Source organism: Schistocerca piceifrons, chromosome 8 (genome assembly GCF_021461385.2).
Source record: "Schistocerca piceifrons isolate TAMUIC-IGC-003096 chromosome 8, iqSchPice1.1, whole genome shotgun sequence".
Classification (NCBI taxonomy): domain Eukaryota; kingdom Metazoa; phylum Arthropoda; class Insecta; order Orthoptera; family Acrididae; genus Schistocerca; species Schistocerca piceifrons.
The window spans coordinates 251639357-251927714 of record NC_060145.1 but is presented as its reverse complement, the minus strand read 5'-3'; the positions used below and the strand labels follow the sequence as shown (position 1 = coordinate 251927714).

General features: G+C 43.9%; 1 protein-coding gene across 2 annotated transcripts; it reads left to right on the top strand.

The window, feature by feature from the left end:
• The first annotated feature begins 55413 nt into the window (after positions 1-55413).
• On the top strand, positions 55414-285977 carry LOC124711379. Of its 2 annotated transcripts, XR_007005467.1 has the most exons (10): positions 55414-55698; positions 239746-239934; positions 242815-242952; positions 244640-244795; positions 254168-254386; positions 263604-263772; positions 270561-270771; positions 278181-278445; positions 283982-285760; positions 285791-285977. XR_007005467.1 is itself a non-coding variant. In XM_047241432.1 (9 exons), the coding sequence occupies exons 1-9, from the start codon at positions 55468-55470 to the stop codon at positions 285662-285664; spliced, it is 3261 nt and encodes a 1086-aa protein (XP_047097388.1). In that variant the 5' UTR covers positions 55414-55467; the 3' UTR covers positions 285665-285791. The 2 variants fall into 2 exon arrangements, 1 of the variants encoding a protein (XP_047097388.1); XM_047241432.1 differs by having other exon boundaries at positions 283982-285791.
• Positions 285978-288358: the final 2381 nt, after the last annotated feature.

The following is a 288358-nucleotide window of genomic DNA, read 5'->3' as shown; positions in this document are numbered from 1 at the left end:
GTCTGTTGCATATTATTTCCCGGGACATGGCTGCAGTGTATTACTCTGTGCTTCAAGGTCTTTATAGGAGCAGAACGTAACTATAAAAACGCAAGAAGATACATAGATGTACAGACGAAGGAACAGATACTGCTGGCATTAAGATGTGCAGTCTGTGAGCGGTTTCAACCTTGAAGATCCATCTATGCTGTGACAAGTCTCATTAATATAGAAACGTTCAGTGGCACATTGGACCAGTAGTTTTACTACAGATGTGTTCTCATTCTCTGCCGGAAGCCAAAAAGTGACAAGAGGAAATTACGGGTTGGTCCTTGTCGATCTTCCTATCATACTTTTCTTATTAGAAATGACAAGAGTACTCGGTCCTACGACGTATAACGCAATTCTACGAAGTACCAAAGATTTACTAACTTTTAACAGAGCTGCTGCTACGTGGGCGCGTCGTACCAATAACTACACTATGTGATCAAAAGTATCGAGCACCCCCAAAAACATATGTTTTTCATATTAGGTGCATTGTGCTGCCACCTACTGCCAGGTACTCCATATCAGCGACCTCACTAGTCATTAGACATTGTGAGAGCAGAATGGGGCGCTCCGCGGAACTCACGGACTTCCAACGTGGTCAGGTGATTGGGTGTCGCTTGTGTCATACGTCTCTACGCGAGATTTCCACACTCCTAGACTTCCCTAGGACCACTGTTTTCCATGTGATAGTGAAGTGGAAACGTGAAGGGACACGTACAGCACAAAAGCTTACAGGCCGACCTAGTTTGTTGACTGACAGAGCCAGCCGACATTTGAAGAGGGTCGTAATGTGTAAAGGCAGACATCTATCCAGACCATCACACAGGAATTCCAAACTGCATCAGGATCCACTGCAAGTACTATGATAGTTAGGCGCGAGGTGAGAAAACTTGGGTTTCATGGTCGAGTGGCTGCTCACAAGACACACATCACCCAGGTAAATACCAAACGACGCGTAAACAATGGACGATTGAAAAGTGGAAAAACATTGTGTGGAGTGACGAATCACGGTACACAATGTGGTGATCCGATAGCAAGCTGTGGGTATGGTGATTGCCCGGTGAACGTCATTGCCAGCGTGTTTAGTGTCAACAATAAAATTCGGATGCGGTGGTGTTATTGTGTGGTCGTGTTTTTCATGGAGGAGGCTTGCACCCCTTGTTGTTTTGCGTGGCACTATTACAGCACAGGCCTACACTGTTGTTTTAAACACCTTCTTGCTTCCCACTGTTGATCAATTCGGGGATGCCGATTGTATCTTTCAACACAATCGGGCACCTGTTCATAATGCACGACCTGTGGCGGAGTGGTTACACGACAATAACATCCCTGTAATGGACTGGCCTGCGCAGAGTCCTGACCTGAATCCTATAGAACACCTTTGGGATGTTTTGGAACGCCGACTTCGTGCCAGGCCTCACCGACTGACATCGATACGTCTCCTCAGTGCAGCACTCCGTGAGTGCCCAAGAAACATTCCGGCACCTAACTGAACGTATGCCTGCGATAGTGGAAGCTGTGATCAAGGCTATGGGTGGGCCAACACCATATTGAATTCCAGCATTACCCATGGGTGGCGCCACGAACTTTTAAGTCATTTTCATCCAGGTGTCCGGATACTGGTTCGATCCTTGCTAAGCGTCGTTTTTTTAAAACTATCAATTCGGATTCAGTATTTGTTTTCAAGCTCAAATGTGAATTAAAAAGGATCTCCAATAATTTATTAATAACAGTCTTTTAATCCTCGATTACCGATCGCATGAAACGGTGTCTCCAGGACGTGCGGAGGAGAAATAACGAATAAATCATTGAAAGCAACACATTTCAATTTTCCCAAAAGACGGTAACATTTGAAACTTCCTGGCAGATTAAAACGGTGTGCCGGACCGAGACTCGAACCCGGGACCTTTGCCTTTCGCGGGCAAGTACTCCTTTCTTTCAGGAGTGCTAGTTCTGCAAGGTTCGCAGGAGAGCTTCTGTAAAGTTTGGAAGGTAGGAGACGAGGTACTGGCAGAAGTAAAGCTGTGAGGACGGGGTGTGAGTCGTGCTTGGGTAGCTCAGTTGGTAGAGCACTTGCCCGCGCAAAGTCAAAGGTCCCGAGTTCGAGTCTCGGTCTGGAACACAGTTTTAATCTGCCAGGAAGTTTCTCCTCGCGCGAAAAACTATTAATATCATGGCGATGCCTTTCTTGACATTTTGACAATACCAATTACTTTTTAAATTTTATTAGGTGTTCTGTGTTATTAGCTACGATTTAAAATTGAAGTAACCACTGAACAAAGTAATTTTCTTTCATTTTTATAATTTTATTAATCTTTAAATTAAATAACGTGATCAATCAAAGCAACAGGATTCTTGGAGAGTTTCGTCGAAGGAAAAGTTTGGGAACTCCCGGTCTAACAATAACAGGTGCACAATGCTGTAAAATGTGTTCATATTGCAGCAGTTTAGCGAATTCTTATACGCAATAAGGGGACCACAACACAACTACGAAAAACACACTCCTATCCTAACAGCATCTCCTCCGCACCTCCGCACTTCACTGTCGGTGCTACATGTGATGGCAGGTAGCGCTCTCCAGTCATTCGCCAAAGCGAAACCCTTCCATCGGACTGCCACAGGGTATAGCATGATTGAGCACTACAAATCATTCGTCCTCAGCCATCCACTATCCAGTGAGGTCGCTCTTTACACCATATCAAGAGTCGTTTAGCACTGGCTACGAAACGAGTGGCTTATGACGAGCTGCTCGACCATCCTAGATGGACTACTTGTGGCACTCTGGAACTCACGTGTGATTCCTTTCGCCAATTTCATGTGACTTTTTACAACCACCTTCTGCAATACTCGACGGCCCCTTTTCCTCAGTATATCCGTGAATGGCAGCAACTGGTCAATAATCGGTTCAGTTGGACTAGAGAACCCAGTCCATTACGTGTAAACTGAGCTCACACCATTATGGAGCCACTACCAGCCTGTACAGTGCCTTATTGAAAACTTGAATCCATGGCTACGTGGGGTCTGCGCCACACTAGAACCCTACCATTAGCTCTTACCAAATGAAATCGGGACTCCTATGGCCAGCCACGGTTTTCCAGGCGTCTGTAGTCCAACCGATACGATATGGTCACGAGCCCAGGAGAGGCGATGTCACGCTGCTAGCAAAGGTACTCGCATCGATCATCTGCTGCCATAGCCAATTAACGCTAAATTTCACCTATTGTTCTAACGGATACATTTGTCGTACGTCCCACTTTGGTTTTTGCGATTATTTCACGCAGTGCTGTTTGTTAGCACCGACAATTCTATGTAAATGCCGCTGCACTCAGTCCAAGTGAAGGTCGTCAGCCACTGCGTAACCCGTGATGAGAGGTTTGTATTTTCGGCACACTGTGGCTCTCGGAATACTGAAATCCCTAACGATTACCGAAATGGAATGTTCCGTGAGTTTAGCACCAACTACCATCGTGCGGCTATAACGACCCAGGACACCGTCCCATGCGAGTCCTCCGACTACAAATGACAACTCCGCGAAAGCCCTGCCCTTTTATACCTTGGGTACGTGTTCAATCACCATCTGCGTTTGTGCACACCGCTATCCCATGACTTTGGTCACCTCAGTTTAAGTTACAGCAGGGTCGCTAAGCTAAATCTTGTTTAGCTCCCTTCATGTAGCTGCGTTACAAAAAACAGTTTCGAACATCTCTTCCTGCTGCCGAGAGAAGCACGTAATCAACCATCTGCTGAGCTGCCTGCAGAACGCGTCAACGTCTGCAGTTTTTTTAGCTCTCCTGGAGGAAACGGTTGCATTGTGGTAACAGCTGGCTTTTATTATAGCGATGCATCCGACGTTAAAACAAGACCGATAGTTTTTAGATCAGCAGAAATAGTATACGTCATTAATGACTGTATACACTGGTGTGCAAAATTATAGCAACAAACGGGAAGTTTGCAAGGATGAGTTAAAAGAGCGGTTCCAGACTGTAGCGCTTAGAACCGCTCGGCCACCCCGGCCGGCGGTTGAGTTTCTTTTGCCACAAAACAGTATAAACAGGTGATAGTAAAGCAGGACAAATGTAAAGAATATATAACGTTATCAACTGCAACATGCATAACGGACGACAAAAATTTTCTTCCTTTTCGTCCACCTTAATAGATTTACACACACACACACATTCTGACAACTGGTTAACGTGCTCAGTATGGAGTGTGACTATCTCTGGCACCAATACACGCCTAACAACGACGGGACATGCCGTGAATGATGCAGAGCTGCTCAGAAGTCTTGGAGAGTGATTGGTGGATGCTGACTTGATGCAACCCGTCTCCTTAGTGCATCCCCGACATGCTTCCATGGGATTCAAATCGGGACAGTGAGCACGCCACGCGTGCATTAGCTCACTTTGCCAAAATAACATCAACCACCCGTGCTCTATGAGGTCGAGCATTATCGTCCATCAATAGGAAGTCTGGGGAGACAGCACCTCACAACCACCGCGCATGAGATCCTAAGATCTTATCACGGTACCTGACATCAGTTAAATCTTGCTGATTCACTCGTACAATTTCCTGCAGAGGTGATCGAGTGGTCAGCATAATCCCTGCTCACACCATTAGGGATCCTCCTCGACACTGTTCTCTTTCCACAACGTTTGGGTCCCGAAACCGTGTTCCACGAGCCCTCCGGATGCTATTACTTTTGAGACCAAATCGGGCAGTTTGTTGCTTTAATTTTGGATACCAGTGTATGTGGCTGCGCCCACTACCTTGTAAACTTTTCAGACACTGGCTACTGCTAGGTGCAATGTGGTATGTCTGAGCACGACAGAACATCTGCACCTGAGACAACTGGTCCCAAGGTCTGTAACTGTATGAATACGCCTGTTTCCAGAGTGAATTTTCTGTCTGCGGTTTAGTATGTGCTGATGTGAAACTTCCCGGCAAATTAAAAGTGTGCGCCGGACCGGCACTCAAACGCTGTACCTTTGTCCCCAGAGGGCAAGTGTTCTACCAACTGAGTTTCAGTATGTCTGTTTCTTACAGTTCACCGTTAGCCGTAATCTGCTAATTATTCGTCATGTTTCTCGCGCTGTTCCACAACAACATGCAGATGGACATGCCACGTAAAAGCAACTGAGAAAACAGAAGAAGAAAGAAGAAAAATAGAACGAAAGAAAGAAAAACTATACGAAACTTTTAATTATTCTTATACTCAACAGATTACAAATTTATGGACGATGTCTGTTCTTAAGTGGCCATGTTAAAGAGGAGAACACTTGTTATAGATCTGCTACGAGTAACAGAGGCAGCTACCTGAATTCGTTCGAAGAAACCACAACAAACAACCCAGTATAGTTCTAAGAAGTGAACTTCGTTTCTTCTTTGCACGAATGCTCGGAAGACGCATCGGCCCTCCCCGTAGCTCTTTACACTGTCAACGAAATGCTTATCTGAGATGTCTTATCGAATCGGGGGATAAAAACTTTATTTCATGGCTAATTGTACAGAATCAGTCTCTCTCTCTCTCTCTCTTACATATATTTGTTGGTCATTCAGCCTGTCGCACTGTCGCAGGAATACGTAAATGACCTTAGGTTTCGTTTCCTAGAGCAGATAATAATAGATACCTGAACATAAGTGCAAAAATTGACGACTTTTCCCTCAAGCACAAATATACTCAAGCAAATATACATACTTCCCAACATTACACCCGTGGAACATCAGTTTTGTATAGCCTGTCGGCGATTTAACTGTTGTTTGAAGTGCAGAAATGATCAGATCTGTCATCGTAGAAATACAGCGATCTTACCGACTAGTTCCGCATCGCTGAAGGCTTTTCCTGCAATCATTTAGAGACTTTGGTCATGAAATGTATTTCAGTAGCCTTCTCTCACATCTGCCACTTGTGGAAACGCATATCATTTTACCGTATTCAGCAATTCCGTTTGTAAGATTTTTTCCCCAACCTCTTCGCTTTAATGAAGTACTGCTGTATTTACTAGCAGTTTATGATGCAAGATACAGTCAAAGACGAAACTGCTACTGAACAGCTACTTAGCTAAGTGTGTCAAGAATGCAGTGGCACTAAGCAACAATATCCCATCGAAGTAAGCAATCATGTGAGGTAAAATGTTGCAAAATCGCCGTATATACCGAAGATCATTATAAATTGTGATTTGCTGAATTTTAAATTTCAAAAAACTCTGCACAAATTCTGAAGGAATAGATGACAGGTATCGATGAAACAAGAGCGGAATTCTTACGTCCATCAGGCCAAACGGCGAAGCAAGTGCTGTACAAAATAGAGAATGAAATTTATTTAACTGGTAAAGTTCCAATAGATTATGAGAAAAAAGAGTGGATGGATTTGTAAGTTAATCGTCAATCAGATTCGTATCACATGCATTAAAAATACTGAGAAGAGTACTGCTTCTTCCAAAAAAGGAGAGGACAAGTTTGGTCTTAGGAGAAGCAGAGATACTCCACAAGCGATTTCAGCGCTCTGGCTAACAACAGGTGGTGGTTTTCGGAAAAACAAAGTAAAAAGATTGCAATCGCACGTGACGAAGGCTTCCGATAATGTGTAATACGATATGTTTTCCATTCGTAGGCAGCGTAGTATCAACAACAACAGGAAGGTATTCCACTCTTTTTACGTTCAAGCGGACAGAAATAGCACTGACTGAATTGTACAAATGCCAAAATCAGGACTAGCGTATATCAAGGTTATTCATTACCATCACTAATATTTTATTTGTACATTTAAGAGGCAGTCAGGGAAGTAAAAAGATATCTCAACGCGGAAGGAGTCTGGCAGAAAATGAGCATAACAGTATTTGCTCGTGGCACAGCACCGGTCGCCGCAAATGAACAGGAACTGAGTCGGGCCCTCACTAAGATGGGACGTTAGTTAACAGGGTACTGGTGTGCGTAGTGAGTGAACATGCTGGATGGCTACAATTCATCATAAATCGTCTAACTCCTCAAGGGTTACTTATCTAATACTGTGTCGAAAGGAGAATAGATAATGAAAGACTACGCAAGAAAAACAGTAAGCAGAACAAATAAGGAAGCGCTATGCAAGGAAAACATTGTAACAAGAGCCGGCCGAAGTGGCCGAGCGGTTCTAGGCGCTTCAGTCTGGAAACGCGCGACCGCTAAGGGTTCGAATCCTGCCTCGGGCATGGATGTGTGTGATATCCTTAGGTTGGTTAGGTTTAAGTAGTTCTAAGTTCTAGGGGACTGATGACCTCAGCTGTTAAGTGCCATAGTGCTCAGAGCCATTTGAACCACTGTAACAAGAACTGGACAAGGCAAATGAACGTTCGTTAACAAGAAACAGCTGTTAACAACCAAAAGTACAAATCTTGAGACCAAAAAAGCTTAGTGAGCACATTTTCGAAGACAACGAAATGTGGACTTGCAGGATAATACTGAAGATCAGTAGGACTGAGCGAGTAGGGAATAAAGTGTTCCTAAATGAGTGAAAGAGAAAGAAATCCTAATAAACAACTAACAGGTAAAAGAGAGAAAATGGGTGCTTAGTACTGTGGTTGAAGGTATGATTGAAGGAAAAAAATCACTGGGGCAGGTCTAGTCGTATGGCGTTGTTGGTTTGGAGACCACGGGGCAGCCTAATGCGCCTCATTGACAAGGGTTTTTCTATCCTTCGCGCACATTGGTGCGTTTCCTTTGCGAAGCGTTAGAGTTAAATGTTAGGTATACATGATGCATATAGATGACGAGTGTGTGTGTGTGTGTGTGTGTGTGTGTGTGTGTGTGTGTGTGTGTGTGTGTGCGCGCGAGCGTGCGTGTGTGCGCGCGCGCGCACCTAGGGGGCCGCCGAGCGTAATGCCCCCATTCGGCGGACGGATCACCAACAGCAGCATCACACGGCCTCTCTCCATGAGACACTGCGGTGAGCGTTAACATTTAATCCAGGACTAGAGCGCAAAGTTAATCGGGTCAAAAGTGCAAAGTTGTTGAGAACAGAAGGGTACTTTCAGCTGCATCCAGTAGAAACAACTAACACATACTGTCGGTTCTTGATATTCTGGTATTCTCATAAGAGAAAAAAAAAAAAAAAAAAAAAAAAGGGGGGGGCAGGGCGTGGGGGAGGGGGGAGTCTGATGTTCGTCTCCTGCTGTAGGAGACGCCACCAGGTGACCTACAGAGAACTTGCAGTCTTTTAACTGATTAGTGCACACAGAATTGCAGCAACGTACGGTTATTTTGCCAAGAAATCATGGAAGTGCTTCTATTGAGAGAGCTTGAGTATAAGGTCATCAATTTTTGCACTGATGTTCACAGTATCTAAAAGTATCCGCTCCAGGAGACGTAACGTCAAGTCACATAGGCACTCCTGCGACAAGCTGAATACACCAACAATAACAAAACTGAACTAACGGCTGCAAAGGCCTGATTTGCGCTGAACGTGCTAACTGGCTGAAAACCTTAAGAAAAAAGGCCTGCATGTTACGACACGATCGTTGGAGGCAAATATCAACACAACAGGGAAAGACCGACTAAAGAGGAAGAGAGAGGCTGCTGTTTCACACGGCGTTGCTCAAGCAGCTGTCTCGGCGGGCCTGCGTCAGCTTCGAAACGGGCGTCTTTGAGGAACCTTCAGTAGCCGGAAGACTATATCCTTTCCTACGCAGGCTAGACGCACGCACAACTTCCGGGTCTCTTCAGATGACAATTTACTAGTTACCATGTATCCAAGTCATCTGGTGACGACGACTTGGTAATAGATCAAAACCGGTTACGGTACTGCAGTGTGACCTGAGCGTGAAAAATACAGGTATCCAACTTGTCATTTTCTCACACGGTATCCTGTGAATCATAGATGAAATGCAATAGGCACGGTGCCCCACTGCCCACTATTAACGAGTGTTTTACTTATTTATTTATTTCATCAACAGTACAGAATAACTCACCGCCTTGAAGTGTAAGGTGGATCGGTTGTTCTAAATCTAACCGCAAGGAGTTATTATTGCAATATTATTGGCAAGCAGTTGTTGATACTATTTTAAATAATATAAAGAAAATAAAATATAAAAATTTCCTCTTAACATTTGTTAAAGTGATTCTATATAATTTCTTTCTGCCTAGTGGAGGAGAATATAATTCATATAAAGCAAATGTAAAAAAAAAAAATTAATACAGTACGTGTTGTGAAAATGAGTTGCAATATGTAGAGAAGTGATACACTATATTACACATCCAAATTTTCTACCTATTTCATCAGAAGATGAAGATCTCAGAAGGACCTCGAGCTATTTTCGTCGGTAATGTTGTGTGTTTATGTATGTTTATTGTGTTTGTGTGTGTTGATATATTACTTTGAGTGTTGCATTTCAGGACACTACATGATATTCAGTAGTTGGTTGGTTGGTTGGTTGTAGTTGTGGTATATTGTGATATCTTACATACATACACACCAGTTGCCGTACAGATTATATACTGACTGAGCATTTGATGCATGCAATACATAAATTTTAGCTTTACGTGAAGAATACACTGATGGTTGTAAATCTGTTAGGAGAAATAGAATGTAGTTCATTGATACTCAAGTGCAGCATTCCTTAAATAAGTTAATACATTACATTTTTGTTTTATAATAGTTTTCATAAAAATACATTTTTATATAAAATACACTGATTGTAACTTTACATAAAAAAGAGGCTATACTTCTGTCTACACCTAATAAGACGAATAAAACATTACTGCTTGTGTACAATATACTTTAACAATACGCAATGTGTCATTGGGAAGGACGAGCTCCGGAATAAAGTACTTCGAGCCTTCTCCTCCCAAGCGACGTTTTACCTTAGTACTGGAGTCTTAGTACGTGATGTCACTGCTTCTATCCGTGTCTGTTTGTTTACTAATTTTTTACTAGTTGATGTGTTATTCGTGACTGCGTTATGGCATGCACTGTCATGTGTTGTTGGTTTGCGTCCCTCCCGTGCTGATCCCTTCTGAGTCATGTTCACTAAGTGAGTTGGTTCCTTCCTCGTTTTTGGAATGTGTGGTCGTGATTGTGTCCTCCCATGCGGTTTGTTGTGTTGTTTGCGCCTGTCTACGCCTCTTTCCGTATGGGTTTTGGTGCTTGTGTTCTTCGTGCAGTGTGTTCGATACATTACCGGCTACGCTATTTATTGTGTTCCAATCATCGGAATTACGCATTATTCTGGTGATGTCACTGCCGTTCTGTGTAGGTCTCACGCGTGTTAGCGTGTTGCATAGCAGTGTGACATGTTCTGATGTCCCAGCTTCTCCGCAAATGCCTATTTTAATGTTGTTAGTCCAATGCGGTTTAAGTGTACCGGGTACGGCCCGTGGCCGACAAGGAAACTGACCATCCCCCGGCTGCGCTCGACATGTTTTAGCTGTAATCTTTCGCCTAAGTCAGGAAAGAAAGCGTGTTCATATTTGAATCCGCCCTTGTTTCAGTTAGGTTTTGTCTACAATGTTGGTTCCTGTAATATCGGTGACTTTATCTAACATGTCCGTATTAAGCCTGTAAAGTGCAGCTCTATAATGTATTGTTACGTCTATGGACAAGTCCCCATCACAAAGGAAAGTGCCTCTAGTGATGCGGTGTTGAAGGCTCCGCTCATTCTCAGCAGCACACTACGTTGACCTCTTCTTCCAATTGTCTTGTTAGTCTGTATGTTCGTCTTTGAGCCCAAGCACTTGCGGCGAAGCATGCGATAGATTCAAATATCACTATGTGCTAGGTCCTTATCGTCTTAATAGGTAATGTGCGCTGAGCTGTGTTGAGTCTTGCTAGTTTTTGCTTAATTTTGGAGGCTTTGTTAATTGTCAGCTTGATATGACCTTTGAAGGTCTGTTTTTCGTCAAGATGCAGTCCTGGATAACGTATCCTTATATGCTAGTACTGTCTAATTTTAGAACTGGGTTCCTCTACATAGTGTCCCTCTGAGCAGTAAATATAAAGTTTTGTTAGGCACAATTTTTAATTTACTTTCTTTGCACCAACTGTTCATTTTCTGAAACAGTTGGGTGCCTTTGGTCTCTACTGCTACTCTCGAGTTGGCTGACACCACTACAAGCAGGTCATCTGCCTACGTCACCACACGTTTTACCGTGTCGTCACCGCCCAGGGTGCTCAGTAGTAAGGGCTCGATTGCTATATCCCCAAAATATTGGTCCGCAGATCGAGCCCTGTGGGTATCCCTTTGTTGTTCTCTTGACAACCTTGCGTGTACCAGCCCTCCACTCTGCCTATGCAGTAGTCGAGGAGGCTGTTCTAGAGGGAAGCTGGCAGCCGCACTTCCCTTAACCTAGTGAAGAGGGATGGGCGCCACAGGTTGTCAAAAGTCCCGGCTACAACGATTAGTATGGCGGCCACGCATTTGTCGTTGATGCCATTTGTTACTGTCAGTGCTTGGTTGACGGCGTCTTCTATTGGTGTACCTCCCCTGTAGCTGAATTGATGGGGCGTTAAGCCGAGGAGGCCCCTGTGCGATTGTAGGGGGTCACACAGGAGCCTGCCCTGTACCTTGGAGAGAGTGCTTAAGAGGCATATCGGTCGACAAGTTTTGGAGTCTGTTGGCTCTTTGTCTTTTGATTTCCTGATAATTACTACATTAGTAGTTTTCCAGAGGTTTGGAATTCTGCCTGTTAGTAGTGCCTCATTGGACATATTCGTAAGAAATGATGTGATTTGTGTTACTGTTTGTTTTAATGTTGCTGAAAGTATTTTGTCTGGGCCCGGTGTTTTTCAGTTTTTAAGCCTGCTGATTGCCGTCGCGACCTGTTCTTGTGAGAATGGTATGGTTACACTGTCACTGATGTGTGTGGTTGCCTCATCCTGCCAGAGTGGTGTCGCTCGTCTTGTGTAGGATCGTCATCTGGGAGGAGGCTGTTCAGGAGGTATTCTGCTGTGCTTCTCCATCCTCTGGTCATTGTGCCGTCAATTAAGTGTTGACAGAACTGTCTGCGTCTTAAGTCGTTCTCTCTTGAATGGTTGTTCCCAGATGTCATTCAGTAGTTAGGTTTTGAAGGCATTGGTCCAATAGTCTTGCCTTGTTGTCTTTAGTTGTTATTGGTATTTCTGTTTAGCGTCACGATGCAGGTCGAGTCTTATCTGTCTTTCAGGAGCTGTCTTTGTTGTTGGTATTAATTTCTTTTGTTCCGTGAATCCTCCCTTAATCTTTCTAGTTCTGTCGAACACGGTTGTTTCTGTCCCCATCCAGTTTTTGCCCGGGATATAGCTGCATCCTGTGTCCTTTGTAGGACCTCTGTCAGAAAGTGCACTTTGTAATCTACACTGCCTTGAACAGTGTGTAGTGGCGAAGCTTCAACAAGGTCTCTAACTTTTTGTCAGTTCGTCCTTCCTGTGAGTGGCTGCTGCTGCTAATGATAGATGTTATGTATACTTACATATCTGTCTGCGCTTATGAAGATTGCGTTGTGGTGGCTGTGCATGGTGGCTGTATCTAAAACCCTTCTTATGTTGACTACTGGAAAATATTTTGAGTTCCCTAGAGACTTCCGCAAAGTTTGTTTTTTGACTTTGTACCTGTCTGGTGGAATCGCTGGTTGTATAGAATCTCTCTGCCACAGAGACTTGTGGTGCAAATGTGGTCGTGAGACGGCGTGTGGCAGGCAGCGACGGAGATTCTTGAGTTATCAGGGAAGCGAGGAAGGTGGCGAGCAGGGCCCTGTGCTGGGAGCAGTCCATGTATGTGCTGGAAAACGACTTGGCCACGCCTAGAGTGACAGCGAGGCCTACTTGGAGTTGAGAGCCGCTGTTTGGGAAGCTGTAATTTGGAAAGGAGCTCCCCTTTTGCATGCACAATACTGGTGTTGCGCGAAGGAGATCGGCGGATAAAGCAAACGTTGGAAGTCCATACATACGTCACTATATTGTCGCTGCGCCCTGTTGCATTCACACACGAGTGCTGATAACTACACGTGAAGCTGAGTAACATTGTTATTGAATACTTGCCCATCTGTGTGTTCTAGTTGTTCATCTTGCAAAATTGAATCGAGTCAGCGCCATTAGTTGCACTATTTCGTGACTGGTCATTTGTTTGTTTTACCTGTTCACGTTACAAGGTTGTCATTGGGTTGCCCTCGTGTTGCCCTTTATTTGTAGGCATGTGTGGGAGCCTTGGTAACTGATTTATGTTTCAAGTGTTATCACACCAATTTAATAATGTGTGTACGTGTGAAATAAAATAAGATGGCAAGATTACGGCTCTGTAAACCCACTGAAAATATCAGCAGCCGATAAATTCTAATGCTGCTGATTTCTTCTTGAGTTAACTTTGTAACTAAATAATTCACGCATCTTAATTTAGCGTTCATCTGAAGAAGTTTGCACCTTAACTTGTTTGAAATTGTGCGGTACTCCTGTACAGTAAATGAGCAAACTCTAAACTGCGGCAAAAAAAGAAGAAAAAAAAAGCGTGTAATAAACTTGTGATAAGGAGTTCCCGCTGCAATTTGTTGTGTACGCTAAGTGCTTTGGTTAAGTTGGATTTCTCTGACTACTGTTTTTATGTTTTAGTTGCTGTCAGTTTGTTATTCTAAATTTGCTTAAAGGTTACGTCATGCATTTTGAAATAGCCTTGGACATTTTAAACCTTTCATCACAAATGGTTATCACTTTTAATTGATGTTACAATTGCTTTGGTCTCAACATGTGTAAGAATTGTTGTTAATGAATTTGTTTTAAAGGATGTCTGAATTCATGTTAGCCGGCACCTCACCACTACTTCACAGTTCCTAACATAACACCCTAAAAGTTTACATGCTTCTTTGTGGTTCGTTGGCAGATTTTCAACCCTTAGGATCATGCTGTCAGTTTGTTCTGTAGTTGGGAAGCAGATTTCATCCTCATTTTCATGCTTATTTCCTATTACATAGCGAACAGCTGTTTCAAATATATCCTTGTTTTCTAGTCTGCTAAGCCATATGCTAGCTTCTAAGTTTTCATAGTATACGTGATTAACGGTATTCAGTTTGGTGTCCTTGGTTGTGTCTGGTAGGTGTTCTTGACTGTCCGTTTGTTGCCCCGATTTCGAGTAATTTTGTAGTATAGCATGTTTTCCCTGTTTTATCGTTTCTGGTAATGTGGAGTCTGAAGTGTGTTCGTTGAGCATTTCCCCTGATAGTGACTTCTTGGTTTTGATCTCCAACGGGCACTTGTTCATGAAATCTGACTGTTGTATGTCCGTTTCTGGGGTGGCTGTGTCTGGCGTTGTGACGGTGCAAGATGCCTCTTTGTGTTCAGCTACGTTCCTGTTTTGTTTTTCATAGTGACTGTATGTGCAACCCCCCTTAGACAAAACGAACTGGTGGTGTGAAGCGTCTACACTTGTTTGAATCATATTCTACTTCTTGTGCAGGTGCTGTGTAGTTTGTTTGTGCTTGCCAGTGAGATGTTACGTTTCTTGTGAAATCTGTAACATCTTCATTCTCAGGACGTTTACCGATGTCGTTAAATTTCTCTGTGCGTTCTCGCAGTATTTCGTCTTCCCGTTCGTCAAATCGTAAAGGGAGACCAGTCTGGAAACAAACGTGTGACGTTTAAGGTGCCTAGGCACTTCATATTCAACTATACTCTGCTAGCACATATAGATCGTCTACGTAGTCGGTAATGCTGAAGTAACTAAATTGTATTCTCCCAAAATTGACGCATTACATTAGTATTAATGAGGGGAATTCGGCGACAATGCAGTCGAAGGATATTTCATCCTCACGCCTTAAATTGCGAATTTTCATTCCTACCTTAAAAGTATGCGTCTGTCTTCTGGTAAAATGCATTTGTAACGAAATAACAATGTTTTGTCATCAGAATGAGAGGATAGTACTTTTGCGTAAACTACGCATAAATAACGAACAATGGTTGCAATTTTTCGCTGTAGCTGCTGTTTATTTAGGCCTAGTACTGTCCTATTATCAGCAATGTCCATGTAGCAAGTAGTGGAGTGCCAGGAAGTTCCAATATGGCACTACAGTTAAAGCTAATCCGACTGCCACAAAGCTCCTTTCTTCCAAACTTGACACACTGTCTGAAACATACCCGAGAAAAATTGAAGCCATGATGCACACAGTTTTATAAAGAGTATTAATAAACTGGAGAACATGTCTATTGTCCGTGCAGTACGTTTCTGGCTTACTTCCGACCGCCTTGTTCTTAAGAACAGCAGCACGGAACTGCCAAGTCACCGCTGCAGGTAGAAGGGAGGTGATAGCTAAAGCCGAAGGGAGAACAACCTGTTTTAATCCTGTCTCAAGTTTAGTGGAGTCATAACAACGTCATAAATTATAAAACTTTGTTGCCTCAGCCGATGAGACAAGTGCTTAAAATTAAGCAGCAGTTGTACCGCCTGTTTGCTGAACGAAACCAGCCAAGGAGTAGGTTAAGACAGACCCACAGTCAAAATCGAAAGTTTTCGGTATAGAGGCAAGTTGAAGACGTATTATAGTTTCCAACGTGGAGCTAAAAATCTCTGCCTAGAACTATCTACTCTAGACATAACGTGTCGAGTCCTGGAACAGTTAAATTTCATGAGGTGTATTTAGGAAAACGTATGGGGGAATGCTTTATCCGCAGGGACTGACCATGTTCCGGTGCCCTTGCTGTTAGATTCATCGCTCTAGATAGAAAAACGTAATGGCTGTCACATGTTACAAAAGGTAAATCGGCGTACATACTTATTAGAAGGCCATTACGTATCTCTCATACGATTATGCCAGTTCTGCCTTGTGTTCAGGCTACCTGACGTAAAAAAATGCAAGGCAATATTGTAAAGTTTTCCTGGTCAGTTGAAGGCATCACCCATTCGTCCTATGTGTATTCACTTCTCACGCGTAATACATTGGACACTAAGCGCACAAATGAGAAAGGAAATAATGAAGAATTAATCGAGCGGCGGAATGTAGGAGAAACTGCGAGTTTCGCTACTGCACTGATATAACTAACAACGGAGTCACTGTTTTGTATGAAGCACTGAATCGCACACATGTGTGACTCCTGTCTACTGACACCCTTTCTTCTTCTTTCTCCTCGCCTTATCCCGTATCTCCACAGGGTCGGCATCTTTACCTAGATTTGACGATGTTAGTAGTAGACGCTGACCGAAGGTCCTCCTTGTCACTATCTGTTCCCCGCGGGGACAAGATGTGTGTACCTCGTGTCTGCTTCTAGTGCTACCCCTTCTGTGAAAGTGTGGAAGTGGTTTTCGAAATGTTTGCGAATCGTTTAACTGAGGCGGGACTTGGGTTCAAATGGCTCTGAGCACTATGGGACTTAACTGCTGTGGTCATCAGTCCCCTAGAACTTAGAACTATTTAAACCTAACTAACCTAAGGACACCACACACATCCATGCCCGAGGCAGGATTCGAACCTGCGACCGTAGCGGTCACGCGGTTCCAAACTGTAGCGCCTGGAACCGCACGGCCATTCCGGCCGGCGCGGGACTTGGGAATCAGGCCTGTAGTTACCTAACAGGATGTGGGGAAGCTGTCTAAAAACGACATCCAGGCTAGCCGGCACACCGGCTGTCGTCGCCACCCTGCGGATTCGATCCTGGGACGGCCCACCTCCCCGAATTCCGGAAGCGTCGTGCTAATGCGCGCATTCATCCGCTCTGGTCTCAATTCTGTCTACTAATGATTCGGATATATACTACAAAGCTGACTGTACGTTTTCCAAAATCAGTTTCTTGGCATGAGTGATTCACAATTGCTTACTTAGATAATTCTCATTTCTTTTCCAACTGAAAGAGAAACTGCAAGTCGCACTAAATCAGTGAATAAGATCTTCCAAAAATCGAAATAAGCAGTACTTGACAGTGTATGCTAGGAGCATTGAAATACTAGTGCAATAAGACCCCCTTCTACGAAGTTTCAAATTCTGAACAAAAGAACAGTTATAAAAGTGTTTTTGAGAACTGTTACTTATAAAACTCTTGACTGCAAAACTGTTTATTCACATGACCAGTTTCCGTTCCTCTAGAACCATCTTCAGGCCTGCAATTTCGGTTACAGGAGTAACCCGTCCACACACAGCAACCTTCACATGCTGCGTCACAAATCTGAAGATGGTTCTAGAGGAACCGAAACCGGTCATGTGAATGAACAGTTTTGCAATCAAGACAGATTATAAGTAACATTGTATAACCAGTGAGTGCGGTATCCCATCAGACATTATCTGTTTTTACAAAATTTTTGAGAATTGTTTAACTGGTAAAAAGTTTTCTACCTAAGAAGGGGACACAAACAGTTATTAAAATTTAACAGTGAACGGGAGGTTAATTTTATTTACATCCAGTTTAATTGCCACTAACAACGCGAAAACAGCTGTCTCTGAAGTAATATAGTAAATCTGCGGAGCAATAGCCTACAGGGAAGATGAATGTGTTTTTCATGTATGCAGGATTGAAGTTTTCGGCAGGATTGAAGTTTTCGGCAGGACTGAAGTTTTCGGCAGGATTGAAGGATTGAAGTTTTCGGCAGGATTGTGACGAGAGCATGTTAGGAGTAACTAACACAACGTTTTTACCTTCTATTGCAACGAATGTACAGAAGTGTCCAGATAAAGAAAGTGCATTAGTGACGTGCAACAACATTGACGCTTGCCTATTTACTAGTAACTTAATGTTAAGGCATCTATACGAGGTGTGATCAAAAAGTGTGGGGAATGTTTTAATTTCGCGGGGTAGTCTCTGGCGCCTTGTCACTGTTCGTGCGGCTACCCTCGTCGGAAGTTCGAGTCCTCCCTCGGGCATGGATGTATGTGCTGTCCTTAGCCTAAGTTAGCTTAAGTTAAATTAAGTAGTGCGTAAGCCTAGGGACCTGTGACCTCAGCAGTTTGGTCCCATAGTCCTTACCACAAATTTCCAATTTGCTTATACGTTCGTTTTTCAATTTTTTTTTGTTATCAGTACAGATGTTGCTGATGTACGGTCGCATTTCGAGCTGTTCTGAATATTTAGTTCATTACCGACTGTCGAAAAGGTTAGACTTTCGAAAAAGATGGGTCAAAGAATTTACATTGAATTTCGCTTGAAAAATAGAATAAAGTGCAGCAGCGCACTCGAAATGTTGACTGTGGATTTTGGTGAATCTAGTACAAGACAAGAGTTTGAGAGGTGGCATGAGCCCCCTCTCACATTTCTATCTTACGATTTTCGTCTCTAATTGCATGCGGTGAAAAGTTGCTATTCCTTCACACGCGGACATCCCACGCTGCGTCTCTCGTCACCCAGGTGGTCCGGTGATAGGCGGGCTCTGCTGATCTCGAGAGCGTTAAGCCGACGGGTGTGAGTTAGTCGAGTGAATGCTTTCCAGATGCAGAAATTGTCAAAAGACACGCCCGGAGGGGCCTGAAGTAGCGGCTGGGCTAGAGGTTCCGTTACTTCGCAGAAACTTAGCGAAAACACTTTCTGGCGGGCTACCAGCGAGGCGTGGGAATGACATGTGTACCCAGGCAGTTGTGGCTGGAAAATTACCGCGCTTTCTGAAAAATAGTAACTGTGATTGGCTTGCTCAGGGCATAGCTCCGTGACGTAGCAAAATCAGCGCAGAAATTGGCGCCAAGAATCTCCATTGGTGGAATGGTAGTGCTCCGGCAATGGAGTGGATTTTTCCGCCGGATTTCGAGTTGCTGATTGGAATGTTTAACCACGGCCACTGTCGTGGGGGCGGGAATGTTCTGTGTTCGGCCTGTATGGGTGCTCAGGGGTAGTCTGCTCTCGCCTTTCGGTCGAGGACGTCGAAGCAACCAGCCATCGCCTCCGGTACCCCAGATCGTGTTCTGGCAGTTAAGAAGACAGTTTGGTAATGTATGTCCGCAGCATCGGCAGATAGGGATTTTCCTAGGTGATAATCAGAGCTCAGCAGAGCGCGCCTATTAGTCTTTTTCTAACTTTGTTCTGTCTTGAGTAGCAGCAATTAATGTTGGGTTAGCTGTGTGTCTCTCTTAAGATTTGAGTGGCAAGGAATTGGCTCCACATACCACTTCGTCATAAACCTCACAATCTAGTTTAGGGACAACTTCACCTTCACAGCGTTTGTTTGAGTATCCAATTGGAGCGAATTTGATGTATTATAAATGTTTCATGTGTTTTTGTTTATTATTTTGTGTTTAGTCTTAATAAATCATATTGTTATTTTGTACAGAACTTTCATTCTGTTAATTGGTAGAACAACCCATCATTTCTCACTACGCTAATGAAACCTTCCTTTATTTAACTTATTTATCAAATTATTCCAGGTGCCAAACTCTTTTCTACTCCACTTGCAGAGTTGATTACAGTCAGTCCGCGTATATTTTTTTAATCCATGTGCAACAGCAAAAGTCGGAGTTAGAATAGGGGGGGGGGCTTAGAGCATCATTTACATATGTAGATTCTAGAAGAATTTAGTGTTAAATACACTGCTTGCCCCGGCACCTTGCAAGTTTACGATTGACATAATCGTTTCAAAGGGAGTCGAGAAGACATTGAAGAAGACAATCGCCTGGACGCGCTAGCGCATGAATTACAGACGAAAGTGTGGAAATAGTAAAGAAAATGATTCTGGAAAATCGCCGAATCGCCATCAGAGTGGGTGCCGATGAAGTCAGCATATTCTTCGGCTCATACCAAGCAATTTTTTTTTCGGATGTTTTGGGTGTGAAGCGTGTAGCAGCAAAATTTGTTCTGAAATTGTTGAATTTTGATCAAAGCCGACGTCGCGAGAGATCGCTCAGGAATTGGTGAATGAAGTTGACCTTCTAAAAAACGTTATAAAAAGGTGACGAAACATGGAATTACGTCAAAACCAAGGCCCAATTGTCCCAATGGAAATTACATGAAGAGCCAAGACCGAAACGAGAAATCGACGAAGTTCGATCACATGTGAAGGTTCTTCTCCTTCGATTAAAATGGGATAGTGCATCATGAGTACTTGTCTTACGACCGTACGGTCAATAAGGAATACAACCTGGAAGTTTCGCGCCGTCTACGTAAAGAAATCCGCAGAAAACCACCAAAACTGTGTCTAACCACAGGAAATTTCAGAACACTAAAGCTCCCGCTCACATCTCAAAGCTTATTCGTGATTCTTTGAAAAACCCAAAACCGCTATGTTGCGTCAGCCACCATGTTCGTCGGACGTGGCCCCCTGGAACTTCTTCCTTTCCCGATGCTAAAGAGAACCATAAAGGACATCGTTTTGCTACCACCTATGACATAAAAACAGAATCGCTGAACGAGCCGAACACCATGACAAAAAGTGAGTTCCAGATGTTCTTCCAAGACTGGAAACAACGCTAGCACAAGTGTATCATATCTAAGAGGGATTACTCTGAGGAGGCGGGGGGGGGGGGGGGGGGGCAAAGCTGATTTTTAAAGATTCCTTAAGAAAAATAAAAGTTCCCAACTTTCTGATCACAAGGGGGGACAATGCTGATTTTTAGGAATAAAAAAAATAATCCTTAAGAAAAATAAAAGTTCGCAACTTTCTGATCGCAACTCGTATATAAGTGAAATTCAAAATGCTATAATGAATTTTTAACCAAATTACCAGATGATAGAATATGGTGCATATAGAGACAAACTGGAAGTAACTTAACGAAAGACTTTTTGAAATCCCCTCGCAGCGACAACATCAACTACTTTTAAAACGAAGTTATACATTATTATGACAGGCCAAGTAACTTTTATTCATTGTTGTACTTCACTTCGAACTGTCACCTGTGCAAGACAGTATTTTCAACGTTAGTCACCAAGTCTTTGTAAAGACCTGTCGGAACGTTCTACCACTCGTCCAGTTCCTCGAAAACAGAAATCCGCTCCTTGGTCACTGAGCCATTCGAGAATCGCTGTGTGAACGTCCTCATTGCCGAAAGATCTGCGATTGTTTCGAATCAGTTATTCGATTCTCTGAACGCTGTCGTCTGTGGTCGATGTTTTTTTCTCGATCAGCAAAATTCACGGCTGAGCGGTCTTGGTCAAATTGTTGGCACCATTTCACTGCGCCTGGCTGTGACTTTGCACTTCGTACAAACACCGCCAAAAATTCACGATGCAGCTTAGACGTTTTGTTCAGAAGTATCGTATAGCCCCAGCTTCGGAGTTCATTTCGAGTTACCGCTTCATTTCCGGCTCACATTTTGATGTATCTGTTACGTATACCGCAGCAGAAACATCTCTGCAGGAAACGCGAAACATGTTATCTCTTCTGACAATGAGCCACTTTTGCTGCGCAATGGCACTAACGAGGGACAACATGTGTAACTCACTCTCAGAAGTCGGTACGTATACAGTACGTCTTTCACGAAACATGCTACAACTGTAGTGCGCCAGCTTCTAAAAATACCGGGTGATCAAAAAGTCAGTATAAATTTGAAAACTGAATTTGAATGACATGGGGTTTTGTTAGAACCAAAAAAATACAAACGTTAAAAAAATGTCAGACAGATGGCGCTTCATCTGATCAGAATAGCAATAATTAGCATAACAAAGTAAGACAAAGCAAAGTTGATGTTCTTTACAGGAAATGCTCAATATGTCCACCATCATTCCTCAACAATAGACGAGGAATAATGTTGTGAACAGCACCGTAAAGCATGTCCGGAGTTATGGTGAGGCATTGGCGTCGGATATTGTCTTTCAGCATCCCTAGAGAGGTCGGTCGATCACGATACACTTGCGACTTCAGGTAACCCCAAAGCCAATAATCGCACGGATTGAGGTCTGAGGACCTGGGAGGCCAAGCATGACGAAAGTGGCGGCTGAGCACACGATCATCACCAAACGACGCGCGCAAGAGATCTTTCACGAGTGTAGCAACACTTTTTTTTTTGTTCTAATAAAAGCCCATATCATTCCAAGCACGTGTGTCAATTTTTACCTCTATCTACATTATCCCGTGGTTTATTAAGTTTTCAAATTTATACTGACTTTTTGATCACCCGGTATTATCAAATTCTGGCTCATCCCCGGTATTCTCCTTGTAAGTGTACTGTCATATCGCTGGTTTAGTTGTGGAGTATCTTTGCGGGCAGCCGCGCCTAGAGAGTCGAGCACGGGACACGAAACTTAAGTTGTGTCGTGTGTAACTCTGCTTGTAAGAAGCATTGTTAGTAGGTTGAAGTCTTGCTACAAGTGGTACTACAGTAAAGTGATTAAATATTCCAGTAATTCAGAGGAAAGTGCGTCAAGATGTAATTAAAAATGAGCAGTGCCGCCGATAATGTATTTGTGCATCCTCTCGTTGCGTGTCGCACAGCATCAATTATCCGCGCCGTGTTCGGTCTCCCAGAATGAATTGATGTGAATCAGTAGGAATTAGTTACCATAAAAGAGTGCAGTCAAGTGGCAGTGTCTTGTAGCGAGCCTGAGGACGTGCGTTCGATCATCGCGTTTCCGCATTATCAACAATCAGCCGCGCCGCGACGGTTACGCGCACGCTCGTACAAGTGAGAACCGAGAACTGAAAAATTAACTTTACCAACAGTGTTATATCATTACTAGTGACAAGGAGGACTATTATTAGATATCTGTATGTGTGACGAGCGTAAGAACTTTCGTTCGATCATTCGGCTTACGCATCATCAACAATCACCCCCATCGTGTCGGTTGTGCGTACGCTCGTCCGAATGATCTTTTGGACTGTTAATCATCAAGATTGTTAATTGGGAGAAACATTTACGATTTAGAGTGTAAACAGTGCAACCTGTGGTTTCCATATCGTCTCAGAATATACAGGGTGTTACAAAAAGGTACGGCCAAACTTTCAGGAAACATTCCTCACACACAAAGAAAGAAAATATGTTATGTGGGCATGTGTCCGGAAACACTTACTTTCCATGTTAGAGCTCATTTTATTAATTCTCTTCAAATCACATTGATCATGGAATGGAAACACACAGCAACAGAACGTACCAGCGTGACTTCAAACACTTTGTTACAGGAAATGTTCAAAATGTCCTCCGTTAGCGAGGATACATGCATCCACCCTCCGTCGCATAGAATTCCTGATGCGCTGATGCAGCCCTGGAGAATGGCGTATTGTATCACAGCCGTCCACAATACGAGCACGAAGAGACTCTACATTTAGTACCGGGGTTGCGTAGACAAGAGCTTTCAAATGTCCCCATACACGAAAATAAAGACGGTTGAGGTCAGGAGAGCGTGGAGGCCACGGAATTGGTCCGCCTCTACCAATCCATCGGTCACCGAATCTGTTGTTGAGAAGCGTAAGAACACTTCGACTGCAATGCGCAGGAGCTCCATCGTGCATGAACCACATGTGTCGTACTTGTAAAGGCACATGTTCTAGCAACACAGGTAGAGTATCTCGTATGAAATCATGATAACGTGCTCCATTGAACGTAGGTGGAAGAACATGGGGCTCAATCAAGACATCACCAACAATGTCTGCCAAAAAGTTCACAGAATATCTGTGTTGATGACGTGATTGCACAATTGCGTGGGGATTCTCGTCAGCCCACACATGTTGATTGTGAAAGTTTACAATTTGATTACGTTGGAATGAAGCCTTATCCATAAAGAGAACATGTGCCCTGAACTGAGGATTGACACATTGTTGGATGAACCATTCGCAGAAGTGTACCCGTGGAGGCCAATCAGCTGCTGATAGTGCCTGCACACGCTGTACATGGTACGGAAACAACTGGTTCTCCCGCAGCACTCTCCATAAAGTGACGTGGTCAACGTTACCTTGTACAGCAGCAACTTTTCTGACCCTAACATTAGGGTTATCGTCAACTGCACGAAGAATTGCCTCGTCCATTGCAGGTGTCCTCGTCGTTCTAGGTCTTCCCCAGTCGCGAGTCATAGGCTGGAATGTTCCGTGCTCCCTAAGATGCCGATCAATTGCTTCGAACGTCTTCTGTCGGGACACCTTCGTTCTGGAAATCTGTCTCGTTACAAACGTACCGCGCCACGGCTATTGCCCCGCGCTTATCCATACATCAATGGGCATCTGCCAACACCGCATTTGTGAACATTGCACTGACTGCAAAACCACGTTCGTGATGAACACTAACCTGTTGATGCTACGTACTGATGTGCTCGATGCTAGTACTGTAGAGCAATGAGTCGCATGTCAACACAAGCACCGAAGTCAACATTACCTTCCTTCAATTGAGCCAACTGGCGGTGAATCGAGGAAGTACAGTACAAACTGACGAAACTAAAATGAGCTCTAACATGGAAATTAAGCGTTTCCGGACACATGTCCACATAACATCTTTTCTTTATTTGTGTGTGAGGAATGTTTCCTGTGAGTTTGGCCGTACCTTTTTGTAACACCCTATATATAAAAAAAAACTTGAAGAAAAAAACTTGACGAATGAATGTGCAGAGAAGGACTAACACCTAGTTTCAAGATCGCTGTTATAGTTTTTCGAGGTGATAATTGAAACTCTACGACAAACCCTAGGGTCTGCACAGCCAGCTGCGGTATTGCGCGCCTCGGGGCAGCGGAGTGTTGGCGCCGCTTCGCAAGCAGGCTCGTGCAGGCGCACAGTTGCGCAAATATCTGCGGGTGTCTGGCAGGCGGGCAGGAAGCTCTTTATCCAGCTATCGCAGAAAGCAGCCGTCCCCCAGAAGGGCGGCTCCCGTCCGGTACGTATCGCGGCGGAGTGGGCGCTGGCTGGTGCGGCCGGACCACCTCGCGGGCCGACACAAAGGGGCCTTCTGACGCGCTGCGCCACTGCTAGGCGGCGGGGGCCGCGCCCATTAAAGGAGCTAATTTCACCAAGGCGCCGTAATTAAACACTTGTTGCACAAGAAGACCGGCAACAAGACACTGAAGGAGGAACGGGAGGCACAGGTTGCCTTTGTCGTCACACTATTCCTTCATCAACACACTCTCTCTCTCTCTCTCTCTCTCTCTCTCTCTCTCTCTCTCTCTGTGTGTGTGTGTGTGTGTGTGTGTGTGTGTGTGTGTGTGTGTAAAGGATGCCGCCGCTTCTGCTTATTACCAGCTCTTCCCCTACTATGTAACGCAAAGTAAAATCAATAAAACTAATCCTCACACCACCTCACCGACAACTTTTTCCTACAAAAGGCTACGAGAGCTAGTTGAGTAAGCAACAAATAAAGTACGAGGAAAATTTTTGAAACTGTCCGTTTTTCTTTTGTTATCGCACCGGTGATCAGCACTGTCGGCGAGGTGATTGGGAGGATGGAGGAGGGGGTTAGACGAGTAAGCTGGGAAAACTGTGTATGAAAGAGCCGCCGCAGGTCCAGAGGGGAGCTCATTAATTTACGGCTGGCAGCGGGCGGACGCGCGCTCCTCTCTTGCGATCAGCGTCGTGAATGCTCGTAGTTTAGCCTCATTAGCAGCAGATACCTGGAGTAATGGCATGTCTCTGCCGACGGCAAAGCGGTGGCAGGGTGTACTATGAAACAGAAAGGGGGCCTGTCTCCGCAGCTGAGGTCGCTAATGCATCCAGAGCCCGACAGCTTGAAGCTTGTTGACGGTAAAATGTCCACCGGTAGGTATTGCCCGGATAGGGTGAAGAGCTGATGGCCTATGACTATGCACCAGTGTCGAGCGTTGAATCCCAAAATCCTTTCCTCAGCGAAACACGTTTTATAAGAGCTACCAAAAACATGTTCAAATGTGTGTGAAATCTTCTGGGGCTAAACTGCTAAGGTCATCAGTCCCTAAGCTTACACACTACTTAATCTAAATTATCCTAAGGACAAACACACACACCCATGCCCGAGGGAGGACTCGAACCTCCGGCGGGACCAGCCGCACAGTCCACGACTGCAGCGCCTGAGACCGCTCGGCTAATACCGTACGGCTAACAGCTACCAACCACTAAACTGATGGAATAGTTTTTTGATCATTTTCACCTATTCCTTGCCAATGCCCGTTTCGAATGTTTTATTCGTCATCAGGTAAGTGCACTGTATACAGACAACGAACTATTAATTACCTGTATCAAATGTTCCCATTCGTAGCGTCTTTGTTTCCATTGCGATGTACAATGAGGAACACTGCTGTGTAATCACCACACAACACCTCACGCTGTTCAGTGACACACACACACACACACACACACACACACACACACACACACACACACAATAGTTTAATTTTTGGCTGGGACAACACCCTCAATCAAGGACGAAGTCTCAGAAATAAATTAATGTTTCAAAGCGCCGGTTCCGAACAAGCGTTTCGAGAGGTTTCCCTTGGTTGTAAGGCGTATGCCGGAACAGGTAAGCCCTACCATTTATTCCCAACTGGGATCCCTCATTTGTCCCTCAGCTTGTCAGATAATTTGCTGAAAAGAACCTCGACTCTTAATGAGCCGGATGTCAAACGGACCGCTTCCCTCCTAGGAGTGGTAAAAAATCTATGCAGTCACCTTCACGTCATTCCGCACAGTAATGCCTACGAGCATAAGCTGCGTCGTTACACAATACATAGAGTCAAAAAACTCTTAAAACACCACGTCTTTCGTATTACGATAGGGGTAAAATAGGCATTACATGGCAGTACGGTGACGATGCATCACAGCAATTACAGATAATGAAAATTGGTATTTAAATACGTCATCCAATATTTAGTAAAAACGTTCCCACGCTTCTCTAAAAAGCTCAGTAAAGATGCAAGGTTAATTCTTTATCGAGGTGGAGGTGCAGGAGGAGGAGGAAGAATATAGGTGTTTAACGTCACGTTGACGACGATGTTGGTTGGTTAGTTGATTTGGGGAAGGAGACCAAACAGCGAGATCATCGGTCGCATCGCATTAGGGAAAGATGGGAAGGAAGTTGGCCGTGCCCTTTTTAAAGGAACCATCCCGGCATTCGCGTAACGATGTTATTAAGAGTCTGAGCGTAGTGAAGGGTTGGGTGGGAGAGTGGAGGAAAATAGGGTGTGTACTATTTAATAAACGATCCCTGAAACTGCTCTAAGCGATGAAGTGAATGACAGCAAACTTAAACACGGATGGTGTGACCGCGGTAGGAACCCCGCCCCATCCTGAATGTGTGTCCAGTGCCCTAATCCAATAAGCCACTTAGGTCGGTGATTCTTTACAGTCATAGACAATTTACTGCATAAGCCGCCAAATCTATTACGTGTTACATTTGTGCGCACTGGACTGTGGATAAATTTATGTATATAACGTGAAAAAATAAAAGTGTCAGTCTCCTTAATCATATAAAAATGAACAACTATCCAGAAACACAGAATCTTCAGGGGAAAATGTTCAAATGGCTCTAAGTACTATGGGACTTAACATCTGAGGTCATCAGTCCCCTAGACTTACAACTACTTAAACCTAACTAAGGACATCACACACATCCCTGCCCGAGGCAGGATTCGAACCTGCGACCGCAACAGCAGCGCGGTACCGGACTGAAGCGCCTAGAACCGCTCGGGCACAGCGGCCGGCAATCTTCAGGGAAACAAAGAAGAATAACATGTGGAACGCTTCACCATTTGTGTGTCGTTAGTCTTACTTTATGCAGGAAATAGAATATTTACATCTTACGTCAAAACAGACTATGCACTTTTGTCCTTCAGAGAAGTTCTCATTTATAAGAATTTTTATTGCTTACAGTAGATAAGTTATTCTCCAGTTATTTTCTTTTCGCATTCTACCGTACATCCTTTATGCAAATAAGCCCGCCAAGAACAGAAGTATAAGATCCTCTTCCTCGCAAGAAACCGGTAAGGCGAGTCTGTACAGGAAACATACTTCGCGATTTAATTTTAAACGGAGGTTTTCTGCTTCAGAAGTCATTGAACTCGGTTTCGTACCACCGTAAGAACAGTGGGTCCGAAGAATTTCTCTTCAAAAAATTTAGTGTTTCCTCCTAAACGACAAGCGACAGTCAAACTGAAGAATAAGGCGGAGTGCGTTTCGAGGTTACATAATACCGTCTTAAATGTCAGAAGTTGAGATAGAAAATTCGTCTGCACGTGTGTGCCACGGACGTTGTAAGACCTACGTTTCTTTTTACCTCGGGCGCGTTTTGTTTCTCTAGCGTGAAAGTTTGAAGACTACTGCTAGAGAAACATACGCAGCCGATTCCATGCCCGCCGGCAAGCGCACTCGTCAGCTTTCGCTGAGAGACTTCGTTTCTATTCCAGGCGCAACAGCGACAGCGACCTTCAAGTAATGTTTCCTGGTCCAGCCATGTTGGTCAGTACCAAACGTTTAGAGCTACGTGGAGAGCAATTAATAAGTGTGTAGAGATACAATGATTCAAGTTTCTCTTTTTCTCAATGTAACTTTTTTTCTGAAACAGTTGCATTTGGAAGCTCTGTGGCAAGAACATTAGGTCAGCTATCCTACCTTAGAAGCAATTTGCCGCGGTGGTCTCGCGGTTCTAGGCGCGCAGTCCGGAACCGTGCGACTGCTACGGTCGCAGGTTCGAATCCTGCCTCGGGCATGGATGTGTGTGATGTCCTTAGGTTAGTTAGGTTTACGTAGTTCTAGGGGACTGATGACCACAGCAGTTGAGTCCCATAGTGCTCAGAGCCATTTGAACCATTTAGAAGCAATTTATAATAGTAATTTTCTATTTGCTTTTGTCAGGCAAGACGCTTCTGGCAGATGATGATGATACTAACAATCGTATTTATGATTTGCATAGGAGGTGATAATATGTAAGACGTAAACAAAGCTACTTTACGATTGACTCTTCACGGGAAACAGTGTCACATTTTTGTTTAAACTTTACACGCTTTTAAAAAAATGCTCCGAATTTTAATTGTAATTAAAACGCAAATGCTATTGCGCAGGAACATAAATTGTTTTTCTAGCAAACAGGTCTAACGTTAAAGCCCATTAACACAGTAACAGTTTCTTTAGGTGAATTCATCAAGGACTACATTATTATTTGAAAAAGAGCTACAAGCGTTTTTTGATTATTTGCTTTTTGCGAGAGTTGCCACTGATCAAGGTCATGATACGACAGTGGGATCCTTAACAAAAATCATCAACTGCAGCAGACCTTCATCCGGCTTAACTGTAAAAATGGGTGTATCGAAATGCAAGAACCGGTATATAAATGTGGGGTCCACTAGGTGTAATCCAGAGCGCCCAGATTCTTACTGAACTACGTGAATATGCAAGCTAAAAGTAGCACTTGCTGCACAAGGGAAAATCAAAATGACTATTGGGATTACTAACAGCTGTATTTAATGCGAAGCGACACATCGATAAGAATTACAGACTGTAAATGCAAGTTCAAAAAATTTTATATCCTTAGTAAATGTTCCATATTAGTCTCCTTGGTCATAGTGACAACATCTGAAAGATATCCATTTCACGACTTATGGTGTTGTGGCCTTCAGTCCAAAGACTGGCTTGGTGCAGCTCTCATTCTACTCTATCTTGCGCGAGCCTCTTCACTCCGAGTAGCTACTGCAACCTACCATCTTTCTGAATCTGCTTACTGTACTTATCTCTTGGTCTCTCTCTACGATGGTCACCCCCCACACTTTCCTCCAGTACTAAATTGGTGATTCCTTTATGTCTCAGAATGTGTCCTACCAACTGATCCCTTCTTCTTGTCAGGTTGTGCCACAAATTTCTCTCCTCTCCAGTTCTATTCAGTACCTCTTCATTATTTATGTAACATACCCATCTAATCCTCACTATTCTTCTGTAGCACCACATTTCAGACGCTTCTATTCTCTTCTTGTCTAAATTTCCACACATATACTTTTAGAAAAGACTTCCCAACACTTAAATCTATATTCGACGTTAACAAAGTTCTCTTCTTCCGAAATGCTTTTCTTGGTCGGTCTGCATCGTATATCCTCTCTGTCATCATCAGTTATTTTGCTATCCAAATAGTAAAACTCGCCTACTACTTTAAGTGTCTCGTTTCCTAATCTAATTCCGTTAGCACCACCTGATTTAATTCAACTACATTCCATTATCCTTGTTTTGCCTTTGAAGATGTTCCTTTTATATCTACGACGAAAATCCTCAAGCGTACGTGGAATCACGGACGCAGGGGCGTTACGCATATTTTGAGTTGTGCAGTTGTTTTCGGCAAAGGAGGCAAATATACAGCGTCTTTTCATGGCATCGTTATGTCCAGTACGATCAATACTGTGCGAGCGTAATAACATTACACACTGCCAAGTTGCACGCTGCAGTTCGGACCCCTCTAGCGCCATAGGGCTGCAAATACGTGGAAGATGTTGATTCAAAAAATTGCGAACCTCCGTACCCCGTGCGGGAGTGTCCCATCTTGCTGAAAGAAATTTTGAACTTTCTTTTACAATATGTAATGCTTATCCATGCATCGCTATGTAAGAAATAGACATTAGTAATCGCTATATTCATTTTCAGTTGCCCTGTTATATCATAAAAGAAAACTAAGATCATATTAGTTTCTGACAAGTGAGTGTTGGAAGCACTTTGTCTTCTCAAGGTCTTACTAGTTCTGTGCCTTAAGTGCCCAGCATGAACTTCCGAGCTGAGGTAATATTTATTTTATTTACTTACAGATTTATTTAACCCGGTAATATATGGGGGCCATCACCTCCTGTTTTACATCTAAACAGGCATTCTACGCCTCCGCTCTCAAAGCTACTTAAATAAAACAAACAGTATTATCTATTACATGTCTACGTATTTGCAGCCCTATGGCGCTAGAGGGGTCCGAACTGCAGCGTGCAACTTGGCAGTGTGTAATGTTATTACGCTCGCACAGTCCCAACTTCGTCCAGTCCGATTTTCATCCGTTTCTAAAACTTAAAGAAAACTTTCAAGGACTCGACATTGATAGTGATTAAGCAGCGCAAGCATAGGTGAAGTTGTGGCTCCGTCAATATCCTACTGTGACGGTATCACCTAGCTGCTCTCTCGTAGGGAAAATGTGTTCGTCGCCAGGATGACTATGTTGAGAAATACATATACATCTACACGATTACTATGGAATTCATAATCAAGCGCCTGGCAGTGTGTTCATCGAGTCACTTTCAAGCTTTTTCTCTACCGCCCCACTCTCGAACGGCGCGCGGGAAAAACGAGAACTTAAACCTTTCTTTGCGAGCATTCATTCCTCTTTTTTTAATCATGATGTTGTTTTCTCCCTATGTAGGTGGGCGTCAACAGAATATTTTCGCACTCTGAGGAGAAAGCTGGTGACTGAAATTTCACGAGAAGATATTGCCGCAACGAAAGACGCTTTTGTTTTTTATGATTGCCACTCCAATTCACGTATCATGCCCATGGCACTCTCTCCACTATTACGCTACAATGCTTTACGAGATTCCCCCCTTTGAACTTGTTCGATGTCCTCCGTCGGTCCCGTCTGATGCGGATCTCACACCGAACAACAATACTCCAGAAGAGGGCGGACAGGCTTAGTGCTTGCAGTCTCTGTTTAGTAAATCTGTTGCACTTTGTAAGTGTTCTGCCAATAAATCGAAGTCTTTATTTTGCTTTACCCACAATGCTACCTAGGTGATCGTTCCAATTTAAATTAATCGTAATTATAATCCCTAAGTATTTAGTCGAATTTACAGGCTTTAGATACGTGTGATTTGTCGTGTAACCGAAATTTAGCGGATTGCTTTCCGTACTACTGCGGATGACTTCACGCTTTACATTATTTAGAGCCAACTGCCACTTTTCGCACTACACAGACGCCTTATCTAAATCGTTTTAAAATGGGTTGTAATGATCTGATGACCTTACAACACGGTAAACGACAGCATCATCTGCAAACATTCTAAGATGGCTGCTGAGATTGTCTCCTGTCGTTTATGTAGAGCAGGAACAGCAGAGGGCCTGTAACACTTCCTTGGGGAACGCACGTATTACTTTTGTTTTACTCGATGACCTTCTGTCAGTTACTACGAACTGAGACCTTTCTGACAGGAAATCACGACTCCAGTCACACAACTGAGACGATACTCCACAAGCACGCAATTTGATTAGAAGGCGCTTGTGAGGGACGGCGTCGAAAGCCTTCTGGAAATCTAAAAACGTGGAATAAATTTGACATCCCTTGTCGACAAGACTCATTACTTCACGAGTATGAAGAGCTAGTGTATTTCGCAAGAACGATATTTGCTGAATCCGTTCGAACACACTACATGTTCCAAAATCATACTGCAAATCGATGTCAGTGATATGGGTCTTTCATTCCAACGGATTGCTCCCATTTCCTTTCTTGGTCATTGGTGTGACTTGTGCAACTTTCATTCTTTACGTAAAGATCTTTCGACGAGCGACCGATTGTTCGTGACTACTAAGTGTCGAGCTAATGTATCAGCATACTCTGAAAGGAACCTAACTGGTATACAATCTGGACTGGAGGCGTTGCCTTTATTAAGTGACTTAAGCTGCTTTGCTACACCGAGGGTGTCTGATTCTAAGTTGCTCATGCTGGCAGTTGTCCTTGATTGGATATATGGAATACTTACTTCAGTTTCTTTGACGAAAGAGTTTCGAAGAACTGTCATCAGTGACATAACCATTGTTATCGCGCAATGATTGCGTCTTGTGGCCGATGTACAAACGACCAACATCTTTTTCAGTTTTCTGGCAGATTGTGAGAGACGAGTTTCGATGTGGAAACTGTTAAAAGCATCACGGATTGAAGTTCGCGCTGTATTTCGAACTTCTGTAAAACTTCGCCAATCTTGGAGCTTTTGCGGTCTTTTAAATTTGGCATGCTTTTTTCCTTGCTTCTGCAACAGTGTTCTGTATATCGTGGGGTATCAGTACCATCTGTTATTAATTTACGTGGAATATGAATCACTCAACTGCCGTCGAGATTATTTCTGAATTCAAACCACAGCTGGTTTACGCACACACAGTCAGATCGGAAGGACTGGAGACTGTCTCTCAGGGAGACCTCAACCGAATTTTTATCAGCTTTTTTTTAAATAGATGTATTTTGCGTTTATCTTTGGTGGGTATGGATGTTACGGTATTAAGTCTCGCTACAACAACTTTGTGGTCACTAATCCCTATTTTCTAAGGGTTATTTTTTGCAAACAGGTCAAGTACGGTTTTACAACCATTTACACTTCGAGTGAGCTCCTGAACCAATTATTCGAAATAATTTTCTGAGAAAGCATCCAGTACAATTGTGGACGACGTGCTATGCCTACCGCCGGTTTAAACATATATTTTTCCCCAAAATACCCAGGACAGACTGAAGTAACCACCAACAAAAACTGTATGGGTGGGGTACCTATTTGAAATGAGATTCAAATTTTCATTTAACTGTTCAGTAACTTCATCGTCTGAGTCAGGGCGTTGGTAAAACGAACCAATTATTAATTTATTCCGGTTGTCAAGTATAACCCCTATCGATATTAACTCACAGAAACTATCTACTTCAATTTCACTACAAGGAAAACTACTTCTGGCGACAATAAACACTCCACCACTGACTGTATTTAATCTGTCGTTTCTTAACACGATTAGGTTCTTTGAAAACATTTCGGCTGAACTTATTTCCAGCTTTAGTCAGCTTTCTGATCCTACACTATGTCATCAAAAGTATCTGGACACCCCCAAAAACATGTTTTTCATATTAAGTGCGATGTGCTGCCACATACTGCCAGGTACTCCATATAAGGGACCTCAGTAGTCGTTAGACATCGTGAGAGCAGAATGGGACGCTACGCGGAACTGACTGACTTCGAACGTGGTCAGGTGATTGGGTGTCACTTGTGTCATACGTCTGTACGCGAGATTTTCACAGTCCTAAACATCCCTAGATCCATTGTTTCCGATATGACAGTGAGGTGGATACGCGAAAGGACACGTACAGCACAGAAGCGTACAGACCGACCTCCACAGTTGACTGTCAGAGACCGCCGACAGTTGAAGAGGGTCGTAAGGTGTAATAGACATCTATCCAGACCATCACACAGGAATTCCAAACTGCATCAGCATCCACTGCAAATTCTATGATACTTAGGCTGAAGGTGAGAAAACTTGCATCTCATGGTCGAGCGGCTGCTCATAACCCACACATGACGCTAAATGCCAGCTAATGTCTCGCTTGGTGTAAGGAGCGGAAGCATTGGACGATTGAACAGTGGAAAAATTTTGTGTGGAGTGACGAATCACGGTACACAATGTGGCGATCCGAGAACAAGGTGGGGGTATGGCGAATATCCGATGAACGTCATGTACCAGCGTGTGTAGTGCCAACAGCAAAACTCGAAGGCGGTGGTGTTGCAGTGTGGTCTCGTTTTTCATGGAGGGGGCTTGCAGCCCTTGTTTTGCGTGGCACTATCACAGCACAAACCTACATTGATGTTTTAAGCACCTTCTTCCTTCCCTCTGTTGAAGAGCAATTCGGGGATGGCGATTACATCTTTTAACACGATCGAGCACCTGTTCATAATGCACCGCCTGTGGCACAGTGGTTACACGACAATAACATCCCTGTAATGGGATGCCCTGCACAGAGTCCTGACCTGAATCCTATAGTACACCTTTGGGATGTTTTGGAACGCCGACATCGTGCCAGACCTCACCGACCGACATCGATACCTCTCCTCAGTACAGCACTCCGTCAAGAATGGGCTGCCATTCCCCAAGAAACCTTCCAGCACCAGATTGAACGTATGCCTGCGAGAGTGGAAGCTGTCATCAAGGCTAAGTGTAGGCCAACAACATATTGAATTCCAGCATTACCGATGGAGGGCGCCACTAGCTTGTAAGTCATTTTCAGACAGGTGTCTGTATACTTTTGATAACGTAGTGTAAAGCGATTTGAGATTTAGTGCAATATAAATAGCGGCTGCAGCCCTACTCCTTTCCTAACACAGCTACAACAATTTGCATCTACAATACTGATTATTGCTAGGTCTACCTTCCTGTATTTGCTTTGCACCCTTTTCGACTCATGCCCTTTCTGTAGTTTTCCGAGACATTCTGATCTAATGGTTCAAATGGCTCTGAGCACTATGGGACTTAACATCTTAGGTCATCAGTCCCCTAGAACTTAGAACTACTTAAACCTAATTAACCTAAGCACATCACACATCCATGCCCGAGGCAGGATTCGAACCTGCGATCGTAGCAATCACGCGGTACCGGACTGAAGCGCCTAGAACCGCACGGCCACCGCGGCCGGCCATTCTGATCTAAGAAACAGCTCATACAGCCTCTGTTACCCGTGTAGCCACTTCCTGTGTGTAGTCGACCCCTGACCTATGACGCAGAACTCAGAAATCCACCACCCTACGGCGCAAGTCGAAGAATCTGCAGCCTACACAGTGGCAGAAGCACCTCAGCCTCCGATTCAGACCCTCCTCACTCGGCTCTGTAGCAAAGGAACACAATATGTTCTGTCGAAGATTCTGCAGGTGATGAGCTCCGTCTTCGTCACTTCAGCTAGCCGCCTCTGGCAGAACCTGTTCCGATCCAAAGCGACACACATCTCTGGTACCGACATGAGACATTACCTGCAGTTGGCTGCACTCAGTGCTCTTTAAGTCATCCGACAGCACAGGGTCTTCGTCAGCCGCAGACAGAGCCAGAAACCCGTTTGGTAGATGAACTGGGGAGGCCCTCTGATCGGACATCGGAAAGTCTTTCGCTGCCTACCACAGCTTGGAACGACCTTCCACTATACCAAGGGCGAGTGGTCAACCTCAGAGCACGCATTCCCCGGGTGGCCACAGTTGTGGAGCGATAGGGGGACATACATCTGGAACATGACTGAACGTGGCGTCAAACCTCATCGCCCCCCCCCCCCGCCGGTATTTACGGGAATTAGGTGATTTATGTGTGCAGATGTGGAGCCAACAAGCCCCAGTGACCTACCAAAGCCTCGTTACTTCCATGTCCCGACGCGCCGCCGCTTTTTCCGTGCTAAAGGTGGGCATACCGGCTGTTAGCCAGGTGGTCATAATAGTCTGGCTGCTTAGTGTAAATTTTGAACGCTGCAGGCAGTATGCGCTGTCGTTGAACTTCTTGCCATATTAAAACAAGTAGCAGACAGGAACTCTATCCAGAAGCACGTTTATTGCGAGAAAATGTCCTTACCATCACAGCTATCCCGGCACGGCTGATTACCCGTTTCATACTTGCCAGTGCTTCACTCTCACGCCCGAAATGCCATGAAGTTCCCTGACAGCGGAATGCAAGGTGTCGGATTAGAGTCTCGGTCTAGGGCACAGTTTCAGTCTGCAGAGCGAATGAGTCATTCTGTAAGAGTTTCTCCTAATGGCTTATCGTGTAGGGGCTGCCAGTAAGTTTCAGAGCGAAAGCTGATTATTAGCTAACTGCCGGCTGGAGGCAGAAGTCTGTCCATCTCGAAAGACCGTAACTATCCACTTTAGGACCATAAGCAATGCCGTTGGCTACGGAATTAGCGTATTTCTGCTCGGTGTATGGCTCAGTGCGTGCCCTCGGATGTGTACAGAAGAAAAACGCCTAATTTGAATGTCAGTAATATGAAGTGAGACATGGTGGCCTGGCCGTTAAGTGCGCGCCTGGAAAGTTACCATTAGAAATCCAGGCTTTGTACGTACTTCTGAGTCGTGCAGCTACTCTTACACTCTATACTAGACGGAACAGTGCAAAGGATAGCATGGGCTGTGGACGGAAGAGGAGCAGAAATCCAGGAAGAAGGAAAAACGGAGGGACGAATAGTGCGCTAAACGGTTCGCCGATGTCAGAGTCTTTGGAAACTGCGCTACTGTTCAGTTGGACAAGAACGGAGGAGAAATCTAGTTTCTATCAGATTGCCTTCCATTCGGAAAGTGAGTACACTCAGCGACTGTTATGTGGCAGTCAAAGAAATGTGACTCACGCCCGAACAACAGGGACTTACATGCATCGAGAATAGATAGTAGTGCATTGCGAATGGATATCCACTAGCCGAAATCTGGATTTGCGTAATAAAATCTAAAAAAAGGACGACTGATTGCTGGACTCTATAATTTATAAACTAGTTTCTACTTGACGAAGGAACTACTACAACTTTAGACGGAAGTACTTACTGGAACTATATAGAACCTTTCTAATCGTCAAGGGACGCTAAAAAATAAGACTAGCCAACTGCAAACTCGAGTTTGCATCTGTTACTTCCACTAGTTCTTTTCTGCCTGCCAAGTTATTCCGATGTCCTCCTCGGTAGCTGCTCGTCCAACGCGGCGGATTGCTAATCGAAGGGGCCCGGGTTCGATTCCCGGCTGCGTCGGAGATTTTCTCCGCTTGGGGACTGGATGTTGTTTTGTCCTTTCATTCGTATTGTCGTAACTGGCATTTCACTATTAAGACAGCTCTATGGGCATGTCCCGAAAGCCAATAAAAGAAGCTATTTCGACAGCGACTTATGGCCAGGACAGCTCTTGCAACACGCTGCTGTCATCCTTCACAGATCGCTAAGGTATTGTTTCGCAAGTAGTACCTACGACAAGAGAAAGCTCAGGCTGCGATCGCTCAGTAGACTCAAGACTGGTGTTACAACTAAGAATCACTGTCATAGTCTCATTCAGCTGTTCACTTTTAATTTACGACGACGAACTAATATTCAGTCTTTGCATTAAGGCTATATTATTTTCCTCATATTTTTTACTGGGGTAGGGTCTACCTTCTGAACAAGTCAAATATGAGTGAATATGTCCTACACCGAATAAGTAATAGTTATGTACTCAGTGCACGTAAGAAGCAGTGTACACGGAGAAATAATATGAAAAGATAAGAGAGAGAGAGAGAGAGAGAAAAAGAGAGAGAGAGAGAGAGAGAGAGAGAGAGAGAGAGAGCGCAATAAGGGAAAAATAAACATTAAGGCCAACAAAGAACACCAGCAACAAAGAAGCTACTGCTTTGTCCATCTTACACAATACGGTAATGACAACAATCTGATCCATGGCTAGGAACTCCCTGGGGCTCTGTTTACAATGTGGGCAAAATAAAACTAGTGCAGAAAATGTTATTGACATTTTGCGACAATGTGGTCTAAACGGCAAACAGGGACAGACTTGGAGCAACAGCATACACCGGACAAGCATCACTGGCGGAATTAACAGTACTCTTCATGATGTTCCTTTGAGTTGTTATTTTCATAAAATGGAAATAAATCTCGCCGAGACAGTCTGAGAGATCATAACATTGGCACAAGTTCATCTGTTACTTAAAAAAAAAGTTTTCTCTCCTTGTCAGACAGATGTGATGGGCTTAAATAAGGCTTGCAGTTTTACACCCGGGTGTGATTTACTTTGTTATGGTAGAGTTTATTATTGAAGTGTTTCTTTGACAGCAGTGTCAGTTAGCTATTTCTTTTTTAAGACCTGCATTCGCTTTAAATATAAGGGAAAGCCTCCCTGGTGAAAAACTTCGGCTGTGTGGCTGTTGTCATAACGTGATGTGCAGAACTTAAGGAGGAAAATAACTTTATCTTGATGAGTCATTGCCAAGTAACATTGCTCGATGAAACTTGGGCCATACATAGAAACAACTGCTTCAGTATAGTACAGAACGTAACGGAAAGAAATAGACAATGGGATGAATACAAATGACACTTTTACTCAAAGACAATAATTACACTGAAGCCACTGCGATTTATGATGGTTCCTAGCCATAACAAAAGGCGGGACATGGTTATTAACAGGGTGTATGTCAGCAATCCATGCACCGAAATTTACTCCAATACTGCCCATGAGGTCTGTAAAGACTTCATCTTGTAGGGCGTTCCATTCCTCCAGGAGAGCGGTTGACAATTGCTGAACGGTGGTGGCACATGTGGACGTACTGCAATGCCTCTGCATCCCACACGTGATCAATAGGATTTAGCCCCTTGTTCCTAGAGGATCCTCCACCTGCGGCGTTCGATGCCATCGTGCACTGTCACGCATAAAAATGAAATGAAGCCGAAAGTACCACTGAAGAGACGCACATGGTGAAGGATGTGTGTACCGTCTTCAAAGATTTTGAGGTCAGTACGTCCATACAACGTTATGCCTCACTACAACGATTTTGAGCGACAATACTGGACGTACCCTCATATGGCGACAGATGGGAATATTAATGCACTCAGCAACACCGTAGAGAGTAACCATTTTGGTGCTCACACACTTCATTAAAAACCATGTCCCGCATTTTGTTATAATGTCCAGGAGATTATGTCGAATCTCCGAGATTTCAGTGTAATTACTGTCTTTGAATAAGTCATTTCTGGTCGTCTGAACTACCTTCAGTAGTATACAGTAGCAGTTCTTTCTGTGTATGGTCAAAGTTTCATCAAACTATGTTACTTGGCAGTGACATAATCCGAAAGCTATTTTCGTTGTGTATATTCGCTGGGGCTCTGTCAAGCCTTGGTTTCCTATCTGATAAAGGCAGATGTAGTAATGGCAGTGAAAATGTCGCGAGGAAGCTCGCCAGTTCCCTTCCCCTGTGATTTTTACATGTGTGTAATATGCTGAAGCATCCAGTATGCTACAAGAGAACGCGGAAAAGCGTTCTTGTCGCTGGCTGTCACGTAGAGCCGCTAGACGCGATTCACAATTTGATGAATCGTGCACAGCGACGCATCCACGTCAACAGCGGCCGTTTCCAACATCTATAAAGAGCACGTCTCTAGTTCTTTAAGTAGTGTCATTCTTATAATCATTTTCTGGGTCAGTTTCGTTTTTGACATCCTGTATGTGCATCTCCTTTATATAATACACTACGATGTATTATGCACCCGCATAATACAGCTTGCCTTTCGCGGTCCAAACAACCTTGCCCAACATCTGATCTGATGTAATGAGAAGAATCCAAAATTTATTATTATTATTATTATTATTAATCGGCCCAGTGGCTGATAAGGGAAGCAAACACCTAGCGTCTTATCGACTTTGTATATCTTCGCACGACTGAGGTACATACTTAGATGTAACAAATGCTGCTCCAGTAGGATGCTCTTCTCAGCCGTTTCCCAGAAATTGAGGTTCAGAGATTTACGAGCCTGTCGAATACCGTAAGAGTTCGCCAGCCAACTGGTGAAGGCGCCAGCAGAAATGTCTTGTCCGTACTGCGCTGAGTCCTTTTTTTTTTCTCTAATCTCTCTCCTGGCACTAGCGTCAGACGCCGATGAAGGTCCTGGTAATAGATTCATAATAATAATAATAATAATATAAACGTATCTTTGCAGTCTAGAGTAACGGGAGACCTTCCTTAGAGGTTATGTATTTTTAACAAACAGCTAACACACTACTTCTATCGAAGAGAAGCGGTTTGCAACGTATCAGGTAGGAAAGCAGGCACCCCCGGCTCATTCCAACCAACTGAGAACACAGTTTTTTTCTACATATGATCTAAAAGCAGAACAAATACAATGCAGGTTATTCGAAGCAGGTATAGTCCGGTGCGAACTCACAACGATAGATGTATGAATGATGATAACGATCAATCCGAAAATTTGTTTGATGCCGCTCTCAACGTTGTCTACCCCGGGAAAATCTCTTCACCTTTCAGTAACAACTCCAGCCAACATCCATTCCAACCTGCTTACTGTACAGGATGTTACATAAGAAAATTACCTGATTTCAGAACTCCATATTTATGATAAAAACATACAACAAAAAAGAAATGGATCGAAATATACTCACAAAATCTTAAAGTTTAGCTCTGCTATTACAAGTGCTCTGTGTGTTCACCAACAGCAGCACAAACAACACCTAGCCTAAACCTGAATTCGTTATAAACTTTATACCATGTATCTACTTTTACATAAGTTATGGGGGCTGTTATTCTGTTCTTCACTTCTTCTAAGTCATGAGCTAAGGGGAGATAAACACACATACCTTCACATACCACTACAAGAAAAAAAATCACACGTGCCATTTCTCCTAAAAAAATGGACGGTTCCTTCTTACAGAGTAACTGGAATGAGCTATCTTCAAATGCCGCAGAATTAGCTTTTTCCGCAACTTCAGTAGGACTTCAAACGCTCTTTTTCTAAAACGATGGAGCTCTACTACACTGGCGTAACAACCTGCGTCAGTTTCTCAATGACTCTTTTCCTCAACGCGCACGGGGGTCCGAGACACTGGCCTGCATTCTTGGCCTACAACATCGTCAGACATACCCTATACGACTTTTTCTTGTGGCGACTTGTAAAGGAAAGTGTGTTCATCTCCCCTTTAAAAAAATGTCCAAATGTGTATGAAATCTTATGGGACTTAATTGAAGTCATCAGTCCCTAAGCTTACACACTACTTAACCTAAATTATTCTAAGGACAAACACACACACACACACACACACACACACACACACACACACACACACACAAGCCCGAGGGAGGACGACTCGAACCTCCGTCGGGATCAGCCGCACAGTCCATGACTGCAGCGCCAAGACCGCTTGGCTAATCCCGCACGGCCATCTCCCCTTTAGCTCCTGAACAGCAGAACAGCCGCCCTAACTTCCGTAAAAGCAGATACACTGTGTAAAGTTTATGACGTATTTAGCTATCGTCTAGATGTTGTTTGTGCTGCTGTTAGTGGACAGATGAAGCATTTATACCAGCATAGCAAAAACTTTAAGATTTTGTATTTTGCAATTCTTGCAGTACTTTCCATTACCGAAATGACGATTCCTTGGTGGCTGGATGCGTCCTATCAAGAGACTGCTCCATTTAGTGAACCTGTGCCACAAATTTCTTTTAATCGCATTTCCTTATTATATCACAAAATTCGCGTCGAACGTTGCATAATGATCATAATTATTGTTTTTTCTAAAGAAATATTATCGTTGTAGCTACACAAATCGATCGCAGTACCGGGCAGAATTCTGATCTGGCATCTTTGCCTTAGTCGGTTGCTCTAGCGGCGCTGTTCGACTGTTTTGCTCTCGTTCGCTATTCAACAGACTCGTCTAAGTCTGAACCACAATTTCTCATATGCACCTCAGAAGCGCATCGCAGTTGATCATTATTTTGTACATATTAAGTAAGTACTGTAATCGTGCGAAAAATAGGTAAAATCGCTAAACCATTGGGTGTATGTTTCCTTTGTCAGCGAGTGACACTACAGATCTGAAGGTCTGCTTTACGCTCCTCGGTCAGTCCTATTTTTCCGGTAACTTACCACTTCTTTCAGCTCTGAAAAGGACTTGTTAATTAGAAAAGTAGTACGGAATACACATCAAACTGTGTGCCCCCTGTAACTGGCTGGCCAAATCAGTTCGAAGGTGCAAGAAGGCGAGGACATACCACCTCCAATAGGACTATGACTAGAAAGTACTATAGTGTTCAAACTAAGTATCGGGATGGCAGCTTTACTTTACATATTATTCACAGATAAATATCAAATAAATGCAGAAAATATGCCTAATTGTACTGCCCTCTTACGTGCTGATCAAATTTAACATCACATGGTAAGGAATAAAATTACTACATACACCCATTCTGAAATATGTGGGACTCATTTTGAATCTTACTCTGACGTACACGCAGCGCTGCAAGAATATGAGAATGAATGTGAAAGAAAAAAATATCCTTCTTAAGGTCACTGCTAGCAAGCGGGGCTCTCGACCACAAACCGTGAGAACGACGGCGCTATCAACATGTTACAATGCTGCAAAATACCTGTACGCAGTTTGGCACAATTTTACCCATGCAAACATCGTCGAGAAGACGCTAAATAAAACTTGTAGGCTTATTACAAATTGTCTGAAAACTATGCCACTTGTAAAACTATCAGCTCGCAGGCATAGCGCCACCAGATAGTGGTCGTTATGTGCCTGGCAACGCAGCGAGAATAAATCAACAGGAAACACATCCATTAATGGGCACGTTCCAGCAGCCATAAGCTTGAGCTCCAGACAGAAGAAATTTCCTGAAGTTCGCTTCAGTCTTGCAAACAGCAGCAGCTACACCAAGGAGGCTTGAAAATTGTGAATTTCTCCACTTGAGATAACACTACCTGGTCCCTCTCTTCAAAAACCGTCCCACCTGGGCATGAACGGAATGGATCATGTGGAGATCACTCCATCGTCATCGCTCTGGAGCTGGAAGATTCAAGAGTAATCTTCACAAAAGGCATTTCTCTGTGGATACCAGCAACTGTGACTGCAGAGAACCAAAGACTATGGAGCACACTGGATTGTCAACAGTGCCCTCCATCTTGTGCTGAAGAAAATCTCGTGCTTCTGACTCCTAGCGCAATTGAATTTTCATGATTTTGGTCAACAGTAGTGTAACATGGTTAATTTTTCTTTTATTTGCTTTTTATGGTAACAACCATGTATTGTATATGTTTCTGACTGGAGCAAATAAGCCAACTTATAGGATTCTGTCACTAATAAAAGGAATCTAAAATAAAACGGTGCATTCCAACACTGGGCTGTAAAGAGAAATATAACAGAACGGAAACCTCACACTGCCCATTAACAGTACGACTGCAGCCATCGAGCAGGTCTGTGACGGTACAGATCGAAACCGCAAATGGACGGGGAATGTTTCTTGCGGGCGGGTCGGCGAAGTGTCCAGAGGTTAAATACCTTACGAGCGCGTAATCACGAAAACGTGAGTTCCTCCCAAAACCCTCCCCCCCCCCCCCCCCCACTTCCCTCCCGCAGTTCCCGGCCGGCGTGGATGGAGACGTGCGTGGGATCGCAAGGAGGCGGAAGTCTGCACAAAGCACGTGGCTGCCCCCTGCCCACACATTAGGAGCATCGGCGGCCGATGACCTCTTTCCACTTGTTAAATACAAGCTAGCACACAATTTCGGTTCTCGTCGAGGTTGGGGTCATTACTGTCTGTGCAGCCGTGGCCTGTCCCTGCAGTTAATTGATAATTCCTAGAATTAACTGGTGAAACCTAAGACTTGCCATCACGGTGTGATGAAGTCCGAAATTTTTTACTATATGGATAGATTTCGAACTTTTACCAAGAGACATTGGTAAATCTTAGGATGTACCCACAGCAGCTGGTACAAGCATATTCATTTTTAAAAAAATAAAAAACAGATTAGCATCTTATTGAAATAGGTTGTATTTAATGTAAATTTGTATGTCAAACATTCTTGCATTCCATTGTGATTATAATGAGCAATATTCCATGTTAGTGAAAAATGTTGTAAAAAAATGTTACCTTGCGAATATTAATTTTTGTTATAACATAGCTGACTATCGTGGCATTATGAATTGCATAATAAGGAAGACGATTTACATAAGCATTGTTTAGTTGAAGGCTTTTTTAAGCAACAGCACTTTTTGAGCCATTGTCCACCGTCAAAAGATTGTTTGGCAAACACTTCCCATAGACTAATTTCTTCTCTTGCTACTTCTTCGACGTTGATAAAATTTTCCTTGCACAATGTAAATTGGTTCCTACGCAGCGGTGAGCGAACTGAGAAATCTTAGGATTTACCAATGTGTCTTGGTAAAAGTCCGAAATCTATGCATATAATGAGACATTTCGGACTTTTACCACAGGTTTCACCGGTTAATTCTATGATTTAGCAATTATCTTACTTTTACAGTAACACCAGGCTTCCCGAAAGGGTATTTGTACACAGTTCTTCTCATTGGGGGTACCAGTCCACATAAATTCTGTATCACAATATCTTTTAGTTCCCCAAAATTTTTTGTTTTATTTCTTCTACTGATTTTGACCCTGTACTTATACACGCATGTACACACACAATTTCTAATCCTTACTACTCAATTCCTAAAATTTCTTAGCATCTTTTTAATTGACATAAATAGGTCGCATACACCGTTTTTTCTTAACTAGTTGGAGATACGTAACGAGTTAGAACGAAGGCTGAGAATTAGACATTGTGGTGTCACGTTAGGTCAGTTAAAGAACTTGAGGCAGCAAAAGAGAGATGAAGTCGTAATGTAAGTTATTCCTACACAGCTAGGTAATTAATAATTTACATTAGCAAAGTGAAGTGCAATGAAGTACTGGAAAGGATAAAGAAACAAACTCTCCTATAACTGACTAAGAGAAGGAAATCAACCTGGGTGGGACATATATTGCACGAAAAGAAAATATAACAGGAACGGAATGTACAGTGGAAGGACAGAATAAAATCGAAAGGAGAAGAATATGAATGCCAGATGAAGCGGAAAGAGGAATAGCATTAGATAGAGACAGCAATATTGTCAGGGACCTGTCAACAAACTGAACACAATTATTATTATTATTATTATTATTATTATTATTACAGTAACCCCATTTTAACAACGGTTCATCATAATTTCTCTCCGATTTCTCGTATCTGTGTCACATATTTAATTTTGACGCACACAGAAGGAGAAGAAATTACTTGTATATCCTGTAGTCTCTTGTCACCAGGACACTCAGCAGTAAGAACATTTTAACAACACGAGGCGACGAATCGATATTGAGATTTTTGTCCTCAATTGTGGCATCTGAAGAGCAGGCAGATCACATGAACAGGTGGTTCGCATCCGCCGCGATTTCAAAACAGTGTGAATGAGGTGTAGACGTTGGCTGAAGCATGCATGACAAACTCAATCTTGCTATAGTAAAAACAAATTTTCCTGCCGGCAAGTTCTTCGCGTAGCAAAATTCGGTTAGTATTTCTGGTGATATACTGGCATAGCGTCGGTCTCTGCTTTCGAGGATTCTCCCAGTTCTTTGTTGTACCGTACTCATTCCTCGATAGTTTTCTATATTTTTGGAGAAAGACGTTTTATGATACTTGATGTTTTTCTTCTCTGTCGTATACCGCCCGTTTGGCGAAACGCTCTGTAATTTCGTTTCCTTTTATCCCACAGTTACCATGTCCCAACATATTTGCCGTTGCCGTTTACTGTCTTGGATTTTTCTCAACACGTCCACTATTTTGTATTCTACGGAATGATCCTTTCGGTGTTGCTGCTCTTTGGCATACTGAGTGGTGGTGGTGTTTGGTCTGTGGGGCGCTCAACTGCGCCGTCATCAGCGCCCGTACAAAGTCCCAATTTTCACACAGCACAATTTTTTTGCACAATCAAATCTAGCCACCGTGTCAAGTAATGGTGATGATGATGATATGATGAGGAAAACACAAACACCCAGTCCCCGGGCACAGAAAATCCCCAACCCTGCCGGGAATCTAACCCGGGACCCCGTGATACAGAGGCAGCAACGGTAGCTACCAGACCACGAACTGCGGGCGGCATACTGAGTGCTGATCTGAATCAGACAAATAATGGCATTGCTTTCGGTAATGTACAGAATAGAAATAAAAGTTTCGAAGCTGTCATAGCGCATAGGTAATTTCTGAAAGTTTTAAGAAAAAATTCGTACTTTTTAAAACGATATAGCATTGGTGAAGCGAATTTTCCTCTTAAAACTGGCTATCTTCATAAAACTGTGGTTCACTAACAGCCTGCACGAGGCCGCGTGAATACTACACGAGCTCTTTCTGTATCGATCAACAAGAATATCAGTGCACTATACAAGATGGTGGTCAACAGGTGAAAACACAGTTTTCCTGCATAACCTGTACAACAAAATTTGAAACCTTAAGCAACAGAAACTTGACAAAACACCTTTGAAACTGCGGAACAGAATATCTTTACTCCTCACACGTAAGGATCTGAATACCTTTATTCATAATCTTTCTTTCTGAAATTGAAAATAATTACGTACATGTTACGTAAAATATACCGGTTCAGGTTTTACAAGATTATACACAAAGAAGCTTAAAAATGTTGTAAGTTAACGGGTGTTTCCATGTATTTCTTACTATCTTCTTCAACGCACACGAATTTTTCAAGCCGAAAATAAAATCCTTGAGCAGAATTTACATGGCCTTGTCCAAGTTTTTAGTTGGTAATCCAACTGACGTAAACGAATAAAGTAAGTCAGTGGTCAGTTTCACGGTCCTACCTACATCGAATCTACCAGTCAAACGATAGTTCTGTTAAAAATTGATGAATTGAAGAGCAAAACTCAGAAATTTTACTTTACTAAATATTATGCGTTCTTGAAGTTTTGGAAATGCTTTGAATTTTCTAAAGCAAGATTAATGCACCTATTTTTTATTCTACGAGAAACCTGTGTTTCAACAATTGCACCACCTGCTTGGAATTTTAATAAATACTGTTTGCATCCAAATGATGAGCTGCTTTTGCACACTCGTGAGTTGGAATGATGATACTGTAATAATACGATCAATTACAGAATGTTCAGGAAGTCTGCAATGATGAATCTATAAATTTGTATGCCCTTGCAGTATTATCTCATTGAACATGTCTTATCTGTAGCTTACAAAGTAAATTTCCACAATGTTTGAGTAGGCCTACTGGCTATAGAGGCGGCATCAGAGTAGCTGGATGACATTCCCAGAAACTCTAAGTATTTTATGCCATTCCGATAAAGATGTACACAAAGTGTGTGAAAATAAGTTATGGAATGTTAAGTCTACTCTGCTTGGAACGAAAAAGCGTTCTCCAGAATTGTTTCTTCGGTGGCTACAAAAAGGTGAACAGAAATTCAGGAGCAAAAAGTAACTTCAGTTGGGAGCTGACGCGCTGCACGTGTAGTACATATCATTATCTGCTGTCTCATAAATATCTACCAAATAGTAACTAAGCTCATCGACTATACAGAGCTGATTGTCAATTTCTTGATCCTATCTGCGCTTTGTTTTCCAAACAAACCATTCTCGTTATGAAATTTTTATGTTATCAACATTCAACGCCAAAGTTTAGTTGCATATTGAATGCTGGATGGAGTAGGTCCCACACTATGGAAGAAACTGACAACGAATGCCAATCAAACCATGAAGGACCCTTTCTTACATTGTTCGGAACATGAGATGCATACGTTTCTCGAAATTTATCATATATCATGCCTATGCTTTCTCCGCAGACGGAATATCTACTGGAAGATGTGAACACCTATTGGGTGTTTTTATCCGTATTGTAATTAAGTAAGAGAGGATTTAATTTTTCATACACCGCACAACACATTCTAAACGAGTATTTCAACACTGCACAGGTTGGGAGGGAGTCAAACACTGTGCTACATCATCATCCATCAGCATCTCCAGACACATTTTTAGCATTCTTTCTGATAGTGACAAAAATGACATTTTTGTCCATTCGTTATTGGTTGACTGGACACAAAAACAGTGCAGCGGTAAATTTAATGGACAAAACAACTTTATTTGAGGATATTTTAACCACTGCGTAATGTGTTGCAGTAAGACGCAGTAGAAGGGCGGATCAATGGATATTCACGCTGGGCACACAAAGCACAATTTCACCTCGCAAGTCCTAGACGAGACGTAATTTCTTGGTTCGTGTAATTTTCCAAGTCACTAAATCGTAAGTTACATTTGGGTACATGAAACTGAAACATCTCAGACAATGATAAACAATGTTGAAATGCCGGTGGCGTTCACAAAGACATTGTTAAAATACCTGCAATTTTTGTTATTTCACTTATTTTGATGTCAGTGGATGTAGTGTGCTTGTATGAGAACTGGATTCTAGACACTCACAGGCTTTAAGAAGTTGCGAAATTTCGGTCTTACAAGTATTGTTTTTCATTCTTATTTTTAACCTCGTACGGAATCACATTCTGTCTCGGTCGTTTCTCATAGTATTTGACACGAGCTTCTCGCAACATCTGAAGACTGTGTGTTAGTATGTAGACATGGATTTATACACGTATCTATTTAGAAATGACATAGCAAGAACTTTCTACGAAATGAAAAAATATGAGTATGAAAAATGCCCCTTTTCCTGTAAGACTCCTGTAAACTCTTGCGACTGAACAAGACAATTCCAAATTAGTATTATATATATATATATATATATATATATATATATCTTGAAGAAGGGAAAAGATTAGAAGGTAAGACTAAGAAACTGAGGACATCGAGATCTTCGAATAATCTCTTATTGGACTATGATTTGGCGGTGGCCTTGTCGGTGGAAGAAGCAAGACAAAGGTTTAACGTTCCATTGACGGTAGCTCATTACAGACGGAGCAGATACTCTTGATTAGGAGAGGATGGTGGTAGGGAATCGGTCGCGACCTTTTCAACGGAACGATTTATGTTCAGCGATTTGGAAAAATCACAAAAAAAATGAAGATAGCAGGGCGTTGGTTTCAACCACCGTTCTCCCGAGTCCAGTCTGCTAACCACTACACCACACACTCTCAACCTCTTCGGTGGGCTCATTTTTTTATGACTTCGGAATCTATGGCTGTGGTTTTGGCAGCATATGAGACTGGTAATACTATAGTCCGATCTTTGGCGTCCTACACAGATTCACTACGGGACAGTTAGGTGGTCTTTTTACGCGCAAGCGGCGGGCTTTGTTGCCCTAGTCTCTGACACCGGAAGCTGTCAGTTCCTTCCATTATCACGCAAAGCCCTCAAGAGCCTGAAGGGCGAACGCAAGTTGTCACTTATGTCTTCGAGTCCGCAGTTTTGCTCTCTCTCGGGTCATCAGCATCCAGCTCGTAGACGACTATTATTCCCGGTTCGTTCACTAACGATAAGTAAGAGGGCAGAGTCCAGTTTCGCTCCAGCAGCACTAGCGCTGGCAAAGCTTCGCGAAGACAGCTGACAGCACGAAGCGATCGAACTGAGCAACAGTACAGAACATGTACCCTGATGCTATAAATCAGGGTCTCCTGGCAAAATTACCGTTAATTGCTTTGTATTAGACGAAACTGAACAAAATTCGTCTCGGCTTCACATAACCGTGCGACATTTATGGGCAGGTGGTTACCCCTCATTCACCCGTTTACGTGCGGAAACACCGTCAGAGTATCTGCATATCTGCGTCGCCAACTGGCAACTGTAGAAAGAACAAATATGAATTATAGCGTCGTAATAGAAACTTATTTTTCCGGAGAAGCTCTGAAATCCACGAACTAAAAAGGCAAAAAAAAAAAAAAAAAAAAATGGTTCAAATGGCTCTGAGCATTATGGGACTTAACATCTTAGGTCATCAGTCCCCTAGAACTTAGAACTACTTAAACCTAACTAACCCAAGGACATCACACACATCCATGCCCGAGGCAGGATTCGAACCTGCGACCGTAGCCTAAAAATGCATGACGTGGATTATAATAAAGAAATACACTGACTTACGTAATACAGAACCGCTACGAGGACTGCGACCATTATTACTCCACGTTGAACGCGAGCATCATTAAATAAGAACTGAGGAAAAATATGAAGAAATGTCCGGAAACATACTACAAATTATCACTAACATCTAATGATGCCATAATAAAAAGGTCAACAACGGCCTCAACGTGGAGGACGCTACAATAATATTCAGATTGTAACCGATACGCGCTATAAGCATCGCATGGTAATGAATTAATCGTCCCCTGATATCTCGCGAAATGAATGTGCGATGAATTCCTTACACAAGCACTATTGTTCATTTCCATCTATGAACCACTGGGTCTCGATGAATTCAGAATCTTATACCGCCAATACTGTGTCAGGCGGAAGCAGCCGTTACTGTGCGTCTGCACTCAATTTACTAACGAAAAATTCTTATGTATTGCTGACACTGGAATCATGTATCCTTTAACCTTAAGTGTAGTCTGTACAATGAAAAGAAATGCGAAACGTGCGTGTGGTTAGGGCCTCTAGTCACGTAGACCGGTCGTCTGGTGCAAGACTTAAGTTGGCGCCACTTAGGCGACCTGCGTGTCGAATCTGTACAATAAATGCTTCTTTTTTTTTAAATTTATGCAACACTGATAACCTCTCAGGAGGCAGGACTGTGTGGTAACTATCACGTGGGATACTGCAGCAAGCAATCTGAGAAGATACGTACATGTAACAGAAACACCTATTACGTCTGTGACTTATCAAAACGTCGTCAAAGAGAAAATGGTTCAAGTGACTGAGCACTATGGGACTTAACAGCTGAGGTCATCAGTCCCCTAGAACTTAGAACTACTTAAACCTAACTAACCTAAGTACATCACACACAGCCATGCTCGAGGCAGGATTCGAACCTGCAACCGTAGCGGTCGCGCGGTTCTAGACTGAAGCGCCTGTCGATTTCGCCCAGCTAAGAACGACGTGTTGAGTACGCTCAGATATAGGAGGTCGTAGGGGTGGTTGCAGCTTGTTTGAAACAAAGATAGCATGCCCTAAAGCTCATTTTTAACAAGCCACAGATGCCAAAGATTTAAAAACTATTATTATTATTATTATTATTATTATTATTATATTAAAACATTTTATACCATTTGCTTACATCAGTGCTTAGCGCAACTTGCAGGAAATTGCAATTCAAATAACTACATCAAGGATGTGGCTTGTAATGGTCTTAAGAACTATAATAATAACAGACTTCGAGAACTGCGACAGTTTTGTAATTTATACGGAACAATATCGAACTGAGGACTCACAGTTATCAGCATTTCACTTTGTTCTAAGATTCTGAAAGCAGTTCTGCAGACTTCGCCTATACGACTGTACACAGTGTGCCCCAGGAGGAATGGTCAATATTCTGAGATATAACAGGAACGATCACTTGAAGTAAAAATGACTTTATATGGTCATATGCCACATTCCAAATGGCTTCCGAGATAGAACACATTTAATGTGCATTATGACTCATTTTTTGTGTTATTCAATACACAAAAATGACTTCCAAAGCAGAATTTTAAGTGGTAATTCGATAAAGAGGTCTCAGATTTGTCTAGCGCGCTATTCATTTTATCTACATGTGTTAATAGCGACAGCTGAACACCAAGAATAACACGTATTCTAGGCAGCGACAGCACCGCCTTCGTCCGCGCTGACTACCACCAGTATGGTGCAGATTGTTATTCTTCGTGTCTTACTGTCCTTGCCAATACATGTCGATAAACAACTATCGCAGTGGACTAATAAGACTGTTCTGTCGAATGAGCTCGTAAAATTCCTATTTAAAAATCATTTTTCTGTATTGAATATACATTAAATGTTTTCTATCTCGGAAACAATTCGGAATAGGGCTTATGTCCAAATGAAGTTTCTCGTTACAGACGATCGTTCCTGTAATATCCCAGAATACTCACCATTCCAACCTGAGACACCCTGTGTATGCTGTATCTTTCCGTCTTTTGCATCTAGGTTCGGTAAAAGTCATTCTTTCTATTATATTTTCCTAATGGATTATCTTTCCTTTTCTTTCTTGCTTTCCCTCAACTTCCTGTGGTGTGTGTGTGTGTGTGTGTGTGTGTGTGTGTGTGTGTGTGTGTGAAGTCAAGAAGCGTGTGGATGTATTGTTGGCTGCAGGTATGGTCACGAGCCGGTGAATGGGCGAGTTTTCCTGGCTGAAATGTTTTATGTAGCCAGTCAGCCCGCAAAACAAACCACTTGGAACGCAAATGGACAGAATCTTGTGCTAAACGAAACTTCAGAATTTCATGTCTTTTTGGAAAAATCGGAAATTAATGTAGGCAAAAAATGCTTTTACTTAAATATTGTTGGGTGGAGGGGCGTCATGAACCCCATGACTTAGTTCGCCCTCGGATTCACGCTTGGTGTTGTGTTCAGTTTGTTATACATCTGCTTCGAAAGTCAGCAAGTTGGTATTTTGTTCACTAAACGACATTGACGAACACTGTCGAATGGCTTCCGGAAGTCAAAGAACAATTCAGCAACCTGGGCGTCGTTCTCGACAACGCCCTGGATCTCATGAACGAATAGTGAGCTGTTTGCGGAATCGAGGTTTAATTTTATGGAGGAGATACTTGCTCTCCAGACCGGTCAAACTGGGGATTTTATGTTGCGACTACAGGGGATATCGATACGTTCCGTGCAGCAGCTGCCAACGCTGTAACGCCAACACTTCTCACGTCGTGTCCGTAGCTCGTGGTCTAGTGCTCAGGCCAGCTGCCTCTACATCATGGAGTCCCAGGCTCGGTTCCCGGCCGCGTCGATTTTCTCCCCTCGGGACGGCGCGTATGCGTTGTCCTAATCATTTCACTTAATCTTCTTCAACACACAAGTCGCCGAAGTAACGTAGAGTAGAAATACTTTAACCAGGCGGCCGAACAACGACGGACAGGGTGCAGAGTTCCTCTAACTCAAGTTTGCCGTCTCTAGCGCCTGCTAGCAAACTAGACAGGTCAGCTTTTCTAGTATAAATGCTCCTTGCCTGGGAACCTCGCAATTGTATTCACGAGAGCCTACCCGTCCCTTTGTTCCGGAGAGGCAGGTACTGTTGAGATGCAGTTATCGGGCGAGGCAGTTACATTGGCGAATCTGCAGCGAGCAGATGTGTCGCAGCTAGGAAAGCACGTCATTGAGAGGACGCGTGAAGTGGCGGTTGTTTGCTGTTGTAGCAATGGTGTACGGGAAGAGGTCTTCGTTGGTGGCTGTAGGATGATACAAAATAAAAGACAAAATTTCTAGTTGGCGTGATGAATGGCAGCTAGCTCCAATAGAAATACAGGTTAATGCGGATTAAAATTAAAAAAAGGCTTCATTAGTAGTAACCTGTTTGACACAGTTACGTCGTTTCAATATCTAGGCGAAACGTTGCAAATAAATATGAAATGGAACGAGCCTGTGAGGAGTGTGGTAAGGTACGGCGAATGGCCGAGTTCGGTATATTGGGCGACCTGTTCTTGAGTACCGCTCGAATGGTTGGGAACCGCACCAGAGAGAAAAAAAAATGGTTCAAATGGCTCTGAGCACTATGGGACTTAACTTCTAAGGTCATCAGTCCCCTAGAACTTAGAACTACTTAAACCTAACTAACCTAAGGACACCACACACATCCATGTCCGAGGCAGGATTCGAACCTGAGACCGTAACGGTCGCTAAATTCCAGACTGTAGCGCCTAGAACCGCTCGGCCACACCGACCGGCGCACCAGACACCACAGCAATTGAGAGGCGGGCTGCTATATTTGTTACCGGGAGGTTCGAGCAACACACAAGTATCACGGAGATCCTTCAGGAACTGAAATGGCAATTCCTCGAGGGAGGAACAGGCACTATTGAGAAAATTTAGAAAATCTGCATTTGAAGCTGACTGCCAAACGATTTTACTGCCGCCAAACACACATTTCGCGTAAGGACCCGAAGAGCAGAGAAATTAGGCTCATATAGAGGCGTATAGACAGTCAATTTTCCCTCGCTAAATTTGCGAAAGGAAAAGGAAACGTACAAGTAGTGGTATAGGGTACTCTCCGCCACGACCTGTACGGTGGCTTGAGTAGTATGGATGTACATACGTAGGTGTAGACTCTGCAGTTAGCAAACGTATTTCTCGACCAGCGAAGGGCCACAGATCGCGGACCCCACGTGCACTTTGTGAAGTATTACGGAACAGCACCTTATATAGTTTCTCTAAAGTGTTAGAGATGTAACATGTTGTTTTGGAGGGGAAGTAAGGCGAGAGCAATGAGCCCTCACGCACTGTACGTTCAACGTTCAAAACTTAAATGTACCAATGCAGGACGAGAGGCCAGGAAGTGAACTGCGTACACAGTTCTCCCGGCCAATAATGCCATACGATCATTTCAGTCCATCGGGTAAGTTCACTTTCTTCTGATCAGATTCAGTGTAACAGTTGTTGTTGTTGTTGTTGTTGTTGTCTTCAGTCCAGAGACTGGCTTGATGCAGCTCTCCATGCTAATCTATCCTGTGCAAACTTCTTCATCTCCCAGTACTTACTGCAACCTACATCCTTCTGAATCTGCTTAGTGTATTCATCTCTTGGTCTCCCTCTACGTTTTTACCCTCCAAGCTGCCCTCCAATGCTAAATTTGTGATCCCTTTATGCCTCAGAACATGTCCTACCAACCGGTCCCTTCTCCCAGCCAACTTGTGTGACAAACTCCTATTCTCCCAAATTCTATTCAATACCTCCTCATTAGTTATGTGATCTACCCATCTAATCTTCAGCATTCTTCTGTAGCACCACATTTCGAAAGCTTCTATTCTCTTCTTGTACAAACTATTTATCGTCCACGTTTCACTTCCATACATGGCTACACTCCATACTAATACTTTCAGAAACGACTTTCTGACACTTAATATTCGATGTTAAATTTCTCTTCTTCAGAAACGCGTTCCTTGCCATTGCCAGTCTACATTTTATATCCTCTCTACTTCGGCCATCATCAGTTATTTTGCTCCAGTGTAACAGACTGTTCTGTAAAACCAAGTGAAGAGTCAGGGGTAAGTCACCCGTTACGAGGTAGGTCAAAGTAGGCGCGGTAGGGAAGTGTTTGGTCGAGCCAGCAGTGACAGCCGAGCAACAACTGGAGGAAGCGTCAAGTGTGAGCGGAGTGAGATGGCCCGAGGCGCTCGGCGCAGCCTTCGCCGGCCGCCCGGCTGGACCAACTGGCTCAGCTGTGCGGCCGGTGTCTGGTGGGGTGTGGTGGTGCGTGGTGGGGGCAGGCAGAAGCCCGCTGGACCTCCTCCGGGCGCCGCGGCTGCTGGCAGCAAGGCCACACCAGTCTGCGGCGGCCCGTCAGCCGGCCACTCAGTCAGTGAGGGAGTCGGTGAGTCGGCCGCTCCACCATGTGGCTGGCCGCGTTCGGCCCACTGTTGCTCGCAGCTCTGCTCGAGGTCGCGGTCGCGGCCGAAGGCGCGGCGTCTGCAGCGACGGCGGCCTCTGCCGGCACGGCGGCGACGGCGGCTCACGGGCACCACCACCACCAGCAACAGCAGCAGCAGGTGTCTGGCGGCAGCGTGGGGATCGCCGCTGCGCAGTCGTGGATCCCCTACCGGCACTCCGCGCTATCTCTTCAGGTAAGGCGACAGGGCGCACACCTCATCACACGTCCAAGTTATAACACCTGACATTTTTGTTAATGAATGTCAAGCGGGGCAGTACCTATTCCCAAAGATTTTTACTTGATGTGAAAACAAGTCATCATCTCGAAGGGGAAGGGGGCATGACCAGCCCCTCCCCCCTTCCACACAAAACAAAATTATTTTAGTCAACGCATTTACATCCCTACCTACGCCAGTTTCAAAATTTCTCAGCTCATGTTCGGAGAAGAAAGCAGCCAGTAAAGGAAGAGTCTACAAAATGCCAAGGAATTTCTTGAAATTACAGGCTATGTTTAGCAAGAACACTTGCTTGAGGGACTGCTCAAGTCGACGGGCTTGCAGCCTGACTGCCTGTAGAGGCAAAGGCTGACAGTACCTGTTGTCAAAAACAAACCCGACACGGTTCCCGAGTCCCGGGATACAATCGGCGAACAATAGGAAGTGGAGTGAGGGAAAACACAAGGGATAAACCCTTCGCTAAGAAATAAACTAACAAGAAGAGTGACATCTTGACTGCGCAAAAACGACTGGAAGACCGGCATCCCTCCGCCATTTACAGTCTCGCGACGACAGTCTGCCGACTTACGTTCACAACAGTGGCAGAATATTCATAATGTTGAGTGCAGGCTTCTGTTTGTTAATGAAATTATGACGTCGACGAATTTGTGAAAATGCATTATAAATCTACCGGCACTCTTCAAATTTTCACACGAATGCTTATTGGTTCAAATGGCTCTCAGCACTATGGGCCTTAACTTCTAAGGTCATCAGTCCCCTAGAACTAAGAACTACTTAAACCTAACCAGCCGAAGGACATCACACACATCCATACAGGATTCGAACCTGCAACCGTAGCGGTCGCGCGGTTCCAGATTGTAGCGCCTAGAACCACTCGGCCACCCCGGCCGGAATGCTTTTTCCCCTGATCTGAAACTTCTTGGACGCTATGCTAAAATGATGTACTAACCACTGATACAAATTATTATAATATTAAAACATTTTATATATCTAACTGCTATTATTATTAAAATCGTGGGCACCTGTGTTGTGTTAAAACAAGGAGTAACGGCAAGAGAGTGGAGTAACAGTAACAAAATGGAACCCCTCCCACCTCAATCTCCCCACCCGCCCACAAACGAACCCTTGATTCACGCAGCGTCGCGAAGACAATTGGAGAGCTACTCGAAGGCCAACAAACGGTCTTGGCTTCGATAGTTGATGTTAATGGCCGAGTGCTAGCGATATGGATTTTCAATACTCCCGTTCACTGAGGCGTTTGGTTGAGAATGAACAGCGATCTGTAACCAGCATCGCGAGCTCTCGTAAGGCCTAACCATGGTGGCACGTTCTCTGTGTTGGACACAGAGCTTGTGGAACCATATCAGGGTTCTTCACCGCCCGAATCCGTGCGGTTCCAAATGTGAAGAACAAACTGTTGACAACTGTCGTGTACATTTCCCGTTGCTTCATCTATGTAGCTATGCTTAACGTAAATGCAGCCCTATTATCATTGACAGGTTAAGCGGAACTGGAATACCTCACACAAGTACTTATGTCTTGGGGTGCATCACTTAACATTCAACGATGCATCGTTAATTCAGATGTGTCGTGTCACCATTATGGAAAAAAAAACTTTTACATTTTCACCGACACCAAGTACTATATCGGCGTCCTTCAGTGTCAGCACGTGTGCTCGGTCAGTACAGAGGGAACGCTTCACGTGAGCAGAAGAAACTATGTCAAAACCTCTCGTGTACACTTGCTGAAGGAAGGCACATCGTTGAGACTAGGCAAATGAAAACTCCCAGTCTTGCTTTCCACGATATTCCGTGTTAACACTAAACCTTCGCCTGTCAGGTATTGCTCAGGCAACAGTGCTATGGTGTCAACACTGAAAACCTATTATGATGTGGTGAAGTTCATTTGCTCTGTATGCAACTAGACAAAGTCTAACAGTTCAAGACTGTGGATGTAATGGGTGTCATGAAGTCTTTAAAATTTCACCTACTTGGAAATGCTGACTTAGAATTTATGAAAAACCTGAGGGAATTAAAGATTATGGTTTCACCCGCAAATGAACGTAATCATCCCAACGTAATCATCCCAACGTAATCATCCTAACAATGAACGTAATCATCCTAACAACAACAAATCTTATTGTACTAATTCTCTGAAGACAATAAACCATAATCTTCCTTCCTTTCATTAATATACTACGCAAACACGTCAAATAATAGGCTAAAATGATGCAGCTACCAAGGTTATCACTACTATTAAGCCCAATAGGATAGAATCACAAAGTGTATGGTATTCACCTGCCTTGTCCTCTGTATAAAACTTTTACAGTATCAGTACCAAGAAAACGAAACACTTCAGTTAGCTGGTAATTCACGTTCTTTTAAACGCGTCATTCTTGCTAAACTATGATATTAAGAGTTAGTGAGCGTCAAATATAGTAGATAAAGCGAAAACGTTACGTCAGAAACACTCATTAGAAGGATAGCATAAACTGCATAATCACAGAACCAGAAACAGTAAAACAGTCATGCAGGAGAACGGAACATTACCACAGAATACTTCTTTAAGATTCCATAAGGCGCTCTCTCCTCAGAGAATCTTTACTGAGGACAGAAGCTGTTACAACGTGCCACAGGCGCTATCTCTTAGCGGACGCGGTTCACGAATTGGGCTGGCCCACCAGATAACCCACTATAAGCGTCTCCAGGTTGCGTTATACTAAAAAACCAAAGTCAATTTCTGACTGTGACGTCCGCTCCCGGCCTGTCATACTAGAGCAAAAAACACAGTATCAATTAAACACGTTTTAATCTCTCACACTAACGATTAATAATTTCACTTGTGTGAATTAGTCTGATTACATAAACGGCCGAGTCTGAAGTATATGAACTACTATACTTCTTATAACAAAAAGAAGAAATGATTTTAAAATTGAATTTTTTGTCTTAGACAGCCACTCCCTAAAACACGCACTGGTAAAGCGCCAGATGTCTACAGGAAATTTGTCATCTGTTAGTCTTACTGCCACACATTCACTGCTGTCAATATTAAGATCTAAGACACTATAGTGAAAATTCTGCGAAGAATAAAAGCGTTTTTATTTACATATACGCAGCTTTATTCTTAACTGAGTTAGTCTTATTTCGTCATAGCTAGCCACATTTCAAGAAATACCTACGAAGTATCCAGCGTACACACTGTATCAAATAAACAGGATGTAACTGGTACATGTGCAGATAATTTCATATGTGGTACCTTAATATGTACACACATCAATATGTTGATCATATTTTTTCTGCATCTAACAGTCCTCCCACAAATACATCACAAACTTTACGTCCTGATGTTTTCTGCGTGGTCGTACCTGTCCATACAGCCATCTGCACCACTAAGTGGACTACGCCTGTAACTATGGACTACCCGTTTTGCGTCCAAGCTTCAACACCTGACCTGCTGTTCGGATAAAATATGTATTAATGGTTTGCTCTAGCCACATGTACTTAGAGGTATTACCCAACTATAGAACATACAATTTGAAATAGCTATGATTATTAGTCTGCCAATGACGCAAATACTGATGTAATATTGTTCAGTGCAGCGTCCTCAGTCATCAACAAAATTATCTGCAGTTACACCCGTTACTCACTGTATAACCATAGTAGTATAGACAGTGCACCATGGCATACTCACTGAAAATAAGCAGAAGTTTTGGGAGCACTTACATGTCTCATGCTTTTGTTCTTCTTTGTAACAGAGTGTGTGTGTGTGTGTGTGTGTGTGTGTGTGTGTGTGTGTGTGTGTGTGTGTAACATTTGCATGTGGTACAAGAAGAGCTGCGTGTTGACAAAGTGGTAGATGTGTAAGCTACATGATGAAACCGTAGTAGTGTACGCGTTTAACGTCGAATGAAAGTAGTAGCATAGGCAGTGTGGGTTGGCGTTTCGTTTAAGATCGAATACTACTACAATTTGACGAGCGTAAGCGTAAAAATTACTTGTGTCGCTGCTGGATCTTGTGTTCGCCCCAGTATTTAGAGAAGCAACGCGAAAGCTAAATCAAATAGCTTGAAACAATTCAAGTTGCCACTCCTGAATGAGTGTTCCGTGTCTTAAACACTGTGCCACTTCGCCCACAGTAACCTAGGAGTAAATGCGGGTATACACTGGAAACCTTAGCGAAATTGTGCTTCTTCGTTTTTGTAAATTTCTGGGTTTTGATGCAGAATCGGCCGGCCCCTGTGGCCGAGCGGTTCTAGGCGCTTCAGTCTAGAACCGCGCGACCGCTACGGTCGCAGGTTTGAATCCTGCCTCGGGCATGGATGTGTGTAATGTCCTTAGGTTAGTTAGGTTTAAGTATTTAGTTCTAAGAGACTGATGACCTCACATGTTAAGTCCCACAGTGTTCAGAGCTATTTGAACCTCTTTTTTTTTGTTTTACGCAGAATCGATTCAACTACAACTCATTGCGACACGTAAGAGGCAGTATAAACACAAGGTGTTTGTAAATGCGTTTCACATACTCTGAGTGGTCGTAATTGGTGGCGAATGCTAGAATAGGTACTCATTACATACGTACTCATTAAGCTAGTGTACAATGTGTGGTAGTGGTATACGTGGTGTTGCAGTATTATTTCTCGCCATTCCTTTTACACAGTGTACAGGAAGAAACATTGTGATAAGAGAGAATTTTTCCAGTTTTACAGATTTAGGAACGTGTGCTTCCATAATTTCTTGAAACGTCTCCTACTGCTCTTTGTTGAGCATTAAGCATTTCCGTGAGGCAGCGTGCAGCTCTTCTTTGAATCACCCCCCCCCCTTTCTCTCTCTCTCTCTCTCTCTCTCTCTCTCTCTCTCTCTCTCTCTCACACACACACACACACACACACACACACACACACACACACACACACACACACACACACACACACCTCTAATCCGACTTTGAGAGAGTCCCAGGCCGTCCAACAATAGTAAAGAAACAAAAGAGCTTTGCAAACTGCTACCTCCGTGATGAATTATATTTCCTTTAAATTTTTTCATTACATCCCACTTCGTCACTTGCCTTCCCAACTACTAGATTTACGCTGTCGCTCCGCCTTAAAGCGCTACAGAGAGATACGCCAACATATGAATGACACTGATTCCAGTCACCAATCGCCGATCATTTAAGTAAACGCTATTGCACCTTTTCGTGTATTTACAGAATCCACATTAAATTTAATTTTGCAGTGGCCCAGTTTGTCAATCTTTCAGACACGTGCTGATCAGTACACAAACCCATAGGTACACGAGTAGTGCGCATGGGCAAATCGTGTGACAATGTTTATAGCTCATGACGCTTGCAGCAGATACATTCAATACTGATGACGTCAGTGGAGAATTGCGGCACACGTTGATGGCTCGCAGTTAGCGAACTTTGTTTACTGGTCTAACGAACTGGGAGTCTCGGGCGCTTATTGGACAGGCGTGTGTTTACAGATCCGCCAGTAGTTCGGCTGTGGTTTAATCGCCGTCCTGAATGCGTGTATTCAGGCGCCGGGAATACAAGCCGGCGCCGAGCTGAGGAAACAGTGATAACTCTTGTGACAGTTGTAATCAGCGTCGCTGTTGTATCTATATAGCTGGCGCTCTGTCAATAGCGATGGCGCCTAATGTGGAACTTGGGGGTGGCAGACGCGGCTAGGGACAGACTCCAACGCATGGAATTCTGTCCACAAAGAAGGAAACACTTACTCAAATGTTATATGAAACTGAACTTCAGTACCACAACAGGTAATAATTATTTCATTGGTTCAAAAGAATTTTGGTTTCTTAAATTCGAGCTTCGTTTATTAAAAGGCGAGGATACGTGAAACTCTTACGTTTTGCCTGGAGTGCCAACGAGCCTCAGAGAAAGTAATTTCGACATTCATGATGTTTCAACATTTTTTTAGGATTGCCAGCTTTTTACACAGCGACAATTTTCTATTCCCTCACGCCCTTCATAACACACACGTTAGAAAGACTATCGCAGGTAAACAGTGTGGCACATTTTTAAATACACTCGAAGAACTTCGTACGAAGTTTAACTGATGTTCGCATTTTTCAGGAAAAGCGTTCATTTCGTTTTGCTGCGAACTGGCAACTTCAAATGCGCTTAGCTATTGCGTGGCATTCTAAAACATTACTTTCACGTATCAGAATGTAAGCAGCTTGTATAAATCATAATGCAAGCAATCCGACGTTAATTGAGCCAGCGAAGTGTACTGACATTTCACAGTGGGCGCGTCATCACTAGTCTTGGCAAATAAATGCTGTTTTAGAAGTGTATGTTTGAAAACTACTCTGAGCTGAAAGAAGTCAAACAATACCTCCTCATATCTTGTCGGACCTCCTTTCGCCCGTCCTAGTGCTGCAACTCGAAGTAACATGGAATCAACAAATCTTTGGAAACCCCCTGCAGAAACATTGAGCCATGCTGCCTCTATCGGCTTTCATAACTGCGGAAATGTTGCCGCTTCAGGATTTTGTGCACGAGCTGACCTTTCGATTATGTCCCATAAATGCTTGATGGGATTCATGTCGGGCAACCTGTGCGACCAATTCATTCGCTCTAACTGTCCGGAATGTTCTTCACAATCGCCGACAATTGTGGCCCGGTGACAATGGCACATTATCATCCATAAAAATTCCATCGTTTTCAGGAACATGGAAGTCCATGGCTGCAAATGGTCTCAGAGTAGCCGAACACAAAGATTTTCAGTCAATGATCAGTTCAGTTGGAACTGAGGACCCAATCCATTCCACGTAAACACAATCCACACCATTATGGAGTCACTACCAGCTTGCACAGTGTCTTTTTGATAACTTTGGTCCATGGCTTTGTGTGGTCTACGCCATACACTAACTCCACATTTAGCTCTTACCAAATGAAATCGGGACTCAGCTGATCAGGCCACGGTTTTCCAGTCGTCTAACGTCCAAGCGATACGGTTATGAGCCAGGAGAGGCGATACAGGCGGTGTCGTGCTGTTAGCAAAGGCAATCACGTCGGCCGTGTGCTGCCATAGCCCATTTGTCGTACGCCCCACATTGATTTCTGCGGTCATTTCATGCAGTGTTACTAGTCTGTTAGCACTGACAACCGTATCCAAACGCAACTGCTCTGGGTCGTTAAGTGCAGGCCGACGGCCACTGCGTTGTCCGTGGTGAGGGGTGATGCTCGAAATTTGCTACTTTCGGCGCCCTCTTGACACTGTGGATCCTGGAGTACTGAATTCCCTAACGATATTCAAAATGGAATGTTCCAGGCGTATAGCTCCAACTAACATTCCACGTTGGAAGACATCTTCGTTTACGGTCATAATTACGTCGGACACATTTTCACATGCATCACTTCAGTACAAACGATAGCTTCGCCAGGGCACTGCCCTTTTTTATCTTGTGTACGCAGTGCTACCTTTATTTGTAATTGTGCATATCGCCATCCAATGACTTGTCACCTCAGTGTATACACGAGTTAAGTGTAAATTGATTACTTTAGTAAAAACGTTATATTTTCCCCACTGGATGTGCTTTCATTCTGACGATCGAATGAATGCTGCAGTTAATGGTTCAAGTGGCTCTGAGCACTATGGAACTTAACTGCTGAGGTCATCAGTTCCCTAGAACTTAGAACTACTTAAACCTAACTAACCTAAGAACATGACACACATCCATGCCCGAGGTAGGATTCGAACCTACGATCGGAGCAGCAGCGCGGTTCCGGACTGAAGCGCCTAGAACCGCTCGGCCACAACGACTGGCTGCAGCAATTAACGAAAAAATCTAATTATGGTCAAAATATCAGGTATGTAAATATGTGCAGACCGATGATGATTGATAAGCATGAATAAAAATTATAAAATAGCAACGGCATCTAATTTAACCTAACAGGTATTAATCCCTGTTACTTCAACAGTGTGCTCAACTGGATTGCTTGGATATGAACAGTTTTACATCAGGTCCGCTTTAAGAAGGGTTTCGCCTTACTCCGGGAAAGAAGAATGCAGATTTGTGAAGAGATGCTTAAAATATACTTTTCTGATGTACGAAATGTACGCGACCGAAACAGACATCTTTAAGACGAGCTTTCTTCCGCATCGCGTCTATCTTTTTGTCGCGGGATGCAGTCTACACTGAATTTTCTATCCATTCCCCTGTATTGTGGTGCAATGGTTTAAGGTAGTGGATTTACATTCCCGAGGACAGGAAATCCCTATCCAGTCATCCCAACTGAAATTTTCCCTCATTTTCGTAAATTCCTTTAGGCGAATACGACGAAGGTTCCTGTGATAAAGCTTTGGCCGTGTCCCTGCAAGAGCTCTCCGAATTACACAGTGCTCAGTCTTTAATTATCACAATGTCGACGAGGCTAACTAAGCACTATTTTGTTCCTCCTCTACATAAAACGCCGGCCGGAGTGGTCGAGCGGTTCTAGGCGCTACCGTCTGGAACCGCGTGACTGCTACGGTCGCAGGTTCGAATCTGCCTCGGGCATGGGGGTGTGTGATGTCCTTAGGTTGGTTAGGTTTAAGTAGTTTTAAGTTCTAGGGGACTGTTGACCTCAGATGTTAAGTCCCGTAGTGCTCAGAGCCATTTGAACCATTTGAAATAAAATAAAGTTACGTACTTTTCGAAAGTGTTTTTGAGTGGTTAAGATTGTATTTTAGGACTCTCTGTTGTGTACTACCTGAGAAGATACGTTAAGACCTTCACCTTCGCTTGTCTCACTTCATGTTCGTTTAACGGCGGTGAAAGTAAAACGCGCCTCCTTAAAACAGAGAGCAGATACAGCGCTATGCATCTACAAACAAGTATTTCTGTCAGAGGAGGCTACGTCGAAAGCTCGACAACCGAACATTCCACGGACGAAGCATGCAAGCGGTGAACGGGAAGCACCTTGACAACTGTTGGAGGCGAGCGGTGATGGCGAAGGCAGTGACACGGCGGCTTACGTCATAGCTGACGCCGCGTCATGACCGCGCGATCCACACGCAGGAAGAATGCCTAGGAACTCGCCCGTGCCGACAAAGAGGACAGAAATAAAACTTCGTGTCTGACTATCGGAAGGTCATGAAAAACTCCGAAGAAACACAGACACGCACGACAATTACAAGGTGGCTTTACCGTCGACAAAATGTACGTGCCTCTCAAGTTGATTAGGTATGGGAATTTCATAAACACTACACATAATTATAATGTATATAACAGCTTCGAAGCTGTCATTCGGTATGACGCCGCTTAGGTAGACAGTTTATTTACCTAGGAGTTTTTGATTTCGCTTCGCGTGGGACGCCGTTCCACAGTATCCCGCGGTACAAAAATTCCAGGTCAGCACGAACAGAACAACTCGACCGCTGACAGATTTTTTTTTTTTTGCTTAAAACTGTAGATATTCCGTTTTATCGTGTATTGAATCATCGACTTGCTCTGATGCTCTGATCTTTTAAGCACTAACATATCCTTTGTCGCCTAAAATGTATGCCAGCGTCTCACCCTTATCGTTAAAATATGTTTTGCAAGAGCATTCCTTGGCGGATTATAGAAGAGTATCACTAAAACTGGATTACATACAATCACTAAACTGTTCACTTTATTACGAATACACGGCTCTTATGACCTTTGTTGCTTATTCCCTCTCAACATCAAGGCCTCGGCTTGTAGGAGAATATGTTTATGTGCGGGCCTGGCGTCGAAATGAATCTTGAACCAGGAAGGGCTCCCCATATGAGAGTCTCCTCAGCACGACTACTGTGCTACTGACGCCAACTTGCAGTGAAATGAATATACGAAAGAAATTTGGTAACTTTACAATTTAGCATATAGCCGATATACAGTTTACTGGAAAGGAAGCACTAAGTCAGTTTCACAAAGACGCATAAAAATCTGTCGTGATCTTTACAGAGGGCCCATCCGGGAAATCGCCACAAAGAACACCTACACATAGATTTCTTCTTCAATTCAAAGGACAATCTGTGAACTTCTTTTTGCACAATGTGAAAGTCGGGGAGCAGGTGCTTCCCAGGTAAATACCTGAAACGGGTCGCTACCCAATTTCGTACCTGCAACAAGGGAGGCATTTTCTTGTATAGGGATATAAGCGACCAACATCATTCCAGAGCGTTTGGAGTTCAACGGCGATTCCGCAGCGCTGATAATTCGCTGTCTGCGAAAAGTGGTGACGACAGTCGTACACTATGTACTGTCTGCCACACATGAACACACAGATATTAAAGACGACGTAAGATGCCTTTAGTGTTTCAAAACGATGGTACGTCTATGATAGCCCTAAAGTCCTGCTCTTTCAAGCATAGAAAGGTGACTTTTCTTCACACTCAGTGAACGTGGATGGGGTCTGTACCTCTGAAAAACCACTCACCAAAAAAGTGTTTGGAAAACAATGGCAGTAGAGGCACTTAACAGACATCCGTGAAAAATCAGGAACCCATTGTACATTTTCCTCGGTTTGCCAGCGTGATTGTGCTGATGTGATGGACGCCATCGGTCGACGCAGTCCATGACAATTCACCAGCGCCGCCTGCAACTGGGAACAAGGTTACTCCCCTCGTCTGCAGTCGCTGTTCTATTCCCCGCGGAAGCTACGCCTCGCTAGATACGCCGCGACCAACCAGTAGTCTGTTTTGCCGTCGTCCGTATCGCCCTCTTCCGAACCGCAACAGCGGTCAAACGAAACAAGTTCACCCATCACACGGCGAAGTATACGAAAGTCTTTATCCGAGTGGTAGCACTGTCATGTTTCTGCCTGAGGAAAGGTGAAGGGGATAGTGATGGACTACAGTAGTCTTACAAGTTAATCCCTGTTAAACGCTACACGTCTATTCGCCAATGCCCTGCATAGTAGAACAATTAAACACTGACCGGCACTTCCATACGACCAACACTTATCGCAGACAACATCTACTCACAGTGTAATGTAAATCACTTCCCGTTTCGTTTGAATAAACTTCAGCCTGCTTTAATTCTGACTCATCGTAAAACTCGAATGTAATATTCTTTTTGTAAACTTTTTCGCATACGTGACGGCGCATTTATTTAGGCGCCTTAAAAACCAAGTCTCATGGGAAGAACATTGTTTCTGAGAGCCTCCTTGCTTCCCCTTCCATGATGGGCGTGAAAGACTCTCAAATTACCATTTTTACGCAAACAAGTTGGTCAGTTTCGAGATGTGTCAAACCACGAAGACTATTTTCTAGAGGTACTAGAATTGGCTAAACGAGATTCTTAGCAAAACACCGGAAATATCACTTCTAGAAGTGCGTGAGAGTTCGGTAATGAATAAAAACTCTGCACTTCAGAATACGGGGAGGAAGCGCGATGACAAGTCCCACTCCTGAACACTGCGCACCACCTGCTGTAATTTGCGATCCACTGACTTGCCCATTCCGTCACTTCGTTCGCGACTACCGTCATTTTATTTACCATCAAGTCATCATCAATAGCTTTAACCCTTAAGTGGGTTAGTTTTCGACTCCAAAAACAAAACCCTCTGAAACTAACTGCTATGTTTCTCGAAACAGTTGTTGACAAATCAATAAAAGAAATGCTTGTATTTACGAAAAATTAATCTCTATTAAAACAGGAAACATGACCTTACCAACATTGACCTCTTAAACGGAACCTTTGGAATCAACTTAAAAAAAGAAAAAAAACAGAAAATCTACTTAATTTTTGTTCAGAAACATGTTTTGACATGAAGTGATGATCAATTAAGTAAACTATAAACAAAAAATAAACAGTGGCTTTCAATAAAAGATGATAGTAGGTATGTAAACGAATCAAACAACCACTTATTTTCGGCCATCACAATCAAGGCATAACTTTTTGTCAATGGAATTGTCGCATCGTTACACCTTTGATTTTGGGTGACTCGGTCGCGCTTGCACTTGCACTGCAGATTCATCCTCCCTAGTATCATTTTCCAAATTTTGGCAAAGAACTTCGTCCATTGCAATCTACGAATCTCTACAAAAATTTCTGGAATTCATTTTCCTCTTTGATATTTGCTTTTATCAATGCATTGCCGGCTTATTTTATAAAATCTTGGTGCACCATCTTGCTACTCTTTTTTATACAAGTTTTTCCATAAAAATAGCCCGACTGTCTTAGTACTTCTTGGTTTTCTTTACGAACATTCTCGTCTTATGGCCCTTCAACGTCCTCTATTTCACGGTCAGTTTCGCGGGTAGATATTTTTGTTTCACTGTCACTAAACCTGACTGCACCTTGAAAACAATCTGGCGTATTTAATGAGTCAGTAGTCTCAACAATAGCTCGAAAATTTGATGATCATTCGAACGTTGCTCCCTTCTGTCTTAAAACAATTAAAAAGAATTTTTTATGAAAAGTAAGGAAAGTAAAGTTTGTAACTTCATGAGGTAGATTTCGACACGAAGTGGTACGTACCTACGGAAATAATGATCACACATGCCTACATAATGCAAAAGCGCAGCGGGTATTAAGATTACAGAGAAGCGGAGTGGCAACGCTGCAGTAGGAACGGAAATTTAAACGAAAGAGCGACGCATGGGGTAATAAACCAACCCACGAATACAGTTAACGGTTAAACCTGGTGACGAGCTATGCTTGCACTGCGAGGTAACGGCGCAAAATACGTTGAATTGGAACTTGACTTAACCTGGTCAGGTGACAAAAGTCGCCGCCGAAACATCCGAGCATATGGTTCGTTTCGTGGACTAATATACTCCTCAAATTGGTTTCAGTTCAGGAAAATAACACCACTATACTGAATTATCAATTCTTTGCTACTATCACACTGTTTATTTTAACGAAATACAGCACTGTCTTGTGTGTGGCAAGAAACGTTTTTATTACAGTTAAGCCTTCATTAATTATTTATGCACAGCCTTATTTCGAAAGTATAAAGGCAATTACCATCACTGAAACAATACGAACGTCAAGGGTGTCAACAAAAGGCTTTGTACGTAGAGTGATGAAGGCTACAGGCGAGTCACATAATGACGGTACATTAACAACAACCTGTAATTTTTAACGCAGCTCTTAATTGACCTCTTACAATAATTTCATTCCCGTTATCCTCTTGAACATTCCTATAGTGAATATGACAATCGAGTGCCAGTGCTGAGAAAATTACATTAAAAAGGAAGCTCGGTTGACGCCTAGTGGGCCGTCGACTTCTAAGTGCTTAGAAACGAAATAATACCGTATCTGAAGATTGTGGAAAATATTCCCAAGGGAAATTAGGGAAACCATGGAAAACATAAATCTAGACTTCCGGGCGGAGATTTAATTTGGATGCGGAACTTGGTGCGATTGCATCAGTTTAAGCTAGGAGCATTTGCCCATTAAAGTGTGTACAAAGTGTCTCGTTATTCTTGTAATAACTGCGACTCAAAATTTTCAAGCAATAACGACGAACAACAAATATGTACCTCAGAGTCTACTGCAAAAACAAGTATGAGAGAATATGAAGTGACGTCGACAAAGAGGTCATTACAATCGGCGCACAATCTTGCACACGAGATGGATGAGTCTGAAAACGGGTGATATATTTTTCGAAGGATCTATCCCAGCATTCGTTTTAAATAATTTAGGGAAAACTAAACGCAGCAGAGCAAGTATTTGAACCCTGCTCCTCGCTAATGAGTCTCCAGTGTATTGCATTGCAATAATGTTTTAAAATCTTAGCAGGCCTACTCCAAGAGACTCTGAAGATAAATAATTAAAATATATTACTTGTGCATGTCAGCGGTCTCCTTCAGAAGTTCCTTCCCAACTCTAGGCATCGTGAGCGTGGTTGTGTCCATGCGACATACACTGCAGGTTTTCCTCTATGCATTAGAATTGAAAAACAATGTATTTCATTAAGAACAAGTAAATATGTCAGTCATCCTCCTCCGTAGGTGAGTTGTCAGTATATGACTGCCACGCGTAGGACCCGGGTTCGATTCTTGTTACCGCCAAGGATTTTCCCTCGGTGTGCGGACTAGTATGGAGTGCACTCACTTGCCGGCCTCGTGAAGCTGATTGAGAAGCTACTTGACCGAAGAGTGGCGGCTCCCCGAGCTGGAAAGTCAACAAAACAGCCGGGAGATCGGTGTGCTCACCGCATGTCTTTCCACGCCGCATTCACATGACGCCACAAGGTGGGGGATGACATGGCGGCCGGTAGACATCCTATGGGAGCTTGTTAAGTACGTCATTTCAAAGTATCTTCCAGTGCCAGAGTGCGTTAAATTTGTGTGCGTTTTGTAATTTGGAAGGGGCATTACTTTCAGTATTGTAACTGTGGTGCAAGCAGCGCTGGTTCGGATGGGATCACGATCAAGCTGTTCGCGGGCTTTTCGTTCTGAGCAGTCGTGGCGTGCACTACTCTTGATAGCAATAAAGTGAAGTATTTGTTCTGAGGTTTTCTTTCCGTTCAGCCAGCTGCATGGACTTTATAATACTGAAATAACTCGATAAATGGCACCGCCGAGTGGAGAAGTACCACCCATAAGCTCATGCCCTAGACGACAACAATTTGAGCCATTGAACCCTGAAACTTATTTAGTTTACGCGATAAGAAGAACGAGAATTTTTCATACAAGGAGGTCATCGGGAAAAACTTCGTTCCCACACGAAAGACATGCACAAAATAAACTAGTATTGGAAACGATTAAGGGTGATAAGCACAAATGAAGAAGAATGTTACCTCATCTACTGGCTTTTCATTTAATCCGCAGTTTACGACGAAAATTACCTAAAGGGCCGGACATCATATTTTACGTTACAAAAGGACTGAAGTCTGTTCTTTTCTTTGATGTTACATAGTAACTACAGCGACTCATCTTTTCTACTCCCTCATGAAGAATGAGAACTTACGAAGTCTCAGAACGTGCTTTTCCACAATGCGGAGCGCGCGGTTACAGAAGACTATGTAAATCAGAAAAAAATCATCACGCAAGAACTGAAAAAACTTTGCGCAATTTGATTGCCTACAAAAATGTGCTCCCAGATTGGTTCAGGATTTCACCAGCTGACTGACATACAGCTACACCAACAAAGCGGTTCCTTGTAATAGCTAATACAAAGAGTAAACATAATCCGAAATAGTTGAATATATTTTCAGAAACTCTGCCACTAGCCAGAAAAACATACAGTAAAAGCACCAGTAATTTCCTACAGTTGTGGCGGAATGGCTAATTTGGTATTATTAACACAATACTGGAAAATTCTACAGCGCTGTTCCCCGAGAGGGACCTTGGACCATGTGACCTACAAAGGGAAACTACGGCACACAGATAACATCACAGGTAAATTTAGGGATCTATGCCTAAAATTTTACGGACACCTATGTGGGACAGATAAAAAAATAACAATTTTTAACATTGTTAATGCAATCAAATTAAAGATTACTCAGGTGGAAGGAACAGAGAGGACCTGCAACAACTGAAAATTGCGGATGAAGAAATTCAGAACAGAAAACAGTTCAGAAGTAAAATTAAAAGCAAAAAGCTTGAACAAGTCAACGAAAGAAACGGGGAAAAAAATGGACAGATGAAAGGGAAGAAAAGCACAGTGAATTAATGAGGATGTTTAGGAGAGAAGAAAATGAAATGAAGCAGTGATTGGCTCAAGCACAAACGCTCTCATAAAGTGAAATAACCGAGAATTATGTATACACTTCATAGGGACCTCGTTTCTAGATAGAGAAAGTGAAGCAACTCTCCAACTAGAAGCGAGGTCTCCTTGAAGTGTAGAAATCGTACATCCCTCAAGATGACAAATTTAACAGATGCTTGGAAAACATTCTTTTTTTGTAGGCACAGGTTCTCAGACACTTTCACCCTTCACGAGTAGGTTACTCATCCACTTCGAAAAAGGACGTTTGAGGCCAACACGCACGGTATACGCAATGTTTGTGTTTTTGAATAGCGCCTCTTACTGCTGGCGTAAACACTACCACCAAAACGGCTGAAAGCATCCAGTAGGGACCTCGTGCGCACGTGAGTTTGGAAACACAGCTAAAGGACAGCAGCATCTAACTACCGCACGGAGGCATAATTCTTATTTTTTTGCTGTTAGTCGCGTTAACGGGCGTAGAAAATAAGTCTTATTTCGTGGGGAGTTATTTTTATAAGACTAAATACAGACCTTCCTCAGTTAGCGCCTCGGTGTGAGCGAGAAACTGTTCAAACAAAGGGTTAATTTATCGAAACCAGCATGACATATTTCTATTCACAATGATGTCATATCAGCCAATAAGAGGTGAGTAGGAACGGAAGTTGACAAGGAGGGTTACTCGTCCCCTCTCCTATGATGCTAACTTGAACTTACATTTTTTTTAAACTCACTCCTAACACATCAAGAGTCACTCAATCCACTATATATATATATATATATATATATATATATATATATATATATATATATATACTGACTCAATAGTTTCGATGTTACACAGTCTTCAATTGTCACAGTCTACTTACTTCACTATCGTGTACGTCACAGCGGACTGTGAGAACGAGTACTTATTACAATGGCATGTGTAAACAGAGGCTGGGCGACTTACGGATTTATTCGATCTCTTTTTCGATAGCGACTGTCGTAAGACAATCTACTCCACCATTACTGACGTGTATTTTTATACCAGCCAATCGGTTGTAAAAATGGAACGCTCCTATAACGTCAGACGCAGGTAAAGCAAGTGACAGACATCAGTTTATTGCTACGATACAATCAAATCATGCAGTCTACAAACGAGATTGCTTGCACAACGTTCGTGCGTGCGATCGTAGAATATCGCCTACGTATGCGGGCCAGGACCAAGTGCGCAACCAGCACTAAGACTAAACTAACAGGGGACGTTAAACATATAAGGTAAAAGAAGATATTTTTCTAATTCAGATGGTTGGTGATACATTTTTGTTGAAGGGGTGACGCACCACTTCGGCTTGTTGAGTTCCGGGACATCACTTTTGGCAGATAATGTGGACCTAGATGAACTGTGAAAGAAATGGCTCTGAGCACTATGGGACTAACTTCTGAGGTCATCAGTCCCCTAGAAGTTAGAACTACTTAAACCTAACTAACCTAAGGACATCATCACACACATCCATGCCCGAGGCAGGATTCGAACCTGCGACCGTAGCGGTTGCGCGGTTCCAGACTGTAACGCCTAGAACCGCTCGGTCACTCCGGCCGGCGAACTGTGAAAAATTCGAAATCTGTAACGGTGTATTTTTAATAAAGTAATCTAAAACTAATTTGTGACTGACTGCTGTACACCACAAACAATTCATTTAGATCACTAGTTTGTCTGACCTACTGGAGAGCGTAACGAAGATACTGAAAAAACTGAACTGGCAGACACTTTAAGACGCACACGAACTATTTCGAGAAGGCGAACTTACAACATTACAAGAACGACCATTAAGCGAGAAACCCAACCATGTACTAAGACCCCTACATGTCGCTCCTTTAGAGATCGCGAGTACAAGATTAGGCTACTTGCTGCATGCAGAAAGGCGTTCAAGCATTCAGTCTTCTCACACTCCATACGTGAACGGAACGGAAGGAAGTCGTAAGAACTGGTATACGGGCAAGTACTTTGTCATGCACTTCACAGTGGTTTACCTATATACAATATAGATAATATTCACAAATTCCGCAACAGCAAGTGAAGCGGCGATGTAAATACTGTCGTCAAAAGCGACCAACAGTCCTGTCATGTATGGGTAACTTTACGTGTTGGAGTTAAAGAACAAACAAGGACACAAATTCCACACTGACGTCACAGAGCGACTTTTGTAGCACAATGAGGCGCCGAATACGGAGTCTGTGCTTTTGCTGGAGACTGCCACACAAAGCGACCCGGCTGCCGTGGCGCGTTCCAGAACCACCGTGTTCGCAGACGGCAGTTCTTTTTCCGAAGAAGGCGTCGAGAAAACACACGCCATTTCTTTTCTGCCGTTTCGCCTTTCAGGATATACGCCAAAGGGAAGTAAGTGGGAATAACGTGTAATAAATTAACGAAGCTGTCCATGACATTTTGTGGAATTCTTTTCAACTGCCGTTCCTGAAGAAAGTCTGTAAGTTCTCTCAAAGGGAATTAACTGGTTCCGAAGATGTATGAGATGTTAAATAGTCACAGCAAAGCAGTAACTTCAAAGTTTAAGACAATTCCACCACCTACTTTGCCCATGGAACGTTTCTATCGGACTCAAACGTTGACATTTGACTTACTCGCCGAATTAAAGTAATAATTTTTATGTTGCATTTAGCAGTCACGTGGTGGATGTTACGCAGTAATTGTGTGCCTAACTATGTGCCCAATCACGACGTTGTTTTCAATAACCCTGAACTATCTCACAGCGACAAATTTTTTCCACTCAATTACTCACAGATTACGCCCGTCTTTGTAGCGGGCCTTGAAAGAGAGAGTTCGACTTTTAGAGGACACTGTTGAGGAAGATTCTTGCGTCTGAAGGAGAACCTTAACATTCCTTACCCCCTTCCTCCTCCTCAAAAGATCTGTATTCTACATACATCAATCTCGTCCCTTCATTCTATATTTATGCAAAAACAAATTTTTATCTATGGGGTTATTTGAAGGCGACAGTGTACTCCGACCGGCCGAGAAGCTCGAATTCACAATGAACTATCCAAACTTCCTCCAGCAGTTGTGAAAGTAGTATTTAGCAAGTAAATCTGAATAAATGTTGCACCATGTGCAAAATTTTCAACTTTGTTTCGCGATTAATTTGTACGTTATTCAAATCTGAAATCGTCAAACCATTTAAAAAATAGCCTGTAGCTGCGTGTTTGGTCCAGCACCAGATTTATTATACACTGAAGAGACAAAGAAACTCTTACACCTGGCTAATATCGTGCACGGCCTCCGCGAGCACGCAATAATGCCGCAACAGGACGTGGGATGGACTCGTCTAATGTCTGAAGTAGTGCTGGAGGGAACTGACACCATGAATCCTGCAGGGCTGTCCGTAAGAGTACGACGGGGTGGAGATCTGTTCTGAACAGCACGTTGCAAGGCATCCCATATACGCTCAATAATGTTCGCGTCTGGGGAACTTGGTGGCCAGCGGAAATATTTAAACTCAGAAGAGTGTTCCTGGAGCACTCTGTAGCAATTCTGGACATGTGGGGTGTCGCATTGTCCTGCTGGAATTGCCCAAGTCCGTCGAGATGCACAATGGACATGAAAGGATGCAGGTGATCAGACAGGATGCTTACGTACGAATCACTCCAACCGCACAACCGCCACACCATTACAGAGCCTCCATCACCCTGCTGACATGCAGGGTCCATGGATTCATGACGTTGTCTCCATACTCGTACATGCCCATCCACTCGATACAATTTGAAGAGAGACTCGTCCGACCAGGCAACATGTTTCCAGTCATCAACAGTCCAATGTCGGTATTGAAGAGCCCAGGCGAGGCATAAAGCTTTGTGTCGTGCAGTCAACACGGGTACACGACTGGGTCTTTCGGCTCCGAAAGCCCATATCGATGATGTTTCACTGAATGGTTCGCGCGCTGACATTTATTAATCGCCCAGCATTGAAATCTGCAGCAATTTGCGGAAGGGTTGCACTTCTGTCACGTTGAACGACTCTTCAGTCGTCTTGGTCCCGTTCTTACAGGATCTTTTTCCGGCCGTTGCGATATCGGAGATTTGATGTTTTATCGGATTCCTGATATTCACATTACACTCGTCAAATGGTCGTACAGGGAAATCCCCACTTCATCGCTACCTCGGAGGTGCTGCGTCCTATCGCTCGGGCGCCGACTATAACACCACGTTCAAACTCACTTAAATCTTGATAACCTGTCATTGTAGCAGCAGTAACCGATCTAACAACTGCTCGCGACACTTGTTTGCTTATATGGGCGTTGCCGACTGCATCGCGATATTCTGCCTGTTAAAGTGTCTGTGTATTTGAATACGCATATCTATACCAGTTTCTTTGGCGCTTCTGTGTATGTCTCTAGCCTTTACCGTTTCCTATAGGCATAGAGCGTACAGCTCTCCAGGAGGAGTATTTTTTAGCAACAGTATCTCTCTTCTTTTTCACCTCGTGACGGAGATACTAGCAGCAGGCGAAAGATCTCATCAACAAAAGTGAAATTCAGCTTTATCCCTTAAGATGACAGACATGTGTTCATCGACATTTCGCACGCTTTAGCGATGCTGTTCCACGTCACGTACGATAGCAGCAGCAACATAAGCACTGCCGGGAAAGCCTGAAACAATCCCGACCGTTTTCCTTTTATATGCACTGTTCACTTGCAACGCCTACTGTAGTGTCTTGATCGCTGCCTGAACAGCATCGGTTACACTGATATTGATAACGGTGTTACTGCAATACATTGATGTCATTATTGCTTTTTTATAGGTCTGAGGGTGGCGTGTTTGTTCAACAACTGGACTATCAGCGGGGGTTAGTAGGATAAACTGCCCACTATTAACACCTGACTCGAGCAACTTGAAACCTGTTTTTCGACAGAGAAAATATTTTTCAAAACTCCACCCAGAGCACTCCCCCCACAGTAACGTATGGCCCATCGCGATCCTTTACCGCGTGTCTTTTTCTACAAGACGAAGCACCATCACAAATGAAGATTACATAAGCAAATCATCAATTACACTACTTGAAAGCAAAACAAAATCTAGAGTGAAGCAGAAAAACAGCTGCTGCGTGGTAAAAAAACTTGAGACCACGGACCGAAGAGCTGCCTGTGTGTACAGAAGTTAATTTACTGGGCCCGATGGGCCAAAGGCATTCCACGGCAGAGAGAGAACGCCAGAGCTGGCTAAAAGCGTCGCCTGGTGCTCGGTTTCACCCCCCGTGCCTTTCCGCCACCCTTCTATCCTGCTGCAGACACCGCCCCCTCTGTTCCAACTCTGCTCATACAATACTGCCGCTTGTTAGTTCCCTAAGCTGTGTTTTCTGTAACGGATATGGGCACTGTAGAAACGCATGCCTCATTCGGTACGTAAATGACGGCGCTGTCTCTATAACTAGAGCTGATCAGTTATCCGCAAACCAACGTACGGTATATGGGAGAGAGTTCCGCTTCGCATTACATTCACAACCAGCACCCGGGAAGAATTTATGCTCTATTTCCTCTAATTTTACCGTCGTAAGGATTACCAAGTATGTGGGAGAAAGTAATATGTTTCTGAACACTGAACTGCTCCAGGGTTTCGGAACATAAATTTTTCGAACATTATGAAATACCTCCAAGAAATCTATTTATTGACACAAATCCAATAGGGATTCACAAAATGTGAGACACAAATGCCTCTTCATTCACACCAAGTAATGAATGCCTTCGTCGGGGGATCTCACGTTGATTCCATATTTCTCGGTTTAAGGCTTTTAACACCGTTCTCCATAAGGAGCTTCCAATCACATTGCGTGCGACTGGATTCGTGATTTCCTGTCAGGAAGGTCATAGTTTTTAATAACTGACGATAAGTCACCCAGCTGAAACAGAAGTAATATCTGGAGTTTCCCAACGAAGTATTATTCGCCCTCTGCTGTTCTTAAGCTACCTATAGAAACGATTTAGAAGCCGATCTGAACAACCCTTTTACATTGTTTGCATTTGAGACTTTTCTCCTCTAGTTAAGTCATCAGAAGATCGAAGTGAACTGCAAAATGATTTAGACAAGATACCTTTATTCCGCAAAAAAGTGACAATCCCACACAATTCAAAGAAGGAGCCCTCCACATGAGTTTAAAAAAATGGTATATTTCGGTTACACTATAAATCACATAACTTTAAAGGGGTTCTATTCAGTCAAATACCTGGAGGTTACAATTATGAACAGCTTAAACTGGAAATACCACATAGTAAATGTTGTGGTGAAGGCAAAGGCAGAACACTTAGAAGGTGCATCAAGTCCCCTGGAGAGACTGCCTCCATTACGCTTTCTCGTCCTCTTCTGGAGTACAGTCGCGCGGTGTTGGATTCTTACCAGGTAGAATTGACGGAGGGCATCGAAAACGTTGAAGAAGCACAGTTCTTTCTCGCGTAATACGGGCGAGAGTATCAAGGATAGGAGCGAGTTGGGGTGACAATCGGGAAATCAAAGGCGTTTTACGCTGCGGCGCCGTTTATATGAACTCGTCTCGGAAAGCGCGCTCTTGTAACTTTAGCAGTACCTAAGCTTTTATCTGATACTCGACATCTCTCATGTTCCTTCGCATACGGAAGATGGTGGAGCAGCTATCGCCGCTTCTACGATAGCTGAAAAAAATCCACATAGTACGACCTACAATACTTTTCTAACTACTCCCTCAATCCAACTTTATAAATGTTCCACGCTGATCACACTACTCAAGAATCGGCGGAAAGTATTTTCTCGGAGGCATTTGTGAGAGTGAAATACACTTCCTCAGTATTATCCAAATCTGATATCTATCTTTCACACAATTACAGTTACGAAATAGTCCTATCTTATAGCCCTCAACGTTAAAAGACATATGGCAAGACTAAATGACAGAAAGTGAACACTTCCTGCTAACATACGGCCTAGACGACGATGTACTGGAATGCAAGCGGATGGTGGAATTATCAGACACACTTGTTTTTCCCCGTTCAGACCGTGGACAACAGCAAACTACTGAAAACGATTCTAGTAGGGAAGTCGAAACGTCGAGTATTTTAATAACTAGAAGAGGGAAATGTCGCGGTCTGATAGTACAGAAGCTTTTTTTCAGTATGTGTAGAAGTCTGGAAGAGAAGTTCTCTCATCTGTGGCTGAAAACTGATTGTTGTTGTTGATGATGATGATGATGGATATAGAAAAGAACCATTACTCCCACACCTTTTGAAGTTTTCGTTTCTGCTCCCTTCGTGACAAACATGCAATGGCGATAGCTCAGATACTGGAAATATTTTCTTTTACCTGACTGCCTTGCCTGCTGCCGCTCAAACACCTTCCTGCTTGTGGCGCGGTTCTGCTAGCCCCCCTTCGCTTTTAGCGCGCTATTTGTTTATAATATGACGCGAACGATGGGAAATGGCTGTTAGAGGCCGTTACCTTTCGGTGATGACGTATTAAAAAGAATCGTTATCGCCTGAGGATGCTGCTTATAGTGGCGCTAAGCTGACAGTGACTTTTTAATAAAAAAGTCTTCTACAGCAAATGCTGATTATTTCTTTCAAAATCTTTTACCTACGTTCTCGTGTATTCTTCTCTGAAACAGTACGTCGGAAACTGGCCCGTTTTTATGGTAGTCTCTGAATTTGATTATCTAGAAGCAGATAATTCTTACTGACCTTCATAATAGTCGCTCTAGCAACACCAACAATGCAAAGTGTGTGGCACAGGGACACACAGATATCACTCATTCATTAGAGCGTAAGTCGGATAAAAACGCTTGTAAGAACCCATATAATGCGTGTTACGAAATACCAACCTGTTTCTGAGCCCGGTACACAGTAAGATCCGCTGAATGATGTTCTAGACGATTTGGTCGCATTCTGGTTGACTTGTGCGGTGAACTGTTCCACGATAGCGTGTAGAATGTCCTTCACGCACCACCGTGCTACATGTTCCTCTCTGATATCAACAGCACACAGAGTTTATCAATACTCGCAACGATTCTTCACTACATCCGCCCACGACACACTTTGAACAGAGACGCACGCGAACAGCTGAAAAGCTGTAGCGAAAACAGTCCTCGTCATCTGCAAAGATGTTCATGATCATACATTTTTCGAAGTCAGATAAACCGCTTCACTTCCACTGACGTAAGCTGTGAAAATATGCAGGAGGTATGTCAGTTACAGATAATTTTAAAACTGGGGCAACCACAGCTGACATATTTATACATGACTGACTGACAATTCATACAATAGACAGTTGTTTAAATACTGATGTTAAAACTATTAAATATACTGGGCCCGAAAGCCGACACGCTCAGGTGTGCACCAACATAACAGCTGACAACGTAAGCTTCGAGCGTCCCGTGTGGTGTCTAAGCGTGTCTTTTTGGCTGCTCTCTGGGTACACAAATGAGCGTGTCGGCTTTTGCGCTCAGTACTTTCTCGGATAACGTCTATGAGGCGCATTGTCTATTGCTTGACATAGGACGACAAGAACGTATTTTAATCAGTAAACTGATGACAGTTCCGCGATTTTAACACGGACACGACATTCATAGTTGATGATCCTTCTTTATCTACTGATAATGTTTTTCATCAACTGAGGACGACTCAGAACTTTGCCTAGCCACGCCAACTGTTACTTCCCACACCAAGACATAGCATTTACAGTGGTGTCCGAAATTAAAGCAACAAGCGGAAATTTCACAAGGTTCCGTTTATTTTGCCATAAAATAGTACAAACAGGTGGTAGTAAAGTGGAAACATTGTACATCTTGTGAATGACTTCCTTCAGGATAACAACATCGCTCGACTGGAGTGGCCAGCATGTTATCCAGACATGAACCCTATCGAACAAGCCTGGGATAAATTGAAAAGGGCTGTTTATGGACGACGTGACCCACCAACCGCTCTGAGGGATCTACGCCGTATCGCCGTTGAGGAGTGAGACAATCTGGACCAACAATACGTTGATGACCTTGTGGACAGTATGCTACGACGAATACAGGCATGCATCAGTGCAAGAGGATGTGCTACTGAATTTTAGAGGTACCGGTGTGTACAGCAATCTGGGGCGCCACCTCTGAAGGTCTCCCTGTATGGTGGTACAACATCCAATGTGTGGTTTTCATGATCAATATAAAGGGCGGAAATGATGTTAATATGTTGATCTCTGTTCCAATTTTCTGTACAGGTTCCCGAACTTTCGGAACCGAGGCGATACAAAACTTTCTTTGATGTGTGTATATTACGATATGGTAGGCTTCCTTTATGACAGTTTGCTTTTGTGATGTGTAAGAAAAAGACTAATCCGCTTTACACCAGAAATTTCATCTTTAACAATGTGTTGAATGTTGTTTCTCTCTGTCAGTGCTACTGTCACAAATAATTAGGAGTTAGCCCAAGGAAAGAACCTTCCACAGCAATCCTAAAGAAGCTCTTCTCCAATATCTTTACCGAAAATTGGGGATGTATCTATTTTGTTTCTCCTGCTTCCTCTGGTGCACAGTAGACCCTACTTTCATGTTTGACAGCCTCGGAAGTGTTGTTTTTGGCACATTAAACTATGTACTAGCCTCCTGCCAACAACCCTCATCTTCTGAACTGTAGCAATACCTTCAGCCCTTTTTTGTTATAGATATGTGATGTCTGTTCTGTCGGACAAAACAGGCACCACTGGTGGTGCAGCGGCTGTATGGAAAATATTATGAAGAGAAATCAGCATTTCAGCCGCCTAGAGGCATTGACATGAATCAATATTTAAGGCTGAAAATTTGTGCCGGACCAGGACTCGAACCCCGAATGCTTCGCTCCGCTAAATGGTTGCCTTCACCGTCTCGGGCATCCAGACACGTTTCCCGTCTTACTCAAATTCTTAAATTCTCATCCTGTCACGCGCAAGTAGTTCCCCGATTCATTAGTCCCGCAGGAGTCGGAAAGATGCGCTGCATCCGCACTGAAAGTACCTAGAGCCGTCCTTGCTCATGTACATCGATATGTGGTGTCTGTTCTGTCGGACACGACCACGGTGTGAATTGACCTTACACACTATATGCCATAAAATCAGGCACCGCAGAGGATAAGTCCTTAACACCATTCTAAATAAAAGGTGATCAGAAACAGTCTGAAATGGTTGTGAGAGTGTCTAATGTGCACCGTTCCCTCTAAAGTGTTGATGGACCTGTATTAATGGATGGACCTGTATTAAATGACAACGCAAATTCCTGTCAGGCTTCAAACTGATCGCTGTTGAAAAGGCGTCACTATTCTATCTGGTCTCTGTCCGTTGGGTTTATTTTAACGACCTCTGTTCTTATGTCATATTATATGGCTAGCAGTGGTACACCATTCCTTGTAGAGGCGTTTGACAGATCGCGTTGGTACACATAACAAATCGTCAACTTAATGCAGCAAGTTGTCATGGGCAGTTATAAACACGATAGCTCCTTCCACTCAAACTGCTCCTAGGTATGTGATGTCAATGTGTAAAATTCTCGGACGTTTCCGCCACTGTGGCAAATGGTCTTTCTCAGGAAGTTTTTGATAACAGCTAAATAAAAAAAGTTTTCGTTTTTATATACTGATGGAACAGGCTCTTGTCGTAATCTGATAGTATTAACTATTAAGAACTTCTGAAGGCTTAACTACGAAAACCTCTGTTCCATTTTTGGAGTCAGTGGTTATGGGATGAAACTGATTGATAGGACTACGATGACGAAGGATGAAGGCAATAGGGAAGTGCAGAAAAAAGCACAAAACATCCCCCTACTATATGTTCAAGAGGCCTCTGAACGCGTGGGCAAAATTCTCCGCCGATCAGTTATCAACCCGGTTTCGAAACACGAACAGAATACAATATGTTCTTGGCTCAACAAAAGATGCAGTTGGCAAGCTACATGCTGCCCGAGTTCACGAAATCGGGTGCAAATTTGCACTCGCGTATGTAGGCGAGACGGAGCGACCGATCAGCACACGGAAATCTGAACATGACAGATGTATCCGATTACGACAACACAGCAAGTAAGCCGTAGGAGAACACCAGGGTGGGTGCGGCGGACAGTCAGAATCCGAGAAACCCGCGTACTGACGAAACAGCCGCTTACCTTCAGGAGGAAGATTAGAGAAGCGATATAAAGAGCCAAGCGAACCGCCACCATGAATAGACAGGACGTACCGACTTAGGGGGTGTTGGCTGCTAGCAGTAACAGCGCTACGCAACGGATACACAGGCGCGCGGGAGGCCGCCGCCCGTTTCCCATTCGCCTACTTCCACCAATGGCAAGAAATAAGGAAACACCAATTAAGAACGCCTGTTTCGACCAATGAAAAAAAAAATAATGAAAACATCAATAAGGGACGTTTAACATCCCTCCTCCTCCTCCTCATCCTCAGTAACCAATCCGATTAACCGGTAACATCCTCTTTCTTCAGTATGTAAGAACCAAAACTTTTCTCATTTAGCAAAATTCAAATGGCTCTAAGCACTATGGGACTCAACATCTGAGGTCATCAGTCCCCTAGAACTTAGAACTACTTAAACCTAACTAACCTAAGGACAGCACACGCATTCATGCCCGAGGCAGGATTCGAACCTGCAACCGTAGCAGCAGCGCACTTCCGGACTGAAGCGCCTAGAACCGCTCGGCCACAGCGGCCAGCCTCATTCAGCAGTTAGCCAAAAACATCCTGAGGAATAACAATTACAACAGCGGCCGGAACGTCGCAGAAGTTTACACACGGACAACGCGGTCACACGCCTTTACCAATTTTACTGACTGTGACAACGGTCGCGGAAGCTTACACGATAGCTCCTTACTTCGTACTCAACACTTCACTGCCACTACTCACGCCAGCGGTGGAGGGGGACCCGACCGCCGGTTACCTGTTCTATGCCAACTATACCGTTCCAAATAGGCCAGTATTCTATTTCAAAAGGGGGTGACTAATACTGTTTTGTAGGTACGGACATATTTAATAATGTCTCAGCAATTGGCTAAAAGCCGGCCGATGTGGCCGAGCGGTTCTAGGCGCTTCAGTCTGGAACCGCGCGACCGCTACGGTCGCAAGTTCGAATCCTGCCTCGGGCATGGATGTGTGTGATGTGCTTAGGTTAGTTAGGTTTAAGTAGTTCTAAGTCCAGGGGTCTGATGACCTCAGATGGTAAGTCCTATAGTGCTCAGAGCCATTTGAACTGGCTAAAATGACTGCGAACTCTACAGTGCAGAGACCGCTGTAAACAGTTGAGTGAGCGTGTTGCGGTTCCTACATAGTGCTGTATAAGTAACGACTATATTTTGTACTATCTATATCCCCTATCGTCGAGAAACAGACCCGTTGCAAAGTATTCACTACTCATTGCTTTCGTTCTAGACGTCATTACTGAACTGGTCATTACAGACAAAACATTTTCCTACCTTAATAAGTTGCGGGTATAATCGCGCTTGCGAACGCGCCATGTGACTGCGATCTCCTTCGTGAACAGATGTTTCTCTTCCATGTAACTGTCACCATGGCTGTACAGGTATTAATGGTAACAGCTGAGGTTGTACGAATTGAACTCGTCATGTTTTTAAAGTAATTCCAGTCTGAATCGCCACGCCACTGCGTCACTTAGGGCAGACGCGCCAAATCTGCCTTACTGCGGCCGGCGTCTGCAGTGGCAAGGGACGGCGATGCATATTCGCAGAAAGTAGTACCTGTGCTGCGGTCGTTTGCGTAGTCATTGTTGAAAACCCCGTTTAACGCTGCGGGCTATCGAAAAGACATCGCTCATGCAAAAGCGCTCAGCTGGAAACAGAGAGGTCGTGGGATCGAATCTCGGTCGGACGACGGAAATCTGCCTTTACTCTAGTCTTGATCTCTCAAACATATGAGCAGTCGGTAGGAACGACACATGGTTCGTCGTTCAACTGTAGGTCCCCCTTCCCTGGTAGGCTAACTGGGTTAGATTAGGAACACGCAAGTCACCAAAGTGGTGCCCAGTCGAAAGACTTGCACCTAGCAATTGGACCGCACGAAATTCTTATCGAAAAGAAGGAACTCAGGTGGGGGACTGCGAATAGCGCCGACTCTGCCCGAGTCGGACACGAATTGCTCGTGGGAAAAAAACGCGTCGAAAGAGAGAACGTATTGGTTATTCTGGGTCATTAACGACGTGCTCGGCTGAGAATAAGGATTTGGAAGAGTAAGAAAACTATCGAAACGGCACAAACGTATGAGAAAGAAGACAGGTGGGTAACGAAACGTTACTTACACTCTCGTGGAATACTCGTTACAAGAAAACCACACGGCAATTGGACATCTGTATTCTCATAATTGTGGTACGTGATGTTCAGAATTCTAATACCATTCCCCAAAAACGCTTCGATGCAGCTCTCAAAAATTCTCCAGAAAGTCGACTTTTAAGTTTTCCCAGTTTCTTTAATACCCTAAAGCAAGGGTAGTTTTCCAATGGTACGTGAACGCTAGCGTGCCACATGACGGAGGGTGGGGGATGGGGGAGGGGGGGGGGGGGGGGGGAAGGATGCCACGTTCAGTTCCCGGCCGACGCAAATTTTTAAACGAAGTTCCATCTTGTACGAGGATTTCCTTGAAGTATAAAAGGACAAAAAAATTACTTTGTAAGCTTATTAAATTCAAGCCATTTTTATTTACAATATTCTATGAAAGATCGGTAATTAAGGATTTATAGTTGCAATGAAAAATGTTGTGCGGTAAGTTATCAGAAATATGAAGGCGATCATTTTAATAAAAATAACAAGTATGTCTTAATTACGATGTATGTGATGAAGTGTTTATTTAAATAACGTAGGCATTCGAATTTACCGAAAAACATAAAAAGAAAAAATAATAACCAAAACAAGACCGCCTGTTTCGGGTGATACCGATTTCTTTTTGCATCTTTACATATTTTACGCTTCTCGGAAGCGTTCGCAGACATGCACCTTTATTTAAAAATCTGCACTGGCCAAGAGTCGAACCCAGAGCTCCCAATTGGCAGATTAATATTCTACCAAAGAGCCACACGCCCTGTCGAAAAGTCGACCGTACCTTAGTGCATTAAAGACTCCCGGTTAACTTCAGACTCGACTTTCTCCAGAATTTTTGAGAGAGGCTCGAATTGCTTTGGGACATTGATATTTGAGAACTGAACAAGTACAATAAATATAAAAAACTAGCAGAGTTCCCGACGTTGGCCAGTTATGTATTTATTCTAGTCTTCTATTAGTCCATCTCCTCGTTGCCGTCTCTTTGACCTCCACCACCACCACCAGCCTCCCTCTCCGTCCACCTCCTCCATCCCTTCCTTTCTACCTATTTCCTCCAGTCTCCGCCCTTTCTGTCCATCTCATCCTCCCCCTTTCTCCGTCCATATCCTCCTCTCCCCTGTCTCTGTCTATCCCCCTCCCTCATCTCTGCTGATCTCCTCCACTTCCTCCTTTTCTCCTCTGTGCCTACCTTCTCCCTTCCCCTTATTGTCTGCCCATCTCCTCGTTCTGCTTTCTCTCTCCACTTTATCACGCTCACCCCAATACGTGGCTTGCGGTTCTTACCCCTACAGTATTTCTTTCCAGACTGCAACTAACACGTCTACCAAATCTGACTGAAATCGTTCCATGGGTCTCGGATGAGATTTTTACCCGTGGCTTTGGCCGCCATGCCAAATACATTTCACCAACATTTGAGATATTTCACGCGTATTTGTACACATGTTACTTCTATATGTGACCGAATTTCGTCATGCATTTTCATTTTGACACATCTCAATGTTTATGGCGTCGTGTCTCCTGAACCACAGGCTGTACAATGATACAAATTTGCATGTACATCCAGTGGTACGTGTGCCTACTGTCTGCGAAATGCGGTGTGAACAGAGTTAGTGATCAATAAGTAATAAATTAATATGTCATGCATGATGCGACAGTTTCTGACGCATCTCAGTGCTTCTGACATCATCTCTCCTGAACTATCTGTTGCACAATGAAATAATTTTCTGGTACAGTCAGTGGTACACGTGAATACCATCTGCAAAATGTGTTATGAATGCAACAGATATTAAAGAAGTTATAAATGAAAGCATCATGCTTTGTGTTGCTGTTTTAATGTACGAACAGCGAATTTTGTGGGGCTCGAAGCGAAAAAAGTTTTCGTAAATATTTGAAACTGTATGTAAATATTGTTGCAAATCTCTTCAATGCTCTCATTCTCAAATAGTGGATGACTAAAGTATGGGTATTCTCGTGTCGTGGGGTACACTGCATTTCACTCACCCGCTCTTCGTAGGTGAGCGGTTCTTACCACACAGTAATTCTTTGCAGTCAACAAGTTCAAATGGCCCTGAGCACTATGGGACTTCTGACGTCATCAGTGCCCCAGAACTTAGAACTACTTAAACCTAACTAAGCTAAGGACATCACACCATCCATGTCCGAGGCAGGATTCGAACCTGCGACCGTAGCGGTCGCTCTGTTTCAGGCTGTAGCGCCTAGAACCGCTCGGCCACTTCGGCCGGCCAGTCAACAAGTGTTACGTGTACAACTTTTGGTTAAGGCCGGTCGACTGGTTTAGGAGCAGATGCGGAACGTACATGCGTACATATATTTTTATATTCTGAATGGGTTCCAAAATTCCGATTGGCGTGTGACCACCTTGCCAGTGACGGATACATACGATGTGCAACAGCCCTGTTCCGGTGGTGTGCCTGCCACCGGCAGTACACATTGCGACTCCGCCACGTGTCAGTCAGCACGGGGCCTCGCCGCCGTACGCATATGTCGCGCATGCCTCCACGTCTCTCCGTCTGGGCCCGTGGCGGCTGGGATCGTGACGCCCAGCCGACCGCTCGCTCTCACTCTGTAGCAGGTCTTAATGATGCCCGCCTCGGGCCGGAAGGTGATGGAAGAGCACAAAAAAAGCTGGAAGGAGAGGGTAGGAGGTAGATGCCGAACCGCGGTCGTACCGCAATAAAGCCTTAATGTCTCCAAATTGCTGTACAGTGAGAGGGGGGAACTACAGACTCGAACGGCGCGTTTCGTAAGACACGGCGACACGAGCCGAACTGTACCTAACTGTCCCCACAGCGGAGTGCGCTGGCGGAACTGAACAACACGGCAGCTGCTGACAGACAATTCGATGATTTACGTGATGGGCTTCCAGAACTGAATTATTGAAAAACTAAAACGTACTGCCATACATTGCTGTAATCAGTGCCACTGGGGCGAACACTGCGCATCAATATATTTGTGTGTGTGTGTGTGTGTGTGTGTGTGTGTGTGTGTGTGTGTGTGTGAGAGAGAGAGAGAGAGAGAGAGAGAGAGAGAGAGAGAGCTAATATCTTTGGCGCAACCAAGCTGAATTTGATAGGAAACGGACTATAAATAAAAGCTATTATGCAACAAGTAGCATTATTATTCATCTTTTCAATAGCACAAGACCAATGCAGCCGTTCCTCTACAGCAAAAGGAGAGCAATAGTTCTGTTATGCCTCACTGGGGGAGGGGGGGGGGGGCGAGATTAGAGTTTAACATTCAGTCGATAGCGAAGTCACTAGAGACGGACCAGAAGCTCGGATTACGGAAGGACCTGGAAGGAAAACGGCCATGCCCTTTTCAAAGGAACCATCCAGGCATTCGCCTGGAATGACTCAGGGATATCACGGAAAACCTAAATCTGGACGGCGGACGGGGATTTGAATCGTTCGACTTGTTTCTTTCTGCTTTGTTAGTTACACATCTCCACTCTCCTCCCTCCATTCTCTCTCTCTCTCTCTCTCTCTCTCTCTCTCTCTCTCTCTCTCTCTCTGTGTGTGTGTCCCCCTCTCCCCCCCCCTTCTCTCGTCTGATACAGGTATGTTGAACTTGGTCCGAAAATTGTTCTTTCATCATTTTTCGATATTGCTTTCGTATTATATAAACGAGGCAGCGACTGAAAATAAGTCAGATTTTCTTTTGTAACAACTGTGAACAACAGCAACTCAGTTGCAATCAAACAGTGTTATGTCGTGAACTTGCGGTCGTAGTGTGTCAACGTTGTTATTGTCGTCGTGGTCGTCGTCACAAATCGCAATGGAGCAACATCTTTAAATCACGTGTTCAAAATATTCTCCGGAATGTTTTGAAGAAGAGAAAACGGTGTGCACTTTGTTCTGCACACCTCGAGTCCCGAAACAAAATGGACGACGCCCGTACGCCTCTCGCGACTTGACTGAAATGCAAAACAAGAACAATTATTTTCTGAAATAAAACATCACGGGTGATAAGAAGTGGTTTTTTTCAATATGAACCTACCAGAAAAAGACAAAGAGCAGAAATTCATATGAAGGGTCAACGCTTTGACGACATAACTCACATTAAAGCCAAAGTGACGCGCGAGTTCAACAACATCCCAAAGGAAGACTTTTCTGACAGTTTTACATGGTTTCATGAACGTACTTTGCGTTGCACTCAAGTGGGAGAAGTTATGTAGAACATATGAAGCACTAAAACCACCATATTAACTTTTCTCTATTTGTTACTAAACCAGTTTCGAAATTTTTTGGGCTGACGGTGCACATGGAATACATACAGGGTGGGGCAAATAAAAGTGGCCCGGAGAACAGAGTTCTAGGGTACACAGAAACACAGCAGAGGAACGAAAGTACAGTACTTACCTGACTATATCAGATGTTGAAAATGACCAACATTCATGTCTTGGCACTTCTGGGCCCTGGTTAGAAAGCTGCTGAAGGCTGCTGGAAGGCTGAAATTGCTGAGTCTCATCCGAAATGTTCTGCTGAAGTTCTTGAAGACTATGAGGGTTGTTGTGATACACCTTAGACTTGAGGGGTCCCCACACAAAGTATTCGCACACTGACATATCAGATGACCTAGGTGGCCGCGACAGGACTGACGTCTGCTAACAACTCTGTCGTATGAAGATTGTATAAATGTGCTCGAAGTTTCGACCGGCTGTATGAGAAGTTGCTCCATCCTGTTGGAAGTAACTGTAGGTCTCTTTCTCCTCCGTTAATTTCAAACTACAATCAGGTCCAATCGCAAACACTCGCCCGGACCACTTATTTGCCCCAACATGTTTAACGAAACAGGTATGTGTTATCACTTAACAATGGAGTCTTCTTTCCTGTAAGACGATTTCATGTCAAAAAATATGAACAATGATTATGTTACCACTCAGGTACCCGCTACACTCTTGATCACTCCCAAACTTCTAGCGATGTGCTGTCTCTTCGCGGGTTCGAAAACATGGCAATCACTTGGTGCTAAGGAGAATATGCAGAACGTGGTATTCTTCCTCATCAATGTGGATGTGCACTGACTCGCGTTATAATGCAGCGACAGCATGACAATACTCAGCAAATCGTGTCGCCCTTAGCTAATTACAGGCTGCAGTTCGTTGTCAAACGAGTGTCAAATTATCTAAATCTCGTGTGAGAATTACAGGTTTTGCAATTCAAAAAGCAGAAACATGAGTTCTTTACTGAAAAGTAACATCCGGAATCTCCTAGGTTTCAGCGAAAATAAATGCAGACACTGCTCGTTTTTTCTTCCCCCCCCCCCCTCTCTCTCTCTCTCTCTCTCTCTCTCTCTCTCTCTCTCTCTCTCTCTCTCTCTCTCTCTCTCTCTCTCGTTGCTTGTAAAAACGCAGTGTCATGCAGTTATGGCGCACCTGCACTTACATGCATGTTCTTTTATTTATTTTTCGAATTTTGGGTTGGGGGGGGGGGGGAGGGCTGTTTGGGGATGGGGACCAGACAGCGAGGTCATCGGTCTCATCGTATTGGGGAAGGATGTCGGCCGTGCCCTTTCAAAGGAGCCACTTGCCTGGAGCGATTTAGGGAAATCACGGAAAACCTAAATCACGATGGCCCGACGCGGCATTGAACCGTCGTCGAATTATGGGTATACTGGTTTTGGCATCCTCCTAATGGAAACTTTGTAGTATTGTAACACGTTACTGGATCAAATGGTCATTACAGCCACGACTAATGTCAAATGTCCAATTTCCTCCAGTGGTCCCCGCGATTCTATCGTGTAACTATTTAAGCGGCGAGCTTAAAGTGGTGCATGTCGAAATGCCACTTCCTTGATACACATCCTCGTGCACTTGGTAAACCTGAAGACCGGTATTCCCCTGTTCATCTTGGAGTACCGCAAAGTATCTGTTGTTTCTTGCCCTTAACATTGGTAGGTCTGATCATGCACGTTGCTTCTTCCTCAAATATGTTTCCATACGGGTATTCTACTTGCTACAGTTACTGATGTCATACCAGGTCGTTGTAATTAAAGTGAAGATACAAATGTCCAGTGTGGACTGTAATTATCGTACGCCAGTGAAACTCGGTAGATTTTGTAATACGATACAGATTTAAGACGGGAAAAAATTGCTTCCAATATTGGCCACCAGATGCAAATCTGGCAATGTGAATACAAAAAAAAAGACGAATGTTTTATTTTAGGGAACGGACAAGGGGCAAAACAGGTCAAGCAAGTGAGGGAAAGCATAATGTTGGTCTTATTACTAACTACTGCACACACAGTTTATTCGATATAAGCACTGAAGACGTACAAGATGCTGCATCCGAAATACGACGTAATCAACGGTGTTCGTAGTAGTTCCGGTGGAATATGAGCAACGTATTCCTATGTACTAGCCTTCAGATCAGGTAGAGACCTAACGTGTCCCTGATTAACGCGTTCTATTAGACATCCCACAGAACCGAAAGTGATGTGGATTTAGATCAAGTGATCCTACAGGCCATGCAATTGGGAAACCTCAGCAAATAACCAGTCCGCGGAAAGTTGCATTAATCACATCTTTCACTGGAAGCGACATGAGGTGTTACGCCATCTTGCGTGTAAACAGTGGTTTGCAGCCAGTTGCGCTCTTCAAAAACAGGGATGACATGCTGCACAAGGTGGTCTCCATAACATGCAAACGTCACGGTACACCGCGTAGGCCCTCCTGGTATAGTCTTTTCAAAGAAGACCGGACCTAGAACAAATTTGTGCTTGTGAATCCACACCACAGTCACATAAGACGACTGCATTGGCTCTTCGTGCAGAACACGCGGCAGTTCTGTATATTCACTGCTCCCTGTAATGTAAAATGTTCCTTGTTACTCTACAGAATATTGCCCAGTCACATATTATCAACTTCAACCCGTGTCAGAAGCCGAATGTTGCTGTGAATCCCGAGGTTTCAGCTGCTGCACCGTTTGGATCCTGTACGGGCACCAGCGTAAAATAGACCGCAAAACTTTGCGCACTGTTGACAATGCAACGGACAATTCTCGTGACACTCCACGAGCAGTACCCGGGAACGTGCTGCATGGTCAATTACGGCAACACCAACCTCATAAATAACTACCACCAGGATAGGACACCTTTTCTTCCAGGGGCCACACCAGGCTCATCCGTATTTTCGATTTTCATTATCAACTTCTTTAAACCATTTAATGACATCGGAACTCTCGTCAGACCTTTCGGCTGCAGCACTGTAATTGCTGCCGTTCACATAAAGTAGTGTAACAGCGCATAGCCTCTCTTCTCGATAGCCTTACCGTTCACTCGAATGATGACTTGTCAAATGGCAACGTGACGTCACACTGTCAAACGAACAGTGCACAGCGCCGGATTTGCACCTGGTGGCCCAAATTGTAACGAATTTTTTTGCAGCGTAAATCGGTTCCGAATCAGCATATCTACCAAGCTTCGCTGCCGTACGATAATTTAATCCCATACTGGACCTTTGTCAGAAGCTGCACTTGAATTATAAGCACCTGGTACTTCTCGTATCATCACAGTCATGGAGACCTAAAACATGATCGTATCGCTCGCTTATATGCAAAGTTTAACTTCGTAGTTCAAAAGATGAGTTTTATAGCTAAACTACGGCTGTTTTTCGACTCAGCCCGTGTAAGGTACGTCGTCCTTCTAGTTAATGATCCGAAGAACATGAAAACGGAACGGTATTAATGTTCCGAGCTGGCAGTCGATAAGTCTGTTGCCACTAATAACAGGAACATGCTGTGCGGGAGCGCCTGAGTACGCCCACACACGCAGCCAGGCAGCCCGACAGAACCACTGGGGAGAATGGCGGCCATCAGTCGCGCCGGAGAATGCGGAGGAGCCCCGGATGCCGTGTAGCAGCGCCGTGATTAACGACGCGCAGATATCCAGCAGGTTCCAGAGGTGGATGCTGCGCGGCGGTCGCCGCTGCCGGCCAGGTACGGGTCAGGCGACGCGACCCGTCTTTGTCGCTCGCGATTAGTGTTACCCGAGAGGCCATAAAGAGCGCCGCCACGCGACACGGGAGGACCGCGGTGCGTCGTGTCGCTTCGTCTCGGACCCAACCTGTTCGCAGGGTCGCCGCTATTTGCTGCTCCCTGGCTCATTCGTGACCGCCTGGTTGCAGTTCCACTGACGTCGAAACCGAGAGAGAAGAAAAGAACTTCACGGTTTGACGTCCCGTCGACGATGGGGTTATTACAGAATAAGTATCTGCTCTGGGGAAGCACGATTGTAACGTACGTTTCCTCGACGCGCCCATACAGTCCTCCTCTGGCTATCGTGAACGTCAGAGCTAGTGTCCGGAATCCAGGGAAAAGGAAAGGGAGGGGAGTGTGGTGCCCACTTGATAGATCGGTCTTTCCGCAATAAATCTACACAGGTTGCAGTATGGAGCTACTGCAGCGAAACTACTAGAACATCGAAACACTAAAAACACAACACATTACAATGCCTAATACCATGTAGGAAAACTGTTGCAGTTCACAACAGCTTCCAGTCGTCTCCATACCGATAAATACAGATACTGAATGGTTTTCAGGGAATCAATCTTACACCATTCTGCCTGCAAAATAGTGGCAAGGATATGGAAAGAATTCAAGCACCCTTCTCTTCAAAATAAACCACAAACGCTCAATAATACTGATAGGTGGTTACTGTTGTGGCCGAGGGAGGGGGGGCGGGGAGGGGGAAGGTGCGGCAATTCATTCTCGTGCTCACGAAACCAGTCCTGGACGATGTGAGCTTCTTGCGGAACAAACTCTGTACCATGGGATGCACTTGGTCAGTCAAAATGGTAACATCCTTGGCAGTAGTGCGAACCTTCAGAGTACCAGTGGGTCCCAAGCAATACCACGGTATGGCTGCCCATATCACCATCGAACCCCCCCCCCCCCCCCTCCCCCCACAAACACACATTTCACTCTTGGGACAAAGTCTGCTAGAATTTGGAAACAGCGTGAGACGAGACGGTTCCGACCAAGTGGCTTCCTTTCGTTTCTCCATTTCTCTTCGGCAACACGTTTTCTTGTTAAGGGAATTGGCTTTCGAGATTACTGGTTTTGGAATTCCAGCTCCTGATACAGCTGACACTACGTTGAGGTTCTACCGCAAAACTACGAGGGACGTTCGAGAAGTAATGCAACACTTTTTTATTGCAACTATTCCACACCTGTTAACTACAAAACCTTATTTTTGAACACGATCTCCTTTCGATGCGACGGCCTTACGTCACACTACTGGAAGGGACTGTATTCCCGCATGATACCACTCTACTGGTCGACGTTGCAGCCAACGTCTTGCTACATCAATAATCTCCGTATCAGCCTCATAACGCTCAACCAATTCCGCACAGGTGGTCCTTCGTTGCTTTTTGTGGCCTTCTATTGGGCGGCGTGGAATCCAGCGGGCGCACACACCTTTTGAGTGTCCCAACTGGTGGATGACTGTCTGTACTAACTACAGGGACGTCTAGTTGAGCTGTGAGGTGTTTGTGGTCGCCGTCGATCACCTCGAATGACAGTGTCCGCACGTTTAAACACTGCAGGAGTCACAGCTGTGTGCGCCTGGCCGGCACGTGGGACATGGACAGGTTTGCGCGGCCATGCTGCGATGATGACATACATCTCGACCAACAACTCAGCGTGCCTTTTTTCACTGCCAGGTCTCTATAGACATTCTACAAGCGTCTCTGGATATCTGGGATGCTCTGGTTTTCCGCAAAATAACAGCTCTCTGCTTGGAACGCACCTCCGTTAGAGACACCATTTTGAAGGCTACGTACAGCACCGCCACCCATCGGAACTTCATGCAACTACACGGGCTCAAGCGGGAATATTCCACGATGTCCCACAACAAATTCCGAACGTTTTTGCACCGAAACTTGCCGATAAAAAACGTGTTGCGCTACTTACTGAACTCCCCTCGTACCGTACGTTTGGTTCCTAGCGGCAAGTGTTCCCGCGGCTGCCGCGCGTCGCTTTCTCTCTGCAGCGATTTCCGTGCCAAAGCCGACCGCAGCTCGGCGCCGGCTGTATTTATAGCGGCAGCAGCGGGGGTGAGGGTTTTGACACGCAACAGCTGCTGGGGTCTGTTTACGTCTCCAGCGCGCGACGGTCGATTAACGGCCCCCTGAACGACTTCCCATTTTCTATGACAGACGCGCAGACTGCGGGGGAAGGACGCTACGTTGCGAACCGAACGTTCACCGACTTTCACGTTGTAACGTCAGTATTGACAACCCGCAACAAAGTACGTCTACAGTTCTGTGCGTCATGTTTGACTAGTTTTACTGCTGCGATATTGCATTTAGTTAGTCGTGTGCGCATTTCAATCTTAATTAACAACTTGTTTACGACAAAGGGAAAAAAATTGGTTGCGTAAAATAATCAAAACAAAAAAGCACGAAACACTAATAATGACGTGAAAACATACATCGTTACATACAAAAATAGAGAATACTGTGTCCAAAATTGTGCTGCGCAAAATAAGCAAACGCCGCAATCCAGCGGGACTGCATTCCAATTCCGTTATCTGCATATGGCAACGCAATAGGGTCTTCAGTGCTTCATGATCAATGATCTGTCTTCACAACAGAATCTGATAATTTATTTTAATTAAGTTGCATCGGATCCCTCATCCATAATCAAGAGTTATATTATTATCTTCTTTGGGATTTGACGTTTCTGAGCTTCGAAACAACCATATTCACTTATAACTGCACACACACACACACACACACACACACACACACACACACACACACTGAACTTTTAATAAAAACTACTTCCCCCTCAGCAGTGTTCCAAAAACGGTCTAACGCACGGCTTTACGGGCGGGAAGGAGCGCCTGGTCCCCGGCACGAATCAGCCCGGCGGATTTGTGTCGAGGTCAGGTGAGCCGTCCAGTCTGTAGATGGTTTCTAGGCGGTTTTCCATCTGCCTCGGCAAATGCGGGCTGGTTCCCCTTATTCTGCCTCAGCTACACTATGTCGGCGATTGCTGCGCAAACAAGTTCTCCACGTACGTGTACACCACCATTACTCTACCACGCAAACATAGGGGTTACACTCGTCTGGTGTGAGACGGTCCCTGCCGAACCACACAAAGGTATCATTGAGAGTCGTTTGTGATCTGTTCCCGGGATTCGGAAGAGCGCGCCGGCCACCGAATGCAATCCACCCAGTAGATTAACGACGAGAGGCTCTGTGCCGGCCAACCTGGAAGTGGCTTTTAGGCGGTGTTCCACATCTGACTAGGTGAATGTCGGGCTGGTACCCTCATCCCTCATCCTGCCACAGTTACACAATTCGCAAACATTTTGAAAACGTTCGCACACTCTCACAAAGCTAACACTAGACTGAGATAGTTGGGGTACACAAATTCCGTCCCGAGGAAGAGGCGGTAAAAGGGTGGCGACATGATAAGCATCCAGGTACCTTGTGAAATTTACAATTCCAAATCCGATAATAGTCAAGCCGATCCAGTGCAGGTGCGGGCTAATGGAATAGGATAAAGATGATGATGATGATGATGATGATTTCATGGATCCGCACCGTATGAAAGAAGCCTGTTGATCGCAAAATACTGCGAACGTTTCATATGTGAAGCAAACGAAAGAGCGTTATAAGAAGGGAAACACTGTCTTGTGCTAGCTTGGCTGGCAGAACTACTTGGCTAATGCATTTGAGTTAATGTAGCGTACTTTCTCGTGAACATATTGTCAACACGAACTGCAACGTCTCCCGTGCGGCTGTCCGTTCCCGCTACAGGCGGTAGATCGCACTCATAAATAAAAAACTTTCACGTTGATTACTGACTAAACCATCGGCCAAACAAAAAATGGAAAAGGAACGTTTCCTGACAATTACCTGCACTTTCTGCAGACACATTTTCCCATCGAAAAGTCGTCCTGTTTGTATCCAGGTGTGTTTAAAAAGTAACGGGAATATAATAATTTCGAGTGCTGTCTCAATCAAAATCACACGAATTTTTCGTTGTTCTGCAAAAATGTCTCAAAACTGTTTGTTCAGTGTTAGCTGTTGGTCTGTTTTCGGCTGTCGAAAAGGCTGGACGTGTTTCGCTAGTATCGGTGATTACTTATTTTGTGTAAAAATGAATCAGAGATTTTGTAGTAAATTTCCCTTTAAGAACGGAATAAAACTGCAGAAAAGCTTTAGAAATTTTAAATGCTGTGCTATGGATGAAATACGGGTTTGTGTGTGGTATAAGCGGTTCGAAGATTACCGCGAAGACTGAGTTGACGAGCGACCTGGACAACCCAGTATGACATCAGCCGACGAGTTTCTTTCATCATCGAAACATCAAAAACTTGTTTCAAACGTCAAGCGGGCCGTTCTTCCACTGTCTCCCCTATTTCACCACGTTTTACCTCCAGCCTCAGCCACTGAGGTGTTAAGAATGTCATAGTGTCACAGGAGTTTTTTTTCCGGATACCAAATGACGTGATGCGCGCGTGAGTTTGGCAGAAACTGCTTCAAACTTTACAGTGACAGGCTGATACGCACTTCCCTTACATACTCCCTTCCTCCGCCCCAAATCCATGGGCTCTAACGTCATCGGGACTGTCATCTACGAACGTAGAGACCCCCGAAAACTACGGATTCTGTACAAATATCATTCATCGAATATTTTAAATGTCACGGCTTCTCGTCCCCAGCCCTATCCTACGAGTAGTACGGGTGTATCACCCCCCCCCCCCCCCCCCCCACACACACACACAGTATTTTTAAGTAAATAATTAGTAATGTACATATAGAATTTGGTTTACATTGCTCCAGACGTTTCTGAGTTGGGTTTCTGTGTGACTACGCTCCACGGCCGCCCCAGGCCCTTTGGAAGGTAAGTGGCTCCTACCTCAGTACTTCTTCCAGACAGCAGGTGATGTTTGTACCACGTATAGTTGAAAAATAGATCCAGCTGTTTAGGTGGAGGTGTGGTACGTTAGACGAGTTCCGTGATCCAAACAAAATGGAATGAATGAAAACAAAAGTTCATGGTGTTGGGATGGTATGATTAACTGATCAAAAACGTTTCCGGCCTACTGTCGACATGGTTGGCGGCCGGCTTTAACGCGCTGGCATCTCACGAGCATCTACTTCGAGAAGTCTATTTAGGGAAGAAAGCGGCTGGTGTAAGGCGGGCTTGCGACAGCGCAGGCACCACCGGCGCCCGTGCCACCTGCTAGTGGTGACGTCACGGCGCCTCGGAATGCGCGGCGCGCCTCGGCGGCTGCTACGGCCGCGGCAGACAGTGCGACGCCACGGCACGGCTCGGTGCTGGCGCTGCCTGCCTCCAGATCGCAGATCGCGCCCGCCGGCGCGCTTGGCAGGTTGCGTAAGCCGAGCCGAGCACGGCCTCCTTCGCGGTCGGACCGCTAGCGGCGATTAGGGGGCACCGCGCACCTCCACGTGAGCGAGTCGATACCGCTATGTCACGCCAGCCACGTGCAAGGAAGACGATCCCTGCGGAGCTGTTTTGTTTTACTCGAATTAGACATTTTCCCGCTGGGCCTCTCGAGCGCACAGCCCGACTTCTCAGACGCAGGCTTGGACGGTTGCTCTGTACGATCAAGTCTTCTTCAGTTTAGATCAATACGACGGCTAAAATTCTCAAAGTTTTAACAGCTGTTTGTGGTGTGACGGTGCATCATACTTTTGAGACGATGTACCGTACTCCGAAACGGATCTGTTGAGATTCGTGAGTCCATGGTGCTGTCCATAAGCAGTAGATTATGTACATTACATTACATTACACACTCACAGGTATCGACCACAAACCCACAAAAGACACTGAAAGTTGATTTAATTCACAGACATGGCACCAAAATTTAACCAAATGGTTCAAATGGCTCTGAGCACTATGAGACTTAACATCTGAGGTCATCAGTCCCCTAGAACTTAGAACTACTTAAACCTAACTAGCCTAAGGACATCACACACATCCATGCCCGAGGCAGGATTCGAACCTGCGAACCTGCGCCTAGAACCGCTCGGCCACTCCGGCCGGCAAATTTAATCACACAGGAAGTGTAATACACTAATTTTTGTCCTTTAATGAGATAGTATGCAGAGATATATGTATATCATTTATCTCGATGTATTAGAATCGCTAGCTTAAACTCGTTCTTTTATATACAACAAAAGAAATTCCTTAGAGTCTTACTTACTTCCCACTTCTTCTGTCAAGATGCATGTAAGAACACGCCTCTCTAAATTAATTATAAATAATAATCTTGATACTGAATTACAGTGGCTTATTACAGGGCTATTACAAATGCAATTGAAATGCACTCAGTCAGTCATAACAGTGCAACGACACTTCAGGAAGGACGAAGTTCAACAAAGATCCACCAACTGCTAACTCCATTCGGCGAAGGTATGCGCAGTTTAAAGCTTCTGGATGCCTCTGTAAGGGGAAATCAACGGGTCGGCCTGCAGTGAGCGAAGAAACGGTTGAACGCGTGCGGGCAAGTTTTACGCGTAGCCCGCGGAAGTCGACGAATAAAGCAAGCAGGGAGCTAAACGTACCACAGCCGACGGTTTGGAAAATCTTACGGAAAAGGCTAAAGCAGAAGCCTTACCGTTTACAATTGCTACAAGCCCTGACACCCGATGACAAAGTCAAACGCTTTGAATTTTCGGCGCGGTTGCAACAGCTCATGGAAGAGGATGCGTTCAGTGCGAGACTTGTTTTCAGTGATGAAGCAACATTTTTTCTTAATGGTGAAGTGAACAGACACAATGTGCGAATCTGGGCGGTAGAGAATCCTCATGCATTCGTGCAGCAAATTCGCAATTCACCAAAAGTTAACGTGTTTTGTGCAATCTCACGGTTTAAAGTTTACCGGCCCCTTTTTCTTCTGCGAAAAAAACGTTACAGGACACGTGTATCTGGACATGCTGGAAAATTGGCTCATGCCACAACTGGAGACCGACAGCGCCGACTTCATCTTTAAACAGGATGGTGCTCCACCGCACTTCCATCATGATGTTCGGCATTTCTTAAACAGAAGATTGGAAAACCGATGGATCGGTCGTGGTGGAGATCATGATCAGCAATTCATGTCATGGCCTCCACGCTCTCCCGACTTAACCCCATGCGATTTCTTTCTGTGGGGTTATGTGAAAGATTCAGTGTTTAAACCTCCTCTACCAAGAAACGTGCCAGAACTGCGAGCTCGCATCAACGATGCTTTCGAACTCATTGATGGGGACATGCTGCGCCGAGTGTGGGAGGAACTTGATTATCGGCTTGATGTCTGCCGAATCACTAACGGGGCACGTATCGAACATTTGTGAATGCCTAAAACAACTTTTTGAGTTTTTGTATGTGTGTGCAAAGCATTGTGAAAATATCTCAAATAATAAAGTTATTGTAGAGCTGTGAAATCGCTTCAATCATTTGTAATAACCCTGTATTTATGGAATGTGCACCTGAAGTAACACTAATTGTCTGTGCAGTTTCAGCAGCTTAATTCCGCCAAGAAACGAAATTCGGTGATGTGACGATTACGCGCCATCGGCGTACTACCGTATGCAAACTTAAATCTTTTCTCTTAGAACGTGGAGTCTAAATTGTTTGTTGTTCGAAGTCCGATTATTCTTGTCGAGCACTGCGACATATTTCACTGCATTATACTCGTACTACTTTTTAACACGGTCAACCATCTCCCAGTTTATCGCTCCCCTGCAACGATCCTTGGGTCTGGTTTCATCACAACGGGAAAAAATAATGGCAAAATGCGCAGAAGCAGCTGCAGTGGAATTTTGTTCAAATCATATCTTAACTGAAAACTAAAGACAATCATTTTCACTCCTACTGCAGCCTTTCTGGTTTTCCCAGCTCAGAACAATTGGCATTTGAGACACAGTAAATCAAGCATTTCATTTTTATTCTGGTTACACTTTCTTATGGGAAATATAACAAAAGTCTTTCACCAGAACGTGAGCCACACGAGATGATGATGACTGGACTTAGCTAGCTGCAGGCCGCGGTGGCCGAGCGGTTCTACGTGCTTCAGTCCGGAACCGCGCGACTGCTACGGTCGCAGGTTCGAATCCTGCCTCTGGCATGGATGTGTGTGATGTCCTTAGGTTAGTTAGGTTTAAGTAGTTCTAAGTTCTAGGGGACTGATGACCTCAGATGTTAAGTCCCATAGTGCTCAGAGCCATTTCAACCATCAGATAGTTGGCTCGTTGCTTACCTGCCAATGAGGGAAATAACACGAAGTAAGAACAAAAAGAATTAAACTGTAAACAGGTACTATTTAATGAATTTTTTCTTACATTGCGTTTCCAGCCTTAATAAATGAAAAGAAAAAAAGATGAAGATGTGGCAGTCGACGACAAGGTCATCAGAGATGAGTCATTAGCTCAAACTGATCAAAATAGGAGCTTACCTAGTATCAGAACAGATATGAGACTGCATCCAGGGTCTTCTTGCAGATAGAGCTCAACACATTGCTATTAACGAAACAAAACCAGCAGAGACTCGTGTAAAGGTATTTCAGGAGTACCTCAAGGGAGTGTGACAGAACCATTACAGTTTACAGTATGTATAAATGATGCAATAGATGATGTCGGAAGCTGTAAACCTGGTCGCAGATGCTGATGGTGCCTAGAAGAGGTAGCCAGGACACTGCAGCGAAATGCAGCGCGGCCTGCAAGAGGATTGGTGACAGGTGCAGGAACTGGTACTTGACTTTGATCGATATAGCGTCATGTGCTTAAGTATGTGAAGAAATCCACTATTGTACCACACACACATCATTGGGGAACAGTAACTACTGTAAAATACCTAGGAGTAACCATCTGGAGAGAGCGAAAGTGGAATGGCCACATGAAGCAAATTCTACGAAAAACAGATTCATTGCGAAATGCAATTTATCTCCGAACGAAGTGGCTTGCAAAGCACTTATTAGAACGATTCTTGAGGACTGCTCATCAGCCTACGATCCCTTCCAGGTTGGATTAAGACGAGAGGCCGGCGGTCGTGTACTCTAACGATGGCATTATGGAAATTGTCATCAACCACAAGTGGCAAACACTACTAGACAGGTGCTTTGCACATGTATGTCATTCAAATCCTGCTAGACTACTTTCTTGGAAAGCCGGTCTGTATATCACAATCTCCCACTTAAGTCTTGCAAAATGACCAAAACGATAAAATCCGAGTAATTGAGCTAATACGGAGGTTTACCAAATTCATTCTTCCCAGACGACATTCGCGAATGGAACAGGGAAAAGGGTGGGAGGGAGCGGGACGAGAGGGCGGAGGAGGAGGAGAGGAGGAGGAGGAGGAGGGGAGAGAGAGAGAGAGAGAGAGAGAGAGAGAGAGAGAGAGAGAGAGAGAGTGGTACCAGAAATAATTTCCATTACTGTGTGGCTTGTGGAGCAATAGACGTACACGTAGACTAGCGAAGGCCAGGGAAGGAAATGATACGTATTCTTTACCAACGAACCATTCTTGCATTCGTCTTAAGCGGTTCGTGGTAATACGAAAAACCTGAAGCTGGATGGAAATTTCAAACTTTTAACGATTTGCAATCGGAACTCGTTTAGACTAGTCCTTACATCTGCGTTTCGTATACGTCCAGCTAACTATATATTCACGGCGACTGTCACAATTTTTATCAAATTGCGTTTATATTGTCGCTAAATTTTTCAGAAACGCCGTGTGGTCTTCCTCCATGGCGAAAGCAAAAGAGAAGATGATCTTGTCGGTGGGCAGTGCAACTGACTGTTCTTCAAGTTGCTACAAGGCATGGTGTATTTCAACACACTAAAAAAACTTATCTCCGTGATTAGGCCCAGAGAACTGGCGATGACGACCGGCCGCCGTGTCATTCTGTCGTATGGCGTCGTTCGAATGCGGTGTGGAAGAGCAAAGGGTTAGCAGCACACCGCTCTCCCAGTCGTTGTCGTCTTTCCAAACCTTGGAGCCACTACTACTGATTCGAGCAGACCCGAAATGGCACCATGAGGTTCAGCGGATCCTGTTCCAGGCTTCCCATTAAGGAAAAATCCATGATTTGACCAGGCTACAATGCGAGAACATTTGTACATTCTTTTAATTTATCTACCCTGTGTGGCTCCTTGTCCTTACCAATTTGGGCTCTTTCAATAAACTTCAGTTGAACTGTTACATTTGTTTGTGGTCATTAGTAATGTGGTATCATACAGAGATCGCGTTGCCACAACAAAGTTGGCAATGTGAATCGGATACCACAGACATCAGCGAGCTCTCATAGCAATCCGCAACTATGTATGGCGAGGCGGTCCTGAAGACCAGGCCTTCCCTCCCAGCGCAGCAGCACCCTCACGCTGAGATCAGTACAGAATGTTCGGAAATTCCAGTTACAGATTTCTAGGACTTTTCAGAGGGGAGCGGGTAGACTATATTTTGAACAGGAACCCAAGTCCGGAAACGTACCATTCCCATGTTACAACCACTTGAAAACCTGTTGGTGACGCGACCACTTTTACAAGTAATTGGTTGGATGACCCAATGCATCACTTGTTGTACAATTCCACTCATTAATAGACAAATAAATTGCTTGTGTACTCGTTGACGGATTCTCTTCAAGGCGATGCAGTACGCGTCTCTCAGTTCGGGTGTGCGGATTCTCCTTGGAGCACGACAGTCATGCCTGCTGACGGTGAAGGTGCCCTTTTTCTAAGTTGTTGCGTAACTGTGGCGATAAGGATGTGCGATGGGGTCGGACGTTGTGGACAACGACCTTGACAAAGGCGACGAGCAGCTCTTCCGTTATCGTCAGCTTCGCCATTCAGAGGAATAACGTCGGTGTATTCTGCAAAGGTGCACTCAACCATGTTGCTGTAACACTCACAGACACGTGAATGAGGCTCCAACTACGTCAGAGACGTAGGAGCCCAGATGCCATCAGCTGATCCGGCGTAACCTCCCATCTCCCATGAAAACCCTGTTGCATAACTACTGTTTCCAAACGGCTGTAGCACGAAAACAGTAAGTTTGCGGGAGCCCTAGAAGGTCGTAACGAGAATTTCCGAACGTCTTGTATAGATCAAAACGAACTGCAAAAAGATTTAGAAGAAATATCCGAAGGGTGCGAAAAGTGGCACTTGACCCTAAATAACGAAAATTGTGAGGTTATCCACATGAGTGCTAAAAGGAACTCAAACTTCGGTTACACGGTAAATCAGTCCAATCTAAAAGCTGTAAATTCAACTGAATACCTAGGTATTACAATTACGAACAACTTCAATTGCAGGGAACACACAGAAAATGTTGTGGGGAAGGCTAACCAAAAACTGCGTTTTATTGGCAGGATACTTAGAAAATTTAACAGACCTACTAAGGAGACAACCTACATTACGCTTGTCCGTCCTCTTTTAGAATACTGCTGCGCGGTGTGGGATCCTTACCAGATAGGACTGACGGAGTACATCGAAAAACTTCAAAGAAAGGCAGCACGTTCTGTATTATCGTGAAATATGGGAGAGTGTGTCACAGAAATGATATAGGATTTGGGCTGGAAATCATTAAAAGAAAGGCGTTTTTCGTTGCGACAGAATCTTCTCACAAAATTTCGATCAACAACTTTCTCCTCCGAATGCGAAAATATTTTGTTGACACCGACCTACATAGGGCGGAACGATCACAACGATAAAATAAGGGAAATCAGAGCTCGTACGGAAAGATATAGGTGTTCATTCTTACCGCGCGCTATACGAGATTGGAATAATGGAGAATTGTGAAGGTGGTTCGATGAACCCTCTGCCAGGCACTTGATTTGCAGAGTATCCATGTAGATTCAGATATAGATATAGATATAGTCGGGGTAGCAAAAGTTTTGCCCCAGTTTGAGACCTCAGCTACAGCAGTCAACGTCATCGATAGGATAGTGATAGCTGAAGTATCTGATTGACTTCTTCACTTAAAAGTCTAACATTGTACTGCAAGACAACAGTTTGTTAATTAGTGCATCAAGTAACGCTCTGCAAGTCAATGACAGTTGTAAATTATCGATTACTCCTGTGACAAAGAAGTGTGTCAAAGTGAAGTAAATCTTTTATTCATTTATGTAAGTTGTAGTGTGATGAGCCTTCTCCCAGAGCAATCAAAGAACCCACAGATGTGGCCGGACGGAAGTACTTTCGCTGGACATAACTAGTTATTTCTTATTTTTATCTATTTTATTACATTTCTATCGGGAGGGCTTCCTTGTGGTTTCCATCAATCAGCTTCCATCACTTCTCATTACTTTATCTGGCACTGACGCACTCGAGTCAGCTTCGCCTACGCTCTAAAAGAGAGCATTGTGGAATAACGCTACAGATTAAATAAAATAAACTAAAATATGGAAAAATCGTTACAACCGCATTCCTCCCGAATAAAAAAAAAATGGGCTACCTGTGGCGGACAGTTTCAATACACTACCCGAGAGTAACACTGGACAGAACAGTGATATCAAGACACTTTGTCACTATCACTGCTGACACGTAGAGCTCATAAATCGGGCTGCAAAGTTCATTAAGTAGCAAGTTATGAAGAAAGAAATGGTAAACCCACTTCATATTTTTAGTAAAAATGACCTATAAGTCTATAATACAAATTTCGTTGGCGACGATAAAAACAAAGCAACCACAATATTTCGTAACGCGAGCAGGAGTAGCAACCGTGCACACAAGAACGGGACGTATAATTTTCAGGAAACTGTACAGGCATCATCCCGTTCCCAGGATGAGGCGGTAATATATGCGCGCGCTCCCTGTGACTCAGGGCCTGGGGACGAGGGACCACTGACCAAAATCGCGGAGCCGCATTCCATTTGGTCGACGGGCCCGCCCGGTGACGACGGCCGCGCGCAGAACAAAGACGCGCCGATGGCCGGGGTCAAACTAATCACCGCAGGGTCAAGCGGCGCGCGAACCGAGCCGAGGCACGCCCCTAAATTAATGGGACGGTCCAGCGCTCTGCTCAGGTTTCTGGTGGTGGGTCGTAAAATCAGGGCGGCAAGTCTGCTCAGGTTTCTGCATACGGCCAAGACAGCAACTTACCTCGACACTAACACGCTACTAATGATATGGGTCTCGTCAACATACTAGCCTCTAACAAGGACTCGTAGCAGCGTTCTTGAAAACAGAAAATGCTGTGACAGAAGAAGACGACGACGACGATTATTATTCCAGGGCACTCAACAGTATGGTTATCAGCGTTCTTTATTTTGATTTTAACCACACACGTTTCACCTTTTCATACTGGGCATCATCAGCAATTTTATTTTTCTATAAAATGCGTGAATGTGGCGTACTATCAATTGGAAACCTCTTCAGTGTGCATATAGTGCCTACGAAGAAGCAATGGATACATCAAAACAGAAGAAGAATGGAAACCAGTGGACTGCCTAACATGAATAGGCGAAACACATTTGGTTACAAGCAAAGTAAAGATTGAGTGGCAGAGGACAGAATTTTTGTTATGTACATGATAATCGTCAATGAGGTAGCAAGTGACGCGAAATAGCAGCAAGCATTCACTATGAACCAAATGCTTAATGAGAGTAAAGTACTTCCCGATAAACAGTTTTATTTGCAAAACGATTCACAGACACACATTACTGATCTGAAACACTGTCTGGCAATGATAAAACAGACAGAAGTTGCTTATTAATATTTTAAAATGGATAAAAAATATCACTCACTATGTGAGCACACATGTCTACATGCTCTTTCACGCCCCTTCAAATCAAATGGTTCAAATGGCTCTGAGCACTGTGGGACTTAACATCTGAGGTCATCAGTCCCCTAGACTTAGGTACTACTTAAACCTAACTAAAGTAAGGATATTACGCACATCCATGCCCGAGGCAGGATTCGAACATGCGACCGTAGCAGGCGCGCTGTTCCGGACTGAAGAGCCCAGAACCGCTCGGCCACAGCGGCCGGCCACGCCCTTCCTCACGCTTAAATAAAACTATAATATAGCCATGATACGTATCACTAGATACAACGGGAATTAGCTGAATAAAGTTATTCCCTTCTACTATTGGCTGACTGTGTTTAGGAATACAGTGAAACAGCCTGCTACTTTGAGAACAGGTAAAAGTTGCTTAAAAGTTCTATAGACCATACTATGCTAAAAGTTACTAAATGGATTCGCAATTTGAAAATACGTACTGACATCAGCTGTTTGTGACACATGAAATTTTGTGCCGCACTGGGGCTCGAAGCAGTATTTCTCGCTTACAGCGAGCAATCACCTCAACAATTCCGGTTACCATAAACGCCTCCAGGACCGATCCAGACTTCCACATGTTACGTTGTCCACATTCCTTATGCTCGCACATTTCGCGATTCCCGCACATGTAGATACAAATATTTTACTATCGTCATTTTAGCCCATCCAAGCATATATTATTGATGATTACAATAGCTATGTATCTTTACATTAAAATATCCTTCAGGCATGCATTCATTGTACACTGTTCAGACTAATTAATGTGACGTCCCGTAAAGAGCGTGAATAACCGCCTTTGCATCGTGGACCGCTGCTTGACGGGCACGAAGTGTGTGAATACACCAGTGCCGTGGCCAGCTGCACTAGGGATCCATTACGCGAGCAGCCCGATTGAGGTGTTACCACAGACTCTCGATTAGGTTTAAATCCCGGAAGTTCTCTGGGCAGGGGAATACGGTCAACTCGTCCTGGTGCTCTTCGAGCCACGCAAGTACACTGATAACTGCGTGACACGTTGCATGGATCTGATGGTACATGACTTCGTGCCGAGGAAAAAACCAACAGCATGTAGAAGTGGACATGATCCCCAAGGACAGATACATCCTTATGTTGATCCAGAATGACGAGATCACCCAGGGAATGTCACGAAAACATTCCCCGAACCAAAGCACTCCCGTCTCCGATCTGGACCCTTCCGACGATTGTTTCACGGTTTCGAACTTCAGGCGTTTCACGCCCGATGGAACGTAAAACGTAATTCATCTGAAAAGGCCACTAGTCGCCACTCAGTGGACGTGCAGCTGCTGTAATGGTGTGCAAATTTCAGCCTCCGTCGCCGAAGAACAGTCAGCATAGGTGCATAGGTGCATGAACGAGGCGTCTGCTGCGGAAGCCCACACGCAGCAACGTTCGCCGAGCTGCCGTTGCAGAGTCAATGTTGGTTGCCTTTTGGTTCATCTGGGCGTTCAGTTACTTAACGGTTGTACGACTGCTCGCTCGCTCTCACACATCTCTGCAGCGCATGTTCACCCCTGTCATCTTTGGCCCAGGTGCACCACATTTACCTAGGCACCAGATTTGGATAGTGCCCTTTTGCCATGCACGGTGTAGTCTATACTATAACCACGGTTGCCCATGTACAGTTTACAAATTTAGCTGTTTCGTAAATACTCTCCTCTTAGCCCGAAAGCCAATGATCAGCCCCTAATGGTTGTCAGATAAATCGCTTCGTTTCCGTATTAGAACGACTGCACTGTTTTCCGTACCCCCCGACATGCTTTTTATTACCACTCCCCCACACCCACTGCTAGTGCTGTCACCTACCGTCCGTGAGTGGTCAGAATATAAAACACACTCAAAGTAAGATGTGTCGCACGGCCACTGGTACGCCACAACCGCCGCACACAGATGAATCCTCCCGTCGCAGGTGGCGTTCGTCAGGACACCGTGCTGTATCGTCACTCAAGTTAGAGCCACTGATTTCCTTCTGTGTGACAGGGATGTTGTTGACCGTGTGTTATTTTGTACCTCCAGCTACACAGTCTCCCACTGACGGACAACTCTCCTCCTGAGCAACGAAGTAACAGCACTCAAAGGGACAGAAAGGCAGAAGACCTGCACATAGTTGACGCCTCTATCCTTTATTCTTTCCGGTTTACTTCCTTCACGAGAGACCTAATGCGTTTAATTTTGAGTTACACCTACAAAACTTTCCGTGCTGGACCTGTAGATACAAACCTGACGCCTCTATCCTTTATTCTTTCCGGTTTACTTCCTTCACGAGAGACCTAATGCGTTTAATTTTGAGTTACACCTACAAAACTTTCCGTGCTGGACCTGTAGATACAAGGTAGGTTCCGTCTGCCAAATATTTCGAAAGAAATGGTGAACTCCTTCAGAACCGTCACATGGGCGGGTCTCTCAATTAGGAATCCCACTAAATCCATGTTAACTCATTCACAAATTATCACCACGCTTCCTGGCAACCAAAGCGATGGCATTTGCTTTTTCTAATTTCTCATTAACTTCATGCTTTGTCAGAAAATATAAATTTACCGATCTCAGAAGCTGACCCTGTACTGCTCCAACCGCCTTAATGCAACAGCAGTAGACAGACGAGAAATTTGGTAGTTACGTAACGAATGTAGAGTGAATATACCGACAACGAGGATGAAGCACACGCCTAAAATATACTGACGTTAACTGATATGTAGCGACATTCGAAATGACCCTGGTGAAAATGACTTATTAATATTAAATGCTTTCAATAGGATTCAAGTACCTAAGTTAGAATTTAGTCATGGGAGTAGTAAATTAAAAATTTCTGAATTGTTCACCCGAAGGAACAACTGGAGTTCCAGAATGCCAACAGCTTTTGTTCCTCCATGTAGGTTGGACAGAAGGGTTCCTGTGACAGGCATATGTAAAGATAGCTACTTCACGATTAATGTGTCTTAACAACTCTAATGGAATTTCGGGAAGCTTTTTTGTAAACGAATGAAAAAGATTTCTGATGACGAAGTCGTCTTATTAGAAGAAAAATAATTACATTGTACAATACAATCATTTCTTTGTAATATTGTGGTGAGTAAAGATTCATTCGGACAAGAAATACGAGTAATTGTCTAAGATCTCAGCTGCCAAATAATACAGAAATAATATCCACGTGTAGGAAGCGAGGCAACGTTAGTAACACTTTTTTTTTTCTTATCAGCTATTACGTTCCCCACACGACCGATATCCTAACGCTACATATTCCTGTCGCAGGAACCCTTCTGTCCAACACACGCGGAGGAACAAAAGTTGTTTGCATTCTGAGACTCCAATTATTCCTTCGGATGAACAATTCAGACACATCGCACAGTCGGGTGAAATACAGGTTTGGACCAATTACTCTGTACCGCTGCATTGTACGCAAATTGCATTCTTGTAGAGACCGCAATTATGTCCACTTGAATTACACTCCCAGCGTCTCTGAGTGTTGTCACTGTATGTCAAAACATGCGCTGTTAATATAAAATCAGACTGTTCACCGTGGAAGTACTAATGGCGACCAGAAACATTCGTGATTATGCTTACAAAAGCAGATTCTACTGTAATAGGCCATCAACGCCGACTTTGCGCTACATGGATAATCCAAGTTAGCAGAAATATGCAGACAATTTTAACATCGTGGCACCATAAATATTCAACTGCTCGTTATTAGTTAGTCCTGACAACGTAAGGCGTCATCTGATGAACAACGTATTTAGAGCCGGTAATGGCAAGACACAATAAAGTTTCAAAAATGTGTTGTGAATTCAGGGGTTGTTGCTGTTAGATAACGTGTTTTACCATAAATCACAGAACTCTCGAAATGTTATTTACTGACAAAAGTAAGTTGGTTATACGTGTCAAAACAAAAAAATATGACAAGGTCAGAAGAGGACTTTGTATATGTGTGTGTGTGTGTGTGTGTGTGTGTGTGTGTGTGTGTGTGAGAGAGAGAGAGAGAGAGAGAGAGAGAGAGAGAGAGAGAGATATATAGGGGCGGGGGGGAGGAGGCGCTTCCACTTCTAATTCCACTACTGATTATCAACTTTGTATGGGAACTTTACCATTCGTACAACATATAACAGTAACAGATGAACTGGGATACAGAAATATTACACATTTCTTCGTAATATATGTAGCTTTCTGAAAAATAAGCTGAATTTGGCAGCTAGCCATTTAAAAAATTCACTATGTACGTCCGACGACAGCGTTATTTATTTCCAAGAATTTTACACTAACGAGACAGTTTTCAATCGTCACTACTGATTACTTTATATTTCAAAACGTCGGCTACAACTTAACTTCTGATTATCTTGCACAAGAAAGTGAACAAAAGTATCATACCGCTCGTTCAGAGGTGATCGTTCTCTCTTGCCGTTAAGACATTCTCTCAACGACGAAAATATTACTTCCAAGCACTAGTGATTCTGGACGTACCCTAATATGACGCGAGGTAGAAACACGTAATGCACCCACGAACATGATCGTTTTGGTGGTCCAGGTGTTATGGTGTGTGAAGGCATAATGTTGCATGAATCTTTGGAAACGGTATTACACAGACCGGTCAGCGTTATTCTGACAGTTTACTACTTCCCCATGTGTGTCTTTTTGTAGGGGTACATTCTTCCCTCATTTCATTTTTATGGATGGCAACAAGTGGTCGCGTCGAACAGCGCAGGTGCAGCAGCCCTTGCATGGAGTGGATATTTGGCAAATGAACTCATCTGTCAACTTTGTGGCCAGCATGGGAGCACGTTGCAGTCTCAGTGGCGATCATACACCCTACTAAGAATCACGTGCCGCTTTTTGTAATGCCCAGGGGACCACCATAAATCGCGGCGATTTCGGAGTAATTATTGTCTTTGAATAAAAGTGCCATTTCTGTTCGTCTCATTGCGTATTTCTTTCAGTTACCATCTGTACTACATTGTAGTAGTTCTTTCTACGCATGGTACAAGTTTCATGAAATTATGCTTCTTGGCAGTGACACATGATACGAAAGTTAGTTTCTGCCTTAAGTTTTGCACACCAGTGTGTTTCCTCCAACTTAGATCTCTTGTAATGATCACAAGGGTAAAATTAATGGAATTCGGTCGTCTACAGGAAGTAACCTGCCTCACACCCTACCATGGCCTGCGAGGTACAGACCTCCCCCCGTCGCCTAGACCTCACACGCAGCCAGTTTCATGGGAGGACCAGTGATCTTCCCGTTCGGGTTTCCGCCATTGTGTGAAAGTCCTAAACTTTTAAGCTGGCAGCGACCCTCTTCTTATCTCCACCAGTTTACAACCTTCGCAATGGCGTGCTCTACCAGGGATATCACATAATTTCCGCCTTCGTATACGTGCGAGGAGAATTTGCTGGCAGATCTGTTAGAGAGATCGTACAGGCTTTTTTTCGAAGTTTTGCTGCCTCAACCAATTCAACGTGAGTTGTGAACCTTGACGCAGTATCAGCCTATGATAATCGAGATTTTCTAGCATACAATCAATGAATCTCGGGCTATTAAATGAAGTGAGTAAATATGCACCGACGCACTTCATCATGGAATGTGCTATTGACTTTTAAAAACAAAAAATAGTCTTTCTAGAAACTATTTATATATACCGTTTGCAAGGAAACCGATCGGGCATGCCATTTCGGAGCTCTGCAAGATGGTGAACGTGGTTTGTCTCACAACTGACATACGACCTAGATAAACTGCTACCGACTACGGGAGCGTAGTGGTAATAAACTGGACTTGCATTCGGCGGTTCAAATGCCCATCCAGCCATCCAGATTTTTCGTGGTTTCTCCAAATTACTTAAAGCAAATGCTGGGATTGTACTACAAAAAGAACATTCCCAACTTCCTGCCCACAGCCAGAGTTTGTGTGCCGTCTCCAATGATCTTGCCACTGATAAGACGAGGCGTGTAAGCCCTGAAGTTCCTTCCTTCGACAACCTGCTGTCGACGCTAAATCGTACAGCTGTTCTACGTACTGAAGGTTTCAAGTTCAAAGCAGGTAAGCTCGAAAAAGCGTTTTTTGATGTTTTCCACTGCAAATTTCTTTAGTGCTACACAATTAATTTCGCCATTGAACTGAAGCTTAATATCCATCACACAAATACAAAATACGGTACAAAACAAAGATTAGTACAATTACGATCACACCAGCATACGTTATTACGATTAACACCTTTATAGTATAGTTGACTTTTCTAGGAAATTACGCTTCCGGAATTTTAACAGCGACACACACCGTGATGCTCAGTGCCCCTCTCGTAGCGTCTGCCACTGAGTCGCATGATGTTTTCGCGCTTACTAAACGAACATGTAGCGAAACGCAATGCTCTTCTTTGCACGCCTTATCTTCCCCCCCCCCCCCCCCCCCCCCCTGCAATCCTCTCTGGTACTGGTCCCATACAAACGACCAATTCTCAAGCATTGGTCGAAGAATGGATTTGTAAGTTACCTTCTTCGTGAGGATAGTATACTTCTTGACGATTCTCCCAATGAAATTCCATCTGCCGTCTGCCTTTCCTGTGGTCATTGCACTTACAATTGCACCGTACGCGTACTCCCAGACATTTTATAACTGTGCCGGCTATCTGTATCTGTTCGACAATCGTATAGTCACACAATAACCAAGCGTCGATCCTCGTACTGGCAGAACGCAAGTTTCGTAAGTGACCTCCTCCGTGGATGGTCAACAGTTTCTTTGAATCGTCCGCAGGTCTTCCTGCATCTCCCTACAATATCCTGGAGTTGCAACTTCTCTACATACAACAGCATTATCCGCAAACAAGTTCATCGAACTTCTGACTTTATCAACTAGGTCATTTGTAAGTATATTGCTGGAAAAAAATTAATACACCTGGAAGGACGACATGGATTCTGATCAGACGACGGCAAATGTCGCCTGGGTCATAGTAGATGTAATGGTTTGAACGTCGTCTGTTAACGGGCGATTTCGTTCGTCAACAGAATTTATTTGCATAGCTACCAGAGTGCCATCTGTGTCCACCCTTTAATAGGGAATGCTCACAGCCAGAAGGCTCAGTGTGGTGCAAACGCGTGAGGCAAGCGGGCAACCATGCCACGGAGGTGCAATCGTGCTTCCTATAGCCAACTGAGTGATTTTCAAAGGAGTCAAACTGTGGCCTTCCAAGTGGCAAGATGGTCCTTTTGGGAGAATTGCCAACACAAGCTGGACACGCCGCGTCAGTTGTGACATGTTGCTGGCACGAATGATGACGTGAACATTCTCACACCTGTAGACGAGATTGAGGGGGTACACGCAGTGCAGACGCCGGCCAGGATCGTCTTATAGTAATGGCAACAGTGGCACATCGTACAGCTACCAAACACAGGTGACAGAGTTTGTCAGCTCAGACGTGTGAACAGGAGCCGTTATTAGGCGGGAACGCACACCTCTCGCCCGTCTTCCACTCACGCCATAGCATCGACGTGCAGAGCTCAACTGGTGCCTCACAGCATCACTTGGAAGATGGAACGGCACACCGTGGTCTTCAGTGTTGAAAATAGATTCTGTATGCACTCGAGTGATGGTCTTTTGGGTGTATGACGTAGACATGGTGAGCATTGTTTCCTAGAGTCCATTCATCCAAGATACACTGGCGCCACCGCAGGCCTTTATGGTCTGGGGTGCAATAAACTACAACTATCTCATATTCGGTGTTTCTCGGGACGCTAATCAGCGCTCGGTACTTCGAGAATGTTATTACACTCGTCCTTTTCCCCATCTTACAATAGGAAGGTCGTGTACAGTTCCAACAGGATAACGTTCGTCTACACACTGCCCGTGAAACTCACGTACTCTGCTAGTAGTGCAGCAGCTTCCCTGGCCAGCACGATCTCCAGACTTGTGGGATGTAATGGGACGGGAAGTGACTTGTGCGACTCGTCAACCAACAACTATTGGAGAACTATGTGAACAGGACGAGCAGCCGTGGCGTAACGTAACCGAGGACAGTATTCGCCATCTTTGCCATCGACTGGATGCGAGAGACAGTGCCTGCACTGCCGCCCCTGGAGGCTCCACCGAGTACTAATATGGGTGTTTCAGCACTGGTCGATATCTGCTGCCTCAGAACCGTTATCGTTCTATGAATTTAATCATTTCATGTAATCAAAATGCACTGTTGCAACAATAAATCTTGAGTACATGGGAAACCTCTAAAAGGGTGTACTAATTTTTTCCCCGGTAGTGTATATTGTAAAAAGGAATGGTTCTGTAACACCCCCCTGGAGTATGCCTGAAGTTACTTTTACGTCTGAATATCTCTCCTTTAAAAACGACATACTGTGTTCTGTACACTAGGAACTCTTTAGTCCAATCACACAGCGGAACTGATATTCCGATCGATTGTATTTTGTTCACTACGGGGTAAGTTTACTGTACTATTATATAACTGTTGGTTCTCCAGTACAATTTCTCTTCCTTATACGTAACTCCCGATCTCACAACACTGTCACAATGCATACTTTGTCACTGGTTTCTCCATAGACAGCCGACCAAATGAGATTTTGAGAAAGAATATTTCTGTTTTTAAAATTTAGTCCCGCATTGCGACGCTGAATAATTTGGGCGCGAATTTCAGAACTACTGTTGAGAGGATAACGGGTAATGGATAAAGCGAATGGAAGCTGAATGAGTTGGAATGATCATCTGACCCCGAAGTCGTTTAGCAGACTTGAACTGAAAGTTTAGAGGATTCGATCTAAATGTGTAGGGAAAACCAATGAAACGGTACGCACCTGAGCAAGCGCTGGTTCTTGATTGGAAATTATGACACTGGAATGATATTATTCACATCGTTGACCAGGAAAGCATGGTTGGTGAGCGCGCGCCTGTGTGTGTGTGTGTGTGTGTGTGTGTGTGTGTGTGTGTGCGCGCGCGCGCGCGTGTGTGTCAGATGCACGCACGCACGCACGTTCCCACGCACAAGCTTTACGCCTCCCTCCGCTAGTCGCAGCGTGACGCCGGAAGGTAACGCGTCAGGGGGTACGGCACGTGACAGGAGTAATTAAGAAAGATGCGCCGCGGCGCACAAAAGCCGCCGCCGGCAGTGTGTTATCGTTACAAGGTGAACTCGCTCAGCGGCGCTAACGGCTTTTTCATCTGACGCTCATCTGTCATCTGGGCGAAAGCGCTCGGCGGAGGCATTAAAGTGTCATCTGTTGCAGACTAAGCGATCTCTCATTACCAAATGAATTTTTACTTATAATTTACTGCATGGACGACATTCCATGAGTTTCAATTCAATAATATGAACAGTGTGGTTCCAAAAAGCTCATTGCTTTTCGCAGATAACCGAGAAATACAAAGACGCAATTTTGTTAAGTATCTTTTGGCTATATCATTACACTTTCCACCTCTTTTGGCGCCGTTTCAATACCGACACCGCAGGCATGTCGTGGATCGTAATGACCACTTCAACATTCACTTTCTGCACGCCTCTTTATAACACATGGCGGAGGGTACAGACGCGCGAATGGTAGCTTATATTATGGATAATAAAAACTATTATTCCCATTTCGTCGTTATTTTTTCTGGCCAGTTACCAGTATTTGTTGGTTTCACTAATTGTGATCGATCTCAGAGGGCAAAACGCTTCATCCGCAGGTCCTCCTCTAGTAATCGACGTACAGGATGGTTATAATAAAACTTTCTCCACTTGTGAGTGACCCCACGAAAAACGACTAATTGTAGGACAATGAAATTTTGTGGAAATATTTGTAAGGACGTGCGGAAGAGAAATAACGAATAAATCATTGAAAGAAACACATTTTAATTTTCCCAAAAGAAGGTAACATTTGAAACTTCCTGGAAGATTAAAACTGTGTGCCGGACCGAGACTCGAACTCGGGACCTTTGCCTTTCGCGGGCAAGTGCTCTACCATCTGAGCTATCCAAGCACGACTCACGCCCCGTCCTCACAGCTTTACTTCCGCTGTGGCTTAGCCATGTCTCCGCAATATCCTTTTTTCCAGTAGTGCTAGTTCTGCAAGGTTCGCAGGAGAGCTTCTGTGAAGTTTGGAAAGTAGGAGACGAGGTACTGACGGAATTAAAGCTGTGAGGACGGGGCGTGAGTCGTGCTTGGATAGCTCAGATGGTAGAGCACTTGCCCGCGAAAGGCAAAAGTCCCGAGTTCGAGTCTCGGTCCGGCACACAGTTCTAATCTTCCTGAAAGTTTCCTATCAGCGCAAACTCCGCTGTAGAGTGAAAACCTCATTCAGGGTAACATTTGGTCATTGCATGTCATGTTCGAGGTTACTAACGTCGTTAATTACGACGAGTATCTACGCCCACGACAGCCTGGAACCATACTAGAGTGTGCTGTAACGCTGCCTTTACGCCACAAGCAGAACATGCGAGACGCCATATTGTATTTGCCGTTTTCACTTCAAGCGCATATTTGTTGCGTTTTTAATACAAGTTACGTGCTGCGAATATATGTTGTAAGCATGAGCACGTTGATGATGTCTCGAAAACGCGTTCTTGGTACGGTTTGCTGTAATAAAACGACAGGAAAGAATTTTAGCATTTAGTCTAAGTAGACTAAATTTTAGCATAACTGACTAGAAATAATTTCTGTAATATTCGATGGTATACAAACGTAAGTGCCGACCGCGATGGTCTAGCGGTTCTAGGCGTTCAGTCTGGAACCGCGCGACTGCTACGGTCGCAGGTTCGAATCCTGCCTCGGGCATGGATATGTGTGATGTCCTTAGGTTAGTTAGGTTTAAGTAGGTCTAAGTTCTAGGGGACTGATGACCACAGATGTTAAGTCCCATAGTGCTCAGAGCCATTTTGAACAAATATAAGTGCGCTCTCTCTCAGGAGTGAGTTTGTCCGATTTTGTAAAGTTATATAAGCTGATTTCATTACTGGGCTGACATGCAACTTTCGTTATTGTTTTATAGCATGGTTCATGGCTACTGAAGTTTTTATTCATGTTTACTGCAGACAGTACAACGTTAACTATCATATGGACAAAGGTACAAATGCGAATTTTAATACAGCTAACGTAAGAATTTTTTACGCACATCCATTTCCGTGAACTAACTTTATTGTTTGCGAGCCACATAATGCCGAAGCTGCCACTGGAGGGTGCTATAGTCACAAATCTCGTTAACTAAAACATCCCGTGTAATGCTACGCCGTCTCTCGTGAGGTTGCATTTTCCGTCCGCATCTACGTTAGCTGCCTCGTCCCGTGCGAGGACGGTTTAAGCAATAAAATATGAAACGTGGCCTTCATGACTGGGATAGCGCCACGTAATCTTAATTCTAGCTGCTATGTAGCGTAAACTGCTTTTGCGCGCCGAACACTGCAATGGCTTGCTGGTAGCCTACACGCCAGGCGTCTCTAGCAGCGGCTGCACTTTACCGTGATTTTATACCTTAACGTTGTTCGGAACTATGATCCTGTCTGACATTAGCTGACATCCCGACTAAAGGAGCATTTATAAATGATCTACCAGGAGACTTCGAAAGTGAAGTTACACATCATAACAGCGGGCCAAGTAACTTTTTATTGAATGCTACACTGCACAAGGGACACACATGCGAGAACGTGACACTATTTTTCAACATAATCGCTTAAGCCTCTGTGAACAACGCACGGAAAGTTCTATCAATCGATCAGTTCTCGGCGATAGAACTCTGCTCCTCGGTCACCGAGCCATTCGAAAACGACTGTATGGAAGTCCTCATCGTTGGAAAGTTCACCCTCCCCTCCCCCTCCTCCTCGACTGAGTAGAGATTGTCATCTGTGGTCGATGTCAAAAACCTTCCTTCTCGATCAGCAGTACCCACGCCTGTGCGGCTTTGGTCAAATTTGCATATTTCACCCTGGCTGAGTGCTATATTGCATTTGGTCCATTAACTGCGAAAATTTCGCAGCGAATCTATGCGTATTTTAGATGTTTTTCCGGCAAGAATCACACGGTCTCGCGTACTAAAACTTTGGAGTACGTCCCCTGTTGCCATACCAGTTCATTCGCACACGGCAATGCATGTGTCCTGCGTATCGCAGTAGAACTCTGTCTGCAGGAAAGCATACTGTCATCTTACAATGCACCACTCCTGTTCCGCAATGTTCAGCGTGGGACAACACGTGTAATTTACTTTCTGAAGTCCCTACGAGTTCCAGACTATTACTTTGGAGTTACTGTAGTCTCTTTAATGGTCCAGAGACTAGCACTGCTTGGCAACTGCGGACGCAATGAACTACACAAGACTGGTCTATCGTTGATGGTCAGAGTGGCGATCCTTAATAGTTGGAATGGTTTGTCGTATACTATCGTGGACAAAAGAATTATAAATAGTTGCTCTGTTGGAGACAATACACTCCCAGAGCCACCGCGACGTAATAGTTCGGCGTGTCAGGTGACTGGCATGTCGGGAGACCTCGTGCTGATCGTCGGCATGACACTCAATGGAAGAATGGGCAAGACGGCGGATATCAGTGAATTTGTTCGCGGCATGATAAAAGGGTGCTCGACGCACCCAAAATATCATCTCCACGGTCCTGCTGGCATTGGACTGTTCATGTGACACTGTGTCAAGTGAGTAACATTATTAACATTCAGGAATAGCCGACACCGCAACGAGGAATACCAGATTGAGCACAGGGGTCGACTTCGACTGCAGCGGGTTTTAACACAAAACAGAGGAAGACGCAGCCATACAACCCGGAACCACATCTGCGGTGTGGGGTAGAGAAGCCTCTGCCAATTACTAGTCACAGCGCTCACATCAAGTTGAGCACGAACATCGCCACAGGACGCTCCACGTACAGAAGCAAAACGCTTAGGCTGACCACCCGCGCTATGCGTTGGTACGGGTCGGTGAGAGACAAAGAAAACGTCGAGCACGAAATGAGGCCAGCGATCTGAAAGTCGCTTACCAACCAGGTACCTTTCATGCAGACGTTGGATGAATTGTCATAAGGAGATAGTTGTAATGAGATGAAATGCGGCTTCTGATAGTAACTATTATTTCGAGTCGTTCAAGGGCATGGTGCACGACTTTCAATTAGACGTCACATCGGCGACTGCCACACCTCAGTAACATAACTACCAAAAGGAGATCTTGAGTTTAACGTGGAATCCAACTCACGTGTCGCTCCTGGCAAATATTCGTGTTGAGAGGTGAAGCACACTGAACATTAGGTGCTCTGACCACGATTCTATCCTGCGACCATTCGGTTACCTGCCACGTGCTTGATCCCTAGACCATCACCCCCAAGGAGATTTCTGATGCAACTACTACCGCCTCTCAGCGCGACCGGCACAGAATAATGTGTATCAGTTTGTTCGACAACAGAATTCATGGGCGAAATGCACTTTTACGTAGCCACTGCACCACCCCATCTTATCTGAATATTAGAATGCTTCGAGGAACACTCAATGACATCGGGATGCTTCTGAGGTCCCCTCCATCACGTGACCTCAAACCCGTAGAAAGTGTCTCGTTGCCATCGTGAGGGGCTTGAACTCATCTTCGACAAATCTCTGAATAGTTGGCGGCAGCTAAGCCGCCATGAATCAAGATAGTTCCGATTCGGTTTTGCCGTCCCACGGAGTCCCCAGCATGATGCGGTGCCACTGTCGTCAGAACGAAACTATTAGGCAGATGTGGCTAATTGAAACCACTGCTCACGAGTGTGGCCCCAAGTTGGCAATCTCGTAAACTCATTTTCAGTAAGTTATTACATAATTATGGGTTATCTGCCACAGTTCCAGTTGCGTTCTGCTCCACTTCAAGCTGCTACTGTAGGCAACAACATTTTGAAGTGAACTTTAAGTAACACTCCAGTAGGAATTGCCGGAAGACTCTTATTCGGTTTGTTATTTACAAGTTAAAATAATAATTTGCAATTTTTATCAAGATGTGAAACGAATCAGTTTAGAGACTACACATTTCAATACAACTGCTGGTCATATCTTGTTGTTGCTATTGCTGTTGACTTCAGTCCGGAGACTGGTTTGATGCCCGTCTCCATGCTCCTGTATTCTGTGCAAGCCACTTCATCTCCGATTAACTACTGCAACCTAGATCATTTTGAACCTGCTTACTACACTTGGTCTCCTTCTATAATTTTTACCCCCCCCCCAACATATCCCTCCGGCACCAAACTGGTGATCCATTGATGTCTCAGAATGTGTCCTACGAACCGATCCCTTATTCTCTCTTTTCTCCTTTTCTCCCAATTATACTCATTATCTCTTCATTAGTTACGTGATCTGCCGGTCTAATCTTCAGCATTCTTCTGTAGTACCACATTTCAAAAGATTGTATTCTCATCTAAACTATTTATTGGCTATGTTTACCTTCCATACATAACTGCACTCCACACAAAAACTTCAGAGAAGGCTTCCTGACACCTAAATCTATATTCGATGTTAACAAACTTCTCTTCTTCAGAAATGCTTTTTTTGCCACTGTCAGTCTACATTTTATATCCTCTCTACTACGGCCACCATTTATTTTGTTGCCTATCGACTACTTTAAGTGTCTCGTTCCCTAAGCTAATTTCCACAGGATCACCTGATTTAATTCACTTATATTCCATTATCCTTGTCTTGCTTTTGGTGATATTCATCTTATATCCTCCTTTCAAGACATGGTCTATTCGGTTCAACTATTTTTCGATGTATTTTGCTGTCACTGACAGAATTACAATACCAACGGCAAACCTCAGAGTCTTTATTTCTTTTCCCTGGACTTCAATTCCTACCCCACATTATCTTTTGTTTCCTTTACTGCTTCTTCAGTGCATAAATGGAATAACATCTGTTATAGGCTACAACCCTGTCTTACTCCCTTCTCAACCACTGCTGCTCTTTAAATAGCCTTCCGCTCCCTGCATTTTACCCCTCCTATCTTCAGCATTTGAGAGAGAGTATTCCAGTCAACATTGTCAAAAGCTTTCCCTAAGTCTACAAATGCTGTAAACGTAGGTTTGCCTTTCCTTGAACTATTTTATAGGGTAAGTTGTAGGGTCAGTACTGCCTGGTGTGTTTCTACATTTCGCCTGGATCCGAACTGATCTTCCCCCAGGTCGGCTTTTACCAGATCTTCCATTCTTCTGTACGGAATTCATGTTAATAATTTGCAACAATGACTTATGAAACTGATAGTTCGGTAATATTCACACCTGTCAGCACCTGTTGTCTTTGGAATTGGAATCGGAATTATTAGATTCTTCTCGGAATATGTATTTCGCCTGTCTCTCACATCTTGCACACCTCATGGAAGAGTTTTATCATGGCTGGCTCTCCCAAGGTTATCACTAATTCTGCTTGAACGTTGTCTACTCCCGGGGCCTTGTTTCGACTTAGGTCTTTCAGCGCTGTCAAATTCTTCTCGCAGTATCGTATCTCCCGTCTCATCTCCCTCTACGTCGTTTTCTGTAACACTGTCCTCAAGTACATCTCCCTTGTTTACACTCCTTCCACCTTCCTGCTTTCCCTTCTTTGCTTAGGACTGGTTTTCCTTTTGAGCTCTTGATATTCATACAGGTGGTTCTCTCTTCTCAAAAGGCCTCTAATTTTCCTGTAGGCGGTATCTATCTTTTTCCTAGTGATATATGCTGGCCACATACAGCTATCAAAAGCTAAAAAAATATTTGTACATGATTATTCGTAGATACGTCTGGGGTTACAGATGATGACTCCACGAAACCCAGAAGGCATAAAGAAAACAGACACACATCGGTAGATTCTCTCTCTCTCTCTCTCTCTCTCTCTCTCTCTCTCCCCCCCCCCCCCCCCCAAAGTTTTAACTCACATTACAGGTGCTGAACACGGGCAACCTTTGTGGCGGTGCAAACGTCAATACCTGCCTACAGCTCATTGAAGTTGCTGCTGCTGCTTGGGAAAGCGCGTCGGCAGCAGCCTGCTTCAAAAATCTGTTCACTGGGATGCCTCTCTGCAGGCGCGAACTAATTCGATGAGACAATATGGAGCGGGTGATTTTTTGTACATTTTCTGACGCACCGTCCCTTTTGGCGCTCTCTATGATTACGCAAAGTCGAATATTACGAATCGAAACTTGGAGAGAGGCTCTATCCACTGATATGTGTCGCATTCCTGTAGGTGCCTTAGCTTTCGCTCAGACAGCGTCTGAAACCCCACAGGTACTTCTGAATAATCTTATATTGATGTCAATTCCACTGCCGCCCTAAGTCACTTAGCAGATCTAACACTGATATTCATGCGTTTGCACTGCCGGCCATTAAAACCGCAACGTCAAGATGAATAGTAAATAATGGAATTTTATTCTTCGGCCTACGCAGTATCACAAGAAGAATGCATAATTAAATTTGTAGTCGATTTGGGGGAATACAGGCGGTGAGCTTTAGCACCCACAATTGCCAGCTTAGACAGCAGCGATAGCACTAACACAGCTAGCCATGAAGTTGAATTGAGACTGGATGACAGATGCGATGCGGATACGTAATAATTCGACGTTGTTTGAACCCTATGCCAGAGTTCATCAGCTGTAGTGCCGTTTATTGTATACCAATATAATGACCGACTTTTAGCAGTAAATGTTGTTCTGCTTATACGTACATTCATACAGAATTTGTTCGAAGACTGCTGAAGATTAATTTTATAGTTCCACATCGATTCGGATAACGTCTAGCACTTTCGAGGCGTTACCGTGTCTGTAACGACAGTACCGGAAAACATGACATGCGCATGAAAAGCAATTAATAAGTGGTGATTAATTATTAAAATACATTAAGAAAACGAATGATAAGCTACACAGTTCACTGTTAGCCCATAAAGGCAAGTTGCCATAACCAAATGAATACAGAAAGAGCGCGCTTTTTTTGTTTTAGTCTGAAGCGTGGACTATAGGATGAAACTCTTACCAGATATCCCTCCTCCGCTAATGGAACATATTTGCAGTCGTCTACTTTGCATCAATTAATTTTCATCTTACATCGTCTACAGTCTCACAAAACACAACTTCGATAAGCACCATCCGATCGCGACAATCCATCATTTCGCCTTGAAAGTGATACTTCACAGCAGCAAGATGGTGTACTAATCTTCCGCACTAGCAATAAGTCACGACCAGCCTGTCTGCTTCAGTAAGAGAGATCGATTCGACGAGTACGAAGCGACAATAGCGCCACAGTTCTCAGACTCCTCATACTCACAGAACTACAGTGAGAGCCAAGGATGCCCGTTAGCACTGATGTAACAGCGGCGCCTTGATTTCTAAAGTATGCAACCTGCAATGTTCGAATCGCACTCGCTCCATTTCTGTTCTCTACTACGGTTGTGGGTGGTGTTGGGAGAGAGTGGCGAAAGGCACAGTTCTGAATTGTTCGGAGAAATTTCGAATAAACCCAGTACACATATGGGTTACCATTTAGGGGAACATTCTGTGTCGGAAGAGTCCCCCACTAGTGAGGTTCAGAATGGGACGAGGTGACATGTCAAAATGACAACGACTTCTACGTTTTACACAACAGACAGGCTTCACTTCTTTTTCTATCTAATATAAAACCGTGATAAATCAGTGACACGCCAAAGCAGGCCAACAATCTGCACTGTAACATGGCAAACTACTTTTTCAAGTTTCTAGCTCCAAATCTGTTACAGATGTAATGCATGTGAGTGTGAAGCAGCATCCCAGACTGTTCGATTAAACATCGGAAAGGCCCTTCCTTGCTGCCCGTTGGATGGAAAAGAGAGGCAAAACTCGGGAATCGTTTGCAGCTTGACAAGCTGGAGATGGTGTGCCTTACACACGCGCTGGCAGCCAGACCACACATTAGGGCCATTACAGAGGCGAGAATAAAGAGAACGAGCTTCAAAGCGAGGAGTAAGCGGTAAGCCGCTGCCAACGGCAGCTCAGCCCTGGACGGCACTAAGGCGTAAGCCGTCAAAGGGGCTTATCTCGGAGAGCGCCTCGGCGGAACTCATTTCACAAAGTGCCGCCGCTCTGACGGCCGTTCCCGGCGCTGCAAAGTGACTGCAATATCCGCTCCGTTCCCGGGGTCGTCACTCGCGTTAATCGAAAGCGAGGCCTGTTGTCGGAATGCCGTCCTGGGACAGCCCTGCAAACACATCGCGAGAGCGCAGTATCCATCATGACGAAGGTCGATATACACGGAAAAGCGATGGGTCCCCAGTTGCCCCTCAATCAATAAAGATGGTATCATTACAGGATACACCGACCGTTTGTCACAGTTAGGCTGACAAAAGTGTTACCCCTTGGGTGACTAAGGTGTATCTGCAATGCACGGCAAATTAACAAAATTACAGTTGTAAAATAGCAGTTATATATGTACCTGGGGGCAATAAGTTATGCGAAAGTGATAATCACCTTTCTCAAATTAACAACAGCGTTTGTTTACTTCAGGTAGCTGTCAGCCACAGCTGACGAGAGGCGATGAAGATACTTGGATTTCTAAACAGGGTCCTACAAAACGATATCGACAGACTTCGAGGGGTTGCAGATGGAACAAATTGAGGGTTGGTGCCCATCCAACGACGCTACAGAGCGTCTACATCTACATCGATACTCTGCAAATCACATTTAAGTGCCTGGCAGATGGCTACAGTGAAGTTATAGGCGCCGGCACCTGCCGTTAGGCCACCCCTTCGGCAGCAAACGTGACTTCGTACGCCAGCCGACTGCCTGTGAAGCGTCTCTCATTAGACCTAGGTTGTTTGCTATTCAGAGATTGCGACCGATTGCCACGATTGCCGGTGAAGAAGATGGAGTAGCTGCTGCGCAGACAGGCCCTGTCTCCTACGAATGTGATTCTCTGCTGTCTCGGTGGATAATTATTTCGGACACGGCTTTCCATCCGCAGTTTATTGTTCTCATTGAATCCTCTAAACTCTCATATGTTTTTCAGAAAACAGGATACCAATTTTACTAAGGTTTGAAGCTCCTCTTTTTGTTCTCCCGTGTTTTCGACTTAAAAACTGAGTTAATTTGAAAATCAGCTTTATGGAAACACAATTAGTTTATTTTTATATTTACCCAAACATGTTTGGACACCTATGTGGATCAAATGTAAATACAGAAACGTACACAACATCTAACATCGAAACAGTTCTTGAGAAATACGCAATATTCTTCTTGATGGCTGGATTGCAGGTGACATGCTTTTTAAAAATATATACGAGCACTAAAACCGGTGTATAATAATATTGCTCAGTTAGCGACATAATTTTAATGTGAATGTCCAAATAAGACAAAGCAAACTGCACATATTGTCATTCTTAGGCCCAGAGCAGTTAAATTATCACAAATGTGATATTGTACCTTAAAGAAATAAAAAAAATTTGACCCACGGAAGATGACACATAGGTTTCGAAACATGTCTAGGTAAATATAAAAATAAACTAATTGTGTTTGCATAAGGCTGATTTTCAAAACAACCCAGGTAGGTATGTAACAGGGACATACCGACACCGTCGAAATTGCAGGGGATCGTGTCTCAGCCACTGCCGTCGAATCCGCTGGACTTTGCGGGAATCAGTTGCGTTCAACGAATAGAGATTTCGAGAATTCAGTGCTTTTACTCAATATACAGGAAAGGAAATATGACTGCAAGCGTCTTGCAGTAGTATTTTATAGTTGACAATGCGGCTTCAAACCAAGAAGAATTTTACTGACTGCAACAGGAAACAAGTTTCAACGAGTGAACATTAATATTTACTCTATTGTTACAAGAAATTAAGGTCTAAGGCGCTGCAGTCCCGGACTGTGCGGCTGGTCCCGGCGGAGGTCCGAGTCCTCCCTCGGGCACAGGTGTGTGTGTGTGTGTGTGTGTGTGTGTGTGTGTGTGTGTGTGTGTGTGTGTGTGTGTCCTTAGAATAATTTAGGTTAAGTAGTGTGTAAGCTTAGGGACTGATGACCTTAGCAGTTAAGTCCCATAAGATTTCACACACATTTGATTTTGAACAAGAAATTAAAATTTAAGAAGGTGTTCACAATGCATGCGTCCAGCACTGTACGAGTAGCATGCCTGACTTCTGCGTACCACTGACTGACGCACTCGCTCTAAGATACTGGCCACGATGTGACCATCTTCACGTGCTGCATGTGTCCTTCCCACTATGCCTTGTACTGACTCCACTGGTGTTGTATACATCAAATTCTTCAGAGGATACCACAAGAAAATGTCCAGCGAAATGAGGTCAGGCGAGTGAGGCGGCCAACTTACACGGCCACCTCGACCAATCCAGCGATCTCAAAACATCTGTCCGATCTGGGTTTGTGCTGCCAGCTAGACTGAAGTGTGGGGGTGCCCCTTAGTGCTGGAATCACATATCTCGACGGACTGCAAGTGACACCTCCTCCAGTAAGTCCTGCAGTACTTCTCAAATGAAAGTTTCATAGCTATCGTGTGTGTCTAGAAGCAAGCATGTAGGAGCCAATCAAATAATCTTGTATCACGCCATTCCATAAATTTATGGTTAAATTTTCTTGATTACCATGTTCGTGGGTGACGTGGACAGTCCCTTCCACCCAAATATGACAATTGTGAGCGTTGCGAACACACTCGCTGTTGAAAGAAGCCTCTTGCAAGCGTAATACCGCAGCGTGGCACAACGCTGCAAAGACCACTGCCAGAGCTCCACATGCCGAGCAAAATCATGGACCGTCAGTGCCTGTGCTTTCTGGAAATGGAATGGAATGGATGCCTTCCATTCTCATGAATCACCATCAAAGCTGTAATGTTGTTGCTCTGCAATGCGTGTACCGCAGCGCGAGTGCTTCTGTAATACGTCTTTTTCAAACTGAAGTGTCCGTACGCTTTACACGGGACCTCCGCAGTTTCGACGTCCTCTGAAACCATCCATTTAACCCAGATGTTGATCAATAGTCGCAAACGTAGAATGATGTGGCCGAGGCCTTTTTGGATTTCTTTGCCTGTGGTCGCGAAGAGCGGCGTACCTGTTTTCTTTCGCCCCACCACCATGCACGAAATGCACATCGCACTGCTCGAACCAAGCGAAGTTCTTCATAATGTGACACAACAGGACGAGACGAACTACGAATGAGCGGCGTGTTTCTACAGGGTATGTTTGCTTTCCCCTCTGTCGCCATAAGCTGTTAGCGGTCTCTACAGAGTTATTGTGAGACAGGTGCGGACGTGTTCGGAGTCAGGTGATGTCCGGAGTGCTGTCAGGTACATTGAGAAACGTTTCGCCTGCGGTCCGACAGCGTTCACTGCCGAAAAGCTGGCTCAGCGGCTGGCGCCGGCGTCTGCAACTTTGACGCTCTGCAGCACTCTTCGAACGTCGCGCCAAGAGCTGCCCGGGTGGCGCACTTAGAGCTAAGGTACAACTTTCATTGGACAGTGTGGGATGGCTACTTAACAGCATTTACTGCCAAAGGGATGGAAACTAAGTATCGAATATCAAGGATATAAATCTACTCACTTAAAGAGAAGAAACTGCGCTGGTCCCTAAAGGGGACATCTAAACAACAAAAAAAGGTCCATTTTTATCTAACAAGGGCAAGGCCTCAGACACGGCCAACCGATTCGACTCAAATTTGGCAGGTCGCTTGTGTACAACCTAAAACGAAGGAACCTAAGGTATTTTGGGTCAACACCCCCGCGTTTTTGAGAAAATCACCCCTAAAGGTTATAGCGAGCAATTGACTCAAAATTGGCGGGATCGATAGATAATTGTAAACAGAGCATTTTTCATCATCAGGTATGGGGGTCCGAAAACGCATACTTTTCCAGAAATCGAGGTAAGAAACTTTTACAACTGCTGCTTCTGTAGCCACATGGTAAATGCTTTTCGCCGTCAGCACCGATAGCGAAAAGGCAAAGGTAACTGTCTGGGAATCGGAGAACCCGGGTTCGAATCTCGAAGAAACCTAGCGGGTGTTGTTCTTTTCGTTTGTATTTTTCCATATCTCAATTGAGAGGGATAGGAGGGTTAATAAGGTAAGTAAATCAATAAGCCAGTTACCTTGGCCGTTGCGCTATCGGTGCTGTCGGCGAAAAGCGTTTACCATGTGGATACAGAAACGACATTTGTAAAAGTTTCTTACCTCGATTTCTGGAAAAGTATGCGTTTTCGGACCCCCATACCTGATGATGAAAAATGCTCTATTTACAATTATCTATCGATCCCCCCAATTTTGAGTCAATTGCTCGCTATAACCTTTAGGGGTGATTTTCTCAAAAACGCGGGGGTGTTCACCCAGAATACCTTAGGTTCCTTCGATTTAGGTTGTACACAAGCGACCTGCCAAATTTGAGCCGAATCGGTTGGCCGTGTCTGAGGCCTTCCCCTTGTAAGAATTGCAGTCTTCGAATATCATACCAAGAACTGTCCTGATAGCGCTCCTTGAGCTAAGTACTTCTTTCATTGAAGAGTGTGGGATTGCTGCTTAACTGAGACGCGACACACTACGTTTTAACAGGGCCGCTGTTCTCGTTAACGTATTCCCATATTGCTGTAAGCCGAAGGAGTCTATTTATCGTGTCGTCTCCTCAGAACTCAGATGTCACTGCTGACTGGACTCGCTCGCCTACACAATCTCACAAACTACCGCAATCTCGCGGACATGTCGCGTTTCAAGAACTGGAGGTACGCCTGCCAGAGCCTCGTTCTCCTTCATGCGTCACTCACTGCTGCTCGCTGACGAGGCGGTGTGTCGGAGAAGATAGCATCAGAGACTGGAATAAATGAAACGGAGAGCGAAAGCTGCTTTCAGGCTGGTCTACCTCCAAGCATCGCTTGTCTCCACACTAGTTAATTGGTTACCCTTTTTCACTTCGTCTATACAACGAACACCACCTTACAGCATGTGGAGTAGGGTACTTCGCGTACCGCTATCACTCCTCCCTCCGCTCTTTTCCTGTGCCATTCGCGAAAGTAGCCAAGGAAGAACCACTATTGGTAAGCTTAGAATCTAATTTTACCTTCATGTTCTTCTGCTGAGATGTATGTAGCGGGGCCGCGCGGGATTAGCCGAGCCGTCTAGTCGTGGACTGTGCGGCTGGTCCCGGCGGAGGTTCGAGTCCTCCCTTGGGCATGGGTGTGTGTGTTTGTCCTTAGGATAATTTAGGTTAAGTAGTGTGTAGGCTTAGGGACTGATGACCTTAGCAGTTAAGTCCCATAAGATTTCACACACATTTGAACATTTTTTTATGTAGCGGGAGGCACTATGTTGACTGTTCTAGGAGCCATTCAGAAAAAGACCCCCAAAAATCGCCAAAAGGCAGGCATAACACATGAGTCCACTGTATCAAGCATCATGGTTTTATAATATCGTGCCGTTTACTGCTATCAGAACAATGAGCGCCCACAGGGTAACGCAAATATGACTTTGGACAAAACCATAAAACCGTTGAACACAATAATGCCATTCACAGGCTCGCATAGATGAATAAAGCCCACTCCTGCGTATTAGTCACAGGCTTCAGGAAGGTGAACCCATTGAAGGTATCACCATGACAAAGGACGCACCAACACTGGTAATGGTGCACTACTTAGCTAACTGAACATGTTTATAGTTTTTGGTACTTAGAGTATTTATAGTTTTATCCAGAGCCACTTCTGTGCTATAAACAGGCACTCTTAACTACTTCATTTGATGTTCACAAACAGAACCGCACTGGAGAAAATGATACATGATGCAGTGAACTATTGTGTTATGCCACTAATTTGATATCAGTGAAGCGTCATCCCATGTCAGGTTCCTAATCTTTGTCGAGCTCTTACTGTTTAAAATCAGTGCTATTCAGAAACAGTACATATTATTATTATTATTATTATTATTATTATTATTATTATTATTATTATTATTATTTCATTCTTTTCTCAGACGTTATGTCTGGTCAAAAATGGAAAGTGACGCGGACCTTGATCAAGCGTGACTTCCTTTTAACTGTACGGTATATGTTATATTGCACTTAGGAACTTTCGGGTAATTGAACATGTATCAATAATTACGTATTTCTGTAGTTGTATATATAAGTTTGGATGTAGCTGTATTGCATTGATGTACGGGTGGATATTGTGTAGTATGATTCCTGTAGTTGATAGTATAATTGGTATAATGTCAACTTTATCCTGATGCCACATGTCCTTGACTTCCTCAGCCAGTTGGATGTATTTTTCAATTTTTTCTCCTGTTTTCTTTTGTATATTTGTTGTATTGGGTATGGATATTTCGATTAGTTGTGTTAATTTCTTCTTTTTATTGGTGAGTATGATGTCAGGTTTGTTATGTGGTGGTGTTGTATCTGTTATAATGGTTCTGATCCAGTATAATTTGTATTCATCATTCTCCAGTACATTTTGTGGTGCATACTTGTATGCGGGAACGTGTTGTTTTATTAGTTTATGTTGTATAGCAAGTTGTTGATGTATTATTTTTGCTACATTGTCATGTCTTCTGGGGTATTCTGTATTTGCTAGTATTGTACATCCGCTTGTGATGTGATCTACTGTTTCTATTTGTTGTTTGCAAAGTCTGCATTTATCTGTTGTGGTATATTATCTTTAATAATATGCTTGCTGTAATATCTGGTGTTTATTGTTTGATCCTGTATTGCAATCATGAATCCTTCCGTCTCACTGTATATATTGCCTTTTCTTAGCCATGTGTTGGATGCGTCTTGATCGATGTGTGGCTGTGTTAGATGATACGGGTGCTTGCCATGTAGTGTTTTCTTTTTCCAATTTACTTTCTTCGTATCTGTTGATATTATGTGATCTAAAGGGTTGTAGAAGTGGTTATGAAATTGCAGTGGTGTAGCCGATGTATTTATATGAATGATTGCTTTGTGTATTTTGCTAGTTTCTGCTCGTTCTAGAAAGAATTTTCTTAAATTGTCTACCTGTCCATAATGTAGGTTTTTTTATATCGATAAATCCCCTTCCTCCTTCCTTTCTGCTTAATGTGAATCTTTCTGTTGCTGAATGTATGTGATGTATTCTATATTTGTGGCATTGTGATCGTGTAAGTGTATTGAGTGCTTCTAGGTCTGTGTTACTCCATTTCACTACTCCAAATGAGTAGGTCAATATTGGTATAGCATAGGTATTTATAGCTTTTGTCTTGTTTCTTGCTGTCAATTCTGTTTTCAGTATTTTTGTTAGTCTTTGTCTATATTTTTCTTTTAGTTCTTCTTTAATATTTGTATTATCTATTCCTATTTTTGTCTGTATCCTAGATATTTATAGGCATCTGTTTTTTCCATCGCTTCTATGCAGTCGCTGTGGTTATCCAATATGTAATCTTCTTGTTTAGTGTGTTTTCCCTTGACTATGCTATTTTTCTTACATTTGTCTGTTCCAAAAGTCATATTTATATCAATGCTGAATACTTCTGTTATCTTTAGTAATTGGTTGAGTTGTTGATTTGTTGCTGCCAGTAGTTTTAGATCATCCATGTATAGCAAATGTGTGATTTTGTGTGGGTATGTTCCAGTAATATTGTATCCATAATTTGTATTATTTAGCATGTTGGATAGTGGGTTCAGAGCAAGGCAGAACCAGAAAGGACTTAATGAGTCTCCTTGGTATATTCCACGCTTAATCTCTATTAGCTGTGATGTGATATTATTTGAATTTGTTTGGATATTAAGTGTGGTTTTCCAATTTTTCATTACTATGTTTAGGAACTGTATCAATTTAGGATCTACTTTGTATATTTCCAATATTTATAGTAACCATGAGTGGGGTACACTATCAAAAGCTTTTTGGTAATCAATGTATGTGTAGTGTAGCGACCTTTGTTTAGTTTTAGCTTGATATGTCACCTCTGCATCTATTATCAGTTGCTCTTTACATCCTCGTGCTCCTTTGCAACAGCCTTTTTGTTCTTCATTTATAATTTTGTTCTGTGTTGTATGTGTCAATTTCTGTGTAATGACTGAAGTTAATATTTTGTATATCATTGGTAGGCATGTTATGAAGCGATATTTGGCTGGGTTTGCTGTGTCTGCTTGATCTTTAGGTTTCAGATAAGTTATTCCATGTGTAAGTGTATTAGGGAATGTGTATGGGTCTGCAATGTAACAGTTAAATAATTTAGTTAGATGTGAATGTGTTGAGGTGAACTTCTTTAGCCAGAAATTTGCTATTTTATCTTTTCCAGGGGCTTTCCAATTGTGAGTAGAATTAATTGCTTGGGTGACTTCATGTTGCAAAATTATCACTTCAGGCATTTGTGGTATAATCTTGTATGTGTCTGTTTCTGCTTGTATCCACCATGCATGCCTGTTATGTTGTACCGGGTTTGACCATATGTTGCTCCAGAAGTGTTCCATGTCTGTTATGTTTGGTGGATTGTCTATTTTAATGTGTGTGTTATCTATTGTCTGGTAAACTTTCTTTTGGTTTGTGTTGAATGTTTGGTTTTGTTTCCTTCTATTTTCACTTTTTTTGTATCTTCTGAGTCGTTTGGCCAATGCTTGTAATTACTGCTTCTTTTCATCCAATTGCTCTATCGCTTCTTGTTGTGAGATTTTACCTAACCTTTTTCGTTTTTCTTCTGACATTTCCATTTCTTATAAACTGTGTTAGCTGTCCGATGTCTTTTCCCAGTTTTTCTATTCTGATCTGTAGCCTGTGTTGCCATGCTGGTTTTGTGGGTTTCTTCTGTGTGTTGGTTGGTTCTGATCTCTGCCTAGTGTGTATATTTAGTGTAGTGAGTGCTCCTATATAAACCAGTAGTTTTAACTCTTCCATAGTTGTGTTTTCATTTATTTTGTTGTGTATGATTGTATTGATAGTTTTTATTGTTGTTACGACTTGTGGGTTATTTGGCGGTCTATGCAGGAATGGTCTAATGTCTATATTTGTGTCTTTGTATTCTATATATGTCAGCTGAAATTTTTCTTCTATATCTAACATGTGTGTCACTTCGTGTTCTATTTGTGCTTGTTCTGGTGGCTATCTTAAGATTTCGTTTTCCTCTGATTGTTAATTGATGCGTGTTGTCCTTTGTTTGTTTGCTCTGGGATGTTTGAGTCCATTACTGTATTTTCTTCTTCTTCTGACTGCACATTATTTTGTTCCAGTATTTGTTGTACTTGTTGTTTGATGTTTTCTAATTCTGACTGGGGTATTCTGTTATTTTTGATTATTACACGGATTTGACCAGCTAGTCGTTGTTCTGTTAAAAATTTTAATTCTGGGTATCTGGTAATAAATGTTGTGTATACTTGTGATCTGTATCCAGTTGTGTTGGTTCCTAGGTTTGTTACTTGGTAATAACAGAACATGAGGTGTCGATTAACTTCATCTGACCATCTCATCGTCTGTCTTTGTTTTCCTTCTAGGGTGGTTGCAGGAAGCATATCCTGCAAAACACCTCTATTTGGATTTAAATCATTTTCCAGTTGGCTAGCAGTGTCATTACCATTGTGGGCGGGCATAGGGTTCAAGCGTCATTCCCGATCATGACGGCGCTTATCCGAGGCTTCTTTAGTTCTGTCCTGAACCAACTAATCACACTAAAAGGGGGGTTAGCCCTATTTGTGGTTTGTTCTTTTCGTCGCCTTTTACGACTGGCAGAACATACCGGAGGCCTATTCTTTTCCCGGGCCTCCACGGGAATTATTATTATTGTTATTATTATTATTATTATTATTATTATTATCCTATTACAGCATTTGTAGGTTTCACGTCGCCTTTTCCAAATGCTTTTGTAGGTTTTAAGTTACCTTTTACAAATAATTTAAGAGCTTTGGAGGTCTGCTTGCTTAAAGTAGCCTCCAGGGCTCTCGCTCTCGGAATTTTAACAGTGAAGCATAACGCCTATCTTGTGAAGTCTGCCAATGGAAGTATATAACTACCTCCGTGACGCTACCGTACTTCCTAAAAGAACCCGCGACGAAACGCGCTACTCTCATTTGGATCTTCTCATTTCCTTTATGCATCCCACATGGTAGAGGTCACAGACTGAAGAGTAATATTCAAGAACTGTTCCAACGAGGGTTTCGTAAGCTGTCTCCTTTCTGAACTTCCAGAGACTTATTCCAATGAATCTCAGTCGTGTTTTCCTCCTCTAAAAGCGCAATACGTTAAATATACCTATGTTGAGGATCGACTGCCAAAATCTGGAGTAAGCACAGATCCTCTGCATATTGTACTGCGCTTCGCTACAATTTCCCAGCTTCGCGAATTCTCTGCATACAACAGACGTCATTCTTTAACAACCCCTGGAGCTTACGACCTTCTCCACTACACAGGGTGATTTAGCTGCTCCTAGCAATGGGTTTTATGCAACCCGCAACGCCTTCAACTACCACGCCAAGATTTTCATATTCTCTCGCTCGCTACGCGCAAACGACGACGGCTGCCCACAAAATTATGCACAGCATTTTTTTTCTCAGCCGAAAACAATGCTACAAATGCAAAACGTTATGTATATATTATTTGAAGTCTCCTGAGTGAGCGCGCAAAGTTTCCGTCACTTCCGACAGATAGCGTAGCTGCAGGACAGTTTCAAAATGGCGTCTGTAGGTGACGAACAGTAAAAGCAACGTGCCGTCATCGAATTTCTCACTGCAGAGAAAGAAACTGCGGCGAATATTCACAAACGCTTGTGCAAACTCAATGGAGCATCTGCTGTCATCAGAAGGCGGTTCGGCGAAGCTCCAAGATTTGGAGCGATCGGGGAGACCATCCAATATAGTCACATCTGATACGTTGCAGCCATCAGATATTGTCATTCGCGAGGACAGACGCAATACGACTAGGCAGGTGGAAGACATTTTCAGGACGATGAGGTGGTTGGTTGGTTGAGGTTTAAGGGACCAAACAGCAAGGTCATCAGTCCCTTGTTTCAAATATGCGCCATTCCGCTAATGGGACAACTCAGTGAAGTCCGAACAATAAAACGGAAAAAGGGAAAAAACGTAAAAAGGCAGTCATGTTGTCATTTGTAAAAACAAAATGAGGGAAGTCGGCTGGAGAACGAACCCAACATTATGCTGCAGCAGCATAGGCAAGACCACCTGTGACTTAAAAGGTACAACTGCTATAATGTAGAAAGTACGTATGGGAAGAGAAAGACTAACCAAGCCTTAAAAAAAGGGTAAAAACAGAGTAAAAGGGGAAAAAAGAGGAATTCGGTCAGGGAGGTGAATCAGGAATCTCCGAACACTGCTTACAGTGGGAGACACCCAAACACTCACCGCGCCGCCCCAACACCAGAGAGAGATTAAAAACCTTAAAAACAGAGAATAAAAACCACTTTCCCGGAGGAAACCGAGAACCAGAGAGACCATCCGGGAATCGTCAGCCTACATCAAAGGTAAAGTGGGGGGGAGTCTGTACTTAGCACGCAGAGCCAAAAGAAGGGAGCATTCAACCAAAATGTGAACTACTGACTGGAAGGCTCCACAACCACATAGTGGGGGTGGCTCATCACGCAAAAGAAAACTATGGGTCAACCGAGTATGGCCAATGCGGAGACGACACAGTGTGGTCGAGTCCTTTCGGGAGAGGCGAAAGGAAGAACGCCACGGGCCTGGTGTCACCTTAATTGCACGAAGTTTATTAGACAGGGGAGTAGCCTCCCAAGAATTGGCCCATGACTGTGCGAAGTGGGATTTGATGTGAAGCCGTAACTCCGCTGCAGGAGGGGCTACAGAAAACGGGGGGTAAGTAACTGCTCCCCCAGCCAAACGATCAGCGAGCTCATTACCCGGGATACCCACATGGCCAGGGACCCAAAGGAAGTCAATAGAACAAGCAGCACGGTGAATATCAGCGAGATGGTCATGGATGGCAGAGACCAAGGGATGGCGCGAAAAACACCGGTCAATAGCAAGAAGGCCACTCATCGAGTCCGTGCATAACAAAACGCGGTTGTGTTGGGACTGTTTAATAAAGGTAAGGGCCTGGGAAATTGCCATCAATTCCGCAGTAAACACCCCACATGTAGGTGGCAGCAGATGACTTTCCGTTCCAACAGAGGACGTGAAGGCGTACCCAACACGATCAGCAGATTTAGAGCCATCAGTGTAAAAAACAACAGCATCCCGAAACTCCCACAAAATTTGGCGGAAAAAGGAACGGAACACCACCGGGGGGATGGAATCTTTCGGACCGCGGCGGAGATCCATCCGAAGGCGAGGCCGAGGAACTAACCAAGGAGGAGTGGAGGGGAGGGAGCGAGGAAGACAGGACAAAGAAGGAAGCTGAAAATCACGGCAAAGAGACGCAAGGCGCAGCCCAACCGGTAAACCCGCCCGAGGGCGGGAGTCGGGTGGGCGACGTCCATGGTCTGGGAACAGGATAGAATAGGAATGATGAGTGGGAGAGGAACGGATAGTGAGTGCATAAGACACCAGAAGCTGGGACCGCCGAACAGAAAGGGGGGGGGGGGGATCCCAGCTTCAACCAGGAGACTATCAACAGGGCTAGTAGGGAAGGCACCGGTGGCCAAACGGATACCACGATGGTGGACTGGATCCAGCACGTGTAGTGTGGAAGGAGCAGCTGAACCATAAACTTGACAACCATAGTCCAAGCGAGACAGAACTAGAGCACGATAAAGACGGAGGAGGAGGGAACGGTCCGCACCCCAAGAGGAGTGGGCAAGGAAGCGAAGGACATTGAGTTTACGGAAACATCCTACCTTCAGGAGTCTGATATGGGGCAGCCAAGTGAGCTTGTTGTCGAAAAGAAGACCCAGGAAACGAAACTGTGGGACCGCAGGCAATCGTTGTGCAGCGAGATAGAGCTCTGGATCAGGGTGGATCGTAGTACGGCGACAGAAGTGGACCACTCGCGATTTTAAAGGAGATAATTGAAACCCGTGTGAGAGGGTCCATGCAGAGGCACGCTGTATAGCTACCTGGAGCTGCCGCTCTGCAGATGGCTTCGAGGAGGAACTAACCCAAATGCAGAAATCATCCACATACAGGGCAGGGGCGACCAAGGGACCGACAGAGGCCACAAGTCCATCGATAGCAATGAGGAAAAGAAGGACACTCAAGACAGAACCCTGTGGGATGCCCGTCTCCTGGGTCCGTGGAGAACTAAAAGCAGTACCAACTCGAACTCTGAATGACCGATGGATCAGGAACTGGCGGATAAAAATCGGGAGTGGGCCCCAAAGACCCCACTGATGAAGGGTTAGTAAGATGTGATGGCGCCAGGCCGTGTCATAGGCCTTGCGAAGGTCAAAAAACACTGCAACCAAATGGCGGCCCTGGGAAAAAGCCTGCCGAACTGCGGATTCCAAGCGAAGTAAATGATCGATGGAAGACCGTCCCTCTCGAAAGCCACACTGGTAAGGCGACAATAGATCCCGAGATTCGAGGACCCAATTGAGCCGACGGGCTACCATCCATTCAAGTAGCTTACAAACAACATTGGTCAAACTAATTGGCCGATAGCTGTCAACAGATAGGGGGTTCTTACCAGGCTTAAGGACGGGAACCACAATGCTATCCCTCCACTGAGAAGGGAAGTCACCCTGGAGCCAGATACGGTTAAACACCCGAAGAAGATGTTGCCGTTGTGGAGCACTGAGACGTTGAAGCAGTTGGTTATGAATGGAATCTGGGCCAGGGGCCGTATCATGAGAAGAAGATAGAGCAGAAAGTAATTCCCATTCAGTAAAAGGTTTGTTGTAAGATTCTGACTCACAAGGGGTGAAACATAAGGTGGAAGCTTCAGCCAGCTGTTTTTGATGAAGGAAAGCAGCTGGATAGGAGGCTGACGCTGACGCCACTGCAAAATGGGTCGCAAGATGTTCTGCAAGAACTAATGGGTCAGTACAAATGCCATCTGGGAGGTGAAGGCCTGGGAGGGTGGACTGCCGATGGCAACCTTGGAGAGAACGAAGTGTAGCCCATACCCGTGACAGAGGGACAGTAGAACCAAGGGAAGAAACGAATCGTTCCCAACATATCCGCTTACCCTGTTTGATTAAATAACGGGCTTTAGCACGGAGGCGTTTAAAAGGTAGTAAGGCTGGCTATGGATGGGTGCCTCTTAAAGTGTTGCAAAGCTCGACGGCGATCACGGATGGCAATGGCAATGGCCGTACTCCACCACGGGACTTGCCGGCGACGAAATGGTCCAGATGAGCGCGGGACAGCAAGGCTAGCAGCGCGAACAATCGCGTCAGACACGTCACGTAGAACGTCATCAATACAACCCGACAAAGAGGGAGAAAACTCGACCTGTGCAGTGTATAGAGTCCAATCGGCGCGGTGGAAAGACCAATAAGGTAACCTGTCCATCGGGGAGCGGGAAGGGAGCGTGATAATCAACGGGAAATGGTCACTATCACAAAGGTCGTCGTGCGGCGACCAGTGTAATGAAGGGAGGAGAGAGGGAGAAGAAAGAGAAAGATCAATGACAGAAAAGGTACCATGACCGGCACTGAAATGAGTAGGGGAGCCATCATTAAGAAGGCACAGGTCTGCAATAAATTGGTCTCTAAGAAGACCTCGTCTAGATGGAAAGGCACTGCCCCACAAAGGATGATGAGCATTAAAATCCCCAAGGAGGAGGAAGGGAGGAGGAAGTTGCTGAAGAAGGGTGGTTAAGGCAGCAGGTGTAAGAGTCCTGTCAGGAGGGAGATAAAGATTGCAAACTGTGACTGCAGAGTCTAAGTGGACCCTAACAGCAACCGCTTCCAATGTAGTTTGGAGAGGAATCCACGTGCTAGCAATGTCTGTATGGACCAACGTACAACGCCACCAGAAGCCCGCAAGGGTCCGACCCGATTTCGACAGAAAACACGGAACCCAAGGAGGGTCGGTGAGTGAGCATCAGTAAAATGAGATTTCTGGAGAACCACAGAAGCTGCAGAGTAGGACGAAAGAAGGGATTTCAATTCCGGAAGGTGACGATAGTATCCATTACAATTCCATTGGAGAACCACAGAACGATGGTTTAAATGAGGGCTGAACACGCTAAATCCAGTCACACCGCCGGGTCCCCACCTGTCACCGACAAGGAGGGGGCGACATCCATGAACGACAGGTCAGAATCCGATTGTGAAGTCGGGGAAGGGACCTCCGGTGACACCAGAGGCTCTTTGTCCCGGGACTTGAGTTTCTTCTTCTTTTCAGGCTGAGATCGAGGAGGGCTCTGTGGCATGAAGGAGCCAGTTGCAGCAAGATCAGGAACAGAAAGAGACCGGGCGACCTGGGGGCCGACAGACCGCGGCTCTCGCGGTCGCCGCGCGGCAGCAGACCTTTGACCTGGAAGGTGCCGGGAAGGGGCATCCCGGGAGAGGCGCCCTTGACCGGCAGACGCCGAAGGAGTGGGACACTTCTCCGGCTGGGGAGGGGGAGCAGCGCCCATAGGAGAAGGTGTGGGAGCCGCAGGGGAGGGGGGGGGAGGAGAGGGGTCCGGGATGGGGGTAAGGAAGGGGGAGGAAGGGGTGAAGATGTAACCAAGGCGTAACTAGATGTCATGGACACAGGGTGCAGTCGTGCATATTTCTTACGGGCCTCTGTGTAGGTTAAACGATCGAGGGACTTTTACTCCTGTATCTTTTTTTCTTTCTTATATACTGGGCAATCTGGTGAACGTGGAGAATGACTACCATGACAATTTACACATACAGGAGGGGGAACACAGGGACTCCCCTCATGGAGTGGACGTCCACAGTCACCACAGAGAGGGGCCTGGGAACAGCGAGAAGACATGTGGCCAAAACGCAAGCACTTAAAACACCTCATAGGAGGTGCGATGTACGGCTTCACATCACAGCGATAGACCATAATCTTAACTTTCTCAGGGAGGGTATCCCCTTCAAACGCCAGGATAAAGGCACCACTATCAATACGATTATCTTTAGGACCCTTCTGAACACGCCGAACAAAGTGAACACCCCGCCGTCCGAGATGGTCCCGAAGTTCCTCATCAGTTTGAAGGATGAGGTCCCTGTGAAAAATCACACCTTGTACCATATTTAGAGACTGGTGAGGGGTTATGGACACAGGAATTGTGCCAAGATGGGTACAGGCACGAAGGGCCGCAGATTGGGCAGATGAAGCAGTTTTTATCAGCAACGAACCCGACCGCATCTTGCTCAGGGAGTCCACTTCGCCGAACTTGTCTTCAATGTGTTCCACAAAGAATAAAGGTTTGACACTGGTGAAAATATCTCCATCAGTCTTGGTGCAAACTAGATAACGGGGGAAAGGTTTTGCCCCTAGACGACGGGCCTGACCCTCTTCCCAGGGGGTAGCCATGGAAGGGAAGGCCGAAGGGGCAAGAGAAGCAGCACTTGAGGAATCAGTTCCACGCAGAGAGACGGCCGCAGAAGAACGGCCAGAGTTTTGGACCCGTATGCGTTTCATCTGCATAGCGTCCGCCCTGATACCACCCACTCCGATCAGGGGCTCTCCTCACGGGCGCCACCCAGCCACAGGAAGGGCCGTCTGGCACGGCGGCCATTGCCGGGAGTTCCGATGCTCCAGGATGACGAGCAACCACTCCAAGGCATGCATGAGGAGGTCACAGCTCAGGTATCAGAAGTGTGATCCCTGTGTGTTTAGGGGGCTCAACCAAAAGGGTACATAGCGACCCCACCACACGGGCTGGCTACCGTGCTGGCTATGCACCCTAGCATCAGACAACAACGTGAAAGAAAAGGTGGAATGTACTAGGAGGGCGCACGTCGGAGACACTAGGTAAGGTGCTCTTCCCCAAATGGCTCACACTACGGAGGAGAAATTTTGTAATGGAGGTCAAACTCCAGAGGGGGACCAAGGAATGCCAAAAGGAGGAGATGATTACGCAACAAAGTCGGAGTGTAAAACCAACAGAACCAGGAGGATAGCGGGGGCCAACATAAGCAAGGACACCAATAGAGGGAGAGGAGAGGGCGAGGGGAAGGGAAAGGAAATGCAGCCCGGGAGAGAAAGAAGGCTGCAATGGCTCGGGGCCCCGTGCTCGCCACGCACGTATCCACAAAAGAGTTGTGGACCCCCTGGGGGGCGATGAGGTGGTGATTCATACAGTGAAGCACTGGTTCCGCGTCAGGACAAGGATTGGTACCGATAGGGCGTACACGCCCTTGATTCGCGCTGGAGGAGGCCATATAAAGGGATGGAGATAACGTGGAAAAATCTGGTGTATAAATAAAACACCATTCTTTCGTGTGTGTAATTCTCATTGTGTTCAATAAAGAATTGTTGAAGAAAAAATGCGGTGCATTACGTGTTGGGCAACCCTCCTATTAGCCCTACAGAAAAATATGAACAGGATCTTTTTGTAGAAAATTTAATGTAATTAAATTTTGTAGTGGGACTTGTTTTCAGTAGTTCTGAATTATTTAAGAAAACCATACAAATGTGACGTTCAAAATTCGTTTTTTGTTTTTTTAGTAACTCGGAAACTGAGGCCTTCAGCGAAAACATGTAAAAGTTAACTACATTAAATTTATTACAAGAAGGTCCTGTTTATTTTTTCGTATGACTAATGGTTTGCACATTGCAAGCGAGGGACTAGGAAAACCTCGCACGTGGTTTTTGAAGGCGTTGCAGGCTGCATAAAATCTGTCATTAGGAGCAGCTAAATCACCCTGTATATATGGTAATGGTAATGATGGTATAACAGTTCCTACGAGTACACACCTGTTGCTAACGTCTGGAGACTTTTCATAATTAAAAAGTTTTGTGATCTTTTTGCTAGGAACTATTCAGAACCATCACAATGATCGGCTAATAGTCCGATCGGTTGTATTTTCTTCATTAGGGGACTGTACTGAATAATGTATTTGATGTGTAGTCCAGGGGGTTATAATTAAAGTGCAGCTACTAACAGAGATCCAGCAAGGACTGTAATTATGGTAGGGCAGCGAAACTTAGTAGATATTCTAATGCGTTATTGTGGAACCGAATTATGCTAAAAAAGTTTCAATTTTGGCCACTAGATGCAAATCTGGCACCGTGAATGCAAGAAAGGTGTAGAGAAGTATTTCCCTGCCTACGTGGGCAGAAAAAGTCAACGAAGTGAGAAATTCCCAATGTTGGTTTTATTATTAAACGCTTACGCAACTTGTTCAATATGAGGCTCGGAGACGCCGACGAAATGCTTTACAGCGCCAGATATGTCTGCCAAGTTTCGCTGCCATACGACAATTTGAGCCCACACTGGACCTCCGTGAGTAGCTGCACTTTAATTATAACCAACCGGTATATGTGGTCTAAGTGGGGTTAAAGCCCTCTCTAGTTCCGCGACCTGTTGTCATCCTGGTTCACACCGGATTTTATTGTAGAATCTGTGGATGCTTCCACTTCTTTTGGTTTCTAGTTAAGAGTTTTGGCTCTTTGATTCTCGATTACTCATATCCTTATTTACGACGACTTGAAGATGTGATCTTACGATTCCGAAATCGATCGCAATATGATTTGAGTATAAGCGCAAACAGCAGACAAAAAATATATTTGACACAAGAGAGAAGGAACTTGCCCCCTTCTTGCAGCGGTATACCGTAGGTCTCTAGAAGAGCGTAGCGTTCCAAAGAATTGGAAAAGGGCACAGGTCATCCCCGTTTTCAAGAAGGGACGTCGAACAGATGTGCAGAACTATAGACCTATATCTCTAACGTCGATCAGTTGTAGAATTTTGGAACACGTATTATGTTCGAGTATAATGACTTTTCTGGAGACTAGAAATCTACTCTGTAGGAAGCAGCATGGATTCCGAAAAAGACGGTCGTGTGAAACCCAGCTCGCGCTATTCGTCCACGAGACTCAGAGGGCCATAGACACGGGTTCACAGGTGGATGCCGTGTTTCTTGACTTCCGCAAGGCGTTCGATACAGTTCCCCACAGTCGTTTAATGAACAAAGTAAGAGCATATGGACTATCAGACCAATTGTGTGATTGGATTAAAGAGTTCCTAGATAACAGAACGCAGCATGTCATTCTCAATGGAGGGAAGTCTTCCGAAGTAAGAGTGATTTCAGGTGTGCCGCAGGGAAGTGTCATAGCACCGTTGCTATTCACAATATACATAAATGACCTTGTGGATGACATCGGAAGTTCACTGAGGCTTTTTGCAGATGATGCTGTGGTGTATCGAGAGGTTGTAACAATGGAAAATTTACTGAAATGCAGGAGGATCTGCAGCGAATTGACGCATGGTGCAGGGAATGGCAATTGAATCTCAATGTAGACAAGTGTAATGTGCTGCGAATACATAGAAAGATAGATCCCTTATCATTTAGCTACAAAATAGCAGGTCAGCAACTGGAAGCAGTTAATTCCATAAATTATCTGGGAGTACGCATTAGGAGTGATTTAAAATGGAATGATTACATAAAGTTGATCGTTGGTGAAGCAGATGCCAGACAGATTCATTGGAAGAATCCTAAGGAAATGCAATCCGAAAACAAAGGAAGTAGGTTACAGTACGCTTGTTCGCCCACTGCTTGAATACTGCTCAGCAGTGTGGGATCCGTACCAGATAGGGTTGATAGAAGAGATAGAGAAGATCCAACGGAGAGCAGCGCGCTTCGCTACAGGATCATTTAGTAATCGCGAAAGCGTTACGGAGATGATAGATAAACTCCAGTGGAAGACTGCAGGAGAGACGCTCAGTAGCTCGGTACGGGCTTTTGTTGAAGTTTCGAGAACATACCTTCACCGAAGAGTCAAGCAGTATATTGCTCCCTCCTACGTATATCTCGCGAAGAGACCATGAGGATAAAATCAGAGAGATTAGAGCCCACACAGAAGCATACCAACAATCCTCCTTTCCACGAACAATACGAGACTGCAATAGACGGGAGAACCGATAGAGGTACCCAAGGTACCCTCCGCCACACACCGTCAGGTGGCTTGCGGAGTATGGATGTAGATGTAGATATAAACTGGCAGTTGACAGCTCCAGTTCATATTCAGTTATAAATAGAAAAAGAAGTAAAACTTGCCAGTACTCCCAAGAGTAGTTGCTTTTCCACCCCCGCTGGCCTTACGGCGTGCTGGCAGCAAAATCGGAGCCAGATGTCCTTTCGACAGGACGTCGACGCGCCAGCCAGTGTCGGTTCCCGCTGCGTGTCCGCCGTCCTGCTCTCGGAAACAGCGAGGACCGTGGGGAAATTACTCCGGGATTCGCTCTCCCCTTCCCACTCTCACTCGTCCCGCCCTCTCCGCAGCCGCCACGCAGCCAGAAAAACGGCCCGGGGCCGCCGTCCTGTTTGCCAGCCAGTCCTGGAAGCCGGGAATTTTGTTTTTCCCCGAAGCCTTCGGCAGACGGCAATTATACCGTCCGACAACCAGGATTCAACACACCGCCATTTTTTTTTCCTTATTCCTCGTATCATCCTCCTCCACTGTAAATACGCAATCTGGTCATCTGTAACATGTTTCTAACTTTCAACAACAGCCTTTCCTGTATGCCTAAATGATGGCATACAGCGACGTGGCTGCTTCACTGTGTAGTTTCCTACGGTCTCGTGATATGTCACAAGATCTTATCGTGTTAGTAATTTCGATTCTTTTGCTGCAGATCATGTCGCACGCTTTCAATACATTCACGAGCCAAAACAGTATGACCACTGCCCACCGCGATAACGGATGCTGTCTCGTGCCATTGAGGACAGGTGACATCGTAAGGAAAGTGAATAAACGCAGCAGAGACGATTCGGGAATCATTCCAGTGGCCATGCGGGACCGCATATTAGGAAATTCACTGACATAAGCTACGAGGAGGGTTCAGTAGGTATGCAAAACATTTTTTCCTGGCCAATTTCGGTTAAAAAATGTGACGTTTTTCATGGGACATCGAGGAATATTCCCTCATCAACCCCTATAGTTTCATAAGCTCAGATAGATAGCAGGGCTATACATAGCGTTCAAAATGCCGTCTGTAGCGGAGGTGCATTCCAGGCTGATAACTGTCATTGAGTTTTTTTGGTGGAAAAACAGAGCATCGCAGATATTCATAGGCGCTTGATCAATGTCTACGGAGACCTGACAGTGATCAAAAGCACGGTGAGTCGTCGGACGAGGCGTCTGTCATCATCGCAATAAGATCGCGCAAAGCTGTACGATTCCCGCGTGCCTGTCGGCCGCACACAGCTGTGACTCCTGCAATGTTGGAACGTGTGGGTGCTCTCACTCGAGGTGATCGACGGATCACGACCAAACACCTTGCTGCTCAACTGGACGTCTCGGTTGGTTGTACTGACACACTCGTCCACCAGTTGGGGTACTCAAAGGCGTATGCCAGCAGGGTTCCTCGCCTCCCGACAAATGACAGTAAAGAGCAATGACGGACAATCTGTGCACATTTGCTTACGTGTTACCAGGTTGATGTAACAAGTTTTAGTCTAACATCGTCAAGGCGATGAAACATGGGTCCATCACTTCGAACCGTAAACAAAACGGCAATCCATGGTATGGCGTCACAACACCCGTCCTTCGAAGTAGTAGTTCAGAGCCGCAACCTCACCCGGAAAAATCATGGCGACCGTCTTCTGGAACTCTGAAGGAGGTATTCCACTTGATGTCCTGTCTCATGGCGTAGCTATCATCTCTGAAGTGTACTGTGCTATCTTCAGGAAACTGAAGAAACTACTTTAGCGTGTTCGTCGCCACAAAAATGCAAACGAACTTCTCCTTCTCCATGATAACGCAAGGCCTCACCCACATCTGCGCATCCGAGAGTTCAAAAACCTTCATTGGATTATTCCTCCTCATCCACCCTACAGCCGTGATCTCGCACCTTCCAACTTCCATCTGTTTGGCCCAATGAAGGATGCACCCGTGGGAAGCAGTACGTGCTTGATAGAGAGGTTATTGATGCAGCTAGACATTGGCTGCAGCAGGAAGATGCCATCGCGATCGTGAAGACATGAAGAATGAAGGGATGCAAGTTGTTCGTACAATAGTGTTCGCGTAGTCCAGAGCCGTCATGGTGCCTTCGACTGTTACCACAAGTCCTACGAAAGCGCAGGTGAATGTCCCCCATAGCACGATACTGCTCCACCAACCTGCGCCTGTGGCGCAGTGCATGATACGAGGAGCCGTCCGCCACGACAACGGCATATCCGGGACACAACCATCAAAATGGTGTACGAAAGAACATTATTCATCTGACCAGGTCCAATGTCTATGATCCCATGCCCAGTGCAATCGTAACTGACGATGCAGTTGGGTTAACGTTCGTTGCAGTGCCCCACACTCAACATGCTCTGAACGGTGTCCTCTGAAACACTCGTGACTGCACCAGCATAGTACTCTGGTATCAGATCCATCACCAATCGCCTCTTATTCTGCCTTACAGATCGGGCAAGCCCGTGACCTCCACGTTCTGTGATGAGACATTGATGTGCAATACCTTGGCTGCTCCTCGTGGTTTCACTGTGCTCACGACAGTAGCACGTGAACAGCCGACCAGCTTCTCCGTTCCCAGATGCTGCTTCCAGGCGCTGGTCCATAACAATCTGCCCCTTTTCCAAAGTAACTTATGTCGTGGATTTTCCCATTTGTGGCTCGTATCGGCGCTAAAATAATTTTCATCCGTCTATGTTTCGCTTATTATTTTCCTAGCTGCGTCGCGTGTCTGCAACACTGCCAAGCTGCATTCTATCTTGCAGTGGACATTGGTCATAATCATGAATATTTGTGGAGAAAGAAATGGAAAGGAAATGGGATAGGAAAGAGAGAAGGACGAAATAAAGACTTGAAGCCGCACAGGGCATCGTGGGGATGCAATGGCGAGAGAAGAAAATTTATGTCACACAGGGACTCAAATCCGGAGTGTCCGCTTCTTCAGTACGGTTTGCCGTAACTGCCTTAGCCATCCGAACACGCTTTCCGTCAGAGCCAAATTCCCACTCACCGCAACGCAACGTCCCCACCTATTAACCCTCTACTAGTAGATTTCTGAGTCCCGTTGGAGTTGGGACGTTGGTTTGTGCATTCCGACATAAATGAGACATCACTCATATCCATAGCAATGGTCATAATCTTTTAGCGCATAGGTATAATTAATGCATGAAGTTTTACACGCGAAGATAGTACGTGAAGTGTGTGTTTCATTTTTACCATGGGAACATTGACTCGAGTGTTAATCGTGGCGCTAATATTGACTTTTTAAAATTGTTTCATCTACATCAGTTCCTCTCATGAGCCGATCACCTGCGTTACTGAACATCCGTCAAGAAATGTGGTTCAAACACGGTACTCCGACATCGTATGCTCCATTTGCCGTGCGGGAAAATTTTGTATTTCTGTTGAATCTGGATACTTTTGCAACAAACTGCCCGTATTGGACTCGTCCATCTTGTTCATACTCTCTTGTTGCTGACAAACACAAAGACACAAAGAGCAAAAAGGAAAGAATAAATAAATAGACAGAAAAACTTCGAAGAATGATACTGCAGGCTTGTTTGGAAAAAATATCACTGTAATTTCCAAAGAATAATGACAAGATAGGTCGTAAAATAAACTAATTTAAACCTATATCAACTGGTTTACACACTGACCGTCATGAAATAAAAATACTTTCTTTGTATTTCCCGGGTCGCACAAATAGTATCATCACCGATTTCGACTTATTTGTAAGTGTTCAGATACTACGTTTAAAAGAAGAAAAGGGTAGTTCAATCCTAAGAAACTGCATTACAAATGAAACTAATATGTACAGAACTCTACATGCACCTGAATCTGTTACGCAGTAACACGTCAACTGGGAAGCCTAAGATAGGGGTGTGTGTGTGTGTGTGTGTGTGTGTGTGTGTGTGTGTGTGTGTGTGTGTGTTTTACTCGTTTTACTCGCTTTATTCATCAGATACATAAATTTACGTTTCACGTAATTTTTCTTTGAAATAAGAAGTAAAAAGATGTATTCCAGTGTCACAGTCGCAGGCAAAACCTAATGAGTAGTATTCTTCTGATCTGACTCCATCTACACTCTACAAAAATAAAATTCAAAATCCCTTCCGAAACACATGGAGATATACAGATTTATACACAAAAATGTGAAACGTATTACTGAACCACTTTTATAACACACTACTGTACAAACTAAAATTTTTACTGCCGTTTCCGGTTCTAGGCATCCTTCGAGCATTTTTATCCTACGCACAAACTTCGCTGCCCAACGAGAGATGCTGTCTCGATTACGCCTCGTACTGTAATCACAACGTTACACAGGTAAGGGAAGAAGAGCCGCTGGGAGATGAGTGCGGATGTCCCAACTTGTCATAAAGAGCGAACATGCTCGTCTGTCTTTCAAGACAGTGAGTGATTCGCAGTTAACAGCTGACAGAGATCGTCGGCGTCCACTGAAGATAAGGCACGTAAAGAAGACGCGTACCTCTTCGAGACGCAGGTCGTCTTTCTGTATTACGAAACGGAATGTGGACTGAAGTCTTATCAATCTTCATTAGGAAGTACCTCCGACATTTACTTGGAGTATTTACTAGTGTTTCACAGTATGCTGCTGGTCGTCCTCCGCCGCCCCCCCCTCCCCTTTCTTCCCATTACACGTACCATTATATGCCCTTGTACGACGCCGCTGAGATTAGTTAAAATTAATTTAATTGTTTTAACGGGAGAAGCCCTCTCCTACGGTGGTCCACGCTGAAGTATTTTCTTCAAAGTGGACTCCGAGCATGCGTGTGTTATCTGTGTAGAATAACGTGCCATCTGCGCGGACGACAATGTGTAACGACTGACTGACGGAACAAACGCTGAGAATTAATCTCCGTGGTGGAGGATGCGCAAATATTGTCGCAGCGGCTCAGGCTGCATTAAGGCCGGTTCCCACTAGAGCGCGGCAGCGCGTCGTGCGGCAACGGCAGCGGCAAGCGTTTTCCGCTTTGACGCGACGGCTCGCGGAATTGGCGTTCCCACCTGGAAGCGGCAGACGCTAGCGGTAGCCAATGACGGACAGCTACTGAGGTACGGGTCGGCACCCACTGAAACTCCCGGTGCGTTTGAAAAACTATATCTTACACCTACATGGAGGAAAGACGGAGTTGGGTGAAGACATACCAATTTTTCATTTTCTGTACAATGTACTCTTTCACATATTCCATTATGCATGTTTTCTCATTTCACCATAAACAGATTTCATGACTACCGTTCATCATTGTTCACTATCTAGCACATTGCTTAAGAATCATGAAAGAATAATACATATTTGGAACAAAGTTTTCGAAACCAGATTTTAAATTATAAGACATTTCCCGGTGCAGACGCAAACCTACAATACTTTATTTGTTACGAGCTGCAGTTTACAACTAAAGAGACAGTAAACGGTAGCAAATTAAGGAAATGGAACTTGAATAAGTCAAGACCCACAGTTTTTCGATAATCTTAAAGTTAGCGTAATGCAACGACTGACTGAAACAGAGGAAGGAATCCGCTAGAATACGAATGGATATCTTTGAGAGAAGTGGTGAATGCAGCAGAGTATGAGAACGGAAAGAAGGTACAGTAGAAATCGTTAGATAAAACGTAAAATATTAAATCTGACAAGAGGGAAAAATATAAAAATGCAGCAAATAAAGTAGGCCATTGGAAATAGAAATGTCTAAACATGACGTTGACAGAAAGTCCAAAATTGCAACGTGATTTTGCACTTGGAAAACATAAGGGAATGAAAATGAGAAAGAACAAAGAAAACTTTGCTCAAAGGAGAAGCAACTGTCAAGAACTCATCTGGCAAGCCAGAACTAAGCAAATAAGAGAAGGCTAGATAGTGGAAGGAATATGTAGACAGGAGAGGGGGAGGGGTTGTACAAACTAACATAAGTACAATGTTAGATCCTGTGAGATGTCTGAACACGCAAGGCAATACTGATCCTACCACTTAACTAAGTAGACACACTAAGGAACAGCGAAACTGTGTTTATAGCATTTGCATGTTTAGAGAAAGGTTTTGACAATCTTAATTAAAACATTCTTTGAAGCTCTGGAGATGTCATCGATAAAACACTGAGACACAAGATTGTACAGAAACAAAACTGCATTTCTAAGACTTCAATGACTTGAAAGGGAAGTAGTAATTGAGAAGGCAGAAGTAGAGAGGATATAAAATGAAGACTGTGAATAGCAAGAAAAGCGTTCTGAAAAAGAAAATTTGTTCACATGGAATATAAATTGTAATGATTGGGTACTATTTTACGAAGGTATTTGTGTGGAGTGCAGCCTTGTAAGTGAAACGTGGGCGATGAACACTTCTGTCGAGAAGACAATGGACGCTTTCAAAACGTGGTGATCAATAAGAATGCTGAAGATTAGTAATGAGGATCGTGTAACTAAAGAAGAGGTACGGAATTAAATAGAGTAGGAAGAGGAAATTACGGCACAACTTTGACTACAAGAGGGGTAAGTTGACAGGACATACTATGAGGCGTCAAAGAGTGAGGACAAAGGGGTTGGGTGATAGTATTCTGATAATAATCATTTGTTCAAATGCTATTCTACTATTTTATCTGTTAATGTAAGCAGTGAATTTAGTCTTCCATGCACTCCTCCACAAAACATTTAAACCAAAACTGAAATCAGCTGAACACCAAACCCTTCAACCACTGTCTGACAACTACTGCATTCACTTTCAACTTTCTGTAACTATCACTGGCTAGCCCCACACATATACAGATATAAGGAGAACAGAAATAAACAATTTCAGCATATAATTCTTTAGGTTGGCAACATGTACATAAACAAACCAAACAGGAAGGGACATGAGGTGAACACACTTTAGTTACGACTTTAAATCAGAGTTTTCGGTAAAACGTCTACTGCTAGTAACAGAAGAAAAAAGAGCGAACACGAAAATGTGCTTATGTTCCATAATCTAAGTTTTAGTTCAACCTCCAGCATGTGACCAGGTGAGGGGAAACGTATATGTCCGCCAAAAACTCGATTCACTGTAAGTAATCAGTTATTCATGTAAAAAAAGATGTCAACTGTTTTATAATCTGCAAGTATCACATATCAAAACAAAATTGAATCATTCTAGATTCCACTGAAGATGCCTTAAAGTAAAAGGCGAAACGCGTCTTGAATTAGTAAAGTACACTGGATAAAGTAAAACAAGTTTGTTACTTACCAAAGGAAATAATCAATAGCTGTAGATACTTAGCAAATTACATCTTATGACATACCAGCAAATTAGTTTCTGTTTAACTTCTCATTCCACACGCTATTAAATGCTGTTTAAAAAAATCATCTATCCCTTCTGAAAAACTGTAGTTTCTTTCATATCTCGGTAGATAAACAGATTTTGGATATTTATCATGCGACGAAATACATGACTTTTTACAAGTTATGGTTTGCAAAATAACGCTTTTAGATTTCTTGAACCGTTTACGAAATTTGCAATTGATACAACCACATGGTTTACAACGAGCAGGACGAAGTATCGGTCGCGCCGCGAGCGCCCCTCGCGCGGTCACCGCACAGCCCGTCCGCCGACGTATCATTCAATATCTCGAGAACGGTGATAGCTATCGTTCTGCTCTCAGCTTTAAAAGCAATTTCGATATGTTGACTAAATTTCATACGCAATAATGTATTACCTAAAATGAACTGTACCAAAGTCCACGCAATGCGTTTTTACCTCTGCACACTCATTAAAATTTCGTGTAAAGGTTTACGTAAATGCGATACAGCAAGTAACCACGACGAATATCGAAAAGAAATTCGGCCCTTTATGGAGAGAAGATATCAGGCTGTAACATGCCCAAGAATCAAATTTTTCTACCGAATAGTTTCCTTGGAATCGGATGATAAGTATTTCATAGCTGCCGCCGCGTCCGCGCCAGCGGTTCGGCGAAAGTTCTTGTGGCCCCGGTTGCGTACCTGACGTCACGCTCAGCGCGTTCTGTGATTGGCGGCGCGCACCTGGGGCGCGTCACGCGGCAGCGGAAGCGGTTCGACATGGTCAAACCGCGACGCAGAGCCCGCCGCGCCGTGCCGCTGACGCCGTTTCCATGGCAACCACGCCGCTGACGCGCGGTTTTGACGCCCGGCAGCCCTAGTGGGAACCGGCCTTTAGTTTAACTGCGAACATGCGCGTCTGACACTGTGTGACTAGTGGAAAGAGTGAAACAATTTATTCCTGTAAAACAAGTGATCACGTGGTGTCAGCATCCGGTATACAGGACAATACGTATTAAAAAATCTGTTGGCCTCGGTTGTTTTCTGAAGTGGAGGCATGGGCTCGATTCCTGCCTCGGGCATCTATCCAAGTCTTAGATTTTGGCAACTGTGTGTTAATGTGAGTCCATACCAAAGGGTGTATACGCAACTGCATGACTGCACACGAATTTGGCCGAACCAGAGAAGCTTCACACATTAAGCTGGCGCAATAGGTGCACAACCAACAGGAAAAATGCAAACCTGAATTAAGATTTTACATCATGGGAAACTAGTTGTTAGCGTCTGGTCGCAACACTACAATTCCAAACATCTCCGGATCCACTCACTGGTTGAATAGGTAGTGACTAATTCTTTGTTTCGACCTTTTTTTACATTAAAAATACTACATGCAAAGAGAGAATTTACAATTGTTTTCAGCAGATTCTGCGGCATTTGTTATCGAAACAACGATAATTACCCAAATAACGACGTAAATTTAATCTTTACGTTCTTTTTTTCAAAATGAATTCTAGTGTTTTTGCTGTTGACGTGTTCTGTTTCTTGATGGGACGACCTTCCAAATTGCAGTTTTAGTGACCGGCAGGCCCCTAGTTCTAAGTGACAATCTCTCGTGTGTCGATCAGTTTGCTTGTGACATTACCTATGTTAGAAATAAGCGCGAGTAATAATCAGGGCAGCTTTACCACGAGACAGAAAGACGAAAAAGCAACAACTATTAATTGATTTCTGAGTACTTCCAAACTGTGGTCATTGTTAGGCTTCTTAAGTAGTGGCAACAGGCCTTCCAGAGGAGTCATTTTTGTATTATAGTAATGAACGCACGTTCCGTATGTCACTCGAACCTGATGCGTGTGCTCACAGAAGAAAAGAGATCGTAGCTTAAATGTACAGCCTTTTCTCCAAAATTGCTTGTGATATTTCCGAAACTGATATGCCTCGGAATTCATATCTTTTAAGGACTGCCAAGTATATATTTAAATTGTGGAGTTATTACACGAGTTACGTTTTTCATGAGTACCACATCTCTTGTCAAGAATCTGTTATTTTCACAAGCAGTGGGAAGTTTTACATTAATCTCTGAATATCTCTGCGTATATTTTGTTCTGTCTTAGATATTTTGATGGGCGGAATTAAATGAAGTTTGTTTCTTTTCAGCTGAAAAATTCGGGACAATAACTATACTGTCCTTGCCAGTGAAGACATAATAAACGAAATCTGCGAAGGGTTTAAAGGTATTTGAGACGAGTAGTGGAAGTGATTCAAATTATAGCCACCCGTCACCAATTCAATGGTTGGTTTGAACGCCACTGGGAGTTACTAAACAGGAATATCTTTCGTTATTTTTCTCGACCTAAAAAAACCGAGTAAGTCTGCCGGTATTATGCAGCTCTACAATTTAACATGTTGAATAAAAAGTTTTCCACTCAGGCTGTTAAAGTTCTTTAATTGTAACGTATTTACTCTTCAGAATAAACAGTTTTCAGAAATTAGCGATCATAATCATATAAGGCTGCTGATTATAGAATACTTACGTCAGTTTTAAAACATTGTAGTACCCAACCTTTGACGAAGAACGACGAGGCTTGACAATAACTGTTTTTCCTGTATACTACAGTGATTTAAAAGATAATGTAAGTACACTATTCTTAGCGACCTTATGAGATTATGATCATTTATTTTTAAACAACTGATTATTCCGAAGAGTAAATCTGTTATTCCTCCAATGTTTAGACCACCTAATGGTGCATTTCAAGAATGTGAAACCGGTCGTGTCCTCTCAAGAAAGGACTTTAATGGCCTGAGCGTAATACTTTATTCAACACGCTGAATATCGGATGTGATTGCCCTGATTTTGAAGTTACGCCTACAGCTTAAACTGGATGCTCGCCCACAATACACGTAATTTTATTCACATACAAAAAGCATCCTTGTGAGCTCGAATCTCTTATTTTGTTGTCATACTCTTTCCGCGATATAAACACATGAGGAAGCAATACACTTTTTCACAGTTATTGGACCGTATCCTCAAATGTTCAAATGTGTGTGAAATCTTATGGGACTTAACTGCTAAGGTCATCAGTCCCTAAGCTTACACACTACTTAACATAAATTATCCTAAGCATAAACACACACACCCATACCCGAGGGAGGACTCGAACCTCCGTCGGAACCAGCCGCACAGTCCATGACTGCAGCGCCTTAGACCGCTCGGCTAACCCCGCGCGGTGGACCGTATCCTCCCGGAATCCTAACAGTAAACCATAGTGTAATGTACAATGCCTCTCCGGTATGTTCTGCCACTGGCGTTAGCTGGGCACCCCCGTCACAGAAGCGCTCACTAGCGAAACCGGAGCAAAACGCTCTGATCTTCTTTGGAACTTCTCTAACTCCTCCGTCAGCCCTATCCGGTACGGGTCCCAGACTGACGCGCAATACTCACGCGTAGGGCGAGGGTTTTGTACGCTACCTACTCCGATGGTGGTGTACACTTCCTGAAGTTTCTTCTAATGACTCTAAATTTGGCATCTGCCTTCCCTGCTGTTAGTTTTCTGTGGTCGTTATACTTTAAATCGCTCTGTACTAAAGTTTCTAAATACTTCACGGATGTAGCTACTTCAATTTGTTATACGGCAATCGTTAATCATACAAAAATGGGTCTTTCCTCTTATTTATGCACAATACTTTAAAATTATTTTTTTTATTTTTGCTGAGGGTCAACTGACAATCCCTGCACCAAGCGGCGACCCTTCGCAGCTCTTCCTGCATCTTGATAAAATTTTCTACCGTTGCGTCTTCTACAACGCCGTCATACACTCAAGCGCCAAGGAAACTGGTACAAGCATGTGTATTCAAATGCCGGCCGGAGTGGCCGTGCGGTTCTAGGCGCTACAGTCTGGAGCCGAGCGACCGCTACGGTCGCAGGTTCGAATCCTGCCTCGGGCATGGATGTGTGTGATGTCCTTAGGTTAGTTAGGTTTAATTAGTTCTAAGTTCTAGGGGACTGTTGACCTCAAAAGTTAAGTCGCATAGTGCTCAGAGCCATTTTTGTATTCAAATATAGATCGGTTACAGCTGCTACAATGGCAGGTTATCAATATTTAAGTCAGTTTGAATGTGGTGTTCTAGTCGGCATGCGTGCGATGGGACACAGCATCTCCGAGGTAGCGATGAAGTGGGGCTTTTACCGACGAGTGTACCGTAAGTATCAGGAGTCCGGTAAAAACATCAAATCTCCGACATCGCTGCGGCCGGAAAAAGACCCTGCAAGAACGGAACCAACGGCAAAATAAGAGAATATTTCAACGTGACAGAAGTGCAACCCTTCCGCAAACTGCTGCAGGTTTCAGTGCGGGGCCATCAAGAAGTGTCAGCGTGCCAAGCATTCATCGAAACATCATCTATATGGGCTTTCGGAGCCAAAGACTCACTCGTGTACCCTTGAGGACTGCACGACACAAAGCTTTACGCCTCGCCTGCGTCCGTCAAACACTGACATTGGACTGTTGATGACCAGAAACATGTTAACTGGTTGGGCGAGCCCCGTCTCAAATTGTATCGAACGGATGGCCGTGTGCAGGTATGGAGACCTCCTCATGAATCCATGGACCCTGCATGTCAGCAGGGGACTGTTCACGCTGGTGGAGGCTCTGTAATGGCGTGGAGCGAGTGCAGTTGGAGTGATATGGTGCCCCTCATACTTCTCGATACGACCATGACAGGTGACACGTACCTAAGCATCCTGCCTGATCACCTGCATCTATTCATGTCCATTGTAGATTACGACAGACTCGGGCATTTCCAAAAGGATAATGTAACAACCCACATGTCCAGAATTGCTACAAATGGGCTCCAGGAACTCTCTTCCAAGTTTAAACAATTAACATTACTCAGCATATCTGGGATGCCTTGCTACGTGATGTTCAGAAGAGATCTCCACCCCTCGTGCTGTTACTGATTTAAGGACAGCCCTACAGGATTCATGGTGTCAGTTCCCTCCAGCACTACTTCAGACATTAGTCAAGTCTATGCCATAGCGAGTTGCGGAACTCCTGCGTGCTCGCGGGGGTCCTACACGATATTAAGCAGGTGTACCAGTTTCTTTGGCTCTTCAGTGCACGTGAGCAGCCTCATGGATCTTCCGATGTTATCAACTAGGTAGTGGTACTTTAAAATTCCCTCGTGGCACGCCTCGTATTACTTGGCGAATTGATTTTGACAAACAAGCTACGGTGAAATGTCTAGATATTAACTAAATTAACTTCGAAGCCTACGGGCACCGCAACGTTCAGACGCCAATCATTACTGGGACCCAGCAAGTTGCCGAGGCGCTTGGATTTTTTTTTACCTCCATTGCATGTATATGGCCGTAATTTACATACCTTGTTAATAGATTGTGTCACGAACAGTCACGCACACCCACAGGCCTGCAGGCTACACAATTGGAGCGTCGACCGCAGTCGACTGAAAATCTTACTTCCTGGGAAACCTGAACAGTTGTTAAACGAGTTTAGTCGTTAGATGTATCACATTACGGTTAACCATTGAACATGTATCGACAAAATTTGTAGCAATAACATCTGGTTTCGTTTTAGCAGCAAAAGTACTCCTGCATAAATCGCGAAAAGAAATATGTTCCTTTATACTTAAACGAACAATGTACAGTTTTCATGTATGATGGAACTACTGCTTTCATTCGTTGACAGTGAGCGTACAGAGGTAACGACACGTTTTATACCGTTTCGTGTTTTGTACGCATTCAACAGCAAATGATACGTCAGCGCTGTTACTTTTGGCCATATTGAGAAATATCACGAAAGACATAATAATGACCGTTGGCTGCAATGTGCACAGAGTGCTGTTAGGTGTTGATCTGTTAGTGAATCTTATAGTTTGTGATTCTTATCCCAAAGTTAAGTTTTTTTTCTCTACTAGAACAAGCAAGACTGGGTATACTTGGTACAAATGGATATGTTAATGTTTGCGTGGACAAGACCAAGTGTCGATTCCGTTGCAAGAAATACATCTTTTATACCACAGCCGGACAGCTTACGTTGTGACTCGCTTTTAGTTGGTTGGTGAGAGTAGCACGAGATTCTGCAGCTCAAACCACCCGGAAAGATTTGCTACTCATGCATCTGACTTGTCCACAACCGAACGGAATAACACTGATGTGTTTACGAGAAATAAAGGCACCAGAATACAGCCAAAGTTTAGTAAGCTTAATGAAAAAATAAAGAAACGGAAGCAACAAGACGAAATATTGGAAGAGGACACAATACCGGAGATAATGCTGATGCGGAGGTCGATCCATGAAACAAGGAAGCTTTGGCACGTGAGAGTAGGCGAATGGATGAAAATGTACCAGGGGTGGTGGTGATAATGAAATTATGTTTTTCGTAACGGAGTGGTAGCTTTACGGGCCAAATCCACAACAATGCAAAGGAAAATACACCTCAGTTTAGGATCTTCACGCTACTAAAACACTGTCTGCATTGAACTTTTACAATGTTTTGGTTCTAAGATTGTCAAACTGACAAACCATTATCTGCTCTCTGGTGATAAGCCACTACCTCATTCTACAACAACACTCATACTCCGAAAGCCATCATACGACGCATGGCGGAGGGTACCTTGTACCACTACTAGTCATCCCATTTCCTGTTCCACTCACAAATGGTGGGGAAAAAAATGACTTTACAAGCTTCCGTATGTGCCCTGATTTTCCTTGTCTTTGCGGTCCTTAAGCGATTTATGTTGGCGTCAGGAGGCTCGATCTGTAGTCTGTTGCAAATTTCAGTTCTCTATACTTTCTCACAAAGAAACACCTCGAACTCAGACTTATATTAAGAAGGGAAAAGAAAGAAAAAATAAATAAAAGAGCACATCGTTAAGATATCGCACACAGCAACGTATCGTGTGCGAAAATTTGGTCTTAATTCTGATAGTACGCATTTATGACCTTCTGAATGTACCACTCTTAAATACTTCCGCGCACCGTTTGTTTGCCATCCTTACTTAGGTTTTTCGTGATTTCCCTAAATCGCTACAGGCAAATGCCAGGATTGCTCCATTGAAAGGAGAGACCGACTTCCTTCCCCATGCTTCCCTAATCCAATTGGGCCGATGACGTCACAGTTTGGGCCCTTGTCCCACATCAAACAACCAACCACTGTAGCCGCCTAATCCACAGCGCAGGGGCAGGGGGTCACGTCAGTCGAACATGTTTTGAAAACTTGTTTGAAAATAGACTGTTTTACGGTGAAATGAAATGAACGTATGACATTTATTGGCTGGGATATCCCCTTCGGGCTTCGACCGCGGTATTGCAAGTCTTTTTAGTTAAAAAGAGTACTAACTATCTGAAGTTCAAGCATATGTGAGTTTAATTTTATTTCGGCAATATTCAAAATTAATAAACGAAAGAAACCGAACAATAATTGTGAAATGAAATTCATGATTTCGATTTACAATTTAATCTCGCCAATCGTGTTTTAGAACAGCGCAGCTCTTCCAAATGTATTTTAACAGTGTCAGCTTTACAATCCAAACAAACCTGCGCACAGCAGCGATCTTAATCATTAACTGACGTCAAGCTACTTCTTTAATAACACTTCCTTTTATACTGCTTTTGGGAACTGCATCATAAAAATTTTCAAAAGAATGATCTCTGGCGGTACCTACAGGTTTGAAATTGTGCACTTCGCCACAATGAACAAAGCAAAGTGAAGTACTTAGCGCTCGGATATAAGGCAGCTGTAGTGGGGCGGACCGTGTGACAAAGAACCAGTGCACGAGAATATTTAATAGCTGAACATTTAGAAGGTCATAACTGCGTATTGTCGAAGTCGTGGCACAACGTTTTTCAGTGTATCTATTTCTGGGGCTGATATAATGCAAGTCTGCTTTTTTTCTCCTTAAAATATGAGCTCAGATTGGTGATGTTTCCTGGTCAGTAGTGTTTTACGAGAAAGAGTACCTTCTTTCCTGCAGGGATCCCCGTTCGAGATCACGAAGCAACTTCGTAATATTCGCCTGTTGATCGAACGTAGAAGTCAGAAATTTAGCAGCATACCTCTGAATTGCTTCTATGTTTTCCATTAATCCGACTTAGTGGAGATACAAACAACTCTGCAGTACTCAAGAAATGGCTGTACAACCGTTCTGTATACGCCGTCTGTTCCGCAAACGAGCTAGATATCTTCCAACAGTGTAAAGTCAACTATTCACCTTCCCTGCTACCGACCTTACGCCCTGTTTCCATTTCATTTCGTTTTGCAACGGTACACATAGATATTTAATCGATGTGGCTGTGTAAAGCAGCACACTATTAATACTGTATTCGAACGTTACAGAACTGGTTTTGCTACTCATCTACATTAACTTACGTTTTCTCACATTCAGAGCCAGCTGTCATTCATCAGTCCAAGCGGTTATTCTACAGCCAACCAATGGCAATATATTCCCGTACGCTACAGCTTCATCAGCAGTTGCGCACTATCCGTTAGGTCATTTCTGTATACAGTGTACATTTATTCGCTACTACTGAACTTGCAAGTAGTTAAATTCGCCCAGTTTACGTACCTACTTTTTCACGAAACATTATTTTAAATTCATCGGCAAAAATCTTTCTCACACACCTGACGAGACACGTCCAAGAAATCGCCTATGGCGCTCCCAATCATCTAATAATCTTTTGACAGAAGCGGAAAGAGAGAAAATTTCACCTGCATTTTCTGTTGTTTGTAGTCATAAATTTCGGAACGAGAGGCTATGATGTTACAGGCTGTGTTTTGCATTTACTGTGTTCATAATATGGAGACGAAGGATTAAATCTGTCCTACCTTGCATATTAGCAAATTGTCCACCACTAGAAAGAAGAGAAAAAGCGGAAAGCAGAGAACGAAAGAGCAGAGAAGAACGAAAAAGCAGAGGAGAACGAAAAAGCAGAGGAGAACGAAAAAGCAGAGGAGAACGAAAAAGCAGAGGAGAACGAAAAAGCAGAGGAGAACGAAAAAGCAGAGGAGAACGAAAAAGCAGAGGAGAACGAAAAAGCAGAGGAGAACGAAAAAGCAGAGGAGAACGAAAAAGCAGAGGAGAACGAAAAAGCAGAGGAGAACGAAAAAGCAGAGGAGAACGAAAAAGCAGAGGAGAACGAAAAAGCAGAGGAGAACGAAAAAGCAGAGGAGAACGAAAAAGCAGAGGAGAACGAAAAAGCAGAGGAGAACGAAAAAGCAGAGGAGAACGAAAAAGCAGAGAAGAACGAAAAAGCAGAGAAGAACGAAAAAGCAGAGAAGAACGAAAAAGCAGAGAAGAACGAAAAAGCAGAGAACGAAAAGGAGGAAGTAAGTGATAAACCAAAAGAGGGTGTTAAAGATGCATGACGAGGGAATTCGAGAAGCTAACGGAGGAAGAAGAAAAGGGAGAGGAGGAGGAGGAGGAGGAGGAGGAGGAGGAAGAAAAGCAATTTACGGAACACGTCGTCTTCCCGATTGCGACTAGTATGTGCTAGACAGGCAGGCAATTCGCTCGATGAGGAAAGAGATGGGTGGGAATACGGAAAGCCGAGCTGAGGAGGCGGGGGAGGAGGAGAAAATGTATAGGATAGGAGAGAGGAAAGCAACTGGGGTAAGGAACGGGGCATAATGCAGTCGCAAGGGACATGAGGAGAGAAGCGACGAGGCGGTAATGAGAGGGCGGACCCTTGTGTCATAAGTGTCACTGGACACTGGGTGCAGCTGGCGCCTTCATAGACAACGAACGAGCACAGCTCAGGCCTCAGGCGGCCTCGGGGATCATCGTTACAGCTGACACGACAGCAGGGTTCGCCGCCCACGGGTTGCAGCTCCTTGGCGTTATCATCATTGTGGCCTCTAGCGCGGACGTGGAAGCTGCCAGTCTATCAATTGTTCTCGATAAGCCGGCGATTCCCTCCACCCAACCCAATAAAGTCTCTCATCAAAGCTTGATTTAAGGGACACGGCTATGCCCACAAATAAATTCCATGATAAACTGAAATTTCTCATAATTCGAGATAAGTAGGAGCGATCCGTAACGCCTTTGCAGAAAATTTAATAGCCAAGACCACATACAGTACTATTTATTCCTGATCGCCGGTTTCATCAGTTAACAGTGTCATCTTCCGATCTTTAAAAAACTTGAGTTGAAATGTGTACTTCAAAAAATGCGGATCCATGATGGATTTAACTCGTCATGTAAACGTAAGCAAGTACAGAAAAGCGCACTGTTACGCAATTTAACATCTAATAAGCATCACTCGCATGTTATGCGCGTGGTCATCCCTAGTTACACTAGGTCCTTTTAACGGTATTTTTTTTTTCATTTGTGACAAACGGTTTTGGTATTTTCAACAAACCTGTGTAGAATGCCCTACATAATATCAACTACAATCTAAATACGGTATGTGTAACAGTGTCATAATGGAAAAGGACGTATAGCAAGTTTTTTAAAGATCAGAATATTAATAAAATAAATTAAAATAATGAAATTAATGAATAAAGAGTAACGAATGCGACCATGGTTATTAAATTTTCTCCAATTCAATTGCTTTGAATTTTCGTCTTTTACCCGACGGTGTAGGCCTTGAACTTCACTTAGGGCAATGACGGTCTGCAATCAGGAAATCTGATCAGAATCAATCTTTCACTCTGCAGGGCAGTACGCGCACTCCGAAACATCCATTCTTCCACCAGGAGAGGTTCTGTGAAATCTGGATGCTACAACAGAGGTACGAACGGAAGTAAAGCTGTGGTGACTGAGCCTGAGTCCTGTCTGGATAGATCTGTCGTTAAGAGTACCACTTGTGAGAGGAAAAAATTGGTTGGTTGGTTTTTGCGGGAGGGACACCAGACAACGAGGTCATCAGTCCCATCGGAATAGGTTCAAATGGTTCAAATGGCTCTGAGCACTATGGGACTTAACATCTATGGTCATCAGTCCCCTCGAACTTAGAACTACTTAAACCTAACTAACCTAAGGACATCACACAACACCCAGTCATCACGAGGCAGAGAAATTCCCTGACCCCGCCGGGAATCGAACCCGGGAACCCTGGCGCGGGAAGCGAGAACGCTACCGCACGACCACGAGCTGCGGACATCGGAATAGGGAAGGATGAGGACGGAAATCGGTCATTGCCTTTCAAGGGAACCATCTTGGCATTTGCCTAAAGCGATTTAGGGAAATCACGGAAAACCTAAATCAGGATGGCCGGAAACGGGTTTGAACCATCGTCCTCCCGAATGCGAAAGAGAGGAAAGATCTCGAGTTGAAGTCTTGGTCCGATATACAGTTTAACCTGCCTTTTTTTTGGTGGGGGGAGGGGGGAAGTATCATCAGTTTTCTGTCTAGTTTGATGCGGCCCACCAAGTATTCCTCTCCTACGACAACCTCATCGTCTCACCATAGTATTTACACCCAACATCCTCAATTATTTGATGGATGTATTTCAATCTCTGCCTTGCCCTACAATTTCTACCCTCTAAAGCTCCCTCTGTTAGCATGGACGTTATTCCCCGAAGTCGTAAGTGATGTCCTATCATCCGGTCCCTTATTATTGTCAGTCTTTTCTACGTACTGTATTGCTCCCCTCGCCAGTTCTGCGGAGAACTTCCTCATTTGTTATCAGTCCACGTAATTTTCATAATCCTTCTATAGCACATCATCTCGGACACTTCCATTCTCTTCTTTTCCACCTTTCCCACTATCCATGCTTCCCTGCCATACAATGCTGTGCGCAACACGTCCATTCTCATAAATTTCCTCCTCAAATTCAGGCCGATGTAGACTCGAATGCCCTCTTTGCCTCTGCCAGTCTGCTTTTTACGTCGTCCTTCCTTCGTATGTTGTGTGTTACTTTGCTTCCAAGCTAGAATAATTCCTTCACTTCCTCTAATTTGTGGTACCCAAGATTAATGTCACGTTTGTCGCTGATGTCATTATTGCTACCCCTGACTTCTTTCGCATTTTTCGGTTTACTCTCAATCCACAGCGTGTGCTCGTTACAGCGTTCGTTCCATTCAACGGTTGCTGTAATTCTTCACCTCTTTCACTTACGATTCCCGTCAGATCACCGAAATTAAGTGCAGTCGGGCTTGTCTAACACTTGGATGAGTCACTGTCCGGGTCTGCAGAGTGCTGTTGGAAAGCGGGGCGCACTCAACCCTTGTGAGACTAATTGAGAAGCTACTTGACTGAGAAGTTGCGGGACCGGTCACGAAAACTGACAACGACCAGGAGAGCGGTTTGCTGACCACATACATGCCCCTCCGTATCCGCATTTGCAGCGCGCCTAAGGGCTGAGGATGACACGGCGGCCGGACGGCACCGTTGGGCCTTCATGGTCTGTTCGGGCTGTGTTTTTTACTTAGGATATCGATTTCATCAGCTAATATCATTGGTATCCTTCCACCGTGAATTTTAACCCCACTCTTGAACGTTTCGTTTATTTCCGTAGCTGCTTCTTAGATGTATAGATTTAACAGCAGGGGCTAAAGCCTACTCCCATGTCTCAGGAAGTTAAAAAACGGGTTATTTTTCATCAATGGCTGCGCAACTTTAAAATTATGCAACAGCCTAGTTATCTAAATTATTGGTTGATGCCTCATTAATTTTTTAGGAACAGACTGTTGCGAATCGATGTTACGATAAGTCATCATGCAAACACACATCAAAAATCCAGCCCTTGGCTGGCTCAAATACATCACGTGTAAATTTATGCACTTCTTCCACAGCAACAATTTATAAGAATAACTCAAGTGGACTAGTGGAGGCTCCTGCAAGCAACACCAATCAGTATTGGGGGAATCACTTCTCAAGATCACTTGCTTCGAAGTCCGGGATTGCATTACGTGTTTGCTTGAAGAATGACGTTTTATCTTACTTCGCATGTGAAAGACTTTTTTTGTGTTTCAATGTTCCAACTCAAAAGTACCTTTATCCTACTGTTTGATTTTTCCTCTATGCAGGTGTGAAATTTTTACTTAAACATTCTCTGTAACTCACACCCTGACTCAGCATACTCATGATGGTGATACCACTGCGCTACGGACAATTCTGTACACACTATGCTTTTTTAAGTTTCGTATTTATTTAACACGATCCTCTGCAGTCCGACTCGCAACAGCCTACAAAATGATAAGACACGCTTGTCAGCTAACAGAAAACGGCCGTAATATCCCACGATAAATGAACATCAAAGCAGATCTTTTTTGCTGTTAACTACCAGACACAGATGCCGTTCAACGCAAACAATGAAGGACGCGTAACCGAAAGTGTAATGAAGTGATCCCTGTGCTTCGTAAGATGCTGTTAGCTACACAATCTTCCTTACGACAGACTGTCATTTCAAGACATTCTGCCATTACACACGACGACGACGACAAACTTTTTCACCCGCGCTTCTGACGAACATTCTTACTGGTCTGAACAAAGAGCCCTGTTCACGCACAGTGGGTAACTACTGTTTAGCAGGGGTTTAACGTCCTCTTCACGACGACATCGTTTGATACGCAATACCAGCGGAGATGAACAGTGATGACAGACGCAACCCACCACAAACTAATGAAATGTTGACTCTGAAGTCGATTAAGCAAATTAGGTACAGCTGAATGAAAGTACCTAGCTCGGTATTTAAATCCGACTCCTGCCAAATGGTTCCTGAAACTCTTCGCAGTGTTATAAATTTTATTACGTTCTACGCTAACAGTCCAGCTGAATACCTTTGAAATTTGCAAACCCAAACAGAACCGCTGGAGGCTGCACATATCTAATCGAAAAGTTGAGTCCTGGAAACAGGATGTACCTACAACTCGATTCCGTAGGCATCATAAAAATTATATCGCGCAGTACGTGAAATATGTGTGCTTGGAGATTTCAAAATTAAGTTGGAATTGTAGCCAGGAGTGCTGCAATTACAATGCATGTCTGAACACTGAAGAAGTGCTTGTGTTGCACATGATAAGCATATACATACAAATAGTAGAACAGAAGATTAATCTTAAAAGTCCCGTTGACAGACAGACCATTAGAAGCGGGGTAACTTGCTTTGACTGAACGAAGATTGGGGTAGGATATCCACAGTGTCCTTTTTCATAGCAGTCAAAAGCAATTTACGGAAACTAAATCACGATTACAAGACAGGGATCTGAGCCCTGGTACTTTTGAATACTTATCCAATAAGCTTCTCATCGTTGTCAAAAAGAAGTGCTAAATATTTCTTTGGACCTTCTTTCAGGTTTCCTAAAATTATGTTTCATTTGTTTTGTAGTATCATTAGCGCAATTTTTTGAGGAAATATGTTTCAAGCATTTTAGTGGAACATCCAAATTCAAACTCCACTGGGATATAAACTAACAAAATTGTCCTAACTTCCGAACGGTTTGCGCTAGGACGTTCAAATTGCACGGTTGGCCGCTGGGCAAGATGGAAATTAGTATGGTTTGGTTTAGCGACGAAGCCCACTTTCATTTGGATGTGTTCGTCAATAAGCAATCCTGGCGCATTTGGGGGACAGAGCCGTATTTCGCGATCCAGAAGTCTCTTCACCCTCAATGGGTTACAGTGAGGCGTGCAATGTTCCGTCACAGAATAATCGGTGCGATATTGCTTGATGGCACGGTGACTTCTGAACGGTACATGTCAGTTTTGGAAGATGATTTCATCCCCATTATCCAAAGTGGCCCTGATTTCGACAAGATGTGGTTCATGCAAGATGGAGGTCGACCCCAATGAAGAGGGAGTGTTTTTGATGTCCTAGGGGAGCACTTTGGGGACGCATTCTGGCTCTGGGGTATCCAGAGGCCAATGGTATGGAGCTCGATTGGTCGCCATATTCTCCGGATATGAAAACATGCGACTCCTTTTGCGGGACTATATTAAAGACAAGGTGTACAGCAATAACCTCAAAACCATTGCTGAGCTGAGAACAGGAATTCAGGAGGTCATCGACAGCATAGGCGTTCCAACATTTCAGCGGGTCGTAGAGAATTTCTCTATTCGTCTGCGCCACATCATTGACAATGATGGCAGGCTTATCAAACATATCATAACCTAAATCCGAATATCTGTAGTGACGTTTACATGTTGAATGAACTGTGTGCACGCCGTAGTTTGAAATTAATTTACGTTTTTTTTTTCATATAGTTCAATAATTGTGACCATGTACATGTAAGAAATCGTTAAGGGGGTTTTCGTTGCTGCCATCACTGCGTATGTGACAAACTGATGTGTGACATTAGTAATAAGTAACATGGCCCGCCCGGTTGCCCGTGCGGTCTAACGCAAGGCTTTCCGGGCGGGAAGGAGCGCCTGGTACCCGGCACGAATCCGCCCGGCGGATTTGTGTCGAGGTCCGGTGAACCGGCCAATCTGTGGATGGTTTTTAGTCAGTTTCCCATCTGCCTCGGCGAATGCGGGCTGGTTCCCCTTATTTCGCCTCAGTTACACTATGTCGGCGATTGCTGCGCAAACAAGTTCTCCACGTACGCGTACACCACCATTACTCTAGCACGCAAACGTAGGGGTTACACTCGTCAGGTGTGAGACGTACCCTGGGAAGGGGGGGGGGGGGGGGTCCACTGGGGTCCGAACCGCACAATAACCCTGGGTTCGGTGTGGGGCGACGGAAGGGTGAAGTGGACTGCGGTAGTCGTCGTGGGGATGTGGATCACTGCGGCTGCAGCGGGGACGAAGTCTCTCCGTCGTTTCTAGGTCCCCGGTTAACATACCATACAATACAATAAGTAACATAAAATTCTGGATCCTTTCGTAGAGCAAATCATCCCCTCTGACATTCTTTTCGGTGGAAGAAACCGTAATAGATTGCCCAGTCAATATACTGTCTGCGATGCAACCCAGTGAGTAGCGAAGTATAGTAGTTTTATTGTTTACAGAACAGTGATTAAAAATTTTATAAACAAAAGAGTGATCAGTATTCAGACTAGTTTGATGCGGCCTGTCACGAAGTCCTCTCCTGTGTCACCCTTTTATCCCAAGGAAAAAATTGGAACCTATGTCAATTATCTGCAGGATGTATTCCAATTTCTGTCTTCCTATTCATTTTTTATCCACAACTCCCTCTAGTACCACGGAAATTATTCCCTGCTGTCTTTAACCCATGTCCTATCTTCCTTTCCCTTTTCTGGTCAATGTTTTCATACATTCCTTTCGTCGCCGATTCTGTGGAATTCTTTCTCATTCTTTATGTCATCAGCCCACGTAGTGTGCCATGACCCTAGACATGTAGCTGCAAAACAAACAAAAACGGCACAACTATTTTTTCGAGGTGATTATTAAAACCCTACGAGTCGTATGTAGACCTGCACGATTCCACCCGACAGTTTTCGCCGTCAAACCGCGAGGCGGTCGTCAGTCTGGTGTGTTTACGGAGGTGCCTTCCGCAGCCGAGTGTGTGTGTACTCTGAAGCCTGCAGATAAGGCGCCAGCTTCCACGTGACGCACGCCTCAGACGTATCGCTTCCCGGCTTATCAGTCCAGCTGGAGCCTGAGGCGTCAGAGCGCTGGAGGAATCCTCCGCCAAGAGCGGAGAGAGTGCTGCCGGCTTAAGACTAACAAGACGCCGCACGTGCGGACCAACAAAGCGGAGATTAGCAAAAGTAGCCGAAACAGGTAGTTGCTGTCAAAGGGGCTACTTGTGGCACCAGTGACAACACGTAATGAAGACGCACAAGGGGATTCGTCCCCTACTTGGAGATCACTGCCTCATCACCAATTTCGCAAGGCAATAAGACGCGCCTGAACAACAAAAAAGTATCGACAAAATCACATCTCAAGGCCTGAAGATTTCCGAGCGCTGTTAGCTGCAAAACTTTTCGATCATTGTAACACAGGCGCCGGTACCTGAGGGCGTAGATAGCAAGTCTAGCAATCATTAAGTTGCTGGTTCGACTCTTGCTGCCAACAACTTTCTTTACTGCTATTTAAATTATATATATATCAAACGGAAATTTTAATTAACACATACTGAATCATAATTTTCTACCAAAAACACCTTTTTTTAAAAATATTTACTATCAAAAACAGTCTTGATCTCGAATTACTTATTCGAGTGACCGGTTTCGACTACAACTATGGTCATCTTCAGACCAATGAGTAAGAACCTCCTTCTGGTGGTAAATCACCAGGAGGTGGTTCTTACTCATTGGTATGAAGATGACCACAGTCGTGGTCGAAACCTGTCACCGGAATAAATAATTTGTGATCAAGACTTGTTTTTGATAGTAAATATTTGTAACAACATTGATCACTATTCACTCTCACAATGTATTCAAAAGCAATTTTTTTTAAATTAGTAATCATTTGAAAATGTGAGTATTAACAATGATTTAAAATCTGACACGAATACTGAAAACGTCGGATGAAAAATAAAATACTCTTTTATTTCTAGAGACTGATCAATATTACGGATGTATGTAACTTGTTTTTCATTGACAATAACGAATTTTGTATGCTTCTATGAAATTTTGATTTATTTTCATACGACTAGTAATGAAAAATTTTAAAATAATATGATTAGATATTTATGACTCAGTATTTCTTAATGAACATGTGCATTTGATAATCAATATAAAACTCAGGAAAAGTAAAAAATGTTGCTACTAGCAAGAATAGGAACAGAGACTTTGCGATTACAAGATATACGCGCAACGCAATCAACTACCTGTGGCTCTGTTAAAATGGTAAATGGTCGGTGTTGTGTACTTAACAGCTCTTGGATATCTTCAAAAGCGATTTTTAATTTTTTTTAGGTCCGCCTACAGCAATATGTAATTGAAGTCTGCATTTTACAATCCATCAACTTCGGCCATCGTCACCTATTTTGTGCCCGAATAGCGAAACACATCTACTACTTTCAGTGTGTCGTTTCCTAATCTAATTCCCTCATCATCGCGTGATTTAATAGGACTACAGTCCATTTCCCATGTTTAGCATTTGTTGATGTTCATCTTATATCCAGGCTTCAAGAGGCTCTCCAAACCGTTGAACTGCACTCCAAGTCATTTGCCGTCTCCGCTAGAATTACGATGTCATTGAGGAATATCAAAGTTGTCATTTCTTGACCATGAACTTTCTCTTTCTTTTTATTCACAATCTACTCAGTGTATAGACTTAATAACATTTTGTGTAGGGTATAACCCAGTCTCGCTTCTTTTTCAACTGCTGATTCCTTATAACGGCCCTCGGTACTTAGAAGTGGTATATGCACAAGCTGTAAATAACCTTTCATTCTCTTTATTTTAGCCCGCCTACCTTCAAACTTTCAAGGAGTGTACTCCAGACGACATTTTCAAAAGCTTTCTTCAAATCTACAAATGCTGTAAACGTAGATCTGCCATTCTTCAGCCTATGAGTTTGGTCAATAACTCCTGCGTTTTTAGAGTGAAAATTTTGCGTGAAAAATAAAATTTTTGGTAAAGTGTTTTATGTTATTCAACAGGGAATTATGTGCTCTGCAAAATAGAGAGCTTAATTTCTTATGCTGATATGCTTTCTGATCTTTTCAGGTCATTAAAACGGAGTGTCAGTTCCACAGCAAAGAGCGTTTTCAACAACTTTTATTTTTGCGATTAATCGAGGTTGCAAAGCCACAGAAGCTGCTCGAGAGATTTGTGAAGTGTGTGGCGAAGAAGCGATGCCTCTCAGGACGGTTCGTAATTGGTTTAAGCGATTGAAAGACGGCAATTTCGACGATTCGCCCGATTCATGAGGAGCGACACAAATACCTTACTCACGGAGATTCACGCCAAACGACGAGGGAATTGGCGGAGATAGTGAAATGCTCCCACAGTACCACAGAGCGCTACCTTCACTCGGTGGGAAAGGTTCTAAAGTTGATCGCATGGTTTCCGCATGCTCTGACCGATAACAAGGAGTGTCGACGAGCCACGATCTCCACCGGTTTGCTTGTTCGTTACTGGTGGACCCAAGCAGCGAGTCCTCCGTCGATTTGTTACTAGCGACGACAAGTGGTACCCGTACGTCTATATGTAGCAGCACAAAGAATGGCTTAGCCCCGACCAACGCGCGACATCGCGAGCAAAACAAGATCCTCACTCGCGCAAAAATATCATGTGCGTGTGGTGGGATTGGGAAGGCATGATCCACCACCAATCGCTTGATCAGAAGCAAAAAGCGAAAGCGCAACTTTACAACCAACAGATGCAATGACTCAACAACAATAATGAGTGAATCCGAAGAAATGAATTAAAATTTGTGCCTCGGACGGGGCTTAAACCCTGTCTCCTTGCTTACTAGGTCGGTCGCCCAAATTTTAATTCATTTCTTCGGCTTCACTCATTATCGTAGATAAAGTTGAGACTCAAATGTCTCAAGGAATACGTAATTATATCGGACTCAACAACGCTGTCCGGCAAAAACGACGGGATCGACGACACGCCATCCTGTTGTTACACGACGACGCCCGCCCTCACGCCACCAATATGACCGAGCCAGCCGTGCAGTCGCTTGGCTGGGAAGACAATTACTATAATAATCAGCAGTTCTGCATTCAGGCTGACTGAGTCGCAATGGTAAAGTCAAACATCAGGCAACGAATGACTTTATTGCACATAAGACGCATTTGGCAAACTATCCTGTCTGGTCTAGTCCTGCATATCTGATGATGGATAAATTCAAAAAGGCAATATATTCAGTCTTTGCTTGATATTTGACTTCTACCATTGCGATCCAGCCAGCCTGAATGCAGAGCTACTGACTGTTTTCATTTCAAGTTTGACGTCGTGTAACAAACGACAAAAGGAATTTTTTTCGTGGGCTATAATTAAAAATTAAGAATTTTCAGATTTTTATCGTTTACTTGTACTGTGAAACCTTCCTTTTTGGCAAATTTCATCACTGTAGATCAACGGGAAGTAGCCTATTGGTTTTGATGAGTAGGTCTACAAGTATACAAATATTCGTCACAAATAGCCGTAACTTTTGATCTCACTGACTTAAAAGCGAAGGGAAATAGACCTTAGTATGTAACAAATTTGAATCTTTTATGTTTACCGGTTTCTGAAAAAAAAAGTTAAGAGACGGACGGGCAGTCTGATAACAAATGAGAAAATTTTTTGTGTGATATACACTGATCACCATAATTATTATGAGCATTGTCCACCGAGACTTCGGATGCCGCCTGGTGGCGTTTCTGGCACCTGGCATAGTAACGAAAGCATGGAAACGGAGCAGACACGGATGGGAGAGTATCCTAACGAATACATGTGTTGCAAATGGGGAAGTCCACTGAGATAAGCAACTTTGACAAGGGCCAGATTGTTATTGCGCAGAACCTGTGTATCTCGAAAACGGCGAAGCTGGTCGAATGTTCACGTGCTACTGACGCGAGCATCTGCGGAAAGAGGTAGGACGACAATGAATCTAACACCAAGCGCTAAATGGTTGGCCCTCCACGACTCTTCACAGAACGTGGGGTTCGGAGGCTTGCCTGCTCTGTAAAGTACGACAGATGGTGATCTGTAACATCTCTGTCGAAAGAACCCAAAGCTGGTGCACGCACAGGTAATTCGGAGCACATCGTTCACCGTACCTTGTTGGAAAATGGCGCTCCGCAGCAGATCACCCCTACGTGTTCACATGTTGCGCCAACGACATCATCAATTACGAGTGCAGTGGACACGGGACCATCGGAAATCGACCGTCGATCAATGGAAACGTGTCGGCTCTTCGGGTGAATCATATTTTTGCTGTACTAAGTCGTCTCCACAAACGCCATCGTCGTCGTGAACGGCGTCTCGAAATGTGCAGCGCCCCACGGACGCAGACTGGTGGGAGCAGTATTATGCTATGGAAGACATTCCCCTGCACTTGCATGGGATCTGTGGTAGTAATGGAAGACATACTGACAGTGCAGATCATCTGCATCCCTTTATGCTTGATGTCTTGCCCGATGGCGATGTCGTCTTTCAGCAGTATAATTGGCCGTGTGTCGGACCCAGATCCGTGCTACAGTGGTTTGAGAAGCATTATGGTGATTCGCCTGATGTAAATGCTATGGGACCCATCTGGGTCCTAACGGGCGCCATCGTCACGTACGCAAATCAGCAGCCCGTTATTTATGAGAATTACATGACCTGCGCGTAGACGTCTAATGGCACATACCTCCACAACTTACCAACAAACTGGCGGATCCCCTAAGCGAAATCAGATACATATTTCGTTCCAAAGACGGAGAAATAAGTTATTAAGCAGGTGGTCATAATGTTCGGGCTCATCAGTTTTCGGATTTTTTCCTTTGGTTGTACTGTGAAACCCTGGCTCTTGGCAAATTTAACGATTCTAGGCCAACGGAAAGTACCTTTTAGCTTTTGATGAGTGAGTTTACGAGTATCAAAATATATTACATAAATTATTGTAGCTTTTCGTTGCACTGACTTACAGGCTTATATTTATTATACCCTAGCATGTGACATAATTTTCAACTTGATACGTCTACACGTTCCTTTGAAAACGGGTTTTTAACAGTCGGACAGACACACGGACAACAAAGCGATCCCGTAAAGGTTCCTTAAAAACATTAGAACTTGGGTTTAGATTAGAATTACTTTCATTCCAATTGATCCATAGTGAGGAGGTCCTCCAGGATGTAGAACATGTCAGAAAAACAACAATATATGACAAATATTTACAACTCAAACAAATAAGCTAATGTACCATTCCACAGGTCCCAAGTGGAATGATCGTCATTTTTTTAATGAACACTATATGAAAGAATCGTTTCACATATACTAATGCACTGAATTTAAAATAAAGTTTTATTTATTTATTTATAAGGTAATAAATGAGTAATACAACTACTATAATACTTATTTACAATGAACACATTACTGCACTTAAATGGTGCAGAAGTTATATTGTACTTTATATATATATAGTGACAAGGAATTGGGTAGGAACCAATGATTAATGTCCACAAATATTTTATTAGTTGATCTTTCTAAGACTACACTTTATTTGTTATTTATTGCAATGTTTGTATCGTCAGCAAACAAAACGAACTTGGCATCTGGTAATGTTACTGATGAAAGGTCATTGATACACCCAAGAAAAAGTAAGGGCCCTAAAATGGAACCTTATCGGTACACCACATGTAATGAGTTCCCAGTTGGATGATGCCTGATAGCTTGATACATGTCTCTTTCCTAATAACACTCTTTGTTTCCTGCCAGAGATATAAGATTTGAAACATTTTGCAGCATTTGCTGTTACACTATAATATTCTAATTTACTTAAAAGGATATTGTGATTTACACAGTCAAATGCCTTTGACAGATCACAAATATACCAGTTGCCAGCAATCTTTTATCTAATGAATTAAGCACATTTTCACTGTAAGTGTAGATAGCCTTCTCAATATCAGAACCCTTTAGAAATCCGAATTGTGACTTTGACAGTATGTTATTTGAGATAAGATGGTTATAAAGCCGACTGTACATTACTTTTTCTAAAATTTTTGAGAATGCTGGCAAAAGTGAAATTGAACGGAAATTTGATGCTATTTCTCTATCTCCCTTCTTAAACAGTGGTTTAACTTCAGCATATTTTAACCATTCAGGAAATATTCCACTGATAAATGACTGGTTACACACATAGCTTAATATGTTACTTAGCTCAGAATCACAGTCTTTAACTTTGTTGATATTTCATCACACCCACTAGATGTTTTTGATTTTAAATATTTTATTATGGACATTATTTCTGCTGGGAAAACCTTCTAAGACAAGCACTGCCTGGCGTGTTTCTACATTTCTCGAGAACCAAAACTGATCATCCCCGAGGTCAGCTATCAGTTATTCATCTCTTCTGTAAATAATTTGTGTCAGCAGTTATGACCATGACTAAAACTCACTGCCGACTGTATAATGGAGTACCCGTATGGCTAGGGAACGTTACGTTACTGACGACTCAAATTCGTCTCGGGGAGCGGCACACGGACGCGAACCGCAGACCGCCCGCGGCGGGCCGGCGGGTCCGAGGGAGCAGGAGGAATGCTGCCCGGCTTATCTGCCTCCAAGGCCGGCTGGACCAAATGCGTGCCCGCTAGTCGCGGCCCGGGCCCCTGGCCTCTCACAAAGGCGTCCACATCGCGCGAGCGCCAATTAAGTGACCGCCGGCAATGGCCAGAGCAGGGTCCGGCCCGGGCAGCCTGCGAAAACAACAGGTGTCTGTAGCCACCGGCAGAGTAACGGCACAAGCCGCTCTCCCCGCCATGTACTCAATCCTTCCGACCGACAAAAGACGCGTAAGTTACTAATCGAGTGGCGAACACTGCCAGTCTCTCCTAGTCCGAGCCTTTGACCGCTTTTATGTAATTTATTTATTAGCAAGCAGCAAATTCACAACCAGAGTTTCCTTGTGCCTAAACGATGGGATGATTCCCACTCAGCGAGACACCTATCGTTCTTCCAAACATCAAAGAGAGATTGGGAATTACACATTTAAATCCCTCAAGAGCCCTTACCGTATCTCTTGACAGATCATCGCTTTCAGGCCACCCAGTGGCACCGAACTGGGCAAGGACAAACCTCCGAATGCTCCATTGGTGAAGAAAGCACACCAGAACATGCTATCTGGAGACGTGCTGTGTAGGCCGATGTAGTTGATTCCGATCGGCAGCAACTCACTGGACACACTCGTCTTCCAAGGTTTCCATAGTGTTCACAGGGCTGCACGCATACGTTCCTGGTCTGACGAACAATCACTCGAGCATTCCAGAGCACTTCTGCTGGCTACTGTATCACCCGATCTTAATACCACAGAAAATGTCTGGGACTATTTGGAACAGCAGGTGAAACGTATCAATGCATTTGATAGCTCACTGGGATCTAACAATCACGAGTGGTCTCAGCTAGATACCCATACCAGAATAAACTGGAGGGAACACTTTCTCGCGGCACTGTAGTTTTTATTAAGGTCTCATTAACGGGACGCGCCAAATTATTCCATTCACTGTGGCGACAGTATAACGTACTGATGTAATTACTGTCACTCACAAGGTAACGAGGCAACTTGAATCAACGAATCATTCATTTAACTTCAGCACTCTTATCAGTGTTGTAACTCTGTAAAACAAGCAATCAGCAATACCAGAATCTTCACCACATACCTAAATCTCCCAACAGATTTCAGTAAACGTGTCAGGTAAGGGAAAATGAACAGGTTTTTTTTATCTGCATGACAAATGTTTGTGTCTTTATGCGGCAGGCATGACCTAACTCCAGCTACGCATTAAGTCAATGACGACTTCCCTGTTTGCTCTGTCATTTAGCGCAAAGTAGATTCTCTTTCCCATACCACTAATTAAATTCGTAAACAAAGCTTTAGCGCTTACGAAAACGCCACTGCAGTAACTTCCAGAGAAGAAACGGCAGTCAAACACAAAACCTCTCTCGTTATGTAAAAATATAGACTGTTTCCGCTAATCACTAGCAAAAGATTATTTCTATAAAAAAAACATTACAATTATCAGTAACACTGCTATAATCGTATTTTATTTCGCTTTTCTTATGGCTATGAACTCATTCTGACACCACTGTCATTTTCAAACTATTTGCAGAACACGTAAGATTTTAGTACATAATTTTCGTACCTTTTCATTAGTTACAAATTATGTTACAATTTTTACCTTACAATTTGGAACTTCTGTAGTCCTTAGCATATCGCTATCACTGGTGCCGTAGAAATTTATTATATGTTAATAACTTGATGGCGTTTCATTAATGTCCAATTGCTGAGCACTATTTTTGAAACGTTTGATTTGTTTTTAAAATTGACGACTTCTGTTGACAGCCTGGTAACGATATACTATGGTTACATCTCTGGTTTTTAATCTATGGATTTCTGTGATGATATCTTCTTTGTATTGTTTACTGCAGAGTAATAAAACTCTATCAAATTAATAACGTATAACTGATTTCCGGAGCACCAGCAATGACGATTTACTAAGGATGTGAGTACTTCCAAATTGTAAGGTAAAGATTACGGCGTAATTTATAAGTAATGAAAACGTACAACAATTATGTACCAACATCTCATATGTTTTGCTGGGAGCTTGAGAAAGACCATGGTGCCGAAATGAGCTCATAGGCGTAAGCACAGCCGAATAAAATACTACTGTAGCAGTGTTACTGGTTATAATTACTGTCTTTACAAGAGATTTACATCGCTGCAAGCCCACGAGAAATAAAAAAAATTCTATGCTGTAAAAGAAATCGCATTAATTCCTAACTTTTTAAGGAACGTTATTGCTAAAGCACCTGCGAATCACACATTAAATTACTTTTAGTTTCGGACTGTTGTGGTCACTGTAGTATGGTTCAAATGGCTCTGAGCACTATGCGACTTAACTTCTGAGGTCATCAGTCGCCTAGAACTTAGAACTAATTAAACCTAACTAACCTAAGGACATTACACACATCCATGCCCGAGGCAGGATTCGAACCTGCGACCGTAGCGGTCGCTCGGCTCCAGACTGTAGCGCCTAGAACCGCACGGCCACTCCAGCCGGCGGTCACTGTAGTATCATGCTGAATAACATCCGACACCAATAAAAGTTTTTGCAGAAATAAGAAAGCCTGGAAAGAAGATTACAGTTTACTCCCTGTGAAGACTAGGTCAAGAGAGGAAGCACAAGCTTGGATTGAGGAAGAACATCGGCCGTGTCCTTGCCAAACGAGCCATCCAATCGCGTTATGTGATTTGGGTACACCACTGGAAATCTCTGTCTGGATTGCAGGGCGGATATTGAAGCCCAGACCTTCAAAATGTGAATCCATTGGCTTAATTACCGCTGGCACATCACACGACGAATACGAAAGGAATAATTTCAATACCAATTCTGGTTTAAAACTTTGGGCTGCTCACACCACTTATCTATATGGCAAGTCATTTCCCGTATCATCCTAATCTTTCATACTCTCTTTTTACGCACTTCTGAAAATGTGAGCTTTTATTACTTTACACTTTCAAAGGCACTTCAGTAAAAGCTTTTAGGTGCAGTATGTTTCAGAGAACACACCAATTGTGTAAGGACAGGGAAGTATGCACAGTTTCGAGTAATGAAGTTTATATCTACAAACGCTTGCCTAGTTTTGAATATATGAAGATCCCGATGTTTTGCATCTGGCGCTTTTAGCAGTTTCAGGGTGTATGTGTGGCTACGTAACTACTTCGTAGCTGAAGACAACGACCAACTTTAGTGCGGTGGTGCTCGAACATGGTCGGCAGAGCTTATGTTCTATATCTCTCAATTCACGTGTAATGATGAGTTCACGTGTAATGATGATGATCGGACGGTATTTATGATAAATTGTATATTTTACGAAATAGGTTAGTTTGACAGGTCCCTTGGTACCATCTGAAGGGAGCAGGCTACATGCCTGTACCAGGTTCATCATCTATTGTTCTTTCTAGAATTCTGACACTTCTGAAGGATTTTCTGGCCTGTTCCGTTTCCAGGGACACTCGATTTAGTTGCACACTCCACGCGATAGTTGGGCCACAGGAAAGACTTTGGACTTGTCTTGTTAGATGCAATGAATCTCTAGTACATCTGGGGTTTCCCTGACGTCCCAAGATTTTGCCAATGCACTCCTGCCCTTCATGTACTGTTCAGCGTTCCTGGAAAGAGTATATACATCACAGCAGCCCAGTTGAGTTGAAATTGCCTGCTTTTGGCCTTTTATCACGTTTTATTTAGTTATGAAATATGTATTCCCATAAATGTGATGCTTCTCATTCGATTAATAATAATACTCGTAGCTTTCTTCATCGGATCCACTATAGATGACGAACTGCAGTTGTGATGTAGGTTGTGGGTTCGTATGATACGCAATCGGTCGCTTTTTGAATTTGATGTGGCTTACTGTGCCATTAAAAAGCCACCCCATGCTCATCTGATGGCAATAGACCATATCTGGGTAGAATCTAGGGTCTTGGTAATTGCTTTATATCTTGGTACCCATGACAAATTCATTCTGGTAAAGTTATGTGCGTGTGCGAGCGTGTGCGCCAATGCAAGCTGGCTAGAATGTATATTCTCGGAATGAATCTGTAATTGGCACCAAGACGCAAAGCTATCACCACGCCCCTTGCGTCCAGCTGCACATGGTTCAGAAAATGATGTTTCTAGTTAACGGTACAGTAAATCGTATCGAATTCAAAAAGCTACTGGTTGCATATCGTACCTACATGAATCGCCACTTTCTATAATTGTGCGTTAGAACATAAATACAGATCTATATTGCACAATAAATCATCAAAGTTATCCTTCTGACGCCCATTCTCACCTAAAACGCCCAGAAAATAATTGTGGTACGTCACACATATTTCACCATTTCCGGCGAAGACGCATGTCTAAAGCTCGTTTACTGACTGAACACTGCACAGGGAATTATTAATCGACGTTTGATTCCATTAACAGCGACCCCTAACGAAGCTATCGACAGTTGACAGCATCTTCAATCTTTCATCCTTTACATCACGAAAATTACCTAATTTTTACTATAAATCCTCTTAAGAAGTGCTATGCGATGCGAAAATCGGTTAGTTTGATCTGTTGTCCTACAGTCAACTTAGTGGGATCTGTATGTGAACGTCTTGTAGGACGAAGTCACCTTTCATTGTGACGATCTGATGAAGTACTGTTCGTATGCTTCTATCGAATTTCCACACTGGACATCAACGTAATGTAACTTTCATCGAAGGTTCGACGTCAGTTCTGGCCAATTTACATCCTTGGATCTTGGTCCACAAAAGGTTTATTTGGTAAATGAATGTATAGCGGACGCGAATCAGCCGATCCCATTGAAAACAGTAATTTCCTCCTCTAACAGGAAAGGAAAGGCAAGGCAAACTTCAAAGAAGATTGGTGATATTGTGGAGAAAGCTTTAAAATGCAATGACAGCAGCACTGTTACAAAACACTTAATGCGAACTGGTGTATATTGTTACACTAGTTTTTAAATAAAAAACAAAAAATATGGAAGCTATTATCATTGGGGTACGATTTGCTTTATATGTAGCGTACGAAGCATAGTAAATCCACGCCTACTCAGAAGTAAACACATTCATATGTGGTGTCTGTTATCTTCGAACATGTCCGAAAGAACAGACACGACGTATATAATTAAGGCACACCCCAGGTGCAAACTTACGGAAATCAACGAAATGCCACGAGTAATGAGGATAATGGGAAAGGGGCACTACATTAGTAGTGGGTGGGTAAGTTGAGAATTTTGGTCTGACGGGGGACGTGCTAGGGAAGTCCGAAGCCCGTGTCGTTGCGATGACCATGTCCGGATGGCTCTATGGCCAGCGCATCTGCCTAGTAAGCAGGAAACCCAGGATCAAATCCCGGTTCCGAACACATTCTTAACTTTCTCCATTGATTTAAATCACTGCTCACTAGCAGCTAATCATTAATACCTTTGTGTCTTGATTCATAATGGCTTAGGGATAAAAATGTGTCCGAAAAGAACCAGCACCACATGCATTGAAGCGCCAAATAAATATAGGCATACGTATACAAATACATAGATATGTAAACAGGCAGAATACGGCGCTGCGGTCGACAACCCCTATGTAAGCCAACAACTGTCTCGCGTACTTATTAGATGAACTACTGCTGCTACAATCGCAGGTTATCAAAATTGAAGTGAGGTTGAACGTGGTGTTATAGTCGGAGCACGAGTGATGGGACACATCCCCGAGGTAGCGATTAAGTGGGGATTCTCCCGTACGACCATTTCACGAGTGTACCGTGAATATCAGGAGTCCGGAAAAAATCAAAGCTCCGACATCGCTGCGGCCAGAAAAAGATCCTGCAAGAACGGGACCAACGACGACTGAAGAGAATCTTTCAACGTGACAGAAATGCAACCCTTCCGCAAATTTCTGCAGATTTGAATGTTGGGCCATCAACAAGTGTCAGCGTGCGAACTATTCAAGTGAACATCATCGATATGGGCTTTCGGAGCCGAAGGCCCACTCGTGTACCCTTGATGACTGCACGACACAAAGCTTTACGCCTCGCCCTAGGTCCGTCAACACCGACATTGGACTGTTGATGACTGGAAACACGTTCCCTGGTCGGACGAGTCTCGTTTCAAATTGTACCGAGTGGCTGGAGGCTCTGTAAAGGTTTGGGCAGTGTGTAGTGATATGGGACCGCTGATACTTCTCGATACCACCGTGACAGGTGACAGGTACGTAAGCATCCTGTCTGATCACCTGCATCCATTCATGTCCATTGTACATTCCGACAGACTTGGGCAATTCCAGTAGGACAATGCGACACCCCATACGTCCAGAACTGCTGGACACCAAGCTCCACAGACATGAACATTATTGAGCATATCTGGGATGCCTTGCAACATGTTATTTGGAAGAAATCTCCACCCCGTCATACTCTTACGGATTTATGGACAGCCCTGCAGGATTCATGGTGTGAATTCCCTCCAACACTACAGACGTCTGCGTGCTCGCGGGGTCCTAAACGATATTAGGCGGGTATACCAGTTTCTTTGGGTCTTCAGTGTATATCAAACGTAAATTTTTAATTAACTTTCCTACCCACACTTATTCTTACTGGCACTTTTACATATATGAAGGTGTGCCAGGAAATACACTGAACAAGAACTGCCTGTCCTTGCTACAGACTGCAGGTTTTCAAACTCAACGTATAGTGGAAACGGCCAAAATTCGCTTATATTTGTACGAACGTCATTGTTTGTTCGTTCCAGCAATTGAAGAGTTGAGCTCATTAAAGTCGACAATCACTTAAACGAGAAGGATGGAATGAAATAGGGCTTAAACTGTGCAGTAGGAGCTTCCATAAAACCTTGTTTACTTGTAAATCGAAGAGCAGACAAGGGCAAACATTATGGTAGCAAATGCAATATTAATGCAACCAAATGAGTTTTGCTACTTGGGAAGTATACAACAGATGACAACAGAAGAATTGCCCTGACGACGTAAGATTTCCGAAATGAGAGATATTTATTAACAAGGAACAACCTTAATACTGAAACAAGACATAAATTCAAGACATTTATTTGGAGCATTTTAAACAATGGCTGTGAAGCGTAGGCTTTGGGGAAAGAGAAGAAGAAAAGTAAGTTGAAGCAACACAGGTGTGGATACGCCACATTAACATCCCGGTATGAAAGAAAACACTGTGAGCAATTACTAAAGAAAATTGAAACTTATTCATCAGGACTATGAGTAATTGTCCGGGCGCACTACTACCGTTTCTGCTCTATTCCTGTTCCTGAGCAGTGTGTGTGTGTGTGTGTGTGTGTGTGTGTGTGTGTGTGTCATTCAGTTACAGAGTAATACGCGCAGACGAACAAACCATCACTTCGTGGAGCGTGTTTCTGTCCGCAGCGCCCTAAAAACACTGCGAGGCGAAACATCGTTTGGAGCTGCAAGGTTCCGAAATGGCCGGGCGAGGAGCATTTTATGTCCCAATAACCTGCAGGCTTGGGATCGTAAACGCAGCGCAGCGCTCGCCCGCAACAACGGATAGGCGGGCTTTCCAGGCGATGGCCCTGCGCGGCTGCCTCGTTACTTCCAGCGACGAAGCAGCAGCAGCAACCCGTGTGCCCAGATGCAGTACGTAAGATACTATTCCGGTCTGTTCTTCATGTCACTTAAAGAAACAATGCTGGTCAGAGAGAAGGAAAGCATACATTCTAGAACAAATACGAGAGCAAATGTTTTGCGCAGTATCTTTAGTCGATCGCGTCACGCTCTTGTCAGTTCTGAGCGTGCAATGAACACGTACACATGCCTAGAACAATAGTGTCTCGCGCCAAGTAATGAGTGCGTGGTGTCATTCTATTGCAATGCGGCCAAAATTCGTTAACGTGTAATTAATGTACACGGTGTAACATTCATGAGTGACAGCAAACTGCGGCAGTGATACAGGAACTTTGAATCAGGACACACACAAGTTCATGATGCAAGCAGCCAGGGAAGAAAGAGTGTCAGCCGATGATGATGTTCAGCGAGTGGAGAAAATCATCGGTTCACAATTTCTGTGTTGAGCAGAGTCGTAAAACTACTGTAGACTACCAGAAGTAAGCGTAGATTGCGTTAGCTTTTCTAGTAGCCCTGGTCAAAGTCGTACCCGCATTATCTGTACATCAGGTGTGTTGCGTACCTATCTGGCATTACCTCATATCGATCGCTTCGCTTTCGTATGCTATCAGAATTGCTACCAGAATTCCCTACTAAGAAAGGGATGCAGTGGAACGTCTACAAACTGAATGAGGATATGCAAAGTGCCACATAACCTAAGGAACATTTTTTTTTGTTCTACATAGTTATGCTTCTGTTACTTAAAAGTGAACACTATTTATAGAAAAATCGATATTGTTAAAAGGTTAATTCGGGTTTTATTCGAAACTGTTGATTGGTAACATCAAACAGAGGAATGTATTATTAAAAATAAAAATACAGATTTACCATACAGTGCTAGAAAACGCAAATTCCTCAAAAACAGATGAAATAGAAAATCGCAAAATCAAATATATATCAAACATCGGCTCAGTACTTCTACCAGCTTACGTTAAACATATGTCTGCTATTCATCAACAATTACAGGGAGCCCTTCCCTTTGATCATGATGAGCTACGCTCTGTTGAGTGCAAAATAACAATAATATAGAGCTTTTTTGTGTATGTGCGTGTTAACTGTACTATATCAAAAGTACCTGCCACGTTTACATAAAATCGTAATAGTTACGCGTTCAACCAAGTTTTATTACTTATAAAATGCAATATATATTCTTTAGTGACATAAAATACACAATGTACAGAACGAACAAAGAAACAAAGTGAAGTCGTCAGCTCCCAGTTTCTTTCTTGCACATTCATTCATATTGCTTCCCCTACCAATGCTGCCAACATAATCGGTAATTCGACCTTTTGCTACGTCGTTTATGTACTATACCAAAACAACCGAAACGTTGGTTTGGTAGAGCGCAACTCTAGTGTTGAGATATTCGCTTTCCGAAATCTCAAGGTCAGCTCTCTATACCACTGCGAATGAAAGACTTCAGTACCCGAAACTCTGTATGAGATGGCTTCCAAGATGCTGTCCGACTATTACAAAACACAGCGAATAGGCGTCGCCTTAATGTTTCTCCAGAGCTATCATGATGGAGGAGAGGATTTTTTAAACAAAATTGTCACAGAGGAAGAAACATGTGTACTTCGAAGATTAAGAAACAGACGAGCGACAGCGGATGCGTTCTCATTCCCCGAGTAAGCGAAAGAAGTACAAGTGACCCTTCTCCATCAGAAAGTTACTGTGTTCTGGGACCGAAAAGAAGTTTCGTTGACGGAAAACATGGAACGTCACGACCATGCCTCTTACAACGCGACTCTCCGACGTCTACGAAGAGCAGTTACGAACACAAGAAGAGGAATGTTGGCTTGGGGCATTGTGCTCCTTCATGACAGTATTGGGACTCAGTCTGAAGCTGCAACAAACATGCTCCTTAAGCGTTTCCAACAAGTGTGTTAACACCCACCATACAGCCTGGACTTTGTTCCCTCTTATTTTCATCTCTTTGCTCACATGAAAACGCTGGCTATGAGAACAGCATTTTAGCACAGACAACGAGCTGCAGATTAGGGTAGAGAATTGGCTGAAACCGCAGGCGGCTGCCTTCTAAGAGGAGAGTATTAGAAAGTTGGTACCACGTTACGACAGATATCTAAGTCGGGAGCGGTAATATGCAATGAAGTAGCTGGAAGGTGTAGCTAAATGTTTCAAATAAAACACTTTATTTTTTTGAGGTTTCCATTTCGCGACAGAAAAAAAAAAACTGCCGTAAACACAACAAGCAGTCAGACTGCCCATTCTGACCATCGAAACGTTTGCATTGCTATCACACTCAAAGGGCCAACTGTATAAAACAGATGATCTTACATTAGCAGCAAAAATTGAACTCGAACCAACGTAAACTCTGAAATCTGCGTTACATAAACATTAACGTCAGATTATTACGCAGTAAACTATGGTCAACGTTGGCTAGGAAAATTTTGGGATCTTTCGACCAACTTTGTTGTATGGGAGCGAAAGCTGGGTGGATTCAGGTTACCTTATCAACAAGGTTGAGGTTACGGATATGAAAGTAGCTAGGATGATTGCAGGTACTAGTAGATGGGAACAATGGCAGGAGGGTGTCCACAATGAGGAAATCAAAGAAAAACTGGGAATGAACTCTATAGATGTAGCAGTCAGGGCGAACAGGCTTAGATGGTGGGGTCATGTTACACGCATGGGAGAAGCAAGGTTACCCAGAGATTCATGGATTCAGCAGTAGAGGGTAGGAGGAGTCGGGGCAGACCGAGGAGAAGGTACCTGGATTCGGTTAAGAATGATTTTGAAGTAATAGGTTTAACATCAGAAGAGGCACCAATGTTAGCACTGAATAGGGGATCATGGAGGAACTGTATAAGGGGGGCTATGCTCCAGACTGAACGCTGAAAGGCAAAACAGTTTCAACCGAACTGGTAAGATTAAAAACGGAAAGATTCCACGTTTGGGTGAAAGTAAACTGTGACAGCCATTCACGTTCCAAAGGGTAAATACAGCTAGGGTGTTAATACAAGAAAACTTTCCGATGCTGCTAATGCATTTTGTAGGCTAGCGGTCGCGAAGAGAAAGAAGGAGAAAGAGAATATTTCTGGAATATTTTCGTTCTTGGTCTCAGTTTCCTCTCACGAGATCACGATTTTTATCAAAGACTATTTTACGCTATCCTGACTGAATATATTCAAGCGGTCTACATAACGAACTGATACATAAAGCCAAGAAGACATCACCAGCATTGGAAAATCATTTTCAGTCAGGACGTAGACTAAGCAACTCCAAGACATGGAGCTACGCAAAGAGATTTTTCGCAAAAGAAAATATAAACATTTTACGTGTATTCAAGTAAAGAAGGTTTGTATCACTTGTCATGGCACTGATCGTTTGATTAGCGATGACTTTAAACTGTACATGGGTGGTGGGGTTGCACTTCCTACTATTAGTGCGTATGACGAGAAAATACTGAAGAAGAAGAAGAAGAAGAAGAAGAACTTGCAAAAACGTCCGTTATCTCTTGATGACTGCGCGAGCGGGGAGACACAGTGGTTAGTACACTGGACTCCCATTCTGGAGGACGACGGTTCAAATCTGCATCCCGCCATCCTGATTTAGGTTTTCCGTTACTTCCCTAAATCGTTCCAAGTTAATGTCAGGACGGTTCCTTTGAAAGGGCAAGGGCTATTTCCCTTCCAATCCTTCAAACATTCAGTGCTTTTGCTCTGTCTCGATGTCCACGGGACGTTAAACCCTAATCTTTCTTCCTTCTTGATAACGGCAAAGACTTGTATCGGAGTTGCTCTGATCCCCTTCCATTGTAGCCGAGGAAAATGACTAATATGCCGTCAGTTCCTTTTTTGTGACGTAGACTTGCTATTATATCCTCGAATTCTTATTCGAACAGTTATTTTAAGAAGGTTTGTGTAACCTAAGTGTATATAATATTTATGTTCCCTGTGCACCTCCTGGAAACAAATCTGTGCGGTTACCATCATGATTCTGTATTTTCATCAACTGAGTTCAAGAAGGAAAGGATCCCAACACCTTTTCCTCTGTTTCTGAACGGAACCTGTACAATATTTGAATACCAGTATGCTGTCACTGTTTCTTTTGTTATTTGGATTAACTTTGTAAATTGGGATGTCTGATTTAGTCTACTAAAGATAATCTTTTCGCGTTTTCTGAAAGTTACATTGCATTGAATGTGTCCCTTCTTAATCTCTCTGAAAGAATTGCTATCATCAGTTCACAACCAAGTGACGCTGCAAAAGAACAGATTTCGTTTCGCGCAAGTACGTGCGAAAACAAATAACGAAGAAGCTGTTTATGCCCTCACACTGCTGAAATTCGAAAAAAAAATTTCCGGTCCGTTGTGTTAAGTTAAGGAGAATAACAGAGACGTAAGTAATGCGTGCAGGTAATAGTTGCTCACATAACAAATCTTGGAGATATTCGTAAGTGATGTGGAAAGTTTTCAAGAAATGGCTCTGAGCACTATGGGACTTAGCATCTGTGGTCATCAGTCCCCTAGAACTTAGAACGACTTAAACCTAACTAACCTAAGAACATCACACACATCCATGTCCGAGGTAGGATTCGAACCTGCGACCGTAGCAGTCACGCGGTTCCAGACTGAAGCGCCTAGAGCCGCACGGCCACACAGGCCGGCTGAAAAGTTTTAAGATATTTCATACGCACTCCGTAGAAGGAAATTCGAACTATTTCCAGTGAACATTTAAGTGCATGGAGTTCGGCAGCGGCCAATAAGGACTGAACATCTCTTACAAAATTGCTGTATAGGTTTCAATAGCAGTAATTAATCAACAAGCATTAGACCGCTCGGCAAACCGGGCGGGCCGAAACTTTCTTAGTATGACGAAGGTCTAATAATTTATACCCTAATTTTGTAGGCTTCTGAAGATGACACATTAGTTGTTTGAAATCGGTCAAGTGAAATAAAAATATCTGTGAAACTGAAGACTGACAATTTTATTCTGAAATAGTAATTACAGTGTGTGTGTGTGTGTGTGTGTGTGTGTGTGTGTGTGTCGGCAAAGAAATGTTTATTGGCCAAGTACTAATCGATATTAGGTCTCGATACTGCAGTGGTTACATATTGGACTTCACATGTATATGGTTCAATTCCAGAATATTCAGAGCATTTTTTTTTTTTTTTTTTTTTTTTTTTTTTTGCTTGTATCCCTTCTTTTGCATTTGCCAATGTTTCTTAATATGTAAAATGCCAAGCTGCGTCATGGTTTGGTCTTCTAAGTCTGGATGGGTAAGTCTGGTTAAAGGCCTGAGCGAGGACCATGCTTATCACTGTGGCAGTCAAATCAATCTTTGGGTTGCTCAATGCTAATGTAAACTTCTGCCGCTCTCTGCGACGATAGTTTCTTTAGTGGTGTATAAAAACGGCTTTAGAACATACAGCTATGGAAACTTTTGTTCACACAGAAAACCAAGTAAATCCATGGCCAACGATCTGTAATATGTATGTTTTCGGTATGCTCGGTAAAATTGTGAAGTCTGACGCGTCGCTACGGTCGTCTACACAGCTTGTGTTCGCAGTCAATTCGGTAGCGCTAACACGCGCCTAACAACGTGTAGCCCTGAATTATCAGCTGCCGAACGATGTATTCTCTACGAAATTAGTTATAAAGACAATTACAACAGCACTACGTTCTAAAAACACATCGCCTAAATACGTCACGTGCTCTTTCCTAACTTTCTGGACCACTGTCTTCAAAGGCCGTAAGTGCTAAGAATAGTATCGCTTTTTTCGTTTGTTTTTGTGTGTTCTATTTCGATGTTTTTCGGCTATAGAGAGGTTTCTTGAAGAAGTCTGGAAGTTTCTTCCACATGTTTTCCACTACCTTTACAACACTAAACCTTTAATAACAAACACCATGCACAGGGTGTTTCAAAAATGACCGATATATTTGAAACGGCAATAAAAATTAAACGAGCAGCGATAGAAATACACCGTTTGTTGCAATATGCTTGGGACAACAGTACATTTTCAGGCGGACAAACTTTCGAAATTACAGTAGTTACAATTTTCAACAACAGATGGCGCTGCAAGTGATGTGAAAGATATAGAAGACAACGCAGTCTGTGGGTGCGCCATTCTGTACGTCGTCTTTCTGCTGTAAGCGTGTGCTGTTCACAACGTGCAAGTGTGCTGTAGACAACATGGTTTATTCCTTAGAACAGAGGATTTTTCTGGTGTTGGAATTCCACCACCTAGAACACAGTGTTGTTGCAACAAGACGAAGTTTTCAACGGAGGTTTAATGTAACCAAAGGACCGAAAAGCGATACAATAAAGGATCTGTGTGAAAAATTTCAACGGACTGGGAACGTGACGGATGAACGTGCTGGAAAGGTAGGGCGACCGCGTACGGCAACCACAGAGGGCAACGCACAGCTAGTGCAGCAGGTGATCCAACAGCGGCCTCGGGTTTCCGTTCGCCGTGTTGCAGCTGCGGTCCAAATGACGCCAACGTCCACGTATCGTCTCATGCGCCAGAGTTTACACCTCTATCCATACAAAATTCAAACGCGGCAACCCCTCAGCGCCGCTACCATTGCTGCACGAGAGACATTCGCTAACGATATAGTGCACAGGATTGATGACGGCGATATGCATGTGGGCAGCATTTGGTTTACTGACGAAGCTTATTTTTACCTGGACGGCTTCGTCAATAAACAGAACTGGCGCATATGGGGAACCGAAAAGCCACATGTTGCAGTCCCATCGTCCCTGCATCCTCAAAAAGTACTGGTCTGGGCCGCCATTTCTTCCAAAGGAATCATTGGCCCATTTTTCAGATCCGAAACGATTACTGCATCACGCTATCTGGACATTCTTCCTGAATATGTGGCGGTACAAACTGCCTTAGACGACACTGCGAACACCTCGTGGTTTATGCAAGATGGTGCCCGGCCACATCGCACGGCCGACGTCTTTAATTTCCTGAATGAATATTTCGATGATCGTGTGATTGCTTTGGGCTATCCGAAACATACAGGAGGCGGCGTGGATTGGCCTCCCTATTCGCCAGACATGAACCCCTGTGACTTCTTTCTGTGGGGACACTTGAAAGACCAGGTGTACCGCCAGAATCCAGAAACAATTGAACAGCTGAATCAGTACATCTCATCTGCATGTGAAGCCATTCCGCCAGACACGTTGTCAAAGGTTTCGGGTAATTTCATTCAGAGACTACGCCATATTATTGCTACGCATGGTGGATATGTGGAAAATATCGTACTATAGAGTTTCCCAGACCGCAGCGCCATCTGTTGTTGAAAATTGTAACTACTGTAATTTCGAAAGTTTGTCCGCCTGAAAATGTACTGTTGTCCCAAGCATTTTGCAACAAACGGTGTATTTCTATCGCTGCTCGTTTAGTTTTCATTGCCGTTTCAAATATACCGGTCATTTTTGAAACACCCTGTATCTAAGATGTGGGATTAATACCTGCTGTCGAAACGCAATAATTGCAAGGGTTTTTGCTTCAGCAGCCAAGCTTGCACCGTCCTAATTTAGATCAACACTGAACCTCTTTACTTGATCCAAGCTTAATGTTACACAAGACAGGGAATTTGTGAACTGGATTCGTGACCATCTCCAGTCAGTGACGTTTATACAATCGGCCCCTAAATCTGTCATTCCATTATTTCATTGACGCCATTTGTACTCTTTACACGTCTACTGATATTTCGAACGCTTGCTTTCGATCGGATTATAAAGAAATGGACACACATTTCGCCTCGAATTTCGAAACATTTAGAGCCCAGTTCCTCAACCATAAATTTATTCGGCTGAAAAAACCAAACAAAGCTTTATCGTCATTGGATCCACACGATTTAAATGCGTAACGTATTTCGATGCAATACCTGCAATTAAGAGTTTGGCTCTGAGCACTATGCGACTTAACTTTTGTGGTCATCAGTCGCCTAGAACTTAGAACTAATTAAACCTATCTAACCTAAGGACATCACACACATCCATGCCCGAGGCAGGATTCGAACCTGCGACCGTAGCGGTTGCTCGGTTCCAGACTGTAGCGCCTAGAACCGCACGGTCACTCAGGCCGGTAATTAAGAGTTTCCATATATTTCTTTTCTATATACTAAGTACATCCATCTGTTGCACATGCAGCATCTGCTGAAGCTTTGAATCTTTTGCTTCCTCCTCTACCTAGATTCTATGTAAATACGACAGAAGAAACATATACTATACTCTGTTAATGTGTTCGTGATAATGAGTTCTGTCTTAACGCTAATACACGAGTCCATCAGCGCGCACACTTTCGTCGTTTCTGTCAACAGGTCAACCTTCTCCACAAGCAGCGTAATGACGTAGGACATAAAACGATGAAGACAAAACAGAATCGAAGGCGAGAGATTCTATTTCAGAAACGATGTTTTGCTTGACATTCTTCATGCTTTGCCCTGAGGGGGTGAGGGGATACCAACGTTTTTGAACAATGTTCCGGCAACAGAAAATATCTTTACTAACAGACTACGTTACTGATGGAAAGAATATAGTTACCGTCAATACTCGTGAGAGAGCAAAAAGTCATTTTGGGTAAATGTAGCAAGATGTTTAAAGGTATTACAAGACTTCCATGCATACGAATGAAATCACAGCACCCCACTTAAAAATATGCTGCGGGAATGCCGCTGATATCTAGCTAACTAACGATCGTTATGCTAATGAAGAGCTTACCACTTATCTTCTTCATCTCTGCCGCTGGGATCAGATAACGTGGCCTCTTTCATCCTCACTTACCTGGAACAAAAATGAAAAAGCCAGTATAAGTAACGCTATCCTCATTACTAAGAATAAAGGAATGTGTGCAATAGTAAAGTTGCACAGAAAAAAACGATCGAAGACTGTGTGTAGCAATAGCTATATTTACTACACAAATAAATATTTACCATGTATGTGGAAAAGTAAACTACGAAGATTCACCTCTTTTGAACCTACACAAGAAGCGGCGGATATTTATCACACACCACGGCGTTCATTTTTTATTACACAAGAATCTACTTCGACTTAGTCGTTAAGCCGCCAAGCACGTATTCAGATTTCATTAAAATCTTGCAGGTTCAGTCCTATCCCCTGCTGCTCTCGCTCGCTCGCGCACACACACACACACACACACACACACACACACACACACACACACACACACACACACACACACACACACACACACAGAGAGAGAGAGAGAGAGAGAGAGAGAGAGAGAGAGAGAGAGAGAGAACAACGTGTGTGGATCTTGTCTTAATACCTTCACGTTCACCTCTCGTGATGTGTTACCCGATCTTTATTTTTTAAAATCGAGGACGTGCCTCTCTTGAGACGACCACACCCGTACTAAAAGCATATCGCGTTTATTCACGAGAACGGGCACAGAGTATCTAACTAGTTACAAAACTGACACAGAAACAAATGTAATTGTCTTTACTGCCGCGTGAAAGCAGCCCCGATGAAAGTGTGTGATCGGGGGGTCGAGACAGCCCGAGGCAAACCTCTCGGTTTCATTTATCCGCGCCGACGCGCGTGTCTCAGCATACGAGCGTTTTTATAAATGCATACACGTCATGTACCGCCGGCTAATACTGTTTCCTATCTCTATATGCGTATACGGAGAGAAACGAGCCACGCACGCTACGGCCGCAGCGAGCGATCGATAACAAACGTGGACTGAGAGAAAGGGGAACGGCGAGGAGGCACCGGTAGTGATAAATAATTGAACATTAGCACACAAAGGGTGAAGTTAGATGGATCAACTACAGGCAGCTGCCAGACTGGGAGCAGGTCCTAAGTCACAATTCACAACCTGGCGAGATGCCAGCAAGGACTACTTCAGTCATAGCGAAAGGGAGAATCACGTATTTCGTAAAGTAAAAAGCAATGTGACACAACCAGGAAGTACCGATCCCATCAGGTGGCTTAAATTAAATACTTTACTCTCAATATCAGCACCAAACCAATATCGTCAAGTCTAGAAACCTAATTATAAAACAAAATGGTTCAAATGGCCCTGAGCACTATGGGACTTAAAAGCTGAGGTCATCAGTCCACTAGACTTAGAACTACTTAAACCTAACTAACCTAAGTACTTCACACAAATCCATGCCCGAGGCAAGATTCGAACCTACGACCGTAGCGGTCGCGCGGTTTCAGACTGTAGCGCCTAGAAGCGTTCGGCCACTCCGGCCGGCTTATAAAACAAGGAAACTAGTGTGTAAGCCGTAGCTCTTTATAATTGTCGAAAACTCAGATCAGTTAATAAATTCATCAACAGGCAATCGTTGGCCAGACACCATTATAATGGGTAAATCCGCTTTAACCCAAACTGTCAACTAATGCTTGCTGCCTAAGACGAGGCAAATCAGATTTCTTGTGAATCAGGTACAAAAGGCAATGGAAAGAACGTTATTCACGGTGATCTGGCAACAGAATGTAGCAGCAGAGTTAAACTATTGCAGCTGGTGATTTTGTGCTGCCAAGTATAATGGTAATTGTGGACGTGTGTGCTTTAGTATGAGCATGTTCCAGAGAGCCGAATATCAGAGAAAACATTCAGTCTCTCAAACCGATTTCTGAGCTCTCGAGGGAACGAAAATGTACTTCGGCACCAGATTAAGTATACAGTACAACAATCAAAATTCTACTTCTGACGTCTACACACACAACACACAAATCACCTAGAACTCCCACTTTCACTAATTATATACTTAATCGTACACTGACTGCACCCCTTCACCGTCTCCCCCTAAAACGTTCCGATGGTATTAAAAAAGTTCTGTCATTCATTACTACCTGCTTTGGTACGAATGTAACAATTTATAGCAAGTGCACGGGCTTTTCTTGTAGGTCAACATCCCACATATCAAATGTAACACTACGCATAAATAATTTCTAAAGAGTCACTGGAGTAGGCAATGTCAGGTCTCCTACAACATTTAGTGACATCTGAATATTTACACTGTAACTAAAAAAAAAAAGTCTTCTCCAAATGGTTCAAATGGCTCTGAGCACTATGGGACTTAACTTCTGAGGTCATCAGTCGCCTAGAACTTAGAACTACTTAAACCTAACTATCCTAAGGACATCACACACACCCATGCCCGAGGCAGGATTCGAACCTGCGACCGTAGCGGCCGCTCGGTTCCAGACTGTAGCGCCTAGAACCGCACGGCCACACGGCCGGCCAGTCTTCTCCGAAATATGAAATGAAACAGGAAAAACAAACAACGACGAAGTAAGAGATATAGATTAAAATTTGTATGTCTTACAATCAGTTCAGTATTTTAAATGGTATGTGAATAAGGAGTTGGTAAGCCAGGCGACAAATTTTGTGGAAAAGAAAATATCATGCAAGATGGATGTGAAGTTCAAGTACGCTGAAAGAGTTGAGTAAGTAGGGCGAAGAAGTGGGGCTTGTGAAGAAGAGTTGTGTGAAAAAAATGAAACAAGCCAAGAGGACTGTAAAAAAAACCATGAAGTGAATGGAGAGGAAGCAGAAAAAATGAGATGAGAAACATTACTGGAAAAACGTAAGAAGGACAGTAAAGGGAAAAAAATGAGGAATAGGAAATGTGGAAAAGAGAGAAAAAGCATTGTTACCGAAACCAACAGAAAAGTAACACTGTTGAAAACGAGGTAAAAGGGAAGTCACTAAAGAAAGGAAGGATCCAACGTGGATGCGGACGAAGGTCCAAATGGAGAAAAGAGTAAATGCGAGAAGAGAAAGGGGATAAACCGGAAAATGGGAGGGAAAGTTGGTGGGTTGGGTAGGGCAAGAAGAGGTGGATTTTGTGGAGAAATGAGTGGGATTTGGTGAAATAATTGGAAGGAAAATCGAGGTACAATAACGAGGAAGAGGATAATGAACGAGTAGATACAGTACGGCCTCCCTGTGGGGGCAGATAGTACGCCCCTCGGCCAGTCCCGTAGGGAGTGCAGGCTGTCGTCCAGTGCTCCGGGAAGGGCCCGGCGCGGCGGCAGGTGGTGCATAATGTATTCAGAGTGTCCAGCGGCCCCAGGGCGGCGGCCGCGCGCGCCCATGCGTGACGCCCCTCCGACATCTCGCGGCCAGGCGCACGCAGTGCCCCACAGGCAAGCCTCCTGCTAACCGCCTACTCTACACTAATCCCAACGGGCCTCCAGTCCTGCGTAGAGGGCACAGCGAAGTCTAACACCGAACGGAGGAAGCTGCTTGTGCCAGTTCAATGACCGCATTCCTTTTTCGACGGAAGCATGGGAACGCGATTACCCACAAGCCAGCAAGCGTTATAAAAACTTGTACGACAGCATCTTGGTAGGACAACGCTTTTTGTTTATAATGCAACGTACGTCGTTTTTCGATGTTACTTCACGAGATGCGCCAGCACATTCATACTCTGGTAGTAGTAACTAACTGAATATGGTGTTTATAACTAAGTCGTCGTTACAATTTCGTTTTCTTTGTGTATAGTGTAAGTCAGAACAAATACTGGAAATGAGACGTTTCAGATGACGCCTAGCGTCGATAGAAAACGTCGTTTGCCTTTTATTACAGGCAAAATGTTTATCTAAGACGAATTTTCTGAATACAAACGATAGACCAGTCCCATGCTACTTTGTGACATATCACCAGAAAAAATGTGCAGTACAATGAAATAATTTTGCAACCACATTCAGTGCTTTATGTGGATACTGCCTGCAAAATGTGTTGCGAATAGAGATGGCAGTAAAGAAGCAGTAACTTTATACGACTTGCCTGACGCTGCAGTTTTACGGCAGTAACAGCGAAAATGTAGTATTGTGATTATTTTTTTTTCTTTTATTATTTGGTGGGGGGGGGGGGGCATTGGAGAGTAGTAGTTTCGATAAGCTTTGAAATTATGCGTAAAGCTCGTTGGAAGACGCTAAGTGCTGTTATTTTCAAATACTCGTTAATTATAGTCTGGATAATTCGCGCACTGCGAGTTACACTGCCTCAAGACATATACGCAGTTTCTAACTTCAATGCTTAACTTACTGCGTTAAACCTCTAAAGCAGGAATGTACAGTCTTCCTACCACCGCGGGCCTCAAACCCATCTCTTTGACTACGTAAGGACCACAAGTTCAAAAATATCGTGCTGTCAGCCAAGTTGTTATTTCAGAGTAGGATCCCCTGCCCCGATGCCAGCTAGAATGGGCTCAAAAGAACAGTTCTCTCCACTTCGGAAGGGAATGAAAACGAGTATAAAAAAACTGACAAGTGCAAATAGGACTCGCACCCCGAGGGTTCCAGTTAGGCATATGGACCGTTCATTCATCCCGGGAATACAGAATATCTACGATTTTTGGCTGTTATCTATGTCGATACTGGCAAGATATCCATGCCTGGCATTCCAAGATTTTCGAGAACATTTCAATTTTGTGTTTAAATTTTTGTCTAGTTTTTTGGCATTCGCTATTGTAATTTTTTATTTATTTCATTAATTTTGGAGTTATATTAACATGCTATGCTAATTGGCTAGCGCAGATGCGTTCACTTCGACTGCTCTCGTCCCTGTTACAATTGCTGGTAACATTTGACGGGAGTCTCCAGAAAAGAAAACAGTACAACCGGCCATAGCGATATTACTGTTACACAAATGTCAAACTGTTCAGTGGAATGCTTCAGCGAATATTTTACGGGATATTGGAACTCCATCTCAAACAATTGGAAGTGCAATCCTGCATCCGTCACCAGTATTAGTTTGCTCTGGAAGATTACAGAGGCTGAATGTGTCGTAGACGTAGACTGTCAGCGAATGAGTAGTTCGTAAAAGACTGCGATGCTAACGCCGGCGTGGCGCCGTAGACAGGCGGCATTAATCGGTATCACCGCTACACTGCAAAGGCATCGTTTTCACAGCAGCAGGGGATTTCAGTTCATCGGAGCTCTGCCAACTAGCACGAAATATTTGTAATTTATATACACAAACCTTCCTCGTGAACCACTACCTATTACTGAAAAAAAGATCAAAATCCCTTAAGTAGTTTCTGAGATTTTTTTATGGGTTACGTATGCAATCTAAGTTTGTACTGGCAAAATATATTTTATGCGATATAATAATAAATAAAAAAGTTTTAGACTTTTCCTTTACTTTTACTGTGAAACCTTGCTTCTTGCCAAATTTCATGTGTCTAGATCAACAGGAGGCATCCTATAGGCTGTGATGAGTGAATCTGCGAATATCAAAAAATGGGCATATTTTCTTAATTGCATTTAGTTACAAGCTTAAAATTTGTATGCCCCCAAGGGAACAGAGACCTTAGTATATGGCATACATTTCAACATGATTTGTAGACCCGTTTCTAAGAAAAACGGTTCTTGCCATTAGGGGGGACAGGTAGAAACAAAGTGATCCTATCCGTTGTTACCGAAGTACGGAAACCTAAAAACGAAAAATTTACAAGAAAGAACTGTGAGGAACGGGCCGTCATCAGGTCAAGGGCGGGCTGCGGTCTGTGCATCCCTACCTCTTAAGTAGTAGATTATGACAGCACTTTAAATCTTTCGATTCCGTCAATAATTATAAGAACTCCTGAAAATCAAATTTTGTTGCCCCTGGACGGCAGTACTCCAGCAGCGACCGAGTGGCACAGGTGTGTGGCAGTAGCGAGGCGCAGGGCAGTACAGGCGATTTTCAAGTTTTCGCAGAACGCAGTACACTGATATCTGTACACGGCTTGCTCTCTATCTATTGATAAGGACAACAGACACTGAAATATCGGCGGACGTGCGCCAGCCTGGCTCCTCCTCATTCTAGCTGTCGGAATAACGTGACTACACTAACCTAGACGAGCTATGTGCCATAAATTTAATACGTTCGAAATACTATTTTGTAGTTTTACCAAATACACATTCAGGTAAGACAAGAATGCTCTATTTCTCCTTCCAATTGAAAGATCAACTGGTTTTCAGCGATCTGCACAGCCCTAAAGCTATTTTCTGGAAGCCACTTATATCTTACAAAATTTTCTATGAGCAAAAGAACAAAGCGTTTTATCTATATGACAAATACTGTACGCTCTGTTTGACAATTAATACACAATTTGCAATTACCTGATTAACAGTTATGTCAATCCAAAATATACTTAAATTCCTTTCCTTCTTTCCGACTCCTTGTAACCAGCCAATTCATGGTACGAAACCTCCGCAATTTCTCGGAGAACCAACCGTACTTGCGTATATACTATTATTACAATAGGGTCGCCACTCCCAAAGGGATTGCCACCCAACCCCCCACCCCTCCCCACCCACGAGAAGAATTCGTGTGCCCATCTGTCAGCGTCTGCCAACGGCCTTGCCGCGGTGGTAACACCGTTTCCCGGGAGATCACCGATGTTAAGAGCTGTCGGGCTTCGCTAGCACTTGGATGGGTCACCGTCCGGGTCTGCCAAGCGCTGTTGGTAAACGGGGTGCACACATCGGGGTGCTGTTGGCAACAAGGGTGCATTCTAAGGCCAACTGGGAAACTAGTTGACTGAGAAGTAGCGGCTCTGGTCACGAAAACTGTCAGCGGCCGGGAGACTGGTATGCTGACCACATGCCCCTCCATCCGCATCCAGTGACGCCTAACGGCTGAGCATGACACGGGTCTTCAGAGGCCTGTTCGGACGGAGAGTTCTGTCTGTGTCTAGTGTATTTACCATGTTCAAACGCGACAAGGTTTCCAAACAGTTTGCGCATCGTATAACTAATTCGCGCCGTGGGAACCAGCCCAGCATTTATTTAGAGGGATGAAAAAAACGCCCGAAAAGACCTCCAGGCTGGCCGGCACAGTGGTATCCATCATCAATCCGCGATACGGATTCGATCCGGGGCCAACGCATCCTCCCATGTGTCGAAAGACAGCCCTTTAATGCGCTTTCTTTTTTTTATCTAATTTTGTTCGTTTTCGTTCGTTGTATCTGCTCTGGGCGGACGTCGAAAGACACCCGTTTCAGATATATATAGAGGGCAGAGCTGCCCTCTGACCAAACACGCTGAGTTATCGCGCCGGCGTGCGCTCGGCTATGCGGGAAGCTTGAAAACACAAGGTGTTTATAAATTAGTTATACAAAAGCAACTTTTAATTGTGGAAAGGGTAAATCACTTACAGATACAGCACTGAATGCCGTTATCTTCAGTTTTATTCCCGCCGAATACTATCCGTTCCTGCCGCTCCCGCTAGGTGGTTCTAACAGTCATCATGGAGTCGTATGACGGTGCAGAGCGTTCGCATTGTAGTTTCAAAAAATTGTTCAAATGGCTCTAAGCACTATGGGACTTAACATCTGAGGTTATCATTCCCCTAGACTTAGAACTACTTCAACCTAACTAACCTAAGGACATCACACACACCCATGTCCGAGACAGGATTCGAACATGCGACCGTAGCAGCAGCGCAGTTCCGGACTGAAGTGCCTAGAACCGCTCGGCCACAGCGGCCGGCCATTGTAGTTTCTGAATCCAAATCCGCTATTACGGTTCCGAGGCAATTCAGGACAAAATACTGCAAAGCACCGTCTCGAAGACAAACATATTGATAGAATCGTTCCACCGAAGAGGGCTGTATATCACACAGGGCGCCAGGGCAAGATCGACCAGCAGTTATTGAAGCAGGAATTGAAGAAGTTCGACTGTCTTACAAATGATAGCCACATTGAAAATCTGTAAACAAAACTTGAAGATATGGAGCATTGAGAGTTGGATTAAACATTTATTTAAGTTATGTACGTTTTTCACAACTGAACGTTACTTTTGTACAATTTATGAACACCCTTCCGTGAAATTTAGGAATGGAGATGTCAATCTTGCTGAACGCGCAGGAAATTTTCGTTGTTCACAGGTTTCGGGGTTCCTGATGTATTATACTAGTGCAAAAGTATTTCTATGGAGGTTCAGGTGCTTTCAGTTGCAGAAACTAGTGTGATGGACAGCTACAGGTGAACGTACGGCATGGTTTCCACTGAAGCAGTACAATATGTGATACATGATTTGACGCTTAACACAAAGTAGAACCAACTCGCATCGGTGGACCAGATACAAATGTGCTTGAAGCGACTTAACTGGTACACACTGGAACGACAGCGATATAAAACCGATACAATTCTCTGTTGTGTCTCCGACCACAACATGGCATGCTGGTTGCTCCATGCACTGTATCGTATGACACACGGAGAGGGAAATTTCAAGCCATTTGATGTTCCCGCAATGCTACATCCATCTCTGTAGTTAGTTTCTCAGTAAAACTACTTTTCACAGAAAAATTTAATAATCACAGCACTGACATTCGATCGTGTTCTCCACTATGCAATATTTCTCGTTCTATTTTGAGAAAACTATTCGTATTTTTAGTCTCAACACAGCTTGATAATGAACTGAAGAGATTTTCTTTTCGCTAATCCCATAGCTATTGGTGATTTTCGTTTCGCTATTCCCATAGGTATTGTGATACTTCGAAATTAAGTAAAACATAGCGCATATTTTGAAAAGTTTGCGATGAAAACTGTAGTAAGTGGCCAGTTCACACTTTGAGCATGTTAGGTCATACAACGCTGACTACCAAATGTAGCTAACTTATCGAGAGACTGCAAGAAGAACCATACCTCCTTCCATTCTCGAGTAACTACGTAAAATGTTTGGAAGTTTTGGGCGACGTACCAGGCAGCGACGCACCACACGCGGGGTTATACTACCGCCCACTGCGTCTAGTTGCTGGTCGTATCGCTCCCGCGGGGACACGGAGTGTCGCACGGGTAAGAGTCGCGTCGCGCGGCCTTTACTGCAACGTGTATCGCGTATCGTACATCGTACCGCATTAGCGAGAACCTCGCCAAACTGAACTTCGTGGGTGGAGTGCGATTACGCATCGAAAGCCTGCCGACGAGCTTGAACAGTTAATTCCGAAATTCTGGAAAATTCCTCCGCAGTGACGGCACAGAATAAGCCGAGATGGTTATCTTCAACAACCTTGACGCCGGATGAAAATTACTCCCGCATTCAGCCAAGGACAGTGTGGCGGCACTGCCGTTCACGGGAATGCTGCGAGGTGAACTCACAGCAACGGAATGCGACGCGGAAACGAGAGGGAGAGTTGTTATCAGATGCAGCACGTTCACGCAGAGTCGGCCACTTTGCAATCACTTTCGACTCCACAACCTAGATCATTTTTTGCTATACCTTCCTCTTTAATGGTGCAAAAGCGTGGAGCCCTACGTCAACCTAAAACTACATCATACTCCGCAAGCCGTCTAATGGTGTGTGGCGGAGGGTATTTTCGGTACCACTATCTGATCCCCCCAACCCTGTTCCACTCGCAAATAGTGCGTGGGACGGCTCGACGAAGCTTCACACAGCAAGTCGCTGACACACGCGAAAAAAAAAGAAAGCCAGAACTCAGAAGTTCATGTGAGGCGCAAATGAGTGGGAATCAACGCCCCAGGGAAAGGGATGGCTTCATCATCGCCCTTTATGCCACCACTACGGCCTTTTCGTGCCGCTTCTGAGTGGCACTTAGAGAGTACTTTCACAGCACCTATACAACGATATTAATTAACAAGGAGAGGTTCCCGGTAGTGGGGCCGACTTCTTGAAACAATCCATATGGTGATGTACGCTAAGGTCCAAGGAATCACACCCTGCAGCCATTCACGACCCTCATTTGCGAGTAATCGACGAAAGAAAAAAAAATCGAAATTTCGCGTGGTGCTCTACAGATTAAAGATGGTAGCAATTTACAGACGGGTTGCATAGTGTAGTGGTTAAGATGCTCACTTTACATCCGAAAGGTTGGCAGTTCGAATTTTGTCAGGTACATTGAATTTTTTTTATGTTTAAATCTATGTCGGAATTGCTTTGATTATTATTGTTATTTAGTTAATTGGTTTAAATGTAATTTTTCTATTCATTTGTCACGGTATATTAATATCTATGAAATACATAATTTGCTCTCATTTTTCTTCGTATCGGTTTTTTTTCCACTTGGAATCCTTGTTCGTGTGTTAATTGCTTCCATTTTGTCATCTGACATTGTCTTCCATGTTATTTCACTCATTATCTCTATTTCTCATTTTGCTTGAATTTCATTTTACTTATAGCCCCGGCTTTCGTTTAGATCGCCGTCCGTAGTGCAATTAGAATATATGTTTTAAATGTCTGTATGACGACTATCATCCAAAAAGATGTACATCTTGTAACGAAAGATACGTTCTTGACATCACTGCACAGTCAATACAGATTCTTTCATCTTTCGTTTTTTAACAGACAGGTATTTTCACATGTTTAACCACTATGGTGGATAAATAAAGTAAACAGATTCACATGCACAACGGTTCCACGTGGAAAAAGAATGACTGGGAGAAAAAAAATAGGGGCAATTTGAAGAAGTTAAAGTGTTGATTAAAATGATGTGACAAATGAAAGAAAGTGCGCTTAAACCAATTAACTGAATGAAAATAAGGATCAAAGTCATTTTGATAAAGATTTAAAAATAATAAAAAATTCATTGTACCTGACAAGATCCGAAGCGACAAGCTTTCGCATGTGAGGCCAGTTGTCTAGCCATTAACCTACGCAACCAGTCTCTAAACTTATTTTTACACCTACAGAACATCAAGCGTAATTCCAATTTATTTATTTTTTCCATCCCACCAGGCGAATGGTGGCACACTGTAATTCGTTGCACCTTAACCTACATCTTCGTAAAGATTGTTTCAAAAAGTCGATCTCACCCCTAGGGTGTACTCCTTGAAGTACATTACGTACTGTAAGTTTTTATGAGTTAAAAAGGACTTTAACGACAGAGGCAAAATGGAAGACATCATTGCATTGTTGAACAAGAATGTTCAAGAAACAAAATAATTAAGGAAGACACAGTTGATACATTAAGAGCACAAGACTTTCCTGCTACGAAAAAATCTAACGAACTACCAGTTTAACGCTACGAGGCCTGGATTGTTTTCCTCAGCCCCTCATCAGAAGACCGCGTGATTTCAACATCGCCGTTCTGACCTCAATCGTAGAGGCGTTAATAGAAAGGGTTAAATGTGGGTAAGAGGGCGTGTGACGAGCTGCCCCTCGCGTGACACGTGCACCGTGGCACTGAGTAGAACTGTGCTGAAATTTGGTGTCATTGTGACATCATTAAACCACCTTACATCTCGCATTAACTTGTGAGCTGTGGCCTGTTTTTGCGTGTGACGACACCTTGCTGTTTGAAGCGTCGCCAGCCCGAGGGTGAAGTCGCGGGGTGCCGCGCTTTCACACCATTAGAGACGAATGACGTACGCACCTTTCTGCTAAATTGAAGACAGTTATGAGATTTCGAAAAAGTTATCCTTTATTTTTGCCGCGCAGTGTAAGTCGATTCTTGTATCTAAATCCTCTGTAACAGTAAGGTAATGCTGTCATAAAACCCAACTGATACGCTAATATCTGAAAGCGCTGAATGTAATGTGCAGTTTCTAGTGTTGCATTTTTTAACTGTTCTTTCCTTTTGTTCTTAGCAGGAAAGCCCAGTGTTCTTACGATATCAGTAGTGTCTTCCACAATGACTTTGTTCCTTAAACATACTTAACGGTTACACAATGCAATAAGGTCTTTCACTTTGCTGCTGTCATAAAATTGCTTTTTTAACTGACAGTGCTAATTAATATATTTCTATACAGTGAAAATACTGCCTCATTCTAAATGACGAAAGAACGTACTATCGCGGTACACGGGTATTTGTTGGTTCTTTTTCTTATGCGTTATTTAGTAAAAATAAATATCTATTAAATACTGCAGTATTATTTACTTTGTTAAATATTGTTTTCCAGCATGAGACTTTGAAATAACTCAATACCACGATAACGAAAGTACGGACCTCGGCTATTCCGAAGTACGTACCGAATAATATATTAAACACAACGCGCGACTCATCGCCTCCTAATAGATACTTCGCGTGAGCGCTGCTATTTTGAAATGAAAATGTGTGTGCTTTTACGCAACCTGTAATAATCCGGTTCTCAGGGGTCTATTGGTCATTCTTTACTAAACTCCATATAGTAACTGAGATATTGTTATGCTCGTTGAATGGAATATTTTTCATTATTTATTATTCCTTATTTGCAAGGAAAAACTGGAGAGAATCTCATATACCGTTAAGCGGCCAAACTTAACACACTGAACTCATTCAGTATTCTAAATATTAATAAATGAAATTATTTTTACTCTGCTAACTCTGAAACTATTGGAAGATCAAAATAAAGAAATCTCTCACATTTACGTTTAATATTATGACATGAATTTCTAATTATAAAATATCGTCAGCGTAATGGCCGACCAAATGCTGCTAGGGGAGATGAGCCCCCTGCAACACGAAGCTCTGAAAATAAATTTGTTAATTATAATTAATGATTACTATCGTGAGAAGTTCCCACTAAATCAATAATACACACTTTCTGATAACAATTATATTTTGCTAAATTACAGCCAGACTTACATTAAATACCAGACTGCTATACAATGGCGGCCTTCTGATAGACGAAACAAAATAGGAGAGAGAGTCCAATAAGACAATAGTCTCTGGTCATGTTCATTTTCATTACACAGAGATTATAGACAATAAATGTTCTTTGTTAATCACATCGCTGTTTGTGAGCTTTGGTGGTAATAATTGCACTTTTTAATATTTATTATACATCGCGCACACGTACGCAGTCTTGAAATAATTTATAGTTCACATGTCACACAAGCAAAAGCCATTTCTTTTTTAATATTAAATGACATTACAAAAATATGTACATTGGATTTGTGGTCTGGCCCTTACTTTTCTTTTAGGCGAATATTACTTTTTGTCAACAGGCATTTAGACATTGGCCAATCGTCTGGGGTTCGATCCCAGGTCTTTTCCATAATTTCTTTTTCTTGTCCTTTAGCGCTTCTTTCATCTCTGGCAAAATCCGTTAATGACAAAAACGCTAATATGTGCCGTGCGGAAGAACCTACGATAAAGGCATCGTACAACTAGCAGCTTCAGCGATTTCAGATCTTGGAGGAGGCCAAGGGCATACCATCTTCAACAGGAACAAGCAATGTGTTATTTAGCTAACAGCCTTGCCGCAGTGGTCACTCCGGTTCCCGTCACATCACCGAAGTTAAGCGCTGTCGAACTTGGTTAGCACTAAGATGGGTGACCGTCCGTGTATGCCGAGCGCTGCTTGCAAGTATGGTGCACCCCGCCCTTATGAAGCCAGTTGAGGAGCTGCTCGACTGAGAAGTAGCGGCTCCAGTTTCGCAAACTGGCAAAATATATATTTCGTTGCCCTAACAAGGAGACGGCACCTATTCGATATCACCCATTTCCTCCAGATTTGCAGGATTTCGCCAGAAATACAAGTGACATAAGTGGAAGCAAAAAAGCATTTTTAGCGCGACTCAGACGTTCCGTTTGTCATCTCCGTTAGTACAGCTTGAACAAGCTGCTCTTAATTTTTTTACGTTACTTACACTGCAGCTAAACCGTAATGTTGCTAAATATATTGTATTTATTAATATTTTCATAGAAGTCACCAAGAGGAAAATCAAAGGAAAGGCAGAAGCAAATGTGACATTGCAAACAAACTTTCAGGAAGTGAATGCCTGGCGTTCACAAGAAATTCGCATGTAATATTACTGTTATTATATACTTGTTTTGTAAATAAAACCGCCTCTTCTCGCTGCAACTTATTTCTCCCAGACGCGTTTCGCCTTTTTCGTACTCTACGGCGTCTTCCGATTGTTATTTCTATTATTTCACAGATGGTAATTTACACCTACTGGGGTGAAACTTATCGCAAGCAGTAATTTTTTCGGCATCTTACATATGTCACAAATGCCGCATATTTACTGTTTAGTGTTATTTTAAAGTTTGCATTGAAAAACAAATATTGTTTACATTCATAATAGGTTCTTCTCCACTTTGGCAGCAAACCAAGCCAGACATTGGCGAGGATGGTTGGTGACGTACAATGAAATGTATTTTGATGTAGCTTTCTTGGGATATGATATCTTTTCCTTTCTCGGTGAAATAAGGGCGGTTTTTAATCTTTTTGATCAAATTCTTTACCTGACGATGAAGACACAGGATTCCTCTGACGGAGTGCATTTGGGAGGAATCACTTAATATCGTACGATGGCAATTCATCATCACCGGCCGCTGTGGCCGAGCGGTTCTAGGCGCCTCTGTGTGGAACCGCGCGACCACTGCGGTCGCAGGTTCGAATCCTGCCTCGGGCATGGACGTGTGTGATGTCCTTAGGTTAGTTAGGTTTAAGTAGTTTTAAGTGCTATGGGACTGATGATCTCAGATGTTAAGTCCCATAGTGGTCAGAGCCATTTGAACCCATTCATCATCTTGAAATAGCTCTAATTACAATTGTGGATTCGTTTGTCCTCCCCAGGAACCAATTAACAGTTATTCTTCAGGCAAATTTCAGGCATTATCTATTACCCTGGACAACGCAGCAGCCGAAGGCGTTCACTTAACGATCGAGAGCAGCGGTATTTTCAAACAGTTACCAGTGCTGAAAGACAAGCTAAAAGACAAGCAACACTAAGTGAAATAACTGCACAGAAATCGATGTGGATGTACGACGAACGTATCCATTAGGACAATGCGGCGAAATTTGGCGTTAATGGATATGGCAGGACCGACCAAAGCGAGTGTCTTTGTTAACAGCACGACATCTCCTGCACCGCCTTTCCTAGGCTCATGACCATATCGGTTGGATGTTTAACGACTGGAAAGCTGTTGACTGGTCACATGAGCCCCATTTCAGTTGGTAAGATGGTAGAACAGACCCCACTATGCCACGGAGCCAACCTACGAACAAGTAACTGTGCAAGCTCATGGTGGCTCCATAATGGTGTGGGTTGTGTTTACGTGGAATGGACTGGGTCCAACTGAACCAACTGAGACTACGTGCAGCCTTCCATGGACTTTATGTTCCCAGACAACGATGGAATTTTAATGGGTGACAATGCGCTGTGTCACTGGGCCACAATTGTTCGCAAATGGTTTGAAGAACATTCCAGACAGTTCGGCTGAACGGTTTGACCACCCATATCGCGCGACATGAGCCCCAGCGAACACTTACGGAAACATAATCGAGAGGTCAATTCTTGCACAAAATCCTGCTCCAGCAACAGTTTCGCAATTATGGACGGCTACAGACGCAGCAGAGCTCAATATTTCTGTTACGGACTTGCTGCGACTTTTTGAGTCTATGGTACGTCGAGTTGCTGCACTACGCTGGACAGGTGGTGGTCCGACACGGTATTGGGAGGTATCCCATGGCTTTTGACGCCTCAGTGTAGCCCATTACTCGGCCGACACACGGCAAAAATGGTGTTTTTTTGCCCAAAGTCTTGGCTATCTGAAGCTGCCACTTTTGTCGTTTTCATTTTTCGCAAAACCCTGCATATACCATAAATGTGGACGTAATTCTTGTTGTAGAGTACGCACGGTCCCATTGTGAGAGAGGAAAAGCTTAGCTCAGCGCCAGAGTTTGTGGATCGATAACCACCTAGGCCGCAGGCACCAACGCGGAGACGATTCAGCGAGGGCGCAGCAGTCTCTCATTTCCCGCAGAGTCTGGTTGTTTTGAGTGTCCCCTGCCGGTAGGACAGAAGCGGAACACGCGCCGGCAGCTCGCCCGGAACATGTGGCTCTAATTGGCCCTCGCGCCTGTTTAATAAACAGACGGCCGTCGCCCCCGGCGCTTCGCTCGGTGTCTCTGTCCCTACTCCCCTCTCTCCACGCCCAGCCGCAGACACTTAACGCCCGGCATGAGCAAACATTTGTCCTCGCGTATGACAGCCCAAATGGCCACAGGCGGTGGCGGGAGGAATGGGAGGACTCCCAAAAATTCGGAGTATGTCTGAGGAGATGCGCCAACTGCTGCAGCACGCCAGCCGTGATATCACTGAACAAATTTCTAATACTATCCGTGCTGTGACTGGTGGCTATCAACTGCATAAAAAAATATCAAAAGAACTGTAAAATAGAGGCTGTCGGCACTACTAGTTTTTAACAATAAAAAGCCAACTAACGACAGCCAATGTTTTAGTCCGAACGTTGGTCGCCAACGCATTCGCTCCTCATCCTCGACAAACGAGAGGGTTGTGGGCAATGGATTCTGACAGGTGGAATCGCTGTTGGCTCTTGCAACTTGTCGGCGTTGCTCCCATTTTGTTACTGTTCTAATGCACCGTTTTACAAGCTATTTCATCGGTCAATATTACGAGGAAAGAAGAGGATTTAGCAGTTGTTGCATTCGCAGTGTTGTTTATGTTAAAGTAAGGAATTATTCGTCAGAAGAAGAAACGACGCTGACTGCTTTTAAGAATCTGGGTACAGCACTGCGGGACAACATTAATGACGTCCTTAAAGCTGAATTTAATATGAGCTATTTCATAATTTTTCCGAATGAAAGCTACAGATGTCAATACAGATTCCTTTTCCACATCGTGCACATTACTTACTAGCATTTCACTTATTTCCCACCCAGCGTCTAATCTTTTAGATTTGGTTTTATAATAGCAGTTCTTAGGCTCCCACAAACATCCACGTTCGTGATAGAACTTCATCAGCTTCAATACTGCTGGTATCAGGTTGGTATCCCACCGCTGTCCAGGGCGTCTCCAGACACATCATCTTGGGCCACCGGAGCTACTTTCGAAGCGGAATAATTATACGCGATTCGGGTCGAAGACGTGTCTGGAGATGCCCCAGTCAGCGGTGGGGTACCAGTCTGATTGTAGCCCGCCATACGGCCCGACAACCGGGTGTGATGGTTTCAGGTGCGATTCTTTTCATAACACGACGTCCTGCATGCAAGCAATCCTGGGCTTATATTTCAGCAAGATAATGCCCGCCTGCACACAGCTAAGGTCGCCAGATCTCTCCCCAACTGAGAGCGTTTGCAGCACTATGGCCAAGGCTCTCCGATCACCTCGAGATTTTGTGATTTATCACGCCAATTGGACACAACAGGCACAATATCCCTCAGGAGGACATCTAACAACTCTGCCAATCAATGCCAAGCCGAGTAATTGCTTGCATAATGGTCACTGGTGGATAAACTCGTTTTGCCTTTCTCAATTTGTGAAGCTCTTTCTTCTGAATAAATCATCCTATTTTCCTAATATTCAATTCACTTGTTTGTCGCTACATGTACGTCAGAGCCACACATTTCCGTCCCATTCGCATAATTCCTTCGTGATATGTCTCTTTTTCTTCTTGGAGTGTGTGTTCGTTTTGAAGTGCCGTTTCGACAAGTTCATTATTTCACGCCAGAAACGAAACACTATCCATACTAGACGACGGAAGTCCCTGACCGTTCAATAGAATTTCATCCAGCGTAAAGGTTGTGCCCAGTGTCCTACGGGGCAAATGGAATTGTTTGTACTGAAGACATTGAAGGCTTTTAAATAATGAACAAATAATATAGAAGTCTTCTAGATGAATTACACAAAAATACCTAGGAAGAAATTGAGCTAAAGAAGAAAATAACTGAAAAATCTTTCATCAGAACAATGCGCGTCTGCTCTCAATCGTGGTTTGGCAATGGATGAAATGAGCAATTTGTGATACGAATAGTGAAGAAACCACCACCTGTTTTGAGTCATCAGTCTTCTGACTGGCTTGTACGGCCCGCCACGAATTCCTCTCATTCGCCAACTTCTCCATCTCGGAGTAGCAATTGCGTCCAACGTCCTCTGTTATTTGTTTGATATATTCCAATCTCTGTATCACCCTACATGGTCCACAGCCCGTTCAATTATCCCTTCTTCTTGCCAGTCTTTCCCCACGTGCTACTTTTATTGCCGGGTCTGTGGGGAACCTCATTTCTTACCAGTCCACCCAATTTTCAACGTTCTTCTGCAGCACCATACCTCAAACTCTTCGAAGCTCTTCTTGTCCGGTTTACTCGCTGTCCATGAGTCACTTCCACATAATACTGTGGTTAAAGCGTACATTCTCAAAAAAGTTTTCCTCACATCATGGGCAATGTATGGCTCCAATAGACTACTTTTACCCAGGAATGCACTCTTTGTCTTTGCTAGCCTTCTTTCTATGTCCTCCTCTATCTTTCCGCCATGTGCCACATTGCTTCCAAGTAATCTTTGATTTCTTCTTCTTCCGCCACATTCATCGTATTTGGGAGCCTCTGGCTTCCATCAATTCCACAAATAAAACAACATGTTCCCGAAGATAGCTCAGTCCAATGAATACTATATTTGACATCCCAGGATCGTATCTCTCGGAAAAAATGTAGTTACCGGAGAAAAAACAATATAAAAACTAAAAAAGTGCATCGACCTTAAAGGGTACTACGTGGCAAAAGAGTGTATTTTTGATCTGCCAAACGGACAACTTTTCGCTTTGATTTGCTAAGTTGTTAGAAATACACTAATTGTTTTATTGAAGATGCTTAAAACAAATCATATGAGCTGGCCCACCACTAGAATACGAGAAACATGAGTAAATAAAATCACAGCTTAGTAAGAGAGCAAAATATTTACTGCTTTTTGTGTGTATAATTCGAGACCCACCAACTAGAAAGCCTGTGAATAAGCCCATGCGGGGTCCCAGAGAGCGAATGCAAAAAGAAAGTGTTATAGTTAATATGAGGGATTGAAGGAAATCCGTGAAAATATTTTCTTTTCTCTCGTTTCATCGGCTGCGAGGTTGTAGGGAACAGCAGGTAAATGATCTGTTTTTAATACTCTATAATCTCTGTTACGTTGCTGGGCGTATTATTTGTTAAGATGCTGTCATTTCATACAAAGAAACAGTGGAACTGAAATACTAGCATTCAAATCGGTATTAGTCACGAGGGAGTGTCCCGGTCGCTGTTGGAAGGTTTCCCGGTCGCTGTCCCGCTATTAAGGCGAGAGCGTGACGTAAAACGCGTCACGAGCAACTTTACTGCTCTCGCGGGCAGCCGAGTTACACAATCAGAGCTACAGGTGCTACCCTGGCCGCTGGCTCGCTGCCCTCGCCACTTGCAAAGTAGCCGCGGAACCACTCACGAACAGCGCCTTGCCGAGATTCACGTCCGCGGCTGCCCAGTGTAAACACAGCCCGCGCGCTGAGATCGAGAGTTCTGTGGTGTTTACGAGCTACCAGCGCCGTAAAGTAGTTACCATTGTTAGTTAGCCACGACTTGAAGCGGAGCACGACCGCCCTCTACGCCTTGCACAGTGTTCAACGCATATACTACGACTAGAAGAAGAAGAAGAAGAAGAAGAAGAAGAAGAAAGCACTACGTGTAGCACTAATGGACATAACTCACGATGTAAACTGCAATATTATTTCGTGAAACAACGGTATCATATGAGAACCAGGCTGTTATGCGATACAGAATGTTGTTGGTACACAGCAGCAACCAGCCACAGTCCGGTTTTTTGTTTTGTTTATTAAAGATCAGATGCTGGTTTCAGATTCATACGTTCATCGTCAGGCGGTTTGCATGCTTTTATCATGACGCATGGGCGTTGGTCGTAAGATGAGTCGTCCTAGAATAAACAGACATTCACAGTTTATATAGTCTCACGGTGAAATGAATCTTCATTTCTCGCGACATTTTACTTGATCCATAAAATTGAGGAAATTCAACCGTAACCGAACTTTGTCTGCTGTTAATGTTTTGGCTGTAAACTATTCGGCCATTGGAAAGAGTAATGGTAAAGCTTCTTTAACTTTTGTTGTCCTGTCGTCATCAGTTGAGTATGATATTATGCGGATAATTTTCAGGTTAGGTCAGTTTATACACAGCTGAATAAACGATAATTATCATGCCGTATGCATTCCGCTTTTATTTTTTGAAAGGCATCAGTCGCAAGTTTTGTAGATGCTGCTCTATATGTGGTCTTCTGATCCATGTCAGTAATCATAAATACATAAATCAATAATAAACATCATTGGTCTTCCCAAATAACAAAATTCATCTACTAATTTTGGAGTGTCATTTCCTTATCTGGTATCTTCTGTATCCACGTCGACGACGACGACGACATTCTGTTATCCTTTTTGTAGTTCCCAATGGCAACATCTTCCAGAATAGACTCCAGCTGCAGACGTGAATGGGGGTAGGGGGCTATTTTAGTACGGAATATTTTTACGCAAGAGGAAGCCATCACCATTTTGTACAGCTGCATTTCCTCGGGAAGTATAACGACAGTAATTTGCCTTTGCTTTCAACTATCCTCAGTGCCTATATAGTAGGGTCATATTGATTAAAGTTACAAGGTCAGCTCAGTCAATCATCCAAATTGCTGCCCTGCATCTAGTGTAAATAGTCTGCCCTTCTTCGGGAACCATGTTAGTCCTGCGTATGCACAGACACCCCTCAGACGTAGCTGCGCGATATGGTGACATTTATAGTTGACACTTTCTAGGCATCCCGTCCGGCACAACCCGTCGTTCGTCCCTAATATCTGGGCCATTTTGAGATTCTGACTGTTTACTAGAGGCCGGCGGCTTTCAAGAACGCCAATCCCGACCTCCGGCGGAACTGGTGGGAAATTAAAATTGAAATTTGTCCACATGTACGCGGCGCACCCTATACACTTGCGACGCGGCTCCAGCTTTGAGTTAGGAGTGATTTTCTGAACAGTGGCCCATCTATACACTGTTAAAATCCGCGACAGCCGATGGCGATCCTAGCCAGCAACACCATGACGACACACACCTTGATCTGAAGGTGGCGGTTTCATTCTAACCGAACCACACTTGGTACCCCTCACATGGTGGCAACGTGAAATTGCCAGTTCCTGCACGACCTCAGAGATACAGAGTTAGGGAAATCAGAATCTGGCCGCTATTTAATGCGCTGATCTTGACCATCGGTGGCGCCTAAGGCCGTTAGAAGTCCTGACGGTATCCATTCCACTCGCCATGTTGGAAGGGGAACGGTCTCCACCCAATCATCCCCCCATTCACCCATCCAACCAACCAACCAACCGTCCACCCTCCCATGTAGTTAGTTACCCACGTGTCCACCTAGCTACGTAGCTAGATAGTATTATTTTGTCAGGGTTGTGACTGTGATCAGCACGTCTGCACGGAACCGAAGTGCGTGAACTACGATTTTCATTAAATCAGTGCGCCTTAATTCGGAAAAGGATTCCTTCCAACTTGAGGCGAACTAACTACTACGGGGGCCTCATCAACCAACGACTACCGAAGTAGCCGTTTGTGGTCACAGTGCACAGTTTCTCTGAAGAACAAAGGAAGGAATATTTTAGGGTCTAACGTCTCGCCCGACAAAGTCATTAGAGATGGATCACAAACTCAGATTGTGGAATAACGAGCAATGAAATCTGAGGCGCACTTTTTAAAGGAGCCATCAAAGCGTTTGTATCAAACGATTTACACATAGACTTCCCGAATACGTACTACCACAGCGCCTCCATACTCGGACACAGAAAATCTAATGTCGTCTGGTGAGAGCACCTCTCTCCAACTTAGAAATAAAAGCCGCGATCAACTACGCAAGACCATTGTATAGTTGTAGCGATCAGCAACCAGAGTTAGTTTGCCTGCTGTCAGTTTCAACACAGCATGTTGTCCCCGTTCGCATCCCGCCTCACTGAGGCTGATATCGGTTTCACGGTCGTTGTTTTAGAGCGGCGCGCCGACTTGTTTATGATAACTACATCGCCCGCGAGCACGTGCGTTCTGGCGACCGTCCAGGCGAGACGAAAGCGCTATGCAAAACAGGAGATTCCGCGCCCCAGGGTCAGGGTCCCCACTCGCTGCATATTCATGCCGCGGGTCTTTCAGCTGGACAGCCGCTGCCGTTGCCAGCGAAAGTGTCGCGGAGGAGAAGAAAAAAAATGTAAATGTCGTTACCTTTTGTGAGACCTGTCTACGGACATAGCGCGGCGACACGAAAATGTCAGGTGTCGCGAAAGGCTACCAGCGGCATTTTTATCGACAACTCTGTAATATTCAGCACATGCACCAGAACAGCAACTTTCACAGTTACAATCCGACAGAGGTAGCTAGACAAATGATCGGAAAAAGTTTGACTAGATGACAGGCGATCAGTCATTGCAATCAGTCGCAGCCCACAATTATATATGAGGTTGTGTTTAGAGCGATTCGAGGCGCAACGATAACGTAAATGTGGCCTTGGATAAGTCAGTTGTCTGATACAGTCATACAAGAAGGCATCAAAAAGTTCCTGAAATGTATTAATTACAATCATTAGGATCTTATTCTGCCCCATTACCTCCAAAGTAGCTCCTTTCCGAGCGAATATACCGATCCCAACGATTGTGATACTACTGAAATCCAATCCGTTTGAATCTCCTCCACTTTATTTTGGCCTTAGCGAAGAGGAAGTAGTCAAATAGAGCCAAGTTGTGAGTAGCGGGTGAGGAACAACTGTCACCTTGATTTTTGTCAAAAACTCGAAGATTGTAGGCCATATGCGATCATGCTTTGTTGTACGCCACTTCTGTGGACGTTTTCGTCATGTCCTTCCCATATGTGTTCGTATACTGTGGTAGAAATCTTTCTGAACCAACCCGTCAACACACACACACACACACACACACACACACACACACACACACACACACTATTTTGACTGAGGTGAAGGAGGGCTCTTCCACTGCGACGGCTGAATCAGAAGTTCCAGAGCCATAGTCTTAAACACAACTTTATTCGCCAATGACAACATTTAAAAGAAAGTGTGGATCGTCTTGAAGCAGGTGTTGAAGTTACCTGCATATTTACACGAGATGCTGCTTCTGGTAAGCGCTTGAATCAGTCTTGGCATAAACTTCGCTGCAATCCTTCCAGTCTTCAAATCTACCAACACAATACATTTACATATACCGTAACGTATTACGAAGGTGCTTCAGAGGTCTATGACGGTCTTTCTGCGATACTGCAGAATCAGATCCCCACACTTTCTGGTGTGTCACCAACTAACGACCGGCTGGAACGGTAGTCGTTATCAGTCGATGTTCGCTCCTTTGTGAAACGCTTATACCATTTGTAAATTTGGTCTGATCTAAGCGTTGTCTGTAAAAGTTTTCTTCAACATTTGGCGCGTTTCTGAAATTTTAAAATGGTTCAAATGGCTCTGAGAACTATGGGACTCAACTGCTGAGGTCATTAGTCCCCTAGAACTTAGAACTAGTTAAACCTAACTAACCTAAGGACATCACAAACATCCATGCCCGAGGCAGGATTCGAACCTGCGACCGTAGCGGTCTTGCGGTTCCAGACTGCAGCGCCTTTAACCGCACGGCCACTTCGGCCGGCTGAAATTTTAAAACAAAACTTCCTTACAGATCAGCTACCACAGAACTGCAAACTCTCGGTAAATCGACAACGGTAATAGGCTCACCAACAACTAACCGAACTACTCATTTTGCAGCCACTTCGTCACACTGATTCAAGGATGTATGGGAGAGACACACACTGGTATTTCAGTGTATTTGTAACCATTCGTGCAAAAAATTCACATTTCGAAACTTCCTCTTTGTACTGGAAGATTCCCGAGGAAGTGTATTTAAAGTACGAAAAAGGCCTGTTACAGTATCCTCATTCGATTAGTTCTTGGGTACTATTCGTCAGTCAGGGACCATTACCAAGGTGCAGTAACGGAAGAACGAGAAGATTCAACAAAGGTCTCCGAGCTTCGTCTTACGTGTCTTGTCGTGATAGATAACGTCACATAAATGGCAAGTGCAGACGGAGGCGTTATAATGCATGCAACGGTGGCGGTGGTGATGGCGGCGGGGCGGTAGAAAAAATGTCATGCTTACGTGCAACAAAACTTTTTACTGACAAGGAACTTTCGCGTTTCTGTTAGGTGACTTAAGATCTTAGATTAAATTATAGCCCGCAGTGACTTACGACACAATAGCACCTGCGTATTATAGCGAGTGTGACTGCGTGCATCTCACACAGCGGCCAAAGTAAAGCTACCCCGAACTGCGTTTCCGACATTTCGTGACAATGTAATCCAAACGTAACTGCATGGGTAGTTTCAGCACGTTGGAACTACCAGCACTCTCAGCACATGCATCCATGGTAGAGAGGAATAGATCACATGCATTTTCAGAGGGCAGTAAACACTACGCCAGCTTACACTGTGACGGGATAGAGACGTCGCTTCCTAAGTTGGGGGTTCGTACCCTGTCGTAGAGACGAATATGGATTTTTATTTGCTGTCACTACATGTAACAGACAGAAAAAACTGATAGTACTGATTAAACATACTGATGAAGACAAATGACAACGTGGAACATAACAATGTGTGTGATACAAATAAGGGAGACGAACAAGAAGAGCACACGAGACGTATGACTTACCTTTTTATGAGACATACCAAAACGCATGGTGGTTTCAGTTCTCAGTTAAACTGGTCTCTCGAAAACTGCCACATTACGCAGGTCAGTACGTTGCACAAAGCCAACGGTGCAGCAGTTTCATCAGGGTAATCTGGCTTTCAACCCAATTTACATATCAAAGAGTTCTGTAACAGTTATTTTCTATTTTATTCGTCTATGGGCCATTTAAGGTCCACGACACGCTTACGACCAATACAAGAGTATTTGTGTGTGTGTGTGTGTGTGTGTGTGTGTGTGTGTGTGTGTGTGTGTGTTTTTTAAGCTGGACGGTTTTCATCAATTCAGTGGGTCCTAAACAGCATTCATCTGACCATTTCGGAACAGTTGCCAGTTTTTCGTCTCGGAGAGTCCCAAATGTCAATACACTCGTTTGGAGATGTTTCGGTTGCGTATGTGTTGGTTTAGTGCCTATTTGCTATATATTGTTTTTGACGCCACAGGGAATTATTCTTTTCGATTTCGAGACAATGATGTTGAAGATGCAGTTCGTGCATTTGGAATCATTCTCCACACGAAGCCAAAAAATTCAAGTCTTTGTTTGCCCATAAACATCTATATTTTTAATGCAGATCCAGTTTTTATAATTTGGACCCAGTTCGCTGTATAAGATCCCTCTCTTTATGTTCTCATTCTGCTAGTAAAAGTTTCCCAGGCAATATAAGATAGATGTACGTATGTAAACACACTGGCATTATGACTGAGCCCTCATTATTAATTTCAGTACTTAAGAACTTTTTTGTTATAAATGTTTCGTGTAGTCTGGGAAGCTACGTCCATTTCTATGGCTCTTGCTCTGAAGGATTCTTTATGAAGCCCATTGACTATTATCTATTCGCCTACTTTTCATGCGTTTGATTCTTTCCTATCTGGTGTTTACACTAGAATGAACTGTCCTGGATATCTGAGACTACTATTATAAAAGATACTTAAAAATCAGTAAATTCTGCTACTTCGGTTTATTTCCACACAATTCTCAATCTTTAAAAGTTTAAAGAGGTTACTTTGTACTATTTTTGTCTAATTTTTCCAACACCCAGTTTTACAAAGTGGCAAGAGTCCACTCTCTATCTAACTTCTATTTTAATTGTACAGGGTTTACGCAAAAACATGTGGAATTTTATTTCGTACTTGGCACTGTTGTATTTGTATGGAGACAAATGGCTTTTTAAAACCTATATAGATACACATTGTCTTCCTCTCAGCATGTAACATCTTATTAACGTTATCAGATTCAGTATTAGTTTTACTGTCGACCGACCTTTCCGGAATGGTACCTGATACTCTCCCGCTTTATGCTCGATTACTTGCTCTAGTCGTTTTAAAGTTGAACAGTAGCAGTATCTTGTATGCTACTGAAAGTACTGAGATACCACGAGAATTATTCACCTCTAGTATTTTCTTTCTCCTCCGCACTTCCATATTCGTTCAGGCGTTACTCAGGTACACAAACTTAAATGCACTGGGAGAATGAATGCTCACATTTCAGGTGGTGCTGTGCAGGCTCCATTCAATTCCGCTTAAAGGTTAAAAGGCGCCTTGCTTCTTCGCTAGTGCTGGGAAGCAAAGCCACGATTGTACAGAGCGGCGCTAGGCCACATCTTACTATAATACAGTTTGCTACGACCTTCCTCGGATCTTTCCAGCTGGTGTTTCCTCAGGACAACAGCATCATACAATAACTGCACATAGTTCATAATTGAATAGATAATGTCCACAGGGCACTGTGACCGCTTTCGATGTATAGACTGTGTCCTGTTACACACTGAACGTGGAATAATGAGACGACGACACCTGCTTGTTATCATCGATTTCATCCAAATTTATGGTGCGTGCATGACTGCCAGAAGTGGCAGCGACAGGAGTGGAAGGTTCATATGGCCAAACATTTAGATGAAATACTATTAACGGCACAGTTCGAGTGAGGCATGAGCTATTTATTCTAGTATAGTCACTAAGAAGAGGTTGGCGCAGAACAGTAATCAGAGAGTCACGTTTTTTAATCACTATGAAGAAACAACTTTTTTATTTTTAGTTTTTATGTGACTTAAACTGCAAATGAACTGAAATAATATTCAATATGTTGTATTTGTTAATCTGTTACATACATAAAGCAGAGTGTGTGTGTGTATGTCTGGGATCTCCTCCCAAACCCCTTGATCGATTTAAACCAAATTCGGGACAGAAACAGCAGGCCTCATAAGTATCAGTACTGTGTGATTTATAACCTGCTAGCTCCAGTAGGAGCTGAGGTACAGACAAAGACGTGTTTTTTCCTGGCCCTGCAAAACAGGACTGTTGCGTGAGAACAGTATCTGCCTTCCAAGTCAACCCGCTCTGCAGGGTAAGCCTATGTGTCAGGGGCACAAAACGATTTTCTGAGCCCCAGCATTTTAGGCTGTCGTGCATGACAGGCATGCTGTGTTGGAGTAGCCCTGGCATGCTTTATCAACCTGCTTTGCATAGTGACTGGTACTTCAAGGGCAAATAACTGATTTTCAAGCCCCTGAGGTGTAGCCTACACAGCATGATACACTTGTGGAAGTAGTCTCGGCCTGCTTTACTGAACAGTATTGAAGGGGCTGCACATGCTGATGGGTATGGCTGGGACAGTTTAAGCTGCACAGAGGATGCTTGAGATAAGTTGAAGGTGTTGAGGGGCAGTTCAATATATGTGGCAAATGCATCTGCAGGCAAGACCCCAGGGAAAAGGCTAGTATTTTCATGAAAGATGTGAAAGTAAAGGTAAAGAAAAATTTTAGAATTGCAAATAAATATTCAGGTATTCAGGAGAGCTGTAATGCATATACAAATTTTCCATGTACAAAATTCGATACTTCCATTATTTTACAGTTAATGATTTATATGTATTGGTCTGACACTCACTGTAAAAAGAGTGAAGGCAGTAACTGTCTCGGCAGCTTTCACACGTTATAAACGCCGTATTTTTACTATTACATGCTTGTTATAAAGTTTCTATACGAAAATCTTGGTTTACATTCATGGAAGGTTGGCTTTCATCGTACAGGCTGGCAATAAACCACGTGCAATGCATCATTTAGCCAAAAATTCGCAAGCATAGTTGGTGAAGTACAATGGAATGTATTTCGATATAGTCTTCTCAGGATGTGATTCTTTTTCTTTCTGGATAGGCCAATTCGACCTGCACCAGGATCCTATTGCTTGCGTGCAGCTGCCAGGACCTGCTCGAGGATCACAATGAAACTAATGAATACAGAGTCCTGTATGCTTTACTTACAATCCCTTCTTGCACAGTATCCCTCAGGTACACCTTAAGTACAATCCTTTCTTGGAAATTAATGTGTACTCCCAAACTTTCCTTTTCTTTTAATGCCTTCTATGAATACATAAGCAAATACAATATATCGAGCATTATTTCGGTTTATTTGCAGTATAAGTAACGTAAAAATTGAAAATAAAAATGTTTCCCCTTAGGACTTGAGCCCTTTGCCCTCCGGTTACTGTTTTGCCCTCTTCCGGTGCAACAATCGTTGCACTGCGGCTACGTTAACGTAAATGGGGGGGGGGGGGGGTTGTTTGGGGAAGGAGACCAGACAGTAAGGTCATCGGTCTCATCGGATTAGAGAAGGATGGGGAAGGAAGTCGACCGAGCCCTTTCAGAGGAACCATCCCGGCATTTGCCTGGAGTGATTGAGGGAAATCACGGAAAACCTAAATCAGGATGGCCGGACGCAGGATTGAACCGTCGTCCTCCCGAATGCGAGTCCAGTGTGCTAACCACTGCGCCACCTCGCTCGGTTTTCTTTCCGACAGTGGATTCAAAAAGAATCAGATCCCCGCAATTTAATACACCTTGCTTTTGGCTCCACAGTGGTGTGCAACAGTCGGCACTGTTGATCAGTGAGCAAAATACGAGTCTGAGGAATATCACACCAGTTTCGTGATCTGATTGAAGAGTTACCAGCAAATAGAAACAACAGTCATTCTTAAAGAAGCAAAATATTCAGATGTTAAAGTGAGTGTTGCATGACTTTTACTGTTGACGATATAACATATTGCATACTGTCAACAGTGAAACGCAGACAGATCGCAAATGATTTGAGGGTATGTAATATTATGGCGGGTTGGCAACATCAAATATACTCTTGTCATTACGAACAAGTGTTTTTATAACGATATACTGAAGAATAATATAATACAGTGTGCTATAAGACTGGACGTTACAACACACTGTATCTTCCATGTGTCGCAATCACATGCCTTACGGCTGGCATTAACGTGTAACATTTCAGTCAGCTTAAAGCATCGGTGGAATCAGCCTATAGATCCACGTATGAACATTTCGAACAAGGAAGATTTGACAGAAGCAATAATATGCGTTCAATCCAGCGAAGACGCCGGGAGAGTATCAAAGTGCATGGGGAACTGAAGAATACTGAACATTGTATGGTTATTTAATGTTATTCGCATTATTTAAGCACTAAGTAGGAATACTGGTATATACTCTTTCAACAGAAGTACAAATATAAATGGCACATACTGCATATCAATGCAGGATATGACTAACACTGCCTGCACTGTAAGATCACAACATGCACTCGCCAGTCAACGGCTTGTGAACGCATTGATCAACTTCACAATGCCGTGGAGGCAGGCTAAGCTAGTTTGGGAACAGTGCGTATGTGAACCTGGGAATTCTAACAACGTGTTTAGTCAGTTGTTAGAATGTAACGTTCCATTTCGTAAGCTTCATTTGTTGATTTGTAAAGTCACGTTAACAGTTGGAATATTATACCGAAGGAACTGCCATCACGTACAGCACACGGCAACACAATGTACGAGTATAATGCACAAGCAGATAACGACTAGTAATAAAGTTCGGATCAACTGAAAAGCCAGACAGGTCAACGTCATATCTGAATCCTATGCGAAAATGAAAAGTAATTCATCGACGATGAGGTGATTATAGACGGTGGACGCGCACGGAGGATGAGGAAGGAACTTAGCAGTGCCCTTTCAGAAGAATCATCGCGGTATTTGACTTAAACGATGTAGGAAAATCATACAAAACCTAAATCTGGATGGCTGGACGGGGATTTGAACTGTCGTCCTTCCAAATGTGAGTCCTGTGTCTCATACTGCGCCATCTTCCTCTGTGGAACTTAATTCAAGAATTATCAAATGTGTTTTCGATAGAATAACTGGGTATCTGTTGGCATCAAAGAGGTGTGAGTCATACAAATCACTATTATATTGTCCGTTAAGGTCGAAGCATAAGAGGGCTGCTCGTATAACGTAAAATGCAGCGCGCTAGCTTGTGAGGAAAGCCAGACGCAGATCGAAATCGCGCGGCGGTTTAAAGATTATGTGGTGCTACACTGGCCAGGCTGAGTGTGAGTTTTAGGCGGTTTCCCTCGCTCGTTTACGCAAATGCTGGTCTGGTCCTCAAATTTCGCCTCAAAGAATATGATAAAATAATAAAAAAACGATAACACACAGAAGTGAGGTTAACACGATTCACTGACAGATGTCTCATTCAACTTCCCTTTCTTACGTTATCTTCGCAACTGTGGCGTCAAAAGGGCACCTGGATAGAAAAAAAAAACAATAAAATAATTTACTGTTCACTCACCCTAACGTGACCACCTGTCCCAAGCCTGAATAAACGCATTTTGCAACAAGGAACACTGCGAGATGTGTCGTAACAGTGAGGTTCTGGAAAGTACCGGCAGGGATGTGGAGCCATGTTGACTCCAGAGACGTGGCCAGCTGTGCTGAATTACTCGGCTGTGGCTCCATGGAAAGAACAGTCCGGGCGAGGTGGTCCCACAGATTCTCAATTGTGGGTAGAATCAGGGGAGTTTGGTGGCCAGGGGAGTGCGGTACCCTCATGCCGGTACTCTTCGAACCACGCACGTCCACCTCGAGTTGTTTGACACGTTCCACTGTCCTGCTGGTAGATAACAATGCGTCCTGTGTTGATCACCGTGCTTTCAGAATGAGGAGAGCACCTATGGAATGCCACGAAAATATTCCCCAGACCATAACGCTCTCACCTCCGACCTGGATCATTCCGACGACTATTGTAGGTGTTTACTTTTATTCATTCCAAGCCTTACACACCAAATGCCGATGGACCATAAAATGTGATTCTTCTGAAAGAACACCTGTCGCCACTCAGCGGACGTCCAATCGCGGTACTGGCGTGCAAATTCGAGCCTCCGTCGCCGATGAACAGCAGACAGCATACACTATGTGATCAAAAGTATCTGGTCACCTGGCTGAAAACGACTTACAGGTTCATAGCCCCCTCCATCGGTAATGCTGGAATACAATATGGTGTTGGCCCACCCTTAGCCTTGATGACAGCTTCACTCGGGGCATACGTTCAATCACGTGCTGGAAGGATTCTTGGGGAATTGCAGAGCATTCTTTATGGAGTGCTGCACTGAGGAGAGATATCGATATCGGTTGGTGAGGGCTGGCATGAAGTCGGTGTTCCAAAACATCCCAAAGGTACTGTACAGGATTCAGGTCACGACTCTGTGCAGGCCCGTCCATTACAGGGATGTTATTGTCGTATAACCAAATCCACCACACGCCGTGCGTTACGAACAGGTGGTCGATCGTGTTGAAACATGCAACTGCCATCCCCAAATTTCTCTTCAACATTGGGGACCAAGAAGGTGCTTAAAACATCAATGTAGGCCTCTGCTGTGATAGTGCCACGCAAAACAACAAGGGGTGCAAGCCCCCTCCATGAACAACACGACCACACCGTAACACCATCGCCTGCAAATTTTACTGTTGGCACTACTCATGCTCGCAAATGATGTTCACCGGGAATTCGCCGTACCCACACCCTGCCATCGGATCGCCACACTGTGTACCGTGATTCATCGCTCCACACGACGTTTTGTCACTGTTCAGTCGTCCAATATTTACGCTCCTTACACCAAGCGAGGCGTCGTTTGGGATTTACCGGCGTGATTTGAGGCTTATGAGCAGCCGCTCGACCATGAAATCCAAGCTCTCTCACCTCCCGCCTAACTGTCATAGTATTTACGGTGGATCCTGATGCAGTTTGGAATTCCTATGTGATGGTCTGGATAGATGTCTGCCTATTACACATTACGTCCCTCTTCAACTCTCGGCGGTATGTGTCAGTCAACACACGAGGTCGGCCTGTACGCTTTTGTGCTGTACGTGTGCCTTCACGTTTCCACCTCACTATCACATCGGAAACAATGGCCCTAGGGATGTTTAGGAATGTGGAAATCTCGCGTACAGACGTATGACACAAGTGACACCCAATCACCTGAGCACGTTGGAAGTCCGTGAGTTCCACGGAACGCCCCTTTCTGCTCTCTCACTATGTTCAATGACTACTGAGATATGGAGTACCTGGCAGTAGGTGGCAGCACATGAAAAACGTATGTTTCTGGGGGTGTCCGGATACTTTTGATCAGATAGCGTAGACGCATGAACCAGGTACCTGCTGTGGAGGCCCAAAAGCAGGAACGGTCGTTGAGGAGGCACGGTTGGTAGCACCTAGGTTCATATGGGCTCAGTTATTGAACAGTTGCACGTCTATTCGCCCGTACCCATCTCCACAGTCGCTTTTCACCCGTATCATCTATGGCCCGTGGTGCACCGCAGTTGCCTCGGCGGCGGTTTTGGATAGTTAAGTTTTGCCATCCACGGTATACTTTAACCATGGCTGCACGTCAACAATTTCCAAAGTTAGATATTTAGGAAATGTTTCCACTCTTGCCCCGAAAGCCAATGATGATCTTTTAGACGTCAGAAAATACGCTGTTTCCGCATTACAAAGGCTACTGTTTTCCGCGTCGCTCACCGCTAGTGCTGGCACCTGCCGGCTGAGAGTGGTTCCCGCACGTTGACGTCGAACACAGGCGGTGGTCACATGTGAGTGGACAGTTTATTCGGCAAATTATGAAAAAGCGGATCTTGCACTACACACAACAAACGCTAGGGGGAAAAAACCATAGGTTAGAGTGTAAGATACAGTATTTCATCATTGTTCAATAGTCTCACATTGTACCAAAGGAGAAGGGGAGGGGGGGGGGGAAGGGAATGCAAACAGTGGGCAGGTCCAGAAGTCGTGTACTGCGTGGGCTGTATGGTTGTCTAGAAGGCATTTTACGAGGGCTGCACGTTCAGGCCTGCAGTCATTCTGCAAGTTCAGGTGGTGGCGTGGATTGGACTGACTTCGTTTTCCTACCCTACGTAAGACAACTGATCACGGTCGCTAGGAAGCTATAAAGCATCACTTGAAGCACTTCATTTACACCAAACGAGGAGTCACGATAATCTATTTGCCCAAAGAGCTTTACGGAATTACAATAGTTTGAACATCAGCTTCATCCGATGCGACAGTAAACCGAGGAGGTGAAGAAGAGTGTTCTGAGCCACATTTCTGCTCCTTGAAGTCCCAAAGCAAGGCGTGCATCCATTGGTGAAATATACCTTACTGTCTGCATTTGTCTCCCAAAGATATGAAAAAACGATATCGAAATACTGCACTTCGGTTGTTCTAGAGGGGGTTCTTCTGGTATTAAGTACTTTGGCGTGTCGAAAATTAGAAATGTTATGGAAAACACAGAACTCAGGCAATTGTTTGGGCACCAGTGATCTGAATATATTCGAAGTTCAGGGTAGTGCACATCGCGTTCGCAGTTTGTTACAAAGGGCGCAACACCATTGTAACGAGGCAGAAAAAGGGGTCAGCCCTCCCTGGGCTTTCTAATAATCGTGATAACTGAGAATTATTCCCAGGTGTATCACTGCGCACTGTACACACAGGACAGACACCCTGGTTACAACGAACTGTTTTCTGAATTTCTACAGAAAGAGAAGCGGGACGGATTGGGAGCACATGCGAGTGTGGCTGCTTAGACTGATCCTTCCGCAGCCGTTTCGTAACGAACTTAGCACAAGCGAAGGAGCGAAGATTAGGGTTTAATGTCTCGTCGACGACGAGAAAACTTTCAGGTGGGGAAGGAAGTCGGCCATTTCAGAAGCAACTTTTGCGTCATTTTCCGTACGCGATTTTAGGAAAATCTACATGTGAATTGTCTCACAAGGCTTTAAACCGCCTTTCTCCTAAATGTGAGTACCGTCTTGAAAAAACAACGCCGGCGCTCTTGGCGACTGGAGATGGAACACCATCAGTAGAATACTCGGAGCTTCGTAACTATCGCAGGTGTGTCACTCCAGACCACAAAGGTGACCACTTACAAAGAGAGAATCAACTGCGGACTACGGACGAAAGAACTCAGATAACTCAGAGTTCCGCTCGATGAGATCTGCACGACGCAGACCTCAAAGAAGTGTTCTCGGTGGGCAAGGCTGAAACAAGCTACGATAGGTCCTGTGGTGTGTGAGACTGTTTGAATTAGCCAGAAAACAAGTTAGCTGGTTGTGCTGACAGGAAGCTAGAATCAGAATGGCTACATCGAGCTACCCGAGAAACGGGTTTTGCCGTCTGTTCACCTTAAGGACGACGATAACATTAGCTGCCTACACAGGCTGTCTTCACCGACTAAACCGCACCAGCTTGCATACCGCAGCCTTTTGAGGCATCATTTCAGTCTTTCAAGTTAACAAAATTCGCGTCCACCTGCGTGGTTCTATGTACGAGAAACAATCAGCAGTCATGGATCTAGATTACAGTGGTATGTACCTAAGACGGGAGAGAGAGAGAGAGAGAGGGGGGGGGGGGGGGACGAGCAGCAGCAAGAGGACAGTGTATCACACTTGACGCTCGAACCAATGGTATTCTACCGCGTCTGTCCGTAGCTTGCGCTTCAGGGTGCGCATAGAATATTACGTTTCGAATTTCATGTTAGTTTATGTACGAAGTTACTTAGTCACTGACAGTGTTCATTACGGGTGGCGTAAAGCAGACACGACCAATTTTACGTTAAAAGGTGACGACGACAGTTTTTTGAGGAAATAAATGTGTGCCATGCGATTCTGCCTTCCGATGACTTCGAAATCCCACCACCTGGTGGGTACGGCGCTGCTGTTCAAGTGACGCTCTTTGACGGCTGTTTTCGCGACCTGGAGCGTGCAGCAGCCAGGCTCGACAGCGAACAGTGCGGGCAATATGGGCCACCTCCAGCGGTTGTGTGATAAGTTTTCATCGTTGCGTCGCGGAGGCATGCAGTCACGAATACAAGACGGGCGTCAGTGTGTAAGGCCACACATTTTTTTCTCGGACAGTTTTGGTTGAAAACTGTGGAATTTGTTGTTTAACATTGTGGAATATTCTCGCTTCAGCTCCTATAATTTCATTAAACTCCGATAGGTGGCGGCACTGTACGCAGCCTTGAAAATGGCGTCTATAACGGAAGATCGCTTCAAGCAGAGAGATGTCATTTTCTTTTGGCAGGAAACCAGAGCGTCGCAGATATTCATAGGCCCTTGCAGAATGTCTACAGAGACCTGGCAAGGATCAAAGGTACGATGAGTTGTTGGGCGAGACGTCTATCATCATCGCAAAAAAGGCGTACAAATCTATCCGATCTCCGGCGTGCCGGCCGGCTGTGATTCCTGCAATGAAGAAATGTATGGACACACTCATTCGCGGTGATCGACGGATCACAATCAAACACGTCACTGCACAACTGGAAGTTTTCTGTTGGTAGTGCTGACACATTCGTCCACCAGCTGGTGTTCTCGAAAGCGTGTGCCCGCTAGGTCCTCCTCGTCGCCTAACAGAAGACCATAAAGAGCAACGAAAGGACCATTTGTGCCCTACGGAGGATGCACTCTGCGGAAAGCTGTACTTGGATTATGGGGAAGTGGTTAATGAAGCAAGACGTTGACTCCGACGACGAGAAGTAGAGTGATACCTTGTAGGCACACAGTCGCTCTCAGCAAGGTGGCGTAAACCCGTAGCATTGAACGGTGGTTATGTTGAAAAATAGTGTTTTGTAGCCAAAAGAGTGGGGGAATAATATGGTGGGTTAGAATCCTGAGTAAAACTAACTTGCTTTCAGAAAAAAAATGTGCTGCTTTCCTTATTGAATGCCACTCGTAGGTTGTTACAAGTTTTAAGTCACGCCGCTGCAGGCACCCGAACCTAGTTGCATGTTGTTTACATTTCTTTTGGGAGTGGAAGCGCTTTCTGTATTTTGCTCGGTGTTTTGCTCGTTTGGTTACTGAGTGGCGAATTGATTGAGCATCGTTTAGAGTCGCTACATTTTAGTGTTTCGTGTTGTTGTCCCCCAGCTTGCTGACGCCTGCGTGGTGTTGCATCGGGTTTAGGGTTTATCTGTCTGCTACTAGTCAATTATGTATCAAGCATTCGAAAATTTCTTTTGGATCCTCTGTGTTTCTGGAATGTCCCATGGACGTGGATTAGTACAAATACGTTTGTTTCGTATGTGAACTGTGTGCAGGCTTACATGGCCAGTTTGTATTTGTCGGTCGGATGTCGTTCATCAGTCAATATGTGTTCTGGTTAGTTTAGGCACAACGTTTTGCGACATTCCTTTTGATTCGCTTTGGGAGATTTTCTCAGTGACATGCGGTTTTTAATGGAGTGACGTTCGCTGGGAGTGTGAAACGTCGGGCGGCTTGAGCATCTATATTTATTCGCCGATACTTCATACGATCAGCTATACTTTTAGATTTTTTTATGGTTGCACCCTCTTAATGTAATGAAATACTGTTTTCTGCTCTAGTCAGCTTTGTGATGTGCAATGAAACCTGCACAGAGTTAGCTGTCACGCTGTATACTCCTGGAAGCGAAAGTGCGTGCATCTTGAATTATTGTCTCGGCTGGGATATGGCTTGCTATCTTACGTACAGGTGCTTAGCGCACGCCATCTCAGAGAGAGAGAGAGAGAGAGAGAGAGAGAGAGAGAGAGAGAGAGAGAGAGAGAGAGAGAGGCGCTGATATGTCTTGTAATCTGGATTATTATGGCGTTTCAGTATTACTTGTGTATCGAACACACGGCTGTGCAGTTGTTTTAAATTGCCGTCGTGTGTTGATCAGTTGGGCTTGAGTTTCACGTGTTGGTTGGTTGTAAACAACGACATTCATGTGCCTGTCGTGATGTGAACCTTCTGTAACCTTGTTGGTTCAGTTACTGTTCGCGCGTGCTTGTATTTTATTATACTGTTGCCTTGCTGTGTGTACGGAACAGTGGCCGTGTTTTCGCCTTCGAGGTTGTGTGTTGTCGTGAGTGGCGATTCTGAGCTCTTACATCAAAATCATACCAGTGTTACGAGTTTTAATACTTTAGGTGATGACTTAGCGTATGGGTCTATGCTTATGGTGTAATGAAAGCGACCAAGCTAGTGTGTTTAGTGATCAGGTTTACTTCCTCCAATAATCTGGAAATTTAGGTTATGACTAGCGCCGGTTAGTATAAGAGAGGGTTACCACCCTATAGTTCTATTATTTTCTAACAGTTGCCTACTGGCATAGTGAAGTCACGCAAAGTTAACAGTGGACGCTCTGGTTACGTAACTTGGGTTTGGCATATTGTCTATTAATTTGTGGTCAATATTAGTACAGTGTGTAAGTCAAGTATATTTTCTATTTTATACTTTACGGGGCCTGAAACTTAAGTCGTAATTAAATGACGGCTCAGTGTTTCTGTTCAAGATTAATTTCTTCGAGCAGATGTTTGTATTTCATTACTTTAAGTGTTCTCAACCAATGTTAAGTTGGTATCGGACCATTTTAGTTGTACAGATTTTTGTTCCAGAGCGTCCACTTTACATACGTAGGTCGTACACTCAGCTTTTTGAGGGACGCGCGCCCTCGTTGCTACCGGCGTCACGCTACTCGAGATGGGGAGGGGTGGGGGGTCTTCTCGTGTGACACCTGGTTCACAACTACGTCGGGTGGTCCACACTGGCATCGGATCGCAATCTTGTAATGAAAGTTGACGACGAATAGGAGGAAAAATAATTCAGTCCAACCGTGTGACACCTGGTTCACACACTGGCATCGGATCGCAATCTTGTAATGAAAGTTGACGACGAATAAGAGGAAAAATATTTCAGTCCAACCACCGCTCAGTCACAAAAATTCCAGTGCTCCACTCCCCAACCCCGTTGCCCTGGTACAAAACGTTTCTTGGGAGAATGACAAGCAGAAGAAGTGGTTTGATATGTGGAGCCCGCCCCAGGATAGTCCAGCTGCCTTCTTACTTGGACGCGCAGCTCAATGAGGTGACAAGAGTCATGAAATACCTCCTGCATTGTGTCGCAACTCCTTTTGCCCGGCGTAGTGCACCAACTCGACGTGGCAACGACTCAACAAGTCTTTGAAAGACCCCTGAAGAAATATTGAGCCATGCTGCTTCTATAGTCGTCTATAATTGCGAAAGTGTTGCCGGTGTACGATTTTCTGCACAAACTGGCCTCTACTATGTCCCGTCAGAGTCGGTCGATCTGTGTGGCCAAATCATTCGCTCGAGTCATCCAGAATGTTCTTCAATCCATTCGCGAAAAACTGTGGCGCAGTGACAAGTCATCCATAATAATTCCATCGTTGTTTGGGAATACAAACGCTATAAATGGCTGCAAATGTTCTCCAAACAGCCCAACTTAACCATTTTCAATAAATGACCGTTTCAGTTGGACCAGAAGACCCGGCCCATTCCATGTAAACACAGCAGGCGTCATTATGGAGCCACCACCAGCTTGCACAATGACTTGTTGAGAACGTGGGTCCACGACTTGATGGAGCCTGCGCCACACTCGAACCTTACTACTAGCTCTTACTAACTTAGCAGAGGTACTGGCGTCGGTCGTCTGCTGCCATAGCCCATTAACGCCAAATTTCGCCGCACTATCCAAACGGAATGGACAGTATCTTGAAAGGGGGATATAAGATGAACATCATCAACAAAAGCAAAACGAGGATACTGGAATGTAGTCGAATGAAGTCGGGGGATGCTGAGGGAATTAGATTGGGAAATGAGACACTTAAAGTAGTAAAGGAGTTTTGCTATTTGGGGAACAAAATAACTGATGATGGTCGAAGTAGAGAAGATATAAATTGGAGACTGGCAATGGCAAGGAAAGCGTTCCTAAAGAAAAGAAATTTGTTAACGTCGAGTATTGATTTAAGTGTCAGGAAGTCGTTTCTGAAAGCATTTTTATGGAGTGTGGCCATGTATGGAAGTGAAACGTGGACGATAAATATTTTGGACAAGAAGAGAATAGAAGCTTTCGAAATGTGGTGCTTCAGAAGAATGCTGACGATTAGATGGGTAGATCACATAACTAATGAGGAGCTATTGAATAGAAAGGGGAGGAGTTTGTGGCACAACTTGACAAGAAGAAGGGACCGGTTGGTAGGACATGTTCTGAGGCATCAAGGGATCACAAATTTAGCATTGGAGGGCAGCGTGGAGGGTAAAAATCGTAGAGGGAGGCCAAGAGATGAATGCACTAAGCAGATTCAGAAGGATGTAGGTTGCAGTAGGTACTGGGAGATGAAGCTTCCAGAGGATGGAGTAGCATGGAGAGCTGCATCAAACCAGTCTCAGGACTGAAGACCACAACAAGCAACGTCCTAACGGATATGTTCATTATACATCACACATTGATTACTGTGGTTATTTCACGCAGTGTTAGTTGTCTGTTAGCACTGACAACTCTACGCATACGTCGCTGCTCTCGGTTATTAATTGAAGGCAGTCTGCTACTGCGCTCTCTTTGGGGAGAAGTAATGACAGAGATTTTGTATTCCTGACACGCTCTTGACATTGTGGCTCTTGGAACATCTAATTCCGTAACTATTTCCAAACTGGAATGTTCCACGGCTTTAGCTCCAACTACCATACCGCATTCTAAATCCTTTAATTCCCGTCATGCGGCCATAATCACATCCGAAACCTCTTCACATGTATCACCTGAGTAAAGTGACAGCTCCGCCATCTGTATATGTGCATGTCGCTATCCCATGATTTCCGTCACCTCAGGTTATAACTGAAGTAGTTGGGTACTGACTTCCTCTATAATCCAGGCTTACGCCAGTCCATTGGAGCAGTTGCGAAGATTCGTGCAGATTTGGATCTTGTTTCGACGAATACGTATTGACTGATGGCTTTTGTCTGTTACTTTTTTTTCCCCTAACCGCCTGGTGTGTCTTGTAACGTGCACCACTTAAAACGCAATTAGGGGCGCAGATGAACATTTTAAAAATATAACACCTATTTCTTGCGCCACATACGGTTCTCCAGAGGCAGACGTGGAACGTTAATCTTTGGTCCCACACCGCCTTTCGCGCGCCAAGGCCAGCAGGTACATGTCTCATATCAGACGCGCGGGCGATGAATCCGAGGCAGCGAGGGAGGCAGTGGAAGCGGAACGAAATCCGCCACGCCCCCTTATCTGCCGCACACCCAATAAAGCACGCACGCCTCGGAAGCGCGGACTACCAGTTTTTTCTGGGCAAGCGCGCGCAGGCGCTTGTCTGGATGTCGACGCGGAACCCTGCGGTCTACGCACAGTGGTTACGGGCTCAGCCACGGTCGCGGCTACCTACTAATTACTCAGCGGCCGCCTTTCTAGGGTACGTACAACGGAAACACTTTGAAGGTCCGCGGGAACGAGTTCGCAACAGCGTGCAACCTGTATCATCATCTCTCGAGGCGGTCAAGCCACTCACAGAAACTCGTGTTATCTGCTGACGGCATTCGCTCCGCTACGTCTGAACAACATCCTTTTGTTTATAGTTCCAAATCCTACTGTACAAACAATATATTATAAGAGCCGACGTTTCGAATCGACTTAAAGCTACTTCCTTCCGTGCTTCGAAACACGGTTTCGAAATCGCACAGAAGCCCGCTGAAAGCCGACCAGAATGAAACATAACTTTTGGGAATGCAGCCGAGTAACATCCTCGACAAGCACCAACATTTTGAACGGATTATAGTTAAGAGCTGCGACGACCTAGAAAACCGGGCGAGGAAGAGCGCAAGTGGGGCGCGGCGTTGTTGGGGCCAAACGTCTGCCGTAGCGGTTGGCAAGAGTGGTGCCTTCGCTCAGTGCGGTTTTGGCGGGTACGACGCAGGAGTCCGGTCTGACCTTGCGAGCACTAGACGCGGTGGCGTCTGCTGGATGATACCCGTGGGTTTCCGACTACGAGTAATCTTCGTTACATCCTTCTCTCGGCGCTTTCTAAGCAAGCGTTTGTCAATGGGCACTGGATTTTACGAGAGACCACGGCGAGCGTCCGATTAGTGTGCACGTTACTTGGTGTCGTGTGGTGGTTATTTTGACTCCGTATCCCGGTTTCCCGTTATTATATATATAAATGTGTTATTTATGAAGGTTTTGCCTAGTACTACGAGAGTGCATTTCTGTGAATGCGTGTGGGCTTGTGGCTGTCACTGCCCCAAAAAGATTTTAGAATCTAAGGGTACAGAATGCAGACGTAATTCTTCAGATTTAGGAATTTTACTTTATAGTCAATGAAAACTGTTTAATCTAGCTACCTTTCTCCTGTCCGCTCCCGGTAGCTCAGCGTGTAATAAAAAAAAGTGAGTGAACGGATCAACGAACAACCTGAACGGGTGTCATAAAACGTCCGCCACGAACAAATTCAACGAACAATATAGAACAAAATGAGATTAAAAAAGTGGTCAGCGCTACAGAATGTCAATCCTCAGGGCCCCGGTTCGATTCCTGGCTGGGTCGGAGATTTTCTCCACTCAGGGACTGGGTGTTCTGTTGTCCTAATCATCATCATTTCATCCCTATCGACGCGCAAGTCGCCGAAAGACTTGCACCCGGCGAACGGTCTACCCGACGGGAGTCCCTAGTGACACGACATTTATTTATCTTTTTTCTGAGGCATGTCTATAGTTACCTGTTGGCTAGTATCATGAGCTCGAGCTGTTTAGTAAACTCTGAGCACCCAAAAAAAAAAAAAAAAAAAAACTGAACATTTTCTGCATTTGTAGTACTTTAATTTTTACTAAATAATTAACGAGTTGTCTCTGTGTTACAGCATAGGTAACTGTATCTTTTGTTAACTGTGGTTTTGTTAAAGATGCCTAGTACCATGACTGACATTGTTAATGAAAGATTCTAGTACTGTGGCAGCGACAAGCGCCGTCCTATGTCAATGGAGGAGGAATTATTGCTACTGCCGTCGCCCTGCCACCGCCTCTATCATCATAAATTTAAACCACTTTTGTCTGTCGTTTTGATAATTACTGGTAATAGCCGATGTTTGATATTTGGGACAATCATTTGATCGTATGTTTTGCTGTTTGTAATGTAAATGTACTTTTTTTAATAATCTTTACATAAGGAAGTGATTTTATACAGTTGCCCTTTAGAGGTGTTTGCCATCAGTTGGCCATTGAAATTCAGTCTTTTCAGACAATTTTATTCTTGGATTTTTGGTTCAAATGGCTATGAGCACTATGGGACTTAACTTCTGAGGTCATCAGTCCCCTAGAACGAAGAACTACTTAAACCTAACTTAAGGACATCACACACATCCATGCCCGAGGCAGGATTCGAACCTGCGACCGTAGCGGTCGTGCGTTTCCAGATTGAAGCGCCTAGAACCGCTGGGCCACAGCGGCCGGCTTGGATATTTGCTTTAAAAATAAATTCATTAGTGCTTTTAGAAACTTTAATAAATTTATTATGGCTCAGTACCTTTCCACTTAACACCAGCTCCCTACCGCATTTCATTTCAAGAATAGTCCCCGTCTCCTACGCTGCCGAGTCCGCCTCTAGTGACGTCTATTGGTGAATTCCGCTTTTCGCAGAAATGTCCGGATCATTGCGATTAGATCTGCAGCACAGCTATGCTCTTCATGTATGTTTACATCTTTTACTCCGAAAATCACTATTACCTTGGCGAATGGTGCAGTAGCATAAAGATTGTCGGTACACGTATGTTCATGTCCCTGTTTCCCTGATTTTCCAAGATACATAACGCTGTTCTTGTAGCGACTTCTAGTGGAGTTCGAGGAGTATCTCTCGTATTTTCTCGCCCTGAATAAACAAGTGTGATGACATGCGCAACTGCCGGCCGCGGTGGCCGAGCGGTTCTAGGCACTTCAGTCCGGAACCGCGTGACTGCTACGGTCGCAGGTTCGAATCCTGCCTCGGGCGTGGATGTGTGTGATGTCCTTAGGTTAGTTAGGTTTAAGTAGTTCTAAGCTTTTGGAGACTGATGACCTCAGATGTTGAGTCCCATAGTGGTCAGAGCCATTTGAACCATTTGAATTTGACATGCGCAACTGTTCTTCGAATATCTCTCTCTCTCTCTCTCTCTCTCTCTCTCTCTGTCTCTGTCTCTCTGTCCCCCCCCCCCCCCCCGCCCCCCCCCCCCTCCTCTCCCTCAATTCCTCAGTATTCTTTCAATAAATCTATATCTGCAATCTGCAGATCCAACTGAAATCGCTCCAGAGGGAAATTTCCAGACACGTGATTGGGTTCTTACTTATGGGTGAACCTGTGGCCAAGCGATATCAGATCGTTTGGTCTGTCATCACCCATTACAATGCATTTATTTATGCTGGCCGAACGCTGTCTGTCTTTATACCAATCGCTGATTATTTTCAAGGCTTCAGACTTTTCACAAAAATTTTCTACATGCGTGGTCTCCAAACACTCGCAGAACAGTAAAACATTGTGTTAAACATTGTTTATACACACGCGTGGAAGTAAAAGTCGTTCACACTTTGCTGAGCTACTACGGACGATATTTTCATTTCTCACAATGTCTCTTCATTACGAACGACATACTGCATCCTCTTTATACTACGTCATTAATCCAGTTACAAACCTGTTTTTATGTTAAGCAAGTGTGTATTTTGTTTACTATGCGGCGGTATGGAATTGCATCGAGTAATTTTCGGCAGTGAAGAAACACGACATCAGTGTCATCTCCGTTATATAAACGCTTCTGCATCTCGTGTAAGGACACAAATTGTGTTTCACACGGCCGGCCGGGTGGCCGAGCGGTTCTAGGCGTTACAGTCTGGAACCGCGCGACCGCTGCGGTCGCAGGTTCGAATCCTGCCTCGGGCATGGATGTGTGTGATGTCCTTAGGATAGTTAGGTTTAAGTAGTTCTTCGTTCTAGGGGACTGATGACCTCAGAAGTTAAGTCCCATAGTGCTCAGAGCCATTTGAACCATTTTTTTGTGTTTCACACGAATTGTGCTCGTAGAATACTTGCTACTACTACGAAACTGTTTCGTCTTCAAGAGCATCACCATTCGCGAGAAAAACTTGGTCTATATTGTAAAAGTAGGTAGCGTAATTCGTAGTAAATTCCAAAAATAAATAAATTAAGACTTTGGTAATGAGAAAAGTGAGCCTCTTCAGTAATAAGCAGCTGTACTTGCAGACGACATGCTGGAAACCAATGTTCAAGAAAATTAAAAATATATAGCAACCTTATCATGTAATAATAATATACATAAAAATTGTTAAATAATTCTAGCAAGTACTGATCTTTATTTCAGAATAACTATTAAAACAATTAGCTGTCATAGTATACCAAAAGACGTATTGGGAAACTTTAGAGAAATTGTAAGCTCTACCTAAGACGACATAACTTCAAAACGCACTAATATGTGTACGACGTTCTTGGTGCTGAGGCCGCATCATGGTTGAGTTGAACGACTTCCACGAACTTCACCGTCGTTTATTACCTGGTGTCAACGATGTCCAGCAAACATTACGTTGGACAATCACAACCGCGTCCGAGAGTTGTGTTGAACAGAGATGATAAATCAAATTTAGAAAATTCGAAAATTTAGCGCTAGCTGACCATAGGCTACGAAAGGACATATGATGATTTCTGGAAATACCAAGATAATACCACAAGCTTCGTCTTACTAAGGCGGTATGGTAAAAGAGAAAAAAAGGTAGTAATTGGGATGTGTACCAACACATTTTGGCAGAGACAGAGCCTACAATCTTAGTCTAGTCTATAGACAAACTCTGAAGAGGAAACGTTCGGTTGGTTGGCTGGAGGGAGTTGGGGAGGAAGGGATCAAACAACAAGGTCGTCAGTCTCTCGATCCAAGAGTGGTGTATCCAGAAGTTCAGAACAGTAAAAGGGACGAGGCTAAAAACGTAGTGGACATCTATTATATATCGTCAATAATAAAAGCAAGATGAAGGAAATTGGAGAATCAGCATGTGAACGTCACCTGGGCTCTGCATGCGACGGAAACGTCCCATCCACAGGAGTCCCACTCCTGATTTATTATAGTCATGAGTATCCACTATTCAATGGAGTACGACACCTAGAATAGAAAACTGGGTGCGGCAGAAAGGAGGCAAACCGAATCTAAAAGCGATTACAACAGTGCAAAAGAGGGATCAAAGAACGAAACACTCGGAAACAATATTTAAAATCCTAATATCACAGACTAGTCCCGGTACTAGAGAGGGCGTCTTCTTTTCCACTTCTGCTCTATACTTCCGGCGGGGGTCAAAACGCCAGACACTGCCGATTCCCCTCATTAGCTAACAAATTTCGCCTTCTATCTCAAGTTAACCAGATATAGATAATTTAATAGCCTCGCATCCGCTTCGACAGTCATCGATGATAACAGATTTAAACTTCGAAAGATGCTACTCAAATGTGAAATTTTACACAAGGGTAAAAAAACATACATCTCGTCATAGCAACATGTTAAAAGGATGTGGAAGGTTTCTCTGTTATGTCTAAAATTTCGCTTGTTTTTAATCAGAAAACTAATTATTAGATATGCTGTTTAATTCATTTCATTTGTTGATCGACGAGTATTTATTACAATCCCAAATTTTGTTCACGTGTAATATATGTACAAAGCTCAGCTTTACCCTGAGTAAATGTTCATAATGTTAGAACTCTTTTGCAGTCATCGCATGAGAAAGCCTAATTTTCTCCATCAGAACTGTTTTTCCTAGGAACGGGTACAAGTATCAAGTTGAAATTTACTTAAAATACTCAGGTCCCTTGGCAGGTCCCCAGGCGTAAAAGATTTAAGCTTCTAAATCAATGCAATCAAAAGATAGGGCCCTTTACGTAGCACATTTTGATAGCCGCAGACTCAGTCATCAAAGCCTATAGAAGAACTATCTATGTATGTAAATTTTTACGGAACTCTCCCAGCGTGAGTCATGGCGGTTTTTTTTTCTTCTTTTCCCAATACCCTGCACCGATCGAGATTTATCTGGGCAAAAGAATTGATCGAATAATGCACAGTTTTCGTCAGGATTCTTTCCCTCAAGCAGCGTCATCAGTGAGCTATGTTCACAGATGTTCACCCCTCTGACCGACGGCCATTCCTTAGGCCAATCGGTCTGCGACTGTCAAATCAAAGTTTCTAAAATACAACAGCAGAAGATGGCGGACCAAATGGTCCTCCATGTGTTGGAGGAGAAATATGCTTTTACCAGCTGACCTGTCATCTTCCAGGACGTGCTGAGAATACGTCCGAATTTTTTATGTGAAAATTCTCAAAGCTTTTAAATGAAACAAACGTTATTGACGTTGTACATCTTCATTCCCCATGTCTACATATTTGCAGCCCTCTATCGCTAGAGGACTCCTAATTGCAGCGCATAGTATAGTGGTGTGTAATTTGACTACGTCGGTAGGTAAGAAACGGCGTGCTGTAATCGAGTTTAGAATTCGAAGAGTTCGTCCACGCATGGACCATTGTCTCCTTCAGCATGACAGTGCCAAACCACACAAGAGCGCTCTGACACCTGCATCAATCCGAGACGGCATGTGTTCACCGTCCTCGATCATCCTCCATACAGTACCGACTTGACCGTATCCGAGTTTCACCTGTTTCCAAACAAACACCACCTGAGAACTTCACGTCGAGAGTGATGAAGCGATGCAAGCACAGATGGAGATTGTGGCTCCATCAACAAAATCAAACATACTATGGTGACAGCATCAACAAACTGGTCACGCGTTGGCGAAATGTGTTCGCGCCAGGGTGGCTATGTTGAGCAGGTAATGTGCAGACATGAATGAAGATGTGGAATGTTACTAAAATTTGTTTTACTTAAAAAGCTTTGAGGGTTTTAACATACAAAATTTGGAGGCATCGCTTTTAAGCACGTTCTCGCAAAATCCTTGTGGTCAGATTTGAATGAAGAATATTTGTTGGTACGTTGAAACGCTTCGCAACTATAGCTGTAGCGTCTTATTTTCTTTAACGTATTTTATTGGTGCAATATCTTCCATAGTCTATATTACACATTCCAGAAATACCTCTAGTTCCGAAAGGAATCTTTCAATGTGCAGTGCAGTACACACTGTTTGGAAACTTCCAAGCAGATTAAAATTTTGCACCGGAAAGGCACTCAAACCTGGAACCTTTCCTTTCGCGGGCAATGTTGTTACCGGCTGAGGCATCTAGGCACAATTCACGAGCCGTCGTCTCAACCTTATTTCCGTCAGCAACTTTCTGCTGCCTTCCAAGTTTCACAGGGGCTTTACCCGTGTGAGCGCTAGACCAGCAAAGTACGCACGACAGCTTCTGTGAAGTTTGGAAGGCAGGAGAGGAACCAGTAAAATACGTTCTACAGCTCTGCTAGAAACTCTGATAGCTCATACGACACACACACAATGAGAGTTAAAGGGTTAAAAAACTGACACTAGATCAGATAGAGTCACCCCAGCTCTGTTAAGGTACATTTATTATGACAAGGCCAGTTTCGTTCTATGATCGTCAGTTGACACTGCCAACAGCTTTCGTAACAATTGCTCGCCTCTTTGCTACCCCTGTGAAGCTGGGACACTTTTTGGAAGCACCGGTTATGCTACAAAACATAGAATCATGTGTGTCAGAGCAGTTTCCAGATAATTTAACAGCATTTACATGGTGCATGTGGAAAAATGTGTTAAGTTTGAAATGCATAAAACAAACAGTAGGCGAAAACGTCGCAGTGATGGGTACAACACTGCAAGAAAATACGTAACGGTACAAAACGAGGCTCTAGAAGTAAAGCAAGGAGACCCGGAAGGGCCATCTAAAGGTCTAATTATAATAAATCTGAAGCAAAATGCAAATGGCTCTGAGCACTATGGGACTTCTGAGTTCATCAGTCCCCTAGAACTTAGGACTACTTAAACCTAACTAACCTAAGGACATCACACACATCCATGTACGAGGCAGAATTCGAACCTGCAACCGTAGCGGTCGCGTGGTTCCAGACTATAGCGCCTAGAACCGTTCGGCCACTCCGGCCGGCTAAATCTGAAGCCATTAATGCTTTGACTAACACATTTTTTTAAGCCGTACTTGGGGTTGATTGTTGTTTACATTACAAATCTTATAATTATCAAAGAATTGTGTGAGAATATGTGACAGAGACTGTTGGCAGTGTCAGCTGATGATGTCCTTTGAACGAAACCTGTCGTGATGTAAAAAATGTACATTACTACAGCTGAAATGGTTCTTACTAACATTAACGCGAATCAGCTGAAGCGCACAAGATGATCAAGATTAGAGGGCGGCGCACCTCTACATCTACATCACGCTCTGCAAGCCACCTAATGGTATGTGATGGACGGTACTTCTGGTACCACGCGTGGAATGGTGCGTGTGAAGAATGACAGTCGGTAAAACTCTGTTTGGGTCTATTTTCTCGAATTTTCTTGTCATGGTTATTAAGCGAGATGTGTGCGGGAAGAACTAATAAGTTGTCCAACTCCTCCCGGAAATTTCAATAGTAAACCTCTCCGTGATGTAAAATGTCTCTACTGTAACGTCTACCTCGGTAACGCTCTCGCGCAGACTAAACGATATCGTGACGAAAGACGCCGCACTTAGTTGCCCCCCCCCCCCCCTCTCTCTCTCTCTCTCTCGTCAGTCGTACCTGGCAAGAATCCCTTATTGATGAACAGTACTCAAGAATCGATCAAGCACGCGCCTTAAAGCCACTTCCTTCGTGGAAGAGAGATATTTCGTCTACTGTTTGTTTTGTGTCTTCTTTCACTTAAGGTCACTCTTGATAGCTACTCCTGGATATCTTACGTGAACCTGAGAATACAGCAAATTTAGAGAATCTGTGTCGCCAAATGTACAGGGTGGCCAATGCTTTCACCCTAAACTACACCGCTATGCATGTACTGGAGACTGGTGTGGTTAGTAAGGGGGACGGTGCTGTTGCCGTGTTGCAGGGAGTGCAGAGCGTGCTGCTGTCGATCGAGGAGCGCCTGCGCAGCCTGGACGCGAGCGTCTACTCCTCGCGCTACGCGCCGCGCTGGGAGGTCAGCCTGGAGCAGCAGGGGCGACGCCTGGAGGCCGTCGAGGCGCGGCTGGGGCGCCTCGAGACGCTGCTTGAGATACGGCTCGACAAGCTGGCCGAGGTACACACTAACAGCACTACCCTCAACCTAAAGTGTGACAACCATTGAACCATATGAAAAAAGTGTTAATTAGTTACAAACTAAGGCGTGTACACACTTTATTCAACATCTAAACGTCACCAAAGATATTTGGATTTAGGTTACAACATGTTCGATATGCCTGCCATCAACGGCGGTCATGTGGCGCAGACCAATAGCGACGTTCTGCTTGATCCGATGAACTGTCGGAACATCGATGCTGTCTATGATCTCCTGAATGGCTGTTTTCAGCTCAGAATTGGTTTTAAGCTATTTTGCTATACACCCGTAATATAGCCGCACAAAAAGCAGTCGCATGTTTTCAGATCCGCAGAACATGGCGGCCAATCAAGCTCCATACCAGGGGCCAATGGGCACCCTAGAGCCAGAAAGATGTCCCCAAAGTCCTCCTCCAGGACATCACTCTCCTGCAGCTCTGTCTTGCATAAACCACATCTTGTCGGAATCAGGGTAACTTTGGACACTGGGTATGAAATAATCTTCCAAAACCTTCACGTACCGTTCAGTAGTCACCGAGCCAACAAGGAATATCGCACCGATTATTCTGTGACTGGACCTTGCACACCACACAGTCAACCGTTGAGGGTAAAGAGACTTCTCGAGCGCGAAAATCGGATTCTCAAGTCCCCCAAATGCGCCAATTTTGCCGACGTTTGTACATCCTAAAGCAATCCGTTAAGAAGTCGTAACGATTTTATTTCATACAGTTCAATAACACTCTGCACTATCCACAGTTGCTGCCTCACTCGCCTCGAGGGCCAACTTCACAGACGCCAACGACTACAAAGGACTCAAGTTAAATCCTTATTAGGATTACGAGGTGCAGCTAAGCACTGGTTTCTATTATACCAAGCTGACAGGGTACAACGAGTAAGTAAAGACAACAGAAACCACCTCAAGTAAGGTTAAGTTCCTGGTGAAGCATATGATGATGTTCTGGTCTTCAGTCGAAGACTCGTTGTTTGATTCACATCTCCTCGCTAGTCGATCTTGTATAAGCCTCTTCAGCTCCGAATAACTGCCGCAGCTACAATGACTTGAACCTAGTTTATTCACTCCTTCCTCTCCCACTACAATCCCCCCCCCCTCACCCACACACATGCTTTCCTCCAAGATTAAAGTAAGAATCCCTTGGAGATGGAGGGAAGTGGTAGGGCATCTTAAAAATTTTAGAAGGAGACAAAGGAATTTTATGAGACCGAAAATACAGTAATAAAAGGCTTTCTCATGACGTGATCTATCACCCCCAACACGTTTGGTACAGAGACTTTGGAAAACCCTGTACAAAGAGCACAAGGTGTTACACTAGAGAAACTATGCACCACGTGGGAATCATCCGAATAGGGCGGAAATCGGTAGAGGTGGCTTAGATGTACAGACAAAAAATGATTACAATTTCCGAAAAAAGAATAATGACTTATTCAAGAAAAAGAGATCCATAATCTGGGACAGTCAAAAACGCTTTGGTCCAGCTTTGCCCCTTGTGCAACCAGTTATTCGGCTAGGCACAGATTGATAAAGTTCTTTAATGTCCTCCTGAGAGATATCGTGCCAAATTCTGTCCAATTGCTCCCTTAAATTGTCAAAATATTAAGATGCTTGGAGGGCCCTGCCCATGATCCTCCAAACGTTCTCAGTTGGGGAGAGATCCGACGACCTTGAGAGCTAAGGTAGGTTTTGACTAGCACGAAGACAAGCAGTAGAAGCTCTCGCCGTGTGCAGGCGGGCACTATCTTGCTTAAATGGAAGCTCAGGATGGCTTGCCACAAAATGGCACCCTACCATCATTCCGGTTGTCGGGCCGTACGCCAGGCAAGAGCCTGGTTGGTATCCACCACTGTCTGTGGCGTCTCCAGACACGTTTTCGGATTGGAATCCCATTGACTGGAATAGGACTGTCTCCTGCGACGAGTCCCGCTTGGAACTGAGCTCCGATGACCACCGAGGACGCGTGTGTGGATGCCCTGGACAGCGGTGGGATACCAAGCAGACTGTCGCCCGCCATGCGGCCCGACAATCACAATAGGTCTAGTTTGCCATTTCTTTTCACAGCAGAATAACTTTAGCACCTGCAGCACTCTTACAGCACACCAGTGTGTCGACGATATTCTAAGCCCCTTTTGTTGCCCTTCATGGCAAGCCATCGTGGGCTTACATTTCAGCAAGATAATGCCAACCCCTATACAACGAGATTTTCCACTTCTTATCTTCGCGATTGCCAAACCCTGCCTTGGCCAACTAGGTCGTTGGATCTGTCCCCAACTGAGAACGTTGAAAGCATTATGGGCAGCGCCCTCCAATCATCTCGGGATTTTGACGACCTAACACGTCAATTGGACAGAATTTGGCACGATAGTCCTCACGGGGATACCCAACAACTCCGTCAATAGATGCGAATAATTGCTTGATAAGAGCCAGAGGTGGACCAACATCTACCGATTCATGATCCAGCCGGATAATACCTTCGTGGGGCGTTGTTTTTTCTCTTACAGTGTATTTTAATTTCAATATCTTTTAGCATGTCACAGCATGATGTACGTAAGTAAGAGCTATTACAGTGTGGAGAAACTGTTTTTGGACTACCCGAAACACCTGAAACTGCAATAATTTGCTGAAACCATTAATGTGATGATTTGTAGAAATTAGATGATTCTGACATCATACTTTATTATAGTGACATAATAAATTATTATATCAACTTTTTATCATTATAATGAATATATGGTGCCCGAGTCTGTGTGAGGACAAAGTGCCAATGTGGTCATGATCTTGAAAGTGATGAGAAGATATTAAAAAAAAAAAAACAGACAGTGGCGTGTTTAAAAAGTGTGTCCTTTCCAGTCGGTCAGCTCGCGGCAGCTGAAAGAAGAGCTGTCGAAGGACCAAATGAGCCGCAAGTTTGACTCTGCTTATGAACGACTGAACCACCGCCTCGGTTACATGGAAGCCAGGCTGGACGTGGGGGTCTCCAAGCTGCAGGTACGTGCACTTGTCCGTTATTTTGTTGTTCTTACTAAATACTTGTTTAGGTGATTAAAATATATGTATGCCTGCGAGAGTGGAAGCAGCTGTCATCAAGGCTAAGTGTGGCACAACACCGTATTGAATTCCAGCAATACCGATGGAGGGTGCCACCAACTTTTAAGTCATTTTCAGCCAGGTGTCCGGATACTTCTTATCACATAGTGTATTTCGTCAATGTATCATTGCGCTGCAAGGGTAGCGCGGATGACAACCAAATGGGTTCTGCTACAAAATGAAATGGCATCCCAGACAATCACACCTGCTGTCGGGCCGTATGGCAGGTGACAGGTGACAGACAAGTTGGTATCCCACCACTGTCCAGGGCGTATCCAGGCACGTCTTCGGCCTGGCTCACTGACTGGAGTGGAATTGTCTTCAGTGATGAGCTTCGCTCCGAACTCAGCCACGATAACCAGCAAAGACATCTCTGGAGATGCCATGGACAGCTGTGGGACGCCAACCTGATGTCGCCCGCCGTACGGCCCTATAGCCAGGAGTGATGGTCTGATGTGCCATTTCGTTTCATAGCAGGACCACTTTCTTTGTCATTCGTGTCATCTTTAAAGCACAGCAGTACGTCGACCATATTCTACGCCCCGTTTTGTTGCCCATCATGGCAAACCATTTTGGCTTACATTTTAGCAAGATAATGCCCCTCCTCACACGACGAGTTTCTACTGTTTGTGTTTATGCTTGCCAAATCCTAGCTTGGCCAGAAAGGTCGTCGGATCTGACACAGCAGTAACAAACCACAGACACAAATCTTGCTCGGGGTAAGTCTATTAGTGAAAACCGTAACATTCCTTATGGTATGTAACCTTCCATCAGGAATGCACTCGACGAATGAGATATTACTTTCAAAATGATGGAGCACAGCAGTCCGTTGTCTCTTTTTTTCAGGCTTTATTAAAGCAAATCTAGATTTCGGCTAGTATCTTGCCAGTATCAACGCACCATTTCATAGTTTCAAGACATGTCCTAGTGTGCCAGTCCCCTGTTGTTCGGGTTTCTGTCACAATTCATTAAAGACTAGAATGAACTGCGACAGAAGCCCGAACAACAGGGGACTGGCACATTAGGACAAGTCTTGAAACTATGAAATGGTGCGTTGATAATGGCAAGATACTGGCCGAAATCTAGATTTGCTTTAATAAAGCCTGAAAGGAAGAGACAACGGACTGCTGTGCCCCATCATTTCGAAAATCCTTACATTAGTTACTGAGATTAGCCTTCACATACTGACCAGAGAAACGCAGTGGGGGACTGTAATTTATCATGTACAGACAGTGCGCTAACACTGTGATGGCACGCTACATAGTAAAGATAGAACAATTAGAACACTCCAAGTGCACAGGTTGGTGGGCGACAGCCAGTGAAACTACCCCCCTTTGGAACAAAGCAATGGAATAGCCCAGTGCGCAGTTCGAGAATGCGTTTCTGCGCATGTGCCACGCTATCTTTCGCGAGACCTACTTCCCACCTACCTATTTCTCTCAGGTATAAGTACGATAGTACTATACTACTATAACCAGCCGTCTTTTCATTTCACTTTGCCGAGTAATGCGAGAGGGACGACTTTTTTGTTGTGAAGAGCAACTACAGCAGCCGTTCGTCATTTTCACGTAATGCCGACCTGTTGCAGTCCAGCGTGGAGATGGCCAGCGAGCGTGTGGAGGCGGCGGTGCGGGGGCGGCAGTCCGGCGCCAGCACCGACGCCGCCCTGCTGGACCTCAGCGTCAACGTCGCGGACCTGCGGCGCCGCGTCGACGATTGCCAGGCACGCAGCAACGACACCGTGGTAAGAGGCGACGGCCATGGGCGTCCGCAGAATTTATTCGGGGCGGACCAACATTTAAAAATTGCCACTTTTGACATAAATGAGTAGCTCAGTTTGGAGACGTGTCACACCACATGAACTACATTTTACAGGAAAAAAATACCAGCTTTTTATGTCCCATATAACCCATGGTTATGCACCCATTTCTTGAAATGTGTCAATTCTGTAATGAATAAAAACTCTGTAGTCCAGATTCCAGGAGTAGCCCCTACCCCTTTAGGACGCCAATGCTCACGACCCCACGTCGGCATCCGTTGAGAACCACGCTGACGGGTGCGATGCTGTCGTCACTGAGCATATCCCTGGATGATAATATACGTAACAGCTCTCTAACAGAGACGGCCGGTCCTAACAGAAGGAAAAGAAGAAGAAATCATCGCAGTCAATATTTGTTACGCAAGCGATGGAAACAGAGTAGCGAAGAAGACCTATCAAGTAAGCAGTTCCTGCCTTCAATTGCAGGTAGCATCCAAAAGTTCCCGAAATACGATATTATTACTAAACGTTTTGTGAAGGTGGGGCCTCATAGACCGTAAATATAAAAAAAATATCTTACTTTACGACCAAGAGCTGAAAATAATTTTTTGCTACAACCGGTTTCAGTCCTCAGACTTATCAGGTATCTTAAGACATTTAAAACACGATACATGGCGATATAAAACCAATGGCGTAAAATAGCATAAAATACATAGTAAATCACTTGCCAAATATTGTCAATAAAAATGCAGAACGAAGACTAACAGTGATTGACATATTTTATTACTGACTGTACATTATATTTTACTACTTGACACACAACACTCGATGAATTTTATGCCATTTGACGCAACAGGTTTTACATCGCTTTGTTAGCCGTTTTAAATGTTGTAAGGTACCTGGTGATGGAATCAGGACTCAGACTTGTTGTAATAAAGAAGTATTTATTATACGCTCTTGGAGGTGAACTATGAGTTCAATTTTATATTTTGTTTTTTTAATTATTACGTCTTGCTAAGATCTTATTCTGCACCATCATCTTCAGTGTAGTCCTCTTGAGAGCGAATACACCGATCTCAACGTTTGTGCCACTTTTGAAACACATCCTGGAAGAGTATGTTAGGGTATTCAGTACTCTCTGCTATTTCGTTTCAATATTCCCCACGAATCAAATCTTCGACCGTTCAAAACTGTTTTCATCTTGGAGAAGAGGAAGAAGCCACAAGACGCAAACTCTGGTGAGTACGGCTGGTTGACGAAAAAGTGGAATCTTGTTTTTCGTCAAACATTCCTGAACAATGTAGGCGGTACGCTACAGCGCTTTGTCATGGTTGAGTAGCCAGTCGTTCGAACGCCATTTTTGTGGTATTTTCTCTTCAAGTGCTCCCTCCACCTTCTTAGAACATCTTTATTGATCATCTAACCAGGAGGAACGAATTCCTTATGGCAGTCTCTTTTATATACACGGACCAGTCACATTAATGTGACCACCGCCTATATTCCACGTCAACGTTCAATAACCACTCCAGACGGCAGATGGCAGCACTAGCCGTGTGGCGTATATAAAGCGTGTTCGGAGGATGGGGAACTCTGCAAGCCACCTAATGATGGTTAGCGGATGCTTCTGGTACAAGTAAGTGATACCCCCTACGTTGTTCCGATCGCGAATGGTGCGTCCGAGGCATGATTGTCGGTGAGCCTCTGCATTGGCTCTTATTTGTCGAATTTTCTCGCCGTGGTCTTTGGAGAAATGTATGTGGGAGGAAGTAATAAGCTGTCGGAGAGTCAAACAAGATATTACTTTTGCCCGTGTGCCTCTCACTTAATGACGACGACGAGATATAAGAGCCAACACACAGGCTTACCGACAATCATTCTTCCCACGCACCATTCGCGAGTGGAGGATGCTGGGGGGGTCACTTAGTTGTATCGGAAGTACCCTCCGCGAACCACCATTTGATGGCTTGCGGAGTATGATGCAAATGTAGACAGTACCGCCGTTGTCGTAATGCGTAAACGGAGCAATTTATCTTAAGTGCAAAATGGCATGATCATTGGCTTTCGGACCACGAGTGGAAGCACTTCCGAAACGGCTGTTTGTAAACTGTTCACGTCCCGTCATTATTGAAGTGTAGTGTGCATGGCAAAATGGCGCTACCTAAAACTGGAACGACGGCTGCAGAGATGTGTACGAGCGAACAAACGTGAACCTCTTGAGCAGCTGGTCGCCCCAATGAACCAAGTGGCTACCAATAGTGTCTCTACAAGACCGTTCTGCGAAAGTTGCTGTATATGAGCCTCCGCAGCAGGCACCTGGTTCATGCCCCCTTGCTCACTGCTATTCATCGGCGACTAAGGCTGGAATTTAAACGCCAATACCTCTATCGGACGTCCACTGAGTGGCAACGCGTGACCCTTTCAGATGAATCACGATTTATGCTTCATTACACGGATGCCCGTAAACATGTATGGCGTGTAACTTCTGAAAGCTTATACATCAGCTGGAAGCAGAAGCGTTATGGTCAGTGGAACGTTTTCGTGGCATTCCCTGGGTAATCTCGTCATTATGGACGGCACAATGGATGAACACAAGTATGCATCTATCCTTGGTGGACCAAGTCCACCCCTAATTGCGGTTTTCCCTCGGTACATTGGTATGTAGGGGCAATGCAATGTGTCACACAGTTCGCAGTCTACGAGCGTGGTTCGGGGGGCACCAGGGTGAGTTTACCGTACTCCCCTGGCCACCAAACATGCCGGATTTAATCCCAACCGAGAATCTGTGTGACCACCTCGATCAGGGTGTTCGCGCCATAGATCCTCAAACGACAAAACCTAAAGCAGCTGGTACTGTCTAGAACCTCACTGACCCTCTTCCTGCACGTCTAGCAGCGATCCGCGCTGACAAAGTTGGTTATTCAGGCTCTTGATAGGGGATCACATTAATGTGACTGGAAAGTGTATGTAAATAAGACTTAATGCTACTCTTGACTCGCTGACTTTTCTTTGGCCGAGGAGAAGGGCTCTTCCGCTACAAGTGCTGCACAGTTCAGGGTAATAGCCATAAATTAAACTTGCGTGAACAGTGAAACCCCCTGGAAGATTCATTCGATTAGAAACTGAAGTTCCCTGCAAACTCCCAGGCGATGTTGTTGTCGATGATGTAGGCCGGTTTTTGGAATGCTTGTATCAGTCCACGAGCTTGCTTCAACGTTCGGCGCGTTCACGCTGCGGTTTTCCCACGTTGAAAACAAAACTTCATACAGAAACGCTGCTCTTTCAAGTCAGCCATTGCTAAACCGCAAACTAAACGGGACAAGTTAATGGAAATATGTTCACCAACGACTAACCAAACCCCTGAGCTGGCAGCCACTTGCCACACTGATTCAAAAAACACCTAGCGTTATTTCTATATGGTTACTCGTATAAACATTTGAGTGCAAAATTCAAATTTCGGGTTCTTTCGCATACAACAGGTCACAGAAGAAAAGTAAAAAACTGTACAATCATAAATAGTGCTTAGAGATGAATTACGGGAGAGATATTTATGAAGAAGGTAGTGTTGGTAGGAAATTTAACTCTTTCTCAAAAATATTCCTTCAACACACTGAGTCTTGGTTCCTCTAAAACAAATAACGGTAAAATTAAAAATAAGTGAGGACAAGAGAATGATAACTCCTGCGTTTAAGGCATCTTATCCTAGGAAGAGTGCACTCTACCTAATTTAGAGGGCAATTGTAGTCAAGAGTTGAAAAACAACATTATTGTAAAATCAGTCAGTCTGTTATTATGAAGTAAAATTTGCGCACGATGTAAAAACACTCCAAGGATAAGGCAAGACCTATTTGGAACACTATAAAACAAAACAAACAGACAAGAAATAATTTGAACGAAACTGAGCCCTCCGAAGATGGCTCTGACACACACACAAACAAGTCATTGGTCACCAAACTGAATTATTATTTCCACACACTGGGGACCAACTTTGTGCCCACTAATAATCAACCAAACACAGATGCATTACATTTATTTGTACAGATACTGTATACACCACCAAGAGACCTTAGTTGCAAACATACAAACCGAACAGACATTAGCAACAGGCATTTCGTCAGGAGCTGAGGAGATTACAAAATTAATCAGCTCACCAAGTAACAGTAATTCTGTTGGCTATGATGATGTCTCTATGAGAGTACTGACGTTCTGAATTTGCTATGATTACACTCGAGCTATCTTTAATCAGTCAATGACTCAAGGCATTTTTCCTGACATTTATGTACGCTACATATGCTGTGGTAGTACCCACCTATAAAACTGAAGATAAGCAAGCAATATCTAATTACAGACTTATTTCAACCCTTCCATTATTTTTAAAAGTGTCGGCGAAAGTGTCCTAAGATGAACCACTAACTCATTTAACTAAGATGTTGTTGCGTGAATCTCAGTTTGGTTGCCATAAAGTATTCTCCTTACACAATGAATGAATGAGCCCAATTGTTGAAGACCATTTATAGTTCTACGTAGCTTACAGTTGTAGCTCCTCTGTGTAACCAGTGGCGGTAACGGGAATCGTTTCAGGTGAGAGAGAATGGTTTCGAGGTGGTAGCGAGTGAGGGGAGCTACCTGTCAGCAGCAACAAAGGTTCAAATGGCTCTGAGCACTATGGGACTTATCAGCAGCAACAGGTAGCAACAGCAACAGGTAGCAACAGCAACAGGTAGATTCCGTATGTACAAAAGGCCTCGGTTTGGCTTACCAAAGTGATATTTCCAACATACTTTCTTTTACTACAGAATTTGAGACTGATAATATTTTCAGTCAGCAAGATTATTGGTAAACACATACATTGGTGCTATCAATCCATAAGTACACGACATATACATTGCTACCTATGCAATGATTACAGCAGGTGGTTAACTGACCACGATAGTATTGAGTCTGTTAAAGTCTTATCGGATGCTCTGCAGTCGTACAAACTATACAGGAAGCGAACAGAGATGTAACAATATATAAAATAGACAAAGACGAACTGTACATATACACCACCCTGTCGAAGTCAGGACGGGGCAGTATTACATTTTACATGGTGTATTAGAACTGAGCCGAAACAGAAATGTCTTACAATGTTGGTAGCTGTTGTTACAGAAAAACGACATCAATAAACGGTAAGACGACTGCACAGCCAACTCTGAGCTAGAGGCCACAGTTGTCAGTTCAATGCAGATCTTACCTTTGGTGACGATTTTAACGTGGATTTTAAATGCGTCGCCACACATACGAAAAAATAGGACACTCGGGGAAGTAAACAGTTGCTTGTTTGTGACGCGAGTTTGTGGAAATACTAAATACACTAGTGTGAAGACTGTAAGGCTTACAGATCTAAAGAAAAAAAACGGAACAACGACGCTATCGAGTAGTTCGTTTGTTAAATAACACAAACTTGTGGTCGCAGTTTTATGGACACACTACCAAAATTTCATGGCGAACAACGTGATTAAACGAGTAAATTTTGAATCTGGATGAACTGCATAACGAGGAACGTTGGATCAAATCCAAGACAATTATTACATGCGAAGAATATGGTTAAATGAAGCGCATGTCTCTAGTTTTTCTTTCCATGATTTCCAATACGCTTGTAACAATCGAGTGTTACTCTTACATACCAAAGGCACTTTTGTCAGCTGTTCTTTCGACTGCTGAAAGTCATTCTGTACAATGATTCTCCCTCTTCGAACACGGCCTAAGTTATTCCCGGTGAATAACATTCTATCTATCTATCACAGAACAACGCAAAAGGGTAAGTATCTGAATTTCTAGTGTACTTTAATCAACAAATCCGACACGGAAATCGTTAATTACACCTAGCCGCTACCCAACTTTTATTACGAAGAGATTCACAAATACTTTCAAGATGTCAATAAATTAAGGTCATTAAACTGTCAAAAAAGCAATTCTGATGTCCAGCGGTAACTGAGACGGCCTGGGCAACACCGTGTTTATGAGCAATAAATCAATTCATGCAGTTGTGTTATGTAATATAACAGCTTGATATTAAATTCAGAGGAAAACCTGCTTCCAGTTGGCATTTTAATGCATGACAGTGTGACAGCATGCATTTGTCTTCAAGCTTTAATTTTAACTATGCGCTACACACATTATATAATCCATCGACAATTGCTGTAAGCCAAGGTAGTTTCGTTTCCTTTGCATAACACAGATAACAGTTATGGTATGTAAATGAAGACAGAATGTGTAAGCCTGTTACGTCACGCAACCACGTTCCATAACCCCCGAATTAAAAACGCAGCACTACAGGCACTCAGTAAGAAATGCCAACTGTGTCACTTTTGATGTAAGTTTCATGGTAACATATGCTACGGCCGACTAGACGCTTCATAGATCTGTTTCAGAAAAAAAAGTGCAGTTTGAAAACTCAGTTTATCTTTGGTGGTTGTGATTTAATACTGCAGCTTACACCCATCTGAGTCTCATTAGTGGCCTATACAGTACTTACTGTGGACTGAAATTCAAATATATTGTTCTGTCTCTGCGCAATATGTTAGTATCCAGTATGTTGGTTGGTTGATTTAAAAGGGGGTGGGGGTGTCATTGGTCCCTTGCTATTGATAAAATAAATATAAAAGAGAAAAAATAAAACAAGCGAGACGTAGAGCGTAAAACCAAAAGGAAGGAAGAACGACAGAAAGCCAACAAACATTACAAGGAACAAAAGAGGGCAAGAAAACCACAAAGAGACGCAAGAAACAGGCAGAAAAGATTAAAACAAGAAAGCAGATTACATATGGCTGGCTGACCACGAAAATAAAAAGGAGAAGCCAGCCACTCCAACACATTAAAACCTCCACCCTAAAAGCACTAGGGTGGACGACACAGAGGGAGAAAGGACATCGAAAACTTAGATCAAATGTTAAAACCCACGTTTACGTATAAAACGTGAAACTAAATGAGCCCATGAGGGGTTATCAGATAAAATTAGCGGCAATGAGTCCGGTAACCGAAGATTTCGTCGCAGGGCAGTCAAGGTAGGACAGTGCACTAGAATATGGGCCACTGTCGATCGGGCGTCACACCGACACTGAGGTGGGTCTTCACGGCACAGAAGATAGCTGTGGGTGCCCCAAGCGAAGCAAATGCGGAGCCGGCAGAGAACAACAGACTCACTGCGAGAGGGCCGCATGGAGGACTTCCACACATTCGTAGTCTCATTAATGACACGCAGTTTATTGGGCGTACTGGGGTTACGCTATTCCTTTTCCCAAAGCCGAAAAACATGGCGGTGAAATAACGAACGCAGCTCAGAGATGCCCCTCTCCAGAAGCGGTTTCCGCGTAGCCTGTTGGGCCAGCCTGTCAGCAAGTTCGTTGCCTGAGATTTCAACGTGCCTCAGGGCCCACACAAACACCACTGAACGACTGGACCGCTCCAGGGCATGGACTGACTCGTGGATGGTGGCTACCAAAGGATGACGAGGGCAGCACTTGTCGACAGCTTGTAGGCTGCTAAAGGAGTCAGTATACAGAAGAAACGACTCCCCAGGGCATGAACGGATGTGCTCAAGAGCACGGGATATAGCCACCAGCTATGCAGTGAGAACAATGCAGCCTCAGGCAAGAAATGCTGTTCAATATGGCCCCTGTGAACGTAGGCGAAGCCAACGAGGCCATCAGCCATCGAGCCGTCGGTGTAAACCACTTCAGAGCCCCTGAACACGTCAGAGAATCGAGAGGAAATGAGAGCGAAGAGCCGCGGGGTTAACTGAGTCCTTAGGGCCATGCAAAAGAACCAGACAAAGCTGTGGCCTAGGTGTGCACCATGGAGGCGTTCGTGAATGGACTTCGAGTATAGGTGGTAAAGGCACGGGCTCCAGTTTGGATAGAAGCGATCGGAAGCGAACAGCAATTGTAAGCCACGACCTGGGCCGCCGATGCGGGAAATGAACCGACGTTGGTGAGAAAAGGAGACGGTAATTCGGATGTGCAGGAGAACTACGAACGTGTGCAACGTAACTGGCGAGTTGTTGTGCACGCCTAACGTTCAATGGAGGGACTCCTGCCTCCGGTAGGACGCTGCTGGTCACCGGACTCGTCCTAAAAGCTCCCGTCGCAATTCGAACGCCACAGTGGTGCACTGGGTCGCATAAACGCAACGCTGAGGATGTCGCCAAACCATACACCGGACTCCCATAGTCAAGGGGGGATTGAACAAGGGCTCTATAGAGCTGCTGCAACAGCGTAGAGCGATCTGCGCCCCAGCTGGTGTTGCTCAGGCAACGGAGGGCATTGAGGTGCTGCCAGCACTTCTGCTTACGCTGACGAAAGTCAGGAAGTCAATTGGGCGTCGAAAACCAGTCCTAAGAGTCAATATGTCTCCACTACATTGAGAAGGTCGGCATTAAGGTAAAGTTCTGGTTTCGGATGAACGGTACGACGCCGAAAGAAGTGCATAACAAACGACTTTGCAGCTGAAAACTGGAAGCCGTCGGATAGAGCCCATGACTGCGCCTTGTGGAGGGCTCCCTGTAGCCACCGCTCAGCAACACCAGTACAGGAGTAGCAGTACGAAACGCAGAAGTCGTCTGCATACAGAGAATGTGAGACGGACGGCCCTAAAGCTGCTGCTAGGCCCTTAATGGCCACTAAAAGTAGAGATACACTCAATACAGAGCTCTGAGGGACTCCATACTCCAGTCTGCCTTGCTTAAAGCCCATCTGGGTACGCGTCCGTGGGCATGACGCGAGGGGAGTGAAAGGACGATGGGAAAGTGGTCACTACCACTCAGGTCCTCATGAGCTCTCCAGTGGAGAGATGGGAGAAGGCCAGGACTGCAGACGGAGAGATCAATGGCCGACTATGTGCCATGTGCCACACTAAAATGTGTGGTGGCACCTGTATTTAAGAGGCAGAGGTCAAGTTGGTACAGTAACTTTTCGACATCTCTACCTCGGCCAATTAGCACTGTGCCACCCCACAAGGGGTTATTGGCGTTAAAATCTCCCAAAAGTAGGAAAGGTTTAGGAAGCTGATCAGTCAATGCAGCTAATACGCTCAGCGGTGCTGCACCATGTGGAGGAAGATATACATTGCATACAGTTATTTCCTGCGTCGTAGTTATTCTGACAGCCACAGCTTCAAGTGGGGTTTGAGGGGGTACAGTCTCACTACAGACTGAGTTCAGGACATAAGACGCAAACTCGACCTGACACTCGATTATAGTCGCTATGGTGTGTGTGTGTGTGTGTGTGTGTGTGTGTGTGTGTGTGTGTGTGTGGACGCGCGCGCGCGCGCGCGCTCTACTACTACTACTACTACTGAGGGACACGCCCCCTGGTCCGGCAGGCGGCGATGGCCAGCTCGAGCGCGCACCGGCTGGAGGACATCGCGTCGTCGCTGGCGCAGCTGCGCTACGACTTCAACCGGACTCTGGCCTCCGCCAGCACGGAGCTGCACGACGCCAGCGACCAGGCGTCCTCCGGACCTGGCGTGCCAGACCCCAGCGACTACGTCGAGAAGGTCGTCGTCGCCATGGAGAAGCAAGTCAGCAACCTCGCCAACAAGGCAAGTCAGCGCTCTGCTGCCGAGTTTTTATTTTATCCATTACCAATGAACCCGGCAAAGCTTCGCAACTGCTAAACATGTACGGATCTACGTCCTAATCTAATTCCCCCCCCCCCCGGTCTTTCTGTCCTCCTCCACCGTGTAATGGTACTTGAATTACGCAACCATTACGGCACCTCACCTGAACCTCTCGATACCAGCTATATTCTACTGTGTTTCTGCAAAGTAGTTGACATATTTCTGAGACAACATTCACATTTGATTTCATTTGTGATACATCGATATGTTTATATTGCAATGATATTATTCTTATGTGTACTCTTTCTTTTGTCACTATGATCTTTGACGTACCTGTAACTCTGATTTTTGGGCGCGTAAGCGATTATTAGTTAGTTAGTTAGTTAGTTGTTAAGTTGTTAGGGAGTCGGACCCTGAGACAGTCAAGTGTTGGACGTCATGTCGGAAAGACGCATATTGTAGTTAGCTTATAAAATGTGAGGAAGATGTTTTCAAGTACGTTTTGTATTGTGAAGTGATGTTTTGTGAGTTACGTGATATTGCAATTAAAAGGAAGTGTAACTTGAATTCGGAGTGCTGATTATTTTTTTTTACACCACCATTGTGGTAACTTTGAAAGGTTTAATCTCCAAGAATGGTTTGAGAAGCGCATCTACAAAACTTTTGAATATAGCAGAATAAAACCTAGGCCTCTTTGCATCCGAGCTTGGAATCATAACCACCTAGATTTTCAACGATTGAGCCACGATTTTACGACGAGACCAGCGTGGGAAACACAAAAAGATGAGTGCCTAGTTTTTTCATTATTACATGAAATGACTTAACTGTGCTCTAATGACACCTGCCACACAATATGACTGTTGTTGCCCGATAATGCAGTATTTAGCAGCGTGAGCAACACCACAATCGTTATTAAAATATTGACCTTTGTTGCGGTAGGGTTGTTAGAACCGCCACCACCTCCTCTCTTACCAACACCCACCCCATCTCCCGCTCTCCTTCCATCTGCTGCTCCCACCTGCTCTCCATGTCCACTTCCTTCCTTTCCCCCTCTGTACATCTCCTCCTCACCCCCGCCCCCCTCTCTGATCTTATTTATTGTTACTGCAAACGAAACTTTGATTGGGAACTGAAGTCACTTAAAATTAATGGATAAATTGGTTGGGACCATTTGCGTATGGGGTATGCGAAAGAGCTACATATGAGAAGATAGTAGCTTCAATGACAGAATTTTACATAGTTTTAATCTGCGAACGGGTAGGATTAGCTACGAAGTTTCGGACGATTCAGACTCCATAGTGGAATTCTAATCATAAACCGGAAAGCCATAAATACAACATTCCTGTTTTCAGTTCACAAATCGACTGCGAGGAAGAAGACAAAACAGCAAACTGCTGTGTATATAATTTTTGTTTAAAATTATATATAACGAGTAACAATATACAGAGGTGACACACACACACACACACACACACACACACACACACACACACACACACAGTAATTACTATTTCAGAATAAAAACAAGGCACTGTGCAAGCTGGTGGTGGTTCCATAATGGTGTCTGCTGTGTTTACATGGAATGGACTGTGTCCTCTAGTCCAAGTGAACCGATCATTGACTGAAAATAGTTATGTTCAGCTACTTGGAAACCATTTTCTGCCTTACATGGAGTTTGTGTTCCCAAACAATAATGGAATTTTTATGGATAACAATGCGCCATGTCACCGGACCACAGTTGTTCGCGATTGGTTTGAAGAACATTGTGGACAATTAGAGCTAATGATTTGGCCATCCAGATCGCCCGACATGAATCCCATCGAACATATGAGACATAATCGAGAGGTCAGCCCGTGGACAAAATCCTGCACCGTCAACACTTTCGCAATTATGGACGCCTGTATAGGCAGCATGGCTCAGTACTTCTGCAGGGGACTTCCGATGACTTGTTGAGTCCACGCCATGTCCCGTTGCTGCACTAGGCGTGGCAAAAAGCGTTACACTATATCAGGAGAATCCCATGACGTTTGTCACCTGAGTGTAATATGGCATAAACGACATGTCGAATGGTTTAAATGCTTTGCTGTCGCAGTTGAAATTATCAGCGAGGGGAAAAAAACACACAGGGTGGTCCATTGATCGTGACCGGGCCAAATATCTCATGAAATAGGCGTCAAACGAAAAAACTACAAAGAACGGAACTTATCTAGCTTGAAGGGGGAAACACGATGGCGCTATGGTTGGTCCGCTAGATGGCGCTGCCATAGGTCAAACGAATATCAACAGCGTTTTTTAAAAATAGGAACCCCATTTTTATTACATATTCGTGCAGTACGTAAAGAAATATGAATGTTTTAGTTGGACCACTTTTTTCGCTTTGTGATAGATGGCGCTGTAATAGTCACAAACATATGGCTCACAATTTTACACGAACAGTTGGTAACAGGTAGGTTTTTTAAATTAAAATAGAGAACGTAGGCACGTTTGAACATTTTATTTCGGTTGTTCCAATGTGATACATGTACCTTTGTGAACTTATCATTTCTGAGAACGCATGCTGTTACAGCGTGATTACCTGTAAATATCACATTAATGCAATAAATGCTCAAAATGATGTCCGTCAACCTCAATGCATTTGGCAATACGTGTAACGACATTCCTCTCAACAGCGAGTAGTTCGCCTTCCGTAATGTTCGCATTGACAATGCGCTGACGCATGTTGTAAGGTGTTGTCGGTGGATCACGATAGCAAATACCCTTCAACTTCCCCCACAGAAAGAAATCGGGGACGTCAGATCCGGTAAAAGTTCGGCCCGTGGTATGATGCTTCGGCGACCAATCCACCTGTCATGAAATATGATATTCAATACCGCTTCAACCGCACGCGAGCTATGTGCCGGACATCCATCAGGTTGAAGTACATTGCCATTCTGTCACGCAGTGAAACATCTTGTAGTAACACCGGTAGAACATTACGTAGGAAATCAGCATACACTGCACCATTTAGATTGCCATCGATAAAATGGGGGCCAATTATCCTTCCTCCCATGATGCTGCACCATACATTAACCCGCCAAGGTCACTGATGTTCCACTTGTCGCAGCCATCGTTGATTTTCCGTTGTCCAATAGCGCATATTATGCCGGTTTACGTTACCGCTGTTGGTGAATGACGCTTCGTCGCTAAATAGAACGCATGCAAAAAATCTGTCATCGTCCCGTAATTTCTCTTGTGGCCAGTGGCAGAACTGTACACGACGTTCAAAGTCGTCGCCATGCAATTCCTGGTGCATAGAAATATGGTACGGGTGCAATCGATGTTGATGTAGCATTCTCAACACAGACGTTTTTGAGATTCCCGATTCTCGCCCAATTTGTCCGCTACTGATGTGCGGATTAGCCGCGACAGCAGCTAAAACACCTAGTTGGGCATCATTATTTGTTTCTGGTCGTGTTTGACGTTTCACATGTGGCTGAACATTTCCTGTTTCCTTAAATAACGTAACTATCCGGCGAAAGGTCCGGACACTTGGATGATGTCGTCCAGGATACCGAGCAGCATACATAGCACACGCCCGTTGGGCATTTTGATCACAACAGCCATACATCAACACGATATCGACCTTTTCCGCAATTGGTAAACGGTCCATTGTAACACCGGTAATGTATCACGAAGCAAATACCGTCCGCACTGGAGGAATGTTACGTGATACCACGTCCTTATACGTTTGTGACTATTACAGCGCCATCTTATCACAAAGCGAAACAAGTGGTCCAACTAAAACATTCATATTTCTTTACGTGCTGCACGAATATGTAATAAAAATGGGGTTCCTATTTTAAAAAACGCAGTTGATATCAGTTTGACCCATGGCAGCGCCATCTAGCGGGCCAACCAGAGCACCATCTGGTTTCCCCCTTCAAGCTAGACAAGTTTCGTCCTTTGTAGTTTTTTCGTGAGATATTTGGCCCGGTCACGATCAATGGACCTATGCCCGTCTGAATGTTTATTAGCGTTCAGAGAAAAATTTGAAGAAAATCGGTCAAGAACTTTTAGAGATTTTCATTACCAACGTCTTGCTTTTATACAGGGTGTTACAAAAAGGTAAGGCCAAACTTTCAGGAAACATTCCTCACACACAAAGAGCTCATTTTATTACTTCTCTTCAAATCACATTGATCATGGAATGGAAACACAGCAACAGAACGTACCAGCGTGACTTCAAACACTTTGTTACAGGAAATGTTCAAAATGTCCTCCGTTAGCGAGGATTCATGCATCCACCCTCCGTCGCATGGAATCCCTGATGCGCTGATGCAGCCCTGGAGAATGGCGTATCGTATCACAGCCGTCCACAATACGAGCACGAAGAGTCTCTACATTTGGTACCGGGGTTGCGTAGACAAGAGCTTTCAAAAGCCCCCATAAATGAAAGTCAAGAGGGTTGAGGTCAGGACAGCGTGGAGGCCATGGAATTGGTCCGCCTCTACCAATCCCTTTGCAATTCACGACTCTCCAATCTACGCTACAGGTTTAACGTCGTAGTAGTGTCTTAGTTGTGTGTTATATAATTTCCACGAATATCTGAAGGCTGTAACTATAGACGTCATTATTTGATATTTAATTGTATCGCTTCGTACCAAAAACGACGCCCTTTTGATAAATCATCAATGCATCGTAGCACTGAAACTGCGTAGTTTCACAGGACATAAGCTATTATACAAAAAGCACCAAATAAGAAAAGGCTTTACTACACACACGTACTTTAGTTATTATACTATAATAAATCGCACCAAAAAAGATACGTTTTCGAGATCCTCACCGTGCCGCTGCTTGGAAACAGGTTCTATTCGTAGCACGTACTTTCAATACCAAAGCCACCAAATACAGAGTTCAACTATGTGACTTAATCCAATATGGCGTCTATTATGTTCTGCTTGCAACGTAAAACCGATGTTGTATCTCACTGGTCACATTCCTCTCCACGAGGCAAAAATATGACTTGACAGTCTTCCTTTCAAGCTTTGCACTGTACTGAAACGTGCAATCCGACGCTGTGACGTCATTGAACTACCAGTTCCTCGTCCATGAATGCTTTCCACGTCCTGTGAGAGGATGCCTTTATAGCGATATGCGGAGCGCGAGGCAAATAACGCGACGTAGTGAGCCGCAAAATTAATCGAAAATGTTTATTGGCAGACCCCGATTAATTAACTGCACAGCTAAGCTTGCTAAGTCAATTCAAATAACGGTCGCCAGCTTCGCTTTGACCCATGAGGCATGGTTAAACTTCCCACTACTCCAATATCAAAAAACCTATGTAAAGTGGAATCGACCGTTAGATGTCACGAGAGGCGGACCAGCCAGTATAAAAGGAAGTGAGGAGTATTTTGCTGTCAGTGGAGAATCAGTAGCACCAGAATGGCTCGATCAGGGAAACTCTGTGACTTATAACGTGAGCTATTCGTTGGACGTCACCTTAGTAACAAATCCATCACGGACATTCAACTCTTACAATTCTGCCCAAGTCGATTGTTGGTGATGTCACTGTCAAGTGGAAACGCGAAGGCAAAGGTTTCAAAGTGTGCAGCAGACAGCTAAGATCACACATTTGACTGATTGAGTTGTGGGACCAAATGGCGCGGTCATCAATCCCGCGATTCCAAGGTGAATTACAGAAGAACGAGGGTCTGCTAAAAGTGGACGCATCCTGTCAGGGAAGTGAAATAACATACACAGTAAAGGCATAAATAGTGAAACCAAATCTAAAAACTGGAAGAAAGGGGGGCGGTCATGGGGTCGCAGACCGAGTAGAGTGTAAAGGAAATCCCAATCGCCCCCAACCTGCCACTGCTCCAAGACTAAGGCAGAACCTTATATTTGAAAAGAAAAACCACTTTCACAGAGGAAACTGAGGACCAATTCAACCATCCGGGAATCGTCTGCTAATATTAAATTTAAGAAATCCGGAAGACTATACTTAGCACGAAGGGCCGAAAGAAGGGGACACTCAGCCAATATGTGAGACATCGTCAGTCTGGCTCCACAACCACATTGTAGAGGCGGGTCGTTACGTAGGAGGAAACAATGGGTAGGCCGGGTATGGCTAGTGCGTAAACGGCATAAAACAGTGGACTCCTTCCGAGTATAGCAGGAGGAAGAGCGCCAAACAGCAGTAGACCCCTTGATCGTGCGGAGTTTATTGCTACGAAGATGGCATTCCACTTTTTGGCAAAGAGAGATTTGACGTAGATGTGAATATCCGCAGCTGGAATCATGAAAGGAAATGGGGATAAGTATCTGCTTCTCTAGCCAAATGGTCAGCCAGTTCATTCCCTGGGATGTCCGCATGACTTGGGACCCAGAGAAAGACGACTGAACAGGCGGCACGCTCAAGGGCAGAGAGAAGGTCATGGATAGCAGAGACCAAAGGGTGACGAGGGTAGTATCGCTTGATAGCCTGCAGGCTGCTCATGGAGAAGCGTCAAAGCTAACCGACGCGTGACGTAGTCTAAAAGGCGACACCACTGGACACTGGACGACTGTAAACAAGGGATTTGGAGATATGAATCACTGTGTCACCCGCCATTATGCGCAACACCAACAGCGAAGTATGGAGGAGTTGGTGTAACTGTGTAAGGGTTTTTCTTGTGATTAGCATGTGATCCCCTTACCGCATTTAAGAAAACACTAAATGCTGAAGGATGAACACGTTTTACAGCATTGTGTACTGCATAAAATAGGGGAATAGTCTGAAGAAGACGATTGTATCAGCATGACAATGCATCTTGTCGTAAAGCAGCATTTGTGAGACAGTGGTTTGTGGACAATAACATTCTTGAAATGAACGGCCTGCTACGAGTCACAACCTCAACAGAATAGAACACATTTGTTATGAGTTAGAACGTGGACTTCACTTCAGACCCTAGCTTCCAACATCAATATCTTCTATGGTTTCGGCTCTTGAGGAAGAATGGATTGCCATTCCTCCACAGACTTCACAGAAAGTGTTCCTAACTGAGCTCAAGCAGCCGTAGAGGCAAAGAGTGGACATAAACCGTATTAATGTCCACTAATAGGTGTTCGGATACTTCAGATTAGACATGGCATGTGTGGCGGTAACGGTCGTGCGCTATAGCAAGGCCGTGCTTTTGGGTAGTATGATTGTAGAGGCGGGTCGTTACGTAGGAGGAAACAATGGGTAGGCCGGGTATGGCTAGTGCGTAAACGGCATAAAACAGTGGACTCCTTCCGAGTATAGCAGGAGGAAGAGCGCCAAACAGCAGTAGACCCCTTGATCGTGCGGAGTTTATTGCTACGAAGATGGCATTCCACTTTTTGGCAAAGAGAGATTTGACGTAGATGTGAATATCCGCAGCTGGAATCATGAAAGGAAATGGGGATAAGTATCTGCTTCTCTAGCCAAATGGTCAGCCAGTTCATTCCCTGGGATGTCCGCATGACTTGGGACCCAGAGAAAGACGACTGAACAGGCGGCACGCTCAAGGGCAGAGAGAAGGTCATGGATAGCAGAGACCAAAGGGTGACGAGGGTAGTATCGCTTGATAGCCTGCAGGCTGCTCATGGAGAAGCGTCAAAGCTAACCGACGCGTGACGTAGTCTAAAAGGCGACACCACTGGACAATGGACGACTGTAAACAAGGGATTTGGAGATATGAATCACTGTGTCACCCGCCATTATGCGCAACACCAACAGCGAAGTATGGAGGAGTTGGTGTAACTGTGTAAGGGTTTTTCTTGTGATTAGCATGTGATCCCCTTACCGCATTTAAGAAAACACTAAATGCTGAAGGATGAACACGTTTTACAGCATTGTGTACTGCATAAAATAGGGGAATAGTCTGAAGAAGACGATTGTATCAGCATGACAATGCATCTTGTCGTAAAGCAGCATTTGTGAGACAGTGGTTTGTGGACAATAACATTCTTGAAATGAACGGCCTGCTACGAGTCACAACCTCAACAGAATAGAACACATTTGTTATGAGTTAGAACGTGGACTTCACTTCAGACCCTAGCTTCCAACATCAATATCTTCTATGGTTTCGGCTCTTGAGGAAGAATGGATTGCCATTCCTCCACAGACTTCACAGAAAGTGTTCCTAACTGAGCTCAAGCAGCCGTAGAGGCAAAGAGTGGACATAAACCGTATTAATGTCCACTAATAGGTGTTCGGATACTTCAGATTAGACATGGCATGTGTGGCGGTAACGGTCGTGCGCTATAGCAAGGCCGTGCTTTTGGGTAGTATGATTTCTCATTGTTTGATGCTGTCTGACATTGAATTGGGCACTGACTGGCCACAGTGTTGGTCTATCAATCTGCTGTTGCTATCCACGGTCGTCAACAATGACCCCGTGGTCAATAGTTTAGCTCATCCTTGGTCCCTTGCGTTTGGAACTCACGATGTTGTCGCGACCAAATGCACTGGTAATCTTGAGTCTTGCCCAGCCTGCTCTCGACAGTCGCGCCGACAGCCAGTACAAAGAATGACGACATACTGAAGTATACCATTCGCTGAAGAGGCAGTTTCGCCCCCCTTCCGTGCTAGCAGCAATATGACTCAATTACCGAGATTATGATTGGTTTGTGGGGCGCTCAACCGTGCAGTCAATATCGCCCATACACAGTCCAATTTTATTACACAGTCCAATTTTATTACACAGTCCAATTTTATTACACAGTCCAATTTTATTACACAGTCCAATTTTATTACACGGTCCAATTTTATTACACGGTCCAATTTTATTACACAGTCCAATTTTATTACACAGTCCAATTTTATTACACAGCCCATTATAGCCACAATCACAAATGACAATGAAATGATGAGGACAACACAAACATCAGTTCCCACGCAGAGAAAATCCCCAACCTGGCCGGGAATCGAACCCGGGATCCCATATCCAGAAGCAGCCCCTAAACTACGAGCTGCGGACCTCAACCTGTATAGTGTGCACTATCGAGTGAACAGCTTATATTAATCTCCGCACCCAGAGACGAAAAATAAATGATTTCTATTCATCTCGTTCTGTTGAAGTTTTAACAGACAGTTGTGAACGGATATTTATTTTAAATAATCGAATTCCAGCTGCCCATGAAGAATGCTGTAGTATATCTTGTTGCATTTCCTCGTTGCTCAGACGACTGGAAGTGAGTGAGGTGTGCGTGTCCGCAGGTGACCAACATGTACAACGAGCTGTGGCGGCGCACGCAGGTGCTGGAGACGCTGACCAAGGACTCCATGTCTCTGTCCAACGCGACGCGGCGCGAGTTGCAGGATGGACTGCGGTCCCTCAGCCGTCGGGGGGCCTTCCACGCCGACCGCGAGAAGCAGGACACCGTAGGTGAGTGCACTCGCTGCCGGTCGCTTTGGAAACAGATCGGCGATGTCTAAGCCCAGATGTGCGCATAATATTACCCAGAAGTCTGCGCAACTTTGTACGTGAAAGGTTCTGAGCATAGGCGTAAGCATATGGATGTGGTTAGAGCAAGGAGGGGGGGGGGGGCGGGGAGGGGGTACTTGCTCACTACATGGGAAAGATTGGCTTCCGCGTTAGAGTCCTGGTCCAGCTCACGGTTTCAACTTGTCACGTGTGACCAACTTATCACATACTTTGACCACAAACTTCTTTCTCACGTTTCTTTCATATCAGATCTTTTGACATACACTCAGTGGCATGTATCCCAACACTCACGCGGAATGGTTATATTCACACAAGTGTCTACGTACAGAGATGTCTATGGTCGTGATGTACCCTCTGTTGCGAGAACAGCTATTCAAAATTTTGTTGTGCATTTCTTCCATTACATTCCGTTGCACTGTAAGCGACCTACGTACAGCAACTATCACTAGTCAATGAAAACTTTTTCCTTACAGATACGACATAAAATCCAAACGATACATGTCTGCTGAGGCACATAGTGGCAAAGGTAACGGGCCACTAGAGGCACGTTCTTTCTTATTTGCACAAATTCAGCAAAGGAGCCTGACGAGTCAGTACAGTACAGTTCAGAGTCTCTCTCTGCCTCTGCTGACTTGCAATACTGAAGTGTCAAGACACAAATGAATTACTGACAATGGCTGCGAGAGGGCATTGATGGAAATTAATGGTGTAAGACGAAAATTTGTGCCGGGCCAGGATTCGAACCCGTGTCTCCTGGCCTGGGAGTTCGAATCCCGGTCCTGCACAAATTTTCAACTTTCTCTATTGATTTAAAACAATGTCCACTAGCAGTCAAAGTAAGTAATTCATTTGTGTCTTAATTATCAGTGGCTGCTGGGTCATATTGATGTGTTAAAAAAGGTTAACGTTATATATTGTAGTTGAAGAAACAATACCGCGTGAATGAGTGTTTAGGTCTGCCGCGTAAATCCAAAAGCGCGGACAGCCATAGCACATTGTCATTGATTGTAAAGTATCTCGAGTACAAGCTACAGTTGATGGAAGACGATTTTTTCGCTAAGAAAGAAAATCCTTGCTCACTTGAAAGTAGCGTATGAAAGAGGAGATTTGTTTCTGAAAGTGAGTGACAGTTGCCGGCCACAGCACGAATCGCCGATCCTCTTCTGCCTTTCGTGTAGCCTTCTGGAGTTGCAACTTCGCTAAACAGTACAGCCCGCGCACAGCCTCATGGAGCAACCAAGCTCCAGTTGCACGTTGTTTCATTCTTTTGCAGTTACATGAAATTTACACTTTTTTTACTCTGTTAAGCGGGATTATTTCAGCTTCATTTTCATGGCAATAACTTAAATTTCACCGTTCCCGCGCTAACAGCGTATGCGCTAAGTCAATTATGGTAATTTACTGATACCTCTAGAATCAGAATAGCCAGTTACGGGGTATCGTTTCTTGAACGACGACATACTGCATACACCTGAATTCAGACATTATTTGGACGGTGTTCAGAGATATATTCAGAGTATTTTAGTATCAGGGACCCGTTGTCTCCAATGGCTCGTCACAGAGTAATACACTGAGGTGACAACAGTCATGGGATACCTCCTATAATCGTGTCGGTCCTCCTGTTGCCCGCCATAGTAAAGCAGCTCGACATGACATGGACCGAAGAAGTCTTTGAAAGCCCCTTGCAGAAATACTGGGTCATACTGCCACTATAGGCTTTAATATTAGCGAAAGTGTTGCCGTTGCAGGATTCTGCGCACGAACTGACCTCTCGATTACGTCCCATGTCGGGTGATATGGGTGGCCAAATCTTTCGCTCGAATTGTCTGGAACGTTCTTCAAACCAATCGCGAACAGCTGTGGCCCGGTGACATGTCATCCATAAAATTCCAGTGTTGTTTGGGAACATGAAGTTCATGAATGGCTGCAAATGTCCAAGTATCCGAACATAACCATTTAAAGTCAAAAATCGGTTCAGTCGGACCAGAGGACACAGCCCATTCCATGTAAACACAGTACATACGATTATGGACTCACCAACAACTTCCAAACTGTATAGGTGATAGCTTGGGTCCATGGCTTCGTTGCGTCTGCGCCACACACTAACCTTACCATCAACTCTTACCAAATGAAATAGGGTGTCATCTACCCACGCCACAGTTTTCCAGTCGTCTAAGGTCCAACCGATATGGTCACAAGCCCAGGACAGGCGCCGCAAGCGTTGTCGTGCTGTTAGCAAAGGCACTCGAATCGGTAGTCTGCTGCCATCGCCCATTAACGCCACGTGCCGCAGCACTGCCGTAACGGATAAGTTCGTAGTACGTCCCACATTGATTTCTGTGGTTACTTCAGGCAGCGCTGCTTGTCTGTTAGCCCTGACAATTCTACGCAAACGAAGCTGCTCTCGGTCGTTATGTGAAAGCCGCCGCCCACTGCGTTGTCCATGGTGATAGGTGATGCCTGAAATTTGGTATTCTCGGCACACTTTTGAGCCTGTGGACCTCGAAATACTGAATTCTCTAACATTTCCGAAATGGACTGTTCCACGCTTCTAGCTCCAACTAGCATTCCGGGCTCAAAGTCTGTGCTGTCATAGTAACGTCGGAAGCCTTTTTTACATTAATCGTGTGAGTAGAAAGGACAGCTCCGCCAATGCACTGCCTTTTATACCTTGTGTAAGCGGCACTAAGGCCATCTGTATTTGTGCATATCGCTATCCCATGACTTTTGTTACCTCAGCGTGTAACTAACACTACCGGAAATAAAATCCGAGCAGTACTGAATGCAAGCTTGATGCCGAAGTCTGAGTTCTAAACAATCACAGAATACATGCTGTCGATATTTCCACTGTTGTGTGGATATGTTCGGTGCAATACAGATACAAAGTTAACTAAAAGTACTCCGTAACGAACCACCAGGGACCACGGGTGTCTCATACCCAAATACTTAAATATCCCTCACAACTTCCGAAACTTTTTTGAATGATTTCGTGGTGCTTTCAGCGGTCATTCTCTTTATTTCACGTACGGTTGTACAATTTCGGCCTTCGACCATTCTGAAGTATCTAAGATGGAAGCATTATACTGGATGCACTGGTGACGCTTGTGATGCTGACATAGGAACAAATTATATCTGTAGGCACGCTAGGCACATTATAACTTACTCGATGGATGATTCTTTACCAGTGTATTATGCCATGTACGTCCTTGCTCCTATGACTGCAAGTAATGGTCATAAAATAAATCAGAAAGTTTTATCGCTATTTTAGGAGCAGTTTCTTGCAAAGCGCGTATGTAACAGCTCCGCCAATGCACTTCACTTCAATATACGTTCGATGTTTTAACGAACTTGACACTAAGAAGATTCTATTTATTTTTCTGAAACTCTTCAATTAACCTACGTATTGTTCTCAATTATATTTAATTATTGTTCGTCATTGGTGTAAATATAACTATGTAATTTCTTTCAAATGGTTCAAATGGCTCTGATCACTGTGGGACTTAACAGCTGCAGTCATCAGCCCCCTATAACTTAGAACTACTTAAACCTAGCTAACCTAAGGACATCACAAACATCCATGCCCGAGGCAGGATTCGAACCTGCGACCGTAGCGGTAGCGCGGTTCCAGACTGAAGCGCCTAGAACCGCTCGGTCACGGTTCTGTCGCTCTACCACAGCATCCCATAGTACATCGCACACGAAGTACTATTCGTCCAACTCTGCATACATGCATACATAATCCTTTACCACCATATCCTACTTACATATAACTAACACTGTACACTGTTAACATTAAGACCGAAGAGACGAAAGAGTATTTAATCGTATAAACTCCGCCCGAACAGCCCATGAAGGCCCAACGGTACTGACCAGCCGCCGTGTCATCCATACCGTGAATTAATGAAAACGTTTTCTTTATAAACACGACGTGTGCCTCATATGACAAACATCTGAAGTGGTTTACACTGAGAATGTTAATGGGCCACTGGAGGCAAGGATTCCAAATTTTTGGGCACTCAGCAAAGAATCCTGATGATCCAAGAAATAATTGTTGTTAGAGTTCAGATTCGTCCCCTTCTGCATGCACGTGATAAAAATCATCTCTTTAAGGGGAGCCGGAACGATCCATCTCCTCCATGTTAATTTTAGCACATAGAAGGAACATTTTTTCTAAAACCATTAAACATATTGCTCTGAAATTTGGACTACATGTTCAGTGAATATTTCTCTACAAAGTTATAATGCCATGTTAAGAAATATTTTTGTTTTACAATTTTTTTTAAACAGATGCTTATTTTTTCTCTAAAATTTTGCACTTTTTCTTCTATAACTCTTGAATTATACAATTTTTTTACAATTTGTTATAAAAATGAAGGAAAAGTAGTAAACAATATTGTGTATAAATTTCATTGATAAACTGTTAGCAGTTTTTGAGAAAATGTTCCTCAAAGATGAAAATTTTAAAGTTACGGGAAATGGTTTCCTAAGTTTTTTAAGCTAGATAAGGCGCAAGTAGCTTCATTCATTCTCTTAACAGAAAGAGAATAACTTCGTGGCGACAAATACTGGAGGATTGTGTAAAGAAAAAATAGTTGCCGATATCAGCGCAAATCTTTACTGTCGAGGCAGCCATATCACCAATTTATGTAATGCGAGTTTGTTGGTGCCACCTGGAAGGTCCTAAATAACAACGGCTTCAATCATTGAAATAATTCAACTTTACGTACGAAATTAGAATGCAATTTTAAAAAACGTTATGAGTATTTTGGTACCTGATAAATACAACAGTACTCAATTTCCAGATATGAGAGAATAGATATTGCCTGTCTATAACGCAGTGTTCATCACACCAACGAGAAATTACTGTCTCGTGTGCAGCACAGAGGCTACCAGGTTATGCCTCTTTCCAACGTTTCTCCAGATACTTCTGGGAGATAAAAGCAGACACAGCTCAAGCCACCCAATGTCTGCGATCTCCTTCACCACAGGTTTATGCATTTGACGACAGGCTTGATTTGCAACTACGAAAACTTCCTTCAATTTCCTCGAGAGACGACTGCCAAACACACATGTTAGCACTGTGAAAACAGCGCCCTACGAAAGAAGAAAAATGAGACGCAAACGTAAAATAAAAGGAGCAGGGAACTCTTCTTGCGACAGACCTGACCTAAACAGAACAGAATACTATGATACTAAATATTCCACAGTCAAACTTTAATGAGTATACAATGTCGCGTATACACCTCAAGAAAAATGGGTTGTAAAAAGCAGGGCCATTATGGTCAGTTAACGCCAACATTCTCTTCTGCTGTGCTGCCATATCCTGCTAAACTGGAAAAATCAGCCTGATAGTTTAGATTCCGTATCCTATGGCATAGGCTTCAGCTTTCATTTCCTAGGAGGCAGTCGTGATTAACCTCAGACTTTTGCCAAGTAACAGTTAAGATGGTCACTTACTATTAGAAAATAAGGGCGCGCCCGCGCGTGCGTGTGCGTGTGTGTGTGTGTGTGGGGGGGGGGGGGGGGGGGGCAGCGGCGGCTTACAACACTACACAAGTGTGTTCAAATGAACATACGAATTGTGAAGTTTCCAATTATAAGGGCTATTCGGAAAGTAAGGAACCATCGTTCGCGAAATTGAAACCACAATGAAAATGTTGGGACTTGCCAACTCGTCTCGTATAGGGTGCCTAAGAGATGCTGCGTTCTCGGAATGCTATACAACAATGCAAGCAAATAACATCAGTAGTTTTATTTCAATAAAGCACGTTGACAATACTTTTATTTACAAGGGTGTCGCAAGCGATGGGCAACATGCAACCAAGTCAGAGTTCAACCATGTTTGTCACACAGTTTGTCGATCACTAATAACAAAACTCGTAGCACACACTGCTAGAACGCGCTAATGCTGTCCACTAATGTCCGGCCGAGGATGCCAGGAGAGGCGCTTTATTCACTTATTGCAGAGGTCGCTCCTGGCGCCGTGCGGTCCTTGCCAGCGGGCTATTGGCTGTTTCCTCACCACCTACTCTGGTACTGCGTTCTTCCCCTTCGTTCCGGCGCTTGTAGTTAGCCAGAACATAAAATCCCATGTAGCTTTGCACAGATGTGTTGGGACTGTCTCCTTTACGCCCAGAGAGCTTCACGTAGCTCTTCTCAGTTCTCAGCGCACAGTGAGCGCGTAAAGATGACTAGAAAATTGTGCCTATCGCCAAGTATGAATGCCACGAATCAGCGCTACAGAAAAATTCATGCCCTAAATATAATCATCATTCCCTTTTCTACTAAACTAAACGGCGTGTCGCTATCATAATATAGAATATTGACCTACGAAAAATATTCTGCTTCTTCCTTTTCCTCTTGTGTCAATTTTCAGTGAAACTCAGCCTAAGCTTTGTATTTTGCCTTGAAATGATTCCATTAATGTGAACACGTTTGTGCTACCAAGGATCGAGCCCTTGTCCTTTGTGCAGCCATTGCGACACACATACCACGGAGATAACACAAGCTTCTAAACGAAGACGAAATACAAAATACAACTGCCACCAATAATTCATTTTTTATGCGATGCCAAATTGTGAACTAATCGAGGGAGAGAGACGTTGTAGATGTTGACTAACGGAATATATGAAAACGATGTTATCTCGAATGATGAGTCAAATAACTAAACTAAACACGATATGAAGACATTCTAAGTTCAACGTATAACCCATCGGTATGTCCTACAGGTTCGCTGCAGGAGTCTATGGATGTGCTGGCTGGCATCGTGCACCGGCGGATGTCTGAACTCGGCCGCAAGCTCGACTCGAGCTTCCAGATGCTGATGCTGGCGCAGAACTTGTTCCTTGAGAGCTGCCACAGGCTGCAGCTGGAAGAGCCGCAACTGGAGGCCAAGCTGACGGCTGTTCTGGGGAGGATTCTCGACACGCTTCACAACAAGTAAGCATGTGGCTCATTAAGGTGACGAGGGAGGACGACGATTACTGTAGTACCCAGGCGACTCTTGGTATGCAGGTAACGGCCATGAATGAGATGCTGCACTTTGCATGCGGTGCTATAGGAACGTTGTTGACAGAATTTGTAAAGAGGCATAATGTCTGAAGAACAGCGAAAAAACCATGAACCACGAAAGGTTACTGTAAATTACGCCGACGAAAAAAAGTACTCTATGGTGCGGTTCAAAATTTAGATGATATGATATGCGATGTGACTCGCCGCACGACAAGCAAAAAGACAGCGCAAATCACGTTCTCGTTTTTTTTTTAATTAGAATGACGGTCAGTTCTGAAGAGTACGTTATTGTGGCTTATTATTTAAAAGCTCAAAAAACTGAAAAGAAAATGAAGTACCGAGTGCACCCATACAATGCAATAAAAATATCAAACTTGTTCGGCTCTTTCTCGTGAGGCATCTCACCATGAAAAATTTCACGAATTCCACAAGAGTCCAGACAGCTTCCACATTTTGGAGCGTCCAGTATCAGCTACTCTCATAAATCAGGTTATAAATATTTGACTCGTCATTTCTCCTGCTCTGGAGCTATTCATTACAAAAAACGAAGCTGGTGAAAGTATGTGAATGGCGTAAAAAATGCCACCATGAAAAGTTTATTTTTTTATAAGACCACCTATTTCGGTATTTTACTCAAAGTGATGCATATTTAAATAATGCTTATAAATTAATAAACCTCGAATAGTACTTATACAACTGTTCAATTGCCCAAATTATTCCATGATTCAGCTTGAGAAGTATTCAGAAGAAACTTTTCTGGATATGAAGTGAGATCAGTCACCATGAATGATGTAGCATGGGTGGTGTACTCTGCGTAGGGGTAGAGAATGTATTTGAAAAAGTGGAAGACGCCCATGATGATAAAAATCCAATGTGTCCTCCTTGTCTCCGTCCAGCTGCTAATTCAGAAGTAACATGACTTTAGCTTTCAGATATAACTTATGCCTATCACAAAGTTTCTTGAAATTAGGGAGCGTAGACCAGAAAGCATCCAGTGAGCATTATCAGTTGATGGCTCCCACTGTGTTTTTCTTTTCAGCAAGTTTTTTTTCACTTCTAGCTTCGGCATGTGTCGGTAATATAAGAGAAACAGAAACACGAGTCAAGTTTCACAATCTGCATAGCAGGCGTCAATAGAATCACGTGCAGCGCATAGCTGCCAACCTCGTCGCAGAATAGCTCCAACATATCCCAAGCATTTTCTCGAGAACGGAAAGAGGTATTTCTCTCCTTCCACAATTTCGATATTTTGTGCAAACCAATATAAGACCTAAAACCCACCACACGTAAACTAACCAGTGACTACACTGTCTACTGCAAGCTTTTAAAAAAACGCACGGTGGTTTCCTTACTTGCGATGTATCACAAAAATGATGTGCAATAACGGTAAGTACAAGCTGCGGGAAAACCAAGTTTTTTTCTTTTTTAACGGAATAGTTTCCTCAAAATTGAATGAAAAAGACTGCGAGGAGTAAAACAAGCACGAATCTCGAAACAGTATTGCCTCAGTGTGAACACCAATTTGATCTTACTGTCGATTACTGTTATGTCACTTTAGTTCCAGTATTACTTTTATTTTATTTGTAAAAAGAATAAAAACTCTGAAAGGAAGAAAGTGAAACTGGAGGGAATAATGGAAAAAGCAAAGCGGCTCGTCACCTTTTAACTGCTTCGTCCTCAACACACGCATTAGTCTCTTCCCTAGCTTCAGAGGCATAAAGAGAAAAATTAGTAAAGAAAGCAAAAAACCTCCAACGCGTAATGGTACAACCTCTTCTGTAGTGATATGTGCTCTATAAGCCGTGCAGCAGCTACGTGCGCCGTATTACAGCCGTCTTTCGATAACACTGAACTCCTAGATTTAACAGCAAAGACGAGTGTTCATAAACAAAGTAATGCAGGAGAGAAGAAACCACAGACCATAAGAATATAGACCGCGCACGCACCAATCTCTGCCGTGTTAACCTTCGAAACAAATATCTATTTCACATGATTCGGGGCAACAAGCTAACTCGTTGTAGCAAGCCGAATCTGTCACTAGGCGCTATGCGAAATGGAGTGATAATTTTTCTCATTTATATCTGAAATCGAGCACAGATTTTAACAATGAAATGGCTTGACGTATGGCTATTATAAATCATGTTCCAGTACAGTTAACCTAATTTTTTCGAAATGCCTAATATTAATGCGATCCTTATCGTTATTTCACGTGGCCATCTGAAAAGTATTGACGGTTCTTTTCATAAACGATAGAATTACGGTTATTTAGTGAATGCTTGTTTTTGTTGCACTGCCAGTCTTAGCTCACCACTTCCACAAGAGCAGAAAACGAACTATCGGTTTGGCAGGCAGTATTAGTTTTCTGACTGTGTGTGGAATGTTTTATTACGCTTTTATAAAAAATAAAATTGGTTTATAGCAATAATAAACACTTTTCCCATAATAATGGTTTATATTTTATGACTTTTGCTTAACCCAGCACGGAAATAAAAACAATGGACATATTAGAAAATATTGGAGAGAACTCCTGTAGTGAGTTAGATATTGATGTTCTGTCATTTTAAAACGTTAGCTTTTCATTGAGTTTTATTTCTAAATACCAACAAACATACATCACATTCTGGACCTGAAATTACAGCCCCCCCCCCCCCCAATCCCACCGTAGGTTCCCGTTGTTGTTCTTGGTTTTGCCAAATTGAGACTCATCGATTTCGACTATAACACCCCACCCCCCCCACCCCCCCCCCCTCACCCCCCCAAGGCCCCATATACTTTACATATTCCCCACAAGCTTCCCTACAAAACGAATACCAGTCTAAAACGGTACGCTCACTCACACGACATTCATGCGCACACAACCACACAGGATACCTCAAACACCAACACTATGTAATTTTTATTATATCCCTGAAGATCAGCTTCGATTTCTCAAACCATGCCCCCGTCTAATTGAGCGCCTTAGTCGATCCTTGCTACACCTCCACATGAATAAATCGTAAGTACGAGGGCAGACACACTTATCAGCCGCATATGTTCGCCGTACTCAAGACATCGAACATAATCAGCAAGGCGACCACACATTAGGAAAAATCGAACGGTTGCCATTATGTCCACGCCCAAAGCCTTCCATATCACTGGGAATAGATAAACCCATACCTACAAACGAAAATCAAAAAGTAAAAATTCTTTTAAGTGAAAAACTATTCTTCCGAATTATCTCAAATTCACTAAGAATGAAATTAAGTACTGAATGAATTGGAGAGAACCAATTATTTAAATCAATGCAAACCAAAAAATCTCACGCAATGTCTAGCGCTGGCTTTTAAAAACATTCATTTATTTCAATTTACAAGGATGGAGTTTATCTACAGCAGAAAACCGATTTATTATCTATGACTCGAAAATAAAGACATTAATATTTAGGAGTAAGGTATGACGTCATTGGTCAAAGCCGACGGGTCGTATACCGTTCTTCAGTTGACCCTGGGTTTCTTCTCTGAGTTTCATTCGCTGTACATGTTGTCGAAGTCCATTCGAGTTAATTAATATTCCATTTTCAGAAATATTTTCATGAGATCGCTCCACCAGAGATTCTCTTCAAGCTGAATCGGCAGGATACGCTGCCTTTGGATGTCACGTTACTCGTGTTCACAGAAAATGTCAATATTATCACACACAAATAACCTGTCCCACTACCACTTAACAATGTCATTTCCAAATAAAAATATAAAATAAGTATTCCGCTACGATCTGTTTTCACAGATTGTAGTAATAAACGCTAATTTTACTTCAAATGAAGTGCGACAAATATCAAAGATGTAGCTCGTTGTCAACTGTATCGCAAACGTATTCACTCTTCTATAAATTCTTCGCAGTTGGGATAAAACTTTTGCTAGCTCCTAACAGATTCAAATATTTCCGACGACATCATACTTTTTTTCTTTAAAAGCAAGTAAACCTCTTTGCAGAGACTGCAGACATTTCTTGATGATTTTATTTCTTTCTCCTCATACAACATGAACCGTGTAACGTAAGTAATGATTATTCGTGGCATACATCACATCACATCCGTCTGGAGCAACAGCACGACAGACACTGTCTCTATACAATTCAAAGTTACGCGACATCTCCTTTCTTTCAAAATCGTCGCGGTTGTGAGTCGACGCGCGCTTATTCCCTGTGGCCATGGACTGGATAGCAAAGGCAACCAGCTACTCTCACGGCTGACTAGGTGAATGGATGAATGGGTGGGTGGGTGAAGACTGCCTTCGTCGGCAACTCCTGCTTCGCTCATCGAACAGCCACCGGATAAGCGAACAAATTACGAAGCACAGATAAGAAAATTTTTAATAGCTATACTTATCTGTTACGGTCTGAGTATGCTTTGCGCTGACCACGAAAGCTACTGAAGAACCTTCTTGTTCCATTACAACCGTCAATACAAGTTTTCATCTCTCCTCTGTAGAACTTTCACAGTAACTGATGACTCGGAATCTACGCCCAAACTGCAAAGCCACTCTGAAGTGCACGACAGAGGGTACTTCCCATTGTACCACGCATTATTTATTTATTTATTTATGTATTTATTTTACCTGACAAGATTAGGGCCTTCAGGCCCTCTCTTACACCTAACCAGGTATACTCAGATTGAACGAATTTCAGTTTGTACAGACCATTATGGACATACCACGTTATACAGTATTAATGCTAAAGAAAAAATAGAGACTATAACAGTAATACAAGGATAATTATGACAACCAAAAAAATAATTATAACAATCAAGAATAATAATAAAAATAATAATAATAGTAATGACTATGTATATGAAAGTAAACATATTTTTCTTTTATGAATGTCAGTCCTATTGCTAGTTGGGAATTTTCTCGTTATGTTCTTGCAACTTGTGAGTTATTCACATCGAGCAGAGACACAAGACGACAGAATGGGGTGAAAGAGATATAGAAGAGGTAGCTAGGTTGGAGGAAGAGAAATAGACTGGTAAAATTCGAAGCTATGATGGAGAGGAGAAAGATAGAGATGAGAGGGGCACAACAATGGTGGCTATACCGTCCCTAATATGTAAGTTTTCGAGTTCCCTCTTGAATGTTGAGTGGTTCTGGATAAGACGCAGATCACAGGGGAGCGCGTTCCATAGTCGTATGGCTGAGATGGAGAATGACATGGAGAAAGATTTTGTGTTATGTAAAGGTACAGCCAAGATGCTAGACGTATCCGACCTGGTATTACAGTTGTGGAATGATGATAGGTGTTTAATGTGAGAAGATAAGTATTTGGGGCACCAGTGACTAAGAAATCGATGAAGTAAGCACATCGTGTGGAGATCGCGTACCTTATGTGGGCGTATCCAACCTAGCTGGGAGTATGAAGGACTGATATGATCATACAACTGTATACTCACACGTATCTAACGCAGGTATTCATCACTTGCTCGAGGCATCTCGAATTTTCACTATTTGTGCCGTGTTGAACTACATCGCAGTAGTAATGATTAGGCAAGACTAGTATTTAGGACTAATTTTTGTTTAACATGGGTTGAAAATATTTTTCTAAATTTTTGGATTGCATGTAGGGCTCTGAGCACTATGGGACTTAACATCTATGGTCATCAGTCCCCTAGAACGTAGAACTACTTAAACCTAACTAACCTAAGGACAGCACACAACACCCAGCCATCACGAGGCAGAGAAAATCCCTGACCCCGCCGGGAATCGAACCCGGGAACCCGGGCGTGGGAAGCAAGAACGCTACCGCACGACCACGAGATGCGGGCGCATGTAGGGAGGAGAGCGATTTCCGGCAAGCTGTGGCTGTTTGTTCTTCCCAGTTTAGGTGCTCATCCAAGATTATTCCAAGGTCTTTCACTTTTTTTTTTTTTTTGGTATGTTAGTTGAGTACCACTGAGGAGTATTTGAGTGAGTGTTTCGCGAAAGTACTGCCTGATTAACTTTGGATGAGATATAGGAATGAGCTGGGGTTTAGTTTCAGATCTAAGTTTTGTGCCCATTGAGAAACAGAGCAAAGATCTGCGTTCATACTCGCTACTGCGTCAGCAATGTTCTTGGGGCTTGCACTTATGTACAGTTGGATGTCGTCGGCATATAGGTCAGGGGTCTCCAAACGTTTTAGTCTGCGGGTCACATTGATTCCTCCACAAAGTCATAAGGGCCAAGATCTACCTAGTGGGATTAAAGAACCCTAGCACTCCATGATCACCGTAATGTAAGGCTAAAAAGGAAAGATGAAATCGCAAAAATCTAAGGTTGTGGGAATAGCTAGCACTGAAACGAACTACGATTTTTATTTAATTACATAATTTTGACCGAATTTCTGGCATATTTTATTCTGGCGAATTTCACCGACAAAAAAGTATGTCACTGCACATTTTTCACGAAAGCGTCCTGCAAATTTAACGAAATCTCAAAATCATTGTTAGCAACACTATTACTACAAGACGTAACAGAGGTAGAGTATGTCAACGCATTTTTATTTCAAGCAGCGCAACAATAAGTTTAGTTCTGTAGCCTTGTAGCGAGTAGCAGAGCCAGAGCATATATTTGATAGTTCTGTTGCGTGATTGTGTCTATGTTGCGAGTGTCTCACGAGTTTTTCAGTGTTTTATGCGCTGTACTTGTAGGTGTGGGGCAATTCAAAGTTTGACTTCGAAGAGACAAGGAACATCTGAAAATCGAAATTCGTAAAGAAAGTGAAACCTTGCTTAAGAAGCATCTTCCGTAATGATTGATTACTAAGGCTAGTCGCCGAAGTGGCGTCCATTTGAAAGACTTGCACCAGGCTCGTGAGTAGAATAAAAAGCAAAGAATTTTTTTACTTAAAATGTTTTCGTCAAACTAGTCTGTTAACCTTTTTTTTTCACTATCGCACGGAGAATGGTCTGTCTGTTTATTGTGGATAGCCGCAACTTTAACTATGACCTTCCGCTTTGTAAAGATAGAGCTTCGACAATGTCGCGGTGTATTGGTCACGATAGGCCTCGAAACTCAATTGCTGGCAGTATAGGCACCACCTCCAATATTTGGAGGGCCGGTTTCCAGGGATGTGCGGCCAGCTAACGCGGGCCGGTTTGCCGGCCCTCGCGGGCCGGTTTCGGCCCGCGGGCCGTAGTTTGGAGACCCCTGATATAGATGGTAGTTGCAGGAGTGAATCACTGAAGAAATATCATTAACGTACAGTGAGAAGAGCTGCTTCCCGTGTCATCCGCGTATGCAGCACAGCAAGAATGACTGCTTGAACACCTCTGTGCGGTTAGTCTAGTCTTCACGACACCTAGTGAGGTTGGTTTGTGTGTCTGATTGCAGGAGCGCCTCGACGATGCAGGAGGTGCAGCAGGTGCACGAGATGCTCAAGTCGCACCACAGCCACCTGGTGCGCACCGTGGCGCACAACACGAACACGGTGATGAAGGCGGCCGAGGAGGCGCGCAACCAGGGCCGCCAGATCGAGCGCGCCATCCAGGAGGTGACGGAGGCGCTCTCCGCCGCCGGCAAGGACCACGCCGCCACGCTGCGCCACGGTCACGCCGCCGTCGACACCCGGCTCGCCAACATCCTCGGCGCGCTCCAGGTAGTTTTACGTAGCTCACAGTTTCTCGCTGCGGGTGGATGTAAGAAGTCTCACACACCGTCGACATAAACGCGGATCAATTCCTCGTCGCGCTATATTCTACGAACTGCTGAGAGCTGTGCTGAACGGCGTTGCGTATGAGGCACGCGCGGTTCCAGGGGCCGGAACAAGGGTAAGAAACGTAGCACTAAAAGCAGACGAGTTTTGTTATTTGGACAGCGAAGCAACTGACCATCGTCGAAGTGGTGAGGAGCCAAAGAAACTGGTACACCTGCCTAACGTCGTGTAGAGCTCCCGCGAGCACGCAGAAGTGCCGCAACACGACATGGACTCCACTAATTATATGATAGCGGAACAAACACTGGTAGCTGTTAATTCTGTGAAATATCTGGGAGTATGCGTGCGGAACGATTTGAAGTGGAATGATCATATAAAATCAATTCTTGGTATGGCGGTTACCAGGTTGAAATTCACTGGGAGAGTCCTTAGAAAATGTAGTCCATCAACAAAGGAGGTGGCTTACAAAACACTCGTTCGACCTATTCTTGAGTACTGCTCATCAGTGTGGGATCCGTACCAGGTCGGGTTGACGGAGGACATAGAGAAGATCCAAAGAAGAGCGGCGCGTTTCGTCACAGAGTTATTTGGTAAGCGTGATAGCGTTACGGAGATCTTTAGCAAACTCTGCAAGAGAGGCCCTCTGCATCGCGGTGTAGCTTGCTGTCCAGGTGTCGAGAGGGCGCGTTTCTGGATGAGGTATCTAATACATTGCTTCCCCCTACTTATACCTCCCAAGGAGATCACGAATGTAAAATTAGAGAGATTCGAGTGCGCACGGAGGCTTTCCGGCAGTCGTTCTTCCCGCGAACCATACGCGACTGGAACAGGAAAGGGAGGTAATGACAGTGGCACGAAAAGTGCCCTCCGCCACACACCGTTGGGTGGCTTGCGGAGTATAAATGTAGATGTACATGTAGAAGTAGTGCTGGAGGGAACTGACACCATGAATCCTGCAGGGATATCCATAAATCCGTAAGAGTACGAGGGGGTCGAGAACAGGACGTTGCAATGCATCGCAGATATGCTCAATTATGCTTTATGTTTGGCGAGTCTGGTGGGGAGCGGAAGTGTTTACACTCAGAGGAGTTTTCCTGGAGCCACTCTGCAGCAATTCTAGAAGTGTGGGGTGTCACATTGTCCTGCTGGAATTGCCCCAGTCTGTCGGAATGCACAATGGACATGAATGGATGCAGGTGATCAGACAGCATGCTTACGTACGTGTCACCTGTCAAAATCGTATCTTGACGAATCAGGGGTCTCATGTCACTGCAACTACACACGCCCCACACCATTGCAGAGCCTCCGCCAGCTTGAACAGTCCCCTGCTGACATGCAGCGTCCATGGATTCGTAAGGCTGTCTCCGTACCCTCGATAAAATTTGAAACGAGACTCGTCCGACCAGGCAACATGTTTTCAGTCATCAACATTCCAATGTCGGTGTTGACGGGCCCAGACGAGGCGTGAAGGTCTGTGCCGTGCAGTCATCAAGGGTACACGAGTGGGCCTTCGGCTCCGAAAGCCCATATCGATGATGTTTCGTTGAACGATTTGCAAGCTGACACTTGTTGATAGCCCAGCACTGAAATCTGCAGCAATTTGCGGAAGGATTGCATTTCTGTCACGTTGAACGGTTCTCTGTCGGTCAAGTTTCTGCAGGATCTTTTTCCGACCGCAGCGGTGTCGGGGACTTGATGTTTTACCGGATTCCTGATATTCACGGTACACTCGTGAAATGGTCGTATCGGAAAATCCTCACTTCATCGCTACCTCGGAGATGCTGTGTCCCATCGCTCGTGCGCTAACTATAACACCATGTTCAAAGTCACTTAAATCTTGATAACCTTTTCTATTGTAGCAGCAGTAACCGATCTAACAACGGCGCCAGACACCTGTTGTATTATACAGGCGTTGCCGACCGCAGCGCCGTATTCTGCCTGTTTACACATCTCTGTGTTTGAATACGCATGCCTATAGCAGTATTCTTGGTGCTTCAGTGTGAAATGTAGACAAGCAACATCAGGTAAAGTGTGTGTCAGAAAAAGAAAGCTGTTGTCACTGAATATAAATTTAAGTGTCGGAAAGTCTTTCCTTCAGTCTGGAGTCAAACCTCGTATGGAAGTGAAAAGTGGAAAATAAACAGTTCAGAAAAGAATAAAACTATGGTACTACAGACGAATGGTTAAGATTAGGTGGTAGTGAAGAGATACCGAATCGAATTGGGGATACAAGAAATCTGTGGCTCAATTTGACTAAAGAAAGGGACTTGTTAATAGTACACAGTCTGACGCATCAAGGAATCTTCACTTTGATTTTGTGAGAATATATATAATGAAAGGATGGAAAAGGAATCAGCAGTGGTCTTTTCAGAGGAACCATTTCAATATTTTACTGGAGCAATTTAGAGAAATCACAGGAAACCTAAATCTGAACGTTCAGACAGGGATTCGAACTGTCATCCTCCCGAATATGAGTCCAGTGTGTTAACCATTATGCCTACCTCACTCGGTACTATGAGACGAATACTGTAAGCAGGTTCAAATAGATATAGGTTGTGGTAGTTACGCAGATATGATGAGACTAGCACAGAACAGAGTAGCATGGACAGCTGCAGTAAACCAGTCTTCAGACAGAAGACTTTAACAACAGAAAACATTGCTATAATAATGCACCTAGTTCACTGGTTCCTGCGTACTTCACAGCCTATGTGGTACCTATTAAATTATTGATCGATTTCTGGAACCTGTCATCTGGTTGAAGCTGGAGTGTTGTAACTTGTTACTAGTAATTAATAGTTTAGGCACTCCCTACTAGCTATGATCCCTTGGAGACAGTGGTTAGAATACAGAAAGAAGCAAGGACAATTTTAGCAATGACACCAAATGCTGCTTTTGCAAACTGATGAGGGATTTGTAGTAGTTGGTCGCAATGCTTAAAATGAGTATGTCAATAATGCACTTTCACACAAATGTGATACTGACTTTGCTGACATTTGGAAGGAAATATACAGCAAACATGTAGCACCAAAACTATGTGACAAAGACAGAACTTCCTCCTATCTCAGTAACCTACGTGTTTTACACTACTTCCTCCCATCAAAAGATCACAAAAAGTCAATAAATTTAGTACTATGGCATATACAATTATGGAAGTAGAGATCCAAGATCTATCAAATTTGTAGAGTTGTCAATCACATAATTACAATTTTTATTCAATTCTGAACTGACGCCCATTGCCAGTAACAGCATGAAGTATGTCCACCAATTACATTATTGTATTCATTGTGGCATGGAAGTAATCAGCCTCTGAATGTCCTGACATACCTCGAACACTTGCTGCGTGATTTCATGAAGAGTGGTAGGCGGTATGAACATATACATATTACTATACCGTCTCAGACATGCTCTACCGGTGACAAACCTGGGGACCAATCACACACCAGCCAAGGATCCATACTTCCCTTGAGGCATTTGTGCTGTGAATGGTGGTGTGGGTTCTTGCATTTTCTGTTGAGATATGCCAGTTTGTACTCTATCCATGAAGGATATGGAAACATTGTTTGCCATTATTGTCCCACTCTGGTGAACATTCAGCTTCCCTTCAACAATAATCATCGCATCAGGCATATTCTCATATCCGCTAACTCCCCCACCATGATTCCAGGAGATGGAGAGACATGGGTCTCGAGAATCACTGCTTTGTGTGACCTTTCACCAGATCGACAAGCAAATTGCCATCAATCTGGCGACCAGAAAAGAAGAAGTGAGACTCATACTGAACAGTACGGAACACCATAGGATACCACTTAACAACCCAGTTGACACTGGCCTTAGAGCATGCAAATCTCGGTCATCTGATTTGGCATCTGTGGTAAATGCTGCATGACAACTTGAAATCTCAATCCAGATTCCACTGATCTGTTCCCAGGCAGGCCTATTACTTCTGCCTGGACTTCAGTTGTTGTCATCCATCTATTCGTTAGAGCAAGTATAAGAGTCCTACGTACTCCTTGTTGTGTAGTCCTCCTGAAAGGACCCATACATAACCGTTTTTGCCACACTGTGGTCCAGAGTCCATCTTGTCCCCACTCATTCAGCAATTACTGCATAACAGCTACCTTTCTGTGTGAACTGACAGTCTAATGTCAATCATCCAATTTTTCTCAACATCCAAAATGTTCTCTAGGCATGTGTTGTGATCTCCACTTCACCATCAAAAGACAAGGAATACTGGCAAAAGAAAGCAGAGTACATCTCAAATTTCTCATAGTGACACTCAGAATAATTCTTTAGTGGCAAGAGAGAACAGATACCAAGAGACTGTTTCTCTTTAGATTTTAGAGTTAGGGAGAGACTTTTAAAAATAATCTGTACCATCAAACAACAGAAAATCACTCTTGAGATATGTCTTGCAAAGAGTGTCCCAATCTCATTAAGAGACTGAAGAAGAAAGGTTAAGGTAGAGAGAGTAGTCGTAGTTTGTGTTCTGATTGTGGTGGTGCTCGATGTACGCCTGACATGGAATTATTAGCTTGCTTACTTCATTTATACTATCATGATCAAGCTAAGTCACAAACTAAAGGGCTAAATACTTCATTCTCAGTACTCTGAAATGTATTAGCTAGTTCTTTCAACCAATTTGTGCCAACTATTGCAATTAAAGTCACTCGTTATCAATCTTTAGCATCTATGTGGTCCCTTCTTGAAGCTGATTCTTCTCTTTCTCTTCCTCGTCCTCCTCCTCCTCCTCCTCCTCCTCCTCTCCTACACATGGCCACATTTCTCAATCAATTTCATATGTACAGTCACATCAAGCAGGGCTTTTCAAAATTCCTGAACATACAGTTTGTGTTACGTTAAAACATTGCACTACTCAGTTTCAAAATGGCAACTATGCACATGAAAGACACTTCTGGAATTAGTGATGATGTTAAACAGACCATTAACAAACCCTATTAGGTACCTATAATAGACATGCTCTAAAATCATACTCCCATTACTTAGGCAGTTACAACTAAGGCTTACTATAAATAAATATAATTTGAAGTAGGCTACACCATGGGTGCAAACTGTGCGGTAAAGAAAATAGTGTAGCAGATGTTTTTAATAATCAGACAGAAAGCTCCACATACTACTTTTAATCATTTTCACCCACTTTTATGCACAATAAGGTGTGAAACTTATAAATAAAACTCAGAATGCTTTTGTAACAGTTCTATAAGCATACTACGTGTGCTGTATAAAGTATAATATGTAATAAAACATAGGTTGTACTGTTAGGCTGTGACTTTTTTTTCCTTTTGTAGATTAGGCCAGTGGCACCCCAAAAGGGCATTGAAGGCAATTGCATTTCTAAGTGAGAACTGTAAATTTATTGTTAATCTGTAGGTGTTTCAAACAAAACATAATATACACAAAAATTCTAAATGGCAAATTTACCTGATTATAACACAAATGTAATTTGTATGTTTTATTTCAGGACTTGCAAGATCAGCTTGGAGAAATGGTTCCAGATAGAAGTGAGACTTCCAGAGAAATAATGAATGCAGAAGCATGTCTTGGAAATCAGAAAATTATTACAAGAATTGCTGCAGAAATAGAGAAACACAACACATTGTTAATCACAAGCTTAAAAGATAGAGGTGCTGTTACCACCTGTCCTTCAATAGACATACCTGAATTCACAGACAAGATTGCCTTGGCATTTGAAGGGAAAGGAATAGTAATGTGTAAAGCTAATGACGATTCAAATGATGTCTCTCAAATAATACAACCGTTTGACAAAAGCTACACTTCTGAGAATGTATTCACACGAAGCAATGAACACCATGATAATGATGGTAAAAGTAATGATATTCCAGGCCAACGTGATGAAGTATGGGACAAGACAAATGAGAATATTTCAAGTGCTTCTAATGGGAAAAGTGCATCACTAACTAGTAGCAGCAAAAGTCACCCATTGAATTACAGTAACTTAAACGATATTGCTGAGAATTCATCTTCGGAGTCAGAAGGATTATTTAAAACTGAAGGGAACAGAGAAAACTCTGAGTTAGGCACAAGCGGAAACTTTGTATCACAGATACAAGAGCAGCACAATAATTCATCACAAAGCCAATGGAAAAACATACTCGCCATCATTCACGATACAGATACTGGAGAAAGTAAAGAAGTACAAAAGCCATCACTAACTATTGTACATGAGAAGTCACCAGGGGAGAGGGGCAATGGGTTCGGTTCTTCCTTCCACATTCCAGATGCCATTCACGATCAGCATGACAGCAACACAACCCTACTGGCCAGGACACCCACTGAGCAAGAAATCCAAGTTATTGCATTCTTACGAAAACCAGAAGATGATGAGACAATTGAAAAAGAAAATAGCAGTAATGTAATGAGGAGATCAATGAATTACACTAACAAACCCAAAAGCATAAACACAACAATGCTTGCAGAAGAAAAACACCAAAATGCATCCCATGATAATTCTGGAGGTGTGAGGACTTCTGGAAATAGCGAACATGTTAAACTAAGTGATGAAACAGAACATGCAATTACAGTAAGCACAAACACAGTGAACTATACAAATGCACGCAACTTCATACAATCTGAGGCTAACGTCACAAGCAATGAACCATACAATTTAGAAATGAATTTTACAAACAGTGGCCCAGTCGCTGTAGATCAGGAACACAACACTGAAGTGTATGTATCAGAATTTTTGAAAAAAATAATGGAAACCTATGGTACAGACACACAAGTAAATAAATCAATACAGGACTTCTGGAAAGTACTTTTGGAAAAGAATCACCACCTCAAAACTGATGAACACACTGTAGAAAATGGTACAAGTGCAGAATTACCTGATACTTCAAAAGAGGAACCAAATGAGAACAGCAGTTACAATGATGATTATATAAATTATAAGAATTTAGAATTTCATGCTCAGAGACTGAACATTTCTACCATTCCAGAAACAATAAAAGATGTAAAAATAAAGCAATATGTTAACAAGTTAGAAGAAATTGCTCATGAACTATCGAACAGGAAGGAAAGTTCACTTAACAACACTGGAAGTACCATGAATCACACACACATTCATACAGAACAGCAGTATCTCTCTGCACAGCTGACTGAAGAGGATGACATGTCATCTTACTAACAATCTATATGTGAGTGTGAATGGACTGTTTTGTGTGTGTGTGTGTGTGTGTGTGTGTGTGTGTGTGTGTGTGGAGAGAGAGAGAGAGAGAGAGAGAGAGAGAGAGAGAGAGAGAGAGAGAGATATATATGTATAGAAGCCAAAGAATACTACAAAAACTTGTCCAAAGAACAATGAAAATAAATTTGCAACAAACACAAGTTCTGGAAAGTGTATGTGCTGTGAAGTTTGTAAAATATTGTACCATAGTTTAGCCTATTGTGGCTGCATAAGAAACTGTAAATTTTTTGTAATAAATACAAACAAAGCGGTGTGTTTTATATTTATTTGGAACAAAATAAGCAGGAAAGGTAAGATTAAAGCATCCACACTACAGAACTGGGAATGGTAAACTTCTCACATGATACACTTCATGCAAATAATCATGCTAGTGGTTGGCTGAAGTAATCAAAAAGATTATAAGTTTTATAACACTGGTTGTTTCTATTTATATGACAGATTCAGATAATTTCATAAGATTGACTTGAAATATGGGCAGTGTGTGAAGTGCATTGCATTGCATTACCAAGATGCATCTTCAGAATGGGTCAACAAGAATCCAGATTGACTTCCCAAAAACACTTATTTTTATACTCAACATATGGTTTTTTTTTTTTTTTCATTTGCAATTTACCAAGTGACTTGGAAGACTACTCAACAGCTTTAAGTTAAACTTTCTATGTAAATATGAGGTAAAGTATTAGTCATTTGCAGAGAATTTTGCAGATGAATACCTTGAAATGTGAGTCAAATACTTTAGATGTTTATAGAATACAAATCCAATTCAGTTGCCAAAGATTTTATTAATTTATTCCACTACTGGTTTCAAAGTTTCAAAATGTCATTTTCAGGTGAACATTATGGGGACATGAGTGTGTGGCGATCAAGTCAGTCAGTCATGGGTGATAATACCCATGTAAAACAAATGCATGAGAGCAAAGGACTAGCAACCTAGTGACTTGTACAATTCTATTTTAGTTCCAAAAAGACTATACCACCCACAAATTGTGACAAAAGAAAGACTAATGAGTGATGTGTGTAAATATTTCCAATGTTAAAAAGACCATACAGATCTTTGCTCAAAAGCCGATACAGTGGTACATGGAAACTTAATTAATATGAAAAAATACCCAGCGTGACAAATGCAAATGAATATGAGAGTGCAATATGACTGTCAATCATTCAACATTTACCAGTACTCCACAATTCAGCTAAAATTTATAGGCATTTGGAAATACCTAATTATGTTCACTTACAACAAAATACAGAATTTATCAGTTTTTTCTTTCTTTTTTTTTCTTGTTTTACCAAATCTATACTCCGTAAGCTTAGAAAGATATAACGACAGCCTCTATTAATATCCAGAACATTATAAAGATAATAATCATCACATGCAGCATACCCCCTAATCAATTATTTTATTATGTAAATAACTTAAATTGATAACAATAACACAAATTCCTGATTGGAGCAATACATAAAATAGGGGAAGGGTAACCACACATCTAAAGGGCACAGATGTGTGGAGCACAAAAACCACACACACAACCATAGAGACACCCAAATGTATACTTCAAGGTGAAACTGACTACTGATACTCAGCAATTAAAGAAGTTGTCAAAGCAGATGGAAGTGGGGAGAGATAGTGGGAAAGAAGCAGGTCTTTGGGCAGATGACTCTCCAGCCACACAGCAAGACAAATGGATTGCAGAGGTGGAGCAAAAAGAGCAGAGAGATGGGGGAGAGGGAATGTCCACACTGGAAAGGAAGATTTGTGGGAGAAGGCAGTGCATGATCTGGATGGGGAAGAAGTTGAGTGGACAGAAGAGAGAAGAGAAAATTTTAGATGAGGCAATGGTGATAGGTTAGTGGGGGTTTAGGCCAGGAGATTGCAAGAACACAGGATATGCTGGAGAGACAATTGCCATCTATGTAGTTCAGAGAAACTTCTGTTGGAAGGGAGTATCCAAATGGCCTGTGAAGTGAAGCAGCTGTTTAAGTCATTTGTGTTGTGGTAGCAACATGTTAGGCAACTGGATGGTCAAGTTCATGGTTTGCATAGTTTGACAGTGACCTTAAGTGAATAAACAGTTGGTTATTTGTCATGGCCACATAGTATGCTGCACAGTAAATGCAGCGCAGCTGCTACACAGCTGCTTTCATAGGTGGTCCTGCCTCTTATTGGGTAGGAAATGCCTGTGACTCGCCTGCGGTAGAAGTGGTGGGAGGGTGTACGCAACAGGTCTTACACTTGTGTTAACCACAAGCGAATAACTCAGTGGGGTGCAGGGTCAGGAGTACGATTGGAACAGGTATGGGCAAGGATATTCTGTAGGTTGGATGGGTAGTGAAACACTACTTTGGGTGACTTATGTAGGATATAAGGTAGAATATCTTTATCTCGGGGCAGGATGAGATGTATATAATGCCCTTGGCGAGGATGTGGTTGAACTATTCAAGGCCAGAATGATACTAGGTGTGATCAGAGGAGTGCCAGATGGTGGCTGATTGACAGGTTTACTGGTGTCACAGGAACAGATGGCAAGGGGGATTTGTTTCTGTATGAGCTGGATAGGATATTGCCTGTCAGTAAAGGTTCAGATAAGATTATCAGTATATTTCAATAATTCCTGCTTTCCACTGCAGATGTGGCAC

Bases quoted from the DNA above. Each gene is read 5' to 3' on its own strand.
- LOC124711379 (XM_047241432.1), top strand. From the start codon at position 55,468: ATGTGGCTGGCCGCGTTCGGCCCACTGTTGCTCGCAGCTCTGCTCGAG. The intron at 55,699-239,745 runs GTAAGGCGACAG...GCCGTGTTGCAG, and splicing joins ACTCCGCGCTATCTCTTCAG to GGAGTGCAGAGCGTGCTGCT. The intron at 239,935-242,814 runs GTACACACTAAC...TGTCCTTTCCAG, and splicing joins GGCTCGACAAGCTGGCCGAG to TCGGTCAGCTCGCGGCAGCT.